Here is a 288,358-nt window from a genome sequence, read left to right as displayed (position 1 = left end):
TTCAGTACATTCACACTGTTGTACAACTACGACCAACATCCATCTCTAGAACTCTCTTTATCTTGCAAGACTGAAACTCTGTACCCATTAAACAATAACCCTCTCTCCCCAGCACCTGGCAAACCACCACTCTACTTTCTGTCTCTACGATTGTGAGTACTCTACAGACCCCATGTAAATAATCATAAAGTGTTTGTCTATTTGTGACTGGCTTATTTCACTTAGCCTGATATCTTTAGGGTTCATCCATGTTGTAGCATGTGTCAAAATTTCCTTCTCTTTTAAGGTTGAATAATATTCCACATTTAGTTTATCCATTCATCTATTGATTGACACATGGGTTACTTCCCCCTTTCGGCTATTGCGAATAATACTGCTATGAACATGGGTTTGGATCTTCCTCTTTTGAGAGGATATAAAAAAGGATGGGAGAATGGGAAAATGGCAGGAGGGTAGAAGAATTGTTGGGAGGAAAAATTTAAAATAAAAATGATTTTGTTCTTCTTGAATATGTATCATAAAAATGCAAGCAATTCTGAAAAATATGTCACTCTAAATTCTACCATTGGCAGAAAATCACTGGTAACATGTTGGTCTTTTTTCTAGCTATCTCTTCATATGTTCATACCAAATGTGTTTCATATAAATGGATATCTGTCATATTGTTCAATAACCTGATTTTCAAATTCAGCTTTAGGATGTGAACATCTTATAAATAAATGTACTTTTATACCATTATTTTCATGCCTGCATACTTTTATCAATGCACCCTAATTTATTTATCCAATCTCCTATTAATAGGTCAGTCTCTGTACATTATTTTCTTTTTTAAAAAAAATATGTTATTAACACAAGACAATGTGGTGACAAATATTATTGTACATATTATCTTTGCAATTTTGTCCAAAAGCCCCTAAAGTTGGAATTGTGTCAAAGGAATTAACCTGACATTTTATTTACCAAGCACAATTTGCAAATGAGAAAACCCTGATTATCTTAGCTCTCTTATTTTTATATCTTGATTGATGCCAAAAGACATGCTTCCCATCCTAAATGACAGAGTGAGAAATCTCCAGATATTTTCTGGGGAATAGTCTATGTGGAGGAGATTAGAGACACTAGGTTGTATCAAAATATTTACCATCCTTGTGGGCTCAGCCAAGGGATATATATGTAGTCATAAGGAAAGTAATTCCATTACTTGGAATTAGCCACGTAATGACTATACATTTAGTTATAATTTGTGTTAATCCAGAATGCTGATCAAACCCAAAATGGGTAGCCAGCAACAAGTATGCAAAGGGCTTGATTGGCCAGTTCTGTTGTAAATGGGGTGCAGTGGTGGAGTTTCTAGGCCAGTGGAATCTTTAAAACCTAACAGATGATGGTGTCATTTTAAAAAAATGGTTTATTATTCCATTTGCTAAAGGTATGGGGAGTTGGATCCAGCTGTTTGTGGAGGATGCTGGGAAGGTCTTCACAGAGATTCTTCGCACCAGTCAAGCTGTCTAAGATCTGAAGCAAGCTCTAGGTGCAGGTGGGCACAGGAGTGTGGGTGGTACTCCTTCATGGGACAAATTTCCAGGAAAACAGATTGAGATGGAGATTTGCATGCAGGAAGTTTATCAAGGAATGCTCTTGGGAATAACACCAGTAAGGACGGGAGGGAAGCAGGGTTTGGCAGAGGGAAAAGTGAAGTTGTGATGCCCCTGTCACACAGGGCTCATTCAGTCCCACAGGGAGCTCTGAGACTTGAATAGCCATTCGAAGATGTCCAAATGAGGCAAGAGGGCCAGGGCTTTTGCCCCCACATTGATCAGCTCTTGGATATGGGCTATCCCCAAGGAAGGGCTATAATCTTGGACAAGGCAGCTCCCTTTGTTGAGGGCAATTCCTGAAGGGAGGATGTGGGAGGCACACACAGCATGCCCTGCAGACTCTAAGGCACAAGTCCAGCTTCATGGACCAGGCAGATGATGTCTTGGTAGACAGGTAAATACCCTTAGTTCAGTCCAGTCGCCTCAGATGAGAGCAGCCAGACTAATTTCACATTTTTCCTTCACACCCTACTTCAGGTCCATCCCACTTCAACACACAAACACACAGACCAATGACAATGGGATGCCAGAATTAGGTTTGAGTTAGTAACTACATTAGGTTCAAGGTTGAGGATGAAGGTCTTTTCTGTTTATAACCGAGACAAGGCAGGAGAAGACTCCAGAGAGCAAAAAAAAAAAAATTACCATTAAAAAGCAAGAGATTTAAAGATCTGATAGGTGGAGGCCACATAAACTATTTCTGTTTTTATTTAAATAAGAAAATCCAACTCCTTATCAATTCCTTAAATTCTATCAACCATAGCAATGAGTATAGTTCCAGCAGCATTACAGGACATTCATTTATTCAGCCTTTAAATATTTTAAAATTGATTATTCTATGAGAAGCACTGAGCCAGATTCCAAGAATTCAAAAGCTAAAATGTGGTTCTTGCTTTCGAGGGCTCCACAGCTTGTGGGGGAAACAGATAAGACAGAACCACGAAATGAATGCTGGTTACCAGGTTCGCTAGGGACAGGGAGAGCACTTTATGAAACGGACTATAGAGTGTGGAAAAGAGAGCGTTCCCTTCTGTATTTCTTCCAAGGTTGATTTAACAGCAGTTGAAATGGACCTTTTTCATGTTTGGCGGAGTGGTCTAACATATAAATTTAAGATCTGGTTAAAACTCTCTGGCTTTCATATGAAGGGGAAAAAATGACATTGCAGTATAAAAGACAGTAACTATAGACAGTGATTAAGCAATGCCCCTCTAAGATTATCCAAGGGTTCGTTTAAGTGTACTGTTAACATATTTTGAAACTCTAAGAATTGCTGAAAGAGAGCGTGTCTGTCCAAGTTTCTATCTTTGTCCTCATGTGTTCTCTTTTATGTATATTTGCCCTAAGGCTTAGGAAAGAAGTGACTTTTTTAAATGGAGCCAATTTTTTATTTTTCTTGAGATGGAGTCTCACTCTGTTGCCCCAGCTAGAGTGTAGTGGCATCAGCCTAGCTCCTTGCAACCTCAAACTCCTGGGTTCCAGTCATCCTCCTGCCTCGGTCTCCCCAGTGGCTAGGACTACAGGCATGCACCACCATGCCTGGCTAATTTTTTCTATTTTTAGCAGAGACGGGGTCTCACTCTTGCTCAGGCTGGTCTGGAACTCCTGAGCTCAACCCATCCTCCTGCCTCGTACTCCCAGAGTGCTAGGATTATAGGTGTGAGCCACCACGCCCAGCCAAATGTAGCCAATTCTGTAGTTCCATTTAAAAGGTATGTTTCCTGCCTCTCCAGCATTCTGATTTTAGAATCTGCATTTTTTAACATCTTACTTGGGAATAACTTTATCAGGTTTTCCATAGCACATACTTTCTAACATACTATATACTTATTTGTATGATGCAACATAATGCTAGGATATAAACTTCATAAGAGCAAGGATCTTTGTTTTGCTCAATGTTGTATCCCTACTTCGTAGAACTGTACCTAGCATGTGGTGTATTTCATAAATATTTGTTGAATGAAATAAAATATAAAAGAAAAAGGTTTTGCACAGACCCTTGATGATAATGTGTGATGAACTAAAGACTATAAATAACTCAATCATCTGCACCTCATAAATAAATCACAGTATAATATTAGGAAGTTTATCATTTGTCTGTTCATAGAATGACACATTTATAGCTTCTGAACTTCAAGGTTATCATATATAATATATCTTATTAGGTTTCTAGTTCAGACTTCACTGGTCAGGCCCATTTCACAATGTATCTCTTAGGCCTGTGGTGATAGAGGTCACTTCCCATCACATAGATATATTATAACTCCTTTGAAACTATCAGACACATATATAGAAAAACAAACTAAATCAAGGTAGAGACAGAGAGCGGCTGGTTGCATTTGCGTGTCCAATACCACAGAAAAACAACAAACCTCTTCTAAAAAAACACATTATCAGCAAGTGGAAATATTTTTCATTCCTTACTTGCTAGAATTAGGTTCGTTTATGCGGCCTCTAGTTGGAGTACCAGAAGCAGTTTATTTTGAAAATATCGTTCTCTGATAAGGACTACCTTGAAATTTTAGCCTTGGAGATACGGTATTATGAAGTCTTCTTTTTCTATAATTCACTGTTCTTTTTCTAACACTCAATGTGGTTGAATGAAAGTGATGGCAGAATGGTTGTACTAAAGCAAAGGTAACGTGCATCGGCAGAAACAGAACCCACTTGAGAATGGAATAATCCTTTGGTGGTTTCTAAAATGTTGCCTTTTACTTATTCAAAGACATTTTAGTGTGGTTTCTGTGTAATACCAAATAAAGAATATTTAACACTTCTCACAGTCTATAGACAATCCATAAGGTCAGATACTTTTAAAAGTAAGTGTGACAAGAAATAGTCACAAGTTAAACTTTTGAATTCTTTACTAAGTCACACTAAGTTATAATTCAGGATTGTCTTTAAACAGCTATTCGAAAACACATAGAGCTGTGGAACTACTGTGTATGTGTAATGGGTATCGGTGCTTTTGCCAACTTACGAGAAAGATTAAAGTAGAGGCAATGTAGACACAGTTAAAAATTATGTGTGATCATAAGACTTAAGATAATTAAAAACAAAATCACAGATCGAAAAAAAAATAAAAAGCATTGCTCATGCCTACATTTTATTTAGTTTACATCAGTAGTGTTTTTATTAGGAATTCCATATGGGATGAGTGCCAGAGGCAGCTCATAGAGGCAGCTCATAATCTTTTCAGCACTTAAGACCTGCAGAAGTCTTTGTTTGGCTGCGACCCCAGTACCCTAAAGTGTTTTATTATCTTTTCTCCGGATCACATACCCACATTTCCTTAAAGTCTCTTTCCTTTAACTTGAAGCAATTGACCCACCCCTGCTGCTGTTTTTCCAGAGCCTGTTTTTCTCAATTTAATTGATCTTTGCCTCCATTTTTGATGACACCTCTATGGCACTCTCAGTAGAAGCTACAAACACCCCTGTGAGTCTGTTGGTCCCATGTTTGATTTCCTTCTTGTGACAATCCAATACTGCCCAGACAAATGAATTCATAAACATTTATGTAGGCTAGTTCTTTTCTACTGGTAAAATGGGATGGGTATACTACGCACACTCCTTCACCCTCACGCCTGCTTCCTTCAGCTCTCTCTGAAGGACAGAGGGAGGCTGAGGTGAGTGTAGGGTGGGGGAAAAGAACTCATCTGAAATTTCCTGAAATCATCCATCATCACCCACAGCAGCAGAGCCATGCTGTACTAGTAGCTGGCATGGTGACCCAGAAAGTTTGAGAAAATGCATATTTTTACCTATACAGGGTGATGAGAAAGTGTCACCACTTCACACTTACAACAGCGTTATAATTAGGTCTGCAGTCAACAAATACTTGGGGAATGAATTAATATGTGTCTTTGTGTGTATATATATGTGAGATATAGACAGACAGGATTTAAATATATTTGTTTGTTTGGTTGGTTTTTTGAGACAAAGTCTAATTCTGTTGCCTGGACTGGAGTGAAGTGATGTTATCATAGCTCACTGCAACCTCAAACTCCTGGGTTCAAGCCATCCTCCTGCCTCAGCCTCCCGAGTAGCTAGGAATACACTACAGGCATGCACTACCACGCCCAGCTAATTTTTAAATTTTTTGTAGAGACAGGGGCCAGCGTATGCTGATCTCGAACTCCTGGCCTTAAGTCATCCTCCTGCCTCAGCCTCTCAAAGGGCTGGGATTACAGGCATGAGCCACCATACCCAGCCTAAATATATTTATTTCTTAGTGAAGGACTTGTTCTGTACTACAAAGTATTTCACTGAAACATGGATATGTCTTCTGATTAAGTGAAAATGGGTCACATATAATTGGTCCTCACCTTATATACCCCGTATATATATTTACATCCTCTCTAGTTGCCTTTTGTCTTTAGTTGTCTCTTTTAGAAGAATAGCTGGGGCCGGAGAGTCAACAACTATGTTATGTCCATACCACCAGTTGTACTTTTTGTTTACATTTACTGCTTTAAAAAATGCTACTAGTAATATTTAAACACATTCTCATTCTAAATTATTTAAATAATATCAAATACAAGAAATATATGGACAGAAATGTGGACATCTTCATTTTCACCCCACTGACTCATCTATATAGAGGTGGGAACATCAACATTTTGTTAAACATCTGCTATGGTCTGAATGTTTGTGTCCCCCTGCCCCATTCATATGTTGAAACCTAGTCACCAAGGTTACAGTATTAGAAGGTAGAGCCTTTGGGAGATGAATTAGGTCATGAGGGTTCTTTCTATCCTCATGAATGGGATTAATGACCTTATAAAAGAGGCTTGGGGGAAACTGCCCCTTTTGCCATGTGAATATGTAGCACAAGTAACATCTGTGAGAAATAGGCTATCAGACACCAAATTTGTGGGCATCTTGATCTTGGACTTCCCAGCCTCTGGAACTGTGAGCAACACATTTCTGTTGTTTATAAATTACCCAGTCTAAGGCATTTTGTTATAGCAGCCTGAATGGACTAAGACAACATTCATTCTTTTAAAAAATGCATTCATACATATACACAACACATCACACACACACAGAGTTTTGTTTGCTATTCGTTTGTTTTGTGCACATATGATGATAATTTATGGACCATTCTTCAACTTGCTTCTTCACTTAACCAGAGGTCTTACAGAGCTTTGAACATCACTGTATGCAGCTCTATCTTCTTCTTATAATGGCTAACAGTATTTCACATTATGCATATGACTTGCATTGTTTGATCTCTTCCCTAGACAGTCAGTAATCGATATCTTGATATATTCATCTTTATGAAGATATATAATTATTTCTTTAGAATGGGGTAATTGCTGAATCAAAGGATAATTTTTAAAAAATTGATCTTTCAGATTCACTCCCCTCCACATTTTACATTACCCATCAGTTCCTACTCAAACATTTGATATTTTTGATTATTTTAATTGTTACTATTCTGATAGGCAAAAAATTGGCACGCTTATTTTAATTTGCACTTTCCAAATGATAGTAAATTTGAATATCCTTTCATTTATTTTTTCTTTATGATTTTTCTTCTGTAAATTTTGGTTCCTGGAAGGAGAGACAATGGGAGATAAGCAACATTTGAAGAGATAATGGCTAAGAATACAGTCGTGTACCACATAATGGCATTTTGGTCAACAATAAATGGCATATCTTCTTCTATTCAGCTATTCTTCTATTCAGCTATTCTTCTAAAAGAGACAACTAAAGACAAAAGGCAACTAGAGAGGATGTAAAGGTGGATCCGTAAGATTATAGTAGTGTATTTTTACTGTACCTTTTTTATGTTTAGATATGCTTAGGTACACAAATACTTACTGTTGTGTTATAATTGCCTGTAGCAGTCAGTTCAGTAACACGCTGTACAGGTTTGTAGCCTACACGTAACAGGCTGTACCACATAGCCTAGGCATGTAATCAGCTATGTCAACTGTGTAAGTACACACTTTGATGTCCACAAAATGACAAAATTGCCAAACGGTACATTTCTTGGAATGTAACTCCATTGTTAATCACTGTGTGCCTGTATTCCAAAACTGATGAAAGACATCAATCCATTGATTTGAGAAACCCTATGAATCCAAAGAAGAATATACAATTATACCTAAGACACATAGTAAAACAACCAATATGAAATCGGAGTTTCTTGGGAATGGTGAGGCCTTATGTGACCTTGTGGTATTAGAAGAATGGAAGTTGGCCCAATTTGATTGTCCTTATTACTGACCTCTTAGACCTCTCTGGTACTAGGTACGAGGTACCAGACCAAGTTTCTGGTCTGGTCAGGTATCTGAGTCCCTTTACACTAGTGAGTCCTTTTACACTGGTGTCCACTGAGGTGTGGCTAGTCAACTTCCAGTTTATTCTCTCAGCTGGGTTAAGACCCAGTGGTTCTCACTTGCTATCTAAGCTACCTTAGCTCTCACTAATCCTGTATTTTCTAATCCTCCTTCATGCCCCTCACAAAGAAGCCTACCCTATGGATTCCATGGTACAGTCACCACCTTCTTGCTACAGAAGGCTCTGGCTCTTAGTTCAGCTCTCTTTTACCTAGTGGTTAAAAGTATGGACTTTATAAGTAAATCGACTTCATGTTCAAATCCTGGTCCCATACTTACAGCAGTACCCGAGTACTGAACTAATTAAGAGATATGCAAAGAATAAAATAGATGGAGACCAAAATATCACTTTTGTTACTGTTCATGTGTCATGGTAGAGTGTGGTTTATATTTTCAGGCAAGTGACTTCCTTACACAAAACCCCAGAGGTAGGTGGACTTACCCAGTGGCAATGAACTGGGGCAAATCTGTCCTGTGAAATTTATAGTAAGGGGAGCTGAGCAGATGCCTCTGCCATCAGGGGCTCTCTTCTTTCTCTGATCTGTTCCAGCAATAATTGCCTATACAATGAATGGGACAATCAGTACAGCCCAGTGCCACCATGGTAGAGGTGGTCAGATGCTCTCTACTCATACGCATTAGCACCCTTGGCAATTTTCAGGCACATGGATCGTGCTGGGGTGCACACTGGTGTGCTTCCCTCTTAAGAGCCAGCACCCAGCACGCACCCACATCTCTTTGTTGGAAGGCTACTGTTAAGCCTCTGTTACCTGTTTTGCCTAGCAGTGCAGATAGCAGGAAATGCCTGGAAATTTGTAAGTGCCCATCACATCCCTCACCCAGGGTGCCTTATAACCTATGACTGATGGGTGGGAGGTATAAATACCCCAGCTCCCTGGCCCCTGCCCTGAACACTGTCTCCAAATCTCCCTTGCAGGGCAAAGCCAAAGTTATCCTCTATGGGATTGCCCTTCCTGGCCCCACCTCTCTACTCCCCAAATCACTCTCACATAGATCCTCATCTGGGGAGCCCAACCCAAGACAGAAACTATTCCACTATTGTCTAGTGCTATTTATACTTTTTTTCTTACTTTCAATTGTTTCTATGTTCACATGTGATAAAGGTTTCCATGGGGACAGGAGAAGAACACCAACACGGTGAAGTCCTTGTATTTCTTCGTACTCCCCACAGTATAGTTCTACACAGAGTAGGGACTAGGCTTTTTAAAAAAAAAATTGCTTTCTCAATTGGTTTTTAAAAACTGACATTAGATAAACTCAAACTACACACACAAAAAAACAAGGTGTCTGGGGAACCTGCATTTTTACCATGCAAAGGATGTTATACACAGCTGTAGAATTTTAAGCTTATTTTCTGAATACAAAAATATGTTGCATACATTTATAAAGATCTCAGGAAATTTAGGTTGATATGAATATTGTATGAAATTATTATTTGGGACTGAGTAGCACTGTACATGCTCTTAGAGACATTTTAATGTTGGAAGTTCCTTTTAAGAATTATGAACTAGTAAATAATTAAAACCTTGTCAGAATGGATTCAAGGCCAATTAGTTTGGTTGCAGATATAAAGTCATACGAAATCCATGACTGCCGACAATGGCAATTAATATGGTTTTATTTGCATGCTAAAACAATTGAGTGTGCATCCCAAAATGTACATTTTCTAGAACATCGTAATTTAGCTTTCATGCCCTAACTAGAAGTATGATATTAACAATAAATGAACCCAGTAATGGAGGTGCAGAAAAATAATGGCATAGTAATAATATCTGACATTTGTATGCTTTATTACTTTTCAAATACATTTTTATAGCTCTTTTACCCTGATTGCTGGACCTAAAACTTATTGATAAGTTTATACCTGCTATATAGTTTTCTTCGCTTTGAATGAATGGATGTTTGCATTTCAAACAACCAATTTGACACTTTTATATCAAATTAACTGATGATTTGGTTAAACCAACTGGACCTGCCATCACGGTGACAAACAGGTATTTCCTTACAGATCAGTCCAGGCTTTACTTCAGCCGTGCACAGCCCCTGGGTCTCTGAGAGCAAGGTCCAGAAGATGTCCCTGTGCTGGTACGAGTCCCACCCGATGCATTCTATGAAGCACTTGGGGCAGGGCTGACCCTGTCTTAGGAAGCTCTCTAATACCTACAAGTAGGCTCCCATCTTTCTCCATTCCTACTCTTTGTGTCCTTTTGTTCCAAGATCTGTTTTTATACTCCTATTTTCTGGATGGTTCTCTCAGCTTGAGTCCTGCCATTCTCCACTCAGTTCCATGCATAAATAACAGTGATGAACTTCATTCATGCCTTATACTAGGATTATTACACCACCATTCAGGACAATAGTCAGTTATTTTTTAGGGCAAAAATTTTGCTTCCTAAAAATATATTTGATTAAATAAATATACTTTCCTTATTAATATTAATTTTAATAGTATTAGTATTTTTAATTATAACACTCAGATGCCTTGTATTTAAAAAAATAGTAGCCAAACAGTATCCAGACATTTAATAAAATCTGTAGGTGTCTTTTAATTGTTAAATTAATCCAAATCCATAAGGGATATTTAAGTTTCTTTAGTATTCAAGCAAGTTATGGGCAAATATATAGCAAAAGCTTTGAAATAAATCTAGGAAGTTCTCTATATATTTTCAAACCAGGCTCTCTCTTAATAAATTGGAGATGCTAGCCAAAGATATTTTCTGGACAACACAGTTTCCAAAATATTTTGAACCAAACTATTCTGATGCCTAAGGAAACATATCAATTTTTGCTGAAATTAGGAGGTTAAATGTTTTCATTTTTAATTTACGCGACAGCATGTACATAGTCTTTTATTGTCTACTCAATGTTACTGCTGTACATTTACCCACTTCACTAGTTTTCAAATAAGATACTATCATAACCTACTAGAGAGACTCATTCACTGGTGACCTGAGGGAGGAGACTTTTCTTCCTAGCGTGTTCTAATCATTTTTTAAGGCTACAAGAAAGCATCTTGGTCAACTAGCTGTCGGCATGGGTTTGCAGCTGGAAAAAGAAAGTCTTTCTCAGAGCCAAAAGAAGGTTTTGAATGCTCAAAGTGAAGGTGCTCAAGAGATTTTTTTTCCCTCTTTGTGTTAGGGGCACATCAAGGTCATTATCTGGAATTCAGCCTGTGACATAAAAAGAAAATAGATATTCCTTCAACAACAGCAATCCATTTCCTTCTCTGCCCTGAGGACACCCATGCTATTGCCCAAGAACACGTGAAAAGAGCCAGTCAGCCTCACAATTTATAACTTGCCCCATTTGTAACAGCTATGAAGTCTCATTGAATTCATCTTTTGGTTTGTGTTCCATTTTGACAAATCACTCAGAAGGCTGCCAGAGATAATAATCTCTCTTGAGGAAACAAATATTTCATATCCTTGCTTTCTTCCCAAATGGAAACTCTGGATCATTACAATTTGGTGCAATGTCCTTTTTAGACTCAACCTCTGAAATTGACCCCATATTTTAACAGAAAAGGATTTTGAACAGCTGTTTTCATGGTGGCAGAGAGTTCCTCTCATCAGCACTTGGTTCTCTTGCTCCTTTTGAAGCATCATGACTTCCTGGTCTGCACCATGAGGGGAGGTCAGCAGCTTTTAGGTCAGGTCTAGACAGGGCAATCACAGCAGCCAAAGTAAACTCAGTGCTCAGTTATCTCTGTGGATGACTGTGTACCTGGTAACCTGAGACACAACGAGATAGTTTGATTCAGATTTTGTTGCTGAGATAGACAAAAAACCCTATCGGTTATCTCATGATCTTTCAGACATGACAGGAAGTTGTTTCCGGATGGCTTCAACCATCATTGCACAAAAAGACATCTCAAATGACATTAGAGCAAATGGGCTATGCCAGAATGTCACCCCATTACTCCAGGCAGACACACAATCCTAAATAACAATCACTTCTCTCATTATGGAGTGCTTACTCCGGTGCCAGACACGAATCCACTCAGTGGTTTCATGTAAATGAACTCAGTGAACACTTATAATGACCCTATAAGGTAGGTAGTATTTTTAGCATCCTCACTTTACAGATGGGTAAACTGAGACACACAGAAGTTAAGTAATGTGTCCCAAATGACACAGCTTGTGAGTGGCAGAGTCGGGACTTGAACCACTAGTGGTACCATTTGTTCGTAAACACTCATCTCAACAGCCCAAAGTGAAGTGATCATCAAAACAATCACCTGAACTCTTTGGATCCCTGCATGCTTCGGTGACGTAAGGCTGCATGGTCCAGGGAATGGGGCCAGTGTTTCATTTCACCCAGGTGTGCAGCCACATCTTCATATTCTAGGTGCTGAGTCATTTGTCTCTCCTATGCCGAGCAATAGAGAAATACTAGGTGACCCACCTTCTAGGAATCCTATTATCAAAACTATTCATTCCAGAGGGGAAGTCATACCTTTAAGAGGGAAAGTCTGACTTCTGTAGGATCTTCATATAGATGCCACTTATGCGAACTCTTATTGCTTGAGGCATTGAAAGTTAAGAGCATGTCTAATAGCATTTACTACATTTCTCTCATGCCTCTGCTGGTAAATCAATTGTTTAATTTTCCACTGGGGCTGCACTTTGTCATTATAACCATGACCTTTGAGTGACTTTGAGCAATTCCTCCCCTGGAGAGTTAGTTTCCTTATCTATGAAATGGGTGTAGAAACACAGACCTTTGAATGCTATGACCCCAAATCGTCAACTGCCAGACATTTATTCCTTTTTTTTTTTTTTTTTTTTTTCCATTTTGCCAATGGAAATAAAAGGGAGAGGGAGAAAGAGAAATGTAACTTGCTAGGGACTATTTGGAAAGCTGGCTATTTGGCTACAGTTACAACTGGCTTTCCCCTGACTTGGATGCCTAGAGATGACTTAGAATTTAGCATATATTAGACTTGGGGGCTTTGAGGGAGGTGATTATGCAGCGCCTCTGACAGTCCCTGTGTCTTTGTTGTAACCTTCAGTGATGAGGAAGCAAACATAGGTTATCAGCCTGGGACTTGAGATTCTGCCCATCTGACAGGGGTGGGACCCTAGGGATCATGAGAGCGAGTGTGGACATGCTGGATGACTTTAAAATGTTATTTATAGCCTGCTGCGTTGGTCACAGCAATTTCCATTGCAACTTTCCTCTGGAATTTCTCAGCTTGGGAAACGGCAGCTTCAAAGTCTCCTTTCTTAAAGAAACTGAGACTGACCTTTTGCTGGCAATGTGTTTGGTGGGTTAGGAGGCTGGGCCGCTGACTCCAGATAAACATCTCCATATTGTGGCGTGGGCTTGTGTTGCTCTCTCTCTTTCCGTGCTTTAGGGGATTCCGGGTCGTAGAGGAGGCTGGAAAGGGAGGATTTGCTCATATGTTTACAAAGCAGCCTTACAAGTTCCAGAGAAAAGTCCCAGGCCAGCCAAGAAGAAGCACATATGTGCTGCATATTGAACTCCTACTGGGGTGGGATGATATGGGGGAGGGGAGTGCAGAGGGACAGATAACAGAACCTTTGGATTGATGTTTCCAAGAGAAGCTAGTTTTGCCTGTCACCAGCGTCATCCTTGCACTGGCAGCGTGACTACAAAGAAAGAGCAAACTGATGGGTCTTGGCAGAACACTTCCCATTACTCAGTTTTTGCAAACTGTGGCTCTAGATCCTTGTGTGCGGTGGGAAACTCTCTTAGCGATCACTTCAGTGCCATTAATGCTCCATGACTATATTAACCATGCAGCCATCTGCTTAAAAGTCTCCTGTTTTTAATTGTGACACATCACAAGCAAGATATTTTAACAGCAAATTGAGTAAAAATGTTCCCGCTTATGAAGGACTGGGGCAGGGAGGGTGACTCGGTTCTTCCATTCTGTCATTACTCAGGTGGACTTGGCCACGGCAGCACCTCAAGGACGCAGTGGTGAGTTAGTGGCAGAAGCCAGGAGCAGGGTACAGAGGAGAGAGAGGTCAGTCGGACACATGGAGATGAGGAGGCCCATGCAGAGAGTCTAGAAGAAGAGAGAAGAGAAGGGCACCCAGTGTGAGATGTAGACGGGTGTCCATAACAGCAGAGGTCTAGTTCCCGGATGAGGAGAGTCAGCCAGACCCCTGGCCATGAGGTTCTGGTCATTCATTCCTTCAGAGCAGAATCCTAGCCACCAAGATGGGCTTTGGGCAGGGCTCTGAGCCCAGGGCCAGGCAGAGCTGGACTAGGGGTTCTGTGAGGCAGGGCTTGCTCTTATGTCTACATCTATGATCTGGGTGCCAACGGCAGTGCCTGGTATGAACATACGCCTAATATTTGTTGGATGAACAAATGGAAGAGAACAAAGCAAAAATCAAGCCAAACTTCCAGAATGAGCTAATCCTGGGCTGGGGAGCCAGGCCAGAGTTAGGCAGGTATGCACGTGCTTAGAATAAGCACAGCGCGTGGGGCCAAGAAAGCACAACCAAGTAAGTCCAAACCCCACCAGTGGGTGGGCGGAGGTTGAGGACGCCATCCTGTCCACGCCATGATGGACTCACAAACGAGAGGGGGCAAGGCCTTCAGGTAGAGAAGGGCACCTATGACCCCATGCCAAAGGGCTGCCAGAGGTTGACATCGATGGGTAAACTTTGGAGGTGTCTCCCTGAAGCGGGTTTCATTGCCTTACTTGACATTCCCCTTGGGACTCAAATACGCAGACACTCGGGTCACACACACTTGCAGCATGATAGATTTAGAGAATTTGAAAGCTGGAAGGGGTTTTGAAGACCAACATTATTGTCATTTATGATAATGTCTATAGACACGGAAATTGGGACCAAAAGGAGATAAATGACTTGCTAGACAGGGTCCAAAGTATTTTCTCCTTTATTTTGTTTGTTTTTTTTAATATGGTTTTTATTTCATTTTTTCCCTTAATAGACTGTAAACTCCCCCTAAGGAAACGGGTTTTGCAATATCACAATCCGAAATACACGTGGCATAATTCTATGGACAAGCCATCTAAAATACAGCTGTTGGCTGATGGATGGAATGAGTGACCAAATAAATAGAAGAATACACTTTTTAAAGGACAAGTGAGTTGTTCTGAAATTCAGAATCCATGTATAACGAGAAGGTGACGGAGAGCCCTGTGTAGCTACTCTTCCTCTCATGCGTGTCCAATCTTTAGGATTTAGGAATCGTTCCGAGTAGAAGTTGTATTTCAGGTAACTGCCTCTGCTCCAGGGCCTGGTGATGGAAACTTAGCAGAGATGGCCCTGGAGGGGTTATTATTTCTCAAGACAAGGGATTCAAGCCTGGGCAGGAAGGGCCTTTCCATCTTAATTTATAGGGACCATATACCAGAGTGATCATGGTTAGTTGTTTTAAAATGGAAATTCCATGTTTGGGAAAGAACACATAGCATGGTAGCCATGCTGGCTAACTGTCATTAGCACACTGGCTGGAAACCAGAGGTGTCCATCATAGCCACCCAAGGAAGTTCTTTAAATGCACATGCCCAACCCCAGCTCTAAACTGATTTAAGGGATGAGGCCCAAGCACATTTATTTTGAAAAAGCTCCCCAGAGGATTTTGATGTATGCTTGATAAACTGACCAACTGCATTAGAAGAAGAAGAAACTAAATGATCAGAGAGTAACCCTTTAGCACTACCCCACGGAAGGTGAAATTTCCTCTGTAAGCTTCAATTTTCAATTATCTCTACCCACTCTCACCCCTTACTCTCCAATAGTCTCTTTCACCCATGAAGACTGGTCTCACAAAGGATCTGGTAAAGCCATTCACACTACACTGTAGGTAACCGACAAGGCTTAATATTACTCCCATTATAGGGCTGATTGTATAGTTTTTTTCTTTTTCAGACACAGAGTCTCCTTTGTCACCCAGGGCTAGAGTGCGGTAGGGTCATCCTAGCTCACAGCAGCCTCAAACTCCCAGGCTCCAGCCATCCTCCTGCCTCAGCCTCCTGAGTAGGTGAGACAACAGGCGTGCCCCGCCATGCCAGCTAATTTTTCTACTTTTTGTAGAGATGGAGTCTCGTTCTTGCTGAGACTGGTCTTTAACTCCAACCTCAAACGATCCTCCATCTCAGCCTCCCAAAGTTGTATTTTTCTCTTTGAAATAGCATTAATACAGCTGAAAATGCAGGATGACATCCATTGACCAGAGCAGGGTTTCCCGACCTTGGCACTGTTGACATATTGGGCTGGGTCATTCTTTGTCGCAGAAGCTGTCCTGCTCTCTGCCTAATAAATGCTAGTAGCACCCTCCCAAGTTGTCTCCAGACATTGCCAAATATCCCCTGGGAGACAAAATTGCCCCAACTGGGGAATCACTGGGCTTGAAAGCCATACAATATGGTAGGCAGTAGGGTGCGTAGTGGACAAAGACAGACACTATAGGAATGCAGAAGTGGGGAAGACCAGGGCAGGCTAAACTATCTAGGGGACTTCACGCAAGAGGCAGACCTTAAAGGACCTGGGTTAAGAAGAGGAGGTCATTACTGCCTTCACTCACCTTTTTGCACTCTACTTATAAAGTTCATTGAATTTGAACGACGGTCAAAAGATAGCAAGGACTCTAATTGCAGAATTTTAGGTCTCAATTCATGGCTGCAGTATTTGGAGTATTGGAGCGACTTTTCTGGTGTCCCCAAATCCAGGCACAGAGAGCACTCACCTGGAAGTGTAAATGGCCCCAAAGAAGCAAACCCTGGTCGGAAGAGGCTCAGGGAAGTTGGAGGGCGAATTCGAGTAGCCCAGTCACTGAAGGGCTGCGAGCTTTCCAGGGTTGTCACAACACCCCAGGTCCCCGGGACACTGCGCAAAAGACAGCCTCGTCTTTCAGAGTTGGCCTTTCTGTACAAACAGTGCTGCTCTTTGCTTGAAACAATAAAAAATAACTACGTGAAGGGTGCACTGCTAGCAGGCCAAAGAGGCCTCCGCTAGGAGACATTTCTGAAGTCTGAAGGTGTGCGTAGGGGTAGAGTAAATGCCATGGTTAATTTTTAACTTCCCCATTGGTGAGTCCTGAATCAGAGGACAGCGTTTCTATGGTGGCAGGCGATATTCCTATTCAGGCTACGGTGTCACCCGACAGGCACCAGGTAAGTAAATGCCCTGGGTGGTGGCACCATCGTACTCCTCTGCCACAGCCCCCGAGGGCCCAGTTCTAATGACACCAGGATCCAGCGACTTACGCTTGTCCCGGGTGACGCTTTTCCTTCCTTGCTACCTTTCCATTGTTCCACCCTCTTCTCAGTCGCAGCGTGCCTGCGACTACAGTTTCACATTATTAACTCATTGCCATGGTTTCCGTTTGATGTGCGATGATGTCACAGCGGATGAGGAATAGCGCCTCCTTTATACTCTGATTATAGCCAGCTACGCTTCTCTTTTCACGCTGCCGATAATGCAGCGAATGCTCACAGCAATCAGTTCTCTTTCAAATGGGCTCTGCCTTTCACTGGACATGTGATTTCCAGTTGATCACAGAACAGGGGCTGAGCCGACAGAATGACTGGAGTGTGCAGGATCACCACGGGCACCCAGGGGCAGGTTCGGTTCATTAGCACAGATGCAACCTCAGGCGCAGGCACAGGACGACTGGGAGATTATCAATTCTGTACCTTTTTGGAGTTTTGTTATTTCACAAAGACAGAACTGTTAAAATAAAGGTAAATAAAAAGACATTTAAAAAAAAACAAAACACTTGTCCTCGCACCACATAGAGATAACCACTCTAGCATTTTCACTCATATTTTAGAGTTTATTCCACACACATGTGGAGCAGGGATGGGGCATTCCTACCTGGAGAAGGGGCACGTGGGCACCTCCTCACCCTCAGCCACACGTAAGTCTACATCTTGTTAGCCATATGCATAGGGACTTCAGCGTTCTGGACCAAGGAGGAAGGAAGCGATTACACACGGATACCCAGGGAGGAAGAGAAAACAACAGTAGAGGATGTGGCATGGGGCATGCTCCACTGGGTCCCCTTACCCATAGAGATACCTACATTGGGGCTGTCAAATAACACAGTATAGGAAAGTTTTAAATTTAATTATGTCCCTGAAACATCCTAAAGAAGCCTGGAGTCTTTTTTACTCACAACAGAGAATGAATTACACACCGTAAAGTGACTGTGTTACTTGAGAGATGGCACATACATTAGAGGAAGTCAAAAAAACTGGGCAGGCCGGGCGCGGTGGCTCACGCCTGTAATCCTAGCACTCTGGGAGGCCGAGGCGGGTGGATTGCTCGAGGTCAGGAGTTCAAAACCAGCCTGAACAAGAGCGAGACCCCGTCTCTACTATAAATAGAAAGAAAATTAATTGGCCAACTAATACATACAGAAAAAATTAGCCGGGCATGGTGGCGCATGCCTGTAGTCCCAGCTACTCGGGAGGCTGAGGCAGCAGGATTGCTTGAACCCAGGAGTCTGAGGTTGCTGTGAGCTAGGCTGCCGCCATGGCACTCACTCTAGCCTGGGCAACAAAGTGAGACTCTGTCTCAAAAAAAAAAAAACAAAAAAAACAAAAAAAACTGGGCATTAGCCCCAGCCTTCTCCTGTCAGCTGGGATTAGTCTGCTACCAGGGGCTGGAAATGGCTCTCAGACAGTGACACTGTGGCCACCAGAACCTTAGCAGCACTTATATTTCTAACAGAATTTATTTAGGTGCCAGTTTGTTTTATGTCAATAGGACAATATGGATTATTTTTCTTTTTAAATAAATTAATCTTTTTAAAATAAATACACCAGGAGCTCTCTTCATAGACTATAGTATTGAAATGAATAACAAGGAAATTATATTAGGAATTATCTAATAATTCAAATATTTTATAAGTTTGGATTTTAGAATTGAAGACGTTTTCATAACAAAGTACAGGTACTCTGTAATGCATTTAATTTTTCTTGCTAGTTTGGAAAAACACTTCACTTGTCCAACCCTCATTAGGACTGGAATTAATAATTTAATTAGGAAGAAGATTGCTTGTCTCAGATTGGCAGCCAGGCCTGCCAACATTATAGTATTTTCTAGGTGACCATCACAGCTATAAAGAGAATGTCAGAGTTGGGACAAATAAACATCTGTTGCATGACCTGAAAGCAACAAATCAAATGTTTAGCTCTTCATTCATCCCTGGACACTGCCATGGAATCTGCTCGTTGTTTGCCATCATATTCCTTTGAACAGGATGTGACCTTCTCAAGTTTTGACAGGGCACATTGCTGAACAGCCAGCGTACATTTCTTAGCCTCCTTGCAGCTATGTGTGGTCAAGTGCCTACATTCCCACCAATGAGATGTTAATAGAAGCGATGATACCCTTAAAATAAATTTGATTAAGTTCTTATTCCCCTGTTTCTCATTCCCAGGTGTTGGAATGAAGGTGAGGTGGCAGCCCAGTTTGAACCATGGGGGCTAGGACAGCAGTCTGGAAAGGGGATGAGGCATGGGGTGAAAGGAACCTGGAGCCCTGGTCCCTAGAGAGGCACAGCCACATCTTCTCTCGGGACTGTTTGCAGACCTCAGGCCTGTTATGAAAAAGAGAGAACTAAACTTCCATCCCATTCAAGCCACCGTGTTTGGACTTCTACCCTCAGTGAGGCACAGTTCCCATTACGACCATACGTGGCAGTCTAGGTAGCCTCTAAGACAGTCCCCAATGATCTTGCCTCATGGGATGCACACCTTTGGGTAATCTCTCTCTTCTGAATGTGGGCAATATGGATTTTTTTGAACAGAGCTTTGTGACTCTGTTCTAGCTTTGTGACTATGTTCTTGCCATAGAATATGGCAAAGATGATGGGATGTCACTTCAGTGATTAAGTTTCAAAAGCCTGTAATGTCCTCTTGCTAGCAGACTCTCTCCCTTGCTGGCTTTGATGATGCAAACTGTCATGTTGGGCCAGCCTATGTGGCATGACACTGCGGGTGGCCTCCAGCCAAGAGCCAGCAAGAAGCTGAGACCCTCAGTCCAAGAGTCCCCAGGGACCTCAGTGCTGCCAACCACCATGCGAGCTTGGAAACAGATCCTTACCCAGCTGAACCTTAAGACCACCGCATCCCAGCTGACACCTTCACTGCCATTTGTAAGGGACTCTGAAGTGCAGAAAGTAGCTAAGCCGTGCCCAGACTCCTGACCCACAGAAACTGTGAGACAATAGACATGGATTGTTTTAAGTTTAGGAATAATTTGTTATACAGCAATAGGTAACGAATGCCACATAGACATAAATTCACTTCTGTACAATGATATGTCACAGAAGTAGTGTGTTGAAGTCAGGAAATAAATTTTAAAATAACAGAGAAGGAGGCCAGCTTGACCCTGACATGGGACTGCACAGGGCATCAGTTCTTTGCCGTGGTCACCCAGGTGCAGGGGGTAATCCTCTGCTCTGGAGGTCCATAGACTTGATTTATTAGCAAGCCCAGAGTTGCTCAGGCTCAGGGGAGCTTAACTAGCTAAACAAACTCCCAAGAGAGTTATATCCAAATCAGAAGGCTAATTTGTTAATTTACCTTCATAAATAAAACTGCCAAGTGGATCAGATGAATTATATCTTTATAAGTCAGTTTTTCAAGGCTCAGGCTTGAAATTATAAGAATTATAATTAAAGAATTATATCTTTATAAGTCAGCTTTCAAGGCTTCTAAAATATTTAAGTGCCTCCTTCTTTTCTCTTTCTAGTCTTTCCCCAGAAAATCTCAAATACTCACACACACACACACACACACACACACACACACTCTCTCTCTCTCTCTCTCTCTTTCTCTCTCACATGCATGCTTCCACATTCAGGCCAGAATTCTGTGAGCTCACACATTGTTCCATCTGATATGGTGATGACATCAAAGTGGGCCACAGCTTGTTTTCACAATCAGCCATACTTTGATTAGATTTTAGATCTGGTTAAACTTGCTTGGCCCTGGGAGGCATTTGGAAGCCCAGGTGAGTATGGATCGCCCCATCTGCCCCCCTTCCTTGGAGCTTAGTCTTGCTCAAGTGCAAGATGGCGTTTCATCCACATTCTTTTGGAGTCCTAGGTCAAAGCTCTAGCTAGACTTTGGTCACTAATGCCACCCACCTGTGGTACCCTTGGTGCTTATGCCTACGTTTGCTTTCTGCTTGCTCCCACCGGCTGCTTGCGAACAAGGACTCCTTTACCCCCTGCAACAGACACTTCTTGTGCCCTGTCTCACATGCTCTGCCCAGATTTTACTCCAGTCACTGCTGTGACAACCAGCTCCAGGCAGGTGTAAACCTGATGGCATGTTGCCTCAGCTGCACTTTGTTATTGTTTGATTTCAACCTGGGGCTTCTCAGAGTAGGACACCTGCAGAAACCAACCTGTCACTCACACCGCTTCAGCCTCAACAAGAGGGAGTTCGAGCCCCTCTAATGCAACGCTTGACTACAGGCAGAGGAAGGTGGATAAATTCAGAGGTTCATTCTACATGGCTTCTCAAAAGCTTCTAGAGGGAGGACAGAGTGTCATTTACCCACGGTGGTGATCACGTAAGAGCATGCCCTGGCAATGGCTTTTTCTCCCTCTTTCTTGTTCCCAGTCCCTAGGATCTTACCCCAAATCAATTATCAATAACTGCATGCAAGCCATTGACTCAGGCTCTGCTTTCTGGGAGAACCTTGGCTGAGACTCACCTCAGAGGCTCACCCCTCTCCAATGCTGTCACTTACTAACGTTCCTGTCACTGCTCCAGTGGGGCCTTTGGCCTCTGCCTCTTCCCTTCACCACTGCTCCCGCCACTGGCCTCACAGCAAGGACGACCCATCCACCACCACCCAGGCATTACGGATTTACAGATGGCTTTGACCTCTCTAGTTAAATGCCCTCCACTCCACTCCAGCACCCCCACCGGAAAATGAGCATTGCCTTGAACAGCTCCGTTTCCTTAAACATCAGTATCCCACCCTTGTACGTCAATATTCCCCTCTCTGTCCCATTTCCTCATTCTTATCCCCATTTGTCTTGTCTTTAAACTTCACTGAGACCTCTGGTGCTTTGGCCACTCTATTTTCTTCCCCTTGGAGCTTCCTCATTGCCTTCCCTGTCCATCCTAGATTTTATGGCTAATTCTTTTAATCACTCTCCAGGAGGGCTGTTTGCCTTCCTACTCCTGTACATTTTGCCTTCTGAAACTTATATGTTATCATCCAAGTCATCTGATGATCCCATTTGTAATCAAGCAGCTGAGTGCTGCGGCAGAAACCACACTGGCGGGTGGAATGCTGTCACTCTAAGGATGCACACCACCCTCAGCTGGACTGTCCTTATCCCCTCAAGCCCATCTGATTAAGTGTCCTGCCTCCATGCTATCAGAGCTAGGCGTTTGACACATATCCACATCATTAGCACCTATATAATGAGCACCTACTATATATGTCAGGTGTTGCATTAAGGGTTAGGATGAAATTCCAAACAGCAAATAGAGTCCCTGCTCTTTGTGACGTTTGCATTGTTCTTTAATACACTGTACTCTAATCATTGTACTGTACTAGGCTGTCTCCATTTTTACACTGATCCTGTCTTATTTGTACTTTGGATCCAAAGTATATAGTATGTAGTAAGGATTCTATTAATACACATTTTTGTCCTATAAGTGAACTAATGAATGAAAAAGAAAACTACTACTGATAATTAGGCTTAGGCCTACTTACAATATCCAAAATTTCTTATTCAACACTCCGTAAGGGCAATCTGTTCTCTTTATGAGCCCTTGGGTACTGACTGCAAGGTGCATAAGAAGAAAAACTGTATTATTTAATTCTACTTCACTACCACCAAGTGTTTATTGTAATTTTCAAGTAAGATGCCAAGTTACAAAAAAAATCAGTGAAGACATTTAGGACAAATGGTGCTTGACTCAGTGCATTTCTCCTCCTGTAATTTGTGTGGGCTTCCGTTTTATGGAAGTTCTGTTTCTTTTATGCTAAAGTTCTGTTTCTTTTGGTCTCTGCCTCTATGTCTTTCTGCAAATCTTTTGTACTAATAGTTAGTTAGGTGCTCTGTCTGCTCTGGGCTCACCCCTCCTGTTGGGGTGGGGAGTACTGGGTTGGGGTGGGGAGTACTCAGGTATCTAGGAACAATCCAAGCTACCACCCAGTCACCTATTTAGTGGACATGTCCTCGGCCAAATGGGCCAACAAGTCAGGAGGAAGGCGTGGAGGTGGGGAGGGACTAGCTCCCTTTCTTCAAACTCTGGGCTTCTACGTTCAGAACGCTTTCTTTATGGTGACTTTTTACCTAATTACTACATTGGTGTGGTAATTGGGGACGTGGTCCCAGAAAGCCTGGGTGAAAGCAAAAATCAGGCAAGAGGGGAAAAGAGGGAAAGGGAAAAGGGAAACAATTTTCCCTGGTATGAACCATCACCTCCTCCGTGAGCCTTATCCTGCCACTCACCGTTTCAGCACCACTTCTCTGGGTCTGAGTTGTCATAATGTCCTTTGCATGGCTCCTTATCATAGGAATATATAGTATTTATTTATATGTTTCCTCCTGTGGGCACTTTGGAGAGATAGTTTCTTATTTGTGTAACTCCAGGGCATGGCTATTACTAGTTATCAATTCTGGGTTAATGAATTAATTCTCCTCTCCAAAATGCATACTATGCAGAACAAGGAAAAGGATTTCAAATCCAATTTGTAGGTTAGGTGTGGTGGCTCACGCCTGTAATCCTAGCACTTTGGGAGGCCAAGGCTGAAGGTTAGCAGTTCAAGACTACCCTGAGCAAGAGTGAGACTCGTCTCTATACAAAATAGAAAAATCAGTCTGGCATGGTAACACACACCTGTGGTCCCAGCTACTCATGAGGCAGGAGGATCACTTGAGCCCAGGAGCTTGAAGTTACAGTGAGCTATGATGATGCTAATACACTCTAGCTTGAGTGACAGAGCAAGACGCTGTCTCAAAAAAAACAAAACAAAACAAAACAAAAAACCCCAATTTGTAATATGCCAGCATGTTACTATTATTTTGAAGGTTGGTCAAGAAATTATCAGAAAAGTTCTTAAGGTAAAAATAATTTATTTTACATAAATAAAAAAACATGTATTTTTTAAACTTTTTAAAGGCAACTACTAAGGTGAGGGGTGTCAAGTTAAACATAGCATATTCTTGGTCAGGTAGAGTGTCTCACGCCTGTTATTCTAGCACTTTGGGAGGCTGAGACAGGAGTATTGCTTGAGGCCAGGAGTTTGAGATCAGCCTGGGCAATATAGTAAGACCTCATCTCTACAAAATATTAAAAAATGAGCTGGGTATAGTGGCACACACCTGTGGTCCTAGCTATTTGGGAGGCTGACGTGGGAGGATCACTTGAGGCCAGGCATTCCAGGTAGCACTGAGCTATGATGACTTCATTGCACTCCAACCTGGGCAACAGAGCAAGACTCTTTCCCAGAAAGAAAGAAAGAAAGAAAGAAAGAAAGAAAGAAAGAAAGAAAGAAAGAAAGAAAGAAAGAAAGAAAGAATAAGAATATCCTTTGAAGGTATTACAAAGGAAAGGATTTATTATTTAAGGTTTAATATCTGTTGTCCAGTTCATAAAATTGTCACACAAAAATTAGAAGAGTAAAATATTTTAAAAGAAAACATATGAAAACCTTATTTTACATGTTAATACAAAATGTGACATCCAAAAATACAAACATTTTCAATGAAAACAGTGTTTTGTGGTGTTTTTTTTTCCATAGATCTTCTTAATTTGGGGAATGTTAATTGTTGAGTCAAAAGCCAAATGTGAATTTGCAGCATTAAATCTACTCTGCATTTTCCTTTCATTGCAAAATAATCTATGAAAAATCCCATGTTGTAGAGGTGTGTCACAGAGAGAGGAAGAATCCAAATGACATGCTTTGCAAAATCTTGGCACTATTGACTTAGATCATTCCAGAATAATGTATTGTTTCATTGTGGACAGCTTCCTCCCAGGTATTGTTGGAAAGCAAAGCTTTAACCTTCGTTTTGATGCGTCCCAACTTTTTTGCTCGACGGTGACACAGTTTGAGAATCTCAACACTCTTTTTGTTGTTGTTGTTGTTTGAAAACGTCCTTCTTTGAGCCACAGATCTGTAGAGAGTTAAGTTTGTGTAGCATAAATATTTAATATAAAAGAAACATTAAATATTCATTTGTGTTGAAATTGTAAGACAAGATTCATAACATACAGCAGCGGTCACTGAATAAATGACACGGATCAACCTGAAATCAATGCTGTTTATGCATCGCCATAGAAGGGGGACATGGGGTTCTTACATCAAGTGATCATCTTTCAAGGAGAGTCTTCTTGGGCATGGCAGATTTGGGGCCATTCTGTAAAAGTATACCTAGATTTCTCTTTCTAAGAACATTGAGATGAAAAACAATTACTGGCATTGTTTCGATTTACTTTGTTTTCTAGGGCTGTGGTCCCCAAACCCTGTGCTGCAAACTGGTACCAGTCCGTGATCTGTTAGGGACCAGGCCAGAGAGCTCTGCTGCAACCCCCTGTGCCCCACCTCTGTCCATGGAAAAATTGTTTTGCATGAAACTCGTCCCCTGTGCCAAAAACGGCTGATCACCACGGTTCTGGAATATCAGTTGATGTCTTGAGGCACGGTAGTCTGTCAGAGGCACCGTTTGGGAAATGCTGCCTGTAGGAGGCCAATTCTAAGATGGACTTTAATGATCCCAGCTTTCTGGTTTTCATGCCCTTTCCTTGCCTTCCTTGCGTATGGATGCGACTTGTGATTTACTTCTAACCAACAGAGAACAGCAAAGGGGATGGATGTCACTTTTATGAGTAGGTTACATAAGATAGTGACTTTTATCCTGCTGGCAGACCCTCTCCTTTGCTGGCTTTAATCTGAGAACTTGACATGTTGAAGAGGCCCGAGTGGCAAGGAATGGTGAGCGCCAACAAGGTAAGGAATCCTGCCAACAACCTCATCAGCTTGAAGCAGGTCTCTCCCAAGCAGAGCCTTCGCCTGAGATCCCAGCTCTGGCAGACACATTGATTGTAGCCTTGTGAGACATCTAGAAAGCAGAGGACCCAGACAAGTTGTGCCTGGATCTCAGCCCATAGAAACAACGAGACAATCAATGTGTGCTCTTAAAAGCCACTAGCTTTGTGGTTATTGTTACACAGTAATAGATAACAAATACACTGGCCTAACCCGAGTTGTAGGTTAGAATTTAAATATTAATGCTGAGAAGTTTGCAGTTTTTACTAAGAAAAATGTTCATGAAGTCAGGGGCTTCCAAGTGAAATCTGAATTACAGGTAAAATATTTTCCTTTCCTTTTTTGGGAAAATGCTGGTTTTGTTGGATGACATAAATTAATAAGTTATGGATGTTAAATGATCCTACCTTAAGCTGGTCCTTTTAAAGTGAATTAAAAAATACTAACCCTCAAAGATTGATTTAGGAGAATGTCCATCCAGGTCCTCTCTGGACTTTTAAAGATGCTAGAAACTTTGTTTCCTTTGTACTTTGTCCAGCTCTTTTTCAGGCTGGTCCCATTAAACAGCCTTGTTGCATTCTCTAGTTTCTACTTAGGCAGATTTAGATGCAAGTAAAGACAACAGCTGCTAATATTTATCAAGAATGTACACGTGCCAGGCACTGCACTATACGCTTTATGTTGATTGATTCATTTAATGCTCATAGCAATCCCAGGAAGCAGGTACTATTACTATTACCATTATACAGATGTGAAAACTGAGATATTCACAGTAAGTAACTCTTCATCCCTCTCCCATCCCCAGCCACTACAGTAGCTCCAGCAGATGTAGACTCATGGTTCTGATTGGCTCTGTACTGGGTCACTTCTTACTTAAGACTTTCTTTTCAATATTTTCTTTCTTTCTTTCTTTTTCTTTTTCTTTTTTGAGACAGGATCATCTCAGCTCTGTCGCCTAGGATGGGGGCTAGAGTACAGTGGTGGCCTCATCATAGCTCACTGCAACCTCAAACTCTTAAGCTCAAGCAATCCTCTTGCCTCAGCCTCCCAAGTAGCTGGGACTACAGGTGTGTGACACCATTCCCAGCTAATTTTTCTATTTTTTGTAGAAACGGGGTCTTGCTCTTGCCCAGGTTGGTCTCCAACTCCTGACCTCAAGTAATCCTCCAGCTTTGCCTCCCAAAGATGGTGTGGATTAGAGGCGAGAGCCACTACACCCAGCCAATATCTTTCTGAATAGTAGATTGTTTCTAGCATGGTGTGTATATAATAGTCCTTTAGGTTTTTGAAAGTGCTGTGAATCAGATCTATGCATTGAAGAGGCCCGGGAAATTGTATTTTTAAAAATCTCCCCAGTTAAATGAAATAATCCTCCTAAGAACCTCTTATCCAATAGATGTGAGGAATGGGAACCAGAAGTCCAAGGCTGTCTCCATGTGTGGCAGCCATGACCACATGGATTTCAACCAATCATCAGCTGCAGTTTGCAGGATGAGAATGAGGCCACTTCATAGACTTTCTTATAAGCTGCTGTGTAAAATGAACATGCTGATCTGTTGAGTGGTTACAACCCTTTTAGCTACTTCCAACATAGACTAATGCCCCCATGGGGACTTGTGCTGATTTGGGGGCAGTAGTGCTGCAGGGCAGGTACAGCTTGCCCCTCCCTGCCCCTTTATAGCCAACCTGATGGGTAGAAAGTAGAGGCATATCACAGGGGTTGTGGGACAGAGTTTCTGCTCTTTTCCCTCCCACTGATTCATGGTGCTGTTGTACGAGTAGTGCTGAAACAATCATTCATTTGTCAGTTTATCAGCATTTCACTGTCATTCTTGGAAGCCCTTTCCTTGAAATAATGGTGCATACCGAGGAGTCTGACTCCATGATTTGATCTGAACTACAATACGTGTTTAGGGGCGAAGTGGGGGCAGCTTGGAAAGTACGAAAGGGAAAGCTGCAGATAGAGTTGGGTTGCATCACCTTTCCTGGACTATGGGGTTTAGAATTAGTGACAGAGGTGGGAAGGTCATCCTCATTAAAGCAAGGTGCATATATTCTTTCGCAGCATTTGCACTCTTTGCATATAGTGTACCTTTATCTCATGTGGCATAAGACGATGCACACAGGGAACATTTGCCCTAGTGCTAACCCATTAAGGTAAAGCATCATGCAGCAGGCAGACTCTGTACCCACTCGAGCTATTCCCTAGGCAAGTGAGAATTTTAACATTGTGCTCTTGTTTGGCCATACCTCCCATAAGTTCTTCACTCTGAATTTTTTGTTGTCCATAGTATCACAAAATACTAGGTTTCTCTCAAAAGATTTTTTTTTGTTTCTCCTAAGAACTCTTTCACTGAATGTCAATAATGAAAATTTTTCATCTTGAGAAGAAAATCTCTCTCCCTGCTTATTTCTCTCTCTCTCTCTCTCTCTCTCTCTCTCTCTCTCTCTCTCTCTCTCTCTCTCTCTCTCTCCCCCTCCTAGAAATGCAGAGGTGAAGAAGAAGGACAGGCTGTATGTAACTATGTAGTGTTTCATCCCAAGCACCATGACCGTATTAGAAAACTTTGCTATGTATATAAACACTCAGAAAATAATGACAGTGAGTAACATTGCAGGACGTGCACAAAGAGCAGGTGCTAACAGATCTGCCAATGATAAAATGATATTCTGCATTGCTGCAGCTCACTTCTAGGATGTCAGTAAATATTAGCAGATTTCTGGTACCTTCTAAGGTGACGAATAGCTCATTGGAAAAACTTACTTGCATTTGTGGTGGAGGCTACACCAAGAGTCCTCCTTCTCAGTCAAGTCACTTACTTGCCAGTGGAGAGTGACATTTTGAGCAACTTTCCCCACATTTATGATCTGGTTCCTTGTTCATCTCTTGACGGGGGGGGGGGGGGGGGGGGGCGGGGAAAGGGGATGGACACCACAGGCCAATGAAACCATATCTGGGGGACACTTAGGGTCTTTTGATGCTCTGAAAGTTAATCCTTCTCACAAGACTGCCTCTGTTATCGGCTAATATCTATACTCAAGAGCATTTGTATCTTGCTGCACTGTGATATAAAATGTGGCTCTATGTGATCATAAAATTGGTTCAAATGCAATTATTTCAAGACTAGTTAATGGACATTTATTATTTAACAGCATCTTTTAAGGTCATTTGCAGCCAGGAAGAGAAGCTAACTTCTCTATCCTCTTTCTACTCCACTAAGAAGCAAACATATGTTTATTACCGAAAATACCCACTAATGACTCGACTTATTTGTTCATTTAGAAGGTTTTCTTTTTCTGATAAAAGAGGAGTATAGTTTATTTGGCTACCTGAATTGGTAGCAAAGAATCTTTTAAATAGAAATACTTCACTCTCATTACAGCACTTGTTTCTGAAAGGCTATACGCTGCTATTTAGAGCTGTTCCCAGACTTTCTCCTCTCATGAATTCATCTTGCAAGCTACCATCCTCAAGGTTATTGTCCAGTGCGGGCAGTCTGCTATTATATAGAAGGCCAGAAAGCTTTCTCCTACTCACTAGTGACCTCTAAGATGTCTTCACCAATTATCGTTTCGATTCCGGTCTGTCGAAAGCCACTGCAGGTAACATCTATAACAGTTGTTTCAGCATCTCTCCCTGTGATCCTTCATCCCCGGATTGCAGGTGGACTGGTCTTTGCATCAACAACAGTCCAGCCCTCCTGACTGTTATGAAGTCTCAGGGAGTGTTTATAATCTCAGCCTTCAGATGGCTGCTCAGTTCAAGGCAACCCTGGTCTCTCTAATGTAGGTTGGACAGGGAGCAGGGCTTTGTGTTGGAAAGAGAAAGGAAAGTGGCATCTAAGGCAATTAAATTTTAGATCTGGGGAGCTAGAAGGGCTCTTGGAGTTTATTTAAGCTATCTTTATCATCAGTTTCCATCTTAACACGGTAAAGACACACTAAAATCTTTCTCCCTGCTGCCTGTTGCAGTGGGACATGCAGACGTGGATCTCACCAAAAGCACAGACCATCAGAACAGGGGAGGACCTTAAAGAATATTTATACCCACCGCCAACCAAGAAGAAACAGGCAGAGAAGCAATGCAAGAGTCTGTTTGTGCCGCATGGTTCAAAGCCACTGGGATATGAGACATGGTTCTTCTCCTCTATAGCTCCCAGCCTGGTAGAAACAGGTTCAACATCCCCTCTTCTGACAAGAGTAATAAATGTTGTACCAGAATCACACACAGAGGAGGGCATGTACATGTGACTGGGAGACAATGGGTCACTGAAAGCATCTTGGAGGAGGTGAGGCTTGAGTCTCAGTTGGAATCAACTGGTGGGAAGATAGCTGTTGGGGGCAGGAGGCAGAAAACTTGAGTTCTGCATCTGGCAAAGTCACTTGTGTAACCTTGGACTAAAATCTTTCTCTACATAAAAAAAAAAAAAAATGTGGCAAGAAAATCTTATGCAAGAGCACAGTGAAAAGCAAGGCCATGTTTCTTTCTCAAATCTTTCTGTCCTTGGGCCCCTCCAGCAGGCAAAAAGGCCCAGAGATGTCCGCCATGGTGCTTGTCAACAGCAGCAACTCCTGGGAATGGTGACATTTTTTTGTATTGGAAGTGACAAGTGAGAACAATTTGCTCTCTGAGGTCTTGAAAACCTTAAAACCATAAGGGTTTGCAACTTGGGGATTTCTCTGATTGCCCTGGGCTCTTACACAGGCTGTCGCTGTTCACACTTCGGAAAGGTGTCATGAGCTGGCTTCAGCCTTCCCTCAGTCTTAGAGGTTCTATATTGTTATAGTTATTTATTAATTTATTACTAGCACATATCAAGTGTCTTTTCAGTGCCATGCACTAGACTGGAAACCACCGTGCACAGATGGCATGCTCACAATCCCTAAGACACATGCAATTCAGCAGGGGAGACTAACACCAAAATCAGTGATGGGCCAGTGTAATAAACCCTATGACAAGGCAGGCACCCAATGGACGTGAACGAGACCTGCTGAGTGGGAGAGGTCAGAGAGGGATTCCTGGAGAAGGCAATCCTTGAGCAGAGATTTTGAAGGAGAAAGTGAAATTAGCAGGATGAACATGTGTGTCCGGGTGTTAGGGGTGGGTGGAAAGGGGCACAGTGAAGATCATCTGCTGAACACATCAGTTTGGCCATGTCCTTTCTTCAAATGCTTTGAATACAATTTTAACTGGTTAGTGCTTAAAAATAACCCCAGAGGGATTATATCTATTTTCCCATCAGTTTTAAAGTTAAATACTAGTGAAACTTGGTCTTTTCATGCAGTAAGTTTTTAGATAATCTTACAGTTGGAGAAAATACTAGAAATCATTTATGCACAGTCCTCTCCACTGCCCAGATTTCCAAAGTAGCAACCTTGAGAAAGAACTTTTCAGGTATTTTCAAATATTTTACAATGATAAAGTAAAAGTACAGAAAGAGTTCGGTAGGCTTGAACTTCCTTTTTATATCCAGAAAAATATTAAATATTAAGGGTTAAGAATGTGGGCTCTGGAACCAGACTGCCTGGTATTAAATCCTGAGACTAAAACTTTCTAGATGTTGACCTCGAGCAAAGTACTTAACCTCTACTATCTTCAGTTTCATCATCTCTACAATAAAGAGAGTAACAGTCTATCTACCTCATGGGAGAATCTTTGTAAAGGATTTAACACAGTACCTGATATAGAATACATGCTCAATAAATTATATATCCTATCTATCTATCTATCTATTACATATCCATCCTACTGACATAAATCAAGCCCCTCACCCTGTCCTAAGCAGGCAGCTGGACCGTCTCCAGTTCCTCTGTTTATAATGGCATTCACATTTACTCTCCCTGAAGTGTTCATGAAGCCTCGGGGAAATGATAAAAATAAATTTCCTTACAAAAAAGATACGGCTACTTGCATGTTTTTTGACAGTTTATGTTGGGAGAAGTGAGAACCTCTTGGGAGATGTGCTGTAAAACTGGGAACATTATATCTTTGAGGAATCCATGGGTGGGTGTACATCGGGGTGCTACCCTGCCCTTTTGTATTCTTGACCTTGTCCTTTCTGAGCACCGGATGGCCCAGGATACAGAAGCCATTGACACCCCAAGCTGCATGGTAGCAGTGAGATGCATGGGTAGGCTGGTAGGGACATAGCAACTATCTTGTCACTCCCTAGTTCCTACATAAAAGCAAGCTAACATTCTAGCTGGCCTTTATCATACCTGACTTGGGCAATATAGATATGAGCATGGACTTACATTTACTTCAACCAAACTACAATTTGATTTGCAGTATGTTAGGACACAGAAGGGATGCAAAAGTTTTGGTGAAATAACATAATCATAACACAAACAAGTACATAAATAGATTGATTTCTATTTTGTTGGTTTGATAGTAATATAGTCAGCCCTCCTTATCTATGTGTTCCACTTCTGTAGATTCAACCAACCACAGATCAAAAATAGTCAGAAAAAAATAGAAAATAATAGTACAATAATAAAAAAGGATACACATTTTAAAAATAACACAGTATAACAACTATTGTCTACATATCATTTATGTTGTATTGGGTATTATAAGTAATCTAGAGATGATTTAAACTACAAGGGAGGGTGTGCAGTAGGTTATATGCAAATATCACACCAATTTATATCAGGAGCTTGAGCATCACAGGGCTCCTGGAACCAAACCCCTCAGAGGGGTGACTGTCCCATGGTCTTTGGGGAAAGGCAAATAATAAAGTGAGTTACAAGAGCCAGAGAAGATTTTAGCAATGAGTTGGGTATTTAAGGTTAGTTAGGATGGAGAGTCAGGAGAAATGAGTTAAAAGATGAACAGGGATTAAAATGGAGACCTCCAAATCAAGTGTTTGGTGGCTAGGTCACCCTGTTCCTGGCTACTGGGAATTAAAATATGTATCCCAGATTTTTTGATTTGAGAGATTTGATCTAAACCATGCTTGCTCTCTCATGAGCACAATGAATGACTTCAGTGCAGATTAGAAGCTAAGAAAGAAAGTGGGAGGTGAGCAGAATTGTAAGAGCAAGCTCAGTACGGACAGCACAGCTGGAGAACTAAAGAATGATACTGGGTTGGTCTGGAGTGCAGGGCTCTCTGTTGGGAGTATTGTTGGTACTCATACATTGTTTCTGGAGGTCAAATCCTTCTTAAGGTGGAAAGGAGGAAGCCCCTGGGGGTAAGAGTTCCACGGAGATTGGTCACCATCATTTTTCCAGGTGCCATGATGGGCTGTGAAAAGCTGGGGTGATGTACAGGAAGATGTAGTGAACTTAACCCTGTGGAAGGGCAAGGTGACACCTTGTAAAGCCTATGCCAGGCAGGGATAATGAATAATGGTCAATAAAGAAGGGATGGTGACATAGAGAAGGGTGTGACAAAATGGGAAGAGGGTGGAGAAATGAGATGAGGAACAGAGGATGGGGCATGAGGCAGGTGAGGAGAGGATGGGCAGACTTGTCTGCTGGCCTTTGTGATTGCTGGGTAAATTGATCTAAAGGTTTGGGCTGCTGTTGATGGAGAGTTGTGCTTGTTTAATGATTCCTTTAACACTTCTTTATGTTTGAAATATTTCGTTTAATAAAAGGATAAGTATGCAAAAAGATGATTCTTCAGGTGATTCAAACGCCTCCTGTATCTCCTCTAAGAAGATCTAACAGATGTTAAAAATGTTCCAATATTTGCTTCAGGTCTTTTTTTCTTTTTAAAGAAAGTATTCATCATTATACACGGTGTCCTGACCTCTCTTCTGAGCTCCACGTTCACCTGCAAATGGGATATCTCCACCTGGATGGCCCATGGGCACCTCAGACCCACCATGTTAACAAGCATTAACAACTGAAATGTTACCTCCCTCCCCTCAAATCTGCTTCTCTTCCTCTTTTTCCCTTATTAAAAAAAGTAGGCCAGCATCAGTTCTGCTGGTCCATATACTTGTTTCATATACTTTACCTGCCCGTCCGTCACTAATCTCTAGAGTACACAGAATGGTGCATCCATCCTCCTCTTTGCCCTTCCAAGTGAGTCTTCGTAACAAGAGAAACAACTTTGGTATCCAGCCTTAAGCGGATAATGGGATATCATGGCAGACATAAAAAAAAACAGGCATGTCTTGTTCTCCAAGGCCTTGTTTGTCTCTCTATGTACTTTGAAGTATATCATGCTCTTGTTTCAGCCAGCAGCTGCCTAGAGGGAGGATCTTGACACCTTCCTCCTATACTTCAAGACTATGTATTTTAAAACAAAAAGCAGGTATACAAACCTGATCAGATTCCATTATCTTCAAGTCTGAAAAAGAAGACTTAAATCCAAGGCTCTGCTGTTTGTCAAGGAGAGATGACTTAAAGATGGACAGCTGCTTCGAAGTTATGTTTGTTTTCTGTGTGTGCTGTGTTGGCTAAATGACACTTTTTCCATTGTATTGCATGCCCAGAATACTCTTCTGCCTTCAACCCTGTCCTCTGGCGTCACATGTCATTTTGCGTAGATTATCTTCCCTAACTCTCCACTGCTGCCCTCGTCCCAGCGGCGCTGGGAATCACTCTGTGTGTGTCCACGGAGAACACTCCACACTTTTCCTTTCGGAATACCTATGACACTGTCCTGGGACTGCTTGCTTCTTCAATTGTCTGCCCCCCTCCCTAGAAGGCAAACTCTCGGACATCAGGGCCTTGTGTGCCTTGTTTTTGTTGATTTCCCTGGCACCGACGAAAGCTCTTCATTTAGCAGCCATGCAGTGACTACTTGTGGATTGAATTAAGTCTTTCCAACAAGTCCCAGATTCCTTCTGATTTTAACCCTCTACTTTGCTATCTCTACGGCTGTCCAGCTTCTAATAATGTCAGCTATGGATTATAGCAGAAGCTCCATCCCTCTGGCCACACTATAATCCTCATACTCCCAAATCAACTTACACACCAATGACAGATTCATATGCCCAAACTCTTCCTGTCACTTCCTTGACAATTGCTTCCTTGACAATTGCTTTCTATTGTCTATCAGATTAAGTTCAAAGTCATTTCATCATTTCAAGCCTAATGTCCCAGGCTTACCTAAATATACAAACTTTGGTACCTGCTATTCCCCAATACAAACTCCCATCTCTGGACAGGCTGATTTCCTTACTGATCTCTCATACATGCTAAAATCATATTTACCTCGTTTATTATTCACTGTTTCCCCCAGCTGTCTTCCCTTGTCTCTCTTGTGTCCATGCAAATCCTTTTCATCCTTCAAAACTCAGGCACAGGCCCACCTCCATGAAGCATTGTTTTAGTCATTCGTGCACATATTAATCTCATAACTTTATAGCCATCTCTGAAATGTATGGCCAATTATACATTAGTGCTCTTTGATTTGTTTCTAATTTCATAGACAATTATCCTCAACTTAATTTTAAGATGCTTGATGCCAAGAATTATGCCTTGTAATAGTGTATCAGAACTTGACCTAGCATGTTAGATTGATATTCTTAAACTTGTTGCTTGATTGATATACTGGAGAAGTAGTCCCAACTACTAAGACATCCAAAAATAAATAAATAAATAAAGTCATATAAGAATGATTTAAGGTACTTACATTTAAGTGCCTTCAGATTAAAGTGTTACCTTGTTATTCAATAGAATAAGTAGAAGTTCTATACACCTCAACCCCAGCCCAGGCAAATGTTTCTTAGCAGGAACACAAGAATTGCAAATTGTGACTTTTGTCGTGGATCCCAACCAAGTGTCAGGGACCATTTGACACTGCAGTCATCAGATGACTGGAGCCACACTTGGCAGGCGGAACATGCAGCAAACAAGAAGAGGTGAGTTTTCAGACTGATGCTGAAATACACTAAGGGCCTGCTGTAAGTCCCCTCCACTCTCTGTCACTAAGAAAATGGAGGGTAGGACACCTCTAGGTGCTGGCAGAGCATGCGTGAAAGAATGAATCACAGCTCCTGCCCTCTGGGCACTTGCATCTGGTAGAGGCAATAGAGGAGCACACAAATAACTATACCACACAATAGCCTATCTTACGTGTGATAGGTGTATGTATGCAGGGGTAAACTACAGAAAATTCCAAGGCCTTGCTCTAGAATACTGTAACAAAATGGAATGTTGGGAAGAGAAGCTATTGTGAGGGACAAAGATGCAAAATTTGGTTTTAAGCCCATGTGAGGTTAAAGCATTGGAGCTCATTTAAGGTTAAGGGAAATGTATTTAATTTTGTTGAAGGTAGATACAAAAAAATGAATGACCTTCGTGGGAATGTAATTTGGGGAGTTGAGGAAATAGAGGTAACAAGTGAAGTGTGTAAGTAAGTTGCCCAGAGACTGTGAGTGAGTTTTCCTACACGTTGTTTTTTCATCTCTGAACTGGTGTTAATAATGCTTGATTTCCACTTGACATGAAGTTTTGGGCATTATTCTTAGATCTTGAATGTATTTATTTAACTTGATTGATAAAGAGAGTGGACTTTCATTAGGCTGCTCAGAAGTTCCTGGGAGGCTTTAATAGAAGGGAGGGGGCAGGAGGTTTCCTTTCCCCACACATTCAGGACACTGCTATTGAAAGCGAGTAGTGGCTTGTCCAACAGTGACACCCCCAAACTCATTAGAGGGCACGGGTAGGAGTGGTGAATCTTGGACATGCCAGAAACAATCCAATAGTTGTACTTGCACAATGGCTTCTCTTCTTTCAAACAACCAAACTGTAGAACAAAGCATCTCTAATCCTAATTAAGAAAGTTCAGATCAGCTCCTATCAGCATCATAATAGTTAGCTTACATCATGTTAATAATACCTTGGTTTATTTACAGTTGAGTTATTTTGTTTCAAATGCTTTTACATATATTGCCTCATATTTATACTGATATATGCTCTAGCTAGAGAAAGCTGCCCTTTTTCGAGCACTTTGTATACATTAAGCACTGAATTAGCTGCTTTCTACTCACTGGGCTGGTGTCATGGATGTGCACCTGTGAAGTGGCACAAGATGTTGAGCTCAGAAGAGCCCTGCACTTGGGTTAATGCTCTGCTGTCATCATCTTAAAACTCTGAATAATCTTTGAACAAGGGGCCCTGCGTTTTCATTTTGCACTGGGCCCTGCACATTATGTAGCTGGCCCCATACATGGGCTATTTCCTGCAATACTTACAATTGCTCTGTGTGATCGGACATTCAGTGCCATTTCACAGATAATGAAACAAGTGCTCACAGAGTAAAATGTCAAGATCCTAAACATGCCTGAGGTGGTGTTTTCCTTCTGGTCTATGCAACTCCCAAGCCTATGCTCTCCACCAGCGCTTCCAGGTGAGTATTTATCCCAATGTGCTCACAGTCTACCTGCATCTGATTCACCTGAGGAGCTTGCACACATGCAGATTTCTAATAAGCAGATTCTGCAGGCAGGGCCTGGGAATCTGCATTTTAATTTATTGCCCAGATAGATGATTCTTGTACACATTCAAGTCTGAGAACTAATGCTCTATGTCAATAGCTTTCAACCATTTTTGGCCCCAACCCTGGTAAAAAGTCCATTTTATATCAAAACTCAGAACACATGACAAAAGTGTCATAAAATAGTATTTTCCCTTACTATGCTTGAGACACCAGTGATTATTTTATTCTAGTCTAATTCATTTTTAAAATGCCTACAGGAATTCATGGTATAGATCACAAAGGTAATTTGAAAAAATATAGTGTCTAGCTAGCAAGGAAATATTAAGTAAGGCTGTTGAGAGCCTAGCTAGCTCAAGAGTCCAGAAAGAGCTACTCTTCCATTTAGGGTTGCTTAAATGAGAGATTTTAAATACATAATTTTTAATGGAGCTCTTTTGAAAATTTGACTAAAACTAAGGCCTCATTTTATAGAAAATTTTACATATACACATAGTTTCCTATACCTTTTCAGGTGGGTTTGGGATCTCCCTCTTTCTTAGAGTCCAGATAAATAATCCTTAATTTAACTATAGGTATATGCAGAAGTCAAGAGTGGGCGATCTCATTACATCATCATTCCATCATGCAGGGAGGAGGGCTTGAAGTTTCAGGAGGTTATTTTCTTTTAGTCTTTAAGTCATAAAGACTGATACTCATTGGCTGTTCTTTATTTTCTATTTATCTGATGTTACAGGAATGCAGTCATTAGAGAAAAATGTTGCCAAAGGATAAAGATGGCTGCTTGGAAGCATTTTTGAGGAGGCCAATGTGATCAATGGAGGTGGCAGAGATCATGAAAACAAAGGCCAGGAAGAAAAACAAATGCAGTTCTATAGTCCCTAACTCTCTTGGGCCCCACTGTGTCTGGACCAGGAATTAGGGCATGAAGGACCTGGCATTCCACCTGGATATGTTTGACTCTAAGCAACAGCCACAGTAAGTCTCTGGAATCTGCCCTAGATGGCCCAGGAGTGGTGTGCAACTTTGTAGTTGTTTGGGCAAGCCTAGAATATTCAGCTTTCTTTCACGGAGGCTATGCCTATTCCCAGTGATTAAGGAGCTACCCAGATTCGTTTCTGGACTTGAAATGGAGAAACAAAGCTGAGAAGATGCTCTAGATGCTCTGAGATGAGAAGATGTCTCTAAATTTTCCAGCACTATCCATGCTCTAGTTCTGCAGACTCCTCTGTGCAAAGTCATGTGATCAGTATTAAGGACATTTTGGGGGAAACCACAGGAAGAAATGATGGAAAGAGAGTTCAGGAAGGGTACTTTATTTTTATTTTTTATTTTTTTGAGTCAGAGTCTTGCTCTGTTGCCTAGGCTAGAGTGCAGTGGCATCAGCCTAGTTCACAGCAACCTCAAACTCCTGGGCTCAAGCGATCCTCCTAACTCAGCCTCCTGAGTAGCTGGAGCTACAGGCTCACACCACCATGCCTGGTTAATTTTTTCTATTTTTAGTAGAGATAGGATCTTGCTCTTGCTCAGGCTGGTCTCAAACTCCTGACCTCAAGCAATCCTCCCACCTTGGCCTCCAAGAGTGCTAGGATTACAGGCCCACGGAGGGTACTTTAGAACACTGCTACTCAAAGTTTGGTTGGTCCATGCACCAGTGCCAAACCCTAAATTTTTCATTGTTGTTCAAAAGTGTACAAATAGACTGTGTTTGGAAACATATAGAATTTGATAGAGTAATTTTGTCTGTTGGATCTAATAATAAATTTAAGCTTTTATTTTGTATGACTTCATTTAAGTTTCTTTATTTTTCTGTGAATTCATTTGTATTGTATTTTGCAAAAGTATGTCTTTGACAGATTTGAAATTTGGGGAGAAATAGCCTGGCCCTTCAGTGTAGTTTGAAAAGCACTATTTTAGAGCAATATACTTATGTTCAGAAGCCTAAGAAAGTCATTCAAAGACCAAAACAATGAACTTCTCTCTAGGAACTGGGACACATATAAATTAATGCAATTTTTCAGTGGCATTTTGGTCACTAAGAGTTCTGAGGTGAATGATCAATTCTTTATTCTGGTGACTTTTCTTATTATGTCACATAGTTTTGTATTTTTACCATAAATAGGAGGAAGTACTTTCAAACCTATATTTGTACTTCACTGGGGCTTTGAACATATTTCAAAGGCATTTACTATGAGGTAAGAATGGCTATCTCCATTTAATGGGCCAAGAAACTGAGGCACAGGGAATGAACATAATCAAGAAACATCAAAACCAGGAACCAGACCCAGAGTTCCTATCATTCCATCATCTGGTATGGTTTAACATCCAGATCCCACTTCCTCCCCAGAGGAGATCCTGGAGGGGTTGGGATTGTGTTAGTTTATTGTTTAAAGCCCTTTAGTATCACAAATAAATAGTTTATAAAAATAACAGGCAGCAAAGCAAAGCAAACATATTTCTTTAGTAATGCATTAAAAGTATCTTACAAAAACAAGTTTCCACATGTTGAACTACAAAATATTCTTTCACTACAAATAGTTGTGGTCTTTTGTTGGGAAAGAATGTCAGAAAATACACAATAATACATTTCAACTATAAATAAATATTGTATTCCCCACTTAAGGAAATAGAAAGTTTGCAATTTCTTTTTTTTTGAAACTAGTATTTATAGACCCCAGGGAGAGAGTGCTGCTAGAATTCAGAGCAGCCCAGAGGCAAGGAGAATTGAATGGTCCCATTGGGAGAAAACGATTAAGGAATTTGAAAAGAGCAAGTGATGGTTCCCAGCATTATTTTAAAGCCATCACAGTAGATGCTAATAGTTCTACAGCAAGTAGTAAAGTTTATTTGAGGAAAGATGATGTTCACATATATGCAGACATAGTTGAATCCATAAATATTTTTTTCACATGAATGATTCTTCAGGAGTGCTTAAAACTTTGTTCCAGTCACACAGAGCTACTTGTCATCTCCTGTTCACAGCGTGCTCATTCTTGCCCCCTTGCCTTTGCCCATTACATTCCCTTCGGAGAATGCCTGATTCACTCATCTTTGTCCTTTCTGTCTTTTAAAAGGTGCCTTAACGCCCTGCCCCCTAGAAAGTCTTTTCTAATTAACCCCTGGATTTCCGACTCAGTCTTTTCCTCCCGCCCTAATCTATGCAACTTATAGTATATTATTCCTATGCAAGGATTTTGCTTTCTAGGTGCTTTGGCTTTGAGTTGTGTACGTGTGTGTGTGTTCAGGTCCTGGTGGTGCAGTGGTGAGATGTAGCGTATGGGGGTTCTGGCCTACCTAGATTGTGAGCTTCTTGAAAGCAAGGACAATTCCGTCTGGTGGCATCAGAGTGTGGTGGAGTCAGACATAGTCCATAAGTGTGGGTGACTTTGAGCAACGCCCATAAGATTGCTGTGGGGATCAAACAGGGTGATAAACATGAACTGCAGGGCATTCAGTAGATGTTAAATAATAGGAACCTTCTTTTTTGTGTGTGATTCTATTGCAAGGCTTAGTATATGAGCTCTTACTTCCTAATTGCTCATTGTGTTCATTGCTATAGAAATGGCCCACATTTATTCTTCGGAGACAAACAGATGGTCATCAAAACTGATTCTGGCATTTAGGACACACCTTACCTTGCACTAACTGCTCACCCTCTTCAGGCAAGTTGGTACAGGCATACCTCATTTTTGCTGCATTTGGCTTTAGTGCGCTTCACAGATATTGCATTTTTTATAAATTGAAGGTTTGTGGAAAGCCCACATCCAGTCGGTCTATCAGCGCCATTTTTCCTATAACTCACTTCATGTTTCTGTGCCACATTTTGGTAATTCTCACAATATTTCAAACTTTTAAATTATTATTATATTTGCTGTGGTGATCTGTGATCAGCAGTCATTGTTGTTACCATTGTAGTTGTTTCAGGGTGCCAAGGACCATGTCAATATAAGACAACAAATTTAATCGATAAATATTATGTGTGTTCTGACTACTCCATGGACCAGCTGTTCCCCATCTCTCTACCTTTCTGGGGGCCTCCCTATTCCCTGAGACACAATATCAAAATTAGGCCAATTAATTACCCTACAATGGCCTCTAAGTGTTCAAGTGAAAAGATTTTCACATCCCTTACTTTAAATCAAAAGCTAGAAATGATTACTCTCAGTGAGGAAGGCATGTTGAAAGCTGAGATAGGCTGAAAGCTGGGCCTCCTGGACCAAACAGTTAGCCAAGTTGTGAATGCAAAGGAAAAGTTCATGAAGGAAATTAAAAGTGCCATTCCAATGAACACATGAATGATGTGAAACATCATTGAATAATGATGAAAAAAGTGAAACAGCCCTTATTGCTGATATGGAGAAAGTTTTAATGGTCTCGATAGAAGATGAAACCAGCCACAACATTCCCTTAAGCCAAAACCCCATCCAGAGCAAGGTCCTAACTCTCTTCAATCCTATGAAGGCTGAGAGAGGTGAGGAAGCTGCAGAAGAAACATTGGAAGCTAGCAGAGGTTGGTTTTTGAGGCTTAAGGAAAGAAGCCTTTTCCACGACATAAAAGTGCAAAGTGAAGCAGCAAGTGCTGATGGAGATGCTGCAGCAAATTATCTAGAAGATCTCTCTAAGATCATTGATGAAGGTGGCTACACTAAACAACGGATTTTCTATATGGTTGAATCAGCCTTCTATTGGAAGAAGATGCCATTTAGGACTTTCCTAGCTACAAAGGAGAGGTCAATGCCAGGCTTTGGAACTCCAAAGCAGAAGCCCACTCTCTTGTTAGGAGTTCATGCAGCTGGTGACTTTAAGTTGAAGCCAATCCTCATTTACCATTCCAAAAATCCTAAGACCCTTAAGAATTATATCAAATCTACTCTGCCTGTGCTCTATCGATAGAAGAACAAAGCCTGGATGACAGTACATCTGTGTATAGCATGGTTTACTGAATATTTTAAGCCCACAGTTGAGACCTCAGGAAAAAAAAAAGATTCCTTTCAAAATATTACTGCTCATAGACAACACACCTAGTTACCCAAAAGCTCTGATGTATAAGGAAATGAATGCTGTTCTCATGCCTGCTAATGCAACATCTATTCTGTGGCTTGTGGATCAAGGAGTAATTTTTGACCTTCAAGTTTTATTATTTAACAAATACATTTTATAAGGCTATAACTTTCTTAGGTAGTGATCCCTCTAATGGATCTGGGCAAAGTCAATAGAAAACCTTCTGGAAAGGATTGACCATTCTAGATGCCGTTAAGAACATTCATTATTCAAGACAGGAGGTCAAAATATCAACATTAACAGGAGTTTGGAAGAAGTTGGTTCCAACTCTCATGGATGACTTTGAGGGGTTTAAGACTTCGGTGGAGGAAGTAACTGCAGATGTGGTGGAAAAAGCAAGAGAACCAGAAGTGGAGTCCTAAGATGTGATTGAATTCCTGCAATCTCACAATAAAACTTGAACACATGAAGAGTTGCTTCTTGTGGATGTACAAAGAAAATGGCTTATGGAGATGGAATCTACTCCTGGTGAAGATGCTGTGAACGTAGTAGAGACGACAACAAAAGATTCTGAATATTACATAAGCTTAGCTGATAAAGGAATGACAGGGTTGGAGAAGATTGACTTCAATTTTGAAAGAAGTTCTATTGTGGGTAAAATACTATCAAACAGTAAAACATGCTATGGAGAAGTCTTTCATGAAAGGAAAGGTCAATCAATGTTGCAAACTTCATTGTCTTAAGAAATTACCACAGCAACCCCAATCTTCAGTAACCACCAAGCTGCCTCATCAGCACTGAGGCAAACCTTCCACCAGCAAAAAGAGTACATATGACTCACTGAAAGCTCAGATGATTGCTACCATTTTTTAGCAATAAGATATTTTTATATTAAGGTATGCATATTTTTTAGACATAATGCTATTGCACACTTAACAGACAGTATAAGGTAAACATAAATTTTTCATGCACTGGGAAACCAAAATATTTGTATGACTCATTTTATTGTGATATTTGCTTTATTGTAGTGGTTTGGAACCAAACCCACAATGTCTCCAAGATATGCCTGTAGTCTACAAGCTCTCTTCCAACCATCAACCAGGAACAATTTCTCTCCATTTCTGCATATAGGTGTCTTCATCAACACACATCCTCTAGGCTGTAAATTATATATTTTCATTATTTCTTCTTTAAGTCTAGTTTGCTGTTGATTTTAATTCTGATTTGATTTCATCCATATAAAAACATCAGGCAAGCTACATAATGCAGTTTGGCTTGAATTTTGCCTTCAGGGCCAGACCTGATTTTATTTCACATTTATAGCAGAATAAGTTCACAACAGTTATTCATATATTTTATGTCCTTAACATTCACCTTCATGTCTGTTGCACTAATGTTTTCATATTCAGAAGGCTGAGAGTGGGTTTTAGGAATAACTAAAAGGAAAAGAGCTGAAAGATATAGATTATGGAAGTCAGTAATCATTATGCCATGTGTACTTGTAAGAGAACCCAGAATGAAAGAAAAGAGGCCTGGGTTCTGGGCTGAAAGACCTGGATTTCTGGATCAGTTTGTCATAAATATATGATACAAGGCAAACCATTTTACCTTTTGAATCTTGGTTTCTTCTTTGGGGAATGGATTACAAATGCTTGTCTGTTCACAAGAATTTTAATGTGGATTACTAGAGATAATGTAAACAAAAGGCTCTAGAAAATTCACATAAACATTATCTCTTAATAAAGATGATGTTAATGTATATTGACGCCCCTATATGAAGCCTTTTCTTTACATTCCTTTGCCTCTAGTGTCCTTTGGACACTCACCAATTAACACTGCATTTTGTTCTTTAACTTTTCATGTCATTCTATTAAGACTGCATGTTCCTTAAATACTGAACCACACGATCACATGTAGAAATGATTTATATCTTAAAATTGTCACTTGTCAAGGTTTTAAGCTTGGAAAGAGGCTGCAATCATTCAATGTTTTAAATGCTTCTTTACAGAATGATCCACCTTAATGATACAAAGCATATTAGTGTTTTTATTATTTATGACATGTCTGTTGTTTGCTGAAATGTGGGATTATCCAATTTAATCATTCATGCTACTCACCATTGTTGTTTCGAATGACTCTTCATTAAAAATAAACCATTGAACAACAAAGATTTATCATCACCAAAAATACACAAAAGATTGTGCCACAGACTCCAGAGGTTCTTGCGAAAGAAGTTCCTAAGGTGTAACATCAAATCACTGGATTAAATACATACTTCCTCAGAGGGACCACTTTGAAAGCTCGGCTCAACTTTTGCTGTATTAAGTCTTGGTGTATTTATTCAAAAGTTAATGACATCATGTTAGCATCACACCTTGTACAGAGCTCCTTTGGAATAGGTCTGAGTGCATAGTGTGTGTTCAATAGTATGCAATTGGTTGCGGCTTAGTGTTAAGAGTTTGTTATGAGATAAGCAGATAGCCAAAGAATGGTTAAAAATATTACAAAGGAAATGCATTTTTTCACATGTGAGTAAACCTGGATTCTAGCCATGGTAATCTTCTGAGATGCATATTCCATGATTTTAATGCTTTTAAAAAGAGACATTTATAACTTTAGAAATTTAGATACTTATTTTCAAACCAGAAAAGGAAGATAGCGGGGAAAAATTAATATGGGAGTCTTGGCAATGGAGCTCTTAAGCAATGGATGGCAAGTGCCCAAAGGGTGACTATGGAGAGCAAGTTTGGAAAAATTTAGGGACACTTAACCCGAGTTCTTCATTTATGAGTGGCAATATACTAGATCATCTGAAAGAAATCTAGGATCTAAAAACATGTGTTCAAATGCAGAGAAATGATTAAATCTACTTCTTTCCTCTAATTAATTAATTAACTCCTGTATGCTAGGCCTTGTCCTAGGCACTAGAGATACAGTATTGGACAGAACACTCACAAAGCTCCCTGTTGGTTATTATTATTAGAGTTATAAAGGAAAAGTGGAATATACTACTAAAGTGAGTAATAGGGAGCTTAATTTTTATAGAATGGACAGGGAGGAATTTTCTGAAACTGTTTCTTTATCTGAAAAAAACATACTGCTAAAATGGTTATAAATATAGACTCCTATTTACTATATGATTTTTAATGAACTACTACTAAAATATTAGCAGTTTATTTGGAGCTAATAGAAATAGGAGGAAGAAAACTACCAATTATTGTAGATAAAGCAGTTAACAATGATGAAATTTAGTAAGTATACTGCTGTCAGAATAATAAAGCTGGGGTAATATTACAAATGTAGATCAAATACAAGTCACCCGCTCAGGGAGGCATCTATGGTTTTAAAGTACTCAAGCTACTTGTGGAACCAGTTGAAGCCGTTTATACAAAAGCTTATTGGAGAAAAGCCAAAATATTAAAGGAGAAAGCAAATTACCTTTGGATTGGAGAAAAGACTAGCTACTGCAATTCATTAATTAAAAAAAAATTAAACCTGGGCACTTGTGTTTGTTAAAAGAGAAAAGTAATGAGTAAAATAAAATGTTATTTGTATAATGGGAGCCTCAGGTTTTGAGCTGTCTAGACACTGAAAGTGCCTATAAAAATGTAAACTTCATGTGGGTGGGGATTTTTGTCTATTTTGTCTACTGCTCTTTCTGAAGAGCTTAAAATAGTGCCCAGCATTAGCAGAGCTCAATATTTTTAAATTGGCTGAGCATGGTGGCTTATGCCTATAATCCCAGTACTTTGGGAGGCTGAGGCAACAGGATCACTTGAGACCAGGAGTTGGAGGCCAGACTGAGCAGCCTAGCTAGATCCCATCTCTACAAAACCCAAAAAAGTTAGCTGGGTATGGTGCACATGCCTGTAGTTCCATCTATTTTAGTTCCCAGCCTGAGGTGGGAAGATCACTTTAGTCCAGGAGTTCAAGGTTACAGTGAGCTATGATCAAGACACTGTACTGCAGCCTGGGTGACAGAGCAAGACTCTGTCTCAAAATTAAACACACGCACACACACAAAAGAAAAAAATATTTTTAAATGAATGAATGAATGAAAACCAAAGTAACAAATGGTGTCAATATTTGCATAGGGAAGGAAAAAAATCATCAAAATGTTAAGTGATGTAACATTTAACATTGAAAAAATAATTGGAAGGGATTGAATAAATTGAGTTTGTGAAAGGACACTACAAAATTAATATTTTTATACTAACAAAATAAGTTTAAAACTACAAGGGAACGATTCACTCAGTATGTCATCCATGCGATCAAATATTTAAGTTGCCAGGCTGTTTAAAAGGGTATCGAACTACATTCTGTTTAATTTGTAATCACAAATGCCAAGTGAAAGATAACCAAACTCCTACTCCAGGGTGGCTACCATGGGACTTTCAAAGGATTGTTTTGCTTTCTATGTGACATTACAAAACTACAGTTTGGAAGGTACAATAATGTGGGTGTATCCACACCTATACATTTTTGAATCTATACACAACCATTGTCCCTGTATTTAAAGATGACGCCATTAATATTGACTTTCACCTGCAGTTTTCCAATGTTGCTAAAGACTAGTGCGTCATTTACCACCAATAGTCACTTACTTGCATGTGTGTTGTTCTTTGTTTTGCTGCCCCAATTTACACTGCCAAGTGATGCTCTGACATTCAGTCTGCTGAAAGGCTTTTGCTTAGGAAGAGCCACCCAATTCCTGATGACTGCTCCCTGGGCTTGGTCTGACAGCTCTACTGCTTCTAGCACTTCACTGTCACATTATTCCATCTTTAATTTTTCAATCTACTTTTGAAGTGCTTCCTCTTGACCAGGTACTTGCTGTCGGTACACCTTGGTTTATGCAGATAACTTGTTTAAAAGGCTATTCTATCAAAATATCAATGATCAGCTACTCCTAAGTATGGATAAAAAATGATTACACTAAAATCACAGAGCAGTATAATTAGCAGCACTATGTTAAGCTACTACTCAACAAGAGGCAGAACAGAGCCACTTTACTACCAAGTCAATAACTTTTATTGGGAAGATATTTTGCATATTGTGTCAACTTTTTATCTACTCATATGTCCCTAGTTGTAAACTTTAATTATTCTTAAATAATATATTTTCAATTCCTATATGAATTCAAAAGAATGTGGAAGCACAGGAGAATATACAACATGGGACAAGTCCATAAAGGTCATTTAGGAAATTGGGCACCTACTAATGATTGGGCACTATGCTAGGCTCTGGATAAAAAGAATTTAAGTAAAACATATTCCCTTCCTTTTCCTATCAAACAGTCAGGTAGGGGACCAGCCAGGTACATGGTACAAGGAGAACAACAGTAGAAGACTGCCCAGGGTACAGAGGTAGTGCAGAGGGAGAGATTCATTAACTATGTGGATGTGGGGAGGAATAAGAATGTCAGAGAAGGTTTCCAAAAGAAGGTTTTTAAGGATCAGCTCTGATGCCTTCAGGCAGAAAAGAGGAAAGTACATGCCAGGAAGACAGAACAAATGACACAAAGGCTCAAAGGAGTCAAGCAGTAGGGTATATTTGGGGAAATGCAAACAGTCCAATATTGCTGACCTTAGAGTGCTTGTGGGAAAGGAGAGTAAGCATTTCTCAGGTGGAGATTCTGTTGGTAAGGTGTGGAGTGGCACAACCTAAATAGCACACTGGCTGACTCTTGGGTTGATACTTCTACTTACATATTGATGGCTATGAAGATAAATACAGATTAAATAATAACAAGGACTTTTTAGTCCTTCTATGATCATATGTACAATGTAAAAGGCAAAAGCTTCATATAGTTTTTAAAATACAATCTATCTTTTCTTTTGAAGCCCTGTCTATTTCAGTGATTCTATATTTTAAGTGATGAATATTGACACAATAAAAATTTACCTTATTCAATATATGCATGCAATCAGAACCCAGTTTGTTTATGAAAAGAACTGATTACTCTTTCCTGATGGACATTAACTAGGTTTCTCTTTAGCTGGGTCAGCTCTTTGTTACCCTGTATAACCTTTCATCTTGTAGTTTTCTTATATGGTTAAATGAAAGACTGTAAACAGCCTTGTGGTACCTGGAACAAAGTATACCCTCAATAAATTGCCTGGCCAAGTCTATCAGACATTAGATTCATTTAAAGCACATGATATAAGAAATATGCAGTTTTAAGAGTTTACTATTAACTTTGCTGAATCTGTCACATTTGATAAATTCTTCACTTACAAATGACAGCAATCTGTTAACAGTCATGAATTCAACATGTTTCCCACTTAGCTCTTTAAAAAGAGTACAATAAGAGGCCGGGCGCTGTGGCTCACGCCTGTAATCCTAGCTCTTGGGAGGCCGAGGCAGGCGGATTGCTCAAGGTCAGGAGTTCAAAACCAGCCTGAGCAAGAGCGAGACCCCGTCTCTACTATAAACAGAAAGAAATTAATTGGCCAACTGATATATATATATATATAAAAAATTAGCCGGGCATAGTGGCACATGCCTGTAGTCCCAGCTACTCGGGAGGCTGAGGCAGAAGGATCACTCGAGCCCAGGAGTTTGAGGTTGCTGTGAGCTAGGCTGACGCCACGGCACTCACTCTAGCCTGGACAACAAAGTGAGACTCTGTCTCAAAAAAAAAAAAAAAAAAAGAGTACAATAAGGCTAACTACTGGTAACTATAGGTGAAGAATATTCCCTTTGAACAGCACAGCTTGGCATGTGGTAGAGCAGTACCCCATATATGCTCATTGGGTACCACTCTACCACAGAATGAATTATTAACAGGTTCTAATCAAGGCCTCTGGTTCTTTACCAACGAAATCTTTTCATTCTCAGTTTTGACCATATAGAGAATACTATCCAACAGAGATATAATGAAAACCACATATGTAAGTTTATATTTTTCAGTATCCACATTTGAAAAATTAAAAAGAAATAGTTGAAATTAATTTTAACAATATATTTTATTCAACCCAACATATTAAAATATTAGCATTTTAATATGTAATCATTACAATACTTATTGAGATATCTTACTACTACTTCTTTTCCCCCTAAGTCTTTAAAAATCTGGTGTGCATTTTATACTTACCTCACATCGCATTTCAGGTGATAAGTTTCCATCAGAAATATGTGATCTGTATTTAGATTTCTGAAAATTTATAGTTGAAAAGGTAGAATCATATAATTCAGTTTTTTCAAACATAATTAAAATTTTCCAATCAGAATCAAACAAGTTTTTAAATTTAAATTATTTAAAATTATATGAAATTAAAAATTCAAGCAACATGTTAACTGCTCAATAGCAACATATATCAAGTACCTACAGTATTGGACAGTGTGCTTCTAGAATTCTACTCCACAATGCTGATGGTAGGCGATTTACCACATTTCAGGGTAGGTTTAGTGATCTTTATTTCTCTTTCGTTTTGTCAGTACTTCAAATTTCTTCTGAAACTTTTATTATCCTAACACACTAAGTTAGAAACCTCTAAATTGAATATGCCACATTTGGTTGATAACCCTAAAGAAAATTACTCACAGCCTTAAAATATTTCTTTTGTCACTTCTCCATAGTCACAGGCACACAAGCTATATATAGTGACAAAAGAAAATTTTGCTTATGAACACTTTCATTATTAAGGACTAAGGGCTAAATAGTTTTGATTCCATTACAATACTGCCTCATGCCATTTTAAGGGGAGAAGAGCTCACATAGGAGTACACACTCAATAATTCCTTTTAGAAAAACACAATGACTTTTTTCAAACCTATGCAAAATGCATTTTCACTTAGTTTTCATTATATACCAAGTCAAAAACTGTGGGTATTAATAAGGATTATTTGAATGCTATGGTTTAGATAGATGGAGTTGTTTCTAGTCTATTTTGTTAGCTAGAATTATGGATTTTAGTTACCCAGTAATGACTCCTTTTGAATGTAATTCCACTGTTATTAAACTTTCTTTGGGTGATGACTTAAAAAATAAATATTCCTTACTATTATATAATATTCAGTAAGTTTCAGTATGCAAGCACAGTGCAGAAAATATAGCTAAGGGATTTGTCCACAGCTTTTAATTTGTCCACTTTAGTCTGTGGAAGCCACTGTGCCAGAATCCTGGCTCTCCTTTGAGGTCTGTCTCTAATTAGCCATTAGACCCTACAAGGGGGTGGACTTGTGGGTTTTGTGACTGGTGCCAGATTGAACAGTACCACATATTCCAGTTATCTTCTGTATCTTCTTAACCTGGTGCGTCCGTGATCTTGAATAAGTCTACTTAGTGGCGTTTTATAAAATGGAAATAAATATGCCTGTAAGCGTCACCATGAGGATAAAGTTATGGCATAAGACGTGAGTATACTATGAAGAGCAAAACCAAGCTACCAGCTAAAGGAATAATTCATACTCCAATGGGGCTGAACACCCTTTCACAGGTATTTGTTTATTTCCAGATTAACTCAGGTACTACTGTAACACAAGGTACCCTTATGCGGCTGCAGCAGTCAATGGTGCTGCTGACACTGTATTAGCAGTCCCTGTAGGCAACAGTCACTCTAGTTGATAAAGGAAAGTACAAGCTTATGCCCTGGCAACTTCAAGACATCTTGGTTCTTCTGGATCTCTGCAGAGGGACTGCAAAAGCTTGGCATTCCCACTCACACATCACAGTTTAGGAGGTGGCCTTGTAGTTCCATAACCTAAATTCTGTTTGAAGAGTGGTGATCACCACCAAAGGAATCTCGTGATTTTCATTTGCTTTGTGAAATTGGAAATTGCTAACAAGATAAAATGCTAAAGAAATAAATACATAGATGGTGTTCAAGAAGCGAATATATATTGAGTGAGAATTGTTTTTTTCTCAGAGGATTTCTGTGTTTGCTATTTTTAGGTCTTTTGAATGAACCCATGTTTTAAGGGTCAAGTGTTAACTTTTCAGAAACAACCTTTAATGAGTCAGGATAAAAACCATCTGGTGCAAGGATTTTTTCTTCAAATGGATGAACTTCAGGAGACAGGAGGAATTTCCCACCGTCATAAAATTTCGATTGGAGGCTTATGGAAGTAGCTAAAAAAATGGATCTATCCCCTCCAATCTATTGCTCCTTTTATTTTCCTGCCCATCCATGAATGGAAGTGAGAAGAAAATATTGGAAAGAAGAGGAATAGAGAGATGCTAAGGTTTTTGTCTTAGAGGCTGAATGTGCAAAATGTAACCTCTCAGATGAGATAGAAAAAAAGCAGCGTTGCTTACCAAGGGCTAATTGGGCCCTGGACAATGAGCGCTCTGTAGACACGGATGTCTGCAGGATGCAATGAGTGGCAGGTGAGTGGAACGGAAGGGAGCCGCCTGGAAGGGGTAAGACAGGGCCAAAATCAAAGACAGCTGTCCACCCTCCCTAAATGAGCTCGCCTAAGTGATACTTCCTTGTGTCCCAGGAAGTGACGACCAGCCAGTGTAGACGTTGTGACTCCGGGGTCTCACCCACTCCGGGGGTGCAGCGGGGCGCCGGGAGACCTCCTTCGCTGGCCCCATTCTCAAGCAGCTGCGCCGTCGGGGCCCGAGCCCCTCGCACTCGGGATCCTCCAGCCGTCCCTCAGAGGCCGAGGCCGCTGGCGCTTCTGAAGGCTTTTGTGCCCTTTGCTCAACCATGAGGGTGACCCTGAACCTAGCGGCTCCTGAGAGAAGGGGACTGACTGAAAGAGGGCTCAGGCGAGGACAGGAATTGAGAAAGCATGGAAACGGGGGGGGGGGACAGAGTAGAATTTAAGAATGCAAAAGTCCTGAGGTAGGAGAGAGGAGGTGTAAGATCCAGGGTAGAATTGTACCCAATTCTTCCGCAATGAAACGAACAAAAAAAAATTTTTTTTAAGGCCACTTATTTGCATCGGCTCCCTCTCATTCCAACCCGGCAAAAACCAAACACGAATAAAAATAAAACCACCAGAGGCTCTTAGACGACCGTAAACTCCGCGGGTGGGGCAAGAAACAAAAATAAACACTGGGACCGGCAGGCGAGAGCGCGCAGGAGGAGGAGGAGGAGGCGGCCCCGCATCCCTAATGAGGGAATGAATGGAGAGGCCCCCTCGGCTGGCGCCCGCCCACCCGGCGGCGGCCGCCAAGTGCCTCCGGACGCTGCGTGCCGCGCCCGCCGCTCCGCGCGCAGCCGGCTCGGGCCGCTCCTCCCGACTGAGGCGCGGCGGCGGGGGCGGTGACCGCGCGGACGGAGCCGGGACGCTCGCGCCGGGGGCTCAGGGCGCCGCCGCCGCTGGGCCCCGGGCGCGTGGATGCGGCTGGGTCGGGCGGCGCCGCACACCTGAGGCGACGAGCGGGGCGCGGCGCGGGCGGCGCTGTCAGGGCCGCGGCTTCCGACGCCGAGGCGCGCTCGCCGGGACGGGCCGGGCAGTGATTTGAGGCTCCGGGTTCACCTTCACCCATGGCCCGGAGAGCCTAGTGGGCCCTGGCCGCCGCCTCCCGCCTCCCCTGCCCTGCCTCCTTCCTCTCGGCGCCGCATCCTGCCATCCTCCCCGCCTGGCCAGCGCCGGGCAACCGCCTCGCCCGGAGCCCTCCCTCGTTACTGCCCGCGTCCCCCGGCGCCGCCGCCGCGGGAAGCGGCTCCCCCTCCCCTTCCTCCGCGTCCTCTTCCCCGTCTCCCCCGCCGGGGCCGCTTGTTGCACCGCCCCGCGGCCTGCGGGAGCCGCTCGCCCCGGCCCCGGCCTTTTGCTCGCGTCCGCGCTCCCTTCTTCTCGCCCCCGGGGCCCGCACCCCAGCCCGGCCGGCGAGACCCAGGCCCGACCCCGTCGCCCGCACAAAATGTCGGCCCGGACGCCATTGCCGACGGTGAACGAGCGGGACACGGAAAATGTGAGTAACCGGAGCCTTCCCCGGGAGCGGCGGGGACGAGACCCTCCTCCGATCCCCACCTCACCCTCGCCTGGGCCATCCCTCGTCCCCCTGTGCGGCCACCCGCGGCAGGGTCTCCACCTGGAGCTCGGCGTGACCCTAACCCACTGCTCAGCCCTATTCTTCATTCCAACCCCATTTCGCCTCTTTCCCCTCAAGGGTGAGGGTGGGGGGACTGTGAGTGGAGCCCTCTCGCTCGTAGGTGGTCCTCCAGGAGCGGATGGGGTGATGGAGGGCAGAGAGGCAGGAGGAGATGGCAGAGTGGGCATTCAGGATTGCTTTATTTCTACCTCTGCATTCTGTGTCCCCACCCGAGTGAGTGTTGGCTTTACGATAACAGATGAGCCAGCTACCTCTGTTTTTCTGGATCTTTCAATCTTTCAGTCCTTTGCACACACCCCCTCCCCGCATTGTCCCATGACTTTGCTTTTTGTAGCATTGGTGTCCACATTTGGGGTCATGGGCGCCAAAGGCAGAAGGATGGGAATGGAAGTAGAGATGTGTGTGTGTATGTGTGTATGAGTTTATACAGCTGTGATACTCTTTAGTAGAGATGAGTAGAAGAATTTCACGGCTTCTGTGGCCCTGGGGTTACAGCAAAATGTTTAAAAGCCATATGAAGCCAATGGCTTTTTAATCTCTTCCTCAAGTCAGTGGTAATGATTCAGGGCAGGTTTTACTTTAAATCTCTCTCCTCCTTCTTGGAGTGTCACAAGGTGTATTTCTTTGAAGGAAGGATTTTCTGTGTCTTTGATCAAATTGCCCTCAGGACTTTTTATCAAGATGCAGATATCCCTGGCGTTTAAACTCTGGAAAACTAAAAGAACAAGATCTGTTGTATTTCCACCTTCTAAAAAGTACAATTGTGTATGTGTGCGAGTTCCTTTGTGGGAAAGGTTTTTTGTTTCTGTATAAAACCCTCAAGACCTGTAAATAGGGCCTTGCCTGATTTTCCGACTGTTTTTAAGGAGCTAGAACTCAGTTTTGGTCTGCTGTCCAGAGATGTCTGGTTGTCTAGTTAACTCATCAGCCCTCCAGCTTTTGATGTACCAGTGACTTCACAGGGTTGGTAGAATAAAATAATGAAGTGCTTTGGCATTCTTAGACAAAAGACATGAGAGAAGAGATACAAGCTCACTTCTGAGTTGTCAGAGGGGGTATAAGCAGATTGTTTAATCTTGGAGAGTAGGGGAACACAGAAACTTAATATAATTATGAGAAGGGAGGAGAAATTCTAGTAAGAGACCATTGTTAGAGGACCTATGAAGATGTTTCAGAGTATGCTTTTGTCCTCTCTAGTGTCGTGCATTTAAAATGGTAAAGGTAGTGTAAGGCTGCTATCTTAAATTAAAACTTAATTATTATGCATCATAACAACTTACAAATATAATCGATACATAATTTCACTTGAGAGATTGGACAGATCAGAGAAGAAGATGAGAAATTTGGTTTAAGCTGATTTTAAAGCCAAGTTGGCACAGAATTTTTCTAACAGGACCTCTATAAAAATTCCTGTCATTCAGGAGTGTGAATGAAAAGTAAGACAGATGATGACCTTTGTTTTTATTAGCCAAATACTGTATGTGTTAACCTAGGAGGAGTGGAAAATACATTGTTTTTATTTTCTTTTGGATAATAATAAGGTACTTTATACAGACATGAAATAGCATTATATTAATAGAAATATGCATCAAGGAATAGTTCAAAATGCAGCCTCTCATGTTAGACCAAAAAAAAAAAAAGAAGGATTTTAAAGCTCAGCAGTAATAGTGTGACACATTTTGTCTTGAGTACCTTCTGAAAACGTGCTGTATAAACTCATTTGCTTTTTCTGAACATGATATTTCAAAGTCACTTTTATGGTCTCATCCCTTAGTGTATCGTATATAACGGTATCTCCATTTAGCTTACTTTACCCACATTCTAATTTTCTCCCAATTGCCATGGAAAATATCTATTGTACCACAGCTGTTAATTAATCAATAAGTATGCACTCAGCTATTTTTGAACTGGAAGGAATGCAGAAGTAGTATTTAAGACAAGGCCTCTCCCCTCAAGGAGCTTACAGAAGAGATAAAGATAATGCCAAACAAAGAATGTACAGTAGAAGACATTGTATAAATAAGGCTAAATTGGTTTATAAATGTTATAGATATTTATCAAAGAGGTCACTACTGATGGCTATGCAGTCACCATTGTTGTCTCTATTTTCTAGTTGATAGTGAATAGTATTATTCATTCTTACCTCTCATCTATGAAATATAGTAACAAACCTACTTGTTAGCTAATATATTGGTGCTAGTATAACAGTCAAAATGTACATTTTTTGTAGTCATTTTCAATTAAGTGATATTTTTAAAAAATAGTTATGAAAATTTTATATTCATATGACTAGTAAAGGGTTCTAAGTCCTTTGGAATATCAGAGACAGTAACTGAAAACATTTTATTACCTTTAGAAATTAAATCAACAAATACAGTAATTTAAAAAGCTATCTTGGTTTTTTTTCTCATTTGCAATTAATACAGAAATTTCTTTGATCATACATATATATGGAGTTGGGACTATGCAATATCTACCCTTCCCGATGTCACTAATATATATTCAGGAGAAATTAAAAAATTCAAAAGGGAAATGTTATAGCACTGATCTCTTATATAGTACTACTGGATATAGTAGAATGAGAAAGAATTGCTTTTTTTTGAGAACATTGTGTGTATACTTTTTCAGGGGTATTTTCTTAGAAGAAGGATTTGTGAGTGCTGTGTTAGTAGGCTTCAACTGGCTGAATACAACAGAACAGCCAATGATTAACTTTTAAGGCAATAAGCACTTCATAATAAAGTAGAAAATACATGTTGCAGATAATAGAATCCATGCAAAATGTGTTTATTTTAGGTTGTAAAGAGTAAGTTCAGGAAAAGAATGACTATTTGAAAGATTTATCTTTATTTTCTTTTGTTAGATTATACTTGGATAATTCCACCATGGACATAGATAACATATTACTATTACTCTTATGTGTTTTTTTTTTTTTTTTAAATACCACTTAAAGATGCTAACTTATGTGTTTTTTAATGAAACAAAAAAATTTTAGTGTTTTGGAAAAACTCAGATTATGCTAATTTTTGGGGATCAAACATGTCCAGTCTAGCTTTCTGTGATGAAATTTTGATCAGTATGAAGGAAATGGATTTGACTACTTCTTGGGATATTTTAAAGTTGAATTTGGTTAAAAAAATCTTTAATAAAAAACTCTTGATGGTGAGTCTTTTGATCTGAAATTGAGGATGATAATAACAATTACTTAATGTCACTAGGTGGCCATTAGTAATTTGTCCTATAGGAATAATTGTCAATAGTGTGAAAAGGTGAGAGGAAAGCATGCCTTTGCCATTATCCATGAGTTTGTGAGTCCTTCATCTGTCACAGCACCTATCACACTGTATTCTAATTGCTGCCTGACTTTGTCTCCTTTATTATGTATTGCCAGTAGCCAGCATGGTGACTAGAAAGAGTAGTAAAAGATCAGTATTGTAACATTCCCTTTGCATTTTTTCATTTATCATCAAAATATATTAGTGACGTTGCTAAGGGTGGACATTACGTATAATAATCTGAGAGGCTGAAGCCTTCAGAGAGAAAATTAAGTGACCTACCAAATAAATCTCTGACATCTTCCACTGTTACTCTACTCATACTATTAATTCTAGGAGGTGGTTTTTTTGTTTGTTTGCTTTGTTTTGTCTTCGAGATTGTAGAGGAACATAGGAAGTGATATACTTTATTAGAGGAAGAACAGGGCATGCCATCTTTATCTCTACTTCTAAACCTTTACTATTTCCTCTGTATGGAGTGCCCTGCCTTTGTCCTTTCATACCAAACTTATAAATGCTTTATGGCAGCGGTCCCCAATCTTTTTGGCACCAGGAACTGGTTTCATGGAAGACAGTTTTTCCATAGACAGAGGTGGTTTAGAGAAGGTGGCACTCAGGCAGTGATGCAAGAGATTGGGAAGCAGCTTTAAATACAGATGAAATGAAGCTTTGCGCCCCAGCCGCTCACCTCCTGCTGTGCACCCCCTCCTTCCTAAGTTTCATGGAAAACAATTTTTCCACTAGTGGGGCATTGAGTGTGGGGGGTGGAGGTGGGAAGGGGTGGCGGCCTGGTCCTTAATGGGCCACAGACCAGGTTGGGACTGCAGCTTTATGGCTTGGCTCATGGTTTTAACAAGACTTCTGAAATGATTGCAGCCAACCTTGCTGTCTACTGTACATGAACACTGGTGTATGTATATAACCCACACCAGTGGTCTCTGAAGTGAGGATGCAGGGCAGTCCATCAAGAGAAGAAATATCTTTAGTGTCTATTACTTCACTTCTGACATATATGCTATTATTAAATCCTTTTTTTTAAAGTACAGGTTATGTAGAATTAGGCACATGATATTTAACTTACTATTATTATTGTTTCTTCTTTCATCTCAGACTTTCTTATGGGGGTCATTTTCCCTTTTCCTGATGAACATCTTTAGAAGTTTTTTTGGTGGAGGATTGTTAGTCATAAATTTTCTTAACCCTGAAAACGTATTTTGCCCTTTTTCTTAAAAGATGGCTTTGTTCAGTCTGTAATTCTAGGTTGATAGTTTTAATTTCTTTCACTGCTCAGAAGGTAGTAGTCCACTGTTGACTTTTTCCATTGTTTCTGTTCAGAAGTCATCTGCCAGTTGGTAGGTGCTTTTTTTGTCTGTCTCTATCATCATATGTGGATTCATATTTCATCAATTCTGGAAATGCACCCTCCATTATCTCTTTGAATTACCTTACCTCTATTCTCTCTAATGTTTCTGTCACTCTTATTAGATATGCTAATATTTCTCATTCTATCCTCCATGTCTTAAACTCTCATTAATTTTTTCTTCTATTTAATTGTTCCTCTGTACTACAATCCTGAACTCCTGAGCTCAAGTGATTCTCCTGCCTTGGCCTCCCAGAGTGCTAGGATAACAGGCGTGAGTCACCGCGCCTGGCTGTACTACAATCTGTAGTACAATTTGCACTACATTTACTGTATGTAATATGTTTAGATCTATCTTTCTTGAACTGTATTTAACCCTGTTAACTCATCTGTTGAATTTTGTGTGTGTGTGTGTGGTAAAAAACACACAACATGAGATCTACCCTCTTCACTAGTTTTTAAGTGCACACTACAGTATTTTAGGGGAGGATTTGGGCAGGGATTTTAATGGGGGTGAGGTGACAATGTTTTTATTTTTTCACTATTTTATTTTTTATTTATTTTTATTGACACATATAGATGTCCGTATTTTGGGGGTACATATGATAATTTGATATATAATCAAATCAGGGTAATTGAGATGTCCATCACCTTAAATATTTATGTTTATACTAGGAACATTCAAATTATTCTCTTAAGATATTTTGAAATGTATGACAGATTAATGTTAACTATAGCCACCATAGCTATCTATTGAATACCAGGTCCTATTTATTCTATCTAAGTATATATTTATTTGTACCAGTTAATCAACGTCTCTTCATCCTCTCCTCTCCCCTACCTTCCCAGCCTCTGGTAATCACCAGTCTATGCTGTATCTTCATGAGGTCCACATTTTTAGTTCTCAGTTGTGAGTGAGAACATAACAGTATTTGTCTTTCTGTGCTTGGCTTATTTCATTTAACATAAGAACCTCCAGTTCCATCCATAGGCACCATGTTGTTCTGCATATCTCTAGAAATTTTTCTTCTTGTATAACTGAAACTTTGTGTACCCATTAAATAGCAACTCCCATTTCCCCTTTCCACTAAGCCCTGGAGACCACCATTCTTTTTCTGCTTTGATGAGCTATATTACTTTAGATAACTTATATAAGTGGAATTGTGCAGTGTTTATCCTTTTGTGACTGGCTTATTTCATTTTAGCATAATGGCCTTAAGGTTCATCTATGTTGTAGCGTATGACAGGATTTATTTCTTTTTTGTGACTGAATAATATTCCATTGTATGTATGTGCCACATTTTGTTATTTCTTTCCTCTGTTGGTGTACATTTGGGTTGTTTCTACTTCTTGGCTATTTTAAATAATGCTGCAGTAAACATGGGGTTGCAAATATCTCTTAGAGATCCTGATTTCAGTTTTTTTTGATAAATACTCAGAAGTCGACTATGTGTTGGTTCTATACTGAGATTATATGGTAGTTCTATTGAGTTAAATGGTAGTTCTATTTTTAATTTTTAGAGGAGCCTCCATTTAGAGGAGCTTTTTTTTTCAGAGCAGCTACACCATTTTACACTCTCACCAGTAGTGCACAAAGGTTCAAATTTCTCCGCATTCTTATCAGCATTTATTATTTTCCGTTTTTGTTTTGCTTTATTTTGTTTATTTTTTGATAATAGCCATCTTAACAGGTGTGAAGAGATATCTTATTCTAGTTTTGATTTGCATTTCCCTGATCATTTGTGATGTTGACCATCTTTTTATATACCTTCTGGCCAGTCATATGTTTTCTTTGAAGTAATATCTATTCAAGTCCTTTACATATTTTTAAATCAAATTATTTATTTATTTGCTATTGAATCATAGACAAGGTCCCACTTGTCTGTTTTTGCTTTTGTTGCCTGAGCTTTTGGTATCATATGCAAGAAATCTTGGCCTGGTGCAGTGGCTCATGCCTGTAATCCTAGCACTCTGGGAGGCAGAGACAGGAGGATTGCTTGAGCTTAGGAGTTCAAGAACACCCTGAACAAAAGCAAGACTCCATCTCTATTAAAGAGGGAAAATTAGCTGAGCATGGTGGTGTTTGCTTGTAGTCCCAGCTACTTGAGATGCTGAGACAGGAGGATCGCTTGAGCCCAGGAGTTTGAGATTGTATTGAGCTACGATGACACAATTGCATTCTACCAGAGTGACAGTGAGATTCTGTCTCCAAAAAAAAAATAAAAAGAAAGAAATCTTTGCCAAGACCTATGTCAAGAAGCCTTTCCCTTGTTTTCTTCTAGGAGTTTTATAATTCAGGTCTTATATTTAACTCTTTAATCCATTTTGAGGTGATTTTTGTGTATGATATAAGATGGTCCAATTTCATTCTTTTGTGTGTGTGTATATATATCCAGTTTTCCCAGCACCATTTGTTGAAAAGCCTGTTCTTTCCCCATTGTGTATTCTTGGCACACTTTTTGAAGATCATTTGATTGTATATGCGTGGATTTATTTTTAAGCTTTCTATTTGGTTCCATTGGTCTATTTGTATGTCTTTATACCAGTCCCATACTGTTTTGATTACTGTAGCTTTGTAATACGTTTTGAAGTCAGGAAATGTGAGGCCTCCAGCTTTGTCCTTGTTTCTCAACACTATTCAGGGTCCTTTGTGGTTTCATATGAATTTTAGGATTTTTGTTGTTGTTTCTGTAAAGAATGCCATTGGGATTTTGATAGGGATTGCATTGAATCTTTAGATTGCTTTGTGTATGGTACGGACGTTTAACAATATTCTTTCAATTCATGAATACAGGATGTCTTTCCATTCATTTTTTTTTTTTTGTCATCTTTAATTTCCTTCAGCAGGTTTTGTAGTTTTTAGTATACAAGTCTTTCACCTCCTTGGTTAAGTTTATTCCTAAGTGTTTTATTCTTTTTGATGCTATTGTAAATGGGCTTGTTTTCTTAATTTCTTTTTTGGATAGTTATTTGTTAATGTATAGAAATGCAACCAATTTTTATATATTGATTTTGTATCCTGAAACTTTGTTGAATTTAGTAGTTCTCATAGTTTTTTTGTGTGTTTGTGTGAAATAATTAGGGTTTTATACATACGAGATCTATCCAGAAAGTATCCAGCCATTGTTAATGTAATGGGAATAGTTTGCACCACATCGATGTAACCTGGCAGCCAAAGAGACTGGACTGGAATGTGCATGTGAGAACAATGACAACTTCACTTTACTAGTCAGTAGGTGCTAGACGCTGTTGAGTAAGCATGTGTACTGTGTGGCTGTCGCATTCAAAGTGACTGAGTGAGTAGAACAACGAATCTACATCAAATTTTGCGTTAAGCTTGAACATTCCTCTGTGGAAACTATTCAGATGATTCAGAAGGCTTTCGGGGAGGATGCAGTGAGTTCAGTGCAAATAAAAGTGTGGCACAGGCCGGGCGCTGTGGCTCACGCCTGTAATCCTAGCTCTTGGGAGGCCGAGGCGGGTGGATTGCTCAAGGTCAGGAGTTCAAAACCAGCCTGAGCAAGAGCGAGACCCCGTCTCTACTATAAATAGAAAGAAATTAATTGGCCAACTGATATATATATAAAAAATTAGCCGGGCATGGTGGCGCATGCCTGTAGTCCCAGCTACTCGGGAGGCTGAGGCAGAAGGATCACTCAAGCCCAGGAGTTTGAGGTTGCTGTGAGCTAGGCTGACGCCACGGCACTCACTCTAGCCTGGACAACAAAGTGAGACTCTGTCTCAAAAAAAAAAAAAAAAAAAAAAAAAGTGTGGCACAAACTCTTCAAAGATGGTCAAGAATATGTTGAAAGTGATTCATGTTCTGGTAGGCCTGCAACAAGCAGAACACCTGATAATGTTGAACATGTAGGGACTGCAATCAACAAAGGTCCCAAAGTGCCTATTTTGAAGGGGACTGAGGCATTATTGTCCTATGTACAATTGTACAATGTTTCTTGTGTCTTCTTCAATAAATATATCCATTTGTCATATTACATGGCTGGATACTTTCCGGACAGACCTCATGTAAGATCATGTCATCTGTAAACAGATAATTTTACTTCTTTCTGATTTGGATACCTTTTCTTTCTCTCTCCCTCCTTCCCTCCCTTCCTTTTCTCTCTTCCTTCCCTCCCTCCCTCCCTGCCTTCCCTTCTCTTTCTTTTCTTTTTATTGGTCTAATTGCTCTGCTTAGGACTTCTAGTACTTTGGTGAATAGTAGTGGCAAGAATGAACATCCTTGCCTTGTTCTTGATCTTAGAGGGAAAGCTTTGTTTTCTATCATCAAGTATGATGTTAGCTGTGGGCTTTTCGAGTATGGTTTTTATTATGTTGATGTAATATTCATCTGTTATTTATTTTGTTGAATGTTTGTAAAGAAGAAAGGGTGAAAATGCTTTTTCTGTTTCTATTGAGATGATCATGTGGTTTTTATTTTGCTTTTATTAATGTGGTATATCACATTGATTGATTTTTGTATGTTGAACCATCCTTATATTCCAGGGATAGATCCTATTTGATCATGGTATGTTATCCTTCTAATATGCTGTTGAATATTAATATTAATATTAATATTAATTGAATATTAATATTAATAAGCTGTTGAATATGGCTTGCTAGGGATTTTTTTTTTTTTTTTTTTTTAGGATTTTTACATCTATATTCATTAAGGATATTGGCCTATAGTTTTCTTCTCCTGTAGTGACTTCTGGCTTTGATACCAGGATAATGCTGGCCTCATAAAATGAGTTAGGAAGTATTATCTCCTTTTCATTTTTTTGGAAGAGTTTGAAAGAGATTGGTATTAATTCTTCTTTAAACGTTTGATACAATTCACTAGTGAAGCCATCCGGTATTGGGCTTATCTTTGTTGGAAGGCTTTTTTAATTACTGATTCAGTCTCCTTACTATTCATAGGTCTGTTTAGATTCTCTATTTCTTCATATTTCAGTTTTGGTAGGTTTATTAGGGCTCTCCAGAGAAACAGAACCAGTAGGTTTTATATATAAGATATATAAGAGGAGATTTATTATGGGAATTGGTTTATGCAGTTATAGAAGCCAAGAAATGCTACAATATGCCATCTGCAAGCTAGAGAACCAGAAAAATCAATGATGTAATTCAGTCCAAGTCCAAAGGCCCAAGAACCAATAACTCACGGAGAGGATATATCTCCTAGCTCAAGAAGAGAGAAACAGTTTGCCCTTTCTCAGACTTTTTGTTCTATTTTGGCACTCAATGGATTGAATGATGCCCACTCACATTGATGAGGGTATGTTCTTTGTTCAGGTTACTCTTCTGGAAATACCACCCCTCCCAAAAAAATAATGTTTTACCAGCTCTCTGAGCATCCCTTAGCCCAATCAAGTTGACACATAAAATTAACCATCACAGTAAGTTGTATGTTTCTAGGAATTTATCCATTTCTTCTGCATTATCCCATTTCATGGCATATAATTATTCATGGTAGTTTCTTGTAATCATTTTTATTTCTGCAGCATCAGTTGTAACATCTCCTCTTTCATTTCTGATTTACTTTGTCTTATCTTTTTTTTCTCAGTGTAGCTAAGGGCTTGTCAACTTTGTGGATGTTTTCAAAAAAACCAACTCTTAGTTTTGTTTTCTACTTTTTTTGTATTCATTATTTTTTTTTTATTTCTTCTCTAATCTTTAGTGTTTCCTTCTGTCTGCTAACTTTGGGCTTAGTTTGATCATCTTTTTCTAGTTCTTTAGGTAAGGAGTTAGGTTATTTATTTGAGATCTTTTTTAATGTAGGTGTTTTTAATGAAGTGACTATAAAATTCTTTCATAGTACTGTTTTTGCTGCATCCCATTAGTTTTGTATGTTGTGTCTTTGTTTGCCTTAAGATATTTTCTAATTTCCTCTTAGATTTCTTCTTTGACCCATTGATTGTTGAAAAGTGTGTTAATTTCCACATATTTACAGATCTTCTGGTTTTTCTTCTGCCATTACTTTCTAGCTTTATTCCATTGTGGTCAGAAAAGATAATTGGTATGATTTCAATCTTAAATTTGTTAAGACTTGTTTTATGACAAAACACATTATCTATCCTGGGGAATGTTCTGTGTGTCCTTGAGAAGAATGTGTATTGTGCTGCTATTGGGTGGAATGCTCTGTTAGATCCATTTAGACTATAGCATTGTTCAAGTCGTTTATTTCCTTATTGATCATCTGTCTGGATGTTTTCTATCCATTATTGAATGTAAGGTATTGAAATCTGCTTTAGTTGTGTTGCTGTCTATTTTTGTCTTCAGTTCTGTCAATGTTTGCTTCATATAAGTAAGTGCTTTGGGTGCAAATATATTTGTAATTGTTATGCCTTCCTTGTGATTTGACCCTTTTATCATCATGTGATGTCCTTCTTTGTCCCTCTTGTGATAGTTTTTTGACTTAAAGTCTACTTTTAATCTAAGTATGGCCACCTCTGCTCTCTTTTGGCTATTAGTTTGCATGAAATATCTTATTCCATCCTTTTATTTTTAGCTTGTATGTGTCCTTAAATCTGAAGTGAGTCTGTTAGCGTATAGTTGGATATTATTTTTCAAATCCATTCAGCCCCCCTCTGTCTTTTGATTGGGGCTTTTAACCATTTACATTTATTATCCCTATCATATAATTATTGATAGGGAAGCACTTACTGTTTCCATTTTGTTAATTGTATTCTGTCTTGTATAATAGTTCTTTTGTCTTTCTTTATTCTCCCTTGCTCTCATACTGTGTGTTTTGTTGGCTTTTGTAGTGACATCTAGAGTGTGCTGGGTTCCATCAGCATCCGAAATGAGTCCCTGTGGCAGTCCCCCCAAATTGGAGTATTGAGCACATGCTCTACTCTTTCCCCCATCTGTTGAATTTTTAATTTCATCAGTTCTATTTTTAACTTTTAAAAGTTCTAAGATTTTTCTTTGAAACCAGACTAGACTTTTTTTAATAGTTTCTTGGTCCTTGCTTGTTTTTATGATTACATCTTCATTTCCTTAAACATTTAATATATAGTTATTTGTCTTCTGTTTCTGATAATTCCATTATTTAAAGTCCTTGGGGGTTTCGATTTTTATTATTGGTGCCTGCTAATTCTCATTCAATGTGGTTGTCTCTTTTTGTATGTGCTGGTCTTTGAGGGTGAACTCAAATTTGCCTGATTTTTATCTGAGTTTAACTTGGTTGTCTCTATTGAGAATGACTTATTCCAGAGAGGGTTTGTGTTTGCTTCTGCTGGGAACCTGTACTGACCTGGGACACTTTAGTCTCCTGTAGCTATCCTGGCTCAATGAAGGAGTTGTAGGTTCAGCTGTCTAACCCTATGATGGGTCCAACGCTTATTATTTGATGCCAAGGTAACTCTAGCTACCGCCTTCAGCTGGTATTTGTTGATTTGTTTTTTTATGTTTGTTTGTTTTTGTTTTGCCCGTGGATGTCTTTCTTACTCTCTTCCAATTCAGCAGTTCATTAAAAATGTTTTTTATTTTGGGGGACTCTTCACAATTTCTTGCTTACTCTAGTGTGGAAAGACCTGAATAAGCTTTTTGAAAATGGGTGTTCAGAAATTTCCGTACTTATGTGATTTCCATACTTATGTAAATTTCCATACTTACGTTCCTAAACCATGTGTCATTTCTGAAATTCACTTATCTGTACGCTTTAAAATGTGCATAATTTTCTGTTTATAAATCTTTCCTTTCAAAAGTCTTACTAGGTTTTGGAAGTCATTTGTTAAAATTATTAAAATGATGAGTTTTCAAGAACAGCTGATAGCTATCAAGGAAGATGGAAATCTAACTGAATTTTTACAAAAATTTTTGCATAATGGATAGATTGAAATATAAGCATCATAGTCAGATAAGTGCAACTGATGATCTACCACTTCCACTTGTGTGAAGTATTTTCTTTAGCCATGGCAGTCACTGAATCAAGTGTCAACATAGACTGTTTATAATCAGTCCTTCAGTTCTCTGTATCACAAACTGTTAAGTCAAGATTTATAAAATCAAGAAACATTTATTTATATTATATAACATTAATAATGTTTTATGTTTTACTAATCACTGAAAAGTTTGTACCATCAGGTTTAATATATTTCCCAAATGTTTCATCTTTTTATATTTTTTAATGTGCATAATCTATTTATAAAGCAATTCATATGTAATTTATAAGTCAGTATTCCTATGGAAATCCATACTTGAATATTTTAAAGTTATAGATACTTGGTCTAAACTTTAGAAACCATTTTATACTCCACAGTTTAGCATTGTCTTCTAATTGTTCTGGGTATGAACTTTTCATTCTAACTAAATTGAAAATACTATGAGACCACAGACTACTTCCAACATTACTTCTGTATATCCTGTATTACTTAGCATAGAGTTTGACATATTTTTTGATACTCAATCATTTAATAAATCAAGGTCTATTTTATTTCTTTATTCTCAGTTACAATGAGATTATATACCAACCGAGGCAGTTGTTTCAAATTCACATTTCCTAACTCCTGCTCTCTTCCATCCCATGTTCTTACTCATTTTCTCTAGAGTGAGATCCAAGAATCTCCCTTTCTCCGAACGCTTAGGTAATTCTGATGCAGGTAATTCTGATGCAGGCTTTGAAAAACACTGATTTATATGATGATGATGATGATAATTACATTGTAATAAGTCTCATCTTTTAGTGAAAATGAAAAGAGAATTATAATTGATGGCTATATTATAGAAAGTAAAATGGAGAAATGATGAGTCAGTCCTTTAATATGGCATGACAACAGTAGAAAATAGAGAATTGTCTGGTTTGGAGGTATTTGTACACATAGGGTATGTGTATGGCACTTATGGGTGTAAAAAGAAGCAGGTAACAAGAGGAATTTCATGTTCTTCCTCTTTCTTCTCCCAGTTTTAATGTGTTTAACCATAATGGGGGAAGGAGGATGGCAGTAAAAGGAGTTCACCATATGGTGCCTACGGTGGTTTGAATGTGTCTCTCGAAAGTTCATGTGTTGGAAACTTAATCCCCAATGCAACAGTGTTGGGAGGTGGGGTGTAATAATAGGTGATTGGATCATAAAGTCAGAGCCCTCGTGAATGGATTAATGTTATCTCAGGAGCAGGTTAGTTATCACAAGAGTAGGTTGTTATAAAGTGAGCCCTGCCCCTGTACTTTTAGCGAGTGTCTTTCACACACACTCCCTTGACTTTCCACCCCCCTGCCATGGGATGAAGCAGTCTGAAGGCCCTTACTAGATGCTAGCCCCTGGATATTGGACTTCCCTGCCTATGGAATCATGACTAAATAAATTTCTGTTCATTATAAATTACCCAGTCTGTACTATTCTGTTTTAGCAACAGAAAACAGACTAAGACAGTGACTTTGGTTACAGTCTGAATCTTTCTTTCAAGAAAGTATTATTTAATACTGTTTTGACCACCATATCAGTTTAGTTCAGGTAGTAAACAAATCAGAAACTGAGACACAGTACAAAATTTTAGTGCACTACCTGTAAAGGATATGGTAACAGGTTTAACAAGGCCACCTTTCCTTTGGGGATCAGCAGTGCTGCTTTCACAATTTAAAAAGAGGGTTTACTTTTATTTCCTTTTCTATTTACTTCATCACAGTTGAAGACAATGGGGATACAAAGGGACATGAAACCTGTTCCCTGCTCTGAAGTGACTCAGAGCCTGAAGAGAGAGATAGACATAGAGACAAACAAGTGCAGTAGAAAGTTACAGTTCCTTGTCATCCAACTGATCAGAACACAGAATAAAGAAGGAAGGAGAAGGCAGGCCAGGTGCTCAAAAAAGCCTTTCGAACAGACTTGAAAGATAAATACTCCTTTGCCAGGTGGCTCTGTGGAAAGTTTAGTTGGTGGGAAGAAGAGTGTACTGGGCTGAAGGAGCACAGGCACAGAGGCCCTGAGTGTGAAGTGGAGAGGAGAGAGTGGTAGCCTAGAGGGCAGTATTCAGTGAGCTGACCGGGCAGGAGAGTGGGCAGGGCCTTGCATGCCTTAGCAAGAACTGGTCCTGGAGGCCTCGTGGCCCTGAGAGGATTTAAGTGGAGGATCAAGGTTGATTAGGTTGTATTTTCTATGTGCCTGTGTGTTTTAGAAGCACTCTAGTTTTTAAATTCAATGTACTGCTTTCTCATGGTCCATGAAAGAGCTCTAAATATAGTATTTATAAAAACTGTATTTGGTATATTGGGGAGGAGGGTTTAATAAATGGGAAGTGCCAGTGCTAGTGACAAAGACTCTTGATCTACTTTAGTTAGGCTCCTTGGAGCCCTCTTCTCTACTAGGCCTTGACCATGGCCTTCAGTGTCCATAGTGTCCATCATGCTCTTGGGGGTGGGGAAACTGTGGCCTTCTAGGCCCTTAAGTGTGGCCTTTGGACAGAATCCAAATTTTACAGAACAAAACCTTTTACTAAAAGGGGTACAGCAGAGAAAGATGAAGCTTTTCTTGCCTCCTTTGGTGCTTAAAAAAGAATAATCTTGAAATCAGAAGGCCGCAGGGTCCCTATGTTCTTTATCCTCCACCTTTGACTGAGTCCTTGGCCTGTCTTTTGCAAGAATCCCCTTACCCTTGAGTCTCTTCTTAGTAATTTTCCATCTACTGACCCTCGTCAGTCTGCTCCTTGGCTGTAAATCCCGGTCATCTTTGCTGTATTCAGAGTTCAGCCTGGTCTCTGTTCCCTATTGTAATACCCTTATTACAGTAGTCTTCAGTAATGTCTTCCTTATTATTTTAACAAGAGTCAGAGTAATTTTTTTCTTTAACAGGAGTTCAGGAAAATTCCGCATTTCATGATTATCCCATACATGTGTATCATCGTGGTGGTATGTATTGGGAGTAAGGTTAGAGACACCGGTAGTAACCATAAAGCAATCACTTAGTAGACCAGAAAGTAGAGTTTCTCTAGCTTTAGTGCTAAAGAATATGATGATTTAAAGGGGCTTGGAAAAAGATTTAGCAAATGCTAGGACTGATAATTCACTGTCCTTTAAAAGCATTTGGTCTTTGTGATTTTAATCAGTGGTGAATACAGTTGACCCAATGGGAAAGATTATTTAGCTACTGCTTTATTCTGATTTAAATTTTTCTTTCTGTCACTGTCTCTTAATTTCAGTTACTTAAAAAGTGGTATAGCTATGTAAAGATAATCTTCAACCTGTCTGTAATAACGATAAGAACCTAGGGATAGAAATCAGAGAACTGTCATGCTAATGAAATACTAGCTAATTTATCTTGGATAAGTCATTAAACCTTTCTTCCTGTGACTCTTACTGGTATATCTCATTTTTGTACATACTTACCTGTAAACTGCCTTGCATACTTTCCTCTCCAGGAGAGGAGAAAAACCAAGGAGAGAAAAGAATATGTCAAGGAGACTACTTTCCTTTTTGCCAGAATCAAGTATTTATCATCTTCTTAATTCTATTTAGTATGCACTTTGTGACAGTACTTCCAAACTGTACTGTAATTTTCTTAAGTCTGTTCCAATTCCTTGAGACCTAGAACACTATTACTGATTTCCATATCAAGCAAGCAATGGTGCCTGCAATTTGCAAAATTGCTTGCTGTGCTGGATTAAAAACAGCAAAAATATGTCAATAAAGTACATTTCCCTTCCCGCATAGTGCTGCATTGTAGTAGCAACTTATTGGCTCTTTAGTAAATAGTATACTATTAAGATTCACTCATTCTCTGGAAATATTAAAGTACTTTAAGAATATGAGGTGATGCTATATAGATACAATATTTGCTTTTTAAATTCTGGTCATTTTTTATGAACTTCTAAGTGTATTGGAGAATTCCGTGCATTCATATTTGTAAGTTAATGTCATCAGTTAAAATTTCATTGTACTTCAAAAAATTTGTTTAGAAAGTGTATTGACATTTAAGTTGATATGATTATTAGCTTGCATTAGGGAATAGTTACTGAATTCTGTTAGACTTATTAAATATAACTGAACTGAAGCTCTTAGAATAAAGCTTTGACTACTAGAGTGTTAAATCAAATACAGTGATTTAAAGAACAAACATCTATTGTAATTTCTGGTATGAATTTGCTATAACATTTTTGTATTTCTGGGAATGAAAGATCTAGGTAGTTTGGGAAATAATTTAATACAATATTTTTAGGTATAATTTAGGCAGATGTTTTCTTTTATTCTTTGCTGATAATGTCTTCTGGTAAGCAGTCGTGAAAGCCCTTCTAGGGAAGCTTTTTGAGGTGCTGGGGAGTATTTTAGGGAGGAGTGCCTCTCCCTCTGTCTGCCTCCTGTATCTCAGCCCTCAGGCTGTATTTGTGTGGGAAACTGGGGTAATTGCCCTTCATATCCCACAATTCAGATACAGTACAACTTCTCGGTTAAGAGTACATGCTCTGAAGCTAGACTTTTTGGGTTCAAATCCCAGCTCTGCCATTTAATAGTTGTGACTTTGGGAAGCCACTTAACTTTTTTATGCCTCAAGTTCTTTATCTGTAAAATAAAATAACAGAAGTGCCTCCCTTATTTGGTTGTTGTGAGGTTTAACTAATTGAACACATATTATGCCCTTACAACAGTACGTGATACCTAGTAGAAGCTATATAAGTGCTAGCCTCAGCTGCTGTGGTTATCATTATTATTATTACTTTTAGATTAATGTTGGAAGAAGTAAATATGCCAGAGTTTCAAGTGCATCTCAGAGTTACTAGATTATACATGATTTTCATTTTTAAAATTTCTACATTTTAAGTCATGGCTTTATGTTCCTTTTGATACCAAGAAAAAAAGTATTAAATTTACAATGTGAAATATGACTTTCTGGTTTACGTGACTGCTTATATTAATATAAGAAAGCTAAATGGGAAGCTGAATTATCTGCAGGTGGCTTGGTGAACAGGAAATTAGAACAGGGTATAGAGGAGGACAATTGTTTAGTGACATGGATAACCTCAGTGGGAATGGTCATACTTGTGGTGTTGTGCAGAGTTTGAACGCACAAACTGAACAAGACATTGCAGGGGTGTATTCCCACCTCAGCCATATAAAGGTGTTTAACATTGGACATGTTTCCATATTTGTAAAATGAAGATAAATACATACCTGGTTGGATGGTTTGGGGGTTTAAGTTATTAAATTTATGTAATAAACTTTGCATTAGTAGGTGTTCATTAATGGTACCAAAGAAGCAGGGAATCAAAACCAAGGTAATAAGAAAATTCACACTTGCTGATCAGGATTTTATTCCTCCTACCACACAGTGATGAAGATACACAATTACACTTATGTTCTTGGGCTTCCCTCTCCCCCATGCTTACCACTTTCTTCATGTTAATACATTCATTTTTTAGTCTGAGTACAAATATACTTGAATTGGTTACTGCTTTAAACATGCTAGTGGAATCTCTCTCAAGACTGCATTAATTTTACTGAACGGCAAGTCTTAAGTCAGAGATTTATAGATTGAAGATAATTTTGGCAATGTCATTGTATATACTGGAATACAATGTTCTTCTAGTGTTGACTCTTCTGAATCATAATGCTTATATTTTTGCCCCTTAGAAATTACAGATAATAGCTTGAGGAGCAAAGTTGTGGTGGAGTTATGAGAAGTTCTTCTAATTCTATATTTGTCCTGCTTCCCTTTAAGGAAAGATATTGTCTTTATCTTTCTTAAAGTAATTCTTTTTTTTTTTTTTTTTGAGACAGAGTCTCGCTTTCTTGCCTAGGCTAGAGTGAGTGCCGTGGCGTCAGCCTAGCTCACAGCAACCTCAAACTCCTGGGCTCGAGTGATCCTTCTGCCTCAGCCTCCCGGGTAGCTGGGACTACAGGCATGCGCCACCATGCCCGGCTAATTTTTTATATATATATCAGTTGGCCAATTAATTTCTTTCTATTTATAGTAGAGACGGGGTCTCGCTCTTGCTCAGGCTGGTTTTGAACTCCTGACCTTGAGCAATCCGCCCGCCTCGGCCTCCCAAGAGCTAGGATTACAGGCGTGAGCCACAGCGCCCGGCCTTAAAGTAATTCTTGTTAGGTTTTTTTTTATTTGGTGGAATTAATCTCACCTTTGTCAAGTTTACATAATCGTGACTTAAATTAGAAATAGAATCTCATGTTCAACTACCTTTTAAAAGTAAGAACATTGCAATATAACTTATTAATATATTATTGCATCAGAGTCAGGGAAGAAAAATCCTATGAGTGAAATAGAATGAAGCTTTTACTATGGGCTTGTACTGATACAACTGCTTAAGCATTCTGTGTATGGTTGCTGCTTCAAAGTCTGCTATTAAGAGGCTGAAATCCACAGGGCCAGCAGTCAGAATGGAAAGATGAATGTGACGTAGGGGAGGAGAAGTACGAATTGGAACCTGCGAGGGCAAACTGGAACTTGTGTCTGTCTCTTGCTGCTTTCCAACTTCTAAGACAGGTGACATGTAGGGTAAGCTGGTGCCCTTCATCAGAGAGTTCCCCACAGGATTCGGAACAACTGAAGCAGGTGATCCAGTGGGAGCTGAAGGAGCTCAAGTCCTGGCTGCCTGTTGCTCCATGTCCATGAGACATGCCAGCGCATCAGCTGTGTCAGACATGAGCACAGCTGGGTCTGGCCCTGCAGTGACCTTCAGAGCATATAAATGGTTACTGTTTTCATTTCTGCCTTCTAAATCTTGTGCAGATTTCTCTTATGGCCAATACTAACCCAAGACCATAGAGGGAAGGGAATTCTGTGAAATATAGTTCCAGCTTAACTAAGTTAACACACTGGAAGCCATCACAGTCCATCCCTTGGCAGCTTGGCCATCTCCTTTAAGTGTGGGATGTGGCTACACTTCTTTTAACCATATTTAACTTCCAAATAAAGATACTATCATAGCAGAATTATTCTTTTGCTTAACTTGATGTACCTGTTCTAGGTGTATCAAAAGCATGCCAACTCTTTTCTCAAAAAAACATATAAAGTCTCTTTATCCATCTTTGGGTGATGTTCGTTTCTCTTCTCAGTCATACTCTCCCTTTTATACCCTATAATTTCAGTATTGACGTAACAAATTAGTTAATGTTAACACTTTCATTTTGAATGATAGGGAAATGGTGAGGAATTAAAAAGGAAAGAAAAGAATTGATATATACACAAATATATTCACACCAAAATAAGAAATACTACTAAGTATTATTGTCCTTGTTTCTGCAATTGGTCATGTGGTTGTCGATGGTATTTCTGATTATCTTCTTTAGGGCATTGGGGGATATAGTAAGACCAGTGAATTCTCCAAGCATGAGCCCATTTCATGCTTCATTTGCTATAAGATGAGTTCCTTAAGCAATGCTGTGTGGAGTACCATCATGGTGAAAAATACCGTGATGATGAAAACTTTTTCTGTAAATTCACCAGTGGAGGTTTTGGCATAAGTTTTGTGGACAGGAAAGGCAAATTCACATCTATAGCAGTATCTGTTCCAAGGAGAATCAACACTGAGAATAGACAAAACACTGCCTGTCACTTCTGTGGTGAAAGTAGTCCAATATAATTGACCTGTTACCAGGTAACTAGCTAACCTTCTTCCACCTGTCCCACAGGAATGGTACCATTTTGGGAGCTCAGTATTATTCTATGCAGTTGGCAGATTAGCTTAGTGTTGGTCCATGTTGCTAAGCCCATGCATAACTTTCATCCCTAACTAACATGGCTACTTTGTTCATGAGGCCATTGGACAAGGACGTCTGGCTGGAGAAAGTAGCTGACTGATACATACAGTATGAGTCTTCTTTTTTTTAGTATTCACATGGGAAACAACTATCTCTACATGCTGTGCTCATTCAGGGAGATCTATTCGCATCCTTCTTCCTTGTCATGAATTTTTAAATCATATTCCTTCTAAGTCCTTGATCATTCAGCCAAGCTATGAGCACTAGTCTGTGAATCTCTATATATTCATACTTCATGCTCTTCTCTCTTTCTAGGCAAAATAAAGAACCAGGTGTACTGCTCGAAGTTCTGCCCACACTCTTCCTTCATTGCCACCCTGGAATGGGACTGTGGTACTACAACTATCCAGTTTTGGTTGATATCACCATACTGTGCAGAACCAGCTGTACATAGCGTTTGAATTTCTTTATTCCCTCATCAACTGGGGTCATAGAGAACTCCCCATGAGGCCACAGGTGTGGATTTAGACAGAATAATCAGTGTAGCAGGTTAACAGGAGTGTAGGTTGGGGCATCTTGTGCAACTGTGTCTTCAGGACCTGCTTAAGCCTTGTCTAATATATATCACTTTCATTTGATAGTGGAATATTGCCGTACATGCACAGCTTTTTGGCTTGATGAATTTGACACCATCCAAGTCGTAATGGGAAGCTTACATAACATCACCAATTAACATTTTAATAAAAAACATTCCTGTATCTTCTAAATTCTTTGTGGTGGCACTAATCTCTGCCATTCCTCCAGGAAGCAGTACTGCCTTGGGTTTACTATTTTATTAAACCCAGGTAGTTCTAATGGTAACTTGGTGGCCTATGGTCAACTGTTCAGTCTCTACTACAAATAGCAAGTCAGTGGCTGCTTCCCCCAAAGAGAATGGTTATCTGCAGAGGATGGCATACCTTGCTTCAAAATCTGGAAAGTCTAAATTGTGATTCACTTTATAAGGAGCCCATCAAAGGCTCAATACTGGATTTCTACCTGCCACAGACACTTACTTCAAACACCAGTGAGTCTTATGGGTTCAAATGGTAGAACTGCTTGTGTGACAGCCTAGGCCTATTGCAGATTCCTGCTGTTCTGGCTCCCATTCACAACTGGCAGGCTTTTGAATTACCTATAATGGTAATGAAGTATATGTTACCTTCAAAATCAACGTACATGGAGCCCTTTCTTAAAGGATAGAAGGGCCCAGATGCAGCAAATCCTTTTTTACCCAAGAAGAGATATCTTGACATGTCCCAGACCACTGGACTCCTAGGAATTTCACTGAGGAGGCAGGCCCCTGAATTTTTGTGGAATGTGTATCCCACCCTCTGGCATGCTTGTGCCTGCTTACCAGATCCAGTCAGCATAATATCATCAACATAGTGGACAAGTATGTTGTCTTGTGGAAGGAAAGGTGGTCCCTGTGGACTAGATCAGTGGTTCTTAGCTGGGGGAAATATTTCCTTCCAAGGGATATTTGCCAATATTTGGAGACATTTTTAGTTATCACAAGTGAGGGTTGAGGTACTACTAGGATCTGGTGAGTAGAAACCAGGGATGCTCCTAAACATCCTATAACACACAAGACAGTCTCCTACAACAAAGAATTACTGGCCCCAAACATCTACAGTATTGAGTTTTGAAAAACCCTGGACTAGATTGAAATAGCCCCAAGGTAGGATAGTATTAATAAATGAAGCAGCAAACTGCTTCAAACTGTTCTTTACTAACAAGTATAGAGAAAAAAAGCATTCGCCAGTTCAATAGTTGAATACCAGGTGCCAGAGTATGTGTTGCTTTAACGCAGCAAGGAAACCACCTCTAGAATAGCAGCTGTAACTGGCATTGCAGAGTGATTAAGTTTTGATAACTTATTGTCACTGTACAAGATTCATCTATCTTCTGCACAGGCAAAGTAGGTGAGTTGAATGGAGATGTGGTGGGGGTTACCATCCCTGCATCTTCTAAATTCTTTATGGTGGCACTAATCTCTGCCAGTCCTCCAGAAGCAGTACTACTTTGCTTTACTATTTTGGTGAGCCCAGGTAGTTCTAATGGTTTCCATTTTACCTTTCCCAGTAAATTAGCACTTATACTATAATAAGTAGGTTATACTTAGTATTATATGTATGTTCTGCTGAGTGTGTGTATTCTAGGACTGTGGAAGTTACCACAGGATGGGTTTGGGGACCCACTAGTTCCACTGTGAACTGGACCTGGTCCAAAAGTCATTGATCATCTGATTTCCATAAGCTCCTGCTGATTGGTAGGACACAGTGGAGTTTGGGGTCTCTAGGAATTACTGTTAGCTTGAAGATAGTTTGAAGATGTGGGTGAAAAAAAATCCAAAGCATAATCAACCTAGTAAATTGCTGCAGTTGTCTTTTTAGTTTGCTCGTTTGGGTATATAGCAGTGTCCTTTAAGGACATCTAGCCCTTTATTGGAGGGATTCTGAGTCTTTGAAGTAATTCAAGTCTGGAAGTTGTTTGAGGGGCTGTGACCCTATATTTTTATTTAAGTCACAATGTGAGCAGCAAAAGCACTTGACCTAGAGCATAACATTTCTGGATTCCAAATCTTGTATTTCGCCTGTGGCAAATCATAACACAGAACCATGGAGGGAAGTCAGTTTAGGAAACCATAGTTGAAAACCACCACAGTTATGTTGAGTACAATTAAGTTGTTATTATTACTCATATTGACCATGGGTAATTTAACTTTTCAAGCAGATTTATGTTGCTTATGTATAGTCATAGCAGTTATTGCTACAGTTTAATTTTCCCTGTGGAACAGCTGCGCTCAGGGCCACTGAGTGGCTATATAGGCTGTGTACAAGTCCAGGGGACACCATTCACACGGATTAGAATGTGACAGGTGTGCCCTGAATTTGCACAGCACAGCAGCCTGACTGGAATTTATAGGTGACTCAGTGTGACCAACACATCGTGAGGATATTTCTGGCTTCTGAGGATTTGAGATTTTTAAAATTAAAATGTTAATGGGTGATGTACATTTAGAAGGATTTAACTACGGATTTGATAACTACGTATGCAAGGAAGTGATATTGTACAATTTATGTTGTTTACATAACACATAGGAGATGTTTTTCTCTGTAAATTTTGTTTTTGAAGTTTTTATTCTATGTATTTTTGCAGTAAAATACTGTGGCTCCAAGGAAAAATTTGTTTTTTCTAGTGTGGCAATCAATGTGTTAAATAATAATGCATAATGCATTAAATAGTCCATTTTCCATCCTCATTCTCAATAACTGAAGAGAATTTTAGATCCAATATTTCCACATTATTTTCCACGTTATTCTTATCTAACCTTTTTGTCTTGTCTTATTTTTTCAACATCCTAAAATTAACCAGTTGCTCTTTTTTATTAGTTTTACAGCCAGTGCTTACTTAGATTTATCAATCTGCAATTTCTTTGCATATTTTCACTTCTTGCATCCAACTTCTTTCCTCCAGATTCCATTTCTTTACCCTGAACTACATTTTTTGGTAGTTCAAAACATAAGAGGTAGAAGCATATATAGGTAGAAAAATCTTAATGTTTATTTGTCTGAAAATACATTTATTTTGTCCTTACTCTTGAAGGATCTTTAATTAAGAAGAGAATTTGAGATTGATAGTTATTTTCTCTCACATTCTTTAAAGATATTACTCTATTAAAAAATATTTATTAGTGCTGATGAGAACTCTACTGTTCATCTAACCGTTATTACTTTGGAAATCATGTTTTCTCTTTGTCCCTAGGTTTTCTTTCTGAGTTTGTAATTCCACTACGTATGAATTTCTTTTTATTTATTGTGCTAAGTATTCAGTGTTCATCAATCTGAAGATATGTATATATATCCATTTCTGGATAACTCTCAGCCACAATCTTTCAAATATTGCCTCTCAAAGATTTTTCTCTATTATCTCTTCATGAAATGCACTTTCTCATTCTTATTCTGTGTTCCATATTTCTTAACCAGTCTTTAATGTTCTCAATGCCGATTCCTCTTTAATTTATTCCAAGTCATTTCCTCAAATTTCTATCAGTTCATCAAGTCTCTCTTAGGCTGGGTATACTCTGCTGCTTAATCATTCTGTGTACTTCATTTGTTTAATTCCGATTTAGTTCTTTTTAAAATCAGCTTATTCCTCTTCATTTCTTATTTTTTCATTATAGTTTTTATTACTGCCTTTTAGAAAATTTTATTTTAAATTTATAGTCTGCTTTATTTCAGATTGTTTAGATTGCTGCATTATTTCCACTTCTTAGGGTGGTATTTCTTTTCTTTTCTTTTTTTTTCTGAGATGGGGTCTTGCTGTTTCCCAGGGTACAGGGCAGTGGTGTCATCATAGCTCACTGCAACCTCAAACTCCTGGGTTCAAACAATCCTCTTTCCATAGTCTCCAGGGTAGTTGGGTAACTACAGTGTGAACCACCATGCCCAGCTAACTTTTTTATTTTTTATAGAGACAGGGTCTTGCTCGCCCAGGATGATCTTGAACTCTGGGGCTCAAGTGATCCTCCCACCTTGCTTCCCAAAGTGCTAGGAACTGAAAATTAATCAGCTAGAATTAGAAAGAGAACTAAAGAAGTTCAAGTTAGTTGTGTGATGTAAAAAGCAGGTTAAACATAAGGTAAGTGGAGGAAGGAAATAATGAAAATTAGAGCAGCCATTAATGAAGTAGCTAGCAAAAAAAGAAAATTAGAGTAATCAGAAACACCAAAAATTGGTTCTTTGAAAAGATGAATAAAATAGAAGGGGCTGTAGGACTAGGCCTGGTGCATGTGAACATTTGTGCTACAGAAGAGCAAAGGGCAGTAAAGTAACTGTTAATAGATTAGAAGGAAAATCTGGGGAGTGTGGTGTTGCAGAAGCCAAGAGAATAAAGACAGAGAGGTCATCTGTGTCAAATGCAGCTGTTGGATTTGTTGACAAAGAGGCAACCGATGACCTTAACAAAGCTAGTCCCAGTGGAATGGTGGAGACAAACGTGGTTGCATTGGGTTGAAACAAAGACTGAGAAGAGATGACAGTAACTTACAAACAACTACAAAAACTTCTTTTAAGAACTTTTTATGTGTAGGAAAGCAGGGAAATAGATCTGTAGTTGGAAGGGGACATGTGGTTATGGGAGCATTTTCTCTTTTAACATGAAATACAAGGACATGTATGTATGCTGTTGGACAGAGTCCATTTGAGAAGGAGTAATTGAGGATGCAGGTGAGTGAGAGTAGTACAGGAACAAAAGCCCTTGAAAAGGAGGGACTGACTGGGATCCACAGCTTGGGAGGTGGTTTTGGCAGGGACACTTTGTGTAGACAGAGCATATAAAGATAGTGGGTGGGCTGTAGTTTTTATGTGGGTTGATTACTGAGTGATTTTTTAATTGGTTCTATATTATTAATAAACTATAAAGCAAAGATATAATTTGGAAGTGGGGATGTAAGAAGAGAGAGGAGAAAGCATGAAATGGAAGTTTTAGAGAAGGGTGAAGTGAGTGTGCAGTAGTCCCCCTTATGTATTCCAAGACCCCCAGTGGATGCCTGAGACTACAGATAATACCAAACCCTATATATGCTATGTACAAATTTCTTTTTTCTTTTTCACAATTTCATGGATAGAGATTCCTTCTTACCATAGATCTTAGCAACCTCAGCATATGATTTTTTTTTCTTATCGTTGAGAACTTTCACTTTTTCACTTCAATGAAGCACTTTACAGCTTCTCTTTGGCATATCTGAATTGCCACCATCACTACTCTTGCACTTTGGGACCATTATGACATAAAAAGGTTAATTGAACACAAAAGTACTGCCATATGGAGGCAGTTGATCTGATAACCAAGAAGGCTACTGAGTGACTAACAGGTGGTGAGCCTGTACAGCATGGGTATGCTGCACAAAGAGATGATCATGTTTTGGGTGGGATAGAGTAAATGAACTGAGATTTCATCATGCTATTCAGAATGGTACACAATTTAAAACTCATAAATTGTTTATTTCTGGAATTTTTCATTTAATATTTTTGGACCACAGTTGACCTCAGATAACTGAAACCCTGGGAAACGAAACCATGGATAAGGGGGACTACTATACTCAAAGTACAGAGGATTGTCGGGTAAAGTTGAGTTCTCTTTTGGGATTTGTGGCCAAAAAATTAAGTGAAATCAGGTAGCCAATTTGCCTATGTGTTTAATTATATTGAGCTTTCAAGTACAGGTGTGGAACGGGCAGTGGTTGGGTTTGCCAAGCAGTGAGGGGGGTTCCAAGCAGATGTGGAAGATAGTGTGGGTTAGGGAGTTAGGTATCTGCGTCAAGGATCCTAGTGAACAACACGAGTAAGGAGGTAAGTGAGGACATGACAGGGACAAATGGTAGTAAGAATGGGAAGGGTCAGTGGATTGGGGGGTTTGAGATTAAAGAAAGCTTTGAATATTCCAGTGGTGAGATACTGGCGACAAGAGTTAGGCACATCAAATAGATGCTCTAGATGCTCTCAGCTTCTACTATGACAAGATTTACTTGAAAAGGTAAAAAGTCACAAAGAGTACAGTTTGGTAATAGTATTTTTAGCAATGCACGATAAAATTTAAGCACTACCTGGAAAGGTCCCTGCCATTTTCAAACAAATGGTCAGATAAATGTTAGTATTGCTTGAGTTATAACTAAGATCTGCTGCAATAGTATAGGCAGTAGTTAATGAAAATTGGTCTTGGACTAATGAGGAAACAGTATGTTAATGAATAAAAGATCAATTATTTGGCATTTGGAGTTTGGCCAGGGAGCTGTTAATTCTGTTGTTAACTTCTAGATGTTCTAAAATTCAGAATTTCATGGACTGATAAGATTTTCAAAAAATAATAAAATATAAAAACCTATTGGTAATGGGACGACATTGCCAACTTTTTGTTTGTTAAGTAGGTGGAGGAAAACTCACCATGAGCTATCAACTTAATTATTTAAAGGAAAGGATAGCTTAATACCAAACTGGTAGAAGGCCATGGTCTCAAAATAAGGATGGTCCTTATAAGAGAGAACATTTGGCAGTCTTATACTAATGTATGTATATACATTTGCATACATATACAAATTACAAATATATTTTTCTTATTTTGCTGAGAACCTGCGTAAACCTCCATCTGTTTGGGAATATTTCAGACACACCTAACCTGCTTATTTGAGAATCTGGGTCATAACCTAGCATTATTATCATCAATAAAAGCAGCAGCTAAGGTAGAACTTGAGCCATAATGAGTTAAGGAATTTGAAGGTTCCTGAAGAACTGTGTAATTATAAGGATTTCCATTACATGCTCAGAAGAACCCTTTACAAATCCCCACCTGCCTTAACCCAGTAACATTCTATACCATCGTTCTTCCATATCCATGGGGAATTGGTTCCAGGGCCTTATTCAGATACTAAAATCTATGCTCAAGTCCCTTATATAAAATGGTTTGGTACAGGGGTTGGGTACCTGTGTTCTTAAGGCCATATGTGGCCTTCTCAGTCCCTAAAGTGCAGCCTTTTGACTGAATCCAAATTTTACAAAACAAACCCTTTTATTTTTATTAATATATTTTTGTTTGTGTTTCATATTTTTATTTTTAAAATGAACATATTTAAAATACCAAAGAATAAAATAAGTTTCAACGAAATAATCCTACCAGATTGACCAGTGCATAAGGACTAAACTGATGGCTGCTATGCTTATGATTTAGTTCTAACTTACCCTGCCTGACTGGCACCACTACATGAGACTAGTTGATGAGAGTTTATGGGGGTCAAGTATGCCAATCTGTTATCAGCTTTTGACAATGGTGTACTGTGTTTTTGTCTGAGTTTGAATTTGTGAGTAGTTGCACAGCTTGACAGTGGTTTTTTTTTTTTTGGTTTTTTTTTTTTTTTTGAGACAGAGTCTCACTCTGTTGCCCAGGCTAGAGTGCTGTGGCATCAGCCTAGCTCACAGCAACCCCAAACTCCTGGGCTCAAGCAATCCTTCTGCCTCAGCCTCTCGAGTAGCTGGGACTACAGGCATGCACCGCCATGCCCGGCTTTTTTTCTCTATATTTTTAGTTGTCCAGATAATTTCTTTCTATTTTTAGTAGAGACGGGGTCTCCCTCTTGCTCAGGCTGGTCTTAAACTCCTGAGATCAAACGATCCACCCACCTCGGCCTCCCAGAGTGCTAGGATTACAGACAATTCTGTCTGCTTAACAGCCCATCATATCAGAAAAGACCAAGAGAATGCTAAAGGAAGGGCGGCTTCTGGGGCCCCTGCTCTTGGGGCCCCAGAACCTCGTCCACGAGTGTATAATAAAGCCACGTGGTTTGGCCCCCCCCAAAAAAAAAAAAAAAGAATGCTAAAGGAAGAAAACAGATTTTTTAATGAGAATTGGGATGTGTAATATTATCTTGTTTCTGCTAAAGATAAGATGGTTTGCTTGCTTTATGATGACTCCAATATTAACATTAAAGAAATTCAATGCTTATCAGCATTGTAACACTCAGAAGGATCACAAATATTTTAAATTAGAGGGAGAGGTGCAAAAGGTTGTATTGCAGAAATTAAGAGATGAAAAGCAAAGGCAATTTTTTCAAGTAGCAATAAGACCTGGAAATCATGCCAATGAAGCTACTTATAAAGTAGCTTATATACTTGGGGAAAAAGGGTAGCCATCCAGTGATGCAGAAATTGTGAAAGAATGCATTGTTGAAGTTGTAGAATGCATAGACCTCAATAATGTTTCAAAGTACAAACAAGTGCCTCTTTCAAGGAGAACCATAACTGATTGGCAGCATGAATTAACCTTCAGCTTAACAGAACAACTTCATGCAGTACTTCAAAAGGAAAATATGTATTATTCAATTGCTGTGGATGAATCAACTGATATTGCTGACTTGTGCAGGTCTTATACTTCATTCAGGTCATAACAGAAGATTTTCTTTGCTCTTGCAAACAGAACACAGAGAATAGATATTTTCCACAACTTTCAAGATCAAGTGTCATGAAGGTGGACTGAATTTGGTAAATTTAGTGAGTGTGTGTACAGACAGATGGTGCACCTTCCATGACAGGAAAACATGAAGAGTTTATTGCACAGATTAAAAAAATATTCACAGATCCAGCTGCTCTCATTTGCTTTCATTGTATCTTGCATTAGCAAAATCTCTGTGCTAAAGTTGCTATTAAATATTTTAAGTGACACTTTGCAAAAAGTTATAAGTATTGTTTACTATATTGTTACAAATGCAACATGGCATCCTTAGTTTCATAACATGCTAAGGTTGAAAGATGAGGTATTCCGTGTGGATTTGCCCTGTCATTCTAATGTGCATTAGCTATTACAGGGACAGGCGTTAGCCACAATTTTATCTCTGTGAGCAGATAGTTAACTTTTATGACAAACAGAATCAGCTTTGTGAATTATTGAAAGAAGATTTCCATACAAATGCAGCATTTCTGTGTGACATCATGTCAAATCAAAATGACTTGGATATTTCTTTGCAAGGTAAAAATAAGTTTATTTATGATATGTGGCAAAAATGCCAAGCATTTCTAAAAAAGTTTATCTTTTTTCAAAACACCACTTCTTCAACGGGAAATTTCGAACTAACATTTTCCCCAGTTAGCAAAGGTCATCAATGAGCAGGATGATACATGTCAATCATTTGAAGAATATACAGCTGTTGTAGACCTAGTATAATAATTGGAGAATACATTGAAAGGTTCACTGAGCTCGAGAATCATGACCTCACACTCAAAATAGCATTTCATCCTCACCTAGTTGATATCATTCCAAGGCACTTAAAGAACTATAGATGGAATTGATTAAGTTCTCAAAAGATGACATTTTAAAGTCATTTTTTGATGCTAAGAAAGATCCAATTGAAATATGGAAAAATGCAGTAGAACATCCACACCTTTGGCAACATGCCCCAAAAATGCTTTCTTGCTTTTCAACTACTTATTGCTTCAAATCTACGTTCTCCTACTTAACCCAAATCAAGATGCCTTTACGGTCACAAATGACTGATACCCATCTAGAGAATGAACTGAAACTGTGGACCTCCATACTGCAACCAAATACTCAAATGCTTTTCAACAAAAAGCAGACACAAAATCATTCAAAGTTTACTTAACTTTAAAATTAACTAATAGTTTTCATTTTTTGAAATTACTTAAATACATAGTAGTTAGATTTTTACAAAATAATGTACATTTTTAAGTATATCTATTTGAAATTTCTTGAATGAGGCCTTACTTGAAAAGATTCCCCACCCCTGGTTTAGTATTTGCATATAACCTGTACACAACTTCCCATATGCTTTAAATCATCTCTAGATTACTTATAATACCTAACACAGTGCCCACACATCACTTCATTCACATGGATTCAATGGGTAAATTCAAGTTTTGCTTTTTGGAACTTTGGAAATTTTTTTTGAATATTTTATATCTTCAATTGATTGAATCCATGGATCCGGAACCCACAGATACTGAGGGCCAACTGTACATATTGATATCTGTCCTCATACTATATTTAATTAGATAGCTTAGCCAGAGGGAGGCACTAAACTAAGAGACAGTGTCTTGGTTGGCTGAGGCTGTCTTTCATTGCTGTATCTAGAGAATGTAGTTCTTAGTATGGTGTTCAAAAAAAGTCTGGGATGAACTTAAATGAAATGTTCTAACCCAATGGCAACTCTTAACACTGGAAGACAAAATCCTTTAAGCATTAAACTAATGTAATTCTTGATTTTGATGAATGGTAAGTAAAACTTGCAAAGATAATAAAGAAATCCAGAAAATACTAATTACCTTAATAATAATTGCTAACATTTATTAAATGCTTACAATGTATGTTACTATATTGTATATTATTCATATAATTTGCTCAACAAATAATTACTGAGTCCCTACTTGTGTGTGTTGGGCACTGTACCTAGGCCCAGGGAATAGGGATGCAAATAAGATAGATTAGATTTTTCTTCTTACAGGAGAAGTCAGATGAAAACAAGAAAACAGTAAATATATATATATATATATATATATATAAAATTTCAGATAGTAGTAAGTTATGTGAAGAAAATAAAGGAGAGTTAAAGGATGGAGAGAAATTAATGGAAGGCTTTTTTAGAAATGGTGGTCAGAGACGACCTCTCTGCAGTTGGATGACAATTGAGCATGGCCCTTTGAAGTATCATTGTTGTTCATTTTTCCACTTCCGGTGACCAAGGAATACCCAGGTTAAATAAGTTACAGTGCCTGGTTTCAAACCAGGTGGCCTGATCCCAGATCTCTTAATGACTGTAATAAAGTCTATGGAAATTAGTAATCAAAACATACATTTAATGAAAGTATTTCACTTGAACACAGCCATTTTTTTGTTACAAAACTGATAATCCAATTTATATAAAGAACTCTCCTTCACTATGCAGTCTTCCTTTTGACCATTGCACTGTAAATCAGTACTTATATTAGAGGACAGCAGGGGAAAAGAGAAGGGTTGTCAAGTTAAAGTGGATTACATGCTTATTTATTAAAAACATAAGTTTAGTGAGAGACAAAGTAGAAACCATTGCATTAAATTGTTCTTAAATAGCCTGTGGATTTAATCTCTCTGTGTGCTCTTCCTTTGATACAAATAATTGAGGGGTTTTTATTTTTATGTGTTTTTAGTCTGTAACTTCTTTCCATGGCTTGAATTGAAATGATATTTATTAACTAAAGGCTATGTGTAATCTAATCAGTATAAGGTACTGCACTGGTGGGGAAGCCCAGTCATAGGCCTCTATGGTTTCAGATGTTTAGTCATTTCGTTCCAAACATGAGAACCTGTTGCAGACTGGATATCTGGTACAAGGCATCTTGCTTGGTGTGAGACAAATGAGTCAATACTTTTTCTGCCCTTTGGAGACATACAATTAATTACTTAATTATAGCAAAAAGTACTGGAAAGGTGAAAACACAGATGTATATGCAAATTTTTTCCCTATATTTATTATCCAGATAGGTCCCGTATGGTATAAGATGGGTGAAAGAGGATCTATTGAATTATAACTCAGGTGGCCTGAGAATGACTGTTTAATACTGGGAAACAATTCTAGCTGACAGAAATATAGCACCCTGTGTATACCTGTCTTATTAATTATCAGATCATATGGAAACTGTTTGTATTAGTTTTTCCCACCAACCTTTAATATTTTGGGTCTTTTCTTATAATCATGCCTATTCTCTCAGCAGTCACAGGTTCTCAATTAGTATTTGTTAAACTAAACAATGTGATGTTGAAGTGTACGGACTTCATCTTATTCCTGAAGTAATAGTATTTTTTCATCTTTAAGTCAGTTTACTCAAATACCAAAGAGGAAATTCTCCAATATAATTTACTGTTTATTCTCTTTATTCTTATTCTCTTCTTTAGATTACATTTTCTCCTTTTCCCACATTTTGTTTTCTAAGGGAAGAAAAGCTTGCTTATATTCTAATTTAAGATAGTACAAAGCTACCTATTTTATGCAAAAGCATGTAAAATCCAGTGTGTACCATTCTGCCTTTATATTTTAGTAAGGCGTTGTTTGCAACAGCTTTCATTAAAAATAGTAAGTGAAAAATGAGTAGAATTTAAGGGGAAAATAACTACATTTTAATCATATCCATCAAATATTTTTCCATTTCTTTCTCACTAAGCATTTAAGCTATGATGTGAAAGAAGAGTTTTCTCAGCAGTGACCATCACTTGGAGCCTGTGGGTGTCTTTGATTAGCTAACAACCTATTTCCGATTATGCCAAAATTGAGGTCTCTCTGGGAGCCATCGGTATTCCTCCAGTAATATCCAGAGAATGCCATCTTAACACTTGCTTTGGTAAAGTGGCCCTTAATCTCAATTTGTTGAAGTTGTCTCCATTGTTTTTTGAGGAACAGAAGGAAATGCTGAAACGTGAGTGTGTGCTTGTGCTTGCACTATGCTGTGAGGGTTGGCTACCTGGTGGGCCCCTGCTTTTGGATCTGCTGCAAAGGGGAACATGGGGCAGCAAAGAATAACTGTGAGTGGGAAGAAAGCAAAGGTCTCCCTAGCCTGAAAGCTCTGCCTGGTCTGCCAGAGGCAACTGGCCATGTCACAGTAGCCAGTGACAGATACCAGTGGAATTTTTCCTTGTTCATGTCCTTGAGAACTCTGATCAGATCTTTGGTCTTTTCCTCTCACTATCTTGTTTTTACTTGTAAGCACAGCTAGACAATCAGAAGCCTCTGGCAACAGGGGCAGAGCCTGCCCGTGCAAAACTTAAGAGAGCTGATAACACTCTGTAAACAGTTCCAAAGAAGTCCTGAACAACTACTTTTGGTATCTTCAGAGACTGTTAGTGCTGGGATAGGAGGAAGGTTTGTGGAGGCAGCTTAGCTTTCTAGTGAAGAGCATACATAGGCTTTATAGTAAGGTAGATCTAGGTTTGACCTCTGAAACAGTTGTTTACTACCTATGTGACCCCTGGCTGTTTGTTTTACTTTCTAAGCTTCTGATGTCTCCTCTTTAAATTGGGCAATCTTATCAGTTTCTCAAGCTTACAATGAGGATTAAATAAAATCATGTCTAAAAAAACCTTTGAACGCAGAAGCCATTGTCAGTGTTGGGTAAATGATGGCTATTGTTATAATTATTGGACTGGTAGTCACATTATTCCTGGTTTGGGGCATCATGAGTAGTTGCCAATATATTCTGCTTGTAGTGGGAGTTAGGACAAAATGGGGCAGGAGCAACCAGATGAGAGAACCACAATTTAAGACATAAATCTATAAGTCTATGCTTTTTAATTTTGTATCATCTATTAATGGGTAATACTGAGTCACACCATTTTAGCGTACCTCTAAGTGCTAGAATTTTCTGGTTTGGATCACCATCTGCACACCAAAAAACATTTGTGCTTGAAACTATTATTAGTCAAGCATTTTACTGAGAGGAAATCACTGCTGCAACTTGTTGGTTTGTTTTTTGTTTGTTTGTTTGTTTGTTTGTTTTTATTTTTATTTTTTTTGAGACAGAGTCTCACTTTGTTGCCTAGGCTAGAGTGAGTGCCATGGCGTCAGCCTAGCTCACAGCAACCTCAAACTCCTGGGCTCAAGCAATCCTTCTGCCTCAGCCTCCCAAGTAGCTGGGACTACAGGCATGTGCCACCATGCCCGGCTAATTTTTTGTATATATATTAGTCGGCCAATTAATTTCTTTCTATTTATAGTAGAGACGGGGTCTCGCTCTTGCTCAGGTTGGTTTCAAACTCCTGACCTCGAGCAATCCGCCCGCCTCAGCCTCCCAGAGAGCTAGGATTACAGGCGTGAGCCACCGCGCCCGGCCTGTTTGTTTATTTTTACTTTTTAATTTTTTTGAGACAGACACTTGCTTTGTTGCACCAGATAGAGTACAGTGGCATCATCATAGCTCACTGCAACCTCAAACTCCTGGGCCCAAGTGATCCTTCTGCTTCAGCTTCCCAAGTAGCTGGGACTATAGGCACACGCCACCACGTCCAGCTAATTTTTTCTATTTTTTGTAGAGAGGGGTTTGGGGTCTCCCTCTTGCTCAGGCTGGTCTCCAACTCCTGATCTTAAGCAGTCCTTCTTCTTTGGCCTCCCAGAGTGCTGGGATTACAGACGTTGAGCTACCCATCTTGGCCCTTGTTTATTTTATTTTAAAATGGAGGTAATGTGAATGGATGTAAATACACTGTGCTTGCCAAGCTCAGTAAATGTGATTTTAATGTACACAGAGTTCCTTAATGACAGCAAGCATTTATCAAGTAAATAAATTATGAAATTGAAAATAAAAATGTCAACATATAGTGGGTATTCAGTTAGCACTTGGTGAATAAATTCAGGCATAATCTACTGATTTGCCTAGAAAGTAACTACTAAGGTAGAAACTAAAGGCTAACAGTCTTTATTTTGTTTAAATATTTCTGATAACAAGAAATACATTCAGATAGGTGAAAATTTTTAAAGTTCAAAGGATATACCAGTGAAAAGTGTTCTACCCAACCTTGTCCCTCATTTCTTATTTGTTTCCAGAGATATCTGATGCATATACAAGCAAATATAGTTTTTCCCCTTACACAAATGGCTGATATTATACCTTTTATTCTCTTGATTTTTTTTATTTGAGATTATGTCTTAGAGGTTATTCCATATCCCTATATAAGGACCTTATTTTTTTTAAATTGCTTAGTACTTTACCGTGTGGATATATTTAATCAAGTTTCCTACTGATGGCTGTTTAGGTTGTTTCTGACCTTTTATTATTGTAAACATTGTGTTGCAGTGAATAAGTCTGATTCGTACACATGTCATTTCACATTCACATGAGTGGGAGTTTATTTGTAGGCTGAATTAGAAGTGGAGTTTCTGGCTCATAGAGTAAATACTCAAGAAGCCTCAGATAGTATTTGTGTTTTACCTAAGAGGGAAGGAAAAACATATTTAGGATAGCTACCAGTTATATGGTAAGCCTTTTAATATTAAAGACTTCTTCAGGCATCTTCAGATACCTGAGTAGATATCTGAATGCTAGAATTACTACTCTGGACTTTTTCCTTATTTTAAAACAACTCTGATTAGGATTATTCTTCTGATATCAGAAATACTGAAAAGTAATCCATATTTGGTATGTGACAAGTACAATAGTTATAATAGGTGTCAGTATCGCGCATGTGCCGAGCACTGTGGTCAGTGCTCTTTTTTGTATAATTCTCACTATAAAGCCTTTGATGTATGGACAGTATAAACATTTCGTAGATGAATAAACTGAGGCTCAGAGATGTAACTTCCCAAAGGTCACACAGCTAAGTGGCATAAGCACTATTTGATCCTAAGTCTCTCTAGCTTTAAATTACTACCTGATGCCTGCTTTCTATTCATTTGTATTTGCTTGGCATATTTTGGTAATTCTCTTTTTACCCTTTTGTTTTAGATGTGTATCTTATAGGCAGCATATAGTTGAATTCAGCTACACCCTTCCCACAGCATAGAAATCTTTTTTTTTTTTAATAGTGTTAGTATAACCCACTTATGCTCAATAATATGATAGATATGCTTAACTTTGTTAAATTATTTTATTTGAACCTTTTTAGTGCTTTTTGAGAGTGGGGGAAGGGGGAGGATATTAATAAACAGTAAATAAGGAAGTAGGGCAAAGGAGGAGTGTAGTATCAATTAGATCAGAGTAAACCTCACTGAAGATGAGATTTGAGGGAAGACTTCAGGGAGCTGAAGGAATTAGACAAACTGATAGCTGAGAGAAGACCATTCCAGGCAGAGGAAACAGCTTGAGCAAAGGTCCAATTGTATGAGCGTGCCAGACGTGCCTGAAGGATAGCTATGAGACCAATTTAGCTGGAACAACGTGAGTTAGAAGGGACATAGGTGAGTCAGAAGGTGAATGAGAAGGGGCATAATAGCAAATGAGAACAGAGAGGTAACAGAGGGCCAGATTTTGTTGGGCCTACCTATCTTGGCCATTGTTAAAGGGCTTTGATTGTACTCTAAGTAAAATAGGGATCTGTTGCAGAATTTTTAACAGAGTGTTAAGATATGGCATATGTTTTAAAAGAAATACACTGTCTGCTGTGTTAAGAATAGGCTAGAATGGGAAAAATGGTAAGGGGCAAGATTAGAAACAGAGCAACCTATTAGGAGGCTAATGCTATAATACAGGTAGCTAATGGTAGAGTGGTAGCAGTACGGATGGCGAAAGTGACTGGATTCTGGACATAATTTTAAGGTAAAGCCAATAGGATTTCCTGACAGATTGAATGTAGGATGAGAGAAAGGGAGGGAGGGTTGGAAGAGTCTGAGTTAAAGATGACGTCAGAGTTTTTGGTGTCAGCACCTGGAAGGATAGATTTGCCTTTGGATGAGATAAAGGCTGTGGTGGAGCAGGTTTTGCAGGGCTTGGGGGTGGAGATCAAGTTAGGACTTGTTGAGATATCAATAAATATCCAAGTAGAGTTGTCAAGGTGGAGTTCAAGAAAAATGGCTAGAAATAGAACTTTTGGAGTTGTCTGCATATACATGTTGTTTAAAGCTGAGACTGGATGGCTCTCCAAGGGATTTAGTGTAGCGTGGACAGAGATAATAAGAATACCAAGGTCTGAATTCCTGAGATCCTTCAATATTAGTAAGTTGGGAAGAAGAGAAACAAACAATAAGGTTTGAGAACATGTGATCAGATGGGAAGAAACCCTGAAAGCGAAGTAAAGAGAGTGGTTAAAAGAGAAAGAAGGGATCAGCTGTTTAAAAAGATGCTAACATGTCAAGAAGATACTTTTCCTCTATTCTAGTCTCTAGTTTTCATCTTCTTTGCTTCTTGTAATTTAATTCCTCTTGTTTGAGAGGTAGTCTAGAACAGTGGTTAAGAGCATGAATTCTGGAGCCATAGTCTCTGTATTTCAATCCCAGCTCTGCTGTCTAATAGCTAGCAGAGTGACACTGGGAGCCCCTTCAGGCTGGCTCCTGTGCCTTTTTGACATAGCTGCATTAATAATTGCCAGTTTTCTTGCTTCTGGCACAAGATGTCCAGGTTTTTCTTGTACACCACAGGAGGTGTACAAGACCTACAATTCAGCCATTTCTCTAAAGAAGATTCCGTTCTTACTGGCTTGTCTGTGTTTCTAGGCCTTTTTCATGGCCAAAGTTAGGAAGTAGACATTTTGTTAAAATAAAAAATCATGAGTTCATGCCGATAGTTCTACTTCAAATTTAACATTACAGGATTTTTACTTTGATTTTATACTGAACATTTTAATAACATTAACACATAATTACTTATTTGCTTTATCTTATATATGTACATATATAAAATATAGTCTTAAAGTGATAATATCACTATTAATCAGAACACTGAATGATATTTAAGAGTTATTTGCCTAAAAATATATTTCACTAAAGATATACAGGTAAAATATTGTTCTAAAGCCACTTAAAATAATTTTTTCCTTCTGGTTATATCACCAATTTGACATATAATTAATTTGTTTCATTTTGTTTTAAATATTTCAACATTACTTTTTTTCTTTATTTTTGATTTTATTTGTTGAATGTTTAAAACAGTTACATGGTTTCTAAATTGAAGCTATATTCTGGGAACATATTCATGGTATATTCTGGGAAGACTTACCGTCCTGCCTGTCTCCCAGCCCTGTTGCCACCCTCCCCATAGGTTATCATTTTCATCAGTTTTCAGTTTATCTCGCTAGTGCTTCTTTTTGCAAATATAAGCAAATGTTTATATATGTTGTAGAGAAAGTTTATCTAAAGTGGTTTTTTTCCTTTCCTGTTTCCTGGAATAATTCTTCTTCCATAGTGATTTTTTACGATAATCCATAGTGATTTTTAGTGATTAAATCACTTCCATAGTGATTTTTAGTCCTTCCTTCCTCTGCCACCCCGTTTCTATGCATAGGTACCATGTTGTAATCTTTTCCATATAATTAGTTCATCCTTTGAATGGGGAATCTTTCTAGACTTGCTGTTTGCTCAGGAATAATGTAGGTGGCTTCTCCTTGTTTTACCTTCCCATTAAATGGAAATAGAACTTGAGCTGACAGCTGGGTATAAGTGTTAATAGATTCATAATCTCTTTTCAGTTCTTCAGCAGTTTGAGGGAAGTGCTAAGGTAAGAGGATAGAGATTGTGGTGGTGGTTGGGGTAGGAGGCCTCAGGTAACCTCATTAAGGTATATTTTCTTAGAATAGTATCACTAAATGTTAAGGGTCCTGGAGTCACATCTACTCCATAAAGAAATGCTCCTTGAATTGTGGCCTTTTTTTCCTAGAAAGAGCGGATAAGCCATTCTTTTTATTAGTTAGAAAGCTGAGTTGGAGAAAGGTAAAGAAGATCTCACCACATGGTTCTTTCTTCAGGTGCCAAGTAGCCTGCTTTCTCCTATGGTGTTCCTGTGTACTGGGTCATCATCTCTTCTAGTTAGGTGTTATTAGTAAGGGCCTCTGAAACCGTTCACATACCACTTTGTATTGAATTTGAAGTTTGAGGAATGAGGTTGTGGTTGCATTCTTATTATACTATAACTTGTTGCCTTCCAACTTTATTGGTTTTGGTGGGTTCCAAAGAAAGAGTTGTGCAAATGTGCTCTCATTCTACCATTTGCCCCCAAAGCTCTACTTCAGATTTTAATTTTTAAAAATATGTCTCCAACTATGTTTATAGCAATAAACATCTGAGTTTGAATCCCAGTAATATGACTAGTTATGGGATTGAATTTGGTAAATTGTTCAACCTTTCTAATATAATACATGGTACATAGTGAACATTTAATAAATGCTGGCTACCTCTTCCCTTTGCCCAGTCTCTTAGACAAATTTTTAAAAAATCACTTGTTTCAATATTTTGAGTAGTTAGCATGTACGTTTAGAACAATAGTCCAAATATTTTTAAAAATACATTAGAAAATGAAAGTATTCTCTCCACTTCTGTTTCATTTCCGAGTTTCCTAGCTCCCCTCCTTAGAGATAACTACTTATATTTATGTCTCTTGTGTAACGTTCTGGAGATATTATGTGCTTATTGAAGTATGTGCACAGAAACACACACATCAACACATTTACAAAGAACATACCATGCTTACATAGCCAGTTCCCTATTGATGGATATTTATGCTTCTGTCTTTTGCTATTATAAACAGTGTTACAGTAAATATCTTTGTATGCATTCATCTTTACATACATATGTGATTATATTTGAGGAACAAATTGCTAGAAGTAAAATTTCTAGTTCAAAGATTGTAGGATTTTTATTCGATAGATATCTCCTAACTCTCCTCTACATAAAATTTCTGTTAATAACAGTTTTCACTCTAACCAATGATATATGTGTGCCTAGTTCTACTATACCTGTACCGACTAATGCTATCAAACTCTCATCTTTGCCAATCTGATAGATGAAAAATAGTATTTCATTATAGATTTAATTTTCATTTCAATTATTATGATTGACTGTCTTTTCATATGTTTAAAAGTCATATATATGTCCTTTTCTGTGAACTATCTGTCCATATATATGTCCTTTTCTGTGAATTATCTGTCCATATCCTTTGCTCATTCTCATTTTCACATTAAGTTTTCTTTTATTGACTTGTTGAAGTTTAACCATTTGCCCGACACATATTACAAATATTTTTTATCAATTTATTATTTATCTTTTTTCTTTGATTTCAGGAGAGTTTTAAAATATTATCCTGTTTTAAAAATTTTATGATGTCAAATTTATCAAACTTTTTTTCAGTGGTTTTTGTTTTGTGTCATACTTAGAAGGGCATTTCCCATATTGAGACTTAAAAAACAGTTGCTAGCCGGTTGTTTATTTCTTCTAGTACTTTTATGGCTTCTTCATCTTTATTTGTTTTTACGTTTATATCTTTAACCAATTGTGAATTTATTTTTGTGTAAGGAGTGATTCCTCACTTCTAGAAATCCAACTTTATTTTTTTCTAGCTGTTCCAGTACCATTTGTTGAGTAATCTATTATTTCCCCATTGATATGAAATGTTAACTTTGACACTGACGTATCACCAATTCCCCTTGGCATTTGGGTCTATTCCTTAGATAAACTTTTGTAAAAATTTTGTCACCTGGAAAATTCTGTAGTTTCTTCTCTCTTATTTTGTCATTCATGGGTCACAATTTAATTATGGTGATTTTCCTTGTTATCAGTAAATCATGTTTCTAAAAAGTTCAATATTCTGGAATAAATCCAGAAATAAGTAGAAAAATGCTCCTTTGTACCTATTCTATATCCACCTGAATTATTATTTATATGTCAAGTTAAAATAAGAAAAATTAGTGGCTATAAAGATTCAGAAAGTATATCACCTACACACCCATCTGAAAAAATTTCGCAAACTAGAAAAAGTATATCTAAGAAAAGGAAATGCAGGGGTGTAAGAAACTGTGGTGAATAATCTAACCAAGGAAAATTATGCATAATTAAAAATAATTTCTAATGTCACTGCGAAATTTCAAATAATTCTTTAAAACATTTGTAAAAAAGAACAGTCATGTGTTTAAAAAAATCTATAAAAATCCAGAACAATTTTCAATGATTTTAACAAAACATTCTATATTAGCATTTTAATCTGCTGTACTTCTATTATCACAAAATCCAATCACTGTATTTCTGACTCAAGTACCTAGCCTTCTAGTAGCTTTCTCAGTTGGTCTTGGTATAATTATTCTTTGATCTCACTGGGCCCTTCAGTGTATTGGCCCCTGCTTTTCCATATTCATCAGCTCTTTTTTTTTATCTTTACTTCCTTCCCTATCCAGTTTAGATTTTACTATCTTTCATTTCAGTAATCTGCCAATAACCCAGTTTGTCTTGCTATTTTCTCTCTTTTACCTGTTTGACAAACTCCAGCCCAGAATGAACTCATGTGTCCACTTTCTTAGTGACCTGTCCCTGGGCATTTTGGAGTATTGCTGAAGGACATAACACAGCTGGACAGTTAGAGCCACAATAAACTCATGGTCACCAATCTCAGCTAGACTGTCAGCACAGCTCAGCAGTCCTGCTAGACTTTTTGGTTAACTCATTTTTTCTTATCTTTACAGAGATTTCAGAGTTTTTCTACTCTCTGCAACCTCTATGGCCTGTCCTCCCTCTCAGCAGGTGATCTTACCTCCAACCACACAAGAAAGTAGAGCCATCACATTGGAATTCCCTCAACATCCCACCATCAAATATACATACTTTCTACATCTAGATCCAATTTCCTTTCTACTTGTTACAGGAGAAGAGATGTCTTTCTTCCTGCTTGAGATAAAGATTATCTCTTATCTATGCTCTGAATCCTCTCACTTTCTACCTTCCCAGGAACTTTACTTAGCTTTACTTACCCCAGTACCACCTGCAGGTTGGGTGATTCACTAGAAGGCCTCAGACTACTCAGCATGTAGTTATACTCACAGCTAATATTTAGTATGGTGAAAGGGAAAATCAGCAAAGGGAAGTGATGCATGGGGCAAAGTCCAGAGGAAACCAGGAGCACTTCAAAGAGTCTTCTCCAGTGTAGTCTCACTAGACATGTATAATTTTCCCAGCAGAGGACAGCATGCATGAAACGTTGTCTACCAGGGAGGCTTATTGGAGATGGGTGCCCATGCTTTTCACCTGAGGCTGGTCATTTAGGATCTCTCTACCTAGCGTGTACCAAAACCAGGCTCCCAGAAGGAAAGTAGGTGCTTGGCATAAACCATATTACTTACACAATTTAGGTATAGTGAACCACTCATAGGAAAAGTTTTATGCTCGTGTAGGGAAATGTTTACAAGTCATGTTTCCTTTCAAGAGCCAAACTTACAGGCGGGATTCTCTAAGGATAGAGCCATTATTTATACAACCTCTTATCAGTGGACTTTGAAGTCATTTCCAAATATTAACTCTTACAAATGGTATAGCAGTGAATATTCCTGTATATGTTATGTAAATGTGTGAATGAGTATCTTTTACAAGAGAAATTCCTGAGTCTCGGGGGTGTACATTTTCAGTTTTACTGGGTTATTATTTTCACAAAATGGCTATGAATTAATACTCCCACTAGCAGTATGTCAAATATTATATTCATGAAATTTGCACTATAATGTTTAAAATTGTCACACTTTTTAAATTTTTTGTCAGTCTGATAGAGCAAAAAATGTTATCAATTTAAATTTATATTCCCTGATTACTAGTGAGATTTAACATGTTTTAAAATCTTCATTGCCCATTTATATTTATCAAAGAAATGCCTATTATCAAATGTTTATTTTTGTATTGTATTGCTTATGTTCTTTACACTCCTGATAAACATCCTTACCACCATAATATTTTTTCAAGCTTTTTGAGCCTTACTGATGTAGGGCAAAAGTGGTTTCTCATTTATTTATCTTAGTTTGTGAAACTTTTTCTGTTTTGTTGTTGTTGTTGTTGTTGTTGTTGTTAAGAGCCCTATTAGCGTTACTTGACATTTTTTACCATATGCAGAATTCATTTAATAAAAATTAATTTTAAATTTTGGGGCAGTGCATTACTAGAAATAATGAAAGACCAAAATGGCATTGAACTTGGCTTAGCTGAAGCAGGAATAGAAGCTCCGATGTATCCTGGGAGGCAATATCTAAGCTGAATATGAAAGGATGAGTTAAGAGTTAGCTAAATGGTTTTCTCATAGTGTAATTATTAGGGATGTTTTCTCTCTCTCTCTTGCAACTTTGTTGAACTAAAGTAGTATTTCCAAAAGACATTTTATTGATTTAACTTGCATTTTTAGGCTTATATTCATGCTAGCTGTACAAAGATGATACAAATAAATCTTTCCCCTTTATATTTTTTTCTTCTAACAAGCATTACTGATACATCTAGTATTACTACTATGTTGAATGAGGGTATTTGATGGGATATTTTTGTTTTCTGTTTTTATGGTTTATCACTGTGAAACATATGCAAATTGAAGTGATAAATTGTAGTATTTTTCTAGTATAGAGTTAACTTTGCCTTATGATAATATACCTAATTGATTATAGTAGTAATTCTTTAATATGTTGTTGAGTGATGTTGGCTACGATTTTCTTTAGGTTCCTTGGATCTCTATTAATCAACTGTGTATTGGTCACTTTCCTTCATCAGTATCAAACTTATTTAGGTTTCAAAATCAAACCCATTTTTGGTACCTAAAAACAGATCGGGTAAAAGACTTACTTATAATGTGAAAGTTTAAAAGATTATGCACTAACTCATTAGGGACAGGCATCACATTGTGTGACTTCTCAGAACCCTTAGATTTATGCAGTACATATCATGGTACCTGTCAGAACGTTTTAGTGGCAATTTATTTTAATAGCTTTTTATTTTCCCATTGTTGGACCTCATGTTTTTGTGTTCTATGCTTCTGGAAAAAAGATATATGACATCAAATGTGTTGACATCTCACTGAAATAAGTTTTAATATATAAATAAAATAGATGTTTTTCTGTTTGCAATTAAGTTATATTTTGTTGAGAATTTTTAGTTTTGTTGATTTTAATGAACCAAATAAAATAATTATTGATCAATCTCTAAAAGAATTTAGGTGGGGTACTTACAATGAAAGATAACATTAGGTTGGTCCTAGTGCAGTGGTGTTTGCAACTAATTGATCACAACCAGTTACAGATTTCTTTGTTCCTTCTCTGCTTCCACTGCTTTACTTGACCAGCCTTTAAAAAAAAAGATAACAGTATTTAGTGGGTCTATTCATGTAACATCACTATATTGAATGGTAAAGAAATATAAAAGATATAGTGCTTGACAATTTAAAAGCTCCCAGTTTCATAGGAGATAGTAAAAAAAAAAAAAAGTCAGGTAGCTACATTGTAAGGTTAAGCATTATGTAAAAGAATGTTTCAAATGTTATCAGGAACATAGAGGAGGAGAATCCTAGGTCTTCCATGCTCCATAAGCATTCTTTTCCAGCTGTTTTAAACATTTTTATCACTCATAAAGCTCTATTTGCTGACACCACCTACCACTGTACTATTTAAAATGAAAATTCACCCTGAAACAATGAAATGGGAAAAAGAGGGAGGCATTATTGTATGATATCATAATGTAATAATGGAAGCATACCAATAGGGAAATATTTCCAACAGCTAAACTTGTCAAATAGGCATCAATCATTATTAATGATACGAAGTATAGCTGTTCTTTAGTTATCCTTTGTTTAAAAGCCAAGGTTGTTCTTCTGAGGAGAACTAAAATAATGTGTGTACAGATACTAAGGAACCTAGGGAAGGATTCTTAGAGTCTAAGAACTGTGTGCTACAAGGATTCTCTACGATTCCTTAATAGTGTTGTTCAGATTTTCTGTAGTATTGTTATTTCACGTGTAGTTCTTTCAGCTATTGAAAGAGTAATGTTAAAGTCTCTAATCATGGTTGTGGATTTGTCTTTATTTTTCCCTTTTGTTTTGTCAGTTTTTCCTTACTGAAGTTCGTTTATCAGGCACATACATATTTAGGATTGTTACGTCTTCCTGATGAGTTGGGCCTTGACTCCTTGCGTTGAAGTCCATTTTGTCTTCTCCAGTTCTCTTCTGCTTACAGTTTGTATAGTACATCTTTTTCTATCATTTTACTTTCAGTCTGTCTGTGTCTTCATACTGAAATGAGTTATCAGCCTTCACTTTCTAGTCCCTTACCCTGCCTGATTTGTCTTTTCATACCACAGACCACTAGTTGGCATTTTACCTTTATTGGTTCACATTGTTGTCATCCTTCATTTCTACTACTACTCTCTGCTTAAATATAAATTTTATGGGAATAGGGGATTTTTGTGTTTAGTTTTCTCTCATTCTTCTACCATGTAGGATAGAGCCTAGCACCTAGTGAGTCAGGGTATATTTTTATTGATTTGAGTAAGTGAGTAAATGAATCACTGAATGGTGAAGTGGATGGTGGAATTCAAAAAATAAGATGAAGCAAGAGGCTTTGGAGTTACTTTGGCTTTCTGTTACCTCAAGACTTTTTAACTCCATTGAGTACCTATTCTTCCTACTCAACTGTTTCTAATTCTGTATATGGAAAGGTAGAGTGCTTGTTCCTTTTAATATCTTCTTTGACAACAATTGGTTGGTAGTGAAAATAATAAAAATAAATAAACCTTAGCCAAGCTTGTAAGGCAACATATGGAAGCAAATAATTCCTTGCCTAGGAAAAAAACCCTAAATATGCTACATCCTTGTGAGAGGATTTGAGTTTAGCAATTAATACCTATGGCATGAATACAGTGCGCAAAATTGTGGAAGCTTAGATTCTGAATGACTAGAAATCTAGAGTGCCTGTTTTTCTTTGATTTTATAAACTACATTTAGTTGCCCTGAACTTTGTAATCCCCAGGCTACTTTCTGACTTTAACAATAATTTCAAAAATAGTTCAGTCAATTAAAAAACTTCAGCCAAAATAAAATACCCAGCGAAGTTTTCCTTTTACTTGCATTAACAGTATAATCCATACCATTTTTTTAAAGATAGGACCATCATCCCTATTCCCACAAAATTCCAACCCTTTGGCTAATTCTATTTCCAATATCATTTAAATAAAATGAATACCAGTTTGTTTTTGTTTTTGCTTTTCATGTGTTACTAGTGTGGCTTTCTCCCGCCAGTATTATGCTTGGAAGTTAGTAACTTTCTGGATGGACATTATATTATTTATTAATGTTAGGGGTAGCATAACATTATGTCTAGTAGTTTTTTGTTTGTTTTTGCTTCTGACATTTTTTAATCCAGGGAAAAGGATGTGGAGATGTAAATTCCATATAGAATACAACCTACCCCAACATACATATACACTTTAATTGATATTTATATTAGTAGCAGAGGAGTTAGAGTCTAATGGTACATAACCTCTGAGCCTTATTTTCCTTATCTGTAAAATGGGAGTCATCATAGTATGTTTCTTGATGGAGTTATTATAAAGACTAAAAGAGGTAATGTGTATAAATTTTAATATAGCCCATAGCACATAAGAAGAATGATTGATAGTTTTTATTGTTATTTTCCTTCTGTATCAGTCATCCTTAGTTATCCAACTAAGATATTGCCATTTTCATATAGGAAAAAAAATTATGAAAGCAGAAATCCTAGTCTGAGCCATATTTTCTCTTGATTTAAAAAGTTTGTTTCAAGCAAAAGAGAGAAAACACCTAGGATGAAATTCAGTTGTGGGCTAGAAATGTGGCTTGTCAGTAATCAATTTTTCTTCCTTATCATTTGTTTGTTAATTGGTTTGTTCATGGATTTACTTGCTCATTTGTTACCTGTTAGCCAAGCTGCACCTTCATTTGCCTTTTAGATATGGCTTGGTATGGTCAACTTTGTAGGGATTTATGTCTGTAACTGAAACTGTTTGAATGCCAATAGTATAGAGTTGTAGTTTTTCCTTTTGGACAGTTGAATTTTCAAGATGTAGTCCTTTGAAAAAGATATTCAGTTTAATTTACTATTTTCTTATGTATTTTTCTCCATTGAACTTAACAAACACTTTCTCACCTTGTGATCTTCCTATGTATCATTTTACTACCTGAGTGCTCTTCTGTGTGTCTAGCTCCTTGTCAATTTTCAGGTCTAGCTCAAGTGTCATCTATTCCATCCATTGTATATCTAAAGTAGCACTCAACCCAGCTCCCACCCCCACCCCTGTCACTCTCTCCCATCACCTTATTTTATTTCATTTTTAGTCTTTATGACCAAGTATAATGGTCTCATTTTAGCTTTTTGCACCTTTTTATCTTCTTTCACTAGACTACTAGTTCATCCTTCAGAATTTTTTCAGCTACCAGTAGACTTAAAAAAATTTCTTGTCTACTTTGAGTTAGTCTGAATTGGTTTCTGTTGCTTGCAGACAAGAAACCTGACTGATACAGAAATTGGTACCAGAAGTGGTTGCAGGCAACAGACACTCAGGGAAATGGGATTGGTTATCTGGCCTAGGAGGTGGGTTATTTTTGTTTCTTTATTTGTTTGTATGGTTTTAATTAACAAACACTTGTATAGTGTTAAACACCTTTACATAAATTATTTTATCTGATCCTCAGAATGACCTGTGATGATAGTTCTGAGGTAAAGACGCAGGCTTTATTATTAGCTCCATTTTATAGATAAGGAACCAGTCACATAAAGGTTAAACAACTTGCCCAAGGATGCATAGCTAGTGCGTAGAAGAGCTTCATTTCAATTGGTATGAAAGGCAGGGAAAATTCTCTTATTACTCAGGAATTGGAGTCTGGTAGTCCATGGGATATAACATTGAAGAACTAATGAAACCATTATGTCTGATTACTTTGACTACACTGCACACTCAGGGCAAGCTTTAGGGTCATGTCACTGCTGCAGAAAGAATGAAGGAATTCAAAGTCTACTGGTTTGAATGGACAACTTGAAGAAAGAATGACAGGATGTCAATTTGTATTTTCAACTAAAGGTGGAAACTCACACTCATATGCGCTAACATAATTTCTTATATTTAACAGCCTTAGGGTTAAGGTAGTTCTAAATTAAATTCACTGTTTAATTTAGCATGAGCCGGTTTCATATTCTTGCCACGTTTCCTGTTTGAGAATTAAGCTGTTGCTCAGGGAGGAGTGAGATCAACTATCCCAAACTGTTCTTTAAAGAGTCCTTCTGAGAAAAGGTTGTGCTCCTGAGGAGTGCTGTGGCAATCGTAAGGAAAAATATGTTGTTTTTGAAATACTTGTTTTGGTAGACATCTTATAATCAGAATTATTAATATATAATGTAAAATATGTGCTGTATATTCTAATTTGTTATTTGACTCATATAAGCATTTTCTGTGTAAGTTGGATAACTCATAAAATGATCATGTTCAATGTTGAGAACTATAAATTCTTAAAAAAAAAAAAAATCAACCAGAAACAATTTAATCCTATATCCCAAAATGGGATGTGTTACACCAGGGTTTGGCCAACTATAGCCTACGGGTAGTGTATTCTCCAGAAGTTTTTGCTGATTTCTATGTTACACCATACTTGGTGCTGGGGATACAAAATATTCAAGGAATCTACCACTCTTTGACTTACAAACAAGAGTTTCTCCTTAAGGAATTGATCATATAGCCCCCTTTTCTTTATTCTTTTCCTTTTATTCTTTTTGCAAACTGTGTTAGAATTTGAGCATGTCTGATAAGAATCTTCTAATTGTTCATAAGTGTTTTCTGTTCTCTTATGTTTACCATTTTATTTAATTTTATTTTATTTAAAGAGACTGGTCTCACTATGTTGCCCAGGCTAGACTGGAACTCCAAGACCCAAGCAGTCCTCCTGCCTCAGCCTCCTGAGTTGTTGGGACTATAGGCATGCACCACCATGCCTGGCTTTAGTTTTAAAAATAGTAATAGCTTTGTATATCAGCTGACATTGCTGTATAACAAATTATCCTAACAACCTTAAATCAACCATTTATTCTTTTGAGTCATTTTTTGTGACTATTATTTCTCATGAGTCAGAGGGTCAGCTGGGGATCAGTATATAAATCAAGACTCAACTGGGAGTGGCTCTGTATTTCTCATCCCCCTCCTGTTATCAGCCTGGGCAAGTCCTTCTCATGGTGGTGGCAAGAGTTTAAGAGAGCAAGTTGAAACAAGCAAGGCCTCTTGAAGACTAGCTTGGGACTTGCATACCATCATTTCCAACTCATTCTATTGGCCATAGAAAATCATAATGACTGAACCCAAAGAGTGGGGAAGTGTGTCTCACCCTCAGTTATATGGTGAAGGGTCTAAAAATTTGAGATTAATAATGCAGTCTATCAGAGTATGGTTTAGTATCAGGATATAGCCGATAGCCAGCATTAGGAGCTAGGTTAAAACTCAAGTATTTTAACTTGTACTGCTTTTATACGAATCAAAGATCTGAATAGCATGGAATCATTCCTCAGAAGTCATTCTGTATGGCTACCAGGAGTATGAGGGCCCTAAATCCCTTAGTAATAATTAATATGTATTGAGTGCCGCCTTTGTGCCTAATGCCATATTAAGTTATGGGACTTTAGGAGGTTCAAGTCTAACAACAAAAACAGATCATGGACAAATACTTAGAAGATGGTGTGATACTTCCAATAGTAAAAATAGTTAAAGTATATAAAGGTAGCAACAGAAGAGAGGAGTAATCAACTCTGCTTTGCAAAAAGACATAAAAAACTTTATTGAGTCGGAGATATTCTTATTAAATCCTAAAGGGCATACAAGTCAGTGTTCCCTGCAGAAGAAGTTTAGGTAGAGAAGTACCGTTTGTAGGAAATATTATCGCAGTCTGTTAACACTTTAAAATTAAGAACTATAATTAAAATCTCTTGTTTGTGCCCAGATAATGGAAAAGTCTCTAAGAGCCAAAGAGTAACTTTATATTTAACTCCTTTGTACATTAGTCATTGCGATTCTCAAATGTTGGCATGCATCAGAATCACCTGGAGGACTTGTTGAAACACAGATTGCTGGACCCTACCCCAGAGTTTCTTATTTAGTAGATGTGGTACCAGACCCGAGAATTTGCATTTCTGTAATAACAAATTTCCAGATGATGCTGATGGTGCTGATTGAGGGATAACACTTTGAAAACTATTGATTTATTGAATCCTTTTTATGTAACTGGCACTTGCAATGTGGTGAGTATATAAAAATGAAAAAACAATCCCTGCCCTACAATTGCTCATGGTAGGGTGGTGGAGACAGACAAGTAAATGTATAATGATAGTAGAATGAAATGGATGCTGCAATAAATGGAAATACAGGTTACTATGAGAATACACCAAAGGGGCATCTGAGTCAGAATGAGGTCAGAGGTTGTAGGTATCAATATCTATAAAACCCAGAGAAAACCCTTAGTTCTGAGCTGAGTTTTTAAAAAGTTATAAAAAAAAAAAAAAACCAAAGAAATGACAAATAAAAAAATGACCTTGAGTCATGCTTAGAATGAGACTGGTAATAGTCTTTAATGTTGCCCTTAAGAAATTTGTGATCAAAATGTTTTAGACAAGCTGTTGCTCATATGGAGGACAACATGTCTGAATTATTTTGCAAATAAAAGATATCCTTTCCTTTGCTAATTTTACTTATCTTCAGCTATTTTTTAAGAAACCAGAGAAAACTATTATGTTTATCATGTGTGATTGTATTTTTTCACAAAAACTGCTATAAATTTTATGTATGGCAGAATATAGACAAAACTAGACTGGAGGAGGAACAGTCAGAGCTAGTGAAACACAGTTGGTTAGGCAGCTTGACCTGAGAATTCAGGTGCTGAGCCCACAGAATAGGATTAGCTCTTCATAGCAGTTGTAGGGTAGTGTGAGACTATGGGACACAGTGACAACTTTGCTCAAGAACAGTACTAATGCAATGGATATTAGGCCATGGACTCAGGCAGGGCTATAGATAGCTCTCACTTGGACATGGTAAGCTAGGTGATGACTTCAGACAGGAATTTATTAGAGGTATACTTGAAGTAGGCATCTGATTGGTCAGTTGTTCAAGTTATATGCCCAGAACATGGAGAGAGAACATTTCAAGTAGCTGGGCTAGTTTAGAGAAACAGAACTATGCTCCTGAGGTTGTCTTGGTAATAAAGACATTGTGCCCTTTTTATGAAGCACTCCCGAACTATGCTGTCGTCTCAACAGGAATAATGGTCTGTGGGGCTTGTGGCTATCTGTCCATTTACATTTTTAAATCAAAGACATATACCTAAAGCTATGTAGAACATTTCATTTTAAATAGTTATGCTACCCGTGGTAAAGGAAGCTAAAGACAAGAAGAAATTATAAATAGAATGTTCAAACTTTAAAATCATGTAGTGCAAATTTTATGGAAGCTGAACTGTTAACGGAAATTATTTGTAGGGCTTTTTGTTTGTCCTTTTATGATATAAATTAATTAACAATGAAATCTTGTAACCTTTTTCTTAGCACACATCTGTGGATGGGTATACTGAACCACACATCCAGCCTACCAAGTCAAGTAGCAGACAGAACATCCCCCGGTGTAGAAACTCCATTACGTCAGCAACAGATGAACAACAGCCTCATATTGGAAAATACCGTTTACAAAAAACAATAGGGAAGGGAAATTTTGCCAAAGTGAAATTGGCAAGACATGTTCTAACTGGTAGAGAGGTAAGTTTACATGATGCCTTTTAACATTTGCCTGTACCCCTCTGGAGTCTTATTAAAAAGCTTTCCTTAGCTGATATTGAGAAATAAATGACAGTAGCAGTGTGGTAAACAATGGGATATCTGTGAATAGAAGACTGTTAGGTAGAGCTACATCAGGACATGAAAGTTGATCTTTTAACATTTAGAAAAGAATCAACCCTCTATGTCAGCATCTCTTATAAATCAGGCATGATGCAAGTGAGCTTTCCTCAGGCTTCTGACTTTCATTGTGTGGTTTCTGTGAACATTTCTAATTACCATAGCAACCCAACAAGGGTAGGATAAGTTCTTATTGATTACTGCTTAAGATAAATCAGGTATAAATATGTAGAAAGTCAGCAATTAATTTTGATTTGTTTAGAGACCACATTGAGTGAGTATTACTGTACAGGTGGTTTTCTCAGGTAGTAAGACAGTTGAATTTCTAAAATCCCAGGCATGTGTTTTAAATTATGTGTATTTATATATTAAAAGATTATATATTTGCACATGTATGCATTTTGTGTGTATGTGTATATATACATATATACAATATGTATATACATATCTGTATGTTGGGGTTAAAGACTTTATTTAAATAAATAGCTAATATTTTGTATTATATTGTATAATGTTTATTATATTATTGTACAGTATATCTGATTAGGACATTGTAAAAAAATCTCAACCATGAAATGTTTTTTAATAAGTTCTCACTTTGCTCTATACCATAATATAATTGTCACTTCCCATTGAATTGAACTCTTCCTGTCCATTCTGACTCCAGGAGCTATTCTAAGTCTACACTTGGAAGAGCCTTAGATATTCAAATCCTATTTTGTCAGTTTGCTATAAGTAAGCTTGGGTATCCAGTCTCTCTACTCATGTAAGCATTTTATTCACATAATACTTAACTTACTGTATGTTTATAAGCCACTTCTCTCTCTAATTGTTGCTTGTCAAGATCATGAGTAAAAGATTAAGATACAGGATGATTTTTACTTTAAAAGGGGAAACTTGGAAGAAATAACAAAGGCTCAATTTCATTGACTTAAAACCAAATAGGTTAAAGACTTAAGTCAATAGAGTATATTCTAAGGCTGCCAAGTTATCAAAACATTACTGTCCAATTATGTTAACACCCAAATGGAGCTTAATTATATCTTGTTAGGAATGAAACAAAAGATGTTTTCTTTGTAAGTTTTTATTTATTAAAATATGTATTTTCAATATAGTGTAATGTTTCTATTTTTTAGGTTGCTGTGAAAATAATAGACAAAACTCAGCTAAATCCTACCAGTCTACAAAAGGTATTTAATTTAATAATAAAATAATTAGAATGTGAATTTTTAATTAATATGTTGTCTTAAATTTAGAATCAGTCATCCTAAATTTCCTACTATATACAATACTATACCAATATATGAAGAAATTATGTAAAACATAATGTTGTGACTTATTAAGTGGTTTGAAAACTACTGCTTAAATGTATGGGGCATATGAAAAGAATTTATCTCTTTTAATTCAGTAGAATAAAGCTTTGTATCAAATATTTTGAAATATTTGCGATTTGAAGTATTTTTAAGTATTCAGAATTGACCTCTGAAAACTAGACTTTATTAAAATGAATAATCCATTTATCACTAGTGTCTAATGTGTTATCTCTTATATAAAATGTTGTCAGATGGTGACCTAAGCCATTTAAACTTTTGTAAATTTTCAGGTAAAGCCCTAAGACTTCTCTGGTAAGCTTCTTGATTAAAAATCTAGTTATAAGTTAATATTGTCCATAGGAGAGATTCCTTTTATTGCTCACCACTTCTTCTTCCACAAGAACTAGTCTGTTAGATAACTCAGCAGTAAAGGATAGGAACGATTCTTCAAAGGATGAAAATATGAAGTAGCATGGGGAGAAAAGAAAGCAGTTAGGATAGGGATTGCCTTAGTAAAACTAAAACTGTTTCATGTTACTTCATTAATTACTTAAATGGGAATACTTTCTCAGATACACATTTCAATACTTTAAAATGAAGCAAATACTTTAAAATATTTTTAAAATTTAAAAATGAAGCCATATATGCTGTTTGTTTATAGTAAGATAGTATGCATTGTGACTTTCATTAGTATATAATGAGATTAGATCATTGTCACATATATAAATGCAACACAAATGATTTTGAATTCCTAAAACAGAGAGAATCTTGTAAGAAATTTTTAGTAGATGTGTTTAACTATACTAGCTGTGATTTTAGCAGATTAGAAATTTGAGTTTGTGATATCAAAACTTTCTTCCCACTTGGCTCATTGCCAGATATCTCAGTTTATTTTTATATATTTCTTCTTGGAGATCTTTCTTTGTACTTACCTGGGACTCCTTTTAAATTTGACAACAAGTATAACTTTTCATAGCACTGGTATTTCTGCTCAGTGAGAACATGAAAGCTCTGCTGGATTCTAATTTTTCTGTGAATGCGAGATGATATATTATGAGTCTCTTCTGGAAGACATTCTTTTCTTCTAGCACCATTCTTTCTGTTAACTATGATTCATTTGTGTGAGTAACAAAAAGGCATCCTCCCAAAGAGTTACCCAAAGGTGCTGGTTTTACTGGGCTGGAGCCACAGTGGGACAGATTTTTGCTCACCTCTGTGCTGAGAAGCCTTTTAAAATGCACACACTGCCTAATTGTGCCCAGTGGCCCTTGTCCATGGCCCACCTGGCTTTTCTACTTTTCTTGGATTTAGCTATGGATTACTCTGGTAAATTGAGTGACTTTAAATGGCATTTAGAAGTACTCAGGCCTGTTGTGCTAGCTGAGATACACAGTAATGTGATCCCTACTCTGTCTTTCTCAAGGGGGCCCAAAGAAGGTTGTATAACCAGCGTTGTGCTTATTGAAAGATGTGAAAACGAAGCTGAATGTTGCTTTATTTATCTGAATAACATAAAAAGTAAACTTGATGACAAGTAATTCCTGTTACAAAATCTGCTAATTTTGCTGATGATATTGTTTTTTCAAATAGGCATATAAAAAGGATACAATTTTGTTTAATCTGTGAAAATAAAAGTAAAGATTAAGATTCACTAATGTAGCCAGTACACTGTGTGTTTGTTGTTTTTAAAATAATTTACGTTTATGTTCATGGATAATCTTACCTCCGGAAGTGTTTGGTTAAATCTTGTTCTGATTTGATCTGAATTTAATTTGATCCCCTTTTATTCTCTTCTGTGTATGATATATTTATAGGAAATGTTGCCTTCCTTTGCCAACATCAGTGATAGATAAAAGAATCTAAATTTGATGTGCCAACTGTTTAAAACTTCTAAAATACAAAGTTCTTAAAAGCAGTTTGGTCTTTGGGATTGTTAAGCATCTTGTTGGCTTCAACATTGTTCATATAATATGCTTATATTATTTGTATCACATATTTTGAATTAATGGAATCCAATTTAATTTGTCATACTTTTAAAAGTATTTACAGTAGATACCATATTTACTTCTTCCTCTTCAAAGTGTGAGTCCCATGCTTTGGAGTGTTTTTTGGAGGATTGTCCATAAACCATACTAAGGATCCCTGGGTAGCAACCTAGTAATGTTGAAGGAAAAGCAAAAATAGTGAAGCAGTATTGTTCATAGTTCATAAATTTGAAATGTAAGATTATCATTTTCTCAGAAAATTCCACTGATATTAAAACTTGGACACGTTAGTTTACACACAAATGACAAAATTGTATTAGTCTGTTTCAGCTCATAATCACCAGGATGCAGTTTATATTTGCCAGCGTTTTTATATCTTCTGTGTATTGTTTATTAATTTACATTTTCTTTTTTTTTTCTTTTTTCTTTTAAATCTTTTTTTTATTTTATTTCGGCATATTATGGGGGTACAGATTTTAAAGTTTCAATAAATGCCCTTTCCCCCCTGCCCCTACAAGTCTGAGTCTCCAGCATGACCATCCCCCAGATGGTGCACATCTCACTCATTATGTATGTGTATACCCGCCCTCCTCCCCCCTCCCCCCTGCCCAATACCCTATTACCGTGGTACCTATGTGTCCACTTAGGTGCTGCTCAGTTAATACCAGTTTGCTGGTGAGTATATGTGGTGCTTGTTTTTCCATTCTTAGGATACTTCACTTAGTAGTATGGGTTCCAGCTCTAACCAGGAAAATATAAGATGTGCTATATCACCATTGTTTCTTAGAGCTGAATAGTACTCCATGGTATACATATACCACATTTTATTAATCCATTCTTGGATTGATGGGCACTTGGGCTGTTTCCACAGCCTTGCGATTATGAATTGTGCTGCTATAAACATTCAAGTGCTGGTGTCTTTTTTGTAGAGTGTCATTGGATCTTTTGGGTAGATGCCCAGTAATGGGATTGCTGGATCAAATGGTAGATTCACTTGTATCACTTTAAGGTATCTCCATATTGCTTTCCACAGAGTTTGAACTAGTTTGCAGTCCTACCAGCAGTGTAGGAGTGTTCCCCTCTCCCCATCCACGCCAGCATCTATTGTTTGGAGACTTTTTGATAAAGGCCATTCTCACTGGAGTTAAGTGATACCTCATTGTCGTTTTGATTTGCATTTCCCTGATGATCAGAGATGTTGAGCATTTTTTCATATGTTTGTTGGCCATTCTTCTGTCTTCTTCAGAAAAGTTTCAGTTCAAGTCTTTTGCCCACTTTTTAATAGGGTTATTTGATTTTTTCTTGCTGATATTAATTTACATTTTCTATTTTTCTGTGATGCATTATATTCCAAGTTTATGAAAATGGCTTAGTGATTCAGAAGTGATTTTCTGAGTAGTAAAACCTGTAATGAAATTAAAAACAAGACTTCTTACAACTCAGAATTATGTTGTTCAATAACAGAGGACTGCTGCTTTAAAGTTATATAGAATGTGTATCCCTGTGCTAGGACAGTGATTTTAGACAAGCATGAAAAGTATTAAAAACTTAAATAATTAACCTCTGAGAATTAGTCCTTCCTGAAATGAGTAATCCATTTTCCAATGTCTGGTGTGTTATCTGTTATATAAAATGTTGTCAAACAGTGGCCTAAACCATTAAAGTTTTTGTGAGTTTTTGGATAAAGCCCAGAGATATCTCTGGTAAGCTAATTAAGTTTTCCAGAACATCTGCAAAATGATCTTTGTCATGTTGAAGAATTTGGTCACTAAGGTAGAAAAGAGAATAGAACCATGGCAGCAATATTCGGAATTCACTGTCTTAGCAAATTATCAAGAAAGCAAACTTGTAAAATCAATCACAAAATTATTGACAAATATTTTGATCAAGGAGAGAGCAGAAACAGCTCTTTGGCAATATTCCTTAACAAGTGTCTCTGTTGGACATATGCTGAAATATCAGTTACTCTCACATATGCATGCTTTATAGTATGTTTCACTTTATAAAATACCTGAACAACACTACTTTTGTGCTGAATACTTCTCCCATACAGTTCTTGTCACATATGTGGATCATTTGGAGAAAAAAACTTAACCAATTCCTTACGTGGGTCAATGAAAATCTAAGTGATAAGAGGATTGGCATTTTGTGAACTGGGTTTGTAGACTGCAAAGGTTTTCTTTTAATCAGTAATGATGAAAACAGTATTAGGGCTTTTTTTGAGGAGTGAGAGTCAGAGTATTCTGCAAGGAATGCTACTGCTTTGTGAATAAATAAGATTATAACTAATGCCCAGTCACTCATTCCTTCATGCTTCACGAAATTAGTGGTCAGCAACATGCCTCCTATCTTGATTTGGTTTTGAATAAAATACTGAAAGCAGAGTTTGTTATAAAATCATAGCTATTGAGGGTTGTGTCTCTTTAGCATGCAGTGTGAACAATTGGTGGGAGGTATACCTTTCACACTCAGATATGATGGATTTTGAGGGAAAAGATGTTCAAACAAGTTTTTTTAAGGTAATACCAATAATATTCATATTTAGCTAAAATGTCAATAGTTTAAATGTTGAGTATGAGATAACCAGATTTTCTGAGCAGACCAAACTATACAATTCACTGCATGTAGGTTATTGGAGAAAGGGCTCAATGACATATTATTAGGCATGTTTAACATACAAATGTTGCATACAAATATGAAAAATACCTTCCAGAGCAAGCATATCCAAAGAGTATATTAAGAATCTACTGTCTAATATCCCTGAAGTTGAAACTTTCAGTTTTTCAACTTTTGAGTGAGATAAATAAGCTCAGCAACCTAGAATTTGTCTGGGAGTTGTACATAATCTTCAGGGAGAGATATTTTTATAAGGGTGGATCCAATATTCAATCTGAGGAATAATCTTTGGAATTATCTGAAACATCACCTAATGCTTATTCCTTTTCCCAATCAATCTGTGATTGTGACTTGGGATTTTTTTTTTTAATTTAATAAAAATAAAAAGTTTACATAAAGAAAAGTAACAGAAGTGCAAACTGTCTTATATAGCTCAAGCTAAATATCACTGTGTTTAACACATGTGCTCATTAGTTAGTTCTTAATCCAACAAATATTTATTGAAAAGATTATATTTTTATTTTCTCCTGGTTTTTTTTTTTTTTTTTTTGGCTCCTCCTTTTCCATTTATTTTTGATAGGGTATTTGTCCTTTTGCTGGCCACTAAATGTTGGAATTCTGCAAGGCTTGGTTCTAAGACTTTTCTTCTCTTTCTGTATTCTTTTTCTAGGCTGTCTCAAAGGTAACCGTGGTTTAAATTATCATCAGTAGGCAAACTCACAGATGTGTCTCTTCAACTCAGACCTCCCCTAAATTTGCTTATAATCTTCTCTCAAAGACACCACAAACTCATTATGTCCAAAACTGAGTTTATGATCCCTGCCCCATCTCCTCAGTGCCTTGCCCACTTGGTCCTTTTCCAGTCTTTTCTCAGTGAATGGCACTGTCTGTCCCCAAGTTGTGCAAGCCAGGAACCTTGGAATCATCCTTGGCTCCACACTTTTCCATATGCTTACCATGTAATCCATCCTTGAGTCTTGCTGATTTGATTTCTTGCCAACTTTTAGGCCATTTAAAAAATCAAATTCATCAACATGGCATAAAAGGCCCTACCCTCCTCTTCTACTTCATGGACCACCAACTCCCCATTGCTTCTCCCTGCTCTCCTCAGCCCCCACTCCTCCAGCTTCAGTGACTGTCTTCCATCTGCTCCTTCCTACTCATATTCTTTATTCCAGCCACAGGGCCTTTGCAACTTTCTCCCCACCCTCTGAGCAAGGCTTATCTCTCCCTCTTCCCTTAGTCCATACTCATCCCTCCCATTTCAGCACTTCTTCAGGGAAACCTTTCCTATTCTCTACAACAGTGTTAAATCCCCTGCTTGAAATCAAATACTTCATAACCAAAGATTATTTATAAATAATCACTTTATTTGTTTTGGTTTGGGTAGTAGTTTTGTTTGTTGGTGCTTTCTGGTTTTGATTTGTTTTGTTTTATTTTGATGTCTGCATTCTGCTTCTAACTCTTAAAACCTCTGTTCTAATTGCTTGGCTTTTATTAGCTGCAAAGCATACATCCATTTCGACATTTTCAAGAAACTACTTAAGATTTACCAAAATAAATAAATGGAAGAATTTTCTCTTGAAGGAAATGGAGGAGGCTGAGACTCTTTGAATCACCTATGAATTTTAGATTAACCATCTGGCTTTTTTTAAAGTCATAGTCTTATTTAGTTATTTTAAGAGTTATACTCCCCTTTTTTCCCCTAAGTTGGGCAGCTTGTTGATATAGTAAACTAGTCTATTTTTAATTTTTGGATGGGGATTTCAAAATGTCTTTCCCATTTAAAAAAATTACTTTCTCATGATATTTATTTATTGTGCTAAAATGTTTCATTTCTAATCTTTTTTTAAAAGAAAATAAAACATTACAGATATAGTTGAAGCCCATGTGTTATTTCTTGATTCCAGTCCCATCTTTTTCTACCTAGAAATAGCTATTATTCTGAATTTGGTCTGTCTTATTTCTATTCAAACTTTAAAAAAAATTTTTTTACATATGATTATTTGTACATAAAATACAATATATTATTTATTTTTATACTTCCTATCCTTCTGTAACTTTTTAAAACATTGTCCTATAGTTTTATTAATGTAGGTTATATAGTCTAGTTTGTTTATTTTCACTATTTTTATTGTATCCCATTGTATGAATATGCATGGCTTATTTATTTACCCCTTAATATATAATACAGTTCATTCATTGTCCTGTTGGTAGAATTCATTGTTTTGGGTTTGTATTTCATTTTGTTTTTCTAGTTAACTTGAGTTCTTCTTCTCTAAGTGGAATTGCTGTATTGAAAAGTGTACATATCCTCAACTTTACTAGATAATGTCAAATTGCTCTTCAAGGTGGTTAAACCAATTTCTACTTCTGTCAACACTATATGAGATTTACTGTTGCTCCACATTCTTGCCAACACTTTAAATTATCATATTTTTAAAAATTTTTGCCAATGTTATGGATGTGAAATTATATCTAATTTTAATTTGAATTTCCGTGATTTCTAATGAGATTGGCCATATTTTCCAGTTTAATCTATTTTTAAGTTTAATATTTTCTTTTTGAAATTATTTAATCTCACATGTCAAACAATTACATTTACCGAGCACCAACGTGTACCCAAAATTTCTTAGGAGAGACTCAAGTAATATAAAATTTGTACCAGTTAATAAGAATTATAATTAATTATAATTAGAATTATAATTAATTATAATTAGAATTATAATTAATATTTTAATCTATCTATGAGACAAAACTTTGGGCAACTGGCACAGCCTATCATTTAAAGAGTACTTACTTCCATTACTTTGCAATGAATAATTGACTACAAGTTACCAAGTTTAGGAAGAAATACTGAATAATCATTTTACTTTTTTAGTTCTAAACCATCTAATTTATATTCATTCAATTATATTTAGATCTCTCTGTGCTATTACTTCATGAGAAGAGCTTAAGAAGTTATCTTAAATTGTTATAGTGCTATTAGCAATAATTTTATAAAATATTTGACATCCCAGAAAGATGGCTGAAGACTAAAAAAAACCTGACATGATGATCCTAGAAGTTAAAAAGCAGAAAGTTTAATCTGTAGGATTCTGTCAACATAGGCAAATTGTGTATACGTAATCCCTCAATGAATGGCATATCTGAGAGTCTAGATAAGGACCTAGCGGTCCCTTGGAACTCAGTGTCACCTGCAGGGTAAAGCAGCACCTACACTTTACACTAATAAGCTAGTAAACTTGTCAAAGATACAGGGAGGATTTTTACAAAGATTGCAATGAAGGCAAAGAAGGGCTCCTGTCTCTCCTAAATTCCAAATCAGAGCAAAATACTTGAAAGGCGAGGAAGGCTGTGTGCTGAAAGGCACAAGATCTGCATGTCACCCTTCTTCTACTATCCCCGTTTTTCTGTGACTCTGAAGACAGCCTAGAAGAGCTCTCACAGGAGGAGCAAACTTGATCACTGCCTTCATCAAGTTCCCAGTGACCACAGCATTGCCCTCCGTCTGCCTCAAGAGCCAGCAAGCGATGAAGAAGTCCTGTGACACTGAAGAGGCCAAGGGCAACACGGTGGCGGTCTGATGGAGAGAAGGTGATGTGCATCTGACTGGCCCCTGACTGTGATACTTTGGGTATAACCAGAATGAAGACTGTCTATGCCAAGTGCAATTGGCTAGTTCTAAATATAACATGTTTTCGTACCAGCATAAATGAAAAAAAAGTAATAGGCAGAAGGAAGAAATAGGAAGAAACAAAGAGTAGTTGAGAGGAGAAAAGGAAGATGCCCATAATTGAGACGAATACTGATGGACACTAGTGGAGTTTGGCTAATTCTGACCTGAGTCCTAGCCAGGAAAGGCTGAATTGAAAAGTAAATATCTCTCCAAAGAATTGAAGATTGTTTATTAACTTCAGTTATCTGGAATAAAGCCAGGAGCCAAGGAGGAAACAAGGCCTGTGGACAACTAGAATAGCCTAAATAGTAAAGTCTCTGCCTTTTAATCATAGAAGACCCATCTCAAGCCCTCACTCAGAACTTACTTCTCTAATTTAACATACGACTGTAACAAACTTTGACCTTAATTTCCAGCCCACAGCAATCCTGAAACAGTAAATTTGAACAGGATTAGTGAATTCAGAGCTCTCCTGCTAAAATTTATGAGTGCTAGAAACATTATAACATCATGGTTTGAAAATGAGAAAAAAAAAAATACAACTAAAAACTAGAATCAGAAACTCAATTGGTAGTATGGGACTAATGTACTTGCAAACACCTCTACTTTGCATACTTGTACGTAGATCATGTGATATAATGATTGACTTTTTAAATAATAACTCTCCTTTTCAGGGTAAACTTCTTATCATAGTATAAATGTCTGCTCTGCTTCTCCTCTCGACCCTCTCCACTTTCCTGAGGAAGAGCAAGCACGGAAAGGTTGGCACCCTTGCCGGCAAGGGTCTGCTCTGGGTTACAAGATCACATGTGTTTATGTGGCTCACTGTCTTTCCCTCTCCCTGCTGAGTTTGAATCATGCAGCTCTCACAGAAAACTCTGACATTAGCTCCAGTCTCCTTCAGTGCAGCCAACTGGAAAATAAAGAGTTTTAGGCAGAGGTTAGGGGGAGTCATGGAGAGGAAGAGATTTCTTAGACCTTTGTGGAAGCCATGTGTTACTCTTCAGTTGGCCAGAATTCCCTAGATTTGGAGGGTTGGTCTGGTAGTCTGCCGTAAAAAAATACCACAGACCAAGTGACTTAAACAATGGAAATGTTCTCGTAGTTCTAGAGTATGGAAATGCAAGATGGGTGTTGGCAGATTTGTCTTCTCCTGAGTCCTCTCTCCTTGGCTTATACATGGCCTTTTCTCTGTGCCAGTTCATCCCTGCTACCTCTTCCTCTTGTAAGGACACAGTCATACTGGATTAGGACCCAGCCTTCCGATCTCATTTAACCTTAATTATCTTAAAGGCTCTATGTCCACGTAGAGTCACAGATTCACACTGGGGGTTAGGGATTCAACATAAGAATTTGGGGGAGGTGTGAGATACAGTTTAGTTCCTAACAGTTAGTGACCCAAATCCAGCTGATAATTCAGGTGTTTTTTGGGGAGGAGGGATGATTGATGGGACAGGATTCTGGCATTTCATTATCTTTACTCAATATACCACATAACACAACTTAATTACTCTTTGTAACAGCAATCACTCTTCCTCTTTCCTCAACTGCTTACCATTTTTAGCCAACACACACCCAACTCACACACACCTTCATGTTCTTATTATGATTTTTTTCTCCTTGTCAAAAACTGATGCAGGAGAGGAAACTAAAGATTGAACAGTCTATTCAAGGTAATCTTTGAGATGTAGGTATCTAATGACTGTGTGTTATTATTTAACTTGAATAAAAAATTATTGTCTGATAAGAACTTTGGCCCTGCCTATAACTGTTTTCCTTGCTTCCTCTCCAGATGGAAGTGGAGTGGCCTTCTGTTTAGGTACTATTTTTGTTAGATGCCCCAATTTTCACAAGATGATTTTAATTCTATCCCCAGCTCATCTCTGTTCTTTGTAGAATAGAATAACTACATTCCAGGTACAAGTCTGCAGCTAAATTTGTGAACTCTGTGCAAGTTAAAAGATCTGCTTATAAAATAATTAAATAAACAAACAAAAAAAATCCAGTACTTATGAAGGAATGCTGGAAGAGTATTACTTTATTTCTTTAGTTATTCTGAAACATTAATATGTTTCAATTAGTTTTGAGATGTGTCCCAGCCAGTTTACTTAGAAGAGAAAACTACCAAATTTGCCAATAATTTCATAAAAGTTAACTAGAGTAAATTCAAGATTATCCATATGTCAATGTGGTCCTCGCTGTTTTGCAGTTTGATGTGCTTTCTCGAGCAAGGAAAGGAATTAGAATTAAGATACCACGTATGTTATTCATGCTGTAGCTTAGTGGGCCACCCTTCCAAGTATATGGGAAATGTCTATGCCAGTTAAAGAGTAAGATAAAAGCTTTCTTCCATAATGCAGTAAGGAACTGTTAATTGAAAAACTACGTTAAAGTAAAGAATTATTGAAATGATATAAATATTGACCGTTTTGATTGAATACACAAATATATATCCATTGACCAATCTTTTCATGTATGGCCAAGCCTTTTTTTTTTAAATTGAGTCTGCTGGCATTCTGCTATGTTTATCTTACTTTATAAATCATACTCATAAACTCACAATACATTTTCTACTATTTCCAATTTTGTTTCTTTCTTTTTTTAAATTAATGACGAGAGAATTGAGTCATACTTAGGAAGCAATCTGAGAGTAGAAACCTGGATTTTATTTTAATCCTTTATCTTTCCCATACCTAGTTGGACAGCAATTTCTGTAGCAACTTTTGTGTAATATTTTCAGAGTATCAACTTTGTTTGTTAAACAACAAATGTGCAAGTCACTAATTTATATAAAATTTAATTGTGTTGGACAGACTTTAAGGCAACCTCCAATGATCCCTGCCTTCTAGTGTTTATACCTCTGTATAATACCTTCCCCTTGAATATGAACAAGAGCTATTACTTGCTTCTCTAACCAGTGGAATGGGGAAAAGATGATAGAATTTCACTCTCGTGATTACATTATGTATACTATAAGACTATCTTGCCAGCAGACTCTCTTGAGATTATCCTTGCTGGTTTGAAAAAGTAAATGGCCATGTTGGAGAAGTCCACTGGGCAAGGACCTATGGGCAGTCTCTGAGAGGTAAAGGTGGTCTCCAGCTAAAAGCCAGCAAGAAGCCAGAGTTCTCAGTCCTATAGCTAAAAGGAAATGAATTCTGCCTATAAATATTTTACCTTGGAAGTAGATTCTTCCCCAGTCAAGCCTCCACATGAGAACCAGCCTAGACCTCGATTGCAGGCTTGTGAGACCCTGAGCAGAGGACCCAGTTAAGCTGTGCTTGGAATACTGAGCCACAGAAACTGTGAGGTGATAAATGTGTTGAAAGTTGCTATGCTGTGGTACTTTTACACAGCAATAGAAAAGTAATACATTAGTTAAATTACCTATTTGCAGCAACAACTACAACTGGCAGACAAGTTTGGTACCTCGAAAACCTTTGGTAAGCATGCTGCCCAACTGGAGGGAGTGGAGGGATGCAGGATTCTTATAGTTTAACAGATAAATAAAATTTTAATAAGAAAGCAAGAATAGGTGAAGAAAGCAGAGGTAGTAATTCATTTTTATATTATATATAAGTGTAGGAGAGTAAGATTGATATCAGGGACTTTTTCTGTTAGGAATATATAATAGTGGTAATACAAATAAATACAAATGAGGCTTATAATAATTATAGTGCTATTCATATTAACAACAAGTTCAAAAACTTTAAAATGTATAATATAGTGTAACAAAACCAAAATAAGGACTATTTCTTCTATTTCTGTAAAGAGTGTCATTGGTCTTTTGATAGGGATTATATTGAATATGTAGATTGCTTTGGGTAGTGTTGTCAATTTAACAATGCCAGTTCTTCTGATCCATGAGCATGGGATATGTTTTCATTTGTTTGTATCCTCGTCAGGTTCTTTCATCAGTATTTTATAGTTTTCATTGTAGAGGTCTTTCACTTCTTTGTTAAATTTATTCCTAATTATTTTTTTGTAGCTATTATAAATGAGATTGTCTTCTTGATTTCTTTTTCATCTAGTTCATTATATATAGAAATGCTACTGATTTTTGTGTATTAATTTTGTATCCTGCAACTTCACTGAAATTGTTTATCAGTTCTAAGAGTTTTGTGGTAGAATCTTTAGGTTTTTCTGTATATAAGACGATGTCATCTGCAAATGGGACAATTTGACTTCCTTCTTTCTAATTTAGAGATGCCCTTTATTTCTTTTTCTTGCTTAATTGCTCTGGCTACATGGTTGTTTATAGCAGCTTTGTTTATAATTGCCAAAACTTGGAAGCAACCAAGATGTTTTTCTGTAGATGAATGGAGAAATAAACTGGTACATCCAGACAATGGAATATTATTTAGCACTAAAAGGAAATGAGCTATCAAGCCATGAAAAGACATGGAGGAAACTTAAATGCATATTGCGAAGTGAAAGAAGCCAAACTGGACAAGGCAAAACTGGAGAGAGTAAAAAGATATGTGGTTGCCAGGGTTTAAGGAAAAGGGAAGGAAGAATAGGTGGAACACAGAGGATTTTAGTACAGTGAAATCATTCTGTAGAATAATAAAATGGTGAATACATTTGTCTACACCCATAGAATGTATAGTAGCAAGAGTGAACCCTCATGTAAACTGTGGTCTTTGTGATAATGACGTGTCAATATAGGTTCATCATTTGTAACAAATACACTACTCTGGTTTGGGATGTTGATATTGGGGGACCCTGCACATGTATAGTGGGAGGGAATATGTGGAAACTCTGTGCTTTCTGCTCAATTTTGCTGTGAACCTAAAACTGCTCTAAAAATAAAGCCTCGTGTGTGTGTGTGTGTGTGTGTGTGTGTGTGTGTGTGTGTGTGTGTGTGTGTAAAATTCTAATGTTACTTTCTTTGACTTTTCCTGGTTTACATAGCTGAGCAAGGCAATTTGGTCAATGAATGTGGGTCAGGTGTTCATTTTGATCAGAGGTCAGTGGTATGCTAATAGCTGCTTTTCAAAACCTGTTAGCCCTGTTTGGGAGGTGAAAAGTCCAAAACCCTGAGGGGCCTTTCTGGGTAGAGGCTGCCTCCCACTGTATGAGGCTCCAGTCAGCAAAATCGTCAGTAACAAAGACTTGAAGCTCAAAGGGGTCATTAGAGCTGTGGGGCCCACAGGTAGAAGCGAGCAGGCTCAGAGTGCACACTCAGTAGTTCTTCAGTGCTAGGCCTTCAAATGCAGAATGGGGCAAGCAGAGAGCAGGGAGTAATTTGGCAAGACCTAATAAAATTGAAGATGCATGTATCCCACTATCAAAAAAATAAGTTTCTGGGTATCTACCCTAGCAATACATGTGAAGAATGTTCATTATAGCACTATTTGCAATAGTGAAAAAGTAGAAATAACTTAAGCATTTTCAGTAGGATCATTTCCTCATATAATGTAATAGATTAAAACAGCAATTAAAATAGATAAACCAGATCTATACATAAATGGGAGTAAATCTCAAAAAACATGGTGTTGTGTGGAAAATAAGTTTAGAAAGATATATTCAATAACTGCATTTATCTAAAGTTAAAAACATAAAAAGTAGTATTGCTATTTATGTAATAAATGTAGAAAAAGTATAAAAGTATGTGGGATGATATGTACCAACCTTAGGGTAGTAGTTATCTCTAGGGTGTGAAGGAAGAAAGAGTTGGAGTGAGTCTCTAGCTATGACTGTAATAAATAATATCTTAATAATACTTTATTAAAGTAAAATTATTAACTAAAAATTTATAATTTTTCTTTTAAGAAATCTCTTACAAATATGGCAGAATATTAACATCATTTGTTTAATCTTGGTGGTGGACATAGAAGTGTTATTTTGATTTTTGTACTTTCAACAAATTTATAATTCATAATTATAAATAGGAAGAAGAACATTCATTCAGTTAGAGAGGGACAGCTTGTGCAAGGTCTTAAGTAAGGAAAGATCTTAGCAAGTTCAAAGAACTGAGAGAAAAATGCTGGATAGCTTGAGTACAGTCCGCTAGGAGCAAGAGTATCGTGAGATAAAGTTGGAGAGGTAAGCAGGATCTTGATTTTCAGGGCCTGGCAGCCAATGTTCAAGATTATGGGTTTTGTTCTAATGACATTAGGAACCCACTAATGGATTTTAAGTAATGGAGTGCTGTGTTGATAATGGATTAGAGGATGAGGGGACACAACAAAGAGTCAGAATAGATGTACAGAGACCAGTGTGACAATGATGTCAGAAGTTGATGGAGCTGAGATAAATTGTGGGTAGAGTCAACATGTCTTAGTAATAGATATGATGTAGAAATTTTGGGAGAAGGGCTTTTTCACCTTGGGCCTGGCAGAATGGCTCCCACAAAGAAGGGTGGAAATAAGAAGGATCATTCTGCCATCAGCATGCCATCAACATTCACAAGCGCACCTGTGGAGTGGGCTTCAAGAAGCATGCCCCTCAGGCACTCAAAAAGATCTGGAAATTTGCCATGAAGGAGATGGGAACTACAGATATACGCATTGATACCAAGCTCAGCAAAGCTGTCTGGGCCAAAGGAGTAAGGAATGACCCATATTGTATCCGTGTGCAGTTGTCCAAGAAACATAACAAAGATGAAGATTCACCAAACAAGCTCTGTACTTTTGTGACCTATGTACCTGTTACCACTTTCAAAAATCGGGCCGGGCGCGGTGGCTCACGCCTGTAATCCTAGCACTTTGGGAGGCCGAGGAGGGCAGATTGCTCAAGATCTAGAGTTCGAAACCAGCCTGAGTGAGACCCCGTCTCCACCAAAAATAGAAAGAAATTAACTGACCAACTAAAAATATATATATACAAAAAATTAGCCGGGCATGGTGGCACATGCCTGTAGTCCCAGCTACTCGGGAGGCTGAGGCAGTAGGATTGCTGAGCCCAGGAGATTGAGGTTGCTGTGAGCCAGGCTGACGCCACGGCACTCACTCTAGCCTGGGCAACAAAGTGAGACTCTGTCTCAAAAAAAAAAAAATCTATAGACAGCGTGGAAGAGAATTTACTGCCAATTGTCAGATATGTCAAATAAAGTTATGAAACCAAAAAAAAAATTGGAGAGGTGTTGTTAACGATGATTCTAAAGTTTGTTTCATTAGGTACTTAATAGACCTACCGAGCTGGGGAAACCAGGAAAGTATCAAATTTGGTGTGAGAAATCAAGTATTGGGTTTGAATTCCTGTGACAGCTAAGTGAAAATATTGAGTAGGTACGAGCGGGCAAACGTTGGGATGAGAAATTTAAAGGTGGGAATCAGCAGTAAATTAATGATACTTTTGAAGCCATGATAAATCATCCAGGAGGAGCATATAGAATGAGATGACAAGGGGGTGAAAAGCTGAGCGCTGGGGAGCTCCATGTTTAAAGATTGAGTAGACGGAGAAAGGCTTTAGTGAAGATTGAGTGAATGGCCGGCCAGTGAGGCAAGAGGACAGTCAGGAAGATGTGCTGTCAGAGCCAGGGCAAGAGATGATCTCAAGTATACTGAAGACCACTGAGAGGTTAAGTGGGTTGCTCTTTGTCCCAAATTTAAAATGAAAATATATTTTACAATTGTAAAAAGTACCCATCTTGAACATGAATGAACTTGCCTTGATATTCTATTTACTGATATATAATTTTTAATTATTAAAGTTGTAAGTATCACAGACTTAAAAATTTATTTATATGAACGTACGTGTGTGCACACACACATATACACATACAAACTTTCTCCTGGATTTTACGTAGGAATTATTAAGTATAGCTAGGGCAAGCTTCTTGTAGCAGGTAAGCCTTAACTAGGTTTTTCTATTAGGGTGGAATTTTATTGATGCATTTTTGTATTATATTTCTTTTTTTAATTGTGGTAAAATATATAAATCTACCTAAAAATGCTGCTGAATCTTTCATAAAAATATCTGATCAACTAATACAGATGATTTTAAAGAGTCAGACCACCCAAGGAAGATTGTTTCTAGATAAAGATCATGTGCAGAATAATTTAGTTTCATTTCTACAATATTTTTCTTTCGTTCCTGTCATAGGGAATAGTGGAATACTATGTAGGTTTTATTGTTTATAGCATATTCACACCATACACACACAGCCATTTGAGTTCGTGTAGTTAAAATTCTTTTGCAAGCCAAGTCTCAGTGAAGTTAATGTCTCAGTCTACATTACATAGTTTGTTTGTACAGCGTTGAGGCTGAGCAATCTTTTGTTTCAGTTCATTACCAGAATCTTATAGTGTCTTATAAACATATTAATTTCTTCACATAGATATTTTAATGGGCTCTCTGCTTGATTGTTGTTTTTTTAACAGAAATATATCTGTTTTCTTTAACAGTTGTTTCGAGAAGTACGAATAATGAAGATATTGAATCATCCTAACATAGGTATGCAGTTTATATGTATAATAAGTGATGAGTTTGAGAGTATTTAAAAAGAAACAATGTTAAGGATGCTTTATATAAACAGAAGGAAAGTGAAAACCTGAGTGATAGCCCAGGAAAATGATACTTTGGGTAAAAATAGATTTTAAAGAAATTAAAGGCTACAAATTGCTGTTTTCTACAACCTTGCTATCTTCTGCTCTCCATTAAAATAATTGATACAACTTGGAGTTAATGCACACAAATGTTTGATATCTTCTTACTAAATCTCTTAAATAGAGATTGCATGCTATTTAGGTATTTATAAAAAATGAACTCCAGATATTTTGATACTATTCACTTGGGTTTGATTATAGTTTATAGGGAAAGTAGCTATTTGCATTTTAAAGAAAATAAAAATTTGATTTCAATTTCATTAAATTTTTTAGTAAGTTCTGATTTTCCTCCTCTCTTTACAAATATACTTATTCATCAGATATGTGAAATCATCGATTGTAAAATGTAAAAATATTCTTTATAAAATCTTTACTTAATTTTAAACAATTTTTTAGATGTTTGAAAATCTTATCTGTACTATAACTATTAATATGATTATTTGTGGTGAATAATTTCAACTACTATGTAAATTTGATAATTTAGTAGTTTTACTAACTAGAAACTTTTATAATATCACATAAATACAGAATTGCTTTTGTTTCTGTACCAAAGATTATTTATTAATAACATTTTATGATAGCTCATTATAACATAGTCTCCTTTCAAGCTTTAGTTAAAATTCTACTTTTCTGATTTTAAGATTTCTCTTTGTATTACCTTATTCTAATTAGAAAAAGTAATGGCTTTTTAATCCCAGAAATTTAAGTTCAGAAGTCGGTTCCAAATCACTTTGTGGTAAGTAGTTTTCTTCCCTAGGAGTAATAACCCTCTAGAGACTTTGTGAACTTAAAATTGTAATAATGTTTAGTAAATACTAAGATTTTTTCACTGGTTTAGCATTACCTTAGATTTTCTTAAAACATTCAATCTGTGCTAACAATTATAGAGTTATATCTCTAATTTCTTTTTCTAGTAAAATTGTTTGAAGTTATTGAAACAGAGAAGACCCTCTATTTAGTCATGGAGTACGCGAGTGGGGGTAAGGATGAGGGGGATTGAAAAGTTCTTTTTGATGAGATATACAGAATTATTAACACCTAAAGGTTCATGATGACATTTATGTGTTGAATGTTGTTAATGAATCTATAATTTTATTAAAATGCCTGTAAATTATATTTTAAGGGAAATTCAGTATTTGCTTTCAAGACTTTTTGATCCTACATTATATTAATAAACAGGATTTTTGACTTAGTTAAAAATTACTTGGGGACATTTTTTAAAACTCAATTTGTATTGTCATCTTATGAATGTTTTGATTCTCTTTTCTAAATTTTATTATAATAATATATCATAATATTATGATTAGAAGCTCTTGGCTATAAGCAGGGAATCTCAAATGCAGAATTCATTTAATAAAATCTATAGTAAAAACATTTTCTAGGTCAGTTGTTCATTTCACTGTTCATATATGACAGATTCTCAATATGTATACATTTTCAAGATAATCCACAAAATGTTTCAATTTAAACAAGTGTTGATCTATATGCTTTCTAAGTTAGGACTGAGTTGACGGAGACAGCAAGATGCATTGTAGTAAAATATAATGTATATTTTGACTATTATAGTGTCAAAAATAGGAATGATTTTTAAACACTGGTATGTTATTGAAAATCACTTTAATCTGCTGCATTTTCCCTTAAATGAGAAATACATCAGCTCAAAATCACTATTCTGTTTGGCATAGGACTTAACTTTCTCATAAATGGGTTTAAAATGTATGAAATTAAACTATTTAATAAATAAAAATTAGAATACTCGAAGGAAGGTTTTAAGGGCTCAGAGAATTTAAGCAATTTAAAGAAGAGGCAGCAGCTGAAATTATTTGGTCAATTAACTTATTGCTAATTAATAGGAAAACTTAGTGATGAACTTATTATTGAGCCTTTTTAATGAGTAAAGTTTATAGATTTTTATGGTGATTCAGATTTTATGTGAATTAGAATAAAGAGGATTTATCCTAATCTGTAGCAACTAAACTATATATATATATATATATTTTTTTTTTTTTTTTTTTTTTTTTTTTTTTTTTTTTTGAGACAGAGTCTCACTTTGTTGTCCAGGCTAGAGTGAGTGCCGTGGCGTCAGCCTAGCTCACAGCAACCTCAAACTCCTGGGCTCAAGCAATCCTTCTGCCTCAGCCTCCCGAGTAGCTGGGACTACAGGCATGCGCCACCATGCCTGGCTAATTTTTTATATATATATATCAGTTGGCCAATTAATTTCTTTCTGTTTATAGTAGAGACGGGGTCTCGCTCTTGCTCAGGCTGGTTTTGAACTCCTGACCTTGAGCAATCCGCCCGCCTCGGCCTCCCAAGAGCTAGGATTACAGGCATGAGCCACAGCGCCCGGCCTACTAAACTATATATTTTTATACTATCTCTTAAATTTCTAAAAAATGCTACTATAAATGTTAAATATATTTAATTGCTTTTTCAGTTGTTTGTGCAGATTATATATTTTAGTAGGATTTTTGTGCAAAGCTTTTGTCACCCTGAAAATATTTCAGTGTAGGTTTTTTAACCTAAAAATCTGTGTGATTAATGTTTATTATTAAAGAATTTTTAAAATTATATTTAAAAAGCACTGTTACATAAAATGTAAGTCTATAATCAAACTAATGAACCTATAAATGCCACATAATGAATTCCGTTTTTCTATCTTTAGTTAAATTGCTATTACAGTCTGTCATCATGAGAATCCTGAATATTATTTTTAGTTCAGTTAGACTCTTTCTTCCTTTCGGTGATGTAAAGTTTAGGGAAAGTGGTTAGACCCACTTTGATATGAGAAATTATAGACTGCTAAAAACCTGTGGATACCTTTCTGTTTTTGTAAAGGCCCACCCTGTTGATATGTGTACTCATTTAATGGTTAATGGTAAGTACAGTCAACTCTCTATTGGTGCTAATGAAGGGGAGAAGTGTCTAGAGTAACATAGAGAACGCGGGGTCATCACTGCTCTCCTTCAGTAGCGTACTTGGGAGGAGCAGTGGAGAGTGGTATATAGAGATGGATACTGGAATTCAGACCAAACCAGCTGGTTCCTTATTCAATTCTGATTCCTGGTGATAGGTTTCCTTTGGGTCTTGCCACCCAGTGATTCTGTAACAAAAACCATCTTGGTTCTGTGACAGTAAATCTAGAATCATTTTCTTGCCTTTTTAATCCATAAATGGCAAGGTGACTCTGGAAAATAAAACACTGAATATTTTTCCTCTGAAATTTCTAGAAAGTTTAGGATTGAATGTGACATGCATGCTAGAAATCTAGTATGATCAAGAACTAAGTCAGACAATTGCCTTTTTTCTGGCTGTCAGTTGGTTCTGGTTCACTAATGGAGTGAAGATACTCAGTAATTAGAAAATCAGGGAACTCCTTTTTTATTTTGAACCATGTTTATAATCCAAAGGAGCCTATTGAAAGTAGGTGTCAGGGCTACTTTGGAATGGTGAGTTTGTTCTTTCTTTCTTTCATGCAAACAGTATTTATTAAACGCTTACTGTGTGTCAGGTAATATTCTAGATGCTGGGAATACATGGGTAAGCAAAGATAAAGTCTCTGCCCTCAAGAAGTTGACATTCTAGTTGGGGAAGCAAATCAACACAAACAGTATAGGATAAGTGAAGGACAGCATCATGTAAATATCTGGGGTATAAGCACTCCAGACAGAATTTAAGAGTACATCCAAAGTTTTCAATGCTTGTGTATATCTTTCCCAGCCTAGAATTAACTACTCTGATGGGTTAACTAGAATTAACAACTATTAACATGTACCTAGAATTAACTACTATGATGAGTCAACTAGAGCCTCCATTCATTTCTGTTCTCATCATCTCATTTAATCACTTAAATATGCCTGATATAATATGCTGTCTAACATTATAGATGTACTAGTTTCATGTGACATACATCCATTACATATTTGATTTTTAATATTTTATATCCTAGGGATTGATATTGCATATATGTATATGTAATATATCTGTATACCTAGGTTCAAATACATCATTTATTGAGTGCTTACTATATGCCAGTCACTGTGCATTATTTATTTCATTTAAGCCTCAAACAGCCATGTGAGTAGGCAGTAAGTAGAAACTGAGTCTTAATGAAGTTAATATATCTTCCTAATGTTGCTCAGTATCTGCTGTGGGCTAAACCAGGATTCATACCAAAGTTGGTCTGATTCTAAACCCTAAGGTTTTTTACCACTTTGCTGTACTTTACAAGAGCTCTTTAAGCTATTTTGTGATTTTTTTTAAAATATACGTGTATATCTATGTGGTGCAAATTATAAAGACACAAAAAATAAATTCCTTATACTAAGATAATATCTTTAATATTGTAACTAAAGATTAACTTATTTTTAAACTGTTACTGCCTAGAGAAAAATGAAAAAACTTTTAAGGGTGTAAAGTAATGGATCCAATAGAAAATGTCTGCAGCTTCTGGTTATTTTTAAATTATTTTAACAACTATTTATTGTTTGTCCACTTTGTGTTCTGTCATAGAGATGAGGATACAAATAAAGTACAGTTATGATGAATGATATTCAAGTAGTTTACAGTTAATTCGGGGTAATAGACAGGCACACACAGATGACTTAATTATGTATAATTTGTGCTTACCTATCAAAATACATGAAATGAGTAGAGTGAGAATAAACATAATTAGAGCATAGAAAAGAAAAATAAATCAATGTGGATGGAAATAATGATATGAAATTTTATCAAGATTACATAAGGGGTAGAATTTAAAAAGAACAATCCAACATAATATAACTTTGTAATTTTGTTTGAAATATAGGGCTCAAATACAAAGCCAAATATAATTTTTGATTGCCCAGACTGTGGCTTCCCTTTACTAGAATGGATAATATAGAGTTGACTGTATTTTCATATACTACTTGAAAGCAGAAAGCAAGTTTTCTTGATTATATTTTGTGACATTTTTTCAGAAGTTTTGCTAAATCAGATACTCAGTTCTATATGTAATTTCCCCTTTTTTTCATGTGTTAGTTCGTGACTTACCTATCACTAGCAGAAAATTGTGGGCCAGTAGTTTATTGAAAAACAAGACAAAAACTTGACATTGCATATATTGTTGACCGAAAATCTATGTATATTTTACTACCTGCTTTACCTTTTTGATTCAGGTGAAGTATTTGATTACTTAGTTGCCCACGGAAGAATGAAAGAGAAAGAGGCCCGTGCAAAATTTAGGCAGGTATGGAAAATAGTTTTCAATTTTGTTTTGCTGATATTTTTAATGATATACAAAGGACAGTATAATAAACTGGACTTGATAGCACATGATATTTTGAAAAAGTTCCTACTTACACTTTTTAACAATGGAAAACGCCTGAAAAATAAACCTATTCTTTCTGAATGTAAAGTAGATGCAGATGGTTATTTTTAGGTGGTCATAAATAGTGATGAATTTTTATAGATAAGACTGACCTTGTTATTTACTCTTTGAGAGTCTTGGAAGACTGAGATAGAAAAAGAAATATTTAAACCTTTGATGCCTTTATCCAATAATTATTATCAGGTATTATTAGCTTTATGTATACAGCATATATGTGTACTGTTTAAAGAGATGATTATATTATTTTGTTTTATAATTAAAGATGTTTTGGTATTAAAACTTGTAGATTTAAAGAATATGGTCAATTTTATTTAGTCTAGTAGGCAAGGAACCTTGCAAGTGTGGCAGAAGAATCTGGTAAGATATTCATATTTTCAGTTCAACTTGAATATAGCTTGTTATAGAAATGATAAAATTAGAAAAAAATAAATTCATCTAGGATTTTATTTTTAAAGACTGAAGTGATTAAAATAAGCATACTTGTAGATTACTATAGAAATAACGAATTAGTGAATTGTAAATTGTTCACAAAATTTACTGAAGTTTCAGCTGACAACTTACTATATCCTAAACTTTCCCTCAGTGAATTTAAAATTTTCATTTTCAAATGGCTCAATACCGCTTCTGTAAGCACGAACACTGATTTTACAGTTAAAAGGATTCTGTAATCATTGTGTTTGGGCAACACTGACTACTGATATAAAATCTTCCTCTAACATATTTGCCTGTTAAGCAATTGGAGAAGTCCCGGAGGGGAGGAAAAACCCTGATTAACTTTTCTTGATACAGCATTCTCTAAATTGATTACAGAGTTTGTTTGTTTTATGAAACCTCTATTAATAATATCTCACAGAATTAGTGCTTTTTGGAACACAATTTGTAAATGCTTTATGCCAAGTACATGCATAGCCCTTTTATTCAGGATAGATTTGGAAGCATAGCTGAATGTAAAGGCAACTGGTAATGAGGAAAGTGACGTTAAGAAACTGAATGGTGTTCAGCCACATGCTGTTAAATTCTTTCCTATCCTGGGATGAAAGTTCAAGCTTACCCTTAAGTAAAGCATTACAGACATCATTTTATATATTATTCTTTCAATACCAGTCACAGTACCTTTAGTTGGTAGCAGACAAGCAAGAAAATTCTAATTGGCATTAAATATTCCCATTTACATCTTTATATGTATTTTAAAGATTATTGGATTATTGGTATTTACTCTTTTTTTAGTCAGCTAGTTTTACTTATTTTTCTCTATATATAGAAAATTGTACTGGGTACTATATGGAATTAGAGAAGTTAAGGATGCCTGCCATCTTAAAGAGCTTGCCTTCTTTGCTGGGAGGTTGGAACACAGATACCTTCATACAGATACAAATAATTACTAAATTTGGTTTGTTTTTGAAATAGTCTGAATTATTTTGAAATCTGCTTCATGTTCCTCACGATTGAGTGTCAAATGAATGCTATTTAAATTGTAAACTGATGGGAAATATTTTCTTTTTAATTCATTTACTGTAATTATTAAATGTATTTAATATCTATATGTGTTACCCCAAAACTAAAAGGGTTATTACTAACTTACATTTTTAGAAACCAGGGATATATAAACATACATAAACATGCATACACCCACGCACATATACGTTATTTTGTAGTTTACCTGGCTAAAGGTTTTATTTATTTTAAAATTTATTTTTGAGTAGCTTTTCTTTATAGATTTGATTTAAACTCTTAGAGAATTAATAAACATACATTTACTTTATTTGCTCTGTATTTTATAATTTTTTTTAACAGTGAAAGAGTGTAGTGTATTAGCAATGATATATATATGTCCTTGACCTTACTATTAGCTATACTAAAGCCATTAGGGCATTTTAAGACCCCTTAGCAGCCATTGCCCACACAATACATCTACATTCCTTAAGATTTGATGGCCTGCAAAAAAAAAATTATAATACTGATTCAACTATTCCAATATCAAGGCTACTACTTCAAGCATTAACATTCCTCACCCAATTGTAAGTAATTGCAAAGCAACCCTAACATCTGCTCCTTCCTGGAAAACACTGACATGTGTTAGGGTCAATGCAGGGCTGATTGTAAATCATGTTTTCAGGATCCACAATAGAAGGATCATAGGGCAGTTTCTATATCCTGTTCGTGGAAGTACAGAATGTTTTGAGATTGAGCAGCCACAACTGAGAAAAAAAAAAAAAAAAAAGAATGTTTTGAGATAGGAAGGTCTAGCCATAGAATAATGCGGTAAAACTTGGGCTTGTGGATGGGGATGATAGCAGTGAGTCAGATGCCAGAATTTTATACCCTGCTAGGCAAGTGGGGTAATGCTGTCAACTACCACATTTTACTACTAGCTCAGAGATCACAGAGTGTGGGAAGAATGTACGCTTAATACAGAACATTTTCTTTAGTTATCTTTCCATTATCAAAGCTTTAAGGCTCAGGAAATTTTTGATTCCAGAAGTACCTGTAGAACTGCTTTCATAGAGACCATTCTGTCTTGTGCAAAATGCTTGGCCTCTGATCAAGTATGTTAACCAAATTATCTGTGACATACCTTCACTGTATCATACAAACACATGACTTGTAAAAGATAATATTAGCAAATTTTTCTCATCTGTGATATAAAATTAATCTTGTAATATGAACATAATATGGCATATATAGTATATCCAAGAAAATATACATACAAATGTATATATCTTTTGGCTAATGAACATAAGTTAGTGAAAATTGGGTATTTGAATTTTGAAGCATATTGCTTAAGAAAACTAATACTACAAATATTTATCATTAGGTTCTGTTGTACTTTTGGGAATCACACTTCAAATTGATCATTATCATTTATATCACCTTGCCTGAAAACATTTAGTGGTTCTGTATAGCACCTGCTTAGTTTGGAATTCAGGAACTTGCACCAACCTGTCTATCAAGGTTTGACTACCACTGTTACTATTTTCCCACCTCCTTTTCAAATACACTGTGTTCCCTCATCATTAATGCATTTCACCACCTTATCCCTCCACCCCATCCCCAAATCTCTGCATTTTAAAGTATTGTCCTTCAAGGATGCCTTAGATCAAATAGCACCTACTCTTGGAAGCATTTCCACGTGAAATTATTTTTTATGATTCTCTCATTTCTCTGTGCCTCTGCTTCTATGATTCTACCTTGCATTATAGTTACTCACATACATGTTTTCTTAATCAGATTGTAAGCTCCTTAAGGACAGGGTACATGTAGTGTTCATTTTTGTTTGCACCTAGCACATTTTCTTGCACATAGCAGGTACTCAATAAACTGTTGAAGCAAAATGAATTAAGTTGAATTATATATTACTTTTTATGTGTTGATAATTTCATTTTAAATTCATATTTTCTCTGTCTTTGACCCATTTTAACATATATTAGAATAATTTTATAACAATGAATAATATATTTCACCTCTACTTTAAAGTTCCTTTTCTTCACCTGTATTCCTATTAACATGGTCATACTTCACATCACCTTACTTTTTAAAAAATAATCTCATTTCTGTCTCCATTTGTAAATGCCTAACCAACATTCAGCATTCAAACTGTTTACATTTAACTGAATCCACAGAATTGAATGTTCTGCTGTGCATTAAAATGGTTGTCCTCCTATTCGTCAGATATAATTTTATGCACAACATAGCTCTGAATCAAACGCCATGATTCTTTCCTTTTTGTATTTTATGTAATAAAGAACTATCATAGAATTGTTTATAATCTATTTCTCATTTATATTTTTGGCCTTTAGACATTGGGAACCTTGTTTAGCCTTCGTTCCCAAAGAGCCTTATATGTAATGGTTAAAAATTATGGCTGCATATAAAACCTAGTTATAGGTGTAGAATGCTTTGCCTGACTGTGTTAGTGAGCAGTTTAAAATTAAATTTTCATTTTTTTCCTCTTTTTTTTTATGATCAGATTTATTTTTAAGCCTTAAAATTTTTCCTTTCTCTTTATATATAAACAGAAAAATATAGGAGTTTGCAAAATGCCTCATTAATAAGTTCGTAGTCAATTGGCCTCACTAAAGAAACATGCCTTGAACACATTTGATATAATTTCTAGAATGGAAGTTTGCTTTTTTAACTCAAGCCAACTATCTGGAAATACTAATTTATGTGTGCCAAAGCTGTTATTTCAACACTGTAATAAACTACTTGACGAAACTAAAAATTGTGTACATTCAATCATGTAAACTGAGAATTCTAATGACCCACACAAAATCTTCACAGACTCTGACAAAGAAATATTTTACTGTATTTTAGCAAAAGAATATTACTTTTATGCATTTTCTACATTTAAGAGCAAAATTTTCATCACTTTAATGTATATGGTTTTCTTAACTAAAGAAATAGTGAAATTATTAAATATTACTTTGAAATCTTAGTAATTTATCTAAATTGGAAATGATAATTGGAGGAAAAATGGGGGTGTTTTTACCATAAAATAATTTCAACTCTTATCTAAATATTTATTTCAGATTGTATCTGCTGTACAGTATTGTCATCAAAAGTGCATTGTTCACCGTGATCTTAAGGTAAGCTGCTGATTTTATAACAAAAAACTTCGTCATTAACAGATATTTAAATAATATTAGAGCTGTCTTTTTAATTGCCTACTGTGTCAGTCACTATACAAGGTAGTTAGTTTTTATTTAATTCTGACAGCAGTTTTATGAAAGGTAATATTTTCACTGAGCAAATGAAGAAAATATGAATGAGAAGTTATCTAATGTTAAAGACAAGAGGATTTAATTTGCCATTAATTAGCTTGTTTTTAATAGATAAATGTGGAACTTAGTCCCACAGTGCCTGAGGTCCAGTTCAGACAGAAGCAAGGTCAGGGCACAGAAAGACCTGTGTTTGCCTAATATAAGAGCCAGTGTTCTCCCTTGACCTTAAAGCTCAAAGAAATAAGGAAAGTTTTAAAATATTTTTATGAACACTGAATGCATGTTATTAGTATAGACTAGCATATTTTAGAATAAGAAATGTGTGGTTAGTCAAAAAATGATTGTGGCCAAAAATATTTTATTTTTTAAATGAAGGTAGAAACAACAATGTTTAAGACTTTTTTCCTTTTTTTCACCATTATTCCAAATTTAACTTGCATTGTCCTTTACCCAGGAGTCTCTTTCTTTTTTACTTCTTTCCTCATAGCCTTTATCAATTTCTAGCACTAGTGTTGTCAGAACCGCAGGGGATCTTGGCCTAGGTCTGGCTGCTCCTTACACAAGATCCAACTCTTGAGATAATGAGGATTGGCAAGGAAGAAAGGAATTTTTTTAAATAGGACAGACAGACATTTTCTTGTCCAAGGCATCTCTCAAGAGCATGGGCTTTTAAAGGAGCTGCCACCTACCAGTGGCAGTGTAACTAACTAGGAGCTAAGTGCGCTGGGGGCAGGTTGTGGAGGATGGTGTATCTTGACAGGGGCCTTCAGGATCTCAGCTCCTTTATCCTTCAGAAAAGCCACCATTTCTGAGAAACAGCATGAAAGGTCAAGTAGTGAGTTATGGGAGAGAATTTAAAATATAGGGATTGGCCTGGCGCGGTGGCTCATGCCTGTAATCCTAGTACTCTGGGAGGCTGAAGCAGGCAGATCACTCAAGGTCAGGAGTTCGAGACCAGCCTGAGCAAGAGCGAGACCCTGTCTGTACTATAAATAGAAAGAAATTAATTGGCCAACTAATATATTTAGAAAAAATTAGCCGGGCATGGTGGCACATGCCTGTAGTCCCAGCTACTCGGGAGGCTGAGGCAGGAGGATCGCTTGAGCCCAGCAGTTTGAGGTTGCTGTGAGCTAGGCTGACGCCATGGCACTCACTCTACCCTGGGCAACAAAACGAGACTCTGTCTCAAAAAATAAAAATAAAATATAGGTATCATTGAAATTTGTTCATAGAGCCAGTTACACTAGTTTGTGTTATAGTTGAATATATTGTTCTAAACAGTTGTCAAAAGTCTAATTCTGTATTCTGTATTTTGGCTCGATTTTTAGAGCTTCTGGATTTTCTGCTACTCCAAATTGTTCTATCTCAGTTTCCTTCTTCAGCTATTTTAAGGGGAAATCACTTCAACAAAGAAAGAGAAAGAAGAGGACTGTTTCCCTGCTTCTGTGCCTAACCCCCAGCTTATCATCTCACTTCTTACATGAAAAAATTTTACAAAAAAATTAAGTTCAATACTTTGTGTTTTCCCTCTAGTCCAGTGGAGAGAGTTTTCCCCCTAAACACTCCTGGAAGGAGACCTCAGAACCCCCAGCATCTCTCCTCTCCTGAGGCAGCCTACATGCTTTGATACCCATCCAGACATTTTTAGAGAGACTGAAAAAAATCCAACTTGAACACAAATAGCTTCAGAAATTTACAATGTACCTTACATGAGAACATCAAAATAACCTGGTTTTGTCACAGTCCAAAATGTTACAATCTAATATAAATCTCCAAAACTTACATGCTTTTATAATATGTATGTCATAAATGATACCACATTTTTATTGCATATTTTGGGTGCTAGGTGTATCTGCATTTTCCAGAACAAAATGAAAACAGATATTCCAAGCTAGTATATCCTAAAAAAAGAAAGAAAGAAGGGGGCTGGGGGAAAGAAGAGCTATATGATGGGTAGAGGGCCTGACTCTGCTGACTGTTGGACCTTCTAATGATTTAAAGAACTCTGATTTTCATTTTAGTCATATTTTACTCCTTTTTGGAACCTGATAAAACACATCCATAAAGTAACCTATAACTTTGTTAGTCTATCCATCAGTTATAACATAGAGTTTGAAACAAAACATATACTAAAGCTAGTCCATTATTGAGTTGCTTGCATTTACAAAAGACACATTTAAAATGTTGTCTTTGAGTGATTCTGTTTTAGGATTTTGGAAAACTAGCATCTCAAAACATGGGGGGAAATTTACAGCTTTTTATGAATATACTTCAAGATGAGAATCTAGTTTTAGAACATCAAAAGGAAGCTTAAAACAGACAAGATCTAGTGGAGGCTGTGTCATTTTATTTTGTTTTACTTAAAAAGTACTTTGTTGAGGAAGCATTCTGCAAGAAAGGACAAAGGAAAGAATTCAGTAGTCACAGAACCCCTGACTGGCAGACTCTGGCGTTAACTAACAATACGCTATTAAAATAGAGCTCCTTTGGGTAAACTTGGTTTAAGTCCAGGATGGATTAGTGTTAAATGTGCATTAAAACAGGTCATATTAAGGTACAGTTCCACAATGTCTCTTACTTTGAGGAAAGAAATGGATTTTAAATAAACTCTCTTAAATAGTTGCATACGTGCATATCAATGAGAGCTTTCCTTTTATAGTGTTAAAATTCAGTCTTATATAGATGTAATTCTGAAGTTATGCACCAGGCTTCGAAATTTGATATTATATTTACAAATGAGAAGGAAGAAACACATAAGTTTGGGCTCTGAAACAATTTTTAACAAATATTTTTATTTTACGTAAACAAATATTTTTATTTTACAGTGTCCTTTTTATTGTTTTCCTCTTAGGCTGAAAACCTTCTCCTTGATGCTGATATGAATATTAAAATTGCTGACTTTGGTTTTAGTAATGAATTTACAGTTGGGAACAAATTGGACACATTTTGTGGAAGCCCACCCTACGCCGCTCCTGAGCTTTTCCAAGGAAAGAAGTACGATGGGCCTGAAGTGGATGTGTGGAGTCTGGGCGTCATTCTTTATACATTAGTCAGTGGCTCCTTGCCTTTTGACGGCCAAAATTTAAAGGTATCAGCTTAATTGGATGTTATTGTTTTTATCCCCGAGTACAATAATTTCAAAAGCCGGTGATAAGGGCTTTCTTTTGCTTTTTTTAAGGAACTGCGGGAACGAGTCTTAAGAGGGAAGTACCGTATTCCCTTCTATATGTCCACCGACTGTGAAAATCTTCTGAAGAAATTATTAGTGCTAAATCCAATAAAGAGAGGCAGCTTGGAAGTAAGTAATGTTTAACCCAAATTTAAAGTTTAACAATTAAAATATTCCAGGAACTGAAGAGCATCTCCCCCCCCCCCCCCCCCCGTGTTCTTTTTAGGAAATTTGCCAAATCATCTAATTTGCCTTTTGTTTAGAGGTGGGGAAAGTGACATGATTCTTTCACTATTCAATAGTTGTCATAGTAGGTTTTTCTAAAATCTGTTGTTTCTGCTTTGTCCTACAGTGATGCATTAAATTAAAACAACATAAAAATAGGGATAAAATTCACTTTTATTTGGAAAAAGAAGAAAACGTAGCGTCTGTCAGAAATTGCTTGGTCCAAAAAAGAAACTTTGTTTTTAGTGATACTCAATAAATATTTCAGTGACAAAAGAAGATAGTGAAAATTCTAATCTAGTGAATGCATCAGAGCTATATCCAAAATTACTATGTGATATGAAAAAATTTAATAACTCTCAACTTTAGTATATAAAATTTACAAATATTTAAGTAGACTATATTGGAAACAAGTATTTCATTTCTTTTTTTTTGTTTGTTTTTTGAGACAGAGTCTCACTTTGTTGCCCAGGCTAGAGTGAGTGCCGTGGCGTCAGCCTAGCTCACAGCAACTTCAAACTCCTAGGCTCAAGCAATCCTACTGCCTCAGCCTCCCAAGTAGCTGGGACTACAGGCATGCGCCACCATGCCCGGCTAATTTTTTCTATATATATTGGTTGGCCAATTATTTCTCTCTATTTTTATTAGAGACGGCGGCTCCCTCTTGCTCAGGCTGGTCTCGAACTCCTGACCTCGAGCGATCCGCCTGCCTCGGCCTCCCAGAGTGGTAGGATTATAGGCGTGACCCACCACACCTGGCCAAGTATTTCATTTCTTAACACACTGTTATGTTGCCTACATACATTCCACATGTGAAGTCATTTATAATAATAGATACTATTATAAATGTACTAACTATATTACAGCCAAATAATATCAGAAGTTCGAATACCAAATGTCTAACCTTTTATTCTTCTGGCACTATAATTAGAATAGTTTATTTCTCGATTATTTTACCCCCATCTGTTTTTAAGAATGATATTTTAGCTTGTACTAAGATAATTTCAGAGTTTCAGCATGCTTTATTCACTAGTGTTTTTTGTCTTCATTTAGTTGCCTTAATAGAAAGAGTAGAAAATTCACAGAATTAACCTCATATGAACTGTACTTTTTTAGTGTAGCAATGGGGCTTTCTGGCACGGACTCCATGCTGGTTAGGAGGCAGCCTTATAGTGAGCCATCCCTGTGTACAGAGCTCTCAGGTTAGTTTGGGCTTTGTAATTTTATTTACACAAATATTTTTTACTAAAAGATACATTATGTTTTGATGGAAGTTAAGGGATGGTGACTTCCATTGGGAAATTATCTTTTATCTTAAATGCTTTGTATCAGTGGATCAATTATCAGATTTTTAAACTGAATTACTTATTTACATGTGATTAGTTCTTTATGATTTTTATGTTTTTCTTTTGGGGGTAAAAACATATGTTAATAATGTTTTAATAGAGAATATGTACAATAAAAAGCCCACTTTTATATCACTGCTTTTCTAAACTTACTTTCAATCATTATTCATAGGAAATTATGTGAAATAGTTAAAAAGTTAGAATTGTTGACTCTACTATCACTTCTAAAATTGTAGAACTTCAGACAACAGAAGTCTCTCTCAGTCCTGCTTTATGACCCACTTAAACATAGGAACCCACTTTACCTGAGTGTCACTTAATAAAATGCTCAGAGTTGAACCAGCAGCTCAGGTAATAAGCAGAGCAGAAAGAACATACAGAAATTATTTGGGGGGAATATATCTTACAAATCTGTGGGCAGTTGATAAGATGTGCTCATGCCTCAAAGATGATTAATTCATAGTAGTCAAATGTTTTAGTCTTCATCCTTAGCATTAAAATGCTGAGGATTAAAGTTTTAGAGTGCTTTGAGTTAAATTTAAAAGCCAAATTGTTACTATTGAAACAATTGATCATCAGAAGCTCAATTTAATGTATTTGAATATAGTCTGGAACTACCTGTTCCAGCTTATCAAAACTAAGTTTTTCAGCCATGAAACCATGGGTCCATACATTGTCATAATAACTGCAGATATCACTGTATAAAGGCTGGTCTGCATCACAATTCCCAGAAGTGACTTTCTAGAGAAACCTAATGTTACCAGAAGTTCAGCATTTGTCCCTGAGGCCACATCAGAAGAATAAGGACAAGTGGTTTTTGGAGAAAGAAAGAGAAGTTTATGAATATGCTGGCAAGTGAGAAGAATGGCAGACTCGTATCTTAAAATGCCATTGTCCTATAAGCAGAAGCACAGAGCTTTTAAAAGGGGAAAGGGGAGTTCAGCTTCAGGGTATTGCTGTTTAACTATAGTTGATGGTTCTGATCAACCCCATCTCTGTCGAAGACAATCTCATGACCTCTTCCAGGACAGTTCCGTGGTACAAAAAACAAAGAACACTCCCCTACCCCTCTGATTGCTGGCCTTTGGCAGGGATGCAGGTTTTAATACCCAAAAAGAGGGAGGGGGGTGCTTGAAAAGACAAGTTGTAAAACATTTTACCCTTTTTCAGCTCATTCCCTCTGTTAGACTAACACCAATTCAATATATTTGTGTGTATGTGTGTGTGTGTGTGTATTTCTTACACCAAACCTTAAGAAACTCCTAGAAATATCAGTGACTTCAGATAGTGTATTCATCTTCATTCTTATTTTTTATACCAGCTTTACAATGACAAACCTGTAAACTATTAAAAAACAGCTATTTTTAAAACACTCATCTCAGTGTGTAAACATAACTTTTTATACAGCATTTTTAACCTAAAGGTTTTTGAAATGTACTTTTTCTTTATTATAAGAGTTGAGTAACTTTTTCAATAGTTACATTATTCTCCTTGGGTTATATCTTATAATTTATTTATTTCCTGCTTGCTGTACATTTGAGTTGTTTCCATCATTTTTGCTAAAAGTACCATAGTGTACTTTCCGCCCCTTTGGAGTATATGCTTAGATAAATTCTCCAGAGTGGTATTACTGGGTCAAAGTGTATAAGTGATCTGATGAGACCTGTTATGTGTCATTGCCAAAAGATGTGTTTGACCCAAAGTTTTTCAATGTACCTATTCTTCACAACTTAATAATTCAGTATTGGTCAGTGTTGGATATAATAAGTTCTACGATTTGATGCCTTCATGGTAGTAATATGGTTTATTATAATTGTTTTAATTTATATTTGTTTTATTAGTCATAAATAGGAATATTTTTAGTGAATAGGTTGACTATGCTTCTTCATGTATAAGCTCTCAGTGTCTCTTGAGTACTTGTATGAAAGAGTCTGGTTCATCACCCTTGAGTTTGTATCAGCTTATATATTTAATATAGAATATTTTCCCTGTTGATTCCATATTTTACAAAAATGGAACTTCGTGTATTTTTTTTCGGTGTTACTTGAGTATCATGAATTATTGATTAGAGTAACCACTAATCTTTCTTCACTATATGCTTTGCTACTATTGAAATTTGATTTAGAGAATCTTGCATGGCTGCTTCTTGTCTTATTAAACTTCTTATGTAACTTACACATCTACTGTTGCTTACCAGACATAACGATTTTTTTTTTAAAAAATTAAACAGTTTCTTAAAGACTTATAAGTTAAATACCTTATTTATCCTCCATGAAAATACAATTAATGAAATTAGTTTCATGTTCTACTTGGTTGGCTTATAGTTGTTTCTTGATCTAAACAATCAATTATATAATTTTTTCAGGTTGTGTATATAAATACTGTCTGCTCTTCCTAATTGCACTAATAATGAGAGAGGACAGTATCACACATGATTTTAAAAGGATCTGTGTTTTATTTTGTACACTAGGGTTTTGTCCCTCTATTTCTTGGAATATTGGTATGTATAGATTTTATACTAGAAAGAAACTTAAGAATTTACCTGCTTTTCCCTCCATGTACATACTCTTTCCTTTTCCAGCATAGACTGTATTACCTTTCAAAATAATGCAAAAATTGAGCCTGAAGCAAAGTTCTTATTGCCCTCTCTCTGTCATCTTTTGTCTTCAAAAAAAAGTATTTATTTTGACTTTTAATACTTTATTTTTCAGCTGTTACTAAGATAATCTTTAAAATCTTACTTATATCTGTGTACTAAAAATGACACTAAAGCAAAAAATCAAGTAGTATTTTATTTTAAGACTAGTCAAGTGCAGTAGTGAGGAGGGGGGAAGTAGTAGAACAAGGAGTTCAATCTGTAACTGACTATGAACGATCAAGTGAGATAACTCACTCCCCTCAGACCAGCCCCAAGTAGTATTTTTTTAAAATGAAAAAACGATTTCTAGGTATAAATTCAGAAACATAATAGTATATTTTATGAAAGTTGAAACCATTTGAGTAAAATTATTTCCATCTGGCCATCCCAAATTCATAATTTTTTTAATGTGCACCTAAATATAGGGAGTATATGTCCCATAGTTAAATTCCTCATAATTCATCTGAATTGATTATTTTGTTAGTATTACTTTTCTATAGTAAGTTAGTAGTCATTTATGTTCATTGGCACTGATGGCTAGAGTAAACTTTGTTAAGTTTGGAATTTTGTTTATCCTCTAGTTTTTTAAGAGATATCTGAAATGAAATCTGATTAGATTAGTTTATTCAACTAGTTCCCATGTCTAGTGCAGTTTGTTGGCCTAGTTCTTTATACCCTGTCTAAAATCACCCACACTAAAGTTACATGAGCTCTCTCCTATCATGCAGTACTTTCATTTCCTGGAGATGTTTCTCCCCTGGCTTTTAATAATGTCAACTCTTGTGGTTACTGTAAAAGAATTTTGCATAAGCATGAGGTTCACACAACTAGGGACAGGTATTTCCATATTTCTCTTCTCTTTCATATATCTATATTTTGTTGTTTTCTGTACTTTATTCTAGGTAAAGACTCTCCAATTTAGAATGAATAGAGTTAAAACCTTCACATGTTCCCTCATTTAAGGGAATGTTTTTCTTTTCAACCTTTACCTTCCATTCTGAGATTTTTTTATTCTGTTTCAAAATATAGCTGTTGGTGTGAGACAAACTGCTAAATAGACTCTTGGTTGTTTCCAATGACTAGAATAATAAAGGGAAGCAAAACTGTGTATACCAGTTTTGTGTATACCAAAACTGTGTATACCAGAAGTATTTGTCTCGCTTATGTTTTTTATTTTTCTTCTTTGTCCAATCTCATTCATCATAATGAAAACATCCAAAGGGCTCCCATTAAAATGTTATGTGTTAGTAAAAAGACAGTTAGATTCCTTTGTTTGTATTGGTATATATGTGGAGGGGAGGAATTTGTTTTATATACATAATAAATATATATATTATATATTAAAAGACTTCAATTTTTAAACATCAGCTGACCTGCTACCTCCATATGCCTTCCTTAATTCTGCTGCTCATGCAGTCCAGCTGTGGAAGTGAATCAGGAAAAAGGTATCAAGGAGTAGACGGCCTGGAATGGAGCTTGGTAGATGTGGGAGGAATTGTTGGTACTGTGTAGCTGCCCTAAGTCATTCATTGTGTTCTCTGAGGGGTTTTATGTATTCACCTTCCAACCTAGGAAATTCTGCCAACAGAATTTTATTTCGACAGGTGCTGGTGCCTGCCTCTTGCCTAGGCTTCTGTCAGACATACTGTTTGAGAGGGGAGAGGTGAGGAACAAGAAGGACCTTAATGTTTTGAGAAATTGTGTGGCAGGAATTTGCAACTTTGCTTTGTCCATTTGTTTTCTCCTCATGTGCACACTCCCCAGCACTTTTTCCTTATTGGTGAATAATCACTTGAGACACGTGGTACCATTATTATTTTAAACTTTGTAGTGGGTCAACTTTTATTTAAGTTAGTTGGATAATGTACTTAAGTTACCATTGCTCAAAGCAGTGAAGAAATCAAGGTAGTAGTAATCTTTTAAGAGTTACATGCCTGTATGATCATATTTTTAAATATATGAATTATCTACAACATTTACTTTAAATATGTATCATGTGACGAATGCCTTAGAAAAATCCTCCTATCCAGCACAGTAGTATTCTTAGATAGTCTTAGATCCCACTTGTTACAGATCTGTCCTGAAGTCCTTGTCTTCTAGTTATTGACTTCGGGTAAATATTAATAAATGAGGAGAAGGTACCTAGTCAGCCAAAGAATTAGGCTCAAACGATCTATATATGGTAAGTTATTTTTCTAATTAGTAGCATATTGGCAAATAAAGTTTAGAGATGGGCAATGTACTTTACAGGACTTGGAAAAAGAAAATTAATTTGGTAGCACCTAGAATGAAAACCTAGAATTCTGTAGTAATAAAAAATTAACAATTTTTCTAAATTAGTACAGAATTATTCAAATATGTCCCAGCTCCCTATTGTCTGACAATGAATGTAGTAAATTCTCCTAGGTTACTTTTGTTTGTTTGTTTTGGTAGTAAAAAACATATAACATAAATTTTCCCTCTTAGCAGTTTTTAAGTATGTATTACAGTATTGTTAACTATATGCACATCATTGTACAATACATCTCCAGAATGTTCCATCTTGCATGGCTAAAACGCTAAAACCACTGAACAACTCCTCATTTCTCCTTCATCTCAGCCACAGCAACCACCATCCTACTTCATTTCCATGAGTTTACCTACTTTAGATACCTCATATAAATAGAATCATACAGTATTTATCTTTTTGTAATTGGCTTATTTTACTTAGCATAATGACAGGATTCACCCAAATTATAGTGTATCATAGGATTTTTCTTTCTTAAGACTGAATAATATTTTGTGGTATGTATGTACCACATATTCTCTATCCATTCACCTGTCAAAGGCATTTAAGTTGCTTCCACATCTTGGCTATTGTGAGTAATGCTGCAATGAACATAAGTGTGCCAATAGCTCTTTGATATCCTGTTTTCAGTTCTTTTGGATAGATACCCAGAAGTGGGATTCCTGGATCATATAGTGGCTCTGTTTTTAACTTTTTGAGGAACCTCCATATTGTCCTCCATGGTATTAATAGCTGCACCATTTTACCTCCTCACCAGCAATTCACAGGCATTTCAGTTTCTCCACATCCTCATCAATGCTTGCTATTTTGGGGTGTTTTGTGTTTTCTTATAGTGGCCATCCTAATGGATGTGAATGTAAGGTGATATCCCACTGTCGTTTTGATTTCCCTGATGATTAGTGATTTGAGCATCTTTCCATATGCATGTTATCCATTTGTATATCTTCTTTGGGGAAATACCTATTCAATTCCTTTGCCCAGTTTTTACTCAGGTTATTTGCTTTTATGTTATTGAGTTATAGGCATTCTTTATATATTCTGTATATTAACCCCTTATCCAGTACATGGTTTGCAAATATTTTCTTATGTGGGTTGCTCTCACTTAGGTTGCCTTTTAACAGCCTGGGACTTACTGTTATTTTACAGCCTCAGCTTACATCTGACTCTGATAATTCACATCAACTGGTTTTCACCCTGATTCTTGCCTAATTCCTAACTCCAGACTTAAATTTTGACCACCCTCCTCTCCCATACTGTCTGAGCTATCTTTACTGACTAACCCTGATTTTTATTTCCCATGACTTCCTCTTTCCTAATGTTTTAGTAAGTGGTGATTTTAAAATAAGGTGTATATTTGATAGAAGACCAGGAAAAACATTATAATCTATTAATTTTGAAAGTAAAAATATGAAATAGAGGTTAAAATCAGTAAGCTCTTATGTTAAAATGTTCAAATTTGAAAATATTCCGTTTGAAAGAAGGTGGGAGGCATGCTGTCTTGAATCAGTACATTTGGTGAGTGTGTGGGATAATAGTCACAGTTGTCATATGTGTGTCCCAAAGTCCTACACCTCTTATTGGCCCACTAATCAAACTACAAGCAGTAACCTTGGTTTGAAAACGTCACATGATTCTTGTTGAGTGAATCAGTAAATTCCACATTTGCTAAAATAAGTCATTGAATGTTGTGATTGACCAAACATAATGTAGAGTTTATTTCCTAGCAAATAATGAAAGATCGATGGATGAATGTTGGTCATGAGGAAGAAGAACTAAAGCCATATACTGAGCCTGATCCAGATTTCAATGACACAAAAAGAATAGGTAAGTATTTAAATATTGTGAGAAGTATTGTCCCTAGACTATGGGTAAGAGTTCTTTAGTCTACCAAAATAGTACTTAAAAATATAGATAGGAAACAATTTTTATTTGAAAAATACTTGCATTATCATCTTAATGATAATATGCTAAACAATTATAAATTTCAAGTTCCTTAGTTTGTTCTCACGTATATTATAGTCTAACTCAATGGTTGACGACAATGATATAAAAATTAATGTAGATAAATTTAATTCTTTCCTTTCCATGATCCCTCACAGTAGGAATGGCTGATAAATATATCTGTCAGCGCTGGTTAGACTTATAAGTATCAGCAAACATAGCATGTATTTTAACCAAAAATACAGAGCACTGAATTAAAAGAGTTGAACACTTTGGCTTTCACTTTCTGTTTTCCACTATTTTAGCAGGGTCCATTCCCCCTCCCCACTAGTCCTGCTACCGCCTATACCAGCCAGCACTCTGCTTCTAACTTGTTCTCTTCATTTCTTTATACCTTCCCAGAGCCATCAGAGACTCACAACTAAGTCATTCCGACTGTGTTCCTATTTGGCTCAAGGGCAGAGTGGCAGGGGAGAGCATTTTAGAGTGTTAGGAACCAGATCAGAACATCTGTGGAGGTTCAAGTCTCCCAAAGAAGAGTAACCTACTGCAGATGAGAAAGAGATGTTAAGAGAGGAGAGAAGCCACTCCATGAGTAGCTGAAGATGAGTTGGAGTGAGAATTTTGTGTATGACACAGAGAGTGACACAGTCTCTAACTAGACAAAGGAAGACAGCTCAGGAATGCACTAGGCACTGAGAAATTGAGTAGGCCTGTGGATATATAACCTATAATGTAGATAATTTCTGCATGAAAAATTATGAACATACAGTGTCCATGAACATAAAGTATCTGTAGGTTAATAATCCAGAAGTTTTTATAATTAAAACTACAGTTTAAATTTTTATGACTTAGTTTTTATATCCAGTATTAGCAAACTTGCCTATTTTTGTTTGTTTACTAAAATAAACCCATTTTCAGAAAATTTGTCTTTTTTTAAAATTTCTAGACATTATGGTCACCATGGGTTTTGCACGAGATGAAATAAATGACGCCTTAATAAACCAGAAATATGATGAAGTTATGGCTACCTATATTCTTCTAGGCAGAAAACCACCTGAAGTAAGTTTTTCAACTTTTTAAATTAATGTGAATCACTTCTTTAGCTACATGACAGCTAAGTATAAGATAGAATGCTAGTGAATATGTCCTATTCTTTATGGCATCAAAAATAATATAAAGACCCTAACATTCATCTTTATTGGAATTCAAAAAACTCAAGATGCTAAATTATGAACTGATTTCATTTCTGTGTTCCAAGAAAGATTTTATGAAAAAGCAGACCTATCACCTTGCTTAGCTCCAAGAGGCAGGCACCTTTTACAGCCTAGTCATCAGAGAATGGTGTCCCCCAGACTTGTGTATCCAAATGCAACACCCCTACGAAAGGTAATATGGTTATTCTGGGTGTGCAGAAAAGACAGTGACTGAAACAGGAAGTGATAGCATTTAAAACAAAAATGTATGTTTTAAATGATTTCTATAACAGGCAACCTAAGGAAAGGTTGTTTGGTGATATTCTCCCTTGTAGTGTCAAGTGGCTTTGTTACATTCAGTTGGGAATTCTCAAGGCCAGAAGAGATCTATAATGAGTTAGATTCAGGAAATAACTGTCTATAAATTGTGAACTATGAAAGCAAATGATCCTTTAAGAAAGCAAATATAGAGGGTATAAATTGAGAGTCAAGAACAGCCTAGCAGTGACAGTTTATTGGAAATTAGACATCTGTGAGAGGCATTTTATAGAAAACTGAAATTATTTATAAGTAACTGTTAGTGAAGCAACACATTCCAGCTGACATTTATTGAACTTACCCTGCACCAGAAACTATACTAGGTACTGTGAACAGAAAGATGGAAAAGTCTCTGCTGTCAAGGAGCCCTTGGTCCAGAGGGGAGATGAGCAGTCAATAGTACGGTAGAGTGTGGCGTGTGCTCTGATTAGGGGGATGGACAGGATACTGGGTACCTGCAACAGGCTGATGTCAGACCCACCAAAATGAGTCTGTGTGACATGTAAGAGATAGAATTAACGGTAGTACTTGGTGACCAGTTGGAATTAAGGGATAAGAGCCCCTCAGATTTCTAGCAAAGGTACAAATCTGTACCTTTGCCAAGATAGGAAAGGTGTAGATTTCAGGGGGAAGACAAGTTCAGTTTGGGTTCAATTTGAGATTCCTGTTGGATGGAGCTATCTAGTAGACATTTGGATATAAAGATCTGGATTTGGAGGGAGAGATTTGAATAGAACTAATAGATTTGGAGTCATCATCAGAGGGGCACACGCTGTACACGGTAATGTGCCAGGAACTGTTCTCAGGACTTTACAAGTACTAATTAATCTAATCCTCTCAGTAAACTCACCAGGTAGGTGTTATCATAATGGAAGAGAGGAACTTCAGTAGAGACACTAACAGCTAGATATGTGGTATCAGGGAAACCAAGTCAAGAGAATGTTAAGTGTGAAATAGAACAAATGGTTATTTCTAAAGGCTTTGAACTGTTTCTACTTAGATTTAAAATTTTACTCTTAAGATCTTTAGTTTTCCTCCTAATTTCAATATAAAGCAAGCACGAATTTTATAAATATACAGCAGGGCCCATGCATGAATTAAAGTATGAATTATATCGAATATAAACTAATGGGGGTACTGTAAATATTAAGAGCCTGAACTTTGGGGCAAGGTTCACTGGATTTGAATCCCCACCCCAGCACAGCCACTAACTATGCAACTGAGGCAGTTTACTTAATTTTCTGTGCCTTAGTTTCCTTATCTATAAAATGAGGATAATAATAGTACTTATCTTTTAGGTTCATTGAGAGGGTTAAATGAATTAATACTTGTAAAGTCCTTAGAATAGTTCTGAGCAGATTACTGTGTGCTCTGTTTTACCTATTATCTATTATAATTGTCATCAGTATTATTCTGCTTTTTGTCATTAGTGTCCTCTCTATATGAATTTAGATTTCCCATTGGATGCCAGTGATGCAGTCAAAAGTTTGCTGGTAACAAACAACTTTTGTGTTATAGGGAGGGGGTGGTGTATCAACCCCAATTAACTGCACTCAGTTCTAAGTAGATGAATTTCCTGATCAAAGCCAATAAACCAACAATTGTTTTTGTAAATGTGGAGAAAATAAACAACAATATATATATGTGAATGTACACGTGTATGTGCATATGTATGTGTATAGACATATGTATGTGTATTTAAGATTTTAGATTTTATCTTAAGTTTGAATCTCAACAATATCCCTTGACTCTCTTAACCTCAGTTTTTCCATCTCTGAAGTGCAGGTTAATACATCATAGGTTTGTTGTAACGAGTAAACAAAGTAATATACACAAAGAGCTTGGCAGGGTCCCTAGTATACAATAACCATTCAGGAATTGGTAGCTATTACTTGGTGTTTGACTAAACTAAGGATTTATACATGATAGCAGATGACTACGAATTCACATTGATGTTCTCTCCCTTCCTGCTTGCCAACTTGAAGTTCTGTGTCCAAAACCACACTGTTTTAGTTCTGATTACTCCTTATATAGCTTTGAAGTATTCAGAAAATCAAGAAAATATGTTGTTTGTATAAACTTTTTTTGTTTTAAAATCCTGATTGTCTTTCTTTATCTTACAGTTTGAAGGCGGTGAGTCATTATCCAGTGGAAACTTGTGTCAGAGATCCCGGCCCAGTAGTGACTTAAACAACAGCACTCTTCAGTCCCCTGCTCACCTGAAGGTCCAGCGAAGCATTTCTGCAAATCAGAAGCAGCGGCGTTTCAGTGATCATGGTGGGGGAAACAGTCAAATAAGTGAAAAGACACACTGGTTCTACCCAGACTTATGTTTTTTTAAACATCATATGTTCATACCTCTGTGTGCTCATGTCATCCAGTTCTCACACATTTATATTACTTTGCAGGGACTGATCCGAGTTTTTAATCAGTTTAATCTTAGTTCAGAGCATAAAACATGCAAATAAAGATAAGTTTAGTACAGGGTTTTTGTTTGTGAGAAGAAAATATTTCAGTTTTTCAGCTAATTATACTAATTTTTGTAAAATTGTAGCTGGTCCATCCATTCCTCCTGCTGTATCATATACCAAAAGACCTCAGGCTAACAGCGTGGAAAGTGAACAGAAAGAGGAGTGGGACAAAGATGTGGCTCGAAAACTCGGCAGCACAACAGTTGGATCAAAAAGCGAGATGACCGCAAGCCCTCTTGTAGGGCCAGAGAGGAAAAAATCTTCAACTATTCCAAGTGTGAGTAAATAGTCTGGTATATTGCAATTTGTTATCTTTGTTGGTTTTCAGAGTTTTTTGTAAAAAGTTTATTTTTTTTAATGTTTCAAAATCTTTAAATGAATCCATTTAAAGAACACACAGAGGGAGCTGAGCTTCTCATAAATGCAATTTAAGAACAAAAGAAAATGAGAATTCTTAAAATAACACTTAACTTCACCACAAAATGGAACATTAAACTTTCCTGCTTCATTTTTTCCTGTTTGTAATATTTGCTTAAAATTATATTACCACATTTAACCTTATATTTACAAATAAGCTATTTATTAAAGGTAGACTCAGCTAATAATTAGTTTATAGAGTTACCTCACATTATTCACTTAAAATATCAAATTATAGAAATTATATAAAGGGAGCTAGAAGGGAAATTAAGATGCCCTACTGTAAGACAATAGGAAAGAATAGAGATAGCAAATACAAAAGAAAACTAAGATATATGAAGACTAGGAATAGAATCGGCAACATTCAGATAATACTGTGTTTCCCCACAAATAAGACCTACCCATAAAATAAGCCCTAGCAGAATTTCTAAGCATTTGCTCAATATAAGCCCTACCCCAAAAATAAGACCTCGTGATGGGTGTGGTTACACAGTGTATCTGCACAACATGAATTTTCATCGAGGAGCGGTAAAGAAGATGAGCAGCCCTTCTCATCTGTCCCATGAGAGCTCTGTTGCTCAACATGAGAGATTGGGGCCAATGGTTCTAAAGGAAATAGAGTCGCAAGAAATTCAGGATGGAATTCCAGGTTTGGAGAGTTATGATGATGTTCCAGAAGAAGACAACTTACTATATTTGAATAAATGTAGATTGTTGTAGCGTACTTAAAAAAAATAACACATCCCCTGAAAATAAACCCTAGGGTGTCTTCTTAAGGAAAAAATAAATATAAGACCCTGTCTTATTTTCAGGGAAACAGGGTAGGTATCTTGAAAGGAAAGGAGGCAAAATGAAAGGGAGGAAATAATTGAATAATAATAACAATGAATAAAGGAAGAGAAGACTTCATATTGAAATGACTCAGAATAGCAAACAGAAGCTAGAAGACTCTGCACTTATTAAAGTGGAATGTATAGACACTAAAATTAATCAAAAAACTTTTAAAAGATTCCAAAATGAGGAACAAGATTCAGATTGACCTCAGATTTCTTAACAGCAACATGGATGCAGAAGATAAATGGAGTGATATTTTTAAAGTACTGAAAGAAAAGTGCTTTAAACCTATCATTTTTTATCTAGCTAAATTGTCATTTAAATGTGAAGGTATTATAACATATTCTAGGCATAAAATGTCTCAACTGTTTGGTTACACAGTGACTACTTGAAAACACCATAGTTGGAGGAAGTAGTCTTACAGGAAGAGAAATAAATCTAGAATGTTGCTGTAAAATATATACAAGTTGAAAGTCATCAAATGACTTAGTTATGCATGTAGTAACATACACAGAAAAAGAAAAATAATGAAACTTCAAACCAAAATTCTGGGCAATATCCAGAGCATGAGGATAGGGGTGCAGATTAAAAGAATATAAACACACACCTTGTTAGGCAGATGACAGGAACAAGTTTAAGAAATCAATAGTGGTAAGCAAACACAAGTTCAGGAACTTAAGGCCAAAAATAGAATTATAACTTTTAAACCAACAGAAGGAGGGGAAAAAAACCTTGATCTAGCCTATGGACAGGAGGAAAAAAGTACCTTAAACAGAAAACATGAAGATACCAAAAAGCCGAATATATCCTTAATTGCAAATGGGTTAAACTCCCCAAGAGAGAGTATTTCATTTAGTCAATTGAAGCCATACTTTTTTTTTTTTTTTTTTAATCTGGGACAGAGTCTCACTCTGTTGCCCGGGCTAGAGTGCTATGGCATCAGCCTAGCTCACAGCAACCTCAAACTCCTGGGCTCAAGCGATCCTCCTGCCTCAGCCTCCCAAGTAGCTGGGACTACAAGCATGCACCACCATACCCGGCTGATTTTTTTTTTAATATACATGTTTTAGTTGTCCAACTAATTTTCATATTTTTAGTAGAGACGGGGTCTCACTCTTGCTCAGGCTGGTCACGAACTCCTGAGCTCAAACAATCCACCCACCTCAGCCCCCCAGAGTGCTAGGATTATAGGTGTGAGCCATCACACCTGGCCATACCTTTTTTGACTATATTATGATTATGTATTATTTGAATGTGTTTGTATGATATCATTAGATTATCACCTTCTAGTCTGTGAAACAGATGTGCATAACCACTTTAAGAATTTATGTGTATAACCACTTACCTCCCAACTTATATGTTTGGAAATGATTCAACTATAATAGGGTTTAATGTATTTTTTTTTTAAGTAATTTTCCTAGGGAAGCCATCATGTCCTTCATTAGCTGGAGGTCAGTTTCCAGTGTCAGCACCCAACAAAGCAGAAAGAAAGAATTTGGTCCTGTATTTTCTACCACTCCCCTAATTAACCTGTCATTTGACTCAGCTTGGTTTTATTTTCCCATGAGCATACTCAGTTTTGCCTGTCTCCGAGCCTGTCTTTATGTGGTGCTCTTGCCTAAAGTTCCCACTTTACGTTATGGAAATCCCATTTCTATAGGTCATTTCTAGTCCTATTTCCTGAATGGAGTGTCCTGTGACTAACTACTACAAATCTCATCAGCCCTTATGATTACTATACCTTGTTTTTTAACACTTAACTATTTATAGGGTGTCTTGTTTTGTTCACTGGTGTTTCCACATGTAAACCTTATCTCCTCATATTTTTAATCTGTTGTGTATTGACACAATAGCTTCCTCTGAATTATTAGTGCCAAAGCATATGGTGTGGGTGTTTAAAGTATATTTGTGGCCGGTCCTGGTGGCTCATGCCTGTAATCTTAGCACTCTGGGAGGCTGAGGCAGGAGGATCACTCAAGGTCAGGAGTTCAAAACCAGCCTGAGCAAGAGCAAGACCCCATCTCTACTAAAAATAGAAAGAAATTAATTGGCCAACTAAAATATATAGGAAAAAAAAAATAGCTTGGCATGGTGGCACATGCCTGTAGTCCCAGCCACTCGGGAGGCTGAGGCAGAAGGATCTCTTGAGCCCAGGAGTTTGAGGTTGCTATAAGCTAGGCTGACTCCATGGCACTCTAGTCTGGGCAACAGAGTGAGACTCTGTCTTAAAGAAAAAAAAGCATCTTTATTAGTTTAAAGAAGGGATAAAAAATTAAAATTAAGGGATTAGTTTAAATTCAGATTAATTAGACCATACTTATCCTCATTTTCTAAAATATAAGCCAAAAGATTCAAGTAGAGAAATTCCCTTCTTAGCCACTTAATACTAGATTTTTAAAAAATTACTATTTTAATTTTGGTCAATGGAGAAGCCAAAATATATATTTTGTTTAATTTTAGCAATTCAGAAGTTTCTAAAATAAAAATTAATAGTCTCCTCTTTCTCTCCATTACCTTACATTCTTGACTCCCAATATATAACTAGTGCTAATTACTTAAGGTAAATTCTCCTATAGGCTTTCCTTTGTTAAAGAAAATATAAGTGAATATACATACACATACAGGATTATTGTATTTTACTTTTTATAAAAATGAAATCATATTATATCTATAACATTCTAATTTTTCTCACTTACAATAGTATGGGGTCTTTCTAGATCAGCATCTTTTTAACAGCTGTATATTATTTCATTGGTATTAATAGATAGATATATCATACTTTATTCAACTTTTCTTTTGGTGAGGTGTTCAGAGTTTTCCATTTTTCAGAGTGTACATCCTTGTACATTTATGTTACTAGTCTATTTCTGTTAAATATATTGTCAAAAGTTCAACCTCGGGGTCTACATGACCATGCTTGTTTGAACCCCAGCTATGAAGAGTCGGGCTCCTCACGCTCCTCAGCCCATGCATGGCACACGGTCACCTTCGTCTTTGCGGGGGCCCGTCCTCACTCCCACTCACCTCCCCAAAAGCTCCAACTCTGAGGTGTTCTAATGGATGTCCTTGAGTGTGTGTGCATCCTTGGGATAGAACATTTAAATTTTTAATAAATGCTATTGGAATAATTTTCTAGGTAGGATAATTTGAGAGTAATTATTTCTCCACAAGCTCATCAACAACTGGATATTACCGAGCTATAAAATTTTTGCCAATCTGAAGGGGAAAAAGAAACACATGCCCTTTTGGTTTTAATTTGCATTTTCCTGACTGCTGGCCCAGTAGTGGGCCAGTACTGACAACAGTGTGGCCCACAAATCCTGAAATATTCACTGTCCGACTCTACAGAAAAAGTTTGCTAACCCCTGCTTTAAAGCCAAAATATACAACTTTAGTGCCTTTTTTGAGGTAATTTCTAAGGTAGAAGGAACTTGAGAGTTTACGATTTAAGCTCTGTTATATTGTAAATTATTGACTGAACACATGAACATTTTTACAAGTGACTCTATTATTTGTCAGCAAAATGGAGTATATTGGAAAATACCTAATCCATTCAAATGATGTGACATGGCTCCTTACTTTCTAATGGAAAAAGAAATAATATCCATAACTTTCATAGATAATTTAGTAGGCGATAGTTTGGTAGTGAATTTATTATCTATAAAATCAGAAACTTTTTTTATTAAATAGTAAAGCCTCTTGCTTATAAGTATGATTCTGTGACAGTATTATTTAACATTAGTATATTAACTTAAGGGTTGTATTGTCAGATAATATTTTAAACTGAGCAGTTGATAAGACATCAAAGGGGAGAGTCTTGAGTTAAATAGATTAATGGTTAGAGAAAGTTTTGGTTAATTATCTGAACCATCTGTTTCTTTATTCATCACCCATAACCATCACAGGCTATAAATGATAGGAGTGTATCTTAGCCGTTTGTGTTGCTATAAGAGAATACCACAGACTGGATACTTTATAAAGAAAATAAATTTATTTCTCATAGTTCTGGACGCTGGGTAGTCCAGTATCAAGGTGCAAGCATCTGGCAAGGGCCTTTTTGATGCGTCATCCCGTGGCAGAAAGGCAAGAGGTCAGAGAGCAAGAGGGGGCCAGACTTGCTTTTGTAACAAAGCTGCTCTTGAGATAACTAACCCACTGCCACAGTAACTATCCATGCAGTCATAGCCCTCATCAACTAATCACCTCTAGTGGACCACACCCCCCAGCACTGTGGCATTAGGGATTTTCCAACACAGGAACATTGGGAGGCACAGTCAAACCCATTGCAGAGTGTTACTATTTGTAAGGGAACTTAGGATTTTCCTTCTAGAAATTCGCATTCAAAAATGACATATGGGAGTTAATAGAAAACCCTTGGTTAGCCAAGAAACTTGGAAGAATAAAAATATATTATGCTGTTTTTTAATCAAGACGACAATAAAACTTGTCAATGTACTTTTCCATGTTATCTATCATATGTGTTTGAACAATACATAATATAAACTGTGAACTGCCATGATCCGAGTGTTTGTGTCCCTTTCCAAAATTCATATGTTGAAATCCTAATCCCAAAGGTGATGATATTAGAAGTTGGGGCATTAAGGAGTTGATTAGGTCACGAAGGCAGAACTCTCACAAATGGGATTAGTGCCCTTATAAAAGAGACCTGAGGGAACTCATTCTGCCCTCTGTCATGTGAGATTACAGCAAAAGACAGCTGTCTGGGAAGCAGACCCTCACCAGATGCTGAATCTCCTAGCATCTTGATCTCCCAGCATCCAGAACTGTGAACAACAAATTTCTGTTGTTTATAAGCCACCCACCCTGTAGTATTTTGTTATAGCAGCCCAAATAGACTAAGACATGAACTCTAAGAAAAATGTTAATCAACTTTTTTACAAAATGAGGAAAAGGAGAGTTTACTTCTTTAAGGAGACTCAGAAAGATTAAAAAATTCTATAATAATTATAAAATATTATATATAAAAAGTATATAATTATAGAAATATAATTGCTTTACTGTAAAAGAAGCCCAAAGAAGTTGTTTATACGGTTGGCTTCCACTTTGGGGAAGTTGCCAAACTAGAATTCAGGAGTCTGCAAGGGTAGTTTCCACCTGATCCCCACATCTTCAACAGAAGGAGCATTACCTGCTCAGCAGTCACTAGAGCAGGCGTCCTCAAACTACGGGACAAGGGCCACATAGGGCGGGCTGAGGACATTTATCTGGCCGCTCTGTGTTTTTGCCACCACTGCCTGTCCTGCTTAGCAGCCAACTTGTCCCGGGCCCACAGTGCGCATGTGTGGAATGTGCGCCACACTCTCCAATGGCCCTCAAACGGTCTGAGGGACAGTGAACTGGCCCCCTGTTTAAAAAGTTTGAGGACCCCTGCACTAGAGTTTTGTTACTTGAACTAGGAAGATCAGCTATAAAAGTGTGTTTTTTTATAGGAACCTGTGTCAAATGGATTTGGTGAGCCTGTGCTTCCATAGCTTAACTTTTACATATCCTAAATTTAGCTTGGGAAAATACAACTTAGGTACTTAGTTTGTAATTTATACTTTTTTTTATGTAACTGGTGACAAGAGTCATTCCTCCTAGGAACCTGCACTGTACAATTTTGTATATGTGATTTTTTTTCCTTCTCCAAACTGAATTCAAGCAAATGTCATCTTTCTAGCCTTCGTGATTAAACAAATTTAGATTAATTATGTATTTTAAAGAATAGTGAAAGTTGGGCCAGGTGCGGTGGCTGACGCCTGTAATCCTAGCACTCTGGGAGGCCGAGGCGGGTGGATTGCTCAAGGTCAGGAGTTCAAAACCAACCTGAGCAAGACCTCGTCTCTACTAAAAATAGGAAGAAATTAATTGGCCAACTAAAAATATATAGAAACAATTAGCTGGGCATGGTGGCGCATGCCTGTAGTCCCAGCTACTTGGGAGGCTGAGGCAGGAGGATCGCTTGAGCCCAGGAGTTTGAGGTTGCTGTGAGCTAGGCTGACACCACAGCACTCTAGCCCGGGTAACAGAGTGAGACTCTGTCTCAAAACAATAATAATAATAATAATAATAGTGAAAGCTGGATTAGCCAAAACTAGGGATTTTTTTTTTCTGTTGGAATAAGGATTAGACAGAAGAGTATTTTATCCCTTTTGAAAATCATTTGTGAATATTTTATTGCTGGTAACTAGTCAAGATTTGGGTATGCACAACAACAGGGGTTATAGGTCAAATGTTGTGTGCGTAGTAAGGAGAATCACCCATCTATCTATTCCTTTTTGCTTATTTTTTTTTCTCTTTTCTCCAAAGGTCCTCAGAGTTGGCCTGCCTTTTGGCCAAAACCTGAGTGAGACTAGAGGAAATATCCTCTCTGGCACTGTACAGACCTCTGTTGGTGGCCTCAGCTGAGCATGCCTTTGATCCTGGAGCTTTAGTCTCCTTACTGTTCCCATTGGCTGGGGGTGGGGTGTTCCCTCAGGCTTCCGAGTGGGCGTGCTGTCTTCATGCCACAGCTTCCTGTTGGTGATGATACTCAGTGTGGGGTTGACTCTAGCTCCCAGTAACTTAGGGCTGCCTGTACCCCTGCTGTGCCATTTCCCTACCACCAGCTCACAGGAGAGAGTGAATACAAACCCAGCTTTCTTGTTGCTTCCAAACAGCTGCTGGCTACTGCTATAAGAGAGTAAGCTAAACCTCCTAAAACTTTGTTATGCTTTGCATTTTACTTCTGAAATCTAAATAACACAGAGAGAGGGGCAGGAGATAGATCTTACTAATATAAGATGCTGATCAATTAAAATTCTACAAAACCAGTTTAAATTCATTTCTTGGACTTTCCACAAATATAGTTACAATTTTAAAATTTTTTGCCTTCTTACAGAACAACGCATATCCTGGAGGTAGCATGGCAAGAAGGAATACCTATGTTTGTGAAAGGACCACGGATCGATACATGGCATTACAGAATGGAAAAGACAACAGGTAAAAGTTGTAGTGCCAAGTAGTAATAACTTTGCTATTATTCTGTTAGTGCTCTTGCTGAAATGACTGCAAATAAATGGGTCAAGGGAAGAGGAAATACAAAGTAATAAGATTGCAACCAACCATTCTTACTAAGGCATCTCCCCTTCTGTACCAACGTGGAAGGATGGGAAAATATTTAGGGAAATCAGGAGGTAAATTTCTTCCCCTGTGAATTTCTGAGTAAAATCTGATAGTAAGTATTTCCCTATAACAAAGCAGGTCAAACCATCCTAATCTAATCTTTATAATATGAATCTACTCTCTTATGTACCTGCTGCCTCCTTCTTCCCTCCTTCCCTGGCCCCCTCCATCAAGTAATTATGTGTCTAAACAATAAAGGCTTTATTTTCCTTCCTCTAAAGAAATATGGCCATCTCAACTGATCATTGAGAACCACACAATTCTTAAAGTGTTTTCTTTCAAATGATAATAAATCATATTACTTTTATTATTTAAAAAATTTAACTTCTTTCCATCATGAGTTAGAAGGACCGCTCATCAATATAGTACAAAGACATGGAGCCTATTCTAATAAAGTCCTGTTCTTAGTACTAGCTCTAGTCATTTCAGTAGAGTGAACAGACCACTCTTACATTTGTTCCTTCTCAGTTAGCAGGTGTGTAAAGTAAGTGTTGTAAGGCATACAAAGATAAGTGTTGTATCTTCCTTGGACATAACATCTTTTAGGCTAGAAAGATAACTGTAAATTAATTTCAGACTTATGATTTTTTTTCTATACTAAATCCTAATCTGCAACTCCTTTAATATACAACAGTTAACATGTTGATTCATGATCTAAAAGCGTTTTGATGATGGTTCTGGGAGTAATATTTTTTGAATAATTATGAATTCTTACTGTGTGAACTGCAATGAACACATCATACAAACTGTGATTTTTAGGTAGTGAAAAGTGTCTCCAAATATAATCATTTTATCTGAAACTGTCATTCAACCACAAAAATAATTTTGTGCCTTCTCATATTCACATACAGAGAGTATGTGTGAGATCTTTTTCATAGAAGATAGTGATAAATTCACCCTGTACAGATTTAACAAGAATATTGTTTTATTAGTCACTAATAATGCCACTAATGTTAGTTTCTTTTAAGTGTTTCAGTCATGAAGAGTGTTAGTCAATCTGGATTTTTAAAAATCTAGTTGTTAAAGTTTAGTAAACTGTGGTTTTCCTTCTTTTTTATATTTCCACGGTCTTCTCAACTGCTCTATGTCGAAAGCCTTACAGAGATGTCTGTGAGTAGCATTCCTTCCGCAGGCTCTTCTGTGGCCTCTGCTGTCCCCTCAGCACGACCCCGCCACCAGAAGTCCATGTCCACTTCTGGTCATCCCATTAAAGTCACACTGCCAACCATTAAAGACGGCTCTGAAGCTTATCGGCCTGGGTAATGTGTTGGTTACCTTTCATTTTGTTTGTTGAGAATTTTAACCGCTATAGCACCATGTGAAAATGATAGTCACCACCACATTAAGAGCTCTCTGAAAAGATTCAGTGTCTGTGGCAGAAGAAAAGTTGAATTGTAACATGAACTTACTGTGTACTACTTTAGCTGTTAATGAAAATATTGCTTATAATTTAAATCATTTTCTAGAGGAATTTTTTTTAAAGATTTTATTTTAAATCTGTCAAGTAAAGTATTGCTGTCTAATATATCATTTAGGTAAATTGAATTTTTTTATGATTTAAATACACAGACAAAAAAACACTAGACTGGGAGGTGAAACCCCTGGGTAGTTGTCCTGACTCAGTTACTTATTCTTAATAAAACTGGGCTTTAGTTTTCCTGTCAGTGAAACAGGTGAACTCAAAGAGGGTTCAGGTACAAAATTATATATAATATTTATTGTCTATTTTAGGATCTCTCAAATTCAGAACATCTGAACTTTTTAGCCCTTTGATCGTTAGGTTTGTTGGCCATACTGGTAGTGTCATGGAGCATTGTGCTATCACCAGTGCCTAGATTGGAAATCGGAAATGATTTTACTCAAAGGCTTTTTAATAAACAATAAAATCTGTGTTCTACATTGTGACCTGGTTTAAATTGAAAGTAGTAAAAAAAAATACGTGTAACATCCCTGGTTTGGCATTCCTCTTACTGCAAAGCCTTTGTCTTTGTTTCCTTGTTTCAGTAATATCTTCATCTTTGGTGCCCAAATTTTTATAAAAGACATTTAGTTTCAAACTGAAATTTTATCCCTTTATAATGATATAATAAATAAAATTAACCCATATCTTACATCTCTAATGTGAACAAATAAAATAGGGCCGAAAGAAGTAGCCATAGCCTTTTTTTTTTTCCTCCAGTTTTTAGCATGATTGAAAGCTTTTGCTGTCCTATTCTAAATAATATATCTTAATTTGTCCCAGCAGTACAACCCAGAGAGTGCCTGCTGCTTCCCCATCTGCTCACAGTATTAGTGCTTCCACTCCAGACCGGACCCGGTTTCCCCGAGGGAGTTCCAGTCGAAGCACTTTCCATGGCGAACAGCTTCGGGAGCGACGCAGCGCAGCTTATAACGGGCCACCTGCTTCACCGTCCCACGAAACGGGCGCATTTGCACACGCCAGAAGGGGAACGTCAACTGGTATAATAAGCAAAATCACATCCAAATTTGTTCGCAGGTCAGTCCCAATATACTGTCGTGTTTTGTTTCCTCTGTGAGTTATAAAGGAAACTTGATTTTTTTTCTTGAATCTTTTTAGTGATTTTCCAAAGTGGTTTCATGACATTTCATTAGAGCTGCTCTTTTAACAGAGTTGCAAGGGGAAAAATCCAGGAAGACACAAAGTCTTTTTCCTAAAGAGAGAGAAACAAAAAAATGGACTAAATAAGAATTTTAAAATTCTGTAAAATAAAGTGGAAAGAGCAAAACTTGACACCAAAAATGTGTTTTAACACAAAGATTATCTCCTATTTAAAAGCCTTGATTTAGAAAAAGGAATTAAATATGAGTTTACATGTATCCTTCAAATATTTATCTTAAAAATACTTTTAAATTGTTCACTAATAACATATAGTTTAATTTTTTCACAGTTGTACCCTTTTCTAAAAAGTGAGCATATATGTACAGTGCCCAGTGATGATACAAGTTGCTGAACACAGTGCAGGTTGATGTAAATTTGACTAATTACTATGTCTCACTAAATGCCTACTTAAGCCCTGTCTCATACAAAGCAGTTTCTTAGGTGCAGAGCAGGATATAAAGACGGATAAAACGGCATCTATGCCCTCCAGATTCTTACCGTCTTGGAAGAACTGCTTCCAAGACATGTAAACAGCTGGCCGTGATATAAAGCAGAATGTGTGCTAAAAAAGGAGTGTGGGCAACTTGCTGAAGGAGTTCAGAGGAAGGCACAGTAGTTCCTGTCGAAGGGGGGACGTGAAGGTTCCATGTCATATAGTGGTTTGAACTGAGGCTTCACTGATGAGTAAGAAATTATTATACTTCCTGTAAAGAATATTAATTAAATACTTAATTTTCAGTGTTATTGGTGTTCCTTGGATTTCAAAGAGTAGATGTGGAAAAGAGAAGAAGCAGCTTTAGTACCATGCCTTTTCATGGAGCTATTTGTAGACTCGACTCACAGATCAGTTTGCCCAGGATCACAGAACTGAATTTAAAACTTTAAATCCTCAAATGTAACATTAGTTTCTAACCGTATCAATAAATGAGTTTGTGCCATTTGGGCAATTACTCTGAAATATGACAACTTGATAAACGAAGCTGAAAGCTCACCAACAGAGTCAGCATGAAAGTTAGATGATAGTGTTAGTTGACCATCTGCAGGGGACTAGTCAGATTATCCGTAGTTTCTGCTTTTGGAATTTGGCTGACTTAGGCCATTTTGGAAAGCCAAGTACTTTCTCGTGGTTAAGCCAGGATAGGATTAGTTTTAAAATGAAGAAAAATAGGTTTTGAGTTTAGTGCTGGATTACTAATTGTGCATTAAGCATTCTGCAAAATATTTCTTTTTACCTTGCAATAAAAAATTAGATTCTAAAGAAAACTTAGTAAAGAATATTCTGGATAAGAAGTCAAGAAACAGAATGTCAGAGCAAGAAAGGGCCTGTTGGGAGGTTGGATAAAGGATCTCCATACAGTCATTTAACAAATACTTAAAGACCTACTACGTGCTGGGCATTTTCCTAAGAGCTGTTGATATAGCAGGAAGAGAGGCTAATATGGCGCCTTCCTGTGAACTACTTACTATCTTGAGACATTCCACACGGTTGAAACATTTCTCTCACTTGGCTCTGGTTTTGTCCTGGCTCACATGCTAGCTATCCCTTCTCTTTGCTGGTTCTTTTTTCGGTTCCCTTGCCTTTCTCCCTAACCTCTGAATGTCAGAATGCCTGAGGGCTCAGTCTTTGTACATATTCTCCTCTTAGGTTTTCCTCACTCTCTTGGTGATCTCATTCAGGTTCATGACATTAGATTCCATCTATGAACAACTCCCAGATATATTATATCTTTAGCCAGATCTCTCTCCAGAACTGCAGACTCGTCCAGTTGCCTGCTCAGCCTCTCCATTTGGATGTGTTATAGACTCTCAAACAGAATGTGTTCAAAATTCAACTCCCAGTCCTCTTCCAAATGTGCCCCTCCCTTATTCTTTACCATTTTAGGAAATGACAGCACCACCTTTTTAGTTGCTCAGATTACAAACCTTGGAATTAACCGTGACACCTCTGTCCCTCATGCCACATATGAGAGCCATGGGTGGGCTGTGCTGGCTCTGCCACCTTCACAGCAGTTCCAGGATTTGGCTGCTTCCATCACTCTTGCCACTGCCTTCATAATCTAAACCACTGTCCATCTTGCACCTCCTGTTAGGTCTCCTAGCTTCTGTCCTTGTCCTCCTATTGGGTTGTCAGCAGTGTAAGTCTGATTGTGTCACTCTTTGATTTTTAAAGCCCTTGATTAGCTCTCATCTTGCTCCAAATACAATTCAAAGCCTTCACAGTGTCCTATAAGGCCCTATGTTGTCTGGCCACCCAATTATGCTCTGACCTCTTCCCCCTCTTCTTCTCCTACTCTTCCCCTTGCTGGTTCCACACCAGCCACACAGGCACCCGACTGTCCTCAGGTCTGCCAGGCACACCCACTTCAGGATTTTGTGCTTGCTGTTCCTTCTGCCTGGAATTCTCTGCCCAAGATAACCTGCATGGCTTACTTCTTTTACACCAAACCTTATGATTTCTAACAAAAGATCATTCTTAGCCCATTAGGGAATAATCTAACTTGTTCAGTTGAGTATATGTTGCTATATATAAGGTATTAGGTATAAGTGTTAGAGAACCATGCCATGCTGCATATGCTGTTAAAACCAGCTGTGCCTTCTGTAGCCCCATCTGCCTCCCACCATGCCTACTTACAGCACACTTCCTGGGCTGTTTGAAACAATTGCCAAGCAGCAGAAATTCTTCCAGTCGGTGTTCCTACTGGCAACCAGGTAGGCAGGAACTAGGCTATGGGCCAATTGCTATTTCAGCTACTTGTAGCAGAGGAAGTAAGGTCTGATGGACATTTCCCTCCTAATTCCTAAAGTTTGGCAACAGCAAAATAGATATGTGCTAACAGTGAGTTATAAGACAAAATATAAATAGGACAGAAAAGTGCAGTGAAACTTATGTCCCTTCCTATTACAGGAATTTTATCTTAGCAGCAGGAGTCAACAGCTCTTTCTTGCCAAGTTGGTACACTGCCCTTCTGTATATGTCAGTTCACCTACATGTAACTGAAAATGTACATTTCACTTTGAACCTACTCAAAAATGTTTTATTTCTTTCAGTGTGCTATAATAGAAAAGATTGATATAGATGGCATTGAATTTTATTATACTTCCCAATAAAAATGCCAGTTATTAAAAATAGAAATTTAAGAAACTCCATTTGAATGTGAGAATACATTTTATTATCCTTTAACTCAGATAGAAAAATGGTTTTTGTGCAATATGTTTGTTAAGAAAGGCCTTGAGAGGCATGAGGCCAGTTAAAGACCTTGAAAAGCATGAGGCATTCATATTCTTAATAACCATTTAAACCATTTTTAGAGCTTGGTATGTGGATGTGTTGCTTTAATTTGAGGGATGGGAGAGGGCACTGATTTTATTTCTGTTGCATTGATTTTACATAAGTAATAAAATGTTCCTGGAATGGCAAGACAACATTAACTTAAGAAATCAAGTTGGCGATTTTTCCCAACTATTTAATAGTATTTCACTCTCTGTCACAAGATATGTAATTACCTTTAAAAACAACAAAGTGGTTAAAATTTTGGTAGACTTCAAAAATATTAATTATATTCAACACAAGGACAATTAGTAGTGTTTTCCTGATTTTATTTCACAGGTGAATATACAGGTAAGATCAGTGTTTTTGTTTAAGATTGAATCTGTGTTTTTAGACTCACCTGCTTGGATAGGCTTTGGATTTGCTTTAGTATTTTTATCATGTGCATGAATTGTTAGCATAACTTCTGAAATAAATTAATTGCTTATTTTAAAGTTGATATTTAGTTTTAGAAATATTTACATATGTGTTGAGCTTTATTTCTAACTACAAGGTTAATTTATATTTTCTCTAAATTGAGCGACTACTAGAATTATATGTAATAACAAATATGACATTGAATCTTGCTGTTGACAATTATTAAATAGTTTTAACTTTAGATTAAACTAAACCAAAAGATAAATTATGACTTTAAAATTATGGCTGGGAATTGGAAGATCACGTAAAAAAAATTTCTAAACTTTCACCTAGTATCTCCTCTTGATAATACCCAGTAGACGCTCAATGAATGATAGTTACATGTGGTTATGATGAAAAACATGAGAAATAGTATTAGACTAATAATAGAAAACTGTCGTGGTAGAAGTTTGCTCAACAAGTTAATTTTAAAATCATTTTAGATGTAGGTTTTCTTGATATATTTTTCACTTTTATCATTAAATCTCATCCTTCACTTTGTTTTGAGGGATCCAAGTGAAGGCGAAGCCAGTGGCAGAACCGACACCTCAAGGTGAGGAGCCACTATTAATCCTTCGCTGCCAGGTCCCTGTGGATGAAAGCATACTTTTGAAATACTTGTAGCACTTAATAATCATGAATACAACTAATAACTAGATAGCATGTATATTTTAAATTTTTATATTGGGGTGGGTTTTTATAATGTTGCCTAGCATTTAAGTTTAAGTTAATGAACTTTAACTTTGTTTTCCAGACATTATTTTGAATTGTACACTTGGTAGAGAAATAGTTTTCTGATGTATAAAATATGCCATAACAGAAAAATTAATAGATTAAAATGTACTGATCTTTTTCTCAATAAAATGGTGTAACCAAAATTAGTCTGGGTCAAATAGCACAAATAACACAGAACACTGAGATGATTAAATATATAGGAAGATTTGATATTAGTAATATATTTTCGATGAGAATTCAGTGTTGGACCACATTTTAAAATTATCCTGCCATACTTTATGTTGTTGTTTTGTTTCATTTTATTGACACTTAGGACTAGTTGCATATTCATTCTGGTGGTGGGTTTCAAACAGGAGCACACTCGGAATCACAGGGAGGACTTGCTAAAAAGATTGCTGAGCCCACACCCCTGACTTCCTGTTCAGCTGGTGGGGAGGGGTGGGGGCTGAATATTTGAGTTTCTAACAAGTTTCCAGGAGATGCTAATGCTGCTGCTCCAGGGACCACATTATGGACACGTTAGTACTTGGGTTCACATTTTATAAATGGGAAATTTAAGAAATGAAGGCATTAAATTATCTTGAGTGTACACAAGCATTAAGGGATGCAATATAGACCTTAGAACCAACAAGTAATGCCACAGTAGGATAGACGTCTGGCTTCCTTCAGGAGCTATTTTGACCAGCTGAACACAAGCCTCTAATTTAATTTTTACTTTTTAAATTATTCAAAATATAAAAACATCATGAACTTTGGAAAAACTTTACTAAGCATTGCTGTGTAGTCTTTTTTTTACAAACTGTGCTATATTTATGTTTACTAATAATAGTTGCAATGTTTCTTTGTAGAGTTAGGTACCTGAGTCACCATGGTAGGAAGCCAAAAGGAGACAAGACAAATATTTTTAACTTTGTTCTGGCTTTTAAATAAACATGGGAGACTTTTTTAGTCCCTCCCCTACTTTGTCTTCACTTTGGAGCGTCCTCCTTGCATCTCATGCTGTATTTCCACTGAATTTTCCTCTGAGACATTTAGTAGTATGTAGTGTCACAAGTGGCCGCTAATAGTGAAATTAATCTGCATGCATTTTTATCCTTTTAATATGACTACATAATTTTATTAACATAAGAATTTAGTAACAGATCTTTTATAAATGTTTACAAAGCATTTTTTACTTTTCCTTTTGTTTGGTGGTTGTTGGGTTTTGTTTTCTTTTTTGCTTTTGAAGAAAGGCTTATGGAATAAAAACTGCAATGTCCTTGCTGGTCATTTAATCCTCACAACAATGAGGTGGAAAGTACCCATTTTATAGATCAAGAAACAATAAGGAACATAGGTGGGATGAAAATAGTTCTAATGAGGCTCTATCATTTTTGTGAGTTGGTGTGTTACAGTGGCTAGAAGCACCGGCTCTTGAGCCACACCACATGGTTTGAGCTGTGCCTACCACTTACCTCACTGTGTGGCTTTGGGGAAGTTACTTCAACTCTCCGTGCCTCCACTTCCTCATCCTGACTGCCTTGTAGTGTTGTTATGGGGGTACATGAGTAAATAGTACATGTTATGCCCTTAGGACAATTCCTGCACATAGTAAGTACTCAATAAATGTTAGCTGTTACTCTATTGGTATCCACATTTCTGGGAGCTTTTTGCAGTTGACATCAGTGGTGATGTTTGTGAGACTACACACAGAAAAACATCTTATATCTGCCTGTTTGTCTTAAAGTCATCTTAAGGTGGAATGAAAGGAAAGCTAAACTTAGAATAAAACATCTGAATTCTAGTCTTCATTTCTCATCTCACTAGTTCTATGGCCTTAGAAAAATAATTTAAGTTTCCTAACCATCAGTTCTGTTTTTAAAGTGAGTGCTCAATCAAGTGATCTCTCAGGTCCCTTCCAGCATGCTGATTCTATCACTAGAGTTAATACATGTGACCCTGATAAATGATTCTGGTTGGGTCTATAAGCCCAAAGAGGTCTGTGATGCAATGGCTTAGATTCAGTGAGCAAAAAGAGAAAAATGGAGAAGACAATGAAATAAATACTTTCCATACCTATTTAGCAATCTTTAGGAATTTATTTTGTCTACCTATTCCTTTCTTTATTTTCTCAACCATGCATAGTTTGCGGAGCTTCGGGGGCTCAGACACCTAGGAATGAAGGGTAGAATGAATATATATATAATTGTATAAATGTAAATGTATATATGAATAATACATTATAGTATTGATATAAAATGTATGTTAATATATTTATGTAGCAGATTATATATAAACTCCTTCCAAAATATTTCTTTCTTAAATCACAGATAAGTGAGATAGTTTATCAAGTTAAAATTACAACATCTGTATTTGGATAATCGCTCAGCAAATTTAATTACAGGGTATTCTCTATCATGAATAATCTATTAACTTCACCTTCCTATAATTATTTGAAATAGGTTTTCTGGTTCTATATTATTTCTGGGATACCTGCAATAAGTAAAATCCAATGAGGCTAATTCATTTAACAATAGGTGTTTATCATCTGCTGTGTGCCCAGCACAGTTCTAGATGCCTGAGATATGTCAGTGAATGAAATAGACAAAACTCCTTGTCCTCCTAAAGTTTACAATGTAGTGGTAGATTCAGATAAGAAATAATAAACCTACTAAATGGGTCAAATAATATATTAGAATGCGATAAGTACTATAAAGAAAAAAAGAGAGCAGGGCAAGGGGTATTGGCCATGCAGGGGTAGGAGTCAGGGTACAATAGGGTGGTCAGGGGAGGCCTCATGGAGAAAGCAAGCAGAGAGTTGAAAAAAGTAAGGAAGTTAGCCATGCAGCCATGTGGGGTAAGGTGTTCCTGGAACAGGGGACAGCCTGTGCAACTGCCTTAGGCAGTGTGTTCAAGGAACAGCATGGCAGCCAGTGTGTCCTGACGAGAGTGAGCAAGGAGAAAAATAACAGGGCTGGGGTGGGAGGAGGAGTTGGAGTGTAGGTCACGTGAAGGCCCGTAGACTATTTTCAAGACTATTCATGTGGAGTATGAAGACCACTAGCTCAATGGACCCTAATGACATGATGAGAGAGATCCGAAAAGTATTAGGTGCAAATAACTGTGATTACGAACAAAAGGAGAGGTTTTTGCTTTTCTGTGTCCATGGAGATGCTAGACAGGACTACTCAGCATAAATGACATGAGAAATCACAGGAGGATACTGAGAGGTAGGGGATAATCTGACATCTTTACATAGTTGCAATAAAACATTCTTTCTCAATATTATCAGGTGTAAATTATTCTCTTTCCCTCTGTAGTTATTACATTCCTCCTTCTCAAAAAGGGCAGGAGAAAGGAAATTTTTCTCTATATTTCAAAAATGTATATTTATAAATGGAATAGTAATGGTCCCTGTTTTGCATATGTGTGTATACATACATATATGTAGAATGGAGAATCTGTATTTATATATATTTACCACATATAGATATTATATAAAATGGAGAATCTGCTTTTGTAAACTTGAATAGAGAAATATAGAACTGAAAAAAAGCATTAAGTTCTTTACTTTCAGCTGCAGACTTATTTCCCACAAATATATTTAAGAAAATATGCTATTTTAGGTTGAAGATATTAAAAGTAAAAACAGATGGCATCTTGAGGTCTGTTTTTGTAACAGCAAGATAATGGAAATCTTTTGTGTCTCTCTGAGGGTAGCCTGCAAATTGAGTAGTTTTATTAGGCACTGAATTATGACCACTTAAATTATATACATGTTTTGATTTCTTTGCTGAGTAGAATTTTTTTTTTTCATTCTTTCCTTTTGCCCTCTTTTTTCCAGAAGTACATCAGGGGAACCAAAAGAAAGAGACAAGGAAGAGGGTAAAGATTCCAAACCGCGTTCTTTGCGGTTCACGTGGAGTATGAAGACCACTAGCTCAATGGACCCTAATGACATGATGAGAGAGATCCGAAAAGTATTAGATGCAAATAACTGTGATTACGAACAAAAGGAGAGGTTTTTGCTTTTCTGTGTCCATGGAGATGCTAGACAGGACAGCCTCGTGCAGTGGGAGATGGAAGTCTGCAAGTTGCCACGGCTGTCACTCAATGGGGTCCGCTTCAAGCGAATATCTGGGACATCAATTGCCTTTAAGAACATTGCATCCAAAATAGCAAATGAGCTTAAGCTGTAAAGAAATCCAAATTTACAGGATCAGGGAAGACACATCCATATAAGAGGTACAGTTTTTGAATGTACTGGTAATGCCGAATGTGGTCCACCTGTGAATCTCCCCATGTAGAATCTGCCCTTAACGCAATAAGGTTATACATAGTTATGAACTGTAAAATTAAAGTCAGTATGAACTATAATAAATATCTGTAGCTTAAAAAGTAGGTTCACATGTACAGGTAAGTATATTGTGTATTTCTGTTCATTTCTGTTCATAGAGTTGTATAATAAAACATGATTGCTTAAAAACTTGTATAGTTGTCTAGATTTCTGCACATAAATGTACATTTGATGCTTTGAGTTGAAAATGTTCTTCCCTGTTATTTACATTCTGGTGGGTTTTTTAAATTCTTACCTCCATCTTGCAATTTTGAAAATTGTGTCCAGAATTAAAAGTACACAGAAATAGTCTTTACAATTGTAGCATGGACTTTTTAAAATTATTTTAAAATCATATTTAAATTTAAACCAGAAGCTGATAAATAGACCAGCTTTGTTATACACAGAATTACTCCTGCTTACCTTTGCTCTTATCCTTGTTATCAAACAAGGTTTCATTGAGAAAGATACAAAGGGTTTTACAGTGTTGGCACTTAGAGTTTTTAAAATAAAGTATGTGAAAATAAACAATAGCTTTTGTCTTGAGCTAACCAAGAAGTACTGGAGGTAAAGTTAAATCTACATCAAGTTTCTTTTGAACTTTGAAGTGTTTTCTGACCCTGCTAATTGTAGCAGCAAAATTAAAAAGAAACAATACTTTGTCTGGCTATTATAATGTAAACTGTCACTTAGGTTTGCTGCCTTCAGAATACCGCAATGTAATTGCGGGAATATACTACTATTGGGACTGTCTCATAGCACAAACTCATCTGTACAGTGTTGATCAATGCATCAGTTAAGAAATAATGCCACCTCAGGAATTAACTGGCATTGGGAACATTTGCCTCATTCTCCTCCATGCTCTTCATCCACCCCTGCCGTTGTAATATCTGTAAGTACTTAAGAGACTTGTGAGCAAAACATACTATTTATAACAGTGTATTATTGATTTACGCTTACGTGGTTGTTCAGTTTGTTCCCATGTAACATTTGTTTTAAATATTTTGCCAGATTTCTTGTATTTATTCCACATCATTATGCCTAAAATGTGCGGCTTTGTAATTGGGCATTTGCCTACCTTTCTTTCATAATTAGTGATATATATGCTATGTAAAATCACTAGTAAAGGTACATTTTAATACTTGTTATTTTATACTGAATTAGCCTTGGAGGTTGACTGTGCAATGTTATTTAATGTTGTAATTACTGTAATATCCAAATATGGGCCCCATCTGCACACTCCTGAGAAACAAAAAGTATATTCAAATTTTATCAGTTTAAGGAAAAATAAAGCTGTGATAAATACTGTAATTCTGACCTACATTAGAAAGCTCTAAGTGTAGGTGATGAGCCATTCCATAATGGCTGCCAGGCTAGGATGAATTTTACATTCTGTACTGTACTGTGATGTAGCTTTCTTCTGTAACAGTTCTGTTCTAAAATGAAGTGTATTTTTGCCTTAGCAAAGGGTGGTGTTTGGAAAAAAAAAAAAACTGTGTAGCCCCTTTTTAACCTAGTGCTCATTCAAAAAAATTGATGCAAATCTTTATTCACTTTCACTGGTGCACACTGAAATTTTACTTGAACAGTTCTCATAATAAAGCACTTGTCTTTTGCTCTTTATCAGGATGTGAATTACCTGTTTTCTGGTACAAAAGTATTCTGTATGAGGAGTTTATGTGTTTTAAATTTACTTGGCAAGGGGTGAAGCTATGTTGGATTTCAAGATGCCATTATGACAAGAAAATTTAATCTTTTTATAGGAGTTCCTATGGTTGAAATACTTTTTAAAAAAATAGTCCTCATGCCTTTTCCAAGGTAGAAAATGATATTTTTTACATTTTCTCACTCTGGCCAACTCTTCTGTGTTTGTGGAAAGGAATTTTACATCAATATTTTTTATGAACTAAAACTGAAATCTTGATATTCACTTTAGACTTTCCATTTTATGTGTTCATGACAACATAAATATTTTTTGAAGATTTAGAGGAATTTTCGACATGTTTGCATAAATAAATACCAGTTTATGTTCACTGGCTATGTGATACCAGGATTCCTTGGCTTCTGTTGAAATATTATTTGGTATGACATCCCTTGTATTAAATTATTTTGTAGATATTGGGACACAGCATTTTATGTGATAAATAAAAATAAGGTGAAATATACTTCAGAACCTTGACCCAATAATACTCTCTAAGGTAGAATTTGGTTTAAAATCCAAAAAGCCTTATTTTGAGGCTTTTCACCAACAGTGAAAAGCCTCAAAATGTGGGCAAATTTCACAGTGTGGGCAAAAAATATAATGTGATGATCAAGGTGCCAATTTACTGTAAGTGATTCTATCAGTCTATGTAAATTGATGATCTCTGCATTCATTTTAAAAATATCTGTTGAAGTATCTACTATAAGATACATAAAGGAATTATTTATGTATGGTTCCTACGTCTCCAAGACTTTGGTTCACTTTCAAAGACAAAATGAAAATATGTGCACACTTAAAAAACCCACCCAAATAGGAAACAATGGAAGTGCTCAAACAGGCATACACAATAGGTGCTATGGAAGTTAGAAGCGTGAGTTCTGTATGGATACTAGAAAGGAAGGCGTTTTTGGGGATTTGAAGGATGGGTAAAATTTAAGAGACAGATTGGAAAAGACACTCTAGGTGGAAGGAACATGAAAAAAGGCTTGAAGTTAGTAACAGCTGTAAGACACAAGTTAAAAATGAACCACATACTGTAGGAAGTGCCACAATGGCAATGTCCACAACACACTGAGGAATTCGTATATTAGACATTGCAGAAGAAAAGATAGTGCACTTGAAAACACAACAGTAGAAATTATCCAAAATGAAACAAAAAAGCTGGAAATAAAACAGTACAGCACTGAGGTGGAGGACAATGTCAGGCAACTTAATATATGTGTAGAGTCCCTAAGGAAGAGGAGAGAGGGGGACAGAAAAGCATTTGAAGATGTAATGGCCAGAATATTGCCAAATTTTCTAGAAACTATAAACCCACAGGCCTCAAATGTTTAACAAACTCCAATGAAAAAGACTATATCAAGTTATTTGACAAGTTGCTTTAAAACCAGTGAAAAGAAAAGAACTATAAAATCAACCACAGGTAAAGACATATTACATAAGGAGGAAGAGGAACAAAGAAGGATAACAGCTGACTTGTCAGAAATGATGCAAGCCAGAAAAGTATTAGAAAACCTTTAAACTGTCAAACTAGGATTCTACACACAGATAAAATACCTGTCCAAAACAAAGATGAAATAAAAATGTTGAGACATACAAAAGCTAACAGAATTTATCACCAGAAGATTTGCACTACAAGAAATGTTAAAGGAAATCCTTCAAGCAGAAGGAAAAGTGGTGTTCAACATCACTAATCATCAGGGAAATGTAAATCAAAACCACACTGAGATACCAGTTCACACACGTTAGAATGACTATTATCAAAAAGATGAAAGCTAAATTTTGGCAAGGATGTGGAGAAAAGAGAATCCTTATGCACTGTTGCTGGGTTGTAAATTAGTGTAGCCATTATGGAAAACAGTATGGAGGTTCCTCAAAAAATTGTAAGGTAGAACTACCATATGATCCAGCAGTCCCACTACTGGGTATATATCCAAAGGATATGAAACAGTATGACAAAGAGAGAACTGGGCCAGATGCAGTGGTTCATGCCTATAATACTAGCACTCTGGGAGGCTGAGGCAGGAGGATTGCTCGAGGCCAGGAATTTGAGACCAGTCTGAGCAAAAGTAAGACCTGGTCTCTATAAAAAAAAAATTAAATAATTAGCCAGGTGTGGTGGCACACACCTGTAGTCTCAGCTATTCAGAAGGCTGAGGCAGGAGGATCACTTGAGCCCAGGAGTTTGAGGTTGCAGTGAGCTATGATGATGGCACTGCATTCCAGCCCAGGCAACCGAACAAGACCCTGTTGCCAAAAAAAGAAAAAGATATCTGCACTCCCATGTTCATTGTAGCATTACTCACAATAGCCAGGATATGGAATCAACCTAAATGTCCATCAACAGAAGAATAAAATACGATACATATACGCAATGTAATACTATTCATCCTTTATAAACGAAGGAGATCCTGTCATGTGATGACAAAGATGAAAGTGGAAGACACTATGTTACATGAAGTAAGGTAGGCACAGAAAGACAAATACCTTATCTTCTCACATGTGGAATCCAAAAAACTCAAACAGAAAGTAAAATAGAGGTTGCCAGAGGCTGAGGGGAGGGAGGAGAGGATTGGGAAGATGTTGGTCAAAAGACAAAGTTACAGTTAGGAGGAAGAAGTTCAAAAGATTTATAGCACATCATGGTGACTATAGCTGTATTTATATACCTATATATTAATAGCTATATTTATACTTGAAAATTGCTAAGAGAGTAGATTTTAAGTGTTCTCATTACAAAATATGATAAGTATATAAGGTAATTCATATGTTAAATAGCTTGATTTAGCCATTCCACAAAGTATACATATATCAACACATACTCTACACCACAAATGTAATACAATTTTTGTCAAAAAAAAATGTTTAATTGGACAAGAAAAAAAAAAAACATCAATCCAAAGGAAGACAGGAAAAAATCAGAAAAAGTAAAAAAAGAACAGATGGGAAAATAGAAAACCAGCAGCAAGTGGCAATCTTAAACCAAATCATATCAAAATTATACTGAATGTAAATGGTCAAAGAGCCCCAATGGGAAGGCTGCAATTGTCCAATCTGATAAAAAAGTCAAGAGCCATATGCTGCCTTCAAGAAGCCAACTTTTAATATAAAGACATAAATAAGTTAAAAGAATCCAGGAATGATGAGTTGCCTGGATTAGAAGTAAAATAAGGGCCGGGCGCAATGGCTCACGCCTGTAATCCTAGCACTCTGGGAGGCCGAGGCAGGCGGATTGCTCAAGGTCAGGAGTTTGAAACCAGCCTGAGCAAGAGCAAGACTCTGTCTCTACTATAAATAGAAAGAAATTAATTGGCCAACTAATATATAGAGAAAAAAATCAGCCGGGCATGATGGTGCATGCCTGTAGTCCCAGCTACTTGGGAGGCTAAAGCAGCAGAATCACTTGAGCCCAGGAGTTTGAGGTTGCTGTGAGCTAGACTGACGCCATGGCACTCACCCTAGCTTGGGCAACAGAGCAAGACTCTGTCTCAAAAAAAAAAAAAAAAAAAAAAAAAATTAATTAATTAAAAAAAAAAAAAGAAGTAAAATAATAAGTTTGCTTTCAAGCTCAAAATCCTAAAATCACAGAATAAAGATAATCATAACCCTTCTATTTAGCACATAAACAGATGCAATAAATTAGATGGCAGGCTGAAGTTCCGGACTCTGAATAAGATGTCCTATAGACAGGAGATTATAAACTGGAATCTGGATTTCAAGGCATATTTGTATGTTGTCAGTAACAATGTGATAGTTGTAGATTCAGGACATAATCAGTAACTGAAATAAAGATTATACAGTTATGATTCAATGATTGGTACTTGGGGGAATACTAAGTAAATTTATAGATGTTTTCAAATGTGAAAATCATATATCCTATATGTACGGAGTTTGGAAACATTAAAAATGAATTCTTTTAGGAATATAATATTTTTTTCTCTAAATTAATATTCTAACTGCGTTATTTGTTGCCAAAATTAAATTATGCATTTATGTAGAAATGTATCTACATAACATTTAGATTTTTTTTAAAGCCAGAATGGTTAAAAGTTAATTTTTTTTTCATTCATCTTATTGGTCTGTAACATCGTTTGCATTTTCTGTATATGTAACAGAACACCACAATATAAAGCAAGAGGTATGTGAAGGCGGAAGTTACATGATGAAGGTGAATTATCCAGAAAAACATATATACCTTTTAGAGAAATGCGACTTTTTCAAGGCTGTTAGGACATCCTGTACAGTATGGTAATAAGTCCAAAAAACCATGCATAGATATAGAATATTTACTACATGTAAGAAACATCATCTTCTTAAAAAATCATGAATTTTAAAAAAATTCCTACCAAGATAAAAGCACTACTATGTATGATCATTCCAAATAGATATGTTCTGTAAAATTTCCCAGTAATTGCTCTAACTCAGCTTGTACTCAGTGGTTTGGTGCTAATACATTTGAAATACAGACAAGTTGTGGGTAAGTGAGATTTCAATCTTGATCTTTAATTTTCCCAGAAAAAAAAAAATTAGTGATGTTTACTTTGAAAATTAAAATAGGAAGTTGAAAGAAGCTGACTTTTGAGCTTAGTTCATCTCTAGGTAAGTCATATTTTAACTTACATGGTGACATGGAAGTAGTAAAGCAAGTAAAACAATAGGAAACCTCAACTCCTTAATGTTTATGAGAAGTCAAATTTTCTTAAACATGTTTATAATATCCAACTCATATCTTTTTACATATAAACAAAGTCAGTTGGAATTCATTGTAGATTCTCAAAATTTTATTAAGATGATTTCAATAATCTGAGTTACATTGAGTTGATTTTCTTCGTTCTGCAATCAGTATTTGTTCTATACGCAGCACTCTGAAGTTGCTATCACTGTACCCACTGTGGACAAATTTTTCAACTCCAATAGTAATTTGTATAGATTATTATGGGATAATAAACTTAGTCTAAGAATCAAAATATCATTGATTCAAAGAGCTCTTGTGATGCTGAATCTGGAATAGGCTGCCTCCCAAAACTGGTCATGCTACTGCTGCTTCAATAGTAATGAAGACAAGGCTAGCCTGCCCTAAATATTATGAAGGCCAGGCACAAGAGCACAAAGAAAAGCATTGTCCCAAAGCAAACCCCTATTCTTCCCTACTCCCATCCCTTCCAGCTCCATCCTGCACTAGGAGGGCCTGAAGCACAAGTGTGTGGACAGTACATTAATCTGCATTTATTTCACTCAGCCAATTATGAGTCTTACTAAATAAATCTATTACCATTCAGCTTGCTCTTCCTCGTTTTGATTTTGCCACATGTTTAGCTGAAATCTAGATACACTTTCCATTTTATTCAATAAAGATAACAGGAAGAAAAAGAAGGAAGAGAAGAAAGGTTGTCTGGAATAATGTTTTTCTTAATGAACCCATGCTAATTTGCTAATAATTACCTTTCATTTTCCCTCCTAAGTGCTTAATTTCTAAGCCACTCAAAGATTTTCTAAAATCAATGTTTACCTGTTTTGATAGTCTCTTGGTGACTCTTCTGTTTGGCTTAGTTTCTCAAAGGATACTTTTCAGCAATTCTGAAATTTCATCCTTTGCTCTGTTCCTGTATCCGTTTTTTTGTTTGGTTTGGTTTGGTTTTTTTGAGACAGAATCTGTGCAGTGGCATGATCATAGCTCACTTCAACCTTAAACTCCTGGGCTCAAGCAATCCTCCTGCCTCAGCCTTCCCAAGTATGGAGGACTACAGTTATGCACCACAACGCCCAGCTCATTTTTTTCTATTTTTGGTAGAGACAGAATCTCGATCTTGCTCAGGCTGGTCTCAAACTCCTGAGCTCAAGCAATCCTCCCGCCTCGGCCTCCCAGAGTGCTAGGATTACAGGCATCAGCCATTGCGCCCAGCCTGTTCCTGTATCCTTAAATATTACTTTTCCAGCCAAGAATCATAAAATAACTCAGAATAGCAGTAAAAATAATCTTGCACACTCTCCTGTTTTAAAAAACAATATTCTTTTTAAAAAACTTTATTCTTTTTGTTTAAAAGTGATACATGCTAAACAAAAATGTAGAAAACATAGATAAACCAAAAGAAGAAAAAAATAATAAAACTGAAACACTTCACCATCCAGAAACCACTGTTAACATTTTGCTATTTCTGTGGGAAATTGTGTATGTGAGTTTGAACTTTAGGGGTTGATCAAGGGAAAGACAAGACCACGAGATGGCAGTAGTTCCCTGGGAGGAGAAGTCCTCACAGCAGGACACCTTCCAGAGAAAGCAGCTGGGGCTGCCACCAGAATCGGAGAAGGGCTAGGAAACTCCCAGGGGACAGGGGGTGGGCAGAGAAGAGGTTCACAGGTCTAGGGGTGTCATTCAGCAGCATGGTAGGGAGTCTCTGGTCAGAGAGCTCCGAAGGGCAGCAGCCACTTGGCCAGAGGATGTTGGGGGCAGTTTCGCAAATTATGCAAAGAAGTTGGGCTATAAATGGGCAAAAGATGTTTGGGCTATATTCAAGGCCAATTGGATGTGTGAGAATTTGAGTTTGGTGCTGGCAGGCTTGAGTTAATAGTCCTGGGTGCGGACGTAAACAGCACGAAGGCTGATACGCAAGGGGCTGCCTTTAATCCATTTATGCAACAGTAATTTACAAAATGAGGATCATACAGACCATTGCTTTACAACATACGTTTTTCGCTTAAAATCTATAGACCTCTTTCTGTGGCTTTGTGTCAATATTCTTCAATACTCTTCAAGCTTTTTTTTTCAAGGAATGGAAACTTCCCCCCCTCCATACACTATTTCATAGAACAAATATGGAAATTTTATATCTATATATGATAATTATATATAGTGGAAATATATATATATTTATGTGAAAATGGGAAAATATATATAGTTATATATATAAATATTTACATATATTTATATGTGTGTGTGTGTTTGTGTGTGTGTGGAGTGGAAGGGGTTAACTTCTGCTGTCTCCGCTAGCCACCCCCTTCTGGCTCTCTCTTGCAGTCTAGGACAGTAAGACTCCACTATTTTAAAATATTTTAATAGCTTCCATGATATTCTATTTCATAAGATATAATTGATTTAATCCCTTGTTTGAGGGAAATTTTGATTTTTTTTCTAATTTTTTGATATCATGACATTACCATGAATGTCTTTGTAATTCAATCTGCACATACTTCCATAATTATCCCTTTGGTAAATTCCTTCAAAGCATAGGTATAAATAGTTTCTAAAGCTGATGGTTTTTTATTTCCTCTTCACTATGGTTATATTCTATCCCTGAAGCCTGGCAATCGTTGAGAGAAAAAAACTCAAATAACAAGTTAGTTGAGAATTTTCTTGCCTTTGTTGCAAAAACCCCAGGCTTAGAGATGGACCAGCTGGGCAAGTGTCCAGGGTTCCAGTCCATAGGATGGGCCAAGACACCATGGGGATGTAAGGAGATAGAAGAAATTATATGTCACCAGAATTCCTCCCTAGAAAAAGTCTCAGCATGTGGTTGGAAAGGACGCTTTGATAGGGGCTGGGAGTTGGGGAAGAGAGATGAGACCCCCTCAGGGACTTGCTTGCGTAGTAACGCATGGTCAAGGCATTGCCTTTTATTGAAAACCACTGTCGCGACTGAGCTAGTTTGACAGAGTACATGGTACATATTTGTGGCCCTTGCCCCCGTGTGTAAACTGTAGCTTTTTTTTTTTTTTTTTTTTTTTGAGACAGAGTCTCGCTTTGTTGCCTAGGCTAGAGTGAGTGCCGTGGCGTCAGCCTAGCTCACAGCAACCTCAAACTCCTAGGCTCAAGCGATCCTTCTGTCTCAGCCTCCCAAGTAGCTGGGACTACAGGCATTCGCCACCATGCCCGGCTAATTTTTTCTATATATATTAGTTGGCCAATTAGTTTCTTTCTATTTATAGTAGAGACAGGGTCTCGCTCTTGCTCAGGCTGGTTTCGAACTCCCGACCTCGAGCAATCCACCCGCCTCGGCCTCCCAGAGAGCTAGGATTACAGGCGTGAGCCACCGCGCCCGGCCGCTTTTTTTTTTTTAAGTCTCAGATTATTAACGTGCCAGGGCACCCTCTCTAGCTGTGGCCACAGTCATATTTCCATATATCCACCTGTTCCCTAGTAGAAATCTTTCTGTTGTTCTCCATGCTCTGAACAAAAAAAATGAAAGCCCCTTTGTTGGCCTTTGCATATTTGCAATCATGCTTCAGTTCAGGCTTGGACTGTCCCCTGCCTCGGGCCGTCTCTCTCCTTGCCTCTCTCTCATCCCAAGGGGGCTCTGTTCCCCTCAGACTCGTGCTCTCAGTACTCCGCTTGGTACCAGTCCTCTCCTCCAGCTGTCTGGAAACGCGCCCCAAGGGGGCACCGGCCACCTCGTCTCTGCACAGAACTCTCCTTCTACCTTCCTGTCTTCCTGGCCTCTTCCCAGCAGGCTGTTCATTCCCCCATGCCCTGCGTGTCTCCCTAAAGCCAGGGCCCCCATCTCATCTGGCTGCTTTGGGGGAGCTGGGGAGGGGAGTGGGGAAGTGATTGTACAGGAGTCATCCTTGAGCAGGTATGAGCAAAGAGTGCTAAAAGATAACAGCCAAAAACCTACCTGTGCCCTGCAGTGGGCCCACTTTGAATCAGAGACCTGATGCTCTTTGTGGTGTTTTCTACTTACCGTCTCTCCCTCCAGGAGATTCCTCATCTGTCCTCAGCAAAATCGAATCTGTTCTTAGACACATTCCTTAAACACAGCAATGACACCAACAGAAAAATAACCCGATTAAAAAATGGGCAAAGGGCCGGGCGCGGTGGCTCACGCCTGTAATTCTAGCAATCTGGGAGGCAGAGGCGGGAGGATTGCTCGAGGTCAGGAGTTCGAAACCAGCCTGAGCAAGAGCGAGACCCCGTCTCTACTATAAATAGAAAGAAATTAATTGGCCAACTAACATATATAGAAAAAATTAGCCGGGCATGGTGGCACATGCCTGTAGTCCCAGCTCCACTTGGGAGGCTGAAGCAGAAGGATTGTTTGAGCCCAGGAGTATGAGGTTGCTGTTGTGAGCTAGGCTGACACGGCAGCACTCTAGCCCGGGCAACAGAGTGAGACTCTGTCTCAAAAAAAATAAATAAATGGGCAAAGGATGGGTATAGACATTTCTCTAAAGGGGATACACAGGCTGGTCACGGTGGCTGATACCGCCCTCTGGGAGGCCACAGTGAGAGGATCACTGTAGGTCAGGAGTTCAAGACCAACCTGAGCAACAGTGAGACCCCATCTCCACAAAAAGAAAAATGAGCTGGGCGTGGTGCTGCATGGCTGTACTCCCGCCTACTTGGGAGGCTGAGGCAGGAGGATCACTTGAACCCAGGCGTTTGAGGTTGCAGTGAGCTATGCAAGCCACTGCACTCTAGCTAGGGCTACAGAACGATACTCTGTCTCAAAAAAAAATAAAAAATAATAAAAAAATATATACAAATGGCCAATAAACACATGATATTCAACATCACTAATCATTAGGCAATCATAAATCAAAATCACTATGAGATAGCACCTCACACCCACTTGATGACTACAATAAACTACTCCCTCCCCCAAAAATAGGCCAGGCGTGGTGGCTCACACCTGCGATGGGAGTAGAAGACATACCAATGCAGGTTTGCAGGCTGCCATTGGAGCTGTTGGCTGTCAGGACACACCAAGTTAGCTACCGCCTAGAAATCTCCCAAAGCCCCATAGCTAGCTACAGCCCTCGCCAATAGTCGCTAGAGCAGCCATAACAAAATACTGCAGACGGGATGGATTAAACAACAGACATTTATTTTCTCACAGTTCTAGAGGCGGGAAGTCTGACAGCAAGGTGTCATCAAGTCTGGTTTCTCCTGGGGCTTCTCTCCTTGGCTTGCAGGTGGCCACCTTCTTTCTGTGTCCTCACATGGTCTTTCCTCTGCGCACACACATCCCTGGTGTGTCTTCCTCTTTTTACAAGGACACCAGTCCCATTAGATCAGAGCCCCACCCTTATGACCTCATTTAACCTCAGTTACCTCTTTAAAGACTTATCTGTATCTCCAAATACAGTGACATCTTCAGTGCTGGGGGTTAGGATGTCAACATATGAATTTGGGGGTGGTGGGGAGTCACATTTCATTCCCTAACAGACTGCTGAGTCTCACTTTGTTGCCAGGGCATGAATGCATAGCTCATTGTAACCTTGAACTTCTGGACTGAAGGGATCCTCCTGCCTCAGCCTCCCGAGTAGCTAGGAATACAGGTACACACCACCATACCCCCAGCTAGGCTAGTTTTTTCGTTTTTCTTTTCTTTACTTTTCTTTCTTTCTTTTTTTTTTTTTTTTTTTGTAGAGACAAGGTCTGACTATGTTGCCCAGGCTGGTCTCGAACTACTGGACTCAAGTCACCCTCCCGCCTCAGCCTCCCAAAGTGCTGGGATTACAGTCATGAACCACCGTGCCTAGCGATCTTCTACAAACTTAATATTGACTTTCTTTTCAAGTACTTCTGTTATGTAATAAAACTTTATGTAATTCTTACATAGTAAATTAAATTTACTTTCATACCTCTTTCACCCGAAATTGAGTTATACATAAGTTAAATTATATTTTACACATAGAGTTTATATATAATATCAAATATAAGTTAAATCATTTATTACATGACAGTCAACTAAAATTCTAAATTAATTGATTAAACATTTTTTTCTTTTTTCTTGTACAAATTTTTTATTTTTAATTATTATGGATACATACATAATAGTTGTATATATTTATAAAGTACATGTGATGTTTTGATACAGGCATACATTGTGTATTAATCAAATCAGGGCAGTTGGGGTATCCATCGCCTCAAGCATTGATCATTTCTTTGTGTTAGGAACATTCCAATTCCACTCTTAGTTATTTTAAAGTATACCATAATTTACTGTTGACTATAGTCACTTGGTTGTGCTATCAAATATTGTTCATTCTATCTATCTACCCTTCCTAGCTTCTGGTAATCATCATTCTACTGTCTCTATGAGAGCAATTGTTTTAATATTTAGCTCCCACATACAAGTGAGAACATGCAAGATTTGTCTTTCTGTGCTTGGCTTAATTCACTTAACATAATGTTCTCCAGTTCCATCCATGTCGTTGTAAATGACAGGATTTCATTCTTTTTTATGGCTGAATAATACTCCATTGTGTATATGTGCCATATATACTTTATCCATTCATCCACTGATGAACACTTAGGTTGATTCCAAATCTTGGCTATTGTGAATAGTGCTGCAAAAAAAAACCAAAAAAAAAAAAAAAAAAAAAACATGGGAGTGCAGATATCTTTTTGATATACTGATTTCCCTTCCTTTGGATATATACCCAGCAAGTGGGATTGCTGGGTCATGTGGTAGTCTATTTTGGGGTTTTCGAGGAATCTCTGAACTGTTCTCCATAGTGACTGTCCTAATTTACATTCCCACCAAGAGTGTACAAGTGTTGTACACTTTCTCCACTTTCTCCTCACCAGCATTCGTTACTGCCTACTTGATTACACCTTTTGAGTTGAAATCACAAAACTAATTTTTTATATTCTAATAAGCTAAATTAAATATCATAAATGTTTCATGTATTTATACCAACATATCCAAATTAATCTTAAACTTATCACAAACTTTAATGTTAAAATACTAATACAATTAATAACCCATATTATTTTAGACTCGAGTCTACATTCCTCAGAATTCAAAGGCATTTACCCACATAACAAAATAAGGCATTCCAGCAGGTTGAGATTCACAGCACACGGAGAATGCGCCTCTCACAGAGCGACGTTCTCCAGAATGGTCCTTGTAATGATTGCACCACGTGCTGTCGCATGTCTGCACCGCAGTGGCACCGTGAATCGCTGTGCGTCAGACTGATGAACACCGTTGACACACTGCCTTGCGTTTCCGATTATTTCCTAGAAGGATAATAAATCTCCTAGAGGGATATGGACGTTTTTTTTAAGACTCTCGGTACCTATTTTCTGATCGCCTTTCCAAAAGCTTGCCGCCAACACGCACTCCCGTGAATGTCGCGTTATTGTCACCATCTCGCCAAAGCCACAGAGTGGGATGTTTCTTGTCACCATCCTATCTGCCCATTTGAACGTGGGCAATGGAGTCCTATTATTTAGGGTTCATTAATTCCGTCTCCAGTGCAGTGAAGGTGTTTTGTGTGTTCCCTGCGCACTGAGCTTTCGGTGCGGTCGGCACCCTCCGGCCACAGGCGGGGGCGCGGGGCGCGGGGCGCGGGGCGCGGGGCGCGGGGCGCGGGGCGCGGGGCGCGGGGCGCGGGGCGCGGGGCGCGGGGCGCGGGCTGTGCGAGCGCTCTTGTCGCCGGGGAGGCGTGTGCCGGTGGAGCCGCAGGTGCCGGGCCGGGCCCCGCGGCCAGGGGGCGCTGCGACGCCGCCCCCGAGTCCCCCGCCCCGTCCGGGCCGGGGCGGAGGAGCGGGCGGGAGCGAAGGTCGCCGTCGTCGCGCTCGGACCTTCGCCGAGGGGCCGCGGCGTCATGACGGTGGGAACCAGGCTCCGCAGCAAGGCGGCCCCGCGCCGCGGGCCCCGAGTTCGAGGGCGGGCGGAGGGGGACGAGGAGGCGGCGCCCATCCTGGAGCACCTGGAGTGCGGGGACCTGGAGCACCCCGAGTGCGGGGACCTGGAGCACCCCGAGTGCGGGGACCGGGCGGCGCGCGGGCGGCGCGCGGGGGGCCGGAGCGCGCGGAAGGTGCACCTCGCCGTCCTGCCCGAGCGCTACGAGCCGCTGGAGGAGCCCGCCCCGGGCGACAAGCCCAAGCGGAGGTACCGGCAGAAGCTGAAGAAGTACGGCAAGGTAGGGGCCCTGCGCCCGCCACGCCCGGGCCGGGCTGCGGTGTCCCGGCCCAGGCTCCGCGCGCGTGGACGCACCGGCTGCAGAGCGGCCGGGTCCTGACCGCCGCCTCTGCTCAGCCTCTGGGGCTGCCCTGCGACCCCCACCTTCCCGGCCCTGCACTCCCTCGCCAGAGGGGACACATGAGTCGTGTGTCATAATATAAGCGACATCGGGATGCTGCGCCGCTGGAGGGTTAGCACATTCTCAAGGGCTCTTAACCAAGGGTCTTAGCAGGAGCCAGCGTGCCCATCTCGCAGATGGGAATACTGAAGCTTTAGCGTGGTCAGGTGACTTGTAGAACGTGGCCCAGGTGAAAGAAAGGAGTTGTGGCCCACTTTATCTGTTTTCCGGTAGCAGCCTCTCCAGGTGATCGCACAAGCTGAGAAATGTTTTGCTTATTCCCGCCAAATATGACCCGGGTTATTTCTAGGGCCTGGGAGCTCAGTAAATATACGAACACGCACTCGTGGAATCAGCGTTTCTCTTCTCCTAGCCAACTGTCTGTGCCCGAGGGGCCCTTCGAACGCCCTGCCATGTACCGTAGGGGCGGGCTGGGGGACAGGGAGAGGAAGGATGAATGTGGGACAAATGACAGTTTGCTTCTGGGAAGTCAGAGCCCAAAAGCGATTCCCAGGTGCCTGGAAGCACTCACAGCCGCTTCTGGAAGCTCCCCTGGCCTGGACAAGGACACTGAGAAAAAAGTTACAAAAGTCATTGTGTCCTGGCCAAAGGCCATGGCCCCCACCGGCTTTATGGTCCAGTGATCTGTGTCCTCTAGCTGCTCTTATCAGACCTGCAGCCAATTCAGTCTCCCTGCCTGGGGGCTGAGGCTGATCTCCCTCTTTAAAGGAATGTCAGCAGCTTTTGGAGTAGTACTAGAGATTCCAAAATGCATATGGTGCAGCCCTGCCCAGGGAGACGCTGGTATGGCTGGGGCACCACTGTGAAGGTGGCTGGCACAGAGCTAAGGCAGTTAGCACCTCGAGGGTGAGGCTGTAAGGTCAGGGAGGTCTTCGTTCAAGTCACGGTGATGTGAAAACTGGGCACAGAAGGATGAGTTCAGATTTCACCAGATATTGATGAAGTACCACACCATACCCTTTAGGATGGCTACTCTTAAAAAAAAATCCTGGCCAGGCGTGGTGGCTCACGCCTGTAATCCTAGCACTCTGGGAGGCCAAGGTAGGAGGATCGCTTGAGGTCAGGAATTTGAGACCAGCCTGTGCAACAGCAAGACCCCCATCTCTACTAAAAATAGAAAGAAGTTAGATGGACAGCTAAAAATATATAGGAAAAAAAAAAAAAAAAACTAGCTGGGCATGGTGGCGCATGCCTGTTGTCCCAGCAACTCGGAGGCTGAGGCAGGAGGATCGCTTGAGCCCAGGAGTTTGAGGTTCCTGTGAGCTAGGCTGACACCATGGCACTCTAGCCCAGGCAACAGAGAGACTCTGTGTACAAAAAAAAAAAAAAAATCCCAACAAACACAAAATAAATGTTAGCGAGAATGTGGAAAAATTGGAAACCTTGTGCATTGCTGGTGGCATGTAAAATGGCACAGCCGCTATGGAAAGAACTTGGCAGGTCCTCAGAAAGTTAAACATAGAGCAACCCTGTGCTTCAGCAATTCCACTGCTAGGGATATAACCAAAATAATTGAAAATAGGTACTCAAACAAATAGTTATACAGACATGTGCATAGAAGCATTATTTACAGTAGCCAAAAGGTGGAAACAACCCAACTATCCATCAACTGATGAACAGATAAACAAAATGTAGTGTATACATACAATGGAATATTATTCAGTCATAAAAAGGAAATCCTAATACTTACTATAATAGAGATGAACCTCTAAAAACATTATGCTAAGTGAAATAAGCCAGCCCCACAGGTACCATATTGGGTTATGATTCCATTTGTGCAGGATTCCATTGTGTATGTCTAGAATAGGTCATTCCAGACGGAACACAGGTTGGTGGCCACGAGGGACTGGGAAAGAGGCGTGCAGAGCAGCTGCCTGATGGGGCAGGGGTTTGTGTCACCCGCTACCACTAGATAGAAGTGCCAGTTGCACAACCTTGTAAATGTGCTAAATGTCACTGAACTGTGCACTTTAAAAGGGTGAATTTTATGTGAATTTTGCCTTAACTGAAAATAAAACTTTCCCAAGATAGAGAAGGCGTGTCATCCAAGATCAAGGGACGTTGCAAGCAGAGCTGTGGGCATGAGAGCTCCAGAGTGTCACACACTAGTTCACCAGTGTGAGCCAGAAGGCCAGGTGCAAGGACGTTGTCAGGTGAGGGCTGGACGTGGCCTTTCCGCCCTTCAAAAGAGCAACTTCAGCTTCTACTTTCTTGGCGCCAACTGAGAGGTAACCAGGCCCCAAAGTGGAGAAAGAAAGTAGGTTCCCCTCTCTGCTCCCCTTGCCCCAGAGTCCCTTTGAGAGATCTGCTGGGTAGAATGCTACTCAGATCAAAGAGTCCCCAATCTGCTCTCTCAAATGACACTGCAGTGGTGATTGATAGATATTTTGCATTTCGTTTCTCAAAGCTGTATTTTGACAGTGTTCCAGTTAATGAACTATTTCCGTCGATTTTTTTTCTAAATTGCAAAGATGAAATGATACCCAGCTTTTAAAAAAAAATAGCAGGCTGAGGAGAATGGATGCACAAATACCAAAAATGTCAAATTTCACACAGACAATCGTGACTGTGGTGGCCTTGTTTATAAAGCTCGCTCTTGGTTGTCATACGTATGCCAGAGAATAAGGGTTTTTTTTTTGTTGTTGTTTGTTTCTAACATATAATTCTCCGAGTGATTCCTATCACACACACAGGGAAGTGTATTGCTTAGCAGCCTCACGTCCCCTGTTGTCCCTGTATGTGTGCAGGCTTGCCCCAGCCCACTGTCTCACTGAGAAATCAGCAGGGTAGGATCCGGGCGAGTAGTATCTAGAGAAAACATAGACATTACCTGGTGTCCCCAAAGCTCCTCGTTTAGTGGGACAGGGACCGAGGGAAACACTCAGGCTCTTTCTACTTGCTGGGGGTACAGCATAGAGCATGACATGTCCCCACCCACGTTATCTTACTGCAGGAGACTCTGTCATTTAAACTACAAAATCCCAAGTAAGCCAGAGATCATAGGGAATTATACTCTTAAGAAACTTCCCTGAACAGACAAAAATATCTTGGATGTATATATTACCACCACAAACATAAATTACTACGCATGTGATAAAAAAAAGAAGCAGATGTTATTTTCCATAATAACAGCTCACGCAGGAAGGCATTTGCACTGTTTTCCTTGCAGGAACTTATTTGATCCCCTTAACAACCCAATGAGGTCGTTACTAAATATTCCCATTGTGTTGTGGAGGAAACTGAGGACATGCAAAATCAGTTAAGTAAGTGATGGAGCTGGAATTCAAGGCCAGGCCGTGAGCAGCTCACTGCAAGGTTACCTACTGCCTTTATTAAAGAAGGGAGGTATATATGGGGGTTGAGGGCACAGGCTCTGAGGTGAGATTTCTTTGGGATTGAACTTTAGCTCTGCCTCTTACCAAGTACATAAACTTGGATACATGGAACCTCTCTGTCCTTGCTTCTCATGGAAACCCAATAACCAAAAGCCACCAGGGACCTACCAGTAGCCAATCAAAGTGAAGTTTATGGCTGGGCATGGTAGCTCCCACTTGTAATCCTAGCACTGTGGGAGGTCGAGGGAGGATCGCTCAAAGTCAGGAGTTCGAAACCAGCCTGAGCAAGAGCGAGACGCCCGTCTCTACTAAAAATAGAACAAAATTGATTGGCCAACTAAAAATATATAGGAAAAATTAGCCGGGTCTGGTAGTACATGCCTGTAGTCCCAGCTGCTCGGGAGGCTGAGGCAGGAGGATCACTTGAGCCCAGGAGTTTGAGGTTGCTGTGAGCTAGACTGACGCCATGGCACTCTAGCCCAGCCAACAGAGTGAGACTCTGTCTCAAAAAAAAAAAAAAAAAGTGAAGTTTATTTGTTTGGTGCTACCAGGGAGCATGCACGGCAGAGGAATTGTGGGCTCACAGAAAGTGGAGATCTCAAGTAGAGAGTTGCATGTTTGAGTCTGAGCGGAAGAGTTCTTGGCATGCAGGGAACGGAGTGCGGAAGCGGAGGCAGCACGTGGCGGTGGCTCTCGTGCTTTGGTTGAAGGAGAGCAGAGACCGAGGGCAGGCTGTGGAGTGCAGGTGACGGCTGAGCACAGGTGTAAGCTTGGGGACCGATAGAGGGAGGGAAGGAGAATGACCCTGCAGAGGGGAGAGCCGAGAGCAGGGAGAGAGAGGGACCCACAGCAAGTGTCAGGGGATGGCCCTGGGGGAGCAGACACAGGTTGGTCTGTAGAGAGTGGCGGGAAGATCAATGCGTTCCCTGATGACGTCTGGTTTTTGTCAGTGGTACCTTCCAAGGAAGGCACAGAGACGTGTGTGTGCGTGCACGTGTGTGTGTGCATGTGTTGAGGAGAAGGGAAAAGGTATGAGGTAGTGCCTGGGAGCCAGAGAAAGTTACCCGACTAGACAGGTATGGTAGGTTTGCCGGCAGCCCTGGAAGTCAAAATAAGGTTTGTGATTGTGATCAGGGACTTTCAAATGAAAACATTCCTAGTGGTTGTGGGAGTTGGAAACGTCAAAGGGCAGAGAGACAAGGTGTGTGAGATAAGGCACAGGTCATCTACATGGACACTGATGTCACTGAGAGTGATGACATGAAGCTGGGGGAGGGGAGAAGACCAGGGGCAACTGTGGGATGAATGCTAGTTGGTGGGCGGTCTTCATTGTTCTGCTGCAATCCCATTTGACTCCTTTGGGTGTCCCCTGTCCAGCCTTGCAGAGAAGGAAGAGGAGGAGGACCAAGAAAGCCCAGTCCTTGCCCTCAGGAGCTTATAATTGTACTGGAAACACAAGACTTGTGTGTGTGTGCGCGCATGCGTGTGTGTGTGTGTGTGTGTGTGTGTGTGTGTGTGTTTATGCAGCAATCAGGGAATGGCAAAAGACAACAGAGGGACGAATGTGCAGGTCACACAGGAACACGACCTGTAGATAGGAGGAGGACAGGATGGGCTTTCCAATCAGGTGAGGGAAGGAAAACTTGACCCAGCCTTCAGACGGTCCAGTAACGTTTAGCTGGAAGAGGAGTGGACTTTGGTTTAAAAAATAAACTGGGTTGGTTTTAGAATTGGCAGCCTCCCTCCTGTTTCTGAGAAAGCCTCCGAATTAGCTGGACATATGCTGTGCTTGAGAGCACCTTGCAGGGTGATGATGTCTGCTCTGAGTCCCCACGTGTCCTCAGATGGGGGCGGGAATCTTCCCCTTGCTGCCTTGCCCTGGAAGAACGAGGACAAGTGATTCTCTAAGTAAGTCACCAGGGCTCTCAGCAGAATTCGAACGATGCCTAACCCGAATCCTTTGCTTTTCTCTTCTCTTCCTAAAACTAGAACGTCGGGAAGGTCATCACCAAAGGATGCCGCTATGTGGTCATCGGCCTGCAAGGCTTCGCCGCGGCCTACGCCGCCCCGTTCGCGGTGGCCACCAGCGTGGTGTCCTTCGTGCGCTGAGCTGACGGGAGCCGCTCGGCCGCGCCGGGAGTGGTGGCGCCCCGGCCCCCGGACGGTGCGAACCCAGCGGCGTCTCAGACTGGAACTCACAGCAGGCTTGCAGGAGAAAAAATGGCTTTCTTTGCCGAACCACACTCGTGTCATGAATGAGTCACCCCCGCCCCATCTGCTGAGCTTTTCAGGACACGTGTGGATCCCACGGTCAACCCCGCAGAGAATTAGGCCGAGGTGGGGTTTGGGCTTTGAGTCGGTTCGCCAAAGCCTGAGCCTTCGGGTGGAGGTGGCAGGTGCCGGGTGGAGGCCAACACATGACAGATTCGAGCGTGAGGAGCAGAGTGGGGAGCAGAGTGGTGACCGCGACGGGGAAGAGAGGATGTTGACCTCGGGTGATTTGCTGTATCCTTCCGGAAGGTCACAAGCTGGCGGGCACTCACAGCCCCTGGCTGCCTCTGTTCCGATGGCAGCTAAGGAGCTGTTTATGTCCCAAGTTGTCCTCCCCCGTCTCCTTCCTCCGCCACTCTGTCACCAGGAGTTTAATTACAGGCTTGAGAAGAAGGAAGGAAGACAAAACCTCTTTGAAGGCTAGGATGCTTTGAAAACTGTGTTGAAAGTGTGTCGTGACTGTTGAGAGTAGATGAAAGCTCGTCACTTTCCCCATCCTTGCATGGCCGTGCAGCTGGCAAGGAGGAGGAAGGGCAGGTTCAGATGCGGGCTGGGGGGCTGACACTCCTGAGGGCTCTGGTGCCTGGTGTGGCCCAGTTTGGCCCAGCCGTGACTTTGGGGCCAGCCAGACTGTCCTGCAAGGGCACGGGGGCTTTGGTGGGGACACCTAGCAGCATCTGCCCACTCCTGACAGCTGCGTGCTAGCAGGGGCTGAGAGAGACAGAGAGAGAGAGAACATCTGGGAATGAAAGTGTGATGTAGAGAAGGAACCAGTAAGTAGGAGACAGGTGTGGAGAAAGTGGAAACAAGGCCAGAGGACGTTGGGGGCAAGAGGTGGCAGTACAGGAGGCAGGTCTGGAGCGTCACTGTTGGGGAGCTCTGGTGGGCTGGGCCTGTGCCTCTAGGTGGGGCCAGGGGACCTGGGTGGCCAGAAGGGAAAACAGGTGATTTTGTTTTAGCACAAGGCATGAAAGTTGATCATGGCACGTGTCCACACATGTGAGGTATCTGCAGCTTGCCCCGCACGCTGGGGGTCGGGGAAAAGCAGAGAGAGACACAAGTGGGAGAAGCAGCCATGCACAGTTAGTGGGGAAGAGAGTCAGGCACCATGGGGGCTGCCAGTCTCAGGAAATGACAACAGGAGGTCTGGAGGACACCCTCCCCTGTGACCCGGGGGTGCTGTCGAGCCCCAAGGAGCTCACAGACTCCCCGTGGGGACATGGAAGGGGACCCAGGGAAGGAACCAGAGCTGCTGAGGCCTTTTTCTTGCCTGGGAGTCTTCTAAAAAAGAGCTTCCTCCACCCCATCCCCCAAATTGGAAAAACTGTACCGTCCGGCATATTTGGCCCTGAAATTCTTAATATGTGGTTAAGCATCAACCCAGAAATGTCCAAAGTCAAAACCTTGCAGGGATTATCCCGGGAGTCAGGTTCATGGGTACAGAAGATGAACTTCAAACTGTCACTCGCCTGAGTCATCATTTCTCCTGTGAGGCTGCTGTGTTTTTCTCTTTCTTTGTTCCTTGAGCTTAAGAACTTGGATCCTGTCTCAGTTTACCTTTTTACCTCTTCTTCATCTTTAACTTTTTTTTTTTTTAAATATCAGGGCCCCACACCCTACTGAGAATCGAGTTGTAGGGCTTTCCCATTCTGCACTTGACAGAGAGACTTCTTTTGTATCCTTTCTTTCCCTATTATGTAAATAAAGGCCCGGTTTGTTTAGTGTTTCTGTGTGTGAAGGGTTTTTCTCCCCCACATTTTCTAACCTTGCTCCAGGGAGATTCCAAGCCTGAGAAGTTGGCACAGCAGGTGGTGGTGGTCGGTGGGGGTGGGAGAGACCTCCCTGGGGACCCCAGTAAGAGCCCAGAGCTGCTCCCCGAGGTTGGAGGGCGGACAGGGCCCCTGCTCACCTGGGAACTCAGCTTAGGTGGTCAAAGGGGAAAATTCTCTAGAAGCCGGGAACAGCAGGCTTTCCTTTAGCCTCGGCTCCCAGGTATGTTAGAAATGAAATTTTCTGAAACCTTCAACTCTGATTTAGAGTCTAGCACAGGGCCAGGAAGCTGCATCTTCCACAGGCAGCCGAGAATATTCTGGTACAGATGTTCATCTGCCTCCGCTGAGAAGCGCCGGCTCCAGGCGGGAGCCGGGCCAGGGGACTCTGCAGGAAGACCGAGAAGCTGCATTAACCTATAATGTCGTCACCTCTGGAATGTTTTGAACACTTACTAGATCTCCCTGTAAGCTGATTGTATGATAAAAATATACACAAAGGGGGAAAAAAAACAAGGCCCTCAGTATCCCTGTGAAGGCTGCATTTTTTGGTTTGTTTGTTTTTTTTGAGACAGAGTCTCACTTTGTTGTCCAGGCTAGAGTGAGTGCCATGGTGTCAGCCTAGCTCACAGCAACCTCAAACTCCTGGGCTCAAGTGAGTTAGCTGGGACTACAGGCACGTGCCACCATGCCCGGCTAATTTTTTCTATATATATTAGTTGGCCAATTAATTTCTATTTATAGTAGAGACAGGGTCTCGCTCTTGCTCAGGCTGGTTTCGAACTCCTGACCTCGAGCAATCAGCCCACCTCAGCCTCCCAGAGTGCTAGGATTACAGGCGTGAGCCACCATGCCCGGCCTTGAAGGCTGCATTTGAGAGGCTCTGTGGTTTTGCCAAAAACCCAGATGGTTCCTGAGTAAAAAACTCAACCTGCTTGGCCAGGCGTGGTGGCTCACACCCGTAATCCTAGCACTCTGGGAGGCCGAAGCAGGTAGATTGCTCAAGGTCAGGAGTTCGAGACCAGCCTGAGCAAAAGCGAAACTCCCTGGAGAAAAGGGCATATAAGTTAATTATGAACTTTCTCCATAACTATCATTCTTCCATACAAAATTAGGCTTGCATGTGTTTGTCTTTCAATCTTTTCTTTTAATAAATCAATGAGCCATTTATAAAATCCTACAAGCCCTTGATCCCACCTGCTTCACCTGCTCACGGCTCGGGGTCAAAGAAGGGACCCAAGATGCATTAAGCATCTAGTAGGTACGATGGGGACCTTGCCAAGTGATTTGACAACGTCTTATGTAATTCTCAGTTTCATTTTATTCTCAATAATAACGTCAGTGAGGTACTATTACGATTATCTCTCAGAGATAAGAAAACCAAGGCTTGGGGACTTATGGCCAGGAGGTGCTGAAACTGGGACCCAAGGCGGCAGCTTTCTGCCAGTTTCAGCTGCCTCTCATTTCCATTTCCTCTCAGGCTCCTGTTGACTAAAGAAAAAAAAAAATCAAGGGTTTAAAGAATTAAAGTCAGTTTTATTCAGAAGTCTTACCGAGGACTATAGACAGAGGCCTGTGGCCAGGGAGCAGCCTTTTCGAGAAGCTCTGTCCGACTGCCCCGGCAAGGATTGCAGTCCCCGGCTTGTGCACGGGTGAGAGTTTTCAGTGCCTGCAAAATCATGTCCAAGTTTGGGTGCAAGAGTACAACCAGTTGTCAGTTACGGAGGCATAATCGCTAAGCCCTATATTAAATATAGCTTAATTCCTTCAACTATATTTGAGGATTATAGTGACTCTGGAGAGAGACATGGGTGGCCATGTGCTCTATCCTGTTTTGTCTTCAAAGCACCTTTCTGGAGAGCTGCGCAGTGTCACAGAGTCTGGCCTTGTGAAGTTACACTGCCAAGCAGAAACCAGCAAACCCGGCTGCTTACATTTGTTACTTTGTCTCACGTTCCTGTTAACCTCCAGAGACCACAAAAAAGAGAAAAGCTTTAAGTGTGATCACATCCAGTGATCACATTCCCTGTCGCATTACTGTAATCCAAAGTGAGAAAGATTCCAGAAAAGATTGAAGTGCTTGAGGTGCTGACCAGCCCATCATACCCTGGAATTTCAAGGTGCTGAGACTGCTTAGCTGCCGGGGAGGGGAGGACATACATAGAGGGGTGTGTGACCCCAACTCAGTGGGGTTGAATTTACTTTGTCATCTTGCCACATTTCTTTGTTGTGATTTCTGCAGCTGCAGTCACTGTTCCCACTGGCTGGTCATTTTGTTCCCCTGAAACCAGCCGCCCCCCCCCGCCCCCCCTCCGTGGGTTACCCTAGGGGTCCTGGGGCCACATGCCAAAGCCCCAGGAGCCGCAGGAAGCTACTTTGCATGACAGGAACAGTGTTGGCATCATACAACCTGCCTTCTAGTACTCTAGCTGTGTGACCTTGGACAGGTTCCTCAACTTTAAATTCCAGGGCATAGTTTTATGTTATCTGTAAAGTAGAGCAAATACTATCTACTGCAGAGGCTTGTTTGGAACTTATCCTGGCCAGGCGCAGTGGCTCATGCCTGTAATCCTAACACTCTGGGAGGCCGAGACAGGCAGATCCTTTGAGCTCAGGAGTTCGAGACCAGCCTGAGCAAGAGCGAGACCCCATCTCTACTAAAAAAAAAAAAAAAGAGAGAAAGAAATTAGCCAAATGACTAAAAATAGAAAAACTTAGCCAGGCATGGTGGCATATGCCTGTAGTCCCAGCTACTCGGGAGGCTGAGGCAGGAGGATCGCTTGAGCCCAGGAGTTTGAGGTTGCTGTGAGCCAGGCTGATGCCATAGTACTCTAGCCCGGGGAACAGAGCAAGACTCTGTCTCAAAAAAAAAAAAAAAAAAAATGAAACTATCCCATAGGATATTAAGTGTTCTCCTTCCGCAGCCACCCCTAGCTGGAAGTCATCTGCCCCTGACCGTGGGTGGCAGGGAAAGAGGCCTGAGAGCTCAGGAGTGGGGAAGGGTGGGAGGTGGGGAGGGAGGGAACCCGCAGAGGTGAGACTGGAAGGAGAGGAAGAGAAACACACCTGCCTCCTGGTCCATCAGTGTGTGTTAGAGACACAGCTTTCCCTTTGCTTGACAACAAGCACTGCAGAGCTGCAGGGAAGCTGACCTGGGAATGGTGGCTCCAGATCAACAGGACAGAGGGTCAAGGGCTGGGGGGACCAAAGGCAGGAAAGGGTTTGTGCAGAGCTTTTGGTTCTTCCAGCCACCCCAGACAAGGAAGGACTCAGTTTTCTCCTTGAACTGGCTTGGTTGGCCTATGGCCTTGTTTCTGGACACCCAAACTGGCCTTACCTGTAGCACGGGCTTGCAGAAGGCCTGTGGACTACCCAGGGCAGGAGTGTTCACGGGACTAACAGGCAGCCTGCCGATCAGTGGGAAAGGCCTGGGGCTCTCAGGAAGGGCGCAGGGTTGCAGGCATGCTCACCGCCAACAAGGCAAATAGGTACTTTCCGTCATCACCCAAACAGTCTCTTCATTTGTGTATTTATCCATTTATTTAACAAGGAAGTTTGAGCGCCTGCTGTGTGCGTGCCAGCTCCCCTGGGGGCAACAGAACAGAGTGGTTACGGCTGTGGCTGTGTGGCCCTGCCTCAGTGTCACAGGCTGGAGGTGGATCAGCCCCCAAGGAGAAGGAAGAAGGACTGGGCAGGGGGAGAAGTTGAGCTGCAGGCCAGGCCCAGTGAAGGCCTCCGCCCAGCCCACCAGGAGCTCGGAAGCTAGGATGGCCCTGCAGGGTGGACCCGACTTGCACCAGGATGGCCAGGCCATCGTCCCCACGTTGACCAGCTGGATGTCGAGGCCGTCCCCAAAAGGGCTCTGAGCTGGAAGGTTGTCTGCTGACAACACTCCCAGCAGTGGGGCAGGGTCCTTCCTCCGCGGGAGTTCTGGGTGGCACCTCCTCCTTTCCATAACACTGGGTCTGTGGAATCTGATTCCATAACTCGCTGTGTGGCCTTGGGCAAGAGGCTTAACCTTTCTGAATAGTAGTTTGCTCACCTAACAAATGGGGGTAATAACACTTCATAGAGTCATCAGCAGGGATGGAGTGAGTCGATTGTCACAATAGCAATCTCCATAGAAAGAGCTTAGTGTGCATTGTTGCCGACTATTGTGGACTGTTGTGGACTATTGCGGGCTGTGCATTGTTGCAGACCATCGTGGGCTGTGCATTGTTGCAGGCTGTTGTGTGTTGTGCATTGCTGTAGACTGTTGTGGACTGTGCATTGTTGTGGGCCGTTGTGGGCTGTGCATTGTTGTGGGCTGTTGTGGACTGTGCATTGTGTGGGTTGTTGTGGACTGTACATTGTGTGGGCCGTTGTGGGCTGTGCATTGCTGTGGGCCGTTGTGGGCTGTGCATTGCTGTGGGCCGTTGTGGGCTGTGCATTGCTGTGGGCTGTTGTGGACTGTGCATTGTGTGGGTTGTTGTGGACTGTACATTGTGTGGGCTGTTGTGGACTGTACATTGTGTGGGCTGTTGTGGGCTGTGCATTGTGTGGGTTGTTGTGGACTGTACATTGTGTGGGCTGTGCATTGTTGCAGACCATTGTGGACTGTGCATTGTTGTGTGCATTGTTGTGGACCATTGTGGACTGTGCATTATTGTGGACCGTTGTGGACTGTGTACTGTTGTGGACTGTGCATTGTTGTGGACTGTTGTGGACTGTGCATTGTTGTGGACCGTTGTGGACTGTGTACTGTTGTGGACTGTGCATTGTTGTGGACTGTTGTGGACTGTGCATTGTTGTGGACCGTTGTGGACTGTGTACTGTTGTGGACCATTGTGGACTGTGCATTGTTGTGGACCGTTGTGGACTGTGTACTGTTGTGGACCATTGTGGACTGTGGACTGTTGTGGACTGTGGACTGTTGTGGACTGTTGCAGGCAATCATAATCCAGCCAGATGAGCATGTGCATGTGGGGATCGAGGGGACCCTTGGGGGGGCACCTCGCCCCCTATTGGGACGTCTTCCCAGATGGAAGGGACGTCCAAGCTGGGGCCTGCAGGATGAGCAGGGCTGCAGGCGTGGAGAGGAGGAGGGTTTCAGGCGGTGGTAAGAACATGTGCAAAGGCCTAAAAAGGAGAGAAGCCTGAGTGACAGTGTGGCTGGGGTGGGGTGACCCAGGGCTGGCAGGGCAGACACCTAGACAGACAGACGCCTTTACAGGGCAGATGCCTTCTGCTGTGAGCACGACCCCACCTCTTTGCTCTCCTGATTGGCTGGGCCTGGGACCAGGTGTCCCGGGTATCCTGGTCCTTAGAGCCACCGAAGCTGGTGGGCAGGGCAGTGTCAGGCCGCACTTTGAGCTCCAAGTCAGGGAGTGGAGGGGCAACAGCCCCCTGCTCCGAGGACCCTCCTGGATCCCCGGGCCAAGAGGACATTGTGGACACTTGGGCAGGTTGTCCTGCTCAGTTGGGGATTAGAAACCATCCTCAGCTAACAGGGGAGGGAAGGAGAGTCCTTTAGGGCTTCCCTTTCCGCCTGCTGTCAGCCCCAGGAAGCAATCTAGGCTCTATACTGGGAGTGGAAAGTGATCTGCTGTGTGACCTCGAACCAGCCACTTCGCCCTCTAGTCCTGGGCATCTTCTGTAAAATAACGCAGTTGGCGTGGATGGTGCCTCAGTCTCTCCCTGCTCTGGCATCGGGAGCCTGAGGGATTTTCTCCCAGCCCACATCTTACAAAATCATGTCTCGTTTCCTTTGATCGTTAATTATCTTTTATGTCTTCAAGGACATTTTCTGTGACCGTTTCCTGTTCCGTCTCCCCCTAGACTTCGTAAGGAGCTCTCAAGGCCACTGTGACAATCACCAGGCCTGCGTCCTCCTCTCAAGCCGCCCCCCACGGAGGAAACAGAAACAATGCCCAGCCCAGCAGCCTCCACCCTGCCAAGGCTGTGTCCAAGTTGTTTTTCTGGCACTGCAGCTGTTTCTCCCAACCCCGCCACACCCTCTGCCCTGCGCTCCCTCCCGACCAAGGTTCCCCACGGCAGGGCTGCCAGGACTGGCCAGGACTGGCCCCGAGACACCACCCTCCCCCCTCACCCCAGCTTCGGTCAGCACCTGCCCGCTCTGCCCTTGATCCTCCTCCATGAGACATCCCTGTCTCGGGGGCTGGGATGACTCAGTCTCGGGACAGGGTGGCATCCTGCGAGTCCTGATTCTCAGCCCCTGTTCTGCTCCGCTGCACCTTAGAACCAGCTGTTCGCAGATGTGGTTCTCCCCCACCGTCCCCGGCCTGATGTCTGCAGACAGTAGGTGCCTCATGTTTGCGGGCAGGAGGGAGAGAAGGAAGAAAAGAAACAGCACGATCTCTGCAGGAAGCTAGACGGTACACCTAAGGCAAGATAGGCCCCTGTGTATTGTTCTATGTCCAACACAAAACAAAAACGTACGGAGAGTGTGCGGGCTGGGGCGCTTGCACTGGACAGCCCCGCCAGGAACGAGAGAGCAGGCGCTCAGCGAGGTCGCCCTGGGTCACTGCTGGTGCCACTAGGAAAGTCGCTCTGAACGCACGTCTGCTGCCCTGAGCTGCCCCCACCCCAGTGTACAGAAAGTGAGTGTGGGCTAGGGGAGGGCGGGACCCTCAGCTTCAGCTCAGAGGTCTGGCCCTGGGCTGCACTAGGTACGACAGGAGGTGTGTGGACTTTGTCCCGTGTGTCATCTGGCCTGACCGAGGGGCAGCAGGGCACGCAGCCGGAGTTGGGGCGACAGTGGGAGGGGTAAGTTCAGGGAGCTGGGGTCAGGGGGCCTCACAGTTTGCTCACTGGTTCGGGGCGCTCCCCGAAGCCGAGCGTGAGCTCTCTGGGAGCAGGGGCAGCCTGTCCCCAGCTGGGTCCTCTGCTTCAGCACCGCCTGGCGCGGACCTGGGGCTCCACAGACATCTGCTGCAGAGCCGAGGTGATATGGCGGTGGTCCTCATTCGTCTGTGCTGCTGTTCACAGAACACTGAGGACTAGTTTACAAAGAGCAGAAATGTATTTGCTCACAGTGCTGGAGGCTCGGAGTACCAAGATCACAGCACCCCAGGTCCAGGGGCTCAAAACCAGCCTGAGGTCTAGCACATGGGTGTGTGCTTGGGGCCCCTCCCTAATCCACCGTGACATTGTAATTTTTTCTTTAACTCTAATTCTATAACAGATTAGGCACTGGATCTTGGAGAATCAAAAAAGTGTACTTGGCTCAAAGGTGACATTCAGGAGTCCGTCCCTGCCTGCTTTCACACAGTCGCTCGGACAGTCTCTACCAAATGCTGCCCGTGTGGCTACTCCGAGCCCGACGCTGGGCTGGGACGGGGCACAAGTAACCAGGGTCCCGGTGCCTGTCCCCTGGCCTCCTCGCGAGGGGCCGACCGAGGATCGAAGACAGATGAACAGATGGCTCTGGAGGAAGCAAGTGAGGGGGCCCTCGCCTCGGTGGGTGGGTGGGAAGGGGGCTTGTCGGGGGACAGGGCAGCTGTGGGGCAGGCAGGTCAGAAACCGCTGATGGGCTCTAAGTGGGCGCAGGGTGGCAATGAGATCCCTTCTATGGTTTGAAACAGGGGTCCTCAAACTTTTTAAACAGAGGGCCAGTTCACTGTCCCTCAGACCGCTGGAGGGCCGGACCATAATTTAAAAAAAACTATGAACAAATTCCTATGCACACTGCACATATCTTATTTTGAAGTAAAAAAAAACAAACAGGCAAAAACACCCGCATGTGGCCCGAGGGCCGTAGTTTGAGGACACCTGGTTTGAAAGATCCCCAGCTGCTGTGGGGACAGGGTGGCCCAGGGTGGGCACTGCTGACATGGGGAGGGACACAGGGGCCACTGGGTGTTGCAGGGGCAATGGGACAAGGAGGGCCCACCGTAGCCCATTGAAAGACAGAGGTGACGGGATTGGCTGGTGTGGGGTGCGGGAAAGAGAGGAGCCAAAGGATTCTCCGGGATTCTGGTCTGAACAGCAGGGAAGGCCCAGCTGGGGGAGAAACAGGAGAATGCCAGAAAGAACTTTTGAGCTCAAAGCCAAGACTGCTGTTTATTTGTTTAATCTGCACAATGGCTCGATGCAGGGCCAGAAGTACAACGTACAAGGCCGAGCCCTGGGGTTTTCTGCCGCAGCCAGAGCGTTTCCTGCACAGTCCTTGTCATTTTTACCGTGGAGCCTGGGCAGTCACAGGGCTGGCCGCAGCCCTGGCCGTGGCCTCCCTGGGGGAGACGGCGACGTACTATACACACACTCCCTGGGCGGCTCCTGGCTCCGGGGTCTGCTTCAAGGAACATTCCAGGCCCTCCTGAGGGGCACCGCGGGTGTGCCTTCTGGCAGGGCTGTAGGAAGGAGGGCGACATGGGTGCCTCTATGACGTTCAGGTCCTGCCAGGTGTTTGCTATCACATGCCATTTAATCCTCACAGGCACCCAGCGACATAGCTAGGAGGAAGTGAGGCGGAGCGGCCGAGTGCACGGGCCCGACTAGAGACCTCACAGGCTGGGTAGGTCTCGCACCCCGCCTCTCACCCATGCCTTCCGTCCAGGTGGAACCTGAAACACACTTTCCCCTCTGGTCCCCCCACCCCCGACACACCTCTAGCTGGTTGTCCAGGTGGGCTCTGCACTAGGTAGCACCCACCCCCAGCACCTGTCTCCCCATTCCAGGCTCTGTGGGTCCCCCGTGTTGGTTTCTCGAAAGCCCAGGGAAGAAGCTACTTTGTGGCTTCTAAAAAGACACCTGGCTGCATCCAAGGGGGGAACTCTGTGGCATCCCCCTTTCAGCCCACCCCCTTGTTAGTCAGTTAAAAGGCCATCCTCCTGCGGATGTTTGGGGCAAAGGAGGCGGGAGGGGAGAGCCGCCCCTGGGGAAATAGAGTTTAAGTGGCTCACACTCCTACATGGTCGCATGAGCCTCTTGCCGGGAGCCAGCCAGGCAGACTTTGGCACAAAAATCTCTAGTGCCCCTGAGCCTAGAATAGCACCGTGTGGTGGACCCACACATACCTGTGGGTAAGTTCTTTTAAACCTTTAAAGCTTTAAATGCCCTGGAAGTGTTTTTTTTGTTTTATTAACATTTATTTGTTTGTCTTCTGAATATTTGGTCACAGAGGATTTGACTAAAGAAGAAAATGAAAAACACAGGTAATTCCACCACCCAGAGATACCGCGGTGGTCATCTGCCAAATCAGTTGACGTCTTCTAGAGCATCCTGTGATGCGATCACGTGAAATATACCATCATTTTCTATCACGGCTTGTTTAGAGAGCTCCTAATTTTCCCTTCCCAGACTGCTGTGTCAATTGAGCTGTGTCAGGGAGCAGGGGCATCGGGGAACAAGCAGAGCCCACTGACTCAGAGCCACTGTGTATATGATGAAGGAGGCGATTTAAACCCATGTGGAAAGGGTGGACTGTTTGATAAACTATGCTGGAACAACTCGCTATTTATATTTAAAAAATAATAGTATAAATAGAATCCTATGTCATGCCAAATTATCATATATGCTACATTTATACAGAACTCTGTATAAATGTCTGTTCCATTGAACTACATGCCTTGCTTTGTGCTAGTATAAAGAGCCTCTTAAGGTGGGGTGCGGTGGCTCATGCCTGTAATCCTAGCACTCCGGGAGGCCGAGGTGGGTGGATCATTTGAGCTCAGGAATTCAAGACCAGCCTGAGCAAGAGCGAGACCCCATCTCTTTCTAAAAATAGAAAGAAATTAATTGGCCAACTAAAAATACAGAAAAAATTAGCCAGGCATGGTGGCACATGCCTGTAGTCCCAGCTACTCGGGAGGCTGAGGCAGGAGGATTGCTTGAGCCCAGGAGTTTGAGGTTGCTGTGAGCTAGGCTGACACCACGGCACTCTAGCCCAGGCAACAGAGTGAGACTCTGTCTCAAAAAAAAAAAGTATTAATATTTGTAGCTTTGTAGTAAGCTTTGAAATTAGGAAGTGTGAATCCTCCACCTTTGTGGTTTTTTAATTTTTTTCAAAATTGTTTTCCTCTTCTTCATCCCTGGCATTTCTATGTAAATGTTATGATTAACTTGTCAATTTCCACTAAAAAAAATAGGCAGATCAGTTTTTGGCAGGATTGCATTGAACCTAGAGATTAACTTGGGGAAGACTGTCATCTTCACAATATTAAGTCTTCCAATCCATAAACATGGCTTGTCTTCCCATCTATGTAAGTCTTCTTTAATTTCTTTCAATAATGTTTTATAGTTTTCAGAATGCAAATTTTGTACTACTTTTACTAAATTAATTTTTTTAAGTATTTTATGCTTTTCTTTTTGTCTATGACCACACTACTCTGAACACACCTGACCTCGACTGATCTCAGAAGCTAAGCAGGGTTAGTGCTTGGGAGTATTTTATTCTTTTTGATGCTATTGTAAATAAGTTTTTTAAAAAATTTCCTTTACAGATCATTCATTTATTGTGTATAGAAATATAATTGATTTTTGCCCATTGTTCTTGTATTCTGCTATCTTGCTAAATTTATTTACTGATTTAATAGATTTTTAGTGATTACTTAGGATTTTCTATATATATATGTAATATAATGTCATCCATGAGTAGAGATGGTTTTACTTCTGTTCCAATATAGATGCTGTTTTTCCTTTTTCTTGCCTAGTTGCTCTGGTGAGAGCCTCTAGCACAATGTGGACACATGAAATCCACATGGCCTTCCTCAAAGAATATCAAAATCCTAAGGTACATATATATGATTGGAGAACGCTGGTTCTTTTCTCATTGTTCTCAAATATTAAAACAAGTTGTAAAAATCTTGAACTGGAAGAGGACATCAAGAAGCAGTGTATTTAGATTAGGAAAAATGTAAGATGTGAGAGAAGACATCATGGTGGCCTTTAATTAGGGTGACTAATTGGGCATAAGATAGACTTTTAGGCCTTAAAAAGTAATTATTCATACAGCAAAAGGAAACAAGGCCTGGAGGTGGCACCTTCTCTCTTCTTTTAACTGGGTATCTAGCATAGATCACCCCAACTCTAGCTTAGGATTTGCCTTTTAAAATTCTCTTAATAACTGCCCTGGTACCATGGCCAACACCACACTCAAAATAAACATTTGTCACGCCTGGAATCCTAGCACTCTGGGAGGCTGAGGTGGGTGGATCCATCAAGGTCAGGAGTTCGAGACCAGCCTGAGCAAGAGCGAGACCCCGTCTCTACTAAAAATAGAAAGAAAGTAATTGGCCAACTAAAAATATATAGAAAAAATTAGCCGGGCATGGTGGCACATGCCTGTAATCCCAGCTACTTGGGAGGCTGAGGCAGGAGGATTGTTTGAGCCCAGGAGTTTGAGGTTGCTGTGAGCGAGGCTGATGCCATGGCACTGTAGCCTGGGCAACAGAGTGAGACTCTGTCAAAATAAATAAGTAAATAATTAATTAAAAAATTAACTTTTGGCCTTTCTCAACAACAAAGATGGAATCTTTCTTCTGACTCCAGACAGAAGTGATTTCTGCTTCCTTGTGTCACTAGATTCCAACCTTCCATATGACCTTCATCACTGTCCACTTTATATTATATTTATTAATTTATACATTTACATATATGTGTTTTTTACACATTTGATTGTAACATTCTAGGGAAAAGAATGTCCTCAATTTTGTTTTGTAAATTTAAGGAGTCTTGTATACAAAAATGCTCATTCATAATTCATATGTATCAACATTACAGTTTGGGGTGAGCAAACACCACAAAAGAGATCATTGTAGGGAAGATAGTGACCGGGTAGGGTTGAGCAGTCATTACTGAATCTACTGGTTCCCCATTTTGATTGCTAAAAGAGAGAACGAAGGAAAAACATTTTTACACTGCCAAAGGCTCGAGTGACTTATCCAAAGCAAAAGAGTCTATTTGAAGTCTTACATTTGTCATGGAAAACTCTTTATATAATAACAATTGGGGAGTTTGGTTATAAAGACGTGTTCTCCACCCAAGAGCATTCAGTCTCTTTTGTTAGAAGTTTTAATCTAAAATCAGCCAGGACTCCTACTGTTAATGCCAATGAGTATATATTTATCATATCATTCAGACAAATTAATTTCCTGTTGTATTTCACAGGCCAATCAAAGACGGACTAATAGTCTCAAATGGACACTCCACCTACAGGGTTGCTGCTGTGAGCTTTTAAAGACTGAAGTTCTGTATTTCCATTCCACACCCATGAAAACACACAACTCTGGCAATGGTTCAATAGATGAACTGCACTAAATCTGATTTTTTTAGTAAGTTGATGGGATTTTTTTTTTGAAGACAGAGTCTTACTCTGTTGTCCAGGCTAGAGTTCAGTGGCATGATCACAGCTCACTGCACCCTCAAACTCCTGGGTTCAAACTATCTTCCTTCCTCAGCTTCCTGAGTAGCTGCGACTATAGGCAAGTACCACCATGCCAGGCTAATTTTTAATTTTTTTGTACAGATGGGGACTTACAATGTTGCCCAGGCTGGTCTTGAACTCCTGGACTCAAGCGATCCTCCTGCCTCAGCCTCCCAAAGTGCTAGGATTACAGGCACAAGCCACCGCACCTGGCCTGCTAATAGGGTTTCTATAGCAGGATGTATTGAACCCGTTTTTTATAAAGTAGTTGATGACATCAGTGTTCTGTTTCATTGTACACTTTGAAGGGAACATGAAAAGAGAGTTCTAGGAAAAGCCCCTCCACACTTCCTTAGCCCTCCACACATGTATAAAGGGCATTGTCGCTGCCACAGCCATCTGTTGAGGCCCAGAGTCTCAAAGGAAGAGACTAAATGCAGACCTACCCTCTTCTGCCCATTCAATAGCGGACATTTATTAAATGTTCTCAGGCCTCCTCTCCATCTCCTAAACATCAAAACATAATCCCTGAATTGACGAGGGTAAGAGATTTACAGATCTCCACATTACTCCCTGCCCTGTCTCTGCTCACTTTCCTCTCTGTGGTTCGGGACAGATCACCAGCGCACCATGGGTTTCTGTCCCATATGCACTGGACAGACGTCCATCCGTCCTCTCCCCTCTTTGATGGCAGGTTCACCTGAGACCACTAAATAGTCCCTTAAATTGCTTGGGTTAAGAAAGAAAGGGAGGCCAGGCGCGGTGGCTCACACCTGTAGTCCTAGCACTCTGGGAGGCCGAGGTGAGCGGATCGTTTGAGATCAGGAGTTCGAGACCAGCCTGAGCAAGAGTGAGACCCCATCTCTACTAAAACAATAGAAAGAAATTAGCTGGACAACTAAAAATATATAGAAAAAATTAGCTGGGCATGGTGCATGCCTGTAGTCTCAGCTACTAGGGAGGCTGAGCTGGGAGGATCACTTGAGCCCAAGAGTTTGAGGTTGTTGTGAGCTAGGCTGACGCCACGGCACTCTAGCCCAGGCAACAGAGTGAGACTGTGTCTGAAAAAAAAAAAAAAAAAGAAAGAAAGGGAACTTCATATATTACCTCGGGAATGTCAAATGATACAGCCACTGTGGAGAACAGTCTGGTACCTCCTCAAAAAGTTAGACATAGAATTACCATAGGACCCTGCAATTCCACTCCAGTATATATCCATGAGAATTAAAAAACAAGGTCTTACAAAACTTGGATGTGAATAGACGTAGCAGCATTATTAGTAATAGCCAAAAAGTGGAAACAATCCAAATATCCATCAACAGATGGCTGGATAAACAAAATGTGGTATATACATATGATGGAATATTATTCAGCCAGAAACAGGAAGGCACTGTTACATGCTACGACATGGATGAACTCTAAAAACACTATGCTAAGTGGAAGAAGCCAAACACAAAAAGCCACATTATTGTATAATTCCATATGTATGAAATGCTCAGAATAGGCAAATCCACAGTGACAGAAAGCAGATTAGTGACTGTCAGGTGATGGGGGGAGGGGCAAGTTGAGACTAACTGCTAATGATTATAGAGTTTCTTTTTGTGGTGGTAAAAATGCTCTGGAATGGGACAGAAGTGGTGGTTGCATAATATAGTGAATATATTAAAAACGAGTGGGTTGTACACTTTAAAATGGTAAATTTTACGTTGTGTGCATGTATCTCAATTTAAAAAAAGAACATGGCCGGGCGGGGTGGCTGACGCCCGTAATCCTAGCACTCTGGAAGGCCAAGGCGGGTGGATGATTTGAGCTCAGGAGTTCAAGATCAGCCTGAGCAAGAGTGAGACCCCCGTCTCTACTAAAAATAGAAAGAAATTAGCTGGAAAACTAAAAATATATATAGAAAAAAAATTAGCTGGGGATGGTGGTGCATGTCTGTAATCCCAGCTACTTGGGAGGCTGAGACAAGAGGATTGCTTGAGCCCAGGAGTTTGAGGTTGCTGTGACTTAAGCTGATGCCACGGCACTCTAGCCGGGGCAACAGAATGAGACTCTGTTTCAAAAAAAAAAAAAAAAAAAATACACGACAATGCTCACAACCCAAGTGTTACAGAGTAGATCCTATATTAATACTTGCATCATTGTTTTCCTGTCACAGTTACTAAAGGTGTTAAAGACTTTCACAGAGTGAATGAATGAATGGGTAGAATGAAGGGAGGCTGGGAAATGGAGGCTGTTCTGTGAGTGACGGTGTGGGAGACAGAGACACTGTATAATTTTTTCTTGGGGAAGTCATAGGGCAGGGAGGTGGAGGGAAACATGAGCAGTGTTTACTTTCTAGGGGCCTTGTTTGGGAAGGGACGCCCCAGCAAGGGGACGTTCTTCCCTTCCCAGCCCACCGCATCCTGCTGCCGCCTTCTCCCTCCACTCCGCCCGGGCACGTGCTGCTGAGATGAAAAGCACGTCTCCCCGCAGCAGCCAAAAATAACAAACACAGAGAAAAAGCAACTGAAAACTGGGAGAGGAAGCAGGATTCTGCATCCTGACTGATAACATCCTCAAAATCAAGGCCACAAAGACACGTTGGCACGGCCATCCGTGGAGCTTGGGGGATACCCAGGACCAGGTTGACCAATGGGAGAAGGTCCCCACCCTGCAGGGTCATCAGTTCAAGTCCCATAATTTTGTGCCTCCTATTGAAGGAATGTCGGTGTCCTTCCTGTAAACAGGTAAAAGCTATACAAATTCCTTGGGCCATGTATTTATTTAACAAATATGAACTGAGATTTTACTGTGCCTGAGATACACCGGTGGATGCACAAGTCCCAGCCGAGGGAAGGGCACCTGGCAGTTAGGATGTTTGCTGGAACTCACCTACCTCTTACCTTCTTTCTTCTGGCCTGTCTATTCCTTGCTCCCTTCCTCTAGCCACATACTGTCGGCACCTGCCTTTGCCCAGGGCCTTTGCCTCTCCCCCTCCTGGCCCCAAAAGGAAAGCGTGATGAAATGGCCATGGACCAGCACCTGCCTCGTTCTTGCCTGGGTGGGTTCTCTCAAGCGAGACAAGGAACTCTGAGTGTCCCAGCTTGTGCAGGGATAGACACCTTATCCTATTTCGGATCCGGGATTTCTGTGCCGATCAAATAATATTCTGCCTCTGACACTGCCTTATAGACTGCAAAGTATTATTCGAATGTCACAAGCGCTAGTGAAGTGTGGCTTTGCTTCTCCCACGCTTTTCTATTACTCCTGACATTTCAAATATAGTATTCCTCCTATTTCAAAATACTCGATCTGTAAGTGGCCCTTAGTCCTGATTCTTCCCTGACTTGGATCACAGGAAATTGCTCCTTGGGACTTTCTCACCAGGAAGGAAAGGAGGCTTTCCTTTCATTTCCAGGCTGGAACCAGCTCCAAGCACTTCCTCCCCACCCTTCCCTCCAAACCCGGGTCGCAGACGCCCCCTGGTGGAAATCAGGAGCAACTGTCTGGGAAACACCTCATCTGTCCCCGGCCAGACACAAAGGCCCAGCGGAGGCGTCAGGTTGAATTCAGGGGTGTCAGAACCTGGAGCCACTACTGGGGGGGGGGGGGGCGGGGGGAAGTGGGGACAGGTGTAGGCGGGTGGTGGTGAAGTGGTGATGTCCAAAGGAGACAGGCAGGACCACCTGATTGTTGTCATGCAGAATATATAGGCTCCCTACTGCCAGATATTTTGATTTTTCAAGACAAGCTAGAAACTTCCTGATTAAAACAACAGTACAAGCCAAATAAAACAAGCTTTGGGCCAGGGTTTGGGGTTGCAAACTATCAGAAAACTTTGATTTCTCGTGGAAAAGATGAAACACTGATGATAGCTAATCCCAACACATTAATGATCTCAGTAACAGAAAATATCTTACATAATATATACAACTCACAACTGTGAACATATTTGACAAGTTTATTTACTTGCTTCTGAGTTTCCACATTTATAGTTTTTTTTTTACTTCTTATATTAAACAGAAAAAACTAGAAGGTTTCCATATAAACTATGCGAGGAAAAACTCAAAATATAAAAACTTCTTTGAGGCCGGGCGTAGTGGCTCACGCCTGTAATCCTAGCACTCTGGGAGGCCGAGGCGGGCGGATTGCTCAAGGTCAGGAGTTCAAAACCAGCCTGAGCGAGACCCCGTCTCTACCATAAAAATAGAAAGAAATTAATTGGCCAACTAATATATATAATATAAAAATCAGCCGGGCATGGTGGCACATGCCTGTAGTCCCAGCTACTTGGGAGGCTGAGGCAGCAGGATTGCTTGAGCCAAGGAGTTTGAGGTTGCTGTGAGCTAGGCTGACACCACGGCACTCACTCTAGCCTAGGCAAGAAAGCGAGACTCTGTCTCAAAAAAAAAAAAAAAAAAACTTCTTTGCATTAATTTAAAATTTTCTGCTATTTGGGAAAAACATTAATTTTCCTAACAATACATATTCTCCAACTTCCAGAATAACAATGTCTACCAGGGCGTTTTTGAACCTTCTAACATAGAAAGACAACATGCAAAGCCTGCACAATTTGGCCTCATCCCACCTGTTAGCCTCGGCTTCTGCCATTTCTTATGTTACCCTGATCATGGCAAACTGTTTTCCTCCAAGAACATTTCAGGCCTTTTCAAGAAATTGTATTTCTCTTTGATGAGTTGCTTACTCTTTTTTCTCCCCATTTTTGAAGCTCCTATGCATTTTTCGAAACCCAGTTTACATGTTACCCTCCACCAGCCTTCAAGCAGAGCAAGCTGCCCAGCCCCCAACTGAGCACATACCTCTAGGTAAAGCAGTTGTTATATTGCTTATATTATAGTTATTTGTTTATACATCTTTTGACATTGGGCATCTACCCAAAGCTATGTTGTGTCTCCAACAGGTCATAAAACTTTAAAAACACCTAGTACATTGGAAGCAGGTAGGAAATATTTGCTGTCTGCTTTGTTCCCCAGAGGCTAGTAGACCGCCGGACTCATTAGAGGTAGGATCATTGTAAAAAATATTTTTAGGCTCACGCCTGTAATCCTAGCTCTTGGGAGGCCGAGGCGGGCGGATTGCTCAAGGTCAGGAGTTCAAAACCAGCCTGAGCAAGAGCGAGACCCCGTCTCTACTATAAATAGAAAGAAATTAATTGGCCAACTGATATATATATAAAAAATTAGCCGGGCATGGTGGCACATGCCTGTAGTCCCAGCTACCCGGGAGGCTGAGGCAGAAGGATCACTGGAGCCCAGGAGTTTGAGGTTGCTGTGAGCTAGGACGCCACGGCACTCACTCTAGCCTGGGCAACAAAGCGAGACTCTGTCTCAAAAAAAAAAAAAAAATATTTTTAGATAATTTTACTCTTGAATTTTTTGAATAAGTAATAATTTTCATGGTTCAGAATTCAGAAGTTATAGATGTGTATACAAGTGTAATTTCCATTCCTCCCAGGTTTCCGGCCGCCCAGTATTATACATAATGTCAATCATTTTTTATACCCTCTGGGTGGATTTCACATTCCTGTACACACATGTAATTCTTTCTACCCTCTGTGCATGTTTACTTTCCTAGTGCTCTCCTCTCTCCCAGCCTTTGCCCTCGACTTACAGCCAGGGTTGAATTTAGTTCTCAAAATGCCATGCTCTCTGTCACCCTCTGTTCTTTCTTCATTTAGCAAAATGGTTCTCATCAGTCAGGCCTCAGCTTCTCTGTACCTGGGCGCCCCGTGTCTTGTGGGCTACTACAAATCTTTGCTCTTCTCACCATAACCTAATTACTGATGTGTGTCCTCAGCAATCTGCTGGCTTCTTGACATAAAAGACTCTGTCTCCCTCTATTTTTTTCCTTAAGGGACAAGGTCTCATTCAGTTGCCCAGGCTGGAGTGCAGTGGTGTACTCACAACTCCCTGCAGCCTTGAACTCCTAGGCTCAAGTGATAATCCCATCTCAGCCTTCTGAGTAGCTAGGACTACAGGCACAGACCACCATGGCTGGCTAATTTAAAAAAATTTTTTTCTGTAGAGATGGGGTCTTACTAGCTTGCCCAGGCTGGTCTTGAACTCCTAGCTGCAAGAGATCCTCCCACCTTGGCCTCTCAAAGTGCTAGGATTACAGGCATGAGCCACCACGATGAGCCCTGTATCATTTTTAAAGACTAAATACCAGCATCTAGCACATAGCAGGGCTTGAATCAAGGTTGCTTGCCCCTCAACAACAATCAGCCCTTGGACTTCTCCTGGGGTCCTTCTGAAGTCTCAGCTTCAGAAGTTCTGGGACTCAAATTGGCAGCTGAAACATTGCTTTCCTGGGTGTCTTGAACACAAACCCCCCAACTGGAACATGATCTGAATGTGTGTCTTCCCTGTGTAACCTGAAGGAGGCACGTAATACACAAGTAACTGCCCTTGAGCTCATTTGTTCTCCTGTTACAATCCTCTTGGGGAGAAAGAGAAAATATTGGTCACACTGATGCAAGGCCTCCTGGGCATTGTAAGGGAAAAATAACAATCTTAGGATCCCCCAAAATTCACTGTGCCAAAAGGGGGAACTGAGTCACACAAGCACTGCCATCCTCTCCCCAATGAGGTACAGGTGCCCTCTTTTAACACATTGACTGTCACACTAGAAAAAGAAATTTGTTTTCCTCGGGGCCATGGTGTTTTAGTATGAAAATAGAATAAAAACTTTGAAAACAAAATGATTCGTTCTAATTTAATGAAAAATTTGTTATTTTTTAATTGTTTCTGTGTGTGCATGAGTCATATGAAATTAAATTGTCAACATCAGAACATCAACAAGTAAGATTTTCACGAATGAACTGCAGGGTTTTGCCTAGGGGCCACCCATCGTGTAACATGCATGGTATAGCATAGCAGTGTGAGTTGCCTGCATACCATGCGTCTCCTAAGATAATGAGATGTGTAAGTTACATGTACTTCATGAGGCCCCGGCCCAAAGCTAGCGTGAGTTAAATACAACTCACATGGCAGTTAAATGTGTTAAAAAATAAAGGGGCTTACAAACTGGCTAAATATCATTTTTCTTTTCAAACTGGGTATGGGATGGAGAAAGAAGCTTGGCTGGCAGGTGGTCGTGTTATGCAGATAAATTTCGCCATAACAACTCTCAGGGAAATGCTTTTATTCAGACATTTCTGGGTGTCAGACTCTCAGCAAACCTGTCCCAGATCAAACAGGCAGGGCCTGGCTGCATTTAACGGAGGTTCAAGATGCAAATCTCTCCCTGAGTCTTCCCACCTGGACAGTCTTAGGGCATTTTTCCTGTTTACCTGAAGCCATCTCAAAATATGGCAAAGAAATGTATTTTGGGTTAAAATATTTATTTTCTTCAACCATAAAAAAAAAATCCCTTCAAGATATACAGCCCCTATAAAATGAGCGCATGTCAATTACAACCTTAGGACTGTAGCCTTAATAAACTCTTAAATGTCAATTACAAGTTTATCTCCACAGATGCAAATCAGGGCAGAGATAAGATCACTCTTCTACCCTCTGAGAAAATATTCACATTGACGATTTCCTCTACCCCCATCATCTTGATGTACAGCTTATGTAGATTTACTGAGCACCAAATAGAGCTTCACAAGAATACCATCAATTGCCTCTCTCACCCCTCCTCTTTTGCCCTTAGATGGAAGTTCTCAACTTGTCCTGAGAGCCAACGGCAGATACTGTGTGGGCTCTGCTTTTCCCAGGCACGTTCTTAAAATCTCGGCTTAATAAACCTCGACTGACTGTGACTCTCTTGCTTTCAGTCACTTACTATTGAAGCGAGCAGCATGAAGAGATGTTTCTCGTTATGAATGGATACAACGGCATGGGTCTTAATTATCTGTCTCTCGTGAACCTTATCAGCAAAGATTAGTGTCACTGAGGCCCATCAACTCTTGGACACTGAAAAGTTAAACATTTTACCTTTAAAGGCACTAGAAAGGCTACTTTGGTTTTTAAAAATCAGCATTTTAGGGCACACTTAAAACCATGACTCAAATATTATAAAAGTGATTCATGTAACCCAAAATATTAACATTTGTACTCCCATAATACTTTGAAATTGAAAAATGTAAAAAAAAATTAGCATTATGAACTAAAATAAAATCTTAAGGCTCCAGCTCAGTCATTTCCTCTCCCACGCCCTTAGTTTTCCATTTCCTTAGTTCTCATTCCTGTGCACGGTACAGGCCACACGTGAAGCCGGTTCAGAGAGGCCGCCGCAGGCCGGGGTCCACGCCGCCGGCAGAACTGTCGACCTGGTTCGACAGCCTAACGGCGCGGCTTGAACCTTGCGGCAGCCCGTAGACCCCATACTTTCTCTTCCGGAGCTCAGCTGGATGGATCTCTTTATTTTAACCAGGGAGGCTTGTGACTGAGAGCTGCCTTTTCGCAAAGAACTATCAGTCAGTAAAAGCCTCCGTCCAGAGAAATTCTGGCCTCCGCGTCCCCTCAAACTGCCTCAAGCGGCGCGGCCGGAACTGCGCAGGCGCGGCTCCGCTGACCTCGCCGGGTTCACTTCCGGGGTTCGCACGCGCCGCTCTCTTGCTTGGGCTCTAGGCTCTGGTGTCATCTCCGAGGTCTCCTACCGCGTACCGGCTCGGGCGGGACTGAGGGGACCAAGCCAAACCGTAGGGCCCGCTCTGGCGTGGCCGCATGATGCTTCCCTGCCTTGGCTGCTGCCGCCGCCGCCGCCGCTGCTGCGGTCGCCCGAGTGGTGCCGCAGTGGCGGGCGACATCGCTCGGGCCTCAGGTGAGTGCCAAGATTTCTATAATTAGAAATATTTTAAATTATGTTGTAAATATTAGAGCAATTGTATTATATTTTTAAGAAATGTTCCCAATTTTGGTGGGAGTGCAAAGTAGAGTCAGTTATTTTAAGGTTAGTTTCTTGTTGAAATATGCACATAAGTTAATATTTTGTTTGTGAATGTTACGTTTGGCTTTCCATTTACAGATCCTTACACAGATAAAGGATGAGCTTGATCCAGACGACATTTATGAAGTTCTCTATTGAAATGTTTTGATTTTCCATACACGCTTCTCTTAGTTTTATATGAAATTGCTTTTACAAAAGGAACTTCAGATATTTTTGAAGAAAGTGATTAGTAAATCTTCGTGGAATGTATTTCTTTTTAAATGAAACTCATTTATAATATAAAATTATCAATAATTATGAATAAGTGTATCTCAGAGGATCTTTCAGAGAAAGATCTTAGACATTCATCTGGGGCTGCCGATCAAAAAGAAAAAACACAGTAAATGCACAAGTAGAAGGTAAGAACTGTATTTTATTAAAATTTAAAGTCATTTGATTCAGCAAATCTGGGATTCTCCATTTCTAATATGTTTTGAGGTGAAGTCAATGCTCCTGGTCCCTAGACCACACTGAGTAGCTAAGGTACAGACTTCCCTGTAGAGAAATCTGTTAGAAGAGCAATTGAAGAACAGTTCCAATATAGCAGGATCAAAGGAAAGCATTACTTTGTTTTTATTTCTGACTGTGTTCCTAGTCAACAACATAGCAAGGCCCCAGCTCTACAAAAAAAATAAATAAATTAGCCAATCATGGTGACACACACCTGTAGTCCCAGCTACTTGGAGGCTGAGGCTGGAGGATCACTTGAGCCCAGGAATTGTAGTGAGCTGGGATGGTGCCAGTGCACTTTAGACTGGGTGATGGAGTTAGACCCTGTCTCAAAAAAAAAGAATATTAGAGTTCAGTGGAAGGAGAGAAAAAGGATGATAGAAAAACCACAAGAGGCCACACATGGTGGCTTATGCCTATAATCCAAGTACTGTGGGAGGCTGAGGTGGAAGGATCATTTGAGCCCAGTAATTCCAGATAAGCCTGGGTAACAGAGTAAGAATTCATCTCTATAAAGAAAATAAGACAATTACCAAGGAGTAGTGGTACATGACTGTATTTCCAGCTACTGAAGAGGCTGAGTCAGGAGAATAACTTGGGCCTCAGAGGTGGAGGCTGTAGTGAGCTATGATCGTGCCACTGCAATCCGAGAGACACCGGGTGACCCTGTCTCAAAAAAAAAAGTAAAAAAAAATCCAAACCCTAAAATTAAAAAACAAAAAACTGAAAAATGAAAAGCTATAAGAATCAGGCAAAAGATACATTGTTAATATGGAGAAGACTTAAACTTGTTTTGTAGATCTTTAGAGGGAACGTAGCATCTGTTTCTCCCTTTAAATATTTCAGTTTCCATCAGCATTAAAACTAAATTGGGGCTGGCTGTGGTGGCTCACACCTGTAATCCTAGCACTCTGGGAGGCCAAAGCAGAAGGATCATTTGAGCTCAGGAGTTCGAGACCAGCGTGAGCAAGAGTGACATTCCGTTTCTACTAAAAATAGAAAGAAATTAGCTGGACAACTAAAAATATATAGAAAAAACTAGCCAGGCATGGTGGCACATGCCTGTAGTCCCAGCTACTCTGGAGGCTGAGGCAGAAGGATTGATTGCTTGAGTCCACGAGTTTGAGCTAGGCTGATGCCACCTCACTCTAGCCCAGGCAACAGAGTGAGACTCTGTCTCAAAAAACAAAACAAACAAAAACTAAATTGGTCTTTCAGATTAATGATTCTCACTAGACAATTACTTGATTTTTAAGACCAGTTGGCATAGAACAAGAACATTAGGAAAAGAAAAAATTGTGATTTAGAGATTAGACCACACTTTTGAATTGTTCTTAAGATACATTTTTCAATTTTTAAGAATTTAAAGTGATTCTGTTATTCTTTGAATTATCAGATTACGTGAGTAGAAAATAAGAATGATCCCTTTTTATAATTAGATTTAATATTGAATTACATTAATAATTTAGTTGATATTGATGATAAACACTTTAAATTTCTGCTTTTTTCACATATTTAAAATTACTATCTGACTGACTGAAAGCTTAAAAAACATAACTGTGCATATTATAATTATTTTTAAATGTATACTTTGAATTTGTTTTAGATATGGGCATCATCTCAGATAGGAACTCGGATGGAACTCAGCATTACATATCGGAATTGAAATCTCCACAACAGAAACTTCTGAAGAAGATTTTGATGAAACCACATTTAGAAGATATAAGCAACTCTATCTGAAAGAATTGAAACATAGAAAATCTTCATCCAGTAAACTAAGCGAGTAAGTCAAAACATAGAATCATAGAAAATAAAGTAAGCTGATTAATTTGGCTGAGAAGCATAAGTTTTAGGGAGGCTCATGAGATTAGTCAGAAGTGAAAACTAACTAGATAATATAATTTTAGAAAATGATGTTTGTGAAATTACCTTTGACATATTGCTTTAGGATAGTTTATGTCTTTCTCCCTTTTGTTTTTATGTAGCTTTTTTTTCATGTAATAGTATCATGTAGTTAACCTGATCTGTTAGTCCTTCAGGTAGATATGTTTGAAGCTTTATAATTTAGGCAGTCATATTGTTATAAATTGCTTGCCAGCATTTCTCTAAGTAGAACTATTAATGAGTTTAAGTAGTTTTTAGAAGATTAGAACTTAAACCAAAACAGTCAAGTACTACTACTGCTCACTCATCATATTCTGGTACTTCATAAATTAACTTTCCTTTATTGTGATCTTTGGTATTGTCACTAGTGAGCACCTTCAGACAAACTATCCTGTATAGTTTTCCACTCTACATAAAGGCATATTTGTGAAATATGGAATGATTAACATAGGGATGAAGGGATGGATAATTCAGAAAGTGGTTAAAAATAATACAGTGTTCAGCCTGAGCATCAGGTGTGTGAAAACAGAAAGGACGGGCCCCACCTCTGATGCCATGGTAACAAAGTTAGCAGCTCATTTTCATTGGAGCTGCCTTAGTTCTTTTTGATCACCAGCTCAGCTATCTCATTTTCTCCTAGAAGTTGTTGCTCTGAATTATTCCTCAGTGCCAAATACTTAATTTTTCCCAGATAATGTGTGAAATGTACAAGGGTGGTAAAAGCAAGTATTTGACAGTGTCTTTGAGAGATTTTTTTTTTAATCTTTGAGCTGATTTACTAAATGAAAGTATTTCTAGCTTTAAGTTTGAATATTTTATTGTTTATATTTAAGGAGTACAACATCGTGTTTTAACACATTTACAAATAGTGAAATGGTTATTATAGTCTAGCTATTTAACATATTCATTATCTCACATAGTTACCCTGTAAACATGAGTATCTCTAATGGCATCCTGAAGAATCTTACAAGAGAGCCATTCCAAAAGGCAGCAAGTGTTGCCTGTTATGCAGTACATCATTGATAGCCATTTGTCTACCATCCATACTTTGAAATACTTGCCCATTGGAGATTTCTCCAGAAATAAATGCACACCATGAATGATTTTAAAAGTATGATTTCAAACAATAGGCATGCTATGACATATTTTCAGTGTTAAAATGCTGTTTAATGGGAAATTTTATTTACTCTGGGCAACTTTATAATTTTAAAGTGCAAGTCGTTTAAGAATAATTAACAAAAAAGTGAAATACTAAAAACTTATTTTTGCAATCTTCATGGAACTCATCAGACTCTAGCAGAGGTCAAACTGAACTGTTTTAGGAGAAACACAAGAATTCCCTAGACCTCACCCTAACCCTAACCCTAGCCCTGACACTAACCCTAGCCCTAGTCCTAACTCTAACCCTAGCCCTAACGCTATCCCTAACTCTAGTACTACCCCTAACACTAACCCTAAGTATCTATAAGTAACATCTTATACATTGATACATTCGATAAGAACCAGAACACAACTGATTCAGTTCACATAGATATGCAAACCTGTAAACAAGCAAACATCTAGCTTCTTTAAGTTAATGTAAGTGTTTAACAGAGTGTCTAGCTGCTTTCTCTAAGTGTGTGTAAGGGTTTTCATATGAAACATTTTTCTGGCTAAAAATTACCTTTTTCCTAAGAAATGCCTTTCTTAGAGATTTTGCCAAGAATCAGAACATACTGCTTCATTTCAGAGTTAAAGCTATAAACAACCAAATTTCTAGCTGCTTTCTCTAAGTAAATGTAAGGATTTTCATGTGAAATACTTTTCTGGCTAAAAATTACCTTCTTCCTACAAAATGTGTTTCTTGTGTTCTTAGAGGCTTGTTAGGCATAGATGCGAAAAAGATTCTAAAACTGTAAAGATGTTAACTTGCCTACAGGTGCAACTCTAAGTAACGTATTTTAATAAATAGAGATATTTGACAAGAAACAGAACACACTGCTTCTGTTCATAGAGTTAAGCAAACATATAAACAACTGAATGTCTAGCTGCTTTCTCTAAGTGAATATAAGTATTTACATATGAAACTCCTTTCCAGATAAAAATTCCCCTCTTTCTATAAATGCCTTTTTCTTAGATGTGTTTGACAAGAAACAGAACACACTGCTTCAGTTCACAGTTAACCAAACATAAACAACCGAATATCTACCTGCTTTCTCTAAGTGAATGTAAGTGTTTTCATATGAAACTCATTTCCAGATGAAAATTACCCTCTTCATACAAAGTGCTTTTCTTGTGTTCTTAGAGCTTGTAGGATGTAGACACAAATAAACTTCTAAAAATGTAAAGCCCTAGACCTAGCCTTAACTCTAGCCCTAGCCAAAACCCTAAACCTAGCCCTAGCCTTACCCAACCGTAGCCCTAAACCTACCTATATCCCTAGCCCTAACCCTTACCCTAGACCTAACCCTAGCCCTAGCCCTAAACCTAGCGCTAGCCCTACTATAATAACACTAATCCTAATCCTAAGAGAATTATCTATATGTAACATCATCTTATACATTGAGGTGTTTGATAACAAACAGAACACACTGCTTCAGTTCATAGAGTTAAACAAACCTGTAAACAAGCAAACGTCTAGCATCTTTCTCTGAGTGTAAGTGTTTTTCTATGAAACTCCATTCTGGACAAAAATTACCCTCTTCCTACGAAATGCCTTTTTCTTTCTTAGATAAGTTTGACAGGACCAGTACACACTGCTTGGTTTCACAGAGTTAAGCAAACATATAAACAACTGAATATCTAGCTGCTCTCCCTGAGTGAATGTAAGTGTTTTCATATGAAAGTCCTGGCTAAAAATTACCCTCTTCCTATGAAATGCCTTTCTAATGTTCTTAGGAAACATAGATGCGAATAAGCTTCTAGAAATGTAAATCCTTAGTCCTAGTCCTAACCCGAGCACTGTGCTTAGCCCTAGCCCTAACCCTAGGTTCAGTTCCACTATGTGAATTCAGACCCCACATCTGTCCAAATAGGGTAAAGGAAGGAATGTTGGTGGGGGCAGTGGCCCACCCCTGTAATCCTAGCACTCTGGGAGACCAAGGCAGGATTCCTTAAGCTCAGGAGTTCAAGACCAGCCTGAGCAAGAGCAAGACCCCCATCTCTATAAAAAATAGAAAAATTTGCTTGGCGCAGTGGCGTGTGGCTGTAGTCCCAGCTACTCGGGAGGCTGAGGCAGGAGGATCGCTTGAGCCCAGGAGTTTGAGGTTGTTGTGAGCTACAGTGATGCCACTGTACTCTAGCATGGGTGACAGAGCAAGACTCTTGTCTCCAAAAAAAAAAAAAGAAAAAGAAAGGAACATCAGCTTCAACATGCCCATTCTTCAAAGGTCCCTGGTGCTCTCTTCCTCAGCCCCACTTACAGTAACACCTTGCACAGGCGGGTTTCATAATGAGTTGAAAGGTAGCCTTCATTTCTCAATACAAGAAATTAGACTCTTGTCAAAGGATGGTTTATATTTAGTCATTAAAAGGAACCTGACCTAAAACAATTTGCATATCTATGAATTTGTATTTGTGTCTCAGTGTGTGGTGTAATCATTATTAGCAATGGGGAAGATGGCATATGGCACAGGTCACAGACGAAAGAATTTTCAGGGGAAGTATGTAGACAATTCCAAAGGTGGAGGCTTGGCCTGGCGTGCTCCAGGGTGGCACTGGCTCCTGAGCCTGACAGCCCACAAGAATCCCACTTTGTGCACTGCAGGAGAAACCTGCCACCTCATCCCTTCCAGCTCAGCTGGACCCAGGACCCAGGACTTACCATTAGGGGTCTCTGTTGCTCTGTATTTTGGTGCTTGTTCCTGCTGGTGCTGTGCTGTGGGGTCTGCCCCAGGCAGCTTCCTAGAGAACTACTGAACCACAGGGCATTGTCTCCAGGCCTTGGAGCAAGTGGTAGTGTAGACTGTCCCATTAAATCCTTGAAAATAGGACACAAAATAGGCTAAGAGGTTAAGTAATTTGCCCAACGTTACACAGCTAATAAATGGTGGAGCTGGGAGTTGGACCCAAGGCACATGCTTTGAACCACTCTACACATCCCTAGAGACTAGTGCCAGGACACTAGGCAGAGCAGCCCTCCAGTGAGAGAGTGTCACAGGGTTTGCTGGATACGGTGGAAATGACTAACATTTGAGCTCTCAGGGGAGACAACTGGAAGACAGAACTGGGTAACCGCTGTGCAGAGCACCCTCTGGGGCAGGGGGCCAGGCCTCTGGGAAGGCATGTGACACACAGGCTTCCCAGTTACAGCGTGGGCGGGAGCCCTGAGCCTGCTGCTTGGGTCTACACCCTGGCTGTGCTGCTTAGACCCACCCCAACATTTGTGGGGCCCGGGGGGAAGACAAATAGAGGCCACAGGCCATATGCGTAAATACTTAAAATATTTTAAAGTTATCAATCAAGCCAACAGACTGTTAAGTAAAATATGCTCTGTCCTCCTACCTTGATACATAAAGCTTCATAATGATCTGGAAGGCCAGGTTTGAATTTAGAATTCTTGGACTCCACGGAGTTCTTTTTTTTTGTTTTTTTTTTTGTTGTTGTTTTTTTTTTAAAGTCTGTACCCCCATAATACTCCACGGAGTTCTGTGTCTGAAAGAGGAGGTGCAGGAAAAGTGGGCCTCAGACCATGACCCACCCCCTTCTCTTCCCATGCTCTGCTCTGTCACATCTCTTTAGGGGCCTTGCCCACACATGTGGATGCTGAGCCTGCATATTCAAGCTTTGTCCACACCTTTCACAAGAAGCTACCTTTTGGCCACCATTTGGGCCCATTCAGGTGGCACCATCCACCCTAAGGAAGACGGACCGGAGAAGAAGCCCTGGAAGCAGACTCATGGCTGTTGGGCTAGAATTCCATAGTGTCTAGTACCCGAGTGTGGTTTAGAAGGGGCATGTGGGCTTTCCCTGGGGCTCCAAGGATTTTTGCCTTAGGGAAACACCACCAGAGCAAGATCTTTTAAAGTTCAGGGCTCTAGTAGAGGCCCTTCAGGTCTGGGTCTCAGGGGGTTGTTATTGCCATTTTCTTTTATGAAACATTGACCACACTAATTAAACTCCCTAGGCCTTGCTTTCCTCATCTGTAAAATTCAGATAATTACAGTAAGGAATAACTGAGAAATAAGTGCATTTATTCAGTATGGGTCAAGTGCTTAGATTAGTGCTTGGAAAATAGTATTATATACACGCTAACAAGTATAATTATTACTTGGGTCTGGTCAGGCATCTTCAAAGTTGTTAACAGATTGAGTGCTGCAAAAAAAACTCACTTTTTAACTAGTGATAAGTAAGAGCTATTTCTGGAGACCTGGAGGATTCTAAGAACCAAGCTCTCTAGCAGCCTGATTTGTTCTCAGGCCAGAGCTTGTAATAGGAACAGGAAGTGTGGAAAAGGAGAGACCAGAGGGTGTGGGACAGAGGTATAGATTCACTGCTAATCCACTCAACAAACCTTCCTTGGGCAGGCACTTTTCTAGGTCCCAGGTAACAGGAGTGAGCAAGACAGACAGGGTCCTTGCCTTCATCCATCTTACCTTTTGGGGGTAGGGGGGTCGGAGAGTGAGGTGAGTAGGAAGTATTTAACAGAAGCAAAGAAATAAACATGATCATTACCAACAGAGACAAGGGGAGAGAAAGAAATCAAATAGGGTAAACTGAGAGAGAATGATCAGTGAGGGGAGGCAGGAGTGGGGGTTGGGGCAGGTGGAAATGACAAACTACTTTCAATAGGATGGCCAAGACGACCTCTCTGAGGAGATAACATTAACACTGAGACCTGAATGAGGAGGAACTCCTAAGACTGGGGCCCGAGCAGTGAGCTGCTGTGATGCCTTTACTGGATTGGGCAGGGCTAGGTGAGAAACAGTGTTCGTAAAGAAAACCCAGGGTTTCAGTTAGGAGATGCTAAGTTTGAGATGGCAGTCATGTATTCAAATGGAAATATATGCTTGAACTCAAGAGTGAACTTAGGGCTGAAAAAAATAATTTAGGAGCATTTGTTTGTAGATGGTATTTTCAAGGCACAAAATTGGCTGGGACTGAGTTTGAATGAAAGCTCCTCAAGATGGCAGCGGCAGGGGCCGAGACGCGAGGAGGATATGGAATATTATCTTGTAAAATGGAAAGGATGGCCAGATTCTACAAATACTGGGAATCTTTACAAAATCTCAAGTGCCCATTACTGCTTCAGCAATTCTCTAATGACAAGCATAATTATTTATCTCAGGTAAAGAAAGGCAAAGCAATAACTCCAAAAGACAATAACAAAACTCTGAAACCTGTGGTTGCTGAGTACATTGTGAAGAAGGCTAAACAAAGGATAGCTCTGCAGAGATGGCAGGATGAACTCAACAGAAGAAAGAATCATAAAGGAATGATATTTGTTGAAAATACTGTTGACTTAGAGGGCCCACCTTCAGACTTCTACTACATTAATGAATATAAACCAGCTCCTAGTATCAGCTTAGTTAACGAAGCTACATATGGTTGTTCGTGCACGGATTGCTTCTTTGACAAATGTTGTCCTGCTGAAGCTGGAGTTCTTTTGGCTTATAACAAAAAACAACAAATTAAAATCCCGCCTGGTACCCCCATCTATGAGTGCAACTCAAAGTGTCGATGTGGACCTGATTGTCCCAATAGGATTGTACAAAAAGGCACACAATATTCACTTTGCATCTTTCGAACTAGCAATAGCCGTGGCTGGGGTGTAAAAACCCTTGTGAAAATTAAAAGAATGAGTTTTGTCATGGAATACGTTGGAGAGGTAATCACAAGTGAAGAAGCTGAAAGACGGGGGCAGTTATATGACAACAAAGGAATCACATATCTCTTTGATCTGGACTATGAATCTGATGAATTCACAGTGGATGCAGCTCGATATGGAAATGTGTCTCATTTTGTGAATCACAGGTGTGACCCAAATCTTCAGGTGTTCAATGTTTTCATTGATAACCTCGATACTCGTCTTCCCCGAATAGCATTGTTTTCCACGAGAACCATAAATGCTGAAGAAGAGCTGACTTTTGATTATCAAACGAAAGGTTCTGGAGATATATCTTCAGATTCTATTGACCACAGCCCAGCCAGAAAGAGGGTCAGAACTGTATGTAAATGTGGAGCTGTGACTTGCAGAGGTTACCTCAACTGAATTTTCAGGAAATAGAGCTGATGATAATTGTAGTTTTTCTGATGTTAGCATTTTTAAAAAAAATGAATATTTGGGATTCTTTGTTTCATATCAGCAAGATTATACCTTTGTTAATTTATAGTTCATATTTCAACACATTTGCCAAATGTATTACCAACGCTTTCTAAAGAGAGCACCACTGGGCCACATAGACTGACTTGAAGTCTACATATGTAGTGCTTGGAGACCAAATATGGAAGGCAAACTATTTATGGGTCAGCATATGCATAGGTAAGAAGTCCATGTGAATAGAAAAATGCCGCCTTCAGTATTTGAAAAGTGTTAAACTCATAAAAGTTGCTGAGATCAGAAATTCGACTTGCCATACATACACCCCAAATTCGGAGAAATAGAGTTAATTCAGTCTAGGCAAACATGCAAGTTCTGTTTTTGTTATTACATTGTCATTTCTGTTTAATACTCACTGTACTTGTATTTGAGACAAATAGGTGATACTGAATTTTATACTCTATTTTCTACTTTTTCATTAAAACATCAGCATCTTAAAAAAAAAATTGGCTGGGACTGCTTAAGCAGGAAGTGTAGGAGATAAGAGAGCTGAAGCTGTGGGCCTCACATTTAGAGTCATGGGATGATTAAGCGCCAGTAAAAGAGACTGAGAAGAGAAGGGGTTGCAGGGGCGGTAGGAGGAGAACGAGGAGATGATATGGTAGACCTACCAGTGGACCCCAAAGATGTCCATACCCTAATCTGCAGAACCAGTTGAATATATTGCCTTATGTGGCAAAAGGTGCAGTTAAGATGCACCTTGAAGATGCAGTTAAGAAGCTTGGGATGGAGAGATGATCCAGGATCATCTTGGTGGGCCTAATCTAACCACCCAAGTCTTTAAAAATGGACAAGGATGGCAGAAGAGGGGCTCAGATACGATGATGGCACGAGAGATTTGAAGCATAAGAGGGAATTGACCCACTGTTGCTAGCTTTGGAGACAGAGGAGCCAAGGAAAGCAGGTGGCCTAGAAGCGGGGATTGGCCCCCTCAGCTGATGGCCAGCCAAGACATAGAACTTTAGTCCTACAGCCACAAGAACTGAATTCTTCCAACAACCCGAGTGAGCATGGAAACGGATTCTCCCCTACAACCTCCAGAAAAGAACTCAGCTCTGCCAACACTTTAATTTTACCCCAGTGAGACCTATGTTGGACTTCTGACCTACAGAACTATAAAATAATGAATCTGTGTTGTTTTAAGCCACTACATTTGTGGTAATTTGTTACTGCAGTGAAAGAAAACGAATACTTGTGGTTTGAACTAAAAGCTGAAAGAAAGTGCTTCAAAAAGGACCATCAGCTATGTCACAGGTTGCTGAGAGGTTGAGTCAGAGGAAGAGGTAACTGTTGTTTAGGACAACAGATTGTTGTCAGCCTTGACGGCAGTTTCAGTGGAACAGCGAGGTCAGCAGTTTCAGCTGGAGTGGGGTGAGTAACAGGGCAGGGTGAGGAAGCAGTGACTAGGACGACTCTGTCGTAAAGTTTTGTTGTGAAGAGAAGGGAGGAAATGGGACGGTAATTGCAGAGGGGTGTATGTGCACCCAAGAGTTTTGCTTTGTTTTAGCGGGAGACAGGTTTGTTTGCTGAAGGAATTGATCTTGTAGGGAGGATGTGGGCAGTGAGGGTAAAGGGTGACCAGAAGCAATGTGGGACCCAGAGCACAGGGCAGGGCTGGCATGACAGGACCAAGGGGCCAGAAGGATGGCAAAAAGGATAAGTGCAGACACAAGGGGGTTTGTAGCATGATGGTGGAAGGAAAAGGACTCCTAGTCTGATGGCTTCTCTTTTGCCATCAAAACAACTGACATGAGGTCTTCTGTGAGGGTAGCAGGGGGAGGAAAGCATGTTGGAGGTTTGGAGAGAGAGAGAAAGGTATCGGATGGTTTATCTTGGAGCACGGGAGGCAAATCTGATGACGGAATGGAACAACACTGCCTGCAGGAAGTGGCCTTCTCTGTCTCTTTCTCCTTCCCCTGCTGCTGGGACTGGAGTGTTCCATTGGGTTTAGCCTGGGCTCTGGGGCGTGTTGTCACCTACCAGACATAGAACCTGAGCACCCTTCTTAGCCGGCCTGAGCCTCAGTTTCCTTGGCTTCATTACTGCAATCACGCTCGCCCCACCTGCTTCCATCAAAGGAGACGGCACGTACCAAACCGCTTTGTAGACCGTCAAGCACTGCCTGAATGTGAGTCGTGATTCTTTCTTAATGGATGGGGCCCATCCCATAATAGCTGGCCAAGGAAGGAGGAGATCCCCAGAAGGCTGGAGATGAGCATAGGGGGAGGGTGTCTGTTTAGCTGCAGCAGCAGCAGCCTCTGCCTTCCTGAGATCACTCCCTCCCAAAGCATGAGCAATAACTTCCACCTCCACCCAGGCCCCAGGAGGCCTGAGAAATTCCCAGTTGAGTTGTTTTCCTGGAGCAAAGGTAATACACATCTACATCAGGGCTTTCCCTCCGCTTCTCTAGCCATGTCTGCAGCTGTCATCTGGCTAGATGAAGGAAGAGGAAAAAGAGGCCCTGATCCTGCCGTGTCACTTGCTGAATGTCACCCTCCAGGATTGCAGCAGAAGTGGCAATAAGCCTTCCTTCTGGCTTGTGCATGTGGTTTGGGGAAGGGCATCTTTGCAAATTAGATAGATAAGCCTTATTGTAACCAAAGAGAGGTAGCCTTCACCCAGTGGAAAGCAGGGATCAGAGAGCGCCAGACTTTGCCTGGGGTCAGACACAGGTCAGCGGAGGAATCCAATCAGGTCTGTTTGACTCCAAGTTCATGTTTTTTTTGTACCATACAATAATGCCTGCCTAGATCCACCCAGCCTGCCTGCTTCCCAGGAAAAGGAAGCGGAGGGAAGGAGCCAGTGTTTACTGAGCGCTTGCTTACCAGGGGTCCTGCTGTTTGCAGGACTGTGGGGGGAAGGTACGCCTATGGATGGCTGTGAGCCGCTCAGTCTAAGAGCTATAGCTCAGTCTAAGAGCTATAGCGGCTGTTTCAGGATCAACCCCTGCCGCTTGGAGAGCTATAGGAGGTGGGCATGTGCTAGCTGAAAGCCATGGTGACTTCAACATTTGATCCTGGTCACTGAAGACAGAAAGACAAGGAAAATAGCAACATAAGTAGACACCACATTCTCCTCTTCAAATACCTCTCTTTCTCCTCTCAGTCCCCTAATGCCAGGCAATGATCCCATTTTTTTCCCCTAAATGGAATGCAGGAGACAAAAGAAAAGTATTAAGGGTATGAAAGTGGAATAGAACTTACTCAAATCTCACGGAGACTTTCAAATGGTGGAGGAGAAATACATACAAAAGGAACTGGATAAGGGATATAAAGATAAATAAGCATATTTCCCCTCCAATATGTCTTACCAAAATGCTTTGCTTCGGTTGTCTTACATTTCTAGATAACATAAGCTGGTTATGCAGCAGCTGTGTGGGCCTATTCTTACGTTGTTCAAGGCCAAGTTTCTCAAAGGAGTTAGGGAGGAACACAGTGTGTTCCATAAAGTTAGTTATGCCTAACTTTTCTTTGGCATAGTTTTATGTTAGAATTTTAATAAATAAATGGGAAGAGAGGGAATGTATTGATAATATTTATTTTACATTCACATTGGGAACCCTATAGGTGTTAGTAACCTTTAAAAAAAAGTTGGTATGTTTGTATAGAGCTGTGATCATAAATTGGCACCATGCTTTTGGAAAATACAATGTGTATCAGGAGCCACAAAATTGTTCATGTATTTTGACCCAATGAATTTTTTGATGAAAAAGATACAAACACTAAAGATATACATAAGCGTTTATGACTATGAAACATGAAAACAATCACAATATTCAATGTTGTGGGGAATAACTGAGCATACTGCTATCCATTCATATGATGGAGTATTATACACCCTCCATAATTAGTGCTGTGCTGGAGACAGCCCACACTGCCTTGCGAGGGCCAATTGTGTGTGTTTTTCCTAACTCTGCTTTCCTGATGCCATGGTAGTAGCATGAAATCAGCCACAGTGGGAGTATTAACACCAGGCAAATTGGTAAACGCTATCAGTTTGGGGTCACCTCCATCCCCAGAGAGCAAGTTGTTAAATGTTTGTCAGCACACCATTGGCTACAGTGTTATGTCAAAAGTATACAAAGTTATATATGTGTACTGTTGTCAGAACAATGTTAAAAATGGATATGAATAAAGATAAGGCATAGAAGAGAACATAGACAAGTTGAAAAAAGATTATTATGGATAAATTATTTCTTTGTTTCAAGCTCTGTTTATTGCTATAATCTTATTTATATAAAGATTTTCTTAAATGTTGAAAGCTACATTTCTGTTTTTATTATGACCAAGTAAGCTCCTTTGGACCCAGCCTCTCACACATAAAAACTATAATCCAAGGTGAGGGGGAGTGTGCAGGCAGGCTCACCTCCTGTTAAAAGAAAAAAAGAACTATAATCTTTGGAAGTAAATACACACAGGCACACACACACAAACTGCATATAGACATTGGAGAATGGAAAAGACAGGCCAATTCTGGAGGAGAGTCAACACTTGAAAGAGGGAAACAATATGAAATAAATTATCCCATTTTTATGACAGTAAAAATGGGATAGGCAGGGCAGGCTACAGTTAGCACTATGTGCAGAGCAACTAAAGCTTTGATAGGCAATATTTTCTAGTCTGAAGACCAGGACACAGGGTACCTAAAGCCATTGGAAATTGAGGAGGGAATCCAAGAAGAGAGGCAGAGAGGGGAAGTCCCAAGTTCTGTGTATAATCTCTGCCCAAATGTCTGGCTGCCCCTGAACCACACTTTTGTGGTACAGATTCAAATCAACTCAGCTTGAGCTAGAAAAAGTGAACTAATTTTGAGCTGCTGCCCAAGAGACAGAATTTGCAGCTTACACCTAGCCAAGTTAAGTTGATTGCTTGCAAAAACCAAACAACCAACCAAAATGTTAACTCTTTGGAGAAATACAACAGAATCAAGAGTCTCCACAACATAACATTCACAGTGTCTAAGAGACATTCCAAAGTTACTTGACATGTAAAGAACCAGGAAAATGCAACCTAATCTCAATAGAAAACAATCTTAAAATGACTCAGATGCTGGAATCAGGAAACAGGATTTTAAAGCACCTATATGATCTATGCTCCATGATGTAAGGAAAAATATGCTTGCAATGAATGGAAAAGTAGGGAATCTCAGAATGATCTATAAGAGCTTCTATAGGAATCCTAAAAAATATATAAAAATTCTAGAACTAAAAATTATAATATCTGAAATTTTAAAAATTATGGAATGGATTTAGCAAAATGGAGGTAACTAAAGAAAAATTCAGTGAACTTGAAGTTGGATCAATAGAAATTAATCTAAGAACAGAGAGAAAAACATTTTCTTTAAATCAGAGAAGAGTTTCAGAGACCTGTGGAACATGTGCTTAACATACAATTAAAGTCACAGAAGAAGAAGAATGAGAGAATGGAGCAGAAAAAATATTTGAAGAAGTAATGGCTGAACCTTTCCCAAATATGATGAAAGGCATAAATTTATAGATTAAAGAAACTCAATGAACCTGAGGCAGGATAAATATGAAGAGAACTTTGCCTAGGCACATCATAGTCAAACTGTTAAAAAGCAAAGATAATGAGAAAACAGACCAAAACAGCATACAGGAAACAATGATATGAATGACTACTAACTTTTCATTAGCCATAAAAACACTGTTAAAGTACTGAAAGAAAAAAAAATATTGTCAATTCTATAGCTAGTGAAAATTTCCTTCAAGAATGAGGGCAAATAGGCTGGGCGTGGTGGCTTATGCCCGTAATCCCAGCACTCTGGGAGGCTGAAGTGGGAGGATTGCTTGAGGTCAGGAGTTCAAGACCAGCCTGAGCAAGAGTGAGACGCCATCTCTACTAAAAATAGAAAGAAATTAGCTATATAAATCTAACTGAAATTAGATTAATGTCTCTCAATAGCAGCAGTATTTTGGCCAGATAATTCATGGGGGGGGGGTGCTGTTCTGAGTATCAAAGAATGTAGCAGCAACCCTGGCTTCTTCCCACTAAATGTCAGTAGTGCCACTCCGCAGTTATGTTAACTGAAAATGTGTCCTGACATTGCCAACTGCCCTTGGAGGGGCAAATGTCTCCCTCCCCCCCACCCCATTAAGAACCAATGCCCTAAAGCAACCACTAAAAACTGGAGAGATATAAACCAAAAAAACCAATAGATACATTAAAATGGAATTTCAGAAAACATTCACATAGTCCAAAAGAAGGCTAGAAAGGGACAGGAACAAACTAACAACACAGGAGAAAAACAGAAAATAAATAGTAAAATGACAAATAGAAATCCAACCATATCAATATTACATTGTATGTTAATTGGGTACTCCGATTAAAAGGCAGAGATTGTGAGAATGAATGAAAAAGCCAGACTTGCTGTCTCAAGAGAGACACTTTTAAGATGAGGACATAGATAACTTGAAAGTAAATGACAACTATAGCATAAAGCAGGGGTTGGCAAACACTTTCTGTAAAGGGCAAGATAGTAAATATTTTGGATCCAAGGACATAGGACCTCTGTCAAAAGTACGCAACGCTGCCACTGTGGTACAAAAGCAGCCATATGCAAAATATGAATGAAAAAGATATGCCATGTAAATAGCATAAAACTGAGAAGCCTGCAGTGAATATTTTAATAACAGATAAAATAGAATTCAATGTTAAAGCACATTACTAAAGGTAAATAGGGACAATTTGTAATGATAGAAGGATGAATTCATCAGGAAACCATAACAATCATAAAGTGCATGTTCTTTGTAACAGAGCCTCAAAATATGTGAAGCAAAAGTCAACGGAAGAGAAAAATAGACAATTCCACAATCACAGTAAGAGATCTTTAACCACTTCGGGACCAGCGTCGACTATAGTCGATAGCCACAGATGAACACACGCAGCAACTTTAGCTGACAGCTGTGATATGAAGGTGCACAGCCGAGCGTCAACTTTAGCTGACAGCTGTGATATGACTTTTCTGATTTTTCATTTATCAAAATAAAATTGTGAACATTTAAAAACATAATGAAAACATATATGTATATGTTACCTATTCTGATTTACATTACAAGTAAAGCTGCCTGTAAAGTAAAACAAACTTTCAGTGCTTTAAAGCTTTCCTCATCACACAAGAGTAAAATGGATTCGTGGTCAATGCACAGCACAAACTATCATGCAGACTATGAGTGCCAGATGTGGGCAAGGTTTCATGGCCGGTGAGCGCAGTCCCGAAGTGGTTAATCAGTCTCTGTCTCTGTCTCTCTCTCTCCTCTCTCCTCTCTCTCCTCTCTCTCTTTCTCCTCTTTCTGTCTCCCCCTCTCTACCTCCCTCGGCAGTTGATAGAACTAGACAAAAGGTCAGTAAAGACAAGAGGGTTGAACAACACTGTTAACTGCCTTGATCTAACTTGTATTTACAGAACATGACACCCAACAACTGCAGAATGCACATCTTTGTATGCGTGGTATGTTCACCAAGAAAGACCATATGCAGGACCTTAAAACCAATCTCAAGAAATTGAGAATAGTTCAAACCATACAAATTTGAAAATATAACCTCAATAAAATTAAGTTATAAATCAATCACATTAAGAACTTAGGAAAATCCCAAACATTTGGAAATTAAACAATACACTTCTAAATAATTCATGGGTCAAACAAAATATCACGAGGAAAATTAGAATAAACATTTTTCAAGCCAGCATAGAGGGAAACATATTTGAATGTGGAATTAGAAGTTTCTAGGTACAGATGTAGAGGCTTCTCGCCATAAACATTGCTAAGGGAAAGAGATGGTAATGCAGGAGGAAGGGGTTTCTAAAGAGGTCAGAAAAAAGTTCTCAGGAGAGAACATTTGAACTGAGAGCCCTAAATAATGAGGAGATATATAGTCATTGCCCAGTATCTCTGGGGGACTGGTTCCAGGACACCCTTCCCATACCAAAATCTGCATTTGCTCAAGTCCCTGATGTAAAATGGTATAGTGTTTGCATATAACCTATGCACATCCTCCTATATACTTAAAATCACCTCTAGACTACTTATAAATAATACCTAATATACTGCCTAGACCTCACTTCACTCACATAGATCCACAATTGGTTGAATTTGAGGATGCAAACCAGAAGACCACTTGTATAATCAAATAAATCAAGATGTTATGGGTTGAGCTGTGCCCCACCCCCCCTCCCCACAAGCAAGATGTTAAAGTCCTAACCCCCACTACCTGGAAGTATGACGTTATTTGAAGATAAGATCTTTTTTTTTTTTTTTCCTGGAGACAGTCTTGCTCTGTCACCCAGGCTGGAAAGCAGTGGCACAATCATAGCTCACTGCAGCCTTGAACTCCTAGGCTCAAGAGAACCTGCTGCCTCAGCCTCCCAAAGTCCTAGGATTATCAGCATGAGCCACCACACCCAGCCTGGAGATAAGATATTTACAGAGATAATCAAGTTAAGATGAGGTCATTAGGATGGGCCCAATCCAGTGTGACTGTTTATACAAAGGAGAGATTTGGACACAGAGACAGATGTACACAGAGGGAAGACAAGGAGGAACACAGGGGACATGCCACCTGCAAGCCAAGGAAGGCCAGAGGCCAAGAGGGCATGAGCTAACAGCCCTCAGAAGGAACCAACCCTGAAGACACTATAATTTGGACTTCCAGCCTCCAGAACTGTGAGCTAATAAATACATGTTGTTTAATCACCCAGTTTGTGGCCCTTTGTCACAGCAGTCCTGAGAACTACTTCTTTAAGTAAGTAAATGAGGAGAATGAGCATGTGGGACTCCTCTCATGGAAGCACTGGAACAGCACACAGGCAGAAAGAACATTGGGGATGAAGGCCAGATGTAGGAACTGGCCCCTGTCATCTTGCAGGGGTGACAGCTGTTCACACAGGCCAGAGAGCTTTTCTAGACCTTAAGGACAGGTATGTAGATGCGGGCAGGGGACTGATTCCATTCCACAAAATTGATATTAATAAATGTCTATTTAAGTGGTATAAAAATAATTAAGTCTTCAATACCTGTTAAATTTATTAATTGTAAAAAATTGCATTACATTTGAATACAATTCATTGGTTAGACTTTCTCACTATGGAATAACTTCTCTATATGCACAATAATTGCTGAGAAATCAGAGCCAATTATAAAATAAAGAAGTTACTCATAAATTCCAAAGGAAAATTCTAAACATTGATTCTAAAGAGTTTATTCAGGAAAAAAATACATATTGAAAGATGCTGATACATTTAAATACAGTTGATGAGATGGGGGACGGGCTACAAAATTAATGCTATTTAAGGCCAAAGACAGTCAAGAGCAGGGGTCCTCAAACTTTTTAAAGAGGGGGCCAGTTCACTGTCCTTCAGACTGTTGGAGGCCTGGACTATAGTTTGAAAAAAACTACGAACAAATTCCTATGCACACTGTACATATCTTTTTATTATTTATTTTTAAATTGATTCATTTTCTTTTCTTTTCTTTCTTTTTTTTTGTTTTAGATAATGCACTCCATCGTAACACATATCTTATTTTGAAGTAAAAAAACAAATGGGCAAAAACACCCACATGTGGCCCTCGGGCCGTAGTTTGAGGACGCCTGGTCTAGAGACTGCTGCAGAGGCCCAGGCTGGTGGTGTGGGAGCAAGGCAGAGCAGCTGGCATGGGAGATGGGGCCCAGGAGGCAGGCAGGAGGTAGGCCTGGATACAATGTGGGTTTTTTAAGTCTCTGGAAGGTTAAATACAGAATGAGGTGCCCTGGGGAAGGCTCTAGAGGGGAGAGACCAGGAAGAAATCTGGGACTGACAGGCTAGGACAGCCTCTCTGCCTCTCTGTGTCCTGGAAACCTACTTGAGACTCTGACAAGTGACAGTGTAGCAGCAGCATTAAGAATTCCCCTCCAGCTGGGGGCCGCGGCTCACGCCTGTAATCCTAGCACTCTGGGACTTCGAGGCGGGAGGATCGCTCAGGGTCAGGAGTTCAAAACAATTCCTGAACAAGAGTGAGACGGGGTCGTCTCTACTAAAAATAGAAAGAAATTAGCCAGACAACTAAAAATACATAGAAAAAATTAGCCGGGCATGGCAGCGAATGCCTGTAGTCCCAGCTACTCGGGAGGCTGGGGCAGGAGGATCACTTGAGCCCAGGAGTTTGAGGTTGCTGTGAGTTAGGCTGACATCACGGTACTCTAGCCCGGGCAACAGAGTGAGACTCTGTCTCAAAAAAAAAAAAAGAAGAAGACAGAAAGTACAGTAGCAGACAACTCATTCCAACTCCTTTTCTAAACCAGAGGTTGCAGTGCTCAGCTGCAGTAGGGGCAGGACCCGCCACCAAACTGCAGAGCTGTGTCTGGGCACAGCCAGCCTAGAAAATCCATCTGTTCAACAGAAGCATCCTTTTAAGGGGCTGGGCAGGAGGTTGGCCAAAGCTGAAGCAGTGTGGCTGAACCATGGACAACAGCGTTGACCAAGTGGGCTAAATAAAGAAGGAGGGATGGAGCCTCAAGGAATCCTTCAGAATGTTTCTTTTTTTTTTTTTTTCTTTTTTGAGACAGAGTCTCGCTTTGTTGCCCAGGCTAGAGTGAGTGCCGTGGCATCAGCCTCGCTCACAGCAACCTCATTCTCCCGGGTTCAAGTGATCCTACTGCCTCCACCTCCCGAGTAGCTGGGACTACAGGCATGTGCCACCATGCCCGGATAATTTTTTGTATATATATATATTTTTAGTTGGTCAATTTCTTTCTATTTATAGTAGAGACGGGGTCTCGCTCAGGCTGGTTTCGAACTCCTGACCTCGAGCAATCTGCCCGCCTCGGCCTCCCAGAGTGCTAGGATTATAGGAGTAAGCCACCATGCCCCGCCCAGAATGTTTCTTGATAGCAAAGCTATCTTAAAATAAGAATGAGACATCTGGATACTGATGTGGTCACCTGGGAACATAAAAATGCTCAATATTTCATTTGGGCAATTATTCAACAAACATTAATAGGGTGCCTACAAATTCTTGCAAGATATTCTTTCTTCTCTATATATTTTTCTCCACCTTTCTGCAGCCAAATGGTTTAAGTCAAGTTTTCTTGGATAGTTGAACAACTCTGGTATATTTATGATATATCATGGCATGGGTATTGTGACCTCCAGATATACTAAGACCTCAGCCTTCCCTATTAGTTGAGCCCTGTTCTGTCCCAGGCACTGTGCTAGACTCTTTCACATTCTCCCCAAGATCTTTATAACCTTATCCCTCCCAGTGGTGGTCATTATCTGCTTTGGTCTATGCAGTCCCATTTGACCCCATAACAGTACTCCTGTTTATTTGGGAAACTGTTCCTTCCTAACTCCAAACATGTAGTTCTGGTTAAGGCCATCGATTACAGAGCTCACCCCACTTCCTATGGTAACACGCACGCTGCCTGGGATGAGCCAATTGTGATCTTCTGTCTCCCTGACAGAGCGATTGATCTAGGTAGGGATGGACTCACAACCTAAGCCTGGCCAGAGTTTTCCCCCAGTATTTTTCTAACTAAGGTCAGGAGAGAATTTCTGTCTTTTCTCTCTGACCTCAGAGATGGAAACATGTGACCAGAGTTCTAGCCTATGGGAAGCAGAAAGCTGAGAGAATAAAGCCAATGTACAAGGACAAGAAGTGCAGAGAGAAAGATGGCACCACGGTGACTCAGAGGCCAGATATGGCTTTCCTCTACCCTTGATTTGATTCTTTGAGGCAATCAATTCCCCTTTCCTGCTTCAGTTAGTTGAGTTTAGGATCTTGTTGAGTGTAACCAAGAGTCTTGCCTAAGGTGCTCCGTTATTCAGATATCCTGGAATCTCAGGGAGCCCCTTCAGCTGCCCAAGGAGCTCAGATCTTGTTCCCCTGAGCCTTGACACCCCCCTGAAGTTCTCCTGCTTCTCTATAGTTACCCCACCACACGCTCCAGCCATAACTCTGGACCAAATACCTATCTTAGCACTGCTAAGTCCCAATCAAAATCTTAGCAAGCTTAACATTTTTTTTTCTTATTTTGAGAAGTCAACAAGCAGCTTCTAAAATTCATATGGAAATGCAAAGCACTGCTAAGATAGGGCGGAATTGACAAGGTGTGATTAAAATTCTGAGGGATAACATAAAGGAAACAAATAACAAATGGTAATAAATGTACAAAACAGATATAATTGTAGAGTAGAAGTCTTCAGCTAGCTCGCCTCAGGGCCTGCAGGACTGTTCTGTCATGAGCTATCTTGAAATTGCTTCATTCTAACCCTGAAAATGTGGCAAGATTTTAGCACTCTAGCCTGGATTCCTTGTTTCCTAACTATGAGTCTGACCACACATGGAGGGCATCAGTTTAAAACATTAACTGATTTTAAAAATTATAGTGTAGCACACACAGTCCCAATCAAAATCTTAGCAAACTTAACATTTTTTTTTCTTATTTTAAGAAGTCAACAAGCAGCTTCTAAAATTCATATGGAAATGCAAAAAACCAGAACCACCAAAACAATTTGAAAAAGAGAAACAAAATCACGAGACTGCTACCAATTATTAATTTAAAGAGTTACTATAGTAGCTCTTCAGAAAGTTAAACAGTTACCATGTGACCCAGCAATTCCACACCTAGGAAGATACCCAAGTGAATTGAAAGAATTGAAAATGTACATTTATACAAAAACTTATACATGAATGTTCATAGCAACATTATTCATAATAGCCAAAAGGTAGAAATTACCCTAACATCCTAACTAATGAATGGATAAACCAAATGCAGTGAATCCATTCAATGGCATATTACTTGGCCATATAAAGGAACGAAACACTGATACATGCTACAACATGGGTGAATCCTGAAAAACTTATGCTAAGTGAAATCATCCTAACACAAAAGACCATATGTTCTATGATTCCTTTTACATGAAATGTCCAGAATAGGCAAATCTATAGAGACAGAAATCAGATTAGTGGTCTCTAGAGACCAAGGGAAAGGGGCAATGGGGAATGGCTGATAATGAGTATGAGGTTTCTTTTGAGGTCATGAAAATGTTCTGGAATTAGACAGTGGTGGTAATTGTACAACTATGTGAATATAGTAAAAACCACTGTATACTTTAAAAGGGTGAACTTCATGTTATATGAATTTAGTCTCAATTTTAAAAAGACTGTAAAGCTACTGTAAAGTATATTGGTATAAGGATACTATTGGGGTGTGTGTGTATACATATATATATATAATGTATGTATACATGTATTTTATTTTTGTTGTTTTGAGATAAGAGTCTTACTCTGTCGCCCAAGCTAGAGTGCTGTGGCATCAGTCTAGCTCACAGCAACCTCAAACTCCTGGACTCAAGCAATTCTCCTGCCTCAGCCTCCCAAGTAGCTGGGACTACAGGCATGCACCACCACACCCGGCTAATTTTTGCTATTTTAGTACAGACAGGAGTCTTACTCTTGCTCAGGCTCATCTTGAATTCCTGACCTTGAGCAATCCTCCCACCTCAGCCTCCCAGAATGCTAGGATTACAGGTGTGAGCCACCCCACCCAGTCATAGAAGTGTTTTATATTGATTGTACTGTTGCTTATACAAGTATGTACATTTCTTAAAATACATTAAAATGCACGTTTAAGATGGGTAAATTGTATACGATGTAAATTGTACCTCAATAAAGTTGATCTTTAAAAATAATCATGGGTATGAAAAGTTTCTTAAAAAATAAAACAGGGTCACAAAATTTTAAATTTCTTTCCCCACCACAACCTCTCTTCCCACTACCTGTGTAAGGTAACATAACAGGTAATGCCAGTAAGGTTAAGGCCCTAAAAGTTCTCTGTGTTCCACCCATTCATCCCTCCATCATTTCATTTGTAAATGAAATATTTACTATTTCAAAAATAGGAAAAACAGAAAACTGCTTTTCAACCTTGGACTGGTGATGGGAACCACCAGTGGAACCACAGCTGAATACAGTACATCCCCCGAAGCATTCATAGATGAGAACTACACACTTAAAATTACTGCCATGCCCATTTTACAGATGAGGAAACTGACATTCATAGAGATGAAGGCAGTTGCCAAGGATTGAAACCCAAGTATCCTGACTCCAAAGACTAAGCTTAGTTCATCTACCATCTCATAGCATCTCCCACAAGAGTTAAACTGGTGACTTTGGTGATGAATGAGGGTGCCCCTAGCCTCAGTTGGCTGCCCTTATCCAACTTGTTCCTGCTCCTCCTACCTCTCCCGCTCCACACACACATATAGTACGGCTTCCAGCATATACTGACATGATTATAATTAATTACCTTCTTCTTCAGGCAAATTCTGAGAATGCTCTTGTTATAAAAAAAAATTATATATTCTGTCCTTTCACAGAAATAGTGTTTTACAGTACTTCTTTTTATAGTTGTGTGTATTTATCTTTTATGTAAGAACCACAGTATACACCCTTAAGTCATGGCAGGAAATAGTCTAAATTGGAACATTTACTCCAGAAGCCCAAAGTTCCCCCATAATATCTTCTCACAATATCACATAGTTGGAAAAGTCCCCAGAAGTCTTCTATGGGGAAGACTGGGCACCCTGTACCCCAGCAACTCAGCAGTGTGGCCTTCTTGCCTTTGGCCTCAGGCCTCATGTGATGATTTGTAGGTTCCCAAAAGGCCTCACCCCTGATGTTGGCCAGAGAGCCCCGACAACAAGGCCTTGAGCTAATAGCTGTGTATCTTCATTCCATTCTAAATAACTCTTCTTTGTGTGTGTATGTGGGGGGGGGGTGCCTATTCCATTTGGATTGCCATCAGGTGACCTGGGGAAGCTCTACCTGAACATGGGAGTCTGCCCTAAATATCCCTTTCATGTATGTCCGTTCTCAGCACTTTAGTGGCTATGCTGGAAAGCCTGACAGAAACAGACTCCACCGTTACCTTGCTGTGTGGCCTTGAGCAAGCCCTTCTGTTTTCTGGGCCTTGGTGTCCTCTATAGATAAAGAATAAGATAATCAGACTAAGTGTGAACAGGAAAGGATGAGGAGCTGGAAAGGAATTGCTTCGCCACCCTCTTTCCCTAGCTTGTGCCCTCCAATGGTTAGAGTTCTAGCCCCCTTACTCCCACCTAGGAGTCTCACAGGATGTTCAGGAATTTTTGTTTTCCATTCTCATTTCTAAGGCCTTGAAGGGCACAAGTTTAGGGACCTTGTAACTAGGTAGAGTATTCATTCTCTACCCTTCTCTAACCTGCCTTTTGTCTTGAAATCCAACTTCTAGTGATGAAATAATCAGGGCACCCTCACCCTCTAGCTTTTTTTTTTTTTTTTTTTTTTTTTGAGACAGAGTCTCGCTTTCTTGCCTAGGCTAGAGTGAGTGCCGTGGCGTCAGCCTAGCTCACAGCAACCTCAAACTCCTGGGCTCAAGCAATCCTCCTGCCTCAGCCTCCCGAGTAGCTGGGACTACAGGCACGAGCCACCATGCCCGGCTGATTTTTTTTATATTATATATATTAGTTGGCCAATTAATTTCTTTCTATTTTTATGGTAGAGACGGGGTCTCGCTCAGGCTGGTTTTGAACTCCTGACCTTGAGCAATCCGCCCGCCTCGGCCTCCCAGAGTGCTAGGATTACAGGCGTGAGCCACCGCGCCCGGCCGACCCTCTAGCTTTGATTGGGTTTGGCCAATGGCAGGCACTGGCAAGAGATGAGAGAACTGGAGGAGAAAGAAGTGGAAATTATACTTTCCCAGGCCTCCTTGCTCTACTACCTGCCTCCCTGTGTTTCTGGCAGCGGTGGCATTTTGTGGTTACAACTCCAGTTGGGTGCCCCGGCTTCCTCAACTCCAGCTCTCACTAGGTTTTTTTTTTTTTTTTTTTTGAGACAGAGTCTCACTTTGTTGTCCAGGCTAGAGTGAGTGCCGTGGCGTCAGCCTAGCTCACAGCAACCTCAAACTCCTGGGCTTGAGTGATCCTTCTGCCTCAGCCTCCCGAGTAGCTGGGACTACAAGCATGTGCCACCATGCCCGGCTAATTTTTTTTTTTATATATATATATATCAGTTGGCCAAATTAATTTCTTTCTATTTATAGTAGAGACGGGGTCTCGCTCTTGCTCAGGCTGGTTTTGAACTCCTGGCCTTGAGCAATCCGCCCGCCTCGGCCTCCCAAGAGCTAGGATTACAGGCGTGAGCCACAGCGCCCGGCCTTCTCACTAGGTTTTATCTCAGAGTCCCCTCCCTTTCTTCTCATCTAGGAGTGCTAAAAGGACTTTTTGCTCTTGCCAGCCCCTAAGTTAGTTCCCTTCTCCCTGCACATACCTCTGGAAATAGTCCTTCCACTAAATAAACCCTTTTCAGTAAGCCATTTGAACGTCCCTTCTTTTTCCTGCCATACCTGATACAGACCCTTACTTCTCTTCAGTAACTTTCAGAATTAGGATTCGAACTGCTCCCAGCTATGGAAAGGTTCATCTAGAAGATATAGAGGTGAGTTTTGAAGGGACAAAGCAAGGGTCCCTTCTCTGTTGCTGGGCACTTGACTCCAGCTGCATACATCCTCTCTAATCCTTGGTGCAAATGAGTAAGGGTAAAGTCACGTAATGCTCTGCTACCAGGTGACACAGTTTACCAAACACTCTTCTGTTGCTCACCGTAATTATGTGTATTATGTATAAGCTGCATTCATCTCACCACCTCTCTTATTTTAGGGTGGCAGACTTCCAAATTCCCTCTTTTTTATTAGTGGATAACACGTGAATGATTCACAAGTGGGAAAGTCAACAGGGCCTCTTCCACCTCAGTGTCCTCATCTGTAAAAATGGTTTAATATCAACCACAGAGAGCTGGTGTGGGGTCTAAGGGCTTGGGACAGCAGGTGCAATGTGCTAGGTAATACTGTGATTATTCTCATTGGATTCATCTTGGCCCACTTTCCTATAGCTCGTATATGGGAAGGGGATGAAAAAGAGGACTTAGGTAAGGCTGTCTAAGTGCTCCCCCATTTCTAGTGCTTTCCTCAGTACCCCTCCCCTCTTGACACCCATTTCTGAGTAGATTTTCTTTTCTGCTACCTTTTTATCCAAGCAAGTCCCAGGCAGGGCAACTTGTGATTCTTAGGTTTTCTGCTCTTAATTCTGGACCAGTGATTTCCAAATAAAGGCCTGGGGAGCCCAGAGTTCCCGAGAAGCTCCATAGACCACAGAAAGTGGCTTTTGTTCTAGGTCCCATCTTTCAGCTTGCTCTTATCTGTTTAAGCTTCCTTTCAAGATTCTGTCTGAACAAAGGCTCCCAAGACTTTAAAAAGTTTAAAGTCCCCATTGTGATGAAGTATAGAAATCCCAGACGTTATAACTGTCAGTCTTAACCTTCTGAGGCCCCACTGGGCCAAGAAACTTTCTCTACCTCATTCAAATAGTTTGTATTCTTTTATATTTCCAAACAGATATGAAAACAAGCAAGTCTTTGTGTACTTATCTGAGCTGTCTTTCCCAGGCACTCAGCAGATTTGGCAGACATTCTACAACATTGTCTAACAATAGAGACATTGAAGGTGCCACACTTTACTGATACCTGATCCAGCTGCTGGAGTAATTCCAAGCCCTGGAATCCAAGGTTCCTAGGGGACCATCCATCTCAATGGGCTGGGCCTGGTCCCAATGGATGCTAAGAGTGAGGACAGTGGGGCAACAGAAGCTGTACAGGGATTGAGTCACAGGGAGCAGTACCTAGCAAATGGAATTGGCTGGGGTTGGAGGTGGGAGGGAGTGTTGGAAGGCACTAACACTCCAGTTGGTCAATACATAATTTATTTCTGCAGTTTAAGACACTGGACAGGCCGGGCGCAGTGGCTCATGCCTGTAATCCTAGCACTCTGGGAGGCTGAGGCGGGTGGATTGCTCAAGGTCAGGAGTTCAAAACCAGCCTGAGCAAGAGCGAGAATCTGTCTCTACTAAAAATAGAAAGAAATTAATTGGCCAACTAAAAATATATAGAAAAAATTAGCTGGGCATGGTGGTGCATACCTGTAGTCCCAGCTACTCAGGAGGCTGAGGCAGGAGGATGGCTTGAGCCTAGGAGTTGGAGGTTGCTGTGAGCTAGACTGATGCCATGGCACTCTAGTCCAGGCAACATAGTGAAACTCTGTCTCAGGAAAAAATTTTAAAAAAGACACTGGACAGAGAGAATATGAACACATGAAGAGAGGAAAAACTCTAACCTCTGGACCTCTTCCTGGAATGCTTTTATCCCATGTTGCTACAAGGTTCCCTACCATACTTCATTCAGGTCTTTGGCTCAAATGTTACCTGGTTAGAACTGCCTTAAGATTGGAGCAAGAAGAGCCCCAAACTTGGGCTTTGAGTGTTTTGGTCCTCTTCCAGCCATGCACCTTTCCACAAAGCGGGAAGTTCGTGGGCTGAGGGAATGTACCCATCCAAAGCTCCTGCCCCTCTCTCCTTCTGAGATCATACTATGGGTACCTGAAATCCTAGAATTCACTGTCCCAATAGCAAAAGTCCAGCAGCTACAGCCTGCATTGGCTTTTGCCAAGGTCTATCCTCTTGAGGAGCCAAGGAATGGCTAAGGAGAGGCTATTTATAGAGTGGACAAAGCACAGATGTACAGACAAAGTTGTTATAGGTATGGGCACAAGGCCACTGGAAGTATGGAACAGAGCTGGGAGGTAAAGAGAAGGAAGGCTGAAGGCCAGGGACCAGTTACCTGCCAAGCCACCGTATTCCAGTGCATATCTCAGAAAAGTCCAGAATTCTAAACCTAAATTTGGCCTCCCAGATTATTATGAAGGTATATGTGGTAAGACAAAAGGATAGGAATTTTCCATAACAATTTATATATTTGGTTTATAGTTTTTAAATATGTAAACATGATATGTGGTCTTCCATTTGTACTATTGACTCAGTCCCTGCAAATATGAGATGTAGGCCTGACCTGATAACCAAGTCTAAAATAGCACCTCCTCTGTCACTCAGTTCTTACCCTAGTCTATATTTCTTCATAAACATTTGTCACCATCTGATCTACATTTACATACATGCCATCTCTTTATCCCCACTAGAACATAAGTGCCACATCCCTAGAGTCTATATTTTGTTTACTTCTTATTTTTGGTACCTAGAACAGTGTCTGGCACAACACTACTCAGTAAATTTCCCATAAACAAATAACAAATCTGAGCTAACCCAGCAGACACAAAGGAAAAAGATCACATGTGACAACCCTCTGAGGAGCACCTTCTCCCCTTAAAATAACTCACTCAAAACAGTGGAACTAGGAAAGCTGACCAGGGGAAATCTATTAACACCTTAGTAGCCATGAACACAAAATTAATGGATCAAGTCACTTGTGAGAGGAAGATTTGAGTGAATATGGAGAGCTCTGAGTAGGCTGAAGAGTTAGACGTGGGGGATGGGGGCCGCTGGGAGGCCCGATTGGAGGAATCGCCCTAACAACCTTATGAGGGCGGCCAGACGTGGGTGCCGAGGAAACCCCGATTCCACAGTAATGGACACGCCAATTCAGCCCAGCCCACTGTGGGCTTTCCTCAGCACCCCTTTCCCTCTCGACACCCATTTCTGAGTATATTTCCTTTTCTGCCACCTTTTCATTCCAGGAAGGGCAAGCAGGGCAAGTTGTGATTGTTGTTTTCTGCTCTTACTTGCAGACCAGTGGTTTTCAGATGGTTCAGACCCGTGACTATGAAGCCCTCTGGTAATGTTTCCCTTCTGATGGTCACAGGCTTCCGCAGGGGTGGGTGCATCGGATCCCTGTGGGGTCTTGGCGGTCACAGACGCAGAGACCACTCTGCCACGCGTCCCTCTTCTAACTCATAGCGTCCGACCGCTCGGTGGGATCCCCGGAACCTTCCTGAGCGGTGTAACTAGGCATCATCTATTCCGTTGGATACGGGGGCCGCGAAAGGCCAAATGAGCTCGCCGAATGCGATCGCGACCACCGTCCGGACCCGTGCTCGGCGTGCGCCCCACTCCTTTGGTTTGAACAATGGTTCCAGGCACCGGGCTGCACTCCCCGCCTGCGGGGGCCTGAGGCAGGAACCCGGCTAGCGCAGCTCCGAGGCCGCAGCCCACAGCGAAAGGTGCGCCCGCCGCCTGGACCAGCTGGGTCGCGCAGCTCCCGCCCCAGCCCCAGCCGGGTCCGGGGCCCCCTGGGCCAGCCGGCGGGGGCGGGGCCAGGGGCGGGGCCGGGCCTGGGGGCGGGGCCGGGGCGGGGCCGCAGGCTCCTCCTCGCCCGCGGAGGCCGGAGGTGCGGCGGCACCGCCCGGCTCCCACTCATCCGAAACTTGAGCGCCGCGGTGCGCGCCGCCGCCGAGGATGAGGAGGTGCGGCCGCTCCTGCGGGCCGCCGCCGTCGCTGCTGCTGCTGCTCCTGCTGCTGCTCCTGGTGCCCGGCGCCCGCGCGGCGCGGCGCTCGGCGCTGTACTCGCCCTCCGACCCGCTGACGCTGCTGCAGGCGGACACGGTGCGCGGCGCCGTGCTGGACTCCCGGAGCGCCTGGGCCGTGGAGTTCTTCGCCTCCTGGTGCGGACACTGCATAGCCTTCGCCCCCACGTGGAAAGCGCTGGCCAGCGACGTCAAAGGTGAGAGGCTGGGGGCGGCCCGCCCCCCCCCACTGCCCCGCTCCCCACGACCCCTGCCCCGTTCCCGCCGCCCCACCCCTGCCCCGCCGCTTCTTGCCCACTCGGGCCGACCCCCCCACCTGCCCCGCTGAGCGCCCCTTCCTCCGGGAGCGCGCCCCCGCCGTCCCATCCCCTCCGCCCGCCTCTGCCGCGCTGCCCATCCCACGCCCCCCACTTTCACCTTCCTCCCTTGTCTTTTCTCTTGGCTGGCATCCCGGGCTTCTCTCCTTCTCCACGGCCTGGGCCCCCAGACATCCTCAGCCTGCCCTCTTCGTCCCCTCCTGGGTTACTGTCCCCATCCCTGCAAGCGGGTCTCCTTTGTTCCTTATGCTCTTTGGATACCTTTAGGGCTTCCTCTAGTCCAGTCTTATGAGAATCCCCTTCCTCCTCGCGCACAGAAGGGACTCACGTTGCCTTCCTACCAAGTTTCCCAGCTGCCGTAGATTGATCGTGCTGGGGAGAAAAGCACATTGATTTAGCCGCCCCCACGACCCCCCTCCATCCCTTGGGCTAGTTGGCCCAGGTGGTACGTAGACGTTCTTTCTCATCTTTATCTTTGATGTGGGTAGGCTCGCCTGGCAGTTTTCCTGTCTGTTCCAGGCCTCTCCTGACTTGCTGCCTCCAGTTCATTAGCTTCTGGGCCACATCCTCATCTCTCTTCTCCTTGTCTGTGGGCACTCACACCCTTCTGTTTTAACCCCATGAACCCAGAGCCCTTTGGTGTTTGGCCTTTGTTCCATATTCCCACTCACTGGTTTGGGCACTAAAACCGTATTTCCTTGATTCCAAGATTCCATCAATTGTGAGACACACCATTCATTTTCTGACAGCCCGAGGGGTAGAAGGATGAGAAAATCACTAAACCTATAGGGTATAGAGATTCTAAGGTACATGTTTACAGACATGCTAAACTTTGAAAAATGTAAGACTTAGAGCTGAGGATATGTAATAATAGTAATTAATATTTACTGAGTGCTTATTGTCAGACACCTTACTAAGTGCTGGACTTATATTTTCTCATTGTTTCCTTTCTACCATATAAAGATCCCTGTGGTGGCACACATCTACCTAACCCAGGTAGTGAGTATGTGGGGGCAGGAGTGGGGTGGCGATAGGGATTTGTCTGTTTTGCTGCCTTTGAATGGAGCTACTTCCTGATGATGGTGCTGGGGCACCAGCAAGAGCTCTTGCCCTGAAATGGTCATTGAATGAGAACTGTGGGCATCTTAGGAAATAGGCCCCTTTCTAGAGAAAGGAGAACTGGAACCATTGTTCCCCTCTGCGCTGTTGGTATTTCTTGATAGGCTCAACTATTTGTGGTAGAATAGTGCCTTTTGTACATGTTACTTTTCAAACTCAGCCTCCTTTTCCTGAGCAACATGCAAAGATTCCTGGAGTGGCTAGATGGAAGATGTGTATGTCTTTTAGCCATATAGTCCTGGGAAATTATTTTAAAACAAAACTTATGAACTGAGTTATATTCGCCCACATGCCCCTGTGAACAGCCTTTCACACCATTTCAGTGATGTCAACACGTCTGGTCAGGGCAGGAGGGAGGAAGATAATGGATCATGGAACTGGAACACCTATGGGGAGGTAATCTCGGGGGACATTGTGAGTCAGAACATCATAAAAATTTCCCACCACTTTCCACTTTGAGGCTATAACAGGTCTTTAATGGCTGCAGATGGACTCATTCTAGAAGATTCTTCTTACTTGAGAGTACTGGAGGGAAAGATGAGCTTCCATCTGACTCATGTGTTTGGCTTCTTGCAACCCGGAGTTTTCCTATGAATTACATATCTAGGTACTGACCCAGCATGCGCCCGGGTGACGGTTGCCGCTTCCAAAAGGGATTCCCCAGTGCATGGAGCCTTTCCTTAAAAAACTAAAACAAAAGCAAAATTTAACCCCTGGAGGGAAAATGGAAGCATCAAAGTCTGTGGAGGTGAACCAGGGTAAATGGGAGGTGGGAGATTTAGGTGGAAACTGAGGTCTTCTCTTATCTGTTGGTGTGAGTCAGCTCCCTAACCCTGATCTTGTAGGGGGAGGGCGCTGGCAGAAATTGGTGTCAGCCTGCCATGATGAAGATTGGCCTCCACCCCACTGCGAAGGAGTGTTTCCTGGTGAGGCCCTGCCGAGTGGCTAGAGTTGGTCCCACCTCATCTCTGTGTTCTGAGGTCCTCAAGAAAGTCTGGCTGAGGGCCTGCAGAGGGATGCTCTCATCCCACACTGGGCTGCGCGAGTATGACAAGTGCCTTCTGCTGATGGTGCCAGTGTCTTGGTGCAGGAGCAGAGAGAGTGTGGAAGGTCGTGGGGAGAGAGAAGGATTTTGCAGCTGTGCTCAGCGGGCTTCATGCATTCCCTCCGACTGGATAGGGCTCACTTCTTCAGTGACTTGAGCAGTCGCTTCTCTAGGGCAGTTGCTGCGCTGGGGCAGAGACCTCCTTTCTGAGGCCCTGGCTTGCCCCTTCCTATTCCAGGCAGCTCCTATTGTCTCACCATGTGTTTGGGAAATTGATTGTGTCCATTTTGACCTTCATTGCTATTCACTGGCTAATCAATCAGCAAATATTTGTTGAGTGACAAAGCATTGTTTGCATTGCAGCTGGGAAAACCGAGCTGCACACAAGAAGGAAAATTGGCAACAGTAAGACTCTGTGTTTGAAAAGGGCCAGAGGAGTGGTTCAGCCATTTCTTGTTGTAGGAATTCAGGGAAGGGGAAAGTCACGGGCTAATCTGGTCACCAGAGGCCTTCATTCAAGTAGTTGTTTATTACACACTGGCCTTATGCTAGCACTTTGCTAAGGGCCTTCACAGGCTATTATTATGTATAATCTTTACTCGAGAAAAGATCTGAGCTATGGATGTTGTCTTTTTCTTTTTTTAAACAGATAAGTAACTTGACACAATTACACAGATGCTGGAGGAGGTTTTTATTTATTTAGTTTTCAGAAAAATGGTCACCGCGGCCTATGCGTGTTGGGCGAGCCTGAGCCTCCATTAAGGCAGAGGCTCAGACACGGAAACCACCACGAGCCTGTCAGGTCTCATGGTCTAGTGACCAGACCCTGCCTGTCCTCAGCTCCAGACTCCCTGCCCAGCTCCCCAGGAGTCCTCCCGACACAGAACTAGCTTCTAACACCCCAGCTAGTCAGTCAGCGCCCTGCAGTCACCACCACAGCCCTTCCTGGGCTCGCCCTGTCCCCCAGGTTGGAGTGCTGTGGCATGATCATAGCTCGGTCCAACCTTGAACTCCTGGGCTCAATCAATGAAGGAGGTTATTGACCCCAGCTCTTTCTAACCCTCAAGAGCCTGGGCAGGTAGAGAGTGGGTGGGGGAGAAAGGGTACTGCAGGTGGAAAAATGGCCTGTGCAGAGCTGTGGAGATGAGATTTGTAAGGCGTGTGTGTTTGGGTGACAGTGAGGGGTGTTGGTTTTGCTTCCCTTTCTCTTCAAGGGCATGGACAGTGTCACCTGCTTGTACCCCTGTGCTACCTGGCACAGACCAGGTCCAGAGCAGGAGCCCATTGAACACTGTGGCAGCCGGTGGCCTGCGCCTCACAGGACTGCAAATGGGAATGAGAGCGATAGAACCTTCTGCGGGTGCTGTGACTCCTCCTGACTCAGACGGGGGTGTCAGTCAGGTGTGAGGGGTAGGGAAGGCATTTTGTCCATCCCGTGACCTCACTGCCCGTCAGCAAGGAGGGAGGAAGGGCTGTGGTGGTGACTGCAGAGCGCTGACTGACTAGCTGGGGTGTTAGAAGCTAGTTCTGTGTCGGGAGGACTCCTGGGGAGCTGGGCGGGGAGTCTGGAGCTGAGGACAGGCAGGGTCTGGTCACTAGACCATGAGACCTGACAGGCTTGTGGTGGTTTCCGTGTCTGAGCCTCTGCCTTAATGGAGGCTCAGGCTCACCCAACACGCATAGGCCTCGCGGCCATTTTTCTGGTCCAGAGCTGTTTGCTGTCCAGCTCCTGAATGGTTGTCAGACCTGAAAAGGGGATTAGAGACTGTCCTTTCTGGGCCTGGTTTGACACATAAGGAAGCAGAGGCCCAGAGAGGAGACATGTGGAGCCCCACCACACCCTCACCCCAGAGCCCCTCCCCCATCGCTCCAGAATTCACAGCTGTCCTGGCTTCTCTGGCCTCCCATCCTACCCCTCTCTGTTTGCCCATTTATTCTGCTGTTGGTAGAGGAATTACTCTGCCCAGGGCAATAATCGCACCAGGAAATTTTTTCCTCCCAAATGGTAGAGTTAGACTGATACTGCCAATCATTTTGGTGTCAGGCCTTCAGGGTGATAGTATTCAAAAAGCCTGTCTTGCCAAACTCTGTCCTCTTTGACAGCAAAGCACTTTACTTAAAGACAGTTTTGCTTTACCAGCCAACACTCAGATAAGGGGCCTCTCTCTTCCTCCTCCTGTTACTCGCCAAAAGACAAAATACAACAGCGCTAAACATCTTAATTGGCTTTTATTTGTGATTCTAGAGGCAGGCAACACCTCACTCTATCAAACAGATTAAGTGTTCTGATGAGCTGAGCAGAGGAATTTGGCTTTATAGACCTAAAAAGGCTGAAGAAAGCAGAAACAGAACAAAAAGCAGATTGGTCGTTTTAATCCCTTGTAAAGGTTGAAGCAGAGGGCATTTCCTTATCATGTTGCCTAAAACTGGCATATTTGGGGATTTGGCTATTATCTCTTTCTTCTAATTTCTTGGAAAAGTCAGATGAACAACTTAGTTTTGACTTAGTGGCGTGAAATTTCGGCAAGAGTGATTCCGTTTTGGTTTGGTCTGTTGGGCCTAGTTGGGGAGCTCAGCCCAACCCAGTGGCCTCCTACAAGTAAATGTACTTCATCATTGTCCCCTTTTGGTTAGGCACTTGCATAGGAGAGAATGTGGCTAAAACTTCATCGGCTTACTCTCGGTGACCATCACTTTGGGTTTCCAGTCTCAATCCATCATTCATAAGTTTAGTTGTCATTATTGTGCATTTCTTGGAGTTTTCATCATTGCAGCTGGAGAGAGGTGATTTAGCAAGACTTATTTGAGAGGATATAGTACAACAGGGAGGCCACTGTTAGGACTCTCAGGAGGGTAATATCAAGAGTTTAGAGTACGCCCCTTAGCCAGGGTCCCCATGAACCAAACCAGCTAAAATTGAATAGATCAAAGAATCAGCCAGCTAAGGGATTTGCATATTTTAAGAAAGTAGCCTGTTTGTTAATTTTTTGCAACTAAATCTCTATGATACCTAGTGTGTTTATCCATGTGCAACTAGAGGCGTTAGCAACTGCACAGACACCTCCCCGTTCAACTAGCACATAGCAATTCTATTATTTAGTACCCCATGACTGGGTTAAATTAAAGCAGGGAGTGAGGATGAGTGAGTCTGGAAGACTGACTCTATTATAGGGATCTCTAGTACTTTTTGAAATTAGGGATGTTGCCGAAGTTACCCACCAGATCAACTGAAGGATCCCTCAGGTCATGTAAAGATCTGAGTTTAGCAGAACAGATCCAACATTTCATCAAATTCCCCATAGAAGCTACTGATTATGAAATTCTAGCTACAGCAGTATCCTGCCAAGCAAAAAAGTAGGCATAAGCAAGGAAAAATCAAGAGGGGTCAGAGTCTCAGTATGATAGGAAGTCTTGTTCTGATGTTTTGGGAAAAACTGTCCATGGAGTGCAGTTGTCAACTTCTCGTCCTGCTTTGCAGTTTGAATGTCTTTGGTTATGGCATTGGGCATGTTGGTGAACTCTCTGGTGACTCACACATCAAGCATGAGACTTGCCCCTTGAAATTTACATTGAGTTGTCCAGCTTCAGCTTATAGGGCTGTAAACACAGAGCAGTTGTTTCCAGTTGGAGAATAGCCCGATATTGGAGCAAACTAGAATAATTCAGGATCCAGTCCATTCTATAGGTAGATAATAAAAACTTGAAAACGATGAACAGGGCTACAATCTAATCACAGGTATAACATAGTTTTTCTTCAGAAACATAATTTTTCTCTCTATAATCACCCCATTTCTATCAAAGATAATCAGAATAAGACTAATTTGTTTGCAAAATATGTTTAGCCTTATCAAGCTTGGCCTGATTGTTTACATAAATGAAGCAAGAATAGTGATTTACCACATAGGCTCTTTTTTTTTTTTTTTTTTTTGAGACAGAGTCTCACTTTGTTGCCCAGGCTGGAGTGAGTGCCATGGCATCAGCCTAGCTCACAGCAACCTCAAACTCCTGGGCTCAAGCAATCCTACTACCTCAGCCTCCCAAGTAGCTGGGACTACAGGCATGCGCCACCATGCCCGGCTAATTTTTTCTATATGTATTAGTTGACCAATTAATTTCTTTCTATTTATAGTAGGGACGGGGTCTCACTCTTGCAGGCTGGTTTTGAACTCCTGACCTTGAGCAATCTGCCCGCCTCAGCCTCCCAGAGTGCTAGGATTACAGGCGTGAGCCACCACGCCCGGCCATGTAGGCTCTTTTTAGGTTTGCTTTGATGGAACTTTGGGTAAGACATCTCAGATTAGATTTTTAACAACCTCCCAAGGCGAGGAAGCCAAACCAAGGCAGATTTTAGACTTCATCTTGCAGTACCTACAAATTTATTTTATGTGCATTCTCAAATGTGGTATTGTAGTCAAAGCCTTGGTAATATAACCAGTATTTCCAATTGTATATTGTTAAAAAGAGAACATATTCTTGTTGAATCTATGCAGATGATAGTATTGACATAAAATAAGAATACTCATGAATGTCTCTGAATTCCAGAGGGATCATGTAGGGAGAAAAAGTAAATGTTTCATTTTTGTTCATGAGAGTATACTTTACCAAATTACTGTAAACTATAGATAGCTTAAAAGAAAAAAGTTTTCTTTCCAGCAGAGACTGTCACAAAAAAAAAATAAATAAAAAAATAAAAAAAAAAAAAAGAAAAAAGTTTTCTGAAATATGGAAAACAGAACATTAAAAGAAATAGCAATGTTTCAAATTAAAAAGCTGTAAAACCCAATTATGGGTTTTTCTTCATTTCATTCAGTCTCATGTAATTAATTCTTGTTCTGTCTGATCTTGGTTAGCAGTTTCATGAACCTGTCAGTTTCTTTATTAGACTTCTGGAAATTCTTACCCAGTCCAATGGTATGATCTCAAAGTTATCAGAAACCTGTACTTGTTAGAATACTTTTCATGAATCCCCTTGAAGATGAAGCACCTTAAGATTATAGTTGCTTACAAAAAAGCTTTTATGAAGCAATAGAATAAAGCAATTAACTATGGACCACGAGACTTACATTGACCATAATTAAAGATCTGATGAGAGTTTATTATATTAATGACATAATGACAAGGAAATGTGGTTATTTCTGTGGCATACAACATTTTAACATAATAACTTAAATTATGGCTGATGACATATCAGATTACTAGGAATTTCATACAATTTTGAAACACATATTAATAACATATCCATGCAAATATAGCTCATAGCTTGATAATGTTTCCCACATAATTAACATATCAAATAAGCCTAATTAGTCTAATATCTCTCTTTTACAGACCCTTTGAGATGTTCCAGGGTCCTCTGGAATGTTTCAGAGTTGGTTCAGAGTCGAAAAGATTTAATTTAGAATTTGATTTTAGGAAGTTTGTCAAAAATATCATAGGTTTAAAACACATCAAAATAGGATCACAAGTCACTGAATTAACATTCATTTATTTAATCAGAGTAATAAAAGACTTCAAAAGGCAAATATAAAAGGCAAATGTTGTAAGAAAAAAAAACCTTAGCTTCTTAGCTCTTTAAAAGAGAAGACTTAGTTCTTCTTAAGTAATCAAAGACCTAATAAAGATAATGGGAAGCACAGGGATCGTCCTGCTAAAAGACAGAATCTTTCTTCCCTAGGACAATTACCTAAAAGGTAAAGAAAAATCATTCACTATTTCCTATTAAGAACCGATTGATACTCCAAGAAAACTTTATTTTAATGAAGAGGACTAAATTCTAGTTTTACATCAGTGTACTTTTGACATTAAGACTGGTTTACCAAAAAAAAAAAAAAAAAAAAATTTATAATAACTTAGTCCACTTGACCATACATGAAAATCTTTTCTCTTCACAACCCTTCTACAACTTCCTTATATCTGTTAGTTGGTCCTCTACTTTTCCACTTTCTCATTGTGCCACATAACCATTCACTCTACTTTAGAACAAAATTAGTCTCTTTTTCCCTTAACCAAAACACATTCTTCTACTTTATAACTTCTTTTTTGAAACATGCCTTACTTCCCTTACATACAGAGTCATTTCCCTTATTAATTCTACTTTTAGTTCCTTTATATTAACTAAACTTCTATCTAACTATCTAATTTATATTAGAATTTTTAAATCCTAAGTGATCTTAATTTCTAGTAAAAATTAACAAGCATTGTGAACTGTCTTATATTAACATTCACTATTTCATAATTTCTAGAAACATGTTTCCTCAATTTTTCATGTTTATTAACAGACTCAAACATATTTATCTTCTCTATAGCATACAACACAAGATGTCGAAGCATATACACTCTAAACTTATGTTCAGCAATTAGTATTTCAGTATTTTAACTTAGAAATGACATTCTGTAAATATCTATTATTTACTTTAACATAAAATAACTTTAAGATTTCAAGTTACTGAAAAAGATTTTTAAAACTATAACAAGTTCACCTATAAATTTGTATCCCATTTTACATTTACCTAATTTACTTATTCTTACAATTATGCTTGAATGGCTCCCTAAACAAAACTAGCCAAGGAGTTCAGGAAACAATCCCATATTCACTGTTGATTAGTTGCATGCCTTGGTCACAGTTATTTAATCTTTTTATTTCACAGTGAGAAAAGCAGATTTGGAGATGAATGCCTTCTTATTTTCTTCATAAGGTTATTGCAAGCACTAAACTAAATGAATTGAGGCCGGGCGCAGTGGCTCATACCTGTAATCCTAGCCCTCTGGGAGGCCGAGGTGGGATGATTGTTTGAGTTCAGGAATTTGAGACCAGCCTGAGCAAGAGCAAGACCCCGTCTCTACTAAAACAATAGAAAGAAATTAGCTGGACAAGTAAAAAATATATGTGTATATATATTATATATATATGTATTGTACATATATATACGTATATATATGTATATATATTGTATATATATGTATTGTACATATATATATTGTATATATGTATATGTACATATAATGTATATATATGTATTATATATATATAAAATACATATATATATATATAAAAAACGTAATTAGCTGGACATCGTGGTGCATGCCTGTAGTCCCAGCTACTTGGGAGACTGAGGCAGGAGGATTGTTTGAGCCCAGGAGTTTGAGGTTGCTGTGTGCTAGGCTGATGCCATGGCACTAGCCCAGGCATCAGAGTGAGACTCTGTCTCAAAAAAAAAAATTAATTAAAATAAAATAAATGAATTGGGCACACAATAAACTCTTAGTATATTTGCCAATATCATCATCATCTAAATAAGCACTCAGTTTGTGCTTTTGACTGTTGTGAGTACAAAGAATGACATTTACCTAGAAGACAAAACCATTTCTGTCATTCTCTCTCTTATGGGGAAGGTTATAATTGGATCCAATTGCACTAATATAAAGATAACCCCACCCTGATGAAGTGGAGAGAAGAGAATATGGGTATTGAGTCTGGTAGCCCTTGGACAAGCTTGGAGGTTTCTCATTCTGTTTCCTCATTTGTAGAGTGGGGAAGTGACACTCACCTCAAATGTAGCAGTAGAGTGAGATGACATAGAACAGGCGTCCTTGAACTACGGCCCTCGGGCCACATGCGGGTGTTTTTGTCCATTTGTTTTTTTTATTTCAAAATAAGATATGTGCAGTGTGCATAGGAATTTGTTCATAGTTTTTTTTTAAACTATAGTCCTGCCCTCCAACGGTCTGAGGGACAGTGAACTGGCCCCCTGTTTAAAAAGTTTGAGGACCCCTGGCATAGAGTGTGCTGAGGGCACTCACTGAGTGCCAGCTTCCTGTCCTCCCCTCTTGCCGTCCCTTCAAGAGTCTGTGTGCCCTAGCAGGCAGTGGGCACCAACTCTGGCCTGAAGGATGGTGGCCTACACTCTTGGAGAATAGAGGAGCAGTTGAAGCCTTGCAGTCCATGGTCACCTTGCAGAGTGACCTTATGAGACCCCCCTGCCATTGATTATCCAAGGGCCATCACCATTGGAAGGCCACCAAGTTGCCTTATGTGTAACTGATTTGTGCTTCTTGAGGACAGCCACGCCTCTCCTGTGGGTTTCCCCAAGATAAGGGGACCAGGGCTCTAGATGCAGAACAGAAGGAGCCAAGCTTAGAGTGTACCAGATGGCCCTAAGAGTTGGCCTGTGCTTTCCACCCTCCCCTGGGCCTCCCTTGGGTGGGAGGCACAGAGAGGACCTAGGGCGCTCTTGCCTGGGGTCCAGGGAGAAACCCTTACCTGGATAGCAGGCTGCCACTGGGGAGTGCTCTCTCCTGTGACCTTTCGTTCTTCATTCCTGCCTGCACAGGTGACTGGCTTTACCCTCACGCTCCATCTGGACCTGAGGAAAGACTGAGGCTGAGAGCAAAGAGAAAATGTTGTAGCACTGGAGTGGCAGAGAGACGGCCCCTGGCCTGGGTCGACTGTGTGACTCAGTGTACATTCACCGTGTACCCATTGTGTCCTGGATATGGGGGTGTAGGCAGTGAGGACGCAAAAGCAAAAAGACATTGGAGATGGACAGGCTTGACACTTGTGGTAGCAACACGAATGGGACCCTTAGCCTTGTGCTCGTGAGGCAGCTGTCCTGGGGGACTAGTGTGCAAATTGAACTGGACCTGCACATAGGAGCTTGTTGGGGGAAGGGTGGGCTGCAGAGGGGCCCTTTCTTATGGGGTGTGGCCTGGAGATGTGAGCGGGAGGCCTGTGCTTTCAGGGAGAAAGAGCAGGCTGGATGTCTGTGGACAGGGCAGATGAGGAATTGCCTTACTGCGGTAGGTTTTCTTCTAAAGGCAACGGGAGCCACTAAAGAATATTGAGTAGAGGGCAACACAGTCAGACCCGCAGATAGAAAAGATCATTTGGTGGCTGGAGAGCCAGCGAGGGGTAGAGCACAATAGAACCTCGATGGAGAGAAATGGCATGTTTATGTTTCTCTGAAGATAACCTGTCACAAGAACCTCTGCGATTGCTCACTGGAACCAGAGAGTAGGTTAGAGGTGAGGTGAGTAAGGAAGCCAGGGCAGGTGTCCGAGCCAGCTTAGGGCAGGGGTGAGGCGATGGGGCTGCGTGGGGGAAAGGACTTAGGAGGGAGAGTGGACAGGATGTGGAGACGGGTTGGAATGAGCAGATCCGCGTGGGCGGACTACCCTGCTCTGCCCCTCCCCAGGAGCTCGGACAGCAGGCAGGAGCAGGGTAGAGGCGGGGGAGGGACTGCGTTCTGAGCCTGGCACACCCGCCTTTGTGTACCCTGCTGTGCAGGTGAGATTTAAAGCCAAAGGGTACAAACTAGCTTGTAGATATTTGGACAAGCCTAAGCTGCCGCCCTTGTGTGCCAGGGGAGTCCAGCAAGCTCCCCAAAAGGTGTTTGGCAAGATGAGCGGTTGGGGAGGTTGGAGAATGGTGTGATGGGATGTGGCTCACTTGTCTGCTGAATATTTCTTAAAGTCCATCGCTGGCAATCACTTCCACTTCTTTCCCCTATACCCTACTCCCTCTCTCCCTCCCTCCTGCCAGGAGTCCAGAAGCTTCTATGCCAAGCGCGGAGGGAAGTGGGGGGGGGGTATGGCTGCAGGTCACAGCCCCAGCCCCCCTCCCTTGTGCTAAGGAGGACCTGCCCAGTTGCTTTCCTTTGAGGGGTGGGTCAGGCTTTGTCAGGCTCTTCCTGCATCTGTCTCTGGGAAGTGGGGGTCACACTCCTTCCCCGGGCACAGAATGTTCTGGGGAGCTCTGATGCCTTCTGAAATAGTGTTGTCTTTAGATATTATGAGGAATAGGTTCTAGGGTGAGATCAGAGGTCCTGGCAAAACACAGAGTCTGTTCATAATGGGTACTGGGTGAGCTGCCTGTGTAAATGCCACTTCCCGGCCCCAGGGCCCTGGGTGTGCTGGGCCTGTGGGAGGCAGGCAGCCTCCTCCTCTCATCTGCCCCAGGGAGGCTGGTGGCTCCACAGTGCCTTGAGAGCAGCCCCGACCCCTCCAAACAAACACGCACAGCCTGGCCCCTTCCTGCCTCCCATCTAGCTCGGCTCCCAAGTCTCTGCAGAACTCTCCAGTAGTGGGTCTCTGCCAGTTCTCTCCTCCTCGCCTTTGCTCAGGCAGTTCTCTGCAGGACTGGCTGTCAAGGTTCAGCTGAATTTCCAGCTTTCCTGCAAAGCCCAGGCCTTGGTCTTCAGGTCCCAGCATCTCACCTGGGTCCAAACCTCTTTAGAGTTCTGTGCCACATAATTTGGCACCAGTCTTTGCCATCTCACGGTTTGTGTGGCCTCATGTGTGTTTATCTTGTCCACCGGCTGGAGCAGCCTCCATGTAGGGTGGAACTTGGTGGGTGCTCAAGGGGCACCTGGCATGGAGTCAGAGCTTGGGAGACCTGCCTGGTATATGAACTTGTCTTCTGTTTCCCAGTCCCGGGCTGCAGCCCAGAGAGATGTCATGGTTCGCTTTGCCAGGGTTTCAGCAGGGGGAGGCCTTGCAGCCTGGGGCCTGATGTAGGAGCAAGGTTAGTCTCCGAGACGCTGGCCTCAGGCTTCTTTCCTTGTGGTTCCTGGATTCCAGGTGCCCTCCCCACCTTCCTCTAGGATTCCTACCTCCATGTGTGGCTGGGGACCCGGTCCCCAACACCCTACGCCCCACTCAGCCAAGGTGGCCTGACTGCCAGCACCCATGGCCGCAGAAACCTTCACCGAGGGTCCACTGGGGAACTGCAGACCTGCTGAGGGATGCTCTCCATCCTTCTGGAATGGTCCAGAGAGCTGCAGGAGTAGAGAGAACACTAGGGCTTTCCCCAGGAAGGCCAGATCTGCTCACATTGCTCATCACCCCCTCTATTCCAGAGTAACGGGGGACAGAGACCCCATTATACTGGCAAGACAGAGTCACCTGTGCTATCCAACGGTGTCCTAAGCTCTGGCCCTCTTGTGAGGCTCTGGCTAAAGGGGGACTAAAAGGAACATCTCGGAGGGCTTTTCTGAGGAAGGTGTGACTGTTCTCATGAGAGCTTTGGGGTGGGGCGCCGTGAGGGTTGCTGCAGTTGGGGCATTGCAGAGGATACGCCGGCAGGGGGGTGCCAGCCCTTCCTGCTCACCCTGCGATGATTTGTGCTTTCAGACTGGAGGCCGGCGCTGAACCTCGCTGCCCTGGACTGTGCCGACGAGAACAACAGCGCTGTCTGCAGAGACTTCAACATCCCCGGCTTCCCGACCGTGAGGGTGTGTGGCAAGGAGGGATGCGGTGGGCCGGGGCGGGTCTGGCCGAGCGTGTCCTCAGCTGCTCTGTGCTCCTCCGCCCCTCCAGGCCTGGTGTGTTTAAGTCACAGCCCCTGGAGCGCTGTCCCTCTGCTTGTGGGGACACCTGTGGCAGAGGCAGAGGCAGAGAGGAAAGAGGTTCATTTGGTTTGGAAAGGTCTGCCCGTTACGAGGGACAGGGGCTGCGTGTGGCTGCGTCGGGTTGGGCAGATTTTGGCTGCTCTGATTTGAGCTGAGAAGTGACCGTGACTTAGGCTGGCGAGAGTCCCCGGGGCCCTCTTCACCTCCTCTCCCACCTGACCGCCAAGCCTTAGGGGTCTGATCTGACTCCATAAAACCAGGGTTTGGGCTCTGACCCATCCATGGGCAGGATCAGACTCCAGGAGCCTAACGGTCCCCAGAAAGGGACCCCAGAGACTCTGGCAGGCCTCATGCTCCTCAGGCCAGTGCCTTGAACCACAAGTAGCTCAGAGGTGACCTGTCAGGGTGGCCCCACCCCACTGCTGAATGCCGATGCCTCAGGCGGCTGGGATCCCAGGCATGGGACTCATCACCCCCAAGGCATGAGGGCTCTGTCACCCCAGCATTGGCAGAAAGTGGCACGAATTCTCGGATGATGCCTGGCCTGCCAGCTTGTCCACCGCAGGGTGTCAGCATGATTAATGTCTGAACAACTTCCACGGCTCTCAGACGGGAGGCCCCGGACAGCCCAGGCAGCACGGCTGCTACAGGGACAATGAGGGCCTCCCCAGGGCTCAGGCCTGGCTCTCGTCCAGTTAGTTCTCTTCCAGATTAGAGAAGCCAAATTCAACCCTCTGCCTCTCTATCTCCAGCTATAAATAATACACCCCTCCTACCAAATGACATCTAGAAAAGCAGTTTCCTCTGTAGCCATTGAGCATAATCAGGAAATGCCTTTGAAAGCTGAAATGCCAAGCATTGTCCCTGGAACGAGATATCTCTGAGCTCAGGGGCCTCAAGTTCCCAGCAGAACCGTAAGCTAGAACTCAGCCTAATTGCCCCCGCGGCAGTTGTCCGGAAAGCAAGGCCCCAGACTCCTGGGAACGTCCGGCTCTACCTCCACGTGACCTCTCTGTTCCTAGAGCCCAGTGGAATCCTGCTGGATTCGAGAGTTCCACACCCAAGAGAAGTCCCTTCCTAAACTGTTATCAAGTCGGGTCACAGCCCAAGCCCCAAGTTTAGCCATGGCCAGGCAGTCTGGGGACAGTATAGCCAACAGCCATCGTCATGTCCTGTGGAGGTGGCAGCAGAGAGGCTGCTTACCAATCATTCCTTTAAAATAAAGACCAGGGACATTGCCCTCTCCTTGGCCCAGAGATAATAATTAGAAACATTCAGATGGGGTGCTGTGTTCCTTTTGCCGAGCCAGGGCGCACAGCCCTGAGCAGGGACCTGCAGGTGGAGCAGCGTGGTGGCAGGAGCCGTCATTCACACGCTGGTAGTTTTCTCCCAGGGAGAAAAGGACGGAGCACTGGGGTCCAGCCCCTGTCCTCCCCCAGGGAAGGGAGTGGCACTGGTACGGTACCAGGTCAGGGCATCCTGTTGGAATCCCGTGGGGCCTGACACCTGGGGCTTTCTGTTTCTGCCTGGGAGAGGCAGGACCCAGTGGGCGTGGAGGAGGTGGCCCAGCAGCCGGAGGTCCAGGGCTCCTCGGCGCCTACCCAAGTCACGCAGCACACGCAGCCCGAATGCCTCAAGTGATTAATCATCTCTTTGACTGCCCAGCTGGCTGAGGGAGGGGCGCTGGGAGGGGCCTTCACTGGGCTTCTCCGCCTTCCCCTGCCGCCAGGCACGTGGCACCTACCTGGCTGGGCCAGTCGGGTCATCGTCTGTCCATTTCTTAAGCTCTCCAAAGACCAATGCTGTGGCCTGCAAGGCCTCCTTGCCTCTCCGGAGCAAACTGCAGCTCAGTTTCCCCCAGGGAGAGGCACTCGGGCCCTGTCCTCAGGATTCCGGTCTCTGGGCGAGTGGTTCAAGCTGTTGGTGGTCTCTGCTCACAGGCCCTGTGCATGACTTTCCAAAATGTCTTTTACTGTGACCCTCTATAAGAAATGCACCTTTGGCATTGTGATCCCGAAGTTGGTGTGTCTCTATTATCACTAAAACAAAAGTCTCCTAAGACAACACCTATTCTTACCAAGTGCAATACACTCTGATATTTCCTGTTCTGTTCCATTTATTTTTTTAAAATACTGGCTGCAATTCACTAAATTGTTTTAATGACTTACTAGTAGGTTGCTTCTAGTGTTTGGAAAACTTTGCTCAAAAAGATTCTAGATCTCCAGAGATTCTGGCCCATTAAGAGCCTGGTGTGCCGAGGCCATCATGGTGGGACTCCCTAGAAACGGAGTTGACCCTAGAGGTCTGCCCCATGGTCAGCAGGCCAGAGAGACCCTGCCTGCTGTCCCTTGGGGACCGGAGCCTGTCCTTTGGCTCTCTACCCATAAGGCTGTGAGGGCCCTATGGTGAGGACAGGGGAAGACAGAGTGGTTCTGGAATGAAGCACAGTGACAGGCCCACACAAGAGTCTGGCCTTCCCCAGTGATGTGTGTCACTGTCCTTTCCTCTGCCTCCTGCCCCTTGTCACCACAAGCAAACAGGGAGCTTCCACCAGCCCAGCCTGTTCAGCAGACACCTGACCCAGTGGGCAGACAGGCTAGGGCAGGTCCCCATCCGACAAAGGTGTGGGGCGGGAGGGGCTCCCTCGTGGCAGGTGCTGGCTGGAGCCTGGAGACCTAGAGGCTGGAACTTCTGGGGCAAAGGGCTTTTCCATGGGCCACAGGAGTGCCCGTCAGTGGGTAATGGAATGAGACCCTTTGTGGTCAAGGCCTGGCTGGAACGAGGAGGACACAGAGCAGCAGCATTGGGGTGGGAGAAGAGGACTCTTCCCTTTTCAAGGTCCTAAGGGGATGATCGAAGTGGGTTCGAATCCTGGCTCCATTGCTTACTGTATGTGGCGTGGGAAGTCACCTAACAATGCCCCAGCCATGGGACTAAGTTTTCTTATCTGTAAAAACGGGGTGATCACATCCACTTAAGAGGATTGTTGCCAAGTGTGAAATGAGGTCTTAGATGTGAAAGTGCCGAGAGGCTGGTGTCATTTGAGGTTCAGGAAGTATTAGCTGTCTTCATCCCGTTGCCCCATCTCCTTCCTGGGTTGCCCCACGTGACTGTTGTTAGCTCCTCTGCGGTCGCCCCGTGGGAGGCAGCCCATCCATCAGCAGTTTTGTTTTTTTTTCTTTTGAGACAAAGTCTCGCTCTGTTGCCCTGGCTAGAGTGCCGTGGCGTCAGCCTAGCTCACAGCAACCTCATACTCCTGGGCTCAAGTGATCCTCCTGCCTCAGCTTCCCAAGTAGCTGGGACTACAGGCACGCGCCACCATCCCCAGCTAATTTTTTTCTCTATATTTTTAATTGTCCAGCTAATTTCTATTTTTAGTAGAGATGGCATCTCACTCTTGCTCAGGCTGGTCTTGAACTCCTGACCTCGAGCGATCCTCCCGCCTCGGCCTCCCAGAGTGCTAGGATTACAGGCGTGAGCCACCGCGCCCGGCCATTGGCAGCTTTGAGTGAGTGTTTGCTGGTGCAGGGTGCTGTCCTTCCCCTCCTGGGAGAGGCCCGGAGCGTGAGACGTGGCTTCTGTCCAGAGGACGCAGAGCCGAGCAGCTTAGGGAGGCGCGAGTGATGGGTGTGCAGGAATGCTGCGGGAGTTTCCTGGGCTCCCTGAGCTCTTTCCCTCGCTAGTCGGGGAGGGCTGCACGTAGGAGGGGACTTCCACTTGGGGTGGAAGGACAGATGGGGTTTGGCTAGGAGAGAGGAGGAGCGTGGGTGGGCGTCGTAGGCAGGGGAGAAGGTGAGAGCCAGGCCCAGCGTGGGCAGGGCTGCTCCTCGTATCAGGAATGAGGCGGGATGGGCAGGAGGGAGCCCAGGGACGAATGACAGGTCCTTGAACGTGGGACTGGGCGCACAGATGCCCTGTGGGGGAACAGAGTCTCGCCTTTATCTTCTATGACTCTTGCTAGAGGGTGAGATGTCAGCGCGGAGGACAAGACTCAGAAGGACGTCTCCTGCCTCCCTCTGGAAGGAGGAGACGGGCCCTGCTCAGCAGCCAGCTGCCCTCTCCCCACGTCTCCGCAGCAAAGGAAGTGGGAAAGTTGTGGATCCTCATCATTTTCCTTAAACGTTGTTACAAAAGCTTGGCTTCAACACCATCAGTGGTCACCCCTGGAAAGGGTGCCTTCTGTCCAGCTCTCTTGGCCCCCAGGAAGGCAGGTGCTCCGTAGGTTTGCAAGACCAGCCTAGCGCCACGTGGTTTCACCCGCTGGGAGCTGCTGGAGGTCCCCTGGTGACAAAAGGGACGGGGAGTGACTGCTCCTGGAGAAAAGAAAGTCACTCCTGATGTCTTAATTGCCTGTTTCCAGGGAACCGTGGTGGTTTCCCGTGGGAAGGGCACACGCCTCCAATGGCTGACTTAATAGGGTGCATTTTAATAAGAGGACAAAAATGTGCCCCGACTAGATGAGCTTCTAGGATGATCAAAGGGCAGAGGTGCTCTGTTCCACTGAACAGCTGTCGGTTGGGTACCTCCACGTGCCAGACACTGCCGGGCGGGCGCTGCGGAGCCTGCAGAGATGGATAACTATTGCCCTGCCCCCCGGCCAGGGAGGCGGCCGGGTGGGGGTGGGGAGTTGGGGTTGAAGCCCGCTGTAGCTGGAGTGTAGAAGACGGGGCGCCGTGAGGGTTAAATTTGGGTTTGGAGCCTGGAAGGCCCTGAGTACAGTGAGTTTGGACATTATTCATTGACTGTGGGAGTCGTGGAGGAGGTTTGAGGGGGAGCGACGTGATAAGGCCAGAATCGTACCTTAGAAACCTAAAAACTAGCCTTAGTGGCGGTGAGGAAGGTGCTGGAGAGTGGAAAGGGTAACAGTTCTGAGCGAACGATGGGTGAACGGGCGAGGACGAGCGCGGTAGCCCAGAAATCGTCAGCGCCTGTTGGCCTGGCCTAGACGACACAAGATTGTCGAAGGAGTGTCACAAGATTGTCGAAGGAGTGTCACAAAGGTCAAATCCACCACGGCACTTGTGGACTGGCTAGGGGATGGGAGTGTGGGGGAGGGGGACCAACCACGGGGTGAGATAAGAAACTCAGGTGGCCAAGCAGGTTGGGGGAGGGGTGACTCAGTCTTGGGGGCAGGGATGTGTGTGGGGGGGTAGGTCCTGACACCTGGGTGGGGGCCACCGGGAGGAACCAGCGGCCTAGGACAGGCGTGGAGCTGAGGCAGAGGGTTCAGACTGCAAATGGTTTGGGCCGAGGGGTTGGCTTTGGCAAGGGGGAAACGATAGGTTTGTTTGTTGATCCGTGTGTTCACTCATCCATTCAAAGCACCGATTGAGGGCCCTCTCTGAGATGGTGCCCTGGACAGAGGTGTCACCGTCTGCTGTGTGGCTGTGGGAGAGACGGGGGGCAGGAGATGGCGAGGACAGCGGGCACGGGAGAGGAGTCAGGGGAGGCTCGGACAAGGCTGAGGGTGGCCAGGAGGGCCTGGTCAGTGTCAGGCAAACCAGGGGAGGGTGGTGACAGAAGGGCAAGGAGAGTGCCCAGAAAACGTGGCACAACAAATGACAGACGCTGGCCATGGACGGGCAGAGCGGGCAGCGGTGACAGCCTATCAGAAGGGGTCTGGCGAGAGGTCGTTGGACTGGCTCAATAGAAACTCACCACTGAGCTTTCCTGGAACAGCACCAGCCGAGCGGTGGGGCCGGAGCCATGCCTGCATTCACGGCACGGAGCGAGAGCGGGCGCCTTGCTGAGAAACTTGGTGGCAGCGCAGGGACGCGGGGACTGCCACCACTGCAGGGGGACGGAGCACCTCTTGATTCCCGGGCCCCTTCCCTTGCTGTCCTTTCTTTTTTAAAACAGTTTAGGTTAGGAGGATGAGAATCTGTTTGCAGGCCCAGGGAAGGCGCCGGTGGAAAAGGGAATGGTGACAGAGATGGTAGGAAAGAGTCCCTGAGGAGCGTGAGGCGGAGGGGCCAGAGCCCAGGTGCTGGTGTTGTTCTGGAAGGTCAATGGAAAGCTTCGGAGGACAGAAAGGGAGGCCAGGACAGAAGGGAGGCCGAGGGGGGAGTAGGAGGCTGCACCTGGGGGCAGGGTCTCTCTGGCTCCCCGTCTGACTCCAAGCTGCCCTTGGCCGTGGCCTTGAGAGTCCAGAGAGTCTACCCTTTGCTGGAGGCGATGGCAGCCCCTTGTGATACAGGCACCTGCCCAGATTTGGGTGACCTGAAGAGTGATGATGAAAAATGACCCCGTTGCTTTCAGAAGTGAAGATACCAGCCGCAGCCGTGGGAAAGCCACGCCGCGGAAGGCTTCCCGACGTCAGTGTGTTCTTGCATCTACGGAAACCAGCCCAAGTCTGTCCTGTCTGCACATAAACCGGGGCGCTCTCGCTGTGCTTAGCTGCAGCTCTGAAATCACCCTCTGGTTTGTTATTTGTGAGCAGACAAAAACCCCAAACAGCTGCGTTTTCAGTTTTGTTTCTGATGAAAAATGTCAGTCCATAAATGCCTTAACCTGCATTGTCAACCTCATCTCATGCCATAATCCAGGAAATTTGTGATCATCTTTCTAAGTGTTAGGATAACATAATTTTATTAGGTCAATAAAATTCAGTAACTGTAAAGAACATTATTATAAATATGCACAGCCTTAGTGGGTGGTTTTCATGGAGAATAAGTTTTTATGTTAATGTTTTAAAAGGAGAGAGAGTGAAGCAGTGAGCAGGAGTAAGGGTCCCCATGAGGTCAGCGGGAGCTGAAGCTTGCAGCTGGGAACCGATGGTGGCGTCTCTACAGTCTTTGTCCCTCACGTGGGAGAGGGTAGCCGGTGGCCTCTAGAGTTTACTTTTCTGCCTACAAATGGCTGGAACAAACAAGTCCTAGCTGGTCAATGTTTGCTAGGTTTTAAAAGCAAGGAAAGCTGGAAGGGGATGTAACGACAATGCAGTTAATATTTATTGCTGTATGCACAAGGTACTGTGCCAAGCCATTTAGAGGTATTGTCATTGGATCTATTGTATCCTCACAGCATTTTTTTTTTCTTTGAGACAGGGTCTCACTTTGTTGCCCAGGCTAGAATGCAGTGGCGTCAGCCTAGCTCACAGCAACCTCAAACTCCTGGGTTTAAGCGCTCCTTCTGCCCCAGCCTTCCCAGTAGCTAGGACTACAGGTGTGTGCCACCACACTGGGCTAATTTTAAAATTTTTATTTATTTTTATTTTTTGTAGACATAGGGTCTTGCTGCGTTGCTCTGGCAGCTCACAATGATTCTTAAAGGTTGATGGTGTCATCCTCATTTTAAAGATGAGAACACTGAGGTTCAGCATGGTTGATCAAAGTCACACAGCAAGAGGGTAGCAGAGCCAGGCCTTGAACCCGGTGTGCCAAACCCCAGAGCCTGTACTCAGCCGGCAGCTTGGGATAAGGCCAAGTGGCCATGTCATTGGAGGCAGAGGCCCAGGAGAACGGAAAGTGGTCCGGAGAAGGGGCCTCTTCCTCGCCCGCAGGCTCTTCCTGGGGCAGTTAAATAGCTGTCTGTGAGGACAACTCACCTCTGTCCCTGCTGAGCCAGGAGAGCACAGGCAAGAGCGCTGGCAGGTATCTTGCCACTTAGACAGAAGCCCAGAGCGTAAGGTGTTGTCCTGGCTTCTCTCTGTCCTCTTGCCCCAAGGAAATGACAGACCTAGGTCTCAGGTGTCATGTACGTGGGAAAAGAGGGCAAGCAATGGGCTAAACTGGCCGGTCTGTCGCCAGGCTTGTTTCTCCGGGGGCTCAGGCCCTCCACCAGGACCTGGTCTGGACACCCCCCTTGCTGGAGTGTCTGCTGGGCAGGGCGGGGAGCGCTCAGTGGACGGAGACCGCAGCCTCTGTGCCCATTTTTCTAGGATAAGGAGCAAGGACAGAGTGGGGACGTAGAGGAAAGCTGACATTTTGCAAGGGATGTATAAAGTGACTTCCCTTTAATTTTTTTCAGATGGGTCTGCAAGGAAAAAGAGCCGTGGTACTTCATCACTATTCATACAATAAATGTTTTTCAATAATTACGTGCTAGGTACTGGTGATGGTCCGCCTAGGCTGGGTGCAGTGGCTCATGCCTGTAATCCCAGTGCTTTGGGAGGCTGAGATGGGAAAACACTTGAGGCCAGGAGTTAGAGACCAGCCTGGGCAACATGATGAGACCCACCTGCAAGTGCGAGGAGGTCCCCACGTGGAGCCTGACTTCTGTTTTCCTAAAAGCGACCTACAAAAAATAAAAACAAATTCTCCAGGTGTGGTGGTGCGTGCCTGTAGTCCCAGCTTCTCAGGAAGCTGAAGCAGGAGTATCGCTTGAGCCCAGAAGTTCGAGGCTGCAGTGAGCTATGATCCTGCCACAACATTCCAGCCTGGGCAGCACAGCAAGACCCTGTCTCGGAAGGAAGGAAGGGAGGGACAGAGGGAGAGTCCCCCACTACCTGTAGTGAGAAGGAAGGAGGGAGCAAGGGAGGGTCTCCCATTACCTATAGTAGGAAGGAAGGGAGGGAGTGAGGGAGGGTCCCCCACTACCTGTAGTAAGAAGGGAGGGAGGGAGTGAGGGAGGGTCCCCCACTACCTGTAGTAAGAAGGGAGGGAGTAGGGAGGGTCCTCACTCCCTGTAGTGAAGCGTGTGAGCTCCAGGGCTGTGGGGGCGGTTGGATGCAGGATAACACAGAAGGGAATCAGTGTCCAGCTCACAGAGCAAACCCCCGTGTTCTCCATTTTATAGGTGAAGAAACTGAGGCTCAAAAGAGTTTAGCAATTTGCCCCGTCGCCCCGTTGAACGAGCAGCCAGGTTTTAAACGCAGATCCCTCTGCCCCCTGCGCTGTGCTCTTCGCCACCACATGTCACTGACTCTTGCCTGTGTGTTTCCTTCCAGTTCTTTAAGGCCTTTTCTAAGAATGGCTCCGGAGCAACGTTGCCAGGTGGGTGTCTGACGGTCTGGGGGGCGCTGTCAGCGTCTGCCCCCGCTTGCCTCCTCCTCCCCGTCTCTACTGGGGCGAAGGGAGCCCTGGCAACCAGCGAGGTCTGCAAGCGCGAGGAGGTCCCCACGTGGCGCCTGACTTCTGTTTTCCTAAAAGCATCTTCGCGGATGCCTTAGGGGAAGCTGGGGTGAAGACGTCCTTCAGGTTCGGCCCATCCAGGGTCCTGGGTGGGGGGCGGGGCGCCACGTTCCCAGAAGAGCCCTCGTGTGACAGTGGGGTCGGCTTCCAGAGCGCAGACCAGATGGCCCTCATGGGGAAGCCCTCGTGGGCCCCAGTGCTGAGGGCCTCTGTCCTGTTCGCTGAGGGGTGGGTCTCCCCGCATTGCTCAGGGCCACGGGAGGAGCCCCAGCCCCTCCGCCCTAACCCAGAGAAGGACTGACACACCGTCTGCCTCTCTCAGAACTGGCTTGTGCCCTGGGCCCTTTGCCCAGGGCACAAGCCAGGGTGGAAGCTGGCAGGGGTGCCGGAAGCAGCTCTGGCGCCTTCCTCACACCCCTTTCCATTTGCAGTGGCACGGGCGGATGTGCAGACCCTGCGCGAGAGGCTCGTTGACGCCCTGGAGACCCATCGTGACACGTGGCCCCCAGCCTGTCCCCCACTGGAGCCTGCCAAGTATTTGGGGCCGGGACAGGCTTAGTGCATTGTGGGCCGGGGTGAGAGGGTGGCAGGAGCAGTGGGGGGCAAGGGACCCAGCTTGGTTCTTCCTGCTGCCTTTGCCTGTGGGCAGGCGCCCCCGTCTGCCAGAGCCACTCGGGAGTGGCTGGTGGCGGGCTTCCTATTGCTGCGGTCCTAACTGAGCAGCCCCGTCTTCCTGGGGCTGACTGCTGGGTACAAGGGCCATCCCACTGGGGGGAAGGAAATGGTGGCTGGGGACTCTCCTGGCCGTACTGCTGCTGCTTCTTACCACCTGTCCTCGGAATGTTGGGGGAATGCAAAGGATTTCACACGCTTTATCCCAGGGAGGGCCGCTGAGAGTCCGCATGGGCCTGGGCAGGCAAAGGGAGGGGTTGGGGGTCAGAAGAGGAGAGTTCTGTCTCCGTAAACTGAAGGTGGCTGTTTGTCTGAGCCGTGGCCACACCTGGGGGTAGGTGGCCTCTGGCTCCCTGAGCTGCAGAATGTCAGGTGCAGTGGAAGGTGCCAGGCAAACTTCCTGGGCGGCACCTTTTCTAGGAAAATGTGGACAGTGAGGTACATGGTGTCTTGCCAAACCCTCCCAAAGGAGGAGGCAGGTAGATTAAAAACACTAGGTCCCGCACTTCTGGATGAGAACTCAAGGTAGGGTAATACCCACCTCGGGGGACGCTTGCCAAGAAGGAACAAATCCCTGTCCTGCAGGGACCGCTGGAGCAAACCCAGCCTTGAACACAGTGGAGGCCCCAGGTGCTAAGAAGGCCTTTTAAGGCCGCTGTTGGTGCTCGAAGGCTAAGTTTGTGTAGTAGTATCTTCAAGCCATAGCCATGATAAGAGGGTATTTCCAGTGTCACTTGGGTCACAGAGACTCCTTTGTCATCCTTCCTAATTCTCCCCACTCCAAGAGGGCCTCCGGGAGAACCTGGGCCCAGCATATGGTCTTGATGTGGTTTGGGGTTCCACAACTAGACCCCATCTCTCCAGGAAACGCCCATGCCAACCCGGACCCCAGTCCTTGCTGCCTCTGTTGCTCCGTGGCTGTCTCTGTCACCTCTCACGGCACATTTTCGGCCTTGGGGTATCTCAACAGCAACAAATCAGGCAAACCTGCCAAACTCACTTGAAATGATCCTTTTAAAGAACTTTAGGAAGGAGGCAGAGATGTGTGGTGACAAGCGAGCTGCCTCTTCCAGAAGTCTGCGGGTGGGCATGGGGCAGAGGGGTGCTGGCCCCCATGTAGGAGGTGCTCTTCCGCCAGCCTAGGGAGAGTCTGGGGAAGGGGTCTGAGCAGCCGGCCACCCGGCGCCACCCCAGAGACTGTCAGTGTCCACAGCCCAGCGGGGTGCACGCGGGCCCCCCTCTCCAGCGTGTGCACGTGGGTCGCTGCTGGGCTGGCTGCCGCATCGGCCCCTTGCTACAGTCTGGAGGTGGTCACGGCCACGTCAGCGGATCCAGCGGAGAGAAATAGGTCGCGAGGTTGAGGGTAAAAAGAAGATGCAGACTCCTTTTCCCCTACGCCTTCTCACCTGCTGGCCTCTTAAGCGTGTCTGAGCATGTTCTGCTTGTAATTGGAATAAGACACAAATCATTTTTCTATTTTCTGTTGAAACTTTTAGTTTTAAAAACAATTTGTAAGGCCAGGCGCAGTGGCTCACGCCTGTAATCCTCGCACTCTGGGAGGCCGAGGTAGGCGGATTGCTCAAGGTCAGGAGTTCAAAACCAGCCTGAGCAAGAGCGAGACCCCGTCTCTACTATAAATAGAAAGAAATTAATTGGCCAACTGATATATATATATAAAAAAAACTAGCCGGGCATGGTGGCGCATGCCTGTAGTCCCAGCTACTCGGGAGGCTGAGGCAGAAGGATTGCTTGAGCCCAGGAGATTGAGGTTGCTGTGAGCTAGGCTGACGCCACGGCACTCACTCTAGCCTGGACAACAAAGCAAGACTCTGTCTCAAAAAAAAACACAACAATTTGTAGCTTAATTCTCTGACTTGGGGCCATAATAAAATTTGGCCGGGCGCAGTGGCTCACGCCTGTAATCCTAGCACTCTGGGAGGCCGAGGCAGGCGGATTGCTCGAGGTCAGGAGTTTGAAACCAGCCTGAGCAAGAGCGAGACCCCGTCTCTACTATAAATAGAAAGAAATTAATTGGCCAACTAATATATATAGAAAAAATTAGCCGGGCATGGTGGTGCATGCCTGTAGTCTCAGCTACTCGGGAGGCTGAGGCAGCAGGATTGCTTGAGCCCAGGAATTTGAGGTTGCTGTGAGCTAGGCTGACGCCATGACACTCACTCTAACCTGGGCAACAAAGTGAGACTCTGTCTCAAAACAAAACAAAGCAAAAAATAAATAAATAAAATTTGCTTTCTTATTCATTTCCACCTTTATTTTAAACTGAAGAAACTTGGCCTCAGTTTCCCCATCTTAAAATAAGGAAATTGGATTAGGTATATAGATAGGTAGCTTCTAAGGTCTTCTGCACCCGGGACTTTCTGGTTCCTTAGTTCCTTTTTTTTATACCTACTCCAGGGAGGAAAAAGCAGATCTCCCAGCTGACAGTGACTGGCCACAAATCAAGGCTTGTAGCTGATGATTCTAATCACCAGTCTTTTAGGGGACCAATAAAAACCATGTCCAGTAAGCCTGGGCCTATCCCAGAGCATGAGACAATTGGTCTCAAAGCATCCAGGCTTCCTCCCCAGACAGCCTCCAGCTCATTCCTGACTCTTAAAAGAGACAGGAGGAAAGAACAAAACGAAACAATCCAAGGTGGGTCCAGTGAAGATCCAGGTTAGGTGACAGGGGCCACATCCCCTGAGACTGAGGGTTTGGTTTCCCACACTGAGAGACATTGCGCCAGGCCTTGTGTGGAAGTGGAGGAGGGCCGCGTGGCCGTGTCATCAGCCACGTCATTGGTGTCTGGCGTCCCCAGCGGTGTTATCTTATTCGTCCTGGCTGTGGAGAATGACTGCCAGAGTTGTCTTTTGCAGGCTGGCGGACATTGATGGATTCTTTGCAAGAAACACCGAAGATTACCTGGCCCTGATCTTTGAGAAGGAAGGCTCCTACCTGGGTAGAGAGGTGAGCTGCCCTCCAGTTTCCTGCAAACCCTGGAGAGCCACTGAGAGAGAGCCCCAGAGGAGGAGCAGGGCTTTTCCTGCCAATTAATTCTAGGTTCTTGGCCATGAGCATCTCTTAGTCTGGCACAGGCCTGACCCCTGCTGGGAGAAACAGGAAGTGCAGGAGGTGGACCTTAACATTTTTAAAAATCTTTTGTCTATTCTTACCTGTCTTACTGAAACCACATATATAACACCTGCTGTTTATTGTGCGCTGGACTAGAATACTGACAGACATAGTTGCTAATCCCTGCAATTAACTAAGATGGTAAGATTAATATGTCCAAGATCACACAGCTAGTAAATTGGCAGAGCAGGGCTTTGAACCAGGTCTGTGTGGCTATAGAGCCCATGTTGTTTCTACACTGCTCCACCCCCTTGAAGTTAAAAATGTGGGAGGGGGGGAACATTAGAGATGATCCAGGTCCTCATAAGGAAATAGGGGTCCCTTTTCCCAGGTGAAGTGGATTAGAATTTCCACTCCATCTCTTGCACATATCTCCATGGTCAAGTTGTTCAACTTTTTTGTTTGTTTGTTTTGAGATAGGGTCTTGCTCTGTCACCTGGGCTAGTGTGTCGTGTGCAGTGGTGTCATCATAGCTCACTGTAACCTCAAACTGCCGGGCTCAAGCAGTCCTCTTATCTCAGCCTCTTGAGTAGCTGGGACTGCAGGTGTGCACCACAGCACCTAGATAATTTTTCTATTTTTTGTAGAGATGGGGTCTCCCCCTTGATCAGGCTGGTTGTGAACTCCTGGCCTCAAGCAACCCTCCCTGCCTCAGCTTCCCAAAGTGCTAGGATTGCAGGCATGAGCCACGGCACCCGTCCAAGTTGTTCAACTTTTTGAGCCTCAATTCTTGTCTGTAGAGTAGTGATAATAACATTTCTTCACAATATTGTTGGAAAAGTCAAATGAGGCGATGTAGGTAAAGGGCCGGATTCATAGCCGGGGCATGGCAGGTGCTTTGTACCCATCCCCTTTGCCTCACGCAGAGAGCGCTCCATCTGCTGCACAGGCCACTGTGAGCATCTCCCAGCTGCAAAGGGTGGGACGCGCCCGTGCACGCGAGATGTTCCAAGGCAGTCCCGGGAGCTAGCTGAGACATGAGAGTGGGTGAGATTAAATACCGCTGTTGGCTCTGAGTGATTTTCCCACTGAAACTCATCAAGCACAGTTGAGAGTCTGAGCTGAACCCAGAGCTGTGTCTAGGCCTCTGGTCCCTGAGAGGGAGGCGCAGAGGGGGCTGAAGAGCGGCTGACCCCCTGGGGTTCCAGTCCTTGCCCTGGGCATGTTTGTCAGTAGAAGTGATTGATAGATGTTGAATGAATGAGCTCTTCTCCCTCTCCTCCCCCCACAGTGGCTGAGCAACCAGGGGCAGGGGCCCCAGGGGGCTGAGCCAAGCGCCCATGTCCCCGGGGAGGTGCTCAGGGTGTCTAGGGAGTCGGGAGGACCTGGGGCTGAGCTGGGACCTATAGCCCAGTTGCCACACGTGCTGGCCATGTGACCTGGAGACATGCTTGCACTTCTACAATTTAGTTTCTTCAGCTACAAAATAGTTTTATTTTTAAATACTTATATACTTACTATGTCATCGCTAGTCATCGTTACGCACATTTTTATAAAAATCAACCCATTCAGTCCTCATAACAGCCCCCTGAGGTTGGTGGGAGTATTATTCATATTTTGCAAACAAGGCGATCGGGACAGGGACAGCTGTAGCCTGGCGGAGGCAGATTCGCGTGCAGGCAGCGGGGGTGACCGAGAGAGAGCTCTCCCGAGTCAGCGTCGCTCTGAAGGCTGAACGCGGCGATGCGCACACAGCACGTCGCGCAGACTCGCTCAGCGTCAGCCGCTGCGCGCCCTTTCTTCTCTCTACAAATAAAACCGGCGTGGCTGAGAAGTGTGTCTTGCTGGTTTGGAGTACAGATAGGAAGCTTCATAAGAATGAAAATGAGGCGGCCTCACAGCTCCGTGGTGAGGAGGATGCAGACGTCAGTAACAGCAGCCTGCCACCTGCCACCTGCCACCTGCCACCTGCCACTCATGGTCGTCACGTTCAGTCACGCTGAGGACTTCTCTCTCCTGATGTGGGGCTGTTGTCATTCTCAACAAACCCTCCTGTTGCCTTCAGAAAGCCCCAAGCTTAAAAACCTTTTCAGGCCTTATAATAAATATGCACATGGCCCCAAAGGCCCCCTGCGTCTATCACAGACATCTAGGCTAAATATTCAGAAGTTCACACAAATTCCAGAGGTTTATTTTGTTCCTGTCTTGCCCGTGAATTTATTACCATACATATTTTAACACAAGAAAAATTATAGTTCTTTAAAAGTCTCCTGTGGTTCAAGTTTCTGTAAGAAAGGCCGCTCTTGCCTCCGGCAATTGAGGTTTCAGACAAACAGTAATAGAGAAGGCCCTGGGGAATCCTGGGACCTCAGGGAGCAGTCAGATATTGGGGTGGGACAGGCTTAAGGACTAGAAAGTGCTTGCTCAGGACAACAAAACAAACAAACAAAAAATAAAAATGAAACCACATTTTATTATGCCTTTTACAGATTGCTTTCACTGGAAAGAAAATTATATTCAGTTGGGACTCTCCTAGGGCATTTCAAGATGGGTGCTCTGCACGGTTCCAAGGTCCCTCCTCGAGGGCAGCGTTTGACACTTGCTGCTGTGGGTTAGGCATGGTTGGTGGCACGAGTGGCTCTCATGCATCACGGTGGTCTCCTCTGTGAAAGGTTTAGAGTCTGCAAGGAGCACAGCTGCCACCCAGGTGCCTGCCCAGGGCACTGAGCTGGGACTCAGCCCGATACCTCTCTGTCCAATGGCTTGGCCCCCTAGGTGTCCTCCTGTCTCTGCAGGTGACTCTGGACCTGTCCCAGCACCGAGGCATAGCGGTGCGCAGGGTCCTGAACACGGAGGACAGCGTGGTGAGGAAGTTTGGTGTCACCGACTTCCCGTCTTGTTACCTGCTGTTTCGGAACGGCTCTGTCTCCCGAGTGTCCGTGTGAGTGTGGTGGCTCCCCGCCTTCTCTCTGCTCCCTGCCTGCACCCGCCCTTTCTGCCCGCCCAGAGCCGGGGGCAGGAAAAGGAGATGCCTGCCTGTCCCGCTGGGCCGGTGCCTCCTCCGCCAGGGGACTGGGCCCAGCATGCTGCCCCAGCACCAGGCCCAGGGTCCTGTTCAGCCCCCACTGCCGTGTGCGGTCCCCGCCGCAGCCCTGGCCGGTTCCCCATCTTCTCCTGCTCTCAGACAGACTCCCTGGCAGGCTGCAGGCCTGGCCAGGACTCAAATATGCCTGACCCTCCCTCCCTTTGGTTTTCTAATTGCAGAAAAGTTCATTAGGAGCCAGACAATAGCCAGCTCCAAAATGCCTAGAGAAAACAATCAGGCCAGCCTCAGCCCCTCTGTCAGGCTCCCGCTGCTGAATGGCCCGTTAAATGGCACCAGATGGTGCCTCGGTGCCCTCCCTGGGCGGATGATTGATGTCGGCCTGGCCCTGCAGGCGGGAGCCGGGGCCAAGGAGCTGAAGGCTCCGCAGTGGCTCCCAGCACAGGCTCCTCGGGGCTTCCCGCACCGAGCTGGCACTGGCGGGGGAGCCACCCGCCCTCGCCCGCCAGGCCACCAGGCGGCACTGGGGCAGGCCGGGCAGACAGTCTGGAGGGCCTGGTGGCCACAGGGCGGGGCCGGCTTTCTGGGCAGGACCAGAAAGTGCCAGGCCTGGCGGGGGGAGAAGGCGGCGCTTCCTCACTTGGAGTTGGCGGAGGGGAAAATTGTTTGTGGCGCTGCTGCTCTCGAGCCATCTGCTCAGCCGCCAGCCGCCTGGCCTGTGGCCTGCCGCCAGCTCCCCTGGGCACCCGCCGCTGCGTTTCGCATTTCTCCCTCTGGGTGGCCCTGCCCCTGGTGGGCGAGAGGGAATCTGCGCTCAGGGTGTTTCTTGCCCTTGAGGACTCCTCTCTACTGGAAGAAAGACATCCGAAGGATTAGAAAGGGATTTAGAGAATTCTGGTGGCGCTCTATGGTTGATGCTGTCTTTTTTTAAGTCACATATCAAACCCCCTTGGCTTCCTCGGGGAGTAATGTTCCCTCACGGTGTCTCGAGCAAGCTTGTGAGCGGGCAGCTTTCTCGAGGTCAGCTGCCGTTTCAGGCCGTGGTCTGTGAGGATGGTGGGTTGCCACAGGCAGCCGTCCCTGTCCCTGGGCGCCACCCCCGCCTCTGCGACCTTGGCCCTGCCCGGGCCAGAGCGCAGGTGGGGGACTCTCGGGCCCTGCTGCTGTTCCGGATGGGGGCTCGACAACAGGCTGGGGTCAGAGAGGCCTTCCTAACCCACATGCGCAGCGATTAGAAAGGTGAAGTGGGTCCCGGTGCCCTGTTTTGGCCTCACTGAGGACAAGATGGAACCATGTTCAGATATTTCCTAATAAACGTCTCTGGGCCGAACCACTCCGCTCCCTCTTCTTGTTTTTTTTTTCTTTCTTTTTTTTTTTTTTTTGAGACAGAGTCTCTCTCTCTTGCCCGGGCTAGAGTTGAGTGCCGTGGCGTCAGCCTAGCTCACAGCAACCTCCAACTCCTGGGCTCAAGCGATCCTCCTGCCTCAGTCTCCCGAGTAGCTGGGACTACAGGCACGCGCCACCATGCCCGGCTAATTTTTTCTGTATATTTTTAGCTGTCCAATTAACTTCTTTCTATTTTTGGTAGAGACAGGGTCTTGCTCTTGCTCAGGCTGGTCTCGAACTCCTGGGCTGAAACGATCCTCCCACCTTGCCCTCCCAGAGTGCTAGGATTACAGGCGTGAGCCACCGCACCCGGCCCCTCTTCTGACAGTGTTTAACTCTGGGGTTTTGTTCTTCCAGACTCACTGCCTCTCCTCTGTGGTTCTCTGCCCTCTCAGGATGGTGGAATCCAGGTCCTTCTACACTGATTACCTGAAGAGACTGTCTGGGCTCACCAGGGAGGCTGCGCGGACCGCCGTCACGCCCACCACTGCTCGCACGGTGGCTCCCACCGTCTGGAAATTCGCAGATCGGTAAGGCTGTGCCTGCTGCTCCCGTGCTTCCCCTCCCAGCCTCTCCTCTGACCACAGACCCCCGTTTACAGTCACATTCCCGTGTGCATTCCTGTGCCTTGTGGTAGGTTTAGCACGTGCCCCTCTGAGCCTAGCCCCCCACCCCTCCCTGCACCCCAGGCACGCACAGGGGCCTTAAAGGGGCAGGGGCGGCAGCAGTGAGCTGGCTCCAGGCCCACTGCTGGCTGCGGGGGGGGGGGGGGGGGGGGGGGGGGGGACGAACAGCATTCCTGGTTACCCTTCGTGAAGGATGACTGTTTCCATGCCTGCTGTCACCAAGCTTATCTCTACTCGAGAACAAGTAGACCAGCTTGGACGGAGACTCTGAGGCCTCCAAACCAGTTTCCCATCCAAGCAGTCATTTCTTCAGCAGATATTTTTGGGTACTCGGTATGTGCTAGGCACGGTAAACACAGAGGACATAGATAGGCTCTGCTCACACAGACCTTACAGTCCCGCCACAGCATCTCTTCTGGGAAGGCAGCTATAACCTCACTTGAATGCTTCCAGTGTCAGGGAGCTCACTACTTCTTCAGGTAGCCTGTATCCTTGTGCATAATTAGAAGCATAAGAAAGCTGCTCTTCTCTCTGAGGCTCCTTGGTTTTCTCGTGATAGACGTCCTGCTGGTGGGGCAGGGAGACAGAGCCATAGACCTCTTGCTTTGGCACCAGCTGCATACCAAATGGAACTGTGTGACCAGGGAGCTCAGAGCTCAGGTCAGGATGGTGGCCTTCGTGAGGGGCTGCATGAGAGAATTGGAGAGGTAAACTGAGGCCCGAGGACACCAAGTAGAGCACAGAGAGGGGATGTGGCCCTGAGGGGGAAGCATAGGCGGTCCCATTGCTCACCCCGTCACGACTGTAGTGGTGTCTACGGCCCTGGGAGGCAGGCGGGGCAAGGGAAGACTCATTTACTGTACAGGTCAGGTAAATGGGGCCCGGGGAGGTCGCTGACCTGCCCACACTTGCAGAACTATCTCACTATCGAACTGAGTCTAGAACCCAGGTCACGGTGGGCAGGGGTGGAGAGGCAGCCGGCACTCAAGGCTCATGCCATCAGAGCCCTGAGCCTGGACCCCAAGTGGCCTGATGGGCGCGCAGCAGCCAGCCTGGAGACCATAGCCCTTCCCCAGGCCTGCAGGGAGGTGTTGCGTGGGGCCTGGCAGCTGTGAGCACGTCAGCACTGAAAGACATGCAAGCCCTACTTCCCTGCCAGCCCCCACCCCCTGGTCCCCAGCCTTGGTCTTTCAAGAGGGCCCAGCTTTTCCAGAGCCATGTTGTGTGTGTGTACCGCTGGTCTGTTTGTCCCTAGAGTGTCTTGCTCAGAAGTGGCCTGATCAGTGAGCCACGGGCTGGCCCTGGGCCTGGGGAGGGGAAACCCCTCTTTTATGCCAGGAGCTGCTGAGAGTTTTACCTTTGTGCTTTATTAATATTTAATTCCCTTAACAACCTTCTTATGAACAATGTATTAATATTATAATTCCTGTCTTACAAATGAGGACTTGAGGCTCAGAGAAGTTAAGCAATTTACCCAAAGTCACACAGCCAATTTTTGGCAGAGGCAAGTGCCAACTTCCAGGACCCTGTGACCATCAGCGGTGCCCCTCCTCTTGCCTCCCTTTGGCCCTGGGTGCTCCTCCCCGCCCAGCACCCGCCCCACGGTTAATGCCCCTTTGTCTCTCTGCCTCCCTCTGGCTCCTCAGCTCCAAGATCTACATGGCTGACCTGGAATCTGCGCTGCACTACATCCTGCGGGTGGAAGTGGGCAAGTTCTCGGTCCTGGAGGGGCAGCGCCTGGTGAACCTGAGAAAGTTTGTGGCGGTGCTGGCCAAGGTAGGCAGGACGTAGCCTCTGTCGTCTAGGTGATTCCACTATGATTGGCGTGCGATCCTGCAAGCCGGGCCCACGCCAGCTCCTCCGGGAGCCTGTGGCCTGGCTGGACCCCTGGACCCATGGCTCGCCCAGGCCACATGGGCTGCCCCTGTCCAGCCTCAGGAGTACCCCACGCCAGCCCTGCGTGGCCAGGGACGACCCCGCCTGCCCCACGCAGGGGGGACCCAGGCCAGGGGCCGTGACACCTGGGGATACTCCGAGCTGGTTCAGAGACTGGCTTCTCCCCTCCCGCGTGCCCGAGTCCTCCCCTCAGTCTGAGCCCCAGAACGTGGCTTCTCTCTCCCTGCCGTGGTCCTGGGGAGGCAGGAGCCCTGGGTCGCCTCGGTGAAGCAGACGACACGTCCCGAAACGCCTTTCTCCCCAACCCGGTCTGACCCAGACCCCGGGCCCCAGCCGTGTCCTCCTTCCTTTGCAGTCTCCTGGGAAGGTGGCCACTCGTGAAGGGCAGCCCCTTCCTGCCCAATGTCTGTCACACATTTAATTCTCCTAACTGCTCCACAAGGTGACAGATACCACCCGATTTTAGAATCTTGGGGAGCTCAAGAGACTTGCCCTGGGTGTCCCAGCCGGGAGATGTTCTGGTCGGGCCGGGCCTGAGCGCCCGGGCCGCTGTGCCCGCTCCTGCCTCTCGGAAGGTGACGGGGTGGCCTGCCTCCCGCTTGTGCCGTCCTCTCTGCTTCAGATCCCCCGCCAGTGTGGCCCTGCGGGACAGCTGCCGGGCCCTGCTGAGTCAGACGCGGCTCTGGGCCCTGCAGGGCCGGCTGCTGGCCTGGCCTCCCTCGGCCCTTCTCGGCGCAGGTCGTCTAGTCCTGGCCACTTGGTCACATGCGTGCGTGATGACACTGAGAGGGCCCCAGGAGGGACGTTATGGTCTCAGGCAAGACAGCCTTTGGCCCGTCACAGGATGAGCCCGTCCTTCAGCCATTGCCACAGTAGAGACCCTTCCTCAGAGAGCGCCGGGTCCCCACGGTGCAGTGGCCTTGCGCTGGCAGCCTGGAGACCCAGAGGGAAGAGTCTAGAATGGCCGGTCAGTCCCCTGTGCGGTCCGGCTCCTGAGGCGGGCCCCCAGCGTGCTTTCCGCCTTCCTCAGACAGCCACCCCGTCCCCGTCCCTCGAAGGCATCACCCTGGGAGCTTGTTTCTCGTGTGCGCTCGCATCTCAGCCGTGCTCCACGCCGGGTTTTGCGTGGCCCTATGGGGCTGTTTGCAGCCATAGGAGGGGAAAGAATGAGAGCCAGGAAGTCCATGAGCTGGGCAGGGACGTAAGCAGCCCCTCTCGGTGGCACCTGCTGAGCTGCCACCTCCAGCAAGGCCTGGCAATGATTTGGGGGTGCAGGAGCCCTCCTGCCACAGCCAGGGCCGAGGGGAGGACAGGGCTGGCGTGGGGACGGGCGGGAGGAAGCTGGGGAAGCCCAAGCGCAGGAGCAGAGGGACCTGGGGGCAGGGCTCAGGGATCTGGGGGCAGGGCTCGGAGACCCTGCTGGAGCTCTGCCCACTCCTCCCGAGGCTGCAGTCTTCTGCCCTCCCCTTGCCTGGGTCGCTTCTTCCCGAGCGGTGATGACAGCAGCAGCTGCCATTTCCGGACAAGCTCTGCACAGTGCTCTTTGTGTATTGGCTTACTTTTATTTCTCATAACAAACTCCAGAGGATGTGTTCTAGAATTATCTCCATTTCATAGATGGGGAAACAGAGGCCCCGAGGTGAAGCACCTTGCCCAGGCTCCCCCAGCCGGTGAGCGGAGCTGGGATTTGCACCCGCACCTCATCCCCCCGCCTGTGCTCTTCAGCACCACGTGCAGGGCGCTCCAGAGGCACCGAAGGCCTGAGGGTGACAGTGCTCACCTGCCCCCCAGCCTTGGAGAACTGCCAGCTCGGGGGTCCCCAGGAGGAGGGGGAGGCTCTGCAAGTCCTGCCGCTGCCCTCCTGCCCCCTCTCTGATGCTCCTGCTGTGAGCGGCTGGCGGGACTGGCCACTGGGTGGCGTGTGGTCACCAGGCTGTCCTTGCTCCCTGCAGTCAGAGCCCTGGATCCATCTTCCCGCTGCTGCAGAGCCTCCGAGGCTCGAGTCAAGGTGCCGCAAAGGTCACTGAGAAGCGCTGACTTCCAGCTGTAAATTGTGGGCTGCCCGGCAGGGAGCGTGGCAGCGAGACAGGGCTCTTTCCGGCCACATCTCACTCTGGGGGAAGGTGGCCAGCCCCTGAGGTTTGATAAGAACATGGCCTGGCTCCCTCAGAGGCCTGGATTTAGCAGGTTTTTCTGTTTAGTTAACATTCCCATCTCCAGTATCCTTTTCACCAACGTTTTTCTTTGCTCTTTTTTCACTATTAGTTTCTCAGGGTCATTGTCCTGTCGACCTGCCTCTTGGTGGCTTTATGTGACCTGCTCTGCTGCTGCAGCCCTTTCCCCTGCCCCCACCCCGTGTGTGGAGCACACGCACACACACGTGCACACGCACACACGTCCTCCTCCCTGGAGTCCTCGTGGTTTTAAAGTGCTGATACTAATCAGATTTGAGTTGACTTATTGTCAAAGTGGCTTTTCCTGCTCTTCAGAGACTACTGGGAGTTACCATCAAGGTCTGGCTCTTGGCTAGAAGCCCCTGGCCTGCCTGGTCCCACTGGCAGCCCGTGGAATACAAATGAAAGGTTCTTGCTGGCCCAGCCCGGCCGGCCTGTCAGTTGACAAGTCAGCTGCTTTGTCAGAAGATCCCCTTCAGAGAGAACCGTGTGGCCCAGGGTCCCAGCACCGTCCCCCGAGGGTGGCACTGGTCAGTGGGCTGCACGGGAGCCTGGAGACGGGGAGACCGTTAGGGCCCAGCCCCCGTTAGGACCCCCACACACCCCTCTCCTCTGGCCTTACCAGGTGCCCAGAGCAAAGGTAGGCAGGAATCCACATTCGCGTCCTAGGCAGGATAGACATCCTGGTGGTTTTGGAACTTTCCAGAAAACTGCCTTAGCCTACTTCTGCGTAGCCCCTCCCCCCCACAGGGCTGTGGGACGCTGGGGGAGTTGTCTTTCGCTCTCCAACTGCCACCTGCTCCTCCCCATAGCACTTCCCTGGCTCGCCCTTAGTCCAGAACTTCCTGTACTCCGTGAATGACTGGCTCAAGAGGCAGCAGAGAAAGAAAATTCCCTACGGTCTCTTTAAAACTGCTCTGGACAACAGGAAGGAGGTGAGTCTAGGAAGCAAAGGATCTCCTCCCCATCCCTGACATTTACCGGAGCGGGAGGGGTTCACAGTGTGATCTCTGACCTGCACCGATGGGCATTCAGGAAGGAACCAGTGATCTTAGATCGTTCCATTAGTAATTAATAAACTATTCATTGAGCTCGCTTTGTGCATGTCTCACTCAATCCTCATAACATTAGTAGAAGATAGATGTTATCCCCATTCAGCAGATGAAGAAACTGAGGTTAGGAGAGGTTAAACAACTCATCTGAGATGATGCAACTAGTAAGTGGTTGGGCTGGGATTAAAAACCGGTGAGACACCAGAGTTTGGGTTTTTTTTGTGTGTGTTTTTTTTTTTGAGACAAAGTCTTGCTCTGTCACCCAGGCTAGAGTGCCGTGGCATCAGCCTAGCTCACAGCAACCTCAAACTCCTGGGCTCAAGCGATCCTTCTGCCTCAGCCTCCCAAGTAGCTGGGACTACAGGCATGCACCACCATGCCCGGCTAATTCTTCTATTTTTAGTAGAGACATGGGTCTCGTTCTTGTCCAGGCTGGTCTTGAATGCCTGACATCAAGTGATCCTCCCGCCTTGGCCTCCCAGAGTGCTAGGATTACAAGTGTGAGCCACCGACACCAGAGTTTTTAATTACTGCTCTCTGCTGCCTCAGGCCTGTGGCGACCCTCAGCGTGGCCACTCTGGCCCTCCCCAGGGCACCTTCTGGGCTCTTGCTGCTGTCGCAGAGGTGGCCACTGCAGCCAGCGGGGCTGCAGAACCTTGTAGACTTGTAGAATTTCAAAGCTTGGAAGGATCTCAGAGATCAACCCTCTTGTCTTACAGATGGGGAAGTTGAGGCTAGAACAGGATGCAACTTGACCTGTGTCACAGGTTTTCAGATCTGCTGCTCCTTCGAAGGGTGGAGCCGGTGGCAGGGAAATGCCACCTTCGAGGTGATAGACTGAGCAAGGGACCTCCTCCCTCTGAGGGCTGTGTGCTGACCTTCAAGTGTCCTGGAAGCGTCTCTCCTCCCTCTCGTCCCATCCTTGTCCCTCTCCGTATCTGCGCTCACGTTCCTGTGTGTTTTTAGGGTGCTGTTCTTGCCGAGCGGGTGAACTGGGTCGGCTGCCAGGGGAGTGAGCCGCATTTCCGTGGCTTTCCCTGCTCCCTGTGGCTCCTCTTCCACGTCCTGACCGTGCAGGCAGCTCGGCACAAGGCGGACCCTCCGCAGGAGGCAGGTGAGTCTCGGCCATACACACCACGCCTCAGACCCTGCCCTGTTCTGCCCTCCACAGGACAAGGGAACAGGGCAACTCCCCGGGACGGACCCCCTGGCTCCCTGCTGCTGGTCACAGGGTAGAGACAGGCTCTGGGCTCCCTCCCGCGGATGTCTGCATGGGCAGCTGGCCACACGCGGCCAGCAAGGGACCAATCCCAGAAGGGGGAGGACTCGGAGAATGCACTGGATCCCATCCTCTGCCTCTGGGCTGGCACCCCTCACACTCTGGGGCATGAGCCTCTCCCGGCTTCCTCAGCACTTGCAGCTTGCTTTGTTTTCAGTCTTTGTGAAAAATTCGTGATTCTATTTTTATATTCTTATAAAGAAAACAAAACTGACATAGATGAGACCATGCACTTTGAATAATTGTATTGCATTTCCGATCAGAGAATAATTTTCTAGGAGAAGTTGGGGAAACATTTTCCCTGCTACCCAGTTCCCTCCCCAAACTGCGCAGCTGTGCTCTGCCACCCACGCTGTCCACGCCTGCTCTTAGCCACTGAAGGCACGGGCGTCCCATCAGTCCCTGTGCCGAGGAGCCAGGCTCATGCCAGGCCCTGGCTCAGCTTGGAGGGTAGATACAAGGTGCAGAAGGGGCAGTGTGCACTTTCAGTGGCCGTCCCACGTGAGGCAGGGTGAGGGTGGGCAGCGCCCAGGCCTGAGGGCAACTTGGAAAGAAAGACGTTCCCGCCAATAGAGGGCGTGCTCTGTGCTATTGGGAAGGGCACGGGGCTTCCCAGGGGCTGGGCTGAGAGGTGCTGGGGAAACTGGGATTCAGAGAGGAAGAGGAGTGTCCCCGCCAGGGGGAGCAGCCTGCACGAAGGCAGAGTGAGTCAGAGCAGCTGCCAGCTGTCGGGGAAGCTCCAGTCGCTGGTGTGACCAGGCGACCCTAAGGTGCCCGGATGCAGCAGTGCCTGAGACACAAGGTCCTGCCTCCCGGGCCCTTGCTCCAGGGGCAGGAGACAGACAGCAAACACACGGATCGCTCCAGGCATGAGGATGAGTGCCGTAGGGGACTGTCTAGAGCGGTGGGGAAGGCTTCTCTGAGACCCTTGCAGGGAGAAAAGGCAGCCTGGGACACCCGGACAGAGAACCTTCCAGGCTCCATCAGTGTGCTGCAGCTGCCGTGATGCAGAACACAGGCTGGGGACTCAGGCACCAGACAGTCACCACCTCTCAGCTCTGGAGCCCAAAGTGCAAGGTCTAGGTGTCAGCAGGGCTGGTTTCCTCCGAGGCTCTCTCCTGGCTGGTAGATGCCACCTTCCCTCTGTGTCTTCCTGTGGCTGTCCCTCTCCCCGTCTGTGTCCAAAGTTCCTTGTCTTGCAAGGACACCAGACATATTGGATTAGGGCCCACCCTGATGACCTCATTTTGCCTTCATAACCTCTGTAAAGACCCTGCCTCCAAACACAGCCACATTACAAGGTACTAGGGCTTAGGACTTCAACATGCCAATTTTGGAGGACACGATTCGGCCCGTAACACAGGCCAGGGACCAGCGGTGCCGACGGCAAGTCCGAGGGAAGGCTGGTGTGGCCGAGCCTGGGAGGGAGGGAGAGGAGGCCTAGGGGCGGGGGTTGTGTGATGAGAAACCACTGGTGAGTTTAAGGGGGGAGTGATGCAGACAACCAGCACTTTACAACAGTTGCTGGCTGCTAGGTGGACAGTGGGCCCTGGCGGGACAAGGGGACAGGGTCACCAGTTAGGAAGTTGTGCAAATGGCCCTGGAGTGATGGCGGACTAGAGTTTTGGGGGGCCCGTGGAGGAAGTGGTCAGGTTTGGGGGTATTTGGAAAGCAGAGCTGGTGGGACTCCATGGCGGACTGCAGGAAGAGTGTGTGGGAGCCAGGGCGCGGCAGGCTCCAGGGTCTCGGGGCCTGTGGTCTGGGGCACGGTGGTCCTGCGAGCTGAGCAGTGGGAAGGCTCGAGGGGAGGGGGGAGTCAGTGGTCTGTTTCGTGCCTCCTGGACACCCAGATGGAGATGTGCACATTGGGTCTGGCTTCTGGGGAGAGGCGTAGGATAAGAGGTCAACTTTGAGGTCACTGGCATGTAGATTACAGTTCAAGCCACGGCACTGGATGAGCTCCCTAGTGGGGAGGTAGAAAAGAGCACTGAGGACTGAGCTCTGGGGTACCGCAGCATCCAGACCACTGCAAGGAGACAGAAGGAGCAGCCACTGTGGTTTCCACGGGGCCCCAAAGTAGAGTCGCAGCGGGGTGTGGTGCTGGAGGTGGCACAAGACGGAGACGCCTCTGCGAGAGCCGTTTCAGTGGGCAATGGGGCCACGGCCGGGCTGGATTGGGCCGAGGAGAGAGGAGGAGGCAAGATGGTGGAGACAGTGGGCAGGACCGGGGTGTAACTGGTCAGAGAGGGCATTTCTTTATCCTAACTGAATAATCTGCTATCTAAGGGAGACACTGATGGTGCAGTAAAGAAAGAAAGCATCCGCAGGAGTAACATTCTTGGGGAGGCGAGAAGGGGTGAGGCCCGCCCCAGCAGGTGGCAGGTGCGGCCTCGTGGTGGGGAGGTGGCACCCGGGCTGGGGCAGGCGTGGGCACTAACCTCGCCAGGAGCGACATCGAGCGGAGTGCTGAGGTCCCTGCGGATGGCGAGGCGAGAGCAGGAGACTGACCGCTAAGGGGCTTTGCAGCGGGAGGGAGAGAGTTTGGAAGCCCCGGCAGCAGCCCTGAGGCACCCGGAGCAGGGCGGAGAGGAGGGTTCAGGAGGGGTGTGTTTGGGGAGGGTCGTGTCTTCAGGGGCAGGTAACAGGCCTTGGCTGCTGCCGAGGGGAGACGGAGAAGATCGGGGCACGCAGGCCAGATTAGCAAGGACTCAGAAGCCCGAGGCCACTGGTCGCAGGGAAGCCTGAAGCAGGCGGGCGGAGGAGTGGTGGGCAGGGGCCAGGTGCTCTCCTGCCATGTCGCAAGGAGCCTGAGCGTCTTGCTGAAGAGTGTGGACTTTGTCCTGGATGTAAGTGACAAGCACCGAGATGAGTGGCAGAGAAGGAGAACTGGGTTTAGGAGTTTGGGGGGAGATGGGGTCACCTCCAAAGCAACCCCGGCAGGCAGAGAAGCAGGCAAGGGGACGCTGGGCCTCTCCTTGCATGGGCTGGGGTGTGGGGCACCCGTAGGGGTGACTGCGGTGGGGCTGGGGAGGACCAGGTGGCCTGTGGAGGGAACGGAGGTGGGGCCGGCAGGGGCAGGTGGCCTGAAGGTGCGTGGCGTCTCCTCTCCCCTGCAGCCCAGGCCCAGGAGGTCCTCCAGGCCATCCGGGGCTACGTCCGCTCCTTCTTTGGCTGCCGGGACTGCGCTGACCACTTCGAGCAGATGGCTGCTGCCTCCATGCACCGGGTGGGGAGTCTGGATGACGCCGTCCTCTGGTTCTGGTCTTCCCACAACAAGGCCAATGCTCGCCTAGCAGGTAAGGAAGGGCCACCTCCAAGGCTGGAGTCACCTACAGGGCACGGGGCGGTGAGGGAACTTCGGGGTCTTGGGCCAGAGGTGAGGGAAGGGCACTCAATGTCTCATTAGTAATATCCCAGCCCTGTTAAACAAGCCAGAATCATTAGACCCCTTTTCTAGATGAGGGAACTGAGGCTTTGATACGTGAAGTCCCTGGTGTCCAATGCCATTGCTCACTCCTCTGCCTGCACCAGGGCCTCCCCCGGCCTCACCCTGCTCTGGCTTGTTGGGGTCCCTGCCCTGCTCTGCTGCTTGGCTGTTGGCCCCTTACTCAAACCACTAGGGAGGAGAGAGCTGGGATCCCCGCCCCCCAGCCCCTGGAAGGGTCTAATGACAGAACGCACTGGAAGAGAGGACCAGTCCTCCTGGAAATACCAGGGACTATGATTCCCCTGGGGTGGGGGGGCAGGCCCTGTCTTCTGCCCACCCTCCCTGACAGTGTGCTCTTTTCCCCACTCGCAGGAGTCTCATGGGCCCAACAGGCAAAAGCATCAAACTCCAGGGACAGGGGGTGGGAAGGAGCCATCTGTGGACAGGAGGAGGCTTGTCTGAGGGGAGGGGCGCGCACAGGCCCCCAGGGGTGGGGGCTGGGCGGGGCCAGGGTGAAAGGAGCTAAACGGAGCAGGTGGCGGTTCAGCGCCCCGCACTTGGTCCTGGTCTCCCGGGACCTCCTTGTGGACTTTGAAAAGAAGACACGTGCCTGTCTTTTCCTCCTGCCCTCCCCCCATGCCCCCGCCCTGCCCTGCCACCAAATGCTCCATGTGACCCTCCAGCCCTATGACCTCGGCAGGCTCCCAGCTGCCGCTGGAGGGCCAGGAGCTGAGGCGTCCCTCCCAGGGCCATAAGCAAACAAGCAAGGCAGTGCCCTTCTCTCCCTGGTGGGGGCCTTTTAGAGCAAACCAATAGTTAGCAGGTACTAATCTAGTGCTCACTTTGTGAGGCCTGGCTCTTGGAATCTACTTGTTGTCCACTCCCCACAATCACCATCCTGACTTCTGTGTCACTCGCTGCTGCTGCTGCTGCTGCTGCCTCGTGGTCAACATCTTCTTTCCCCTATTAAACCTTTAGAAGGGGCGCTTCCTACCAGAGGGATGGGTGGGCTGGCTGGTGTTCCCTAGCTGGCCTGGGGCTCTGCCTAGAGCTGGCCCAGCCACTTTCGGACCCCCAGAGTGTCCCCAGGCCTCCCCACACCCACCTCTTGGGGCCCACCCCTACCTCCCGCCTATCCCAGAGAGCTGCAGTTGGCTTGAGGAGGATACCTGTGAATTACCACGCATAGCCAGTGCTTGTTTTAAAAACCATTTTCCCCTATTCTTGTAACCCTAGCACTCTGGTAGGCCAAGGTGGGAGGATCATTTGAGCTCAGGAGTTCAAGACCAGCCTAAGCAAGAGCGAGACCCCATCTCTACTAAAATTAGAAAGAAATTAACTGGACAACTAAAAATATATAGAAAAAATTAGCCGGGCATGGTGGCGCATGCTTGTAGTCCCAGCTACATGGGAGGCTGAGGCAGGAGAATCGCTGGAGCCCAGGAGTTGGAGGTTGCTGTGAGCTAGGCTGACGCCACAGCACTCTAGCCCAGGTAACAAAGTGAGACTCGGTCTCAATAAAAAACAACCATTTTCCCTTTGCTCAACAAAAGTAATATATTTTCACTGTATAAAATTTAGGAAAATTCAGAAAAATGCAAAACGACAACACTAGCAGACCATCCATTTTGCCAATAGATGGCAAAACAGACTGTTCTCCTCGCCCTTTCCCGTGTCTGGTCCCAGGGAACAGCAAAGCAGGACACCAGGCAGTGACTGGGAAACTGTAGAGTGCTGGGGGCTGCAGGTGGAGAGAATCCTTTTATGCAGCGCCCCCATCTGTTGAACCCCCGCCGTGGCTGGTCTTTCACCTGTGCTTTCCCATGTCCCGTGCGCTTCCCTCTGCAGGCGCCCCCAGCGAGGACCCCCACTTCCCCAAGGTGCAGTGGCCGCCCCGAGAACTCTGCTCGGCCTGCCACAACGAGCTGACGGGGCCACCCGTGTGGGATGTGGCCGCCACCCTCAGCTTCCTCAAGGCCCACTTCTCCCCAAGCAACATCGTCCTGGACGCCCCTCTGGCCGGGCCGGCCCCCCGGAGTGGCACGAAGAACCTGGCAGCCAGCCCAAAGCTGGCGATGGAAGCCCTGGAGCTGGAGACTGGGAATTCAACTCTGGGCCCTGACAAGGCTGAGGCGGCCACGTCCCCGGGAGCCACCGTCCCAGATGTCCCCGCTGCCGAGAGACCTGAGGCCAGTCGCACCCCGGAGCTGCACGCCAGCTCGGAGGGGCAGCGTGCGCCCGAGTCCAGGGCAGAGCTGTGGAGGGGTGAGGAGCAGGGGCAGCCGCCGGAGCTGCGGCACCTGAGCAAGCGAGACGCAGGGGCTGCGTCGCTGGCCGAGCTGGGGCCCGAGAAGAGCGGCCCCGGGGGCCCTGGAGGGCCGAGGAGGATAGGCCGCAGCTCCAAGCAGCTGGCGGACGTCGCTGCCTGGGAGCTGGAGGCCCGAGCACCGCAGGGCCGCGGCCCGTGGCTGCAGGTGCTGGGAGGAGGGGGCTTCTCCCACCTGGACGTCGGCCTCTGTGTGGGGCTCTACGCCCTTTCCTTCGTGGCCCTGCTGGGCTTGTACACCTTCTTCCGGGCCAAGATGAGGGCCTCGAAGGGCCCTGCTGGCCACCCTGCAGCCTGAACCGCTCGGCTAGGGAGGGGCTGGAGCAGGAGCTGCCACCCACGGGGCTCTTCCAGCCCCCTCCCCTGCCCTCCCCTCCCACCCCTTGCTCCTGCCCAGCCTAGAAGGGTGGGAAACCCAGGAAAACCAGTGGCTCCAGTGAACCGTCTTGGGTCTGTTGGGACGGAGAGTCCCATAGACACTCAAGATAGGAACAGGGTCCAGTTCGTCTGACAGCACTGAGCAGGGCAGCCCAGGCAGAGAGCTTGGGCAGCCTCAGCCACTGGCCTCTGGGCACCATATCCCTATTTTTCAGCTTATTTGAAGTCCTGCCCCCTCCTCACTGGAGCCTCAATCTCTCCTGCTTGGGCTGGACCCTCAATTGGGGCAGGTGAAGCCAGAAGACGGCCCCCCGGGCGGGGGCACTGGAGTGGAACTCCTCACCACACTCCAGGCTCCGGCCACCCTCTCCCCTTCTGGACACAAAGAGGCCTCAGCACCAAAGAAGGACAGACCCCGCTGGCCCTCTGTGACCTGCCCAGCCTCCAGTGACACAGAGCCCCCTGGTGGGATTTGGCTGTGGGGGTGGGGGAGTCTGGAAGCTTCTGGGAATCATGCTGGTGTCCCAGGTGCCACAGGTGTTAGCCGCTGGGCCGTGGGGGGAGTGGCTTGGCGGGACCTGGTGTGAGAGCTGGCGAGGTGGCACCGGGAAGGGGCTTGGGGTCTGCGGTGCCTCGGCTCTGGGCTCAGCCAGCCGAGAGGCAGAGGGAGGCCAGCAGGAAGAGGTGGCCACGTCCAATGTGCTTTGGCTTCTCCCCAGTGAGCTGCACCCTCTCTGAGCTGGGTCTTTCGTCTTTTTGTTTTGGTCTCCAAAGTAGATGCTAATGTTTGGCTGCGGAGGGTGCGGGGCTGAAGATAGCAAGGGGGGGCGTCGTCCCCAGGTGCCACCTCCCAGTGCGGAGGTCAGGAGGGCACAAGGGGAGCGCAGCCCATACACACGCAGGATTCCCACTCTACGCCACTGCTTGGTAGCCTTGTGGAATAAATTATTTTTGTGAAGGCAAGCATCAGTGTGTTCTTGACTTGCTACCTGGAGATGTGATGTCCAGGTCTGGACAGAATGCACAGGGACCAGCCCCAGCCAGGAATGCACACTCCCCCAGGCATCCTCCCGACACCCCAGAGCTCTCCAGGCCCCAAGCCCCTGCAGTCCCCTTGTGCACAGGGGACAGGCTGCTCTGGATGTGGAGCCCCCTGCCGCCTCCTGCTTTCTCAGGCCCGCTGGAGCACCCGCCTGGCCCCCTCAGCTCCTGCTGTAGGGAGGGGCCTCATTTGCCAGAGCGCCCACCCCACCGGGAGGAGCCCGCCAGGATTAGAGAGCCTGCCCCTAATCCAGCCTGCGGGTTTACAAGGATCAGAGCAGCTGATAATGAACCTCATTAAGGGGGAGCAGGAACCTCAATCCGATTTGGGGGTCTTTGACATCTTTGCTCTGCTCAGATGGCCTGGGCACGGGGTGGAGCAGGTGGGATGCTGAGGACCCTCCCTCTAACTCGGGGGGGGGGGGGCTCGGGGCAGCGGGGGACAGCCCTCCCCTGGGACCAGCCTGTCC

The 288,358-nt window shown here is 41.8% G+C and overlaps 3 protein-coding genes, 1 long non-coding RNA gene and 2 pseudogenes across 7 annotated transcripts; 5 read left to right on the top strand and 1 right to left on the bottom strand.

The window, feature by feature from the left end:
• Nucleotides 1–52,460: 52,460 nt before the first annotated feature.
• On the top strand, nt 52,461–170,790 carry MARK1 (microtubule affinity regulating kinase 1). Of its 4 annotated transcripts, none has more exons than XM_020284330.2 (18): nt 52,461–53,221; nt 105,189–105,395; nt 106,670–106,723; nt 123,478–123,526; nt 124,593–124,658; nt 128,835–128,905; nt 133,576–133,632; nt 136,619–136,855; nt 136,946–137,065; nt 145,157–145,256; nt 146,323–146,435; nt 149,011–149,164; nt 149,442–149,635; nt 157,490–157,590; nt 158,868–159,032; nt 160,019–160,270; nt 164,626–164,670; nt 168,676–170,790. In XM_020284330.2, the coding sequence occupies exons 1-18, from the start codon at nt 53,171–53,173 to the stop codon at nt 169,028–169,030; spliced, it is 2,391 nt and encodes a 796-aa protein (XP_020139919.1). In that variant the 5' UTR covers nt 52,461–53,170; the 3' UTR covers nt 169,031–170,790. The 4 variants fall into 4 exon arrangements, with proteins under 4 accessions (XP_020139919.1, XP_012646983.2, XP_020139921.1 ...); XM_012791529.3 differs by having other exon boundaries at nt 160,016–160,270; XM_020284332.2 differs by lacking the exon at nt 164,626–164,670.
• Nucleotides 109,831–123,470, top strand: LOC142863890 (large ribosomal subunit protein eL31-like; annotated as a pseudogene).
• Nucleotides 170,791–183,352: 12,562 nt separating the features above from the next.
• Nucleotides 183,353–191,251, top strand: C23H1orf115 (chromosome 23 C1orf115 homolog). The gene is made up of 2 exons (XM_012791543.3): nt 183,353–183,739; nt 189,244–191,251. Exons 1-2 carry the CDS (start codon nt 183,422–183,424, stop codon nt 189,361–189,363), a joined length of 438 nt encoding a protein of 145 aa, XP_012646997.1. The 5' UTR covers nt 183,353–183,421; the 3' UTR covers nt 189,364–191,251.
• A 21,053-nt stretch (nt 191,252–212,304) lies between these two features.
• LOC105886141 (histone-lysine N-methyltransferase SUV39H2 pseudogene) lies at nt 212,305–232,464 on the top strand (annotated as a pseudogene).
• Nucleotides 232,465–234,381: 1,917 nt separating this feature from the next.
• LOC105886134 (uncharacterized) lies at nt 234,382–242,270 on the bottom strand. The gene is made up of 2 exons (XR_012914545.1): nt 241,879–242,270; nt 234,382–234,488 (listed from the first exon to the last, which is right to left on the bottom strand). It is a non-coding gene; the product is annotated as an uncharacterized LOC105886134 (long non-coding RNA).
• Nucleotides 242,271–242,479: 209 nt separating this feature from the next.
• On the top strand, nt 242,480–287,810 carry QSOX1 (quiescin sulfhydryl oxidase 1). Its single transcript, XM_020284341.2, has 12 exons — nt 242,480–242,816; nt 256,228–256,328; nt 265,333–265,378; nt 265,948–266,050; nt 269,065–269,155; nt 272,056–272,201; nt 274,085–274,219; nt 275,962–276,091; nt 279,198–279,320; nt 280,404–280,551; nt 283,833–284,012; nt 285,992–287,810. Exons 1-12 carry the CDS (start codon nt 242,552–242,554, stop codon nt 286,765–286,767), a joined length of 2,244 nt encoding a protein of 747 aa, XP_020139930.2. The 5' UTR covers nt 242,480–242,551; the 3' UTR covers nt 286,768–287,810.
• Nucleotides 287,811–288,358: the final 548 nt, after the last annotated feature.

Source organism: Microcebus murinus, chromosome 23 (genome assembly GCF_040939455.1).
Source record: "Microcebus murinus isolate Inina chromosome 23, M.murinus_Inina_mat1.0, whole genome shotgun sequence".
Lineage (NCBI taxonomy): Eukaryota > Metazoa > Chordata > Mammalia > Primates > Cheirogaleidae > Microcebus > Microcebus murinus.
Note: the sequence above shows the minus strand (reverse complement) of the source record. Positions and strands in the feature narration are given on the sequence as shown.

What these genes read in the sequence shown, in the direction of transcription:
- MARK1 (XM_012791529.3), top strand. Translation starts at nt 53,171, where the DNA reads ATGTCGGCCCGGACGCCATTGCCGACGGTGAACGAGCGGGACACGGAA. An exon ending in ATTGAATCATCCTAACATAG is followed by an intron (nt 123,527 to 124,592) that starts GTATGCAGTTTA and finishes TTCTTTTTCTAG; the next exon opens with TAAAATTGTTTGAAGTTATT. An exon ending in TTGTTCACCGTGATCTTAAG is followed by an intron (nt 133,633 to 136,618) that starts GTAAGCTGCTGA and finishes TTTTCCTCTTAG; the next exon opens with GCTGAAAACCTTCTCCTTGA.
- C23H1orf115 (XM_012791543.3), top strand. Translation starts at nt 183,422, where the DNA reads ATGACGGTGGGAACCAGGCTCCGCAGCAAGGCGGCCCCGCGCCGCGGG. An exon ending in AGCTGAAGAAGTACGGCAAG is followed by an intron (nt 183,740 to 189,243) that starts GTAGGGGCCCTG and finishes TCCTAAAACTAG; the next exon opens with AACGTCGGGAAGGTCATCAC.
- QSOX1 (XM_020284341.2), top strand. Translation starts at nt 242,552, where the DNA reads ATGAGGAGGTGCGGCCGCTCCTGCGGGCCGCCGCCGTCGCTGCTGCTG. An exon ending in CCCCCACTGGAGCCTGCCAA is followed by an intron (nt 266,051 to 269,064) that starts GTATTTGGGGCC and finishes TGTCTTTTGCAG; the next exon opens with GCTGGCGGACATTGATGGAT. An exon ending in GGCCAATGCTCGCCTAGCAG is followed by an intron (nt 284,013 to 285,991) that starts GTAAGGAAGGGC and finishes TTCCCTCTGCAG; the next exon opens with GCGCCCCCAGCGAGGACCCC.